Source organism: Oryza glaberrima, chromosome 2 (genome assembly GCF_000147395.1).
Source record: "Oryza glaberrima chromosome 2, OglaRS2, whole genome shotgun sequence".
Classification (NCBI taxonomy): Eukaryota; Viridiplantae; Streptophyta; class Magnoliopsida; order Poales; family Poaceae; genus Oryza; species Oryza glaberrima.
In genome coordinates, this window is record NC_068327.1 from 5,172,253 (window position 1) to 5,411,342 (window position 239,090).

The window sequence follows — 239,090 nt, forward strand, 5'->3', positions numbered from 1 at the left end:
TCGACGGGTGATGCCCGTAGACCGGATATAGAGGGTATTGGGGTACGTTGGTACAAGGATCTACGTAGTACGACATCAAGCGAACAAAAGACAAGAATTATACTGGTTCAAACCCCTTGATAGGTAATAGCCCTAATTCAGTTGATGTGGGATTATATGGTGGAAAACACAGGTTACAAAGGGAACAATGGAACTTGTCGAATCCGGCGAAATCGTAGTCGAGTTGATTCGACTAGATCTCGATGGCTTGGCTCCTTACAGGCTCCGTCTTCGTAGGCTATGTGAGTTGTGTCGGCTCTAAGATTCGATCCTTTAAGCCCTCACCGGGGGGTCCCTTTTATATCACAGATCTAGAGGTCTCCAAGTAGAATTCGGAGATATCAGACCCTATTCGATACGTCAACGACCCAATCTTGTCCGAGTAGGATTCTTCCCATCCGTAGATTCCGTGAAGGATTTCCATAGAATATAGAGGAAGTATCTGTATGCGCGTGGGTATACCATACCGATATGTAACATATATCGAAGGGTAAAGGGTATGCCTAACCCGTAACCCTGACAGTAGCCCCCGACTTCTGCTTAAAATGGGCTCGTGTAACCATTCACGACTTCGGGTGTCGAGACTGTTGTCGTTCCCGGTGCGAGGACCGCGGAGACAGGCCGTAGTCGAGCACGCCATTCAAAGCCCAACGGTCACGAGCGAATTTTAAACTGAAGTCCAGAAAACCGCCGCGCGTAACGGACCCAGAAATTTCCGGCGGGCATCTCTCTCTGTCCTTGGAATTCGCACCGTCGGTAGTGCGCCTATTTAAAGGAATTTTGGAGATCCATTTTGAAGTCCGCCAACCGTGTTGAAAACATTCCACCTGTAAGCGCTCTTCGCCTTTTTCGCTGTCACAAGAAACCATAGTTCATCAACCTAGGCCCTTTCTCCGGCGATCTTGAATCAGCAATGGACCTCGGCAAGTCATCTTCCACCAGTGCGTCGCTGAAGAAGCTTCAGGAAGACGGCGCCCTTCCTGGCCGTGGAACCATGGAGAGAGAAGCAGGAGGTACTAATCCCCAGCCCATCTTGGGTCGCATGGTTGCGATCGAAGATTATGTTCTCTGCGGTCTTCTCCCTCCACCTTCCGAGTTTCTTCTCTTGGTTTTGAATTTCTATGGTCTTTCTCTTCTCCATTTGAACCCCAATTCCATTGCCTTTCTTAGCATCTTTGCCCATCTTTGCGAGGTCTACATTGGGGTAGAGCCTTTTCTTGATCTCTTTCGCTCTTACTATGAACTGCGTTGGATGGAATCCAACAAGGTATCTGGTTGCGTCGGGTTCCGACTTCGGGATGGCTTGAAGTCACGTTATATCCCCTTCCAGTGCCCTTCTTCTCGCAGCAAATGGCGGAATAGGTAGTTCTACCTTGAGATCAAAGATTCGAACCCTGTCTTCATTGTTCCCAAAGAACAACCGGAAAAGATTTCGTCTTGGACCGCAAAGCCCCCCTTGACCCCTTCACTTCAGTCGTTTATCGACATCATCAATGATCTCCGAGTACGGGGCTTGTCGGGGTATGAAGTCGTTGCAGACTTCGTTGGTAGGCAGATCCAGCCACTCCAGGCTCGGGCCTATCCAGCTTATAACTATTCTGGACCGGAGGACGCGACCCGGGTTTCTCCTCGGGGTATCTTTCTCGCATTTATCCTGACATGCTTATGTTCGCGTTCCTATTGACTCATCAAAATTTGGTTCTCAATTTACAGGTCTGAACAGCGAGGCCGTGGAGTGCCGTGTCGGCCAGGTGATGATCAGCGGTCTGACAACGGCGAGCAACATCCCCACGCCCCTTTGTGAAAAGGGGGCGGCCGAGCGTGATGACGCTATCAACGTAAGTGCACCCGATAAGCATCGCGCATTTTTCCTTCGAGATCACCTTATGACTTGATTAAGCGTTGGCTCTTCCTCTGACTGACATCATCGGGCCACTCACGGACCATCAGGTGGTAGCGTCTCTGAAAGAGAAGGTCGCCAAGGAGGCGTCTGATGCTGCTGCTGCCACCACTAGCGGTAGCAATGTTCCGACAAAGGGGAGGAAGTTCTCCTCTGTAAGCGGACATCGTCGCAAGGCGCCGACCCCCTCGGTAATTTATCCTGTCGTCAGATCGTGCAGCCAAAAAGATTTTGCCTTACTTTGCGTTGATTGTCTTTCAGGCCTCGGACGCGTCACCCCCACCTCCACGACGACAACGTATTGTGACGATCGGCGAGAAGTAAGTAGATGAATTTTTAGATTTCCGTGATTCTATTCAAGCGTTGTCTGACCCATGGTCGTCCTGTAGGGAGGCGCGGGCAAAGGCTGCGCAAGCCAAGTCCGGAGGGACTTCCAGCGCGTCGCCTGCCGCAGCTTCGACGGATGCCGTGCCCGCAGCCGGGAGCCGGAAGGCAACGCCTAGCGGCCCAGTCAGCGATCCTGCGGTAGGTCGTGATCCACCAGCTGCCGTCCTCACCTGGGAGGAGCTCCAAGTCGAGATGGGGCGCCTCCTCGAAGCGGGTGCTCGCGGTATCGGCCACGAGATTACGGAGGCGAGGTCGGAAGCAGCGCTAGCGAACGCGCGTGCTGACCGGCTGGTGCGCGAGTTGGCTGAAGCTCGTGAAGACCTCACGAAGATGAGGGAATTGGTGGCCGGCAACGAGCGACAATGGAAGGGGCTCGAGGACCGCATGTCGGAACTCGAGAACAACCTGTCGGAGATCCGGGACTCGTTGCGGGTCACCTACACTGGCCTGCACCAGCTCGCCGGGGAGTGCGGCATCAAGTTTACGATCTTGGTGAATCCCGACGAGTTCTCGCTGACCTCCTCCCTTGCGGAACTGGCGACGGCGATGGGGGAGATCCCCTCCAAGCATGCAGCCAGGATCGCAGAGGAGACGTCGAACGGGATCTACACCGGGGCGTGTCATGTCCTCGCGTGTGTAAAGCTGTCGCGTCCTGAACTCGATCTACGCGAGATCTTGGATCAGGGGGCGGCTAGTGACATGCGGAGGGAGGTGATGGAAGATGTTTGTGATTTGGGGGAGTCTGTTCTCCCCCTATTTGAAGAGTAGGACTTCTTGTACTTCCAAGACAGAATGTGTAAAACTAGAATTCTGACCTCCTTCGTGTGGGCGATTATCATCCTAGTTTACTTTTGTATGTTGACCTCAGGAACTCTTGTCCTTTGTAGAGATGCCGATGACGAGGATGTCCAGCAGCACGGGCACCCGAGTCACTGGCGATAATTCCGGTACTCGAGTTTGAACCACACGTGTCGCCCAACAATGTGGATTAGACCCTTGATACGGAGACAGGGATAACGACGACTTCCTCAGGTTAGTAGTCCCTTCACCCCTTGATGCCCTCCCGACTAGATCAGCCATGTTCTCGAAAGAGGCGTACAACTTGACTTAGTGGTTATCACATTATGCAGATCTCGAGGGTGCCCTTGTTAGCCAAGATCGTCGTATCCAATAGTGGAAGATGAAGTTTGAAGTGACGGAACTCGAGAGAACCATGCTGGCCGTGAAGAAAGAGCAGGCTGTGGAAACGCTCCAAGGTCGTGAGGTGTGGTTTAACTCGTACTTGAAGAGTTGCTGCACATCCATGGCCAGAGTCTGTAAAGAACTTCGAGTGGTCCGCAGAGATCCTGAGGAGTCGGCGGCCGGGTACATCTCGTGGCTGAACGGGGCCTGTGCCCAACTCGATGGCATCGGCAAGCGTATCGACGAGGCCTTGAAGCAGGAGTGTCGTCGATCGAGCCGATACGCCGGAGGGCACGTGTTGGCTTGCCTACGAGGTCGTCGCCCGCGCTTGGACCTCGAATTTCTCCGTGAGGGTTTTGCTCGTTCTCGGAGGACTCCGGCAGAGATAGACCATCTGGCGAGGTCGATGTCGCCATTGGCCGAGAAGATCTTCCAGTCTATGGACTAGCGTTGGCCTTCTTGGTAGTTTTCATACCCTGTGACAAATATCTTAGGAAAAAGATGTAATGTAGCGAAAGATTTGTGTAAAAACTGTAAGAAGTATTGTGTGAAATAGTAAAGAAATCTATCTTTAACAAATGTCTCTTACTCTGGATGTCATGTGTAAGAGTGCGTTCTCAGTTAATGACTTTAGTCAGCCGTTTGAGTCGTACACTCTCCCTAGCCCCCAGCCTTGTCGTCAGAGAAATTTTCTCGGAGGATAAGGCTCTTGGACCTTTGACCCGCCTTGGTTAAATAAGCTCTGATCCTAGCCCCCAGCCGTGAAGTTGGAAAGTTGATTTCTGATTTCACGGCTTGGTTAATACGCACGGCGAGAACACTTACACGACTAGATCTTACATGGTCTTTCGTCTCTACAGGATCTGACAAGGCCTTATCGGCTCTGGGCGTCCCCAGCTGAAGATCCCTTAGGTTCCTCGGAGGCATTGTCAAGACGGCGTAAAGGAACATAAGGACAGGTTTCAACGCTAGGTGTCATCAGGGTAAGGGATCATCGGGCGAAAACACTTTGATTGTAATATGGGCCTAAAAATAGGCTTCATTGATACTGTAAGGTGTCTTATAGGTATGGATGGTATTGACTCATACATAGAATTTACGTAGTTGGTCAATGTTCCAAGAATTTGCTAACTCGCGACCATCGCCGTCTGCGATTTTGAATGCGCCTGGCCACAAGACTTGTGTGATCGTGTAAGGTCCTTCCCATTTTGGTGAGAGTTTGTTTCGCCCTGCTTGGCTTTGAACTCGCTGGAGGACGTAGTCGCCGATCGAAAGTATGCGTGCTCGGATGCGCTTCTCGTGGTAGCGGCGGAGGGCCTGTTGATAGCTGGCTGCTCGGACGGCAACCTGTTCACGATGCTCCTCAAGAAGATTTACATCGATGTCCCGCTGTTCCTCCTAGTCCTCGTCGCAGTGCTTATGTACTTGTCACACCCTAAAAATCTCAAATATATAAATTGTTGTTTAATTGGAACTATTAGAATTGATTTTAAAAGCCTAGAAGAGAAGATCTTTTTTTAAATAATAAATTCCAATATAAAATGGGGCCAGATAAAATTTTATTAAATACTTTGCTTAATTCTATAATTCCTAGATTTTTCTGGGATTTATTTGAGCTAAGGAAGTATTTTTAATAAATGGAATTGCATTTCATGAATAATTTAAATTGGAAAAGGTTTTAAAAAGTCTCTTTTGGCTTTGGGCCGAAAGTCGGCCCAAAACCTTCTCTCTCTCTCCCCGGCCCAAGTCGGCCCAGTCCGCAGCCGCAGCCGTCGCTCGCGCGCGCGCGTCCGCCCGCTGATAGGTGGGGCCCACCTGTCAGACTCGTCGTCTTCCTCGCGCCGCCGCCGCCCGAAACCCTAGCGCCGCGCCGCCGTCGTCTCCTTCCAAATCCAGCCGCCCCTTTCCGTTTCCGGTGAAATCAATAGAGGGGAAATGATCTTCTCGATCTCCTCTACCTTTTCCCTTTTGGAACTTCGGCTAAAATCGTTTGGAAAGCGGAGGATTCGATCTCGAATCGGATTCGTCTCTCTCTCCCGAACCCTAACCTTTCCTTCGCGTCGCCGGTCGCCGTGGGCCTTCGCCGCCGCCTCCTTGCCCCTTTAAAAGGATCCCCGGTGTCTCCGCTACCCGTCGCCACCCTCGCCTTCGCCTCTCGTCGTCGGTAGAGCTCTAGCACCGTGTAGCTTAGCGCCGCCGTCGCCGCCGCCGCTCTAGCCGTGCGCCGCCGTCGCTCCAGTCGTCGCCGTCGCTTGGGAAGGCCGCCGTCGTGGTCGCCGTCGCGTTGCCGTCCTCGTCCGCCCCTCCGCTGTCGCTGTCGACCGCCGGAACATCGTCGCCGTCGTCAAGCCGGAGGTCACCGCCGCTTCTTCTTCGCCGCTGTCGCCGACCGTTGTTCTTCCGCCGTTTCTTTGGTCACCGATGAGTTCGCCGTGCCGTCCGCTACCCGTAGGTGCTCTCCGTTCGCGCCGCCGCGCCGTCGTTCGCCGGCGAGCTCGCGCGGTTCGGTCACCGCCGGAGGTGACGTCACCGCTGACGCCATCGGTGCCGACCGCTGTGGTCTGGCTGTGGACCGATCGATCCCGGCCGTTCGTTTTGGATGGATCGATCTCGGCCGTCCGTTCTCGTGAACCGTCGCCGTGCACCCGGTCTACCGCAAACCCTAGCCGCTGACGCAATAAATCCTCTTTTCCTTTTCAAAAATAATTCATTATTGCGTCATAATTCAATTAAAATTCATATAAGTGTTTTAATCCGATTTAATCTTTAAAAATTCATAACTAATTCATCTTAGCTCGGATTTAGTTGGTTCAAGTCTCTAAATTTTTCTAAAATTGAGATCTACATGTTAAAAATATCCACATGTACTGTTCATGCTTGTTTATGTGCTGTTTTAGTGTTTTGCTCTTTTCTATTTAGATTCCGACGTTTCCGGAGAGTCCGTTTTCGCAGGAGAAGAATTTGAAGAGTTCCAAGGCCAGCAAGGCAAGTCACACAGATCCCAAACAACCCCTTTGAGCATGTTGATCCCATTTAAAGCTATTGTTTCTATTCAACTATTGCATTTATTTTCGAATGTCATTGGGTGGAATTAACCTATTGTTTGTTATAGCCCTTTTGTCCTTGATTACTTTATTCCTTGATACCTTGGGTTCTTATAAATTGACTAGTTGAGCTTTATATTGGTTCAGCTAGATATTAGATGTGATTGCTTAGCCATGCTTAGAAACTTTAGCACACTATTGGGATAACTTATGACTCACTATTATTTAATGATGGCTTAATGATGACTCATGATGGTTAATCATGATTGGTAAATTAATTAATTTGCCAACTAAAACCTGATAATGGTGGGTTGTGAGCACATGGTTTTGATGGTCGTGCTCATGACAATTAAGGACCGGTTCACGAGTTTCGGTTGTGAAACATTAACCGTGCCAACCACAAGCCAGCGTGGGCAACGGCTTTACCTTTTGTATAGCATGGTTCATTGCGGGGCACCAGACTGAGAAGTGGCGGAGATAAGCCCACGGGGGTCGCTGGGGAGTCCATGCCTTGTTTATAAGGGGGTGATTATGATCCAGGAACGGTGCGCTGTGGTGGATTGTGTTGTGCGAGGGGTACTGTCACAGCTCCTTTCTGAGGTACCGTGGTGGTATCAAGGCGCATGGTGACATGTCGTGGGGCTGTGTCTTGTGGGTACAGTGGTACACCTCTGGTCAGAGTAAAACTATTCGAATAGCCGTGCCCGCGGTTATGGGCGGGTCTAACAATGTCTTTCGTGATTAGTTTCACACCTCTCATCATAATAAAAGATACTATGACTGGTAATAATTTGATTAGCTCCTGGTCTGGAATGGTATATTCCTGGTTTGGAGATAGAACTGTGCAGCCGGGATTGGTTGTTCAGAATGGTTGGGCCTATGCAACAGGGTATGTTGTATAGCGTTGGATTAATATTGTTTAAATTATTACTTAACTGTTTTACCAAATTCTGAAATGTTTATTAAATGCTGTTTATGCAAATGAAACCCTACTATGCCATCCTTTGTTATCCTGTGCACTTGCATATTTGCTGCGTGGCTTGCTGAGTATGTCATATACTCACCTTGCAATCATTCATCAGAGGAGGAGTTCTACAGTGATGCTGATGGTGTGGAGGATTAGGTGTAGTCCTGGTCAAGCTGCCTGTGGAGTGGAATCGTCTGCGCCGTTTATCTTATTTTCCGCTGCTTCGATCTTTATTGATTGAGAGGAACTATCTACCTCTGTAATGACATTTTATTCGCTTATTAATTAGAGTAATAATTGTACTCTATTATCAATTTGTTATTGTGTGCCTCGGCTGATTCCTGGACGAGGGTTCGCGCACATGTAAGCGTTTGGAATTTTGGATAGAAATTCCGGGCGTGACAGTACTCGTGTACTCTGATGTCGTAGCTCGCCGGAGAGCATAGCCTCAGAGCCGTACACGAGGAAGAAGGGTGTTTCCTTGTTAGACGTTGTCGGTGTGGTGCGTACGGCCCATAATACTGATGGGAGTTCTTCAACCCATTTTTTGTCGTGTGACATGAGTCTGTCGTAGACGCGGGTTTTTATCCCTTGTAGTACTATGCCGTTTGCCCTCTTGACATGTCCGTTGCTTTGAGGTTGAGAGACCGAGGCGAAGCTTATTTGGACCCCCAGCCCGATGTAGTAATCCTGGAAATCGGCGCTGATGAACTAGGAGCCGTTGTCAGTTATGATGCGGTACGGTAGTCCGTATCTGCAAAATATCCCTTTGATGAATTTGATGGCATTGTCGGCCTTGATTTCCCCCATGGGTACTGCTTCGATCCATTTGGTGAACTTGTCGATTGCCACGAATAGGAATCTGTAGCCGCCCTACCCTCGTGGGAATGGCCCAAGTATATCTAGCCCCTAGCACGAGAACGGCCAAGTTAGAGGGATAGTCTGGAGCGCTTGTGCGGGTAGCTTTGTGTGTTTACTGTGGAATTGACAGGCTTCGCATCGCTAGACCATGTCGCATGCATCTTTAAGGGCGGTTGGCCAGAAAAAGCCTTGTCGAAAAGTTTTCCCGACCAATGTCCGACCGGTGGCATGTGACCCACATATGCCTTCATGTATACCGAGGAGGAGGTGTCTGCCGTCGTCGGTCGAGACGCATTTGAGAAGTACCCCGTTTGGCGCTTTCTTGTATAGATCGTTGCCGACCATACAGTAGATCTTTGCTTTACAGGTTATTTTCTCGGCCTCTGTATCGTCCTCGGGCAACTCCTCGCTGTTGATGAATTTGATTAGTGGGATGCGCCAGTCGTCTGTGGTCTCGATGTCGGCGACGGCACGTTCTGCCTTGGTGACCTCCGAGCTAATGTCGGGGGTGTCCGGGCTAACTTCTCCGCTAACCTCTTTCACTGATGGCTTCGTCAGGATGTCGAGAAAAGTGCCAGGCTCGAGCGATTCTCGTTTGGACGCACGTCGTGCTAGGTCGTCTGGCTCAATGTTGTCCTTGCGGTAGACGTGTCGGACCTCGATCCCATCGAACCTTTTCTCTAGTTCCCTAACTTCTGCAAGATACTTGGATAACTCGGGGTTAGAGCATTTATAATCTTTGTGCACCTGGTTCGCGACTAGCTCGGAGTCCCCTTTGACGATTAGTCGCTTGACTCCAAGTGCAGCTGCAGCTCTTATCCTGGCAAGTAGTCCTTCGTATTCTGCTGTGTTATTGGTCGCCCTGAAGTTGAGGTGGATTGCATGCTTGAATTGATCTCCGGAGGGAGACGTCAAGATAAATCCTGCCCCTACTCCTTGGCTGTTGGGTGCGCCATCGAACGCCATTGTCCATGTTTCGTTATCGACTTGGTTGTCTGATTTGTTATCCGGCATAGTCCAATCGGCAACGAAATCGGCGAGTACCTGGGACTTGATGGCTGTTCGTGGCACAAAGTGGACATCAAACTGGCTCAGCTCGACTACCCATTTCGCAATGCGGCCGACAACATCTTTGTTTCTCACAACTTCACCAAGAGGGAAAGAGGAGACAACTGTGACTCTGTGGGTTTGAAAGTAGTGGCGTAGCTTCCTTGATGTCATGATGACCGCGTAAAGCAGCTTTTGGATCTGTGGGTATCTTGTCTTTACGTCGTGGAGAGCTTCGCTGACGTAATAGACTGGTCGTTGTACTTTCTCTCTCTCGACAACAATGACGGTGCTAACAGAATACGGTGTGGCGGCAATATAGAGGAATAATTCTTCATTAGGTTGGGGAGCAACAAGTACAGGGGGGTTTGATAGGTAGCGCTTGAGTGCAACAAATGCCTCTTCGGCTTCCTGTGTCCCTACAAATTTGTCTTGTTTCTTTAGCAGAGCGAAGAAAGGTTGTCCTTGTTCTCCCATCCTAGCGACGAACCTGCTCAGTGCCGCCATGCATCCGGTTAGCTTTTGTACCTCCTTGAGTCTTGTGGGCGACTTCATGTTCTCAATTGCCTTGATCTTCTCGGGGTTTGCTTCTATTCCTCTGCCAGAAACGAGGAATCCGAGCAGCTTGCCCAACGGTACTCCGAACGTGCACTTCTCTGGATTGAGCATGAGGCGATATCGTCAGAGGTTGTCGAACGTTTGCCGCAGATCGGCAATCAATGAGTCGCCTGTCTTGGTTTTGACAACGATGTCGTCGACGTATGCCTCGACATTGTTGCCAAGCTGGTCGCTAAGTGCGCCCTGGACCGTGCGCTAGAAGGTATTCCCTGCGGTTATCAGTTCGAACGGCATCTTAACGTAGCAAAATATCCCGAACGGCGTGATGAATGCTGTCTTCTCTTCGTCCTCTTTTGCCATGCTGATTTGGTGGTAGCTAGAGTAAGCGTCGAGGAAGCTCAACAACTTGCAACCGGCTGTTGAATCCACCAGTTGATCTATTCGAGGGAGAGGGAAGTGATCCTTGGGGCATGCCTTATTGAGGTCGGTGAAGTCAACACACATTCTCCATTTTCCGTTGGCCTTCCGCACCATGACTGGATTGGCTAGCCACTCTGGATGAAGTACTTCTCTGATGAAGCCAGTTTTGAGAAGTTTGTCGAGCTCTTCTCGTATGGCTTATTTTCGGTCTGGTGCAAATCTCCGTAGTCTTTGCTTTACTAGCTTGGCATCGGGTCGCACCATGAGTTTGTGCTCAATCACCTCCCTGGGGACCCCCGGCATGTCGGACGGCTGCCAAGCGAACACGTCAGCATTATCGCGGAGGAAGGTGATGAGCGCGAGTTCCTATTTCTTGTTTAGTGTCGCCCCGATCTTGACGGTTTTGTCGGGGTTGGCACTGGAGAGTGGAACGATCTTGATGGTGCCGTCCGGTTTCGGCGTCTTGTTTGTCTTGCTCACTTTCTTGGGTGGCTCAGTCGCGGCGGGTGGGCTGGGCGTTTGCTCGACCATGTCGAGGCTCCGCTTGTCGCACTGCACTGCCAGCTTTGCGTTCCCTTGAATAGTGATTGTTCCCTTCGGTCCTGGCATCTTGAGCACTTGATACGCGTAGTGAGATGCGGCCATGAACTTTGCAAGTGCAGTTCTCCCGATGATGGCGTTGTAAGCTGTGTCGAATTCAGCGACATGAAAGGTGATCTGCTCTGTTCGGAAGTTGTTGGCTTGGCCAAAAGTCACGGGCAACGTAATCTTGCCCAATGGTTTGAACGATGATTGGGGAGTAATTCCGTGGAAGGGTTGATTGGTTGGTGTCAACTCGCTTTGCGGAATTCCCATTGCGTCCAAAGTGTTGGCGAAAGGAAGATTGATTGAGCTGCCACCGTCGATGAGGACTCACGCTACCTTGATGTTCCGAATAGTGGGTTCGACCACGATCGGATATCGTCCTGGGATGACGGCGGTCTTGGGGTGATCTTCTTCCGAGAACTCTATCTTCTGCTCAAACCACTTCATCTTGGGTGCAGCCCCCTGCCATGTCGAACAGACGTCACGTTCCACTTTCTTGTATTCTCGCTTTGAGGAGTACGTTGTGGAACCGCCGAAGATGTGTGAAACGTGGAGGTCGGAGTCTGGATACGCTGGATCCGATTCGTGAGGAACCTCCTCCTCGTTCTTCTCGACCACGCGTACTCGCTTGCCTTTTTCAAATGCGATGTGCTTCTCGAGCGATTTTTTGAAAACAAGGCAATCTTCCAGAGAATGTCTGTCCGTCTTGTGTATGGGGCACCATGCTTTCTTTGTGTTGCTACTTTGTGGGTCTGGGCGCTTGGAAGGGTTCACGTATTCTGCTGCGAGAACTTCCGCTTGAGCTTTCCTTTTCCCATTTTTGCGATTTTTCTTTTTGCTTGACTCAGATGCGTCCGTGGCTGGTTTCTTCTCTCCCCCGGTCTTCGGCTTATCGTTCTTGCGTCTTAGCGCATCATCTGCGTGGGCGCATCGCTCAACAATCTCGAACAATCTCCGAGTGGTTGTGATGCGTCTTGTCGCCAACTCCTGTGTAGTGTAGCGATCTCTGATACCGGATTTGAAGGCGCGAATTACAGAAGCGTCGGTGATTTCGGGGATTGTATTTCTGCACTCGTTGAAGCGCCGAACATATTCCCTCAGTGATTCACCCGAGTTCTGAGTCAACGCGTGTAGGTCGTCTTCGATCGTGTGGCGCTTGTATGTTCCTTGGAAATTGGCGACGAACTGTTGCCACAGGTCTGCCCACGAAGAGATTGAGTAGGGAGGAAGATGCAACAGCCATGAACGTGCAGAACCTTTCAACGCAGTTGGTAAATAATTCGCCAACGCGTTGTCGTCTGCTCTGGCAGCGTAGAGTACTGTGGAGTAGACTTGAAGGAACTCCTCTAGGTCGGTGCTCCCATCATACTTTTCTATTGCTCCAGGTCGGAATCTCTCAGGCCATCGGACATCACGTAGGGAACGACCGAAAGCCCTACACCCAGCGTTGGGGGGCGGTGGGTTGTCGGCGGTCGTGTGTCCTTCGTGGATGTCTGTCTGATGATGAGGAGGATGAGGATGATGACGATGACGACGGGTCGCTTGGTTCCGGCATACGATTACGAGGATGTCGGCCTGGATCTCGGGAATCCTGTTGTCGTCTCCCGCTGTTGTCTCGGCGCCGATCTCCGTCATCGTCGTCGTTATGGCGACGGCCTCGACCTGTATTGTCTGGCACCCGTCGTTCGCGATCGTTGTGATCGTGGTGGTTGTCCTGGTCTCGGTCCTCGTTTGAGCGGTCTCTTTGATTTCCGTTATCATGGCGCCGTGAAGAGACATGACGCCGAGAATGATTCACATTGTCTCATGTGCGTCGTGCCTCTCGGCGGCCGTTGATGTGATCTCGGAGATCGCCAGTGCCGCGAGGTGGAGGGGTAGCTCGTTGGGGTGATTCCCTTCGTTCTGGGTCTTCACCATTGACATCGCCAGTTGGTGGCTGCTCCGGGTGCGCTGCGGTAGCGGCTTCTTCGAACGCGTTGCTGAGGTTGGTCACTGATTCCCGTAGTCGTTCTGTCCAACGCTCAAGGTCATCGTTCAGAATGGGATCGTAGGGAGTTTCCCTCAGTATAGCTTGAACGGCCCTAATGTGCTGGGCTGGAGTAGTCAATTGTCCTCCCGCTTCTGCGTTGGCGTGCGCTGACGTGCCAACGTCATCGATAGCCAATACCTCCCGCGGCACACTCGTTATCGATGACCCATAGTCTTCGAGAAGGTGTAAGACTGATGGTTCGTGAGGATCGATATCGATTACCCCCAACAAATTGATCTGAAGTTGAAGTCGCTCCTTGTTCCTTGTCGTTATCCCTGATAGGGACATATGACTTAGGAGACGGAGCTTTCATGGCGCCAAGAAAGACCTTGCGGCTTGAGAGGTCGTGATTCTTTGTCTTGTGAATAGGACAATAGACATCACGAGTTGGAGAAACACGCTGAATTCCACGCTCTTTGCAGGCGCGAATTTCAGCGCGGACGTTGAGGAAAACCCAGCAGGCTTGCAAAGTGTGTTTCCTGGTTTTGTGGATAGGACACCAGGACCTTGTGGCTTCGGAAGTCATCTTTGTCGGCTCGCGGTTCATGTCGGAAGAACAAGGTTTGGCCGCATCAGAATCCTTCTCGAGCTCAGATGTCGTCGATGCTCCGTTCTCCGTCTCAGCGGGAGGATTTTTCGACATGAAGTCGTCTTGGTTTGTAGCCACTGCGTTCTCGTTTCCGGTCATTGGGGGACCGGTTGAGATCGGCGCTGTGGTGTAAACTGGGAAGACGATTTCGCCGACTTTAGTCCACACCAGCATCGTTAAAGCAGGGTGTACTTGACTGAGGTTGGTGTTGACACCGTTGTCGACGAAGCTGGATGACATAGTAGTAGAACCTTAAGTACCAAGTGCCCCTACCTGGCGCACCACTGTCGACGGGTGATGCCCGTAGACCGGATATAGAGGGTATTAGGGTACATTGGTACAAGGATCTACGTAGTACGACATCAAGCGAACAAAAGACAAGAATTATACTGGTTCAGGTCCCTTGGGTAATAGCCCTAATCCAGTTGATGTGGGATTATATGGTGGAAAACACAGGTTACAAAGGGAACAATGGAACTTGTCAAATCCGGCGAAATCGTAGTTGAGTTGATTCGACTAGATCTCGATGGCTTGGCTCCTTGCAGGCTCCGGCTTCGTAGGCTATGTGGGTTGTGTTGGCTCTGAGATTCGATCCTTTAAGCTCTCACCGGGGGGTCCCTTTTATATCACAGATCTGGAGGTCTCCAAGTAGAACTCAGAGATATCAGACCCTATTCGATACGTCAACGACCCAATCTTGTCCGAGTAGGATTCTTTCCATCCGTAGATTCCGTGAAGGATTTCCATAGAATATACAGGAAGTATCTGTATGCGCGTGGGTATACCATACCGATATGTAACATATATCGAAGGGTAAAGGATATGCCTAACCCGTAACCCTGACGATCATCATTTTTTTTACGCACTATATTTTCTTTTAAAAAAGATTTCTGAACTTGAACAAGAGCTATATAAGAAAATAAGCTTACACCCACCAAGTTCATAATACTTATTGTTTTAGATAAGTAAACGGTCTCGAAAAACAATTTTGACCACTTTCCTCCATCATAATATAAATAGAAATATTGTAATAATATAATTTCATTGATGTAATTTTTAAGACTAATATATACATATAGTCTTCATATTTTAAAACAAATAATTTTAAAATATTTATAGTTAAAAAGTTTAAAAGGGTATGTTTAGTTCATGCCAAATTAAATTGGAAGTTTGATTAAAATTGGAACGATGTGATGAAAAAGTTCGAAGTTTATGTGTGTAGGAAAGTTTTGATGTGATGAAAAAGTTGGAAGTTTGAAGAAAAAGTTGGGAGCTAATCCAGGTCAAAGTTTGACATTAGCCAATTCCAAACGACGAGTATTATCTATGTAAAGAAAGTAGTTAATTATACCAGTATATGTTAAATGGTATTGTCATTTTTTCTTTAACGGTAAATGATATTGTCGTTATCCATGATATGGATGGTTGATCGTTTTTATCAAAACCAAAACCCACCATTTGGACCCTGCTCGACTAACTACGACGGGGAATCGGGGATGTAGGAGTGTAGGACATAACAACGGCCATAGGAAAGCTAGTAAAGCAGTGGCTGTAAAAAAGTCATAACCATCGCTACTGCTCTTTGAAAGGTTATAGAATATTCTCGATTACTTTTTTTTTTTGGAATACATAAAAGAGCATTGTACACTTTTGCATTAAGAGAAATAAAATTTACATAAACGGCAAACAAAGAAGAGGGGGAGGGGGGAGGGGGTGGAAAGGAAAAAAGGAAAGCAAGGACTTAAGTCTATTCTCGTGATTACAATGTGACGACCGAACGACCAAACACGCTAACTAGAAAGTGTTGGTGACGGGGGATGGGCAAGACGCCAAAGCGCTGTCTCTTGCGACATGGCTGCGACAACCTCAGGCTAGGATCGGGAACGGTTGTTTTTTTCCTTCCAAATGGACCAAGCACCAAGAGTCACAATAGTGTCGAACCCACGACGACGCTCCCTCGGAATTTTGGGCCGGAAAGAGCAGTGCCACTCATGGAAGGAATCAGCGTCAGAGGGGAAGCATTGAGGAAGGCCAAGGCTCGAAAAGATAGTCCATCACAGCTGGAGGGACTCAGCGCACCTAATCAGAATGTAATCGATTGTTTCTTCCAGTTGGTCATAGAAGACACAATAGGTTGGGTGCGACAGACTACGCTTCTCTAACCGGTCAGCCGTCCAGCAGCGCCGTTGAGCGACCAACCATAGGAAGTAGCGACACTAAGAGGGGCAAAAGAGCGCCAGATTGGTAGGTGCTAAAACGAGATCCTGCCTAGGAAGAGGGCAAGGTAAGCCGACCGGGTGGAGTACGACCCCGAACTCTCCCACCTCCAGATGAAAGAATCAGGATGGCCCTTTGAGAGAGTCGTTGTCTGCAACAACGACCAAATCTGCAAGTATTGCAGCATTGCCTGGACTCCCAAGGAGCCATGGAGATGGCGGATCCAACGGTTGTTGGCCAACGCATCAGCGACCAAGAGCTTTCGGTGGACACGCACCGGGACGCGATCATAAAGCTCGGGTGCCAAAGAGCGAAGACTCGAACCCTGTAGCCATCTGTCCTCCTAGAAGAGGATCGACTTGATATTCTCGATAATCTGCCCATTTAAGTTTACTGCTCAGGCCATGACATGATAAACCAAGTGGCTGGAGAGTGGCCTTTGTATAGTAGCGAATCTATACGAAGGATCAATCTACATATGTGTTATAAATGTTTTTAAACCTATATGTATATTAGTGAATCTAGACCATGGACGGAGAAAACAATACGTTATATAATATGAAATTGAAGAAGTAATTAAGTCACTAGTTCAATCTCATTTGCTCAAAAGAATTATCCATGAATAAGTCCAACACAACAAAGATATACACACTACATATATGAATGATTCAGTATGCATCCGTCAACATAGTATAATATAGATATTTTTCTAGTACGATGATTCTTGACACGAGATATGCTCAGATTCGTACTGTATTGCATTGTTTGTTATATTTTAGGATGTATGTAGTAGTTTTTTTTTGTTTCAATAGATAAATAATTCAGTAGCTCAGCCTCAGATGAAATATCAGCAGATGAGGTCAGTCAGTCCCATTTCCACCACACAGCAGCAGCATCCATACATTTTTCTCTCTTTCTTTTCTTTCTTTTTATTTGTTGTTGAAAAGAGCATCCAAACATGCACGCATCAACATCCGCACTCCACAGTGTGGCTGACGCCCTGCCGGTTTCTGCCGCCTCACGTCGCCGCGAGCGCCACCACAGTAGTACTAGTACACGAGTCCTCCCTCCGTAGTAGTAGTAGTGTAATAATAATAATAATAATAATAATAATAATAATAATAATAATAATAATAATAATAATAATAATAATAATAATAATAATATAAAAAAAAACCGAGTCTCCGTGTCCAACGTTTGACCGTCCATCTTATTTGAAAAAATTATGAAAAAAAAAAGACTAAAAACACAAGTCACGCAAGTATTAATCATATTTTATCATCTAACAACAATAAAAATACTAATTATAAAAAAAATTCATGCAAGACGAACAGCCAAACATTAGACACGAAAATCTAGGGTTTGACTTTTTTTTTTTTAACGGAGGGAGTAGCACACAAGAGCACAGAAGCCACAAAAAACGAGTTCGAAAGCGAGGCTGCCTTTTTGGCGCCATCCATGGCGCTCGCTGTCGTGCGCGCGCGCGCGCGCCCCCCGGCCCTTTTAACGGCAGCCGCATGGTGCGGGTAGCGCGCGCTCATCGCCTCGTCGGAGGAGGAGGAGGGAGATCGGAGATGGGGGCGGGGGAGGGAGGGGAGGAGCAGTCGCTGGCGCTGACGCCGACATGGGTGGTGGCCGGAGTCTGCTTCATCATCGTCGCCATCTCGCTCGCCGCCGAGCGCCTCCTCCACCGCCTCGGCAAGGCAAGCCAATCTTAATTTGCTTCAATTAATTACCTCCCCTTTTATCTTTGCGTCTCAAATCAGTAGTGTTTCCAGTTGTTCTTAGTTAAAATCCTCTGGTACTAAGCATTCAGATTCGATGAAGAACATCAACTGCTCATTCAAATTGATAGTATAGTATATACCATGGAATTTGCTGGTAACTGCTCCCTCTACATTTTAATGTATAACGCCGTTGACATTTTATCCAACGTTTGACCATTCATCTTATTAAAAAAATTTATACAATTATCATTTATTTTATTGTAACTCAATTCATCATCAAATGTTTTTTAAACATGATATAAATACTTTCATATTTGTACGAAAATTTTGAATAAAACGAATGGTCAAACGTTAGTCAAAAAGTCAACGGCGTCATACATTAAAATATGAGGGAGTATCTGTCAGTGACCTGGAATTGTTGTTCAAGCTTGCTGCTTCACTTCCCACTGCACTGCACTGTTTCTCGTATGGCTTTACTCATGATGAACTCGGGCGATACAACTGTAGGATTGAAAAAGAGAGAGAGAGAGAGAGGTTAGATTCAGATGTTAGACAGCTCGAAATTGAAGTTTACTCTGTAGGAAGCAGAGATTTAGCCTTGCAAATTCCTGCAGTATATTGAGCCATCACTTTCTTTTACAGCAATAACTTCGCTCAAAACAAGTTTGCCTTTTTTACTAATTGTTGTATCCTTGTTCATCAGGTGCTAAAATTCAATGGGCAAGAAGCACTGTTTTCTGCTCTTCAGAGAGTCAAAGAAGGTAATATCATCCAAGTTCTTATAGTTAGAATGTTAGATTGCTGCCTGTACAACAATTTATTTCTTGGATACAAAGGACAATTTTCACTCTGTTTCTTTCACATATTACTGCCAGCAGAACCTGAAAAGATGATCTTATCGTCACCCGCTTATGTTCTAGTTTTTTCTCTTGTGGACAATTTCAATACTATAATGCAACTATTATGAACATTTATGTCAAAAATAAAACAAAATAAAGTCAGAACAGAAGCATCACAAACCAAATGATAAAATAAAATGCTTCATGACACGATGGCCAGAACATTTCATACCAGTTTACTTATGCCACAATAATTTGTGCCATTTGTTCACTGCCTGATCCAGCTTGTTGATTACTTGTGCAGAGTTGATGCTTCTGGGTTTCATTTCCTTCCTGCTTAGCGTCTTCCAAAAATTTATCAATCACATTTGCATCCCGGAGAGTGCTGCACATCTCATGCTTCCATGCATTACTAGAGAGACGTCCGAGACCACAGAAGATGCTTCCAAACTTTGCAAGCGAAAGGTAGGATGTGAACTATGGAGAGATTTTCTTAAACTTTTGGGAATTTTTGATAAACTCCACCACGAAGTGTCCACTCTGGATTGTTTAGCTTTGTTATTTTTCACTAAAGAATTTGTTTCTTGTGGGTATCTTTTCTTTCTTGAATAGTAGAACAAACAAGAAACTGTTATCTTCATGAATTTTTTACCAGATTGGTCGTTCCGAAATCACATTCTTATGCTTCTGTAGGGTGAAGTTCCTATGCTATCTGAAGAGGCTTTGCATCAGCTGCACATCTTTATCTTTGTCCTTGGTATTGTCCATGTTGTATTTTGTGTTACAACATTGTTACTTGGTGGAGCCAAGGTAAAACTATTTGTATGGATAAATATGTGCTCCTCACGGTGCATCAGTAAAATCAACTCATCTATGGTAAATTCTGCAGATGAAAAAATGGGAGAAATGGGAGAAAGAAATTCAACAAGGAAGAACCAAGGAGCGACCAAAGAGGCCAGGCTGGATGAAATTCATTGTTGTAAGATGTGCCGTAAGTAACCCGGGCCACCTATTATGCTTATCAATTACTATTTGTAACTCCATTATTAAATCGTCAGTTACAATTTACAAAGGAGGATGGCAACAAGACTAAAATAGGTTCTCTGTTTATTCTGTTCTTGCCTCGCTGTTCCACCAATGATCAATTCGGATTTCAACCGCACCCCGGCCAGAAAATCATACTACTCTTTAGAGTAGTGTTGGTTAAATGTTACCTTGAATTGATAAGTAATCATATGCTTTCCTAGAGCACCTAACGGTGATTCGTTTATTGTGGCATCCACCTATCATGTAAAAAAAGACATCCACCTCTAGTGAATTTTACAAAAATATTTTTTTTAAAAAAAAAATCAAACACTCAAGAGTCAGAACTAGAACTCAAAAATAAAATTTTACTATATAAGATCATGTAAGTTAGGAATTAAATATGTCGATAACCAGCAAAATATAAAAGTAGAGCCCTCGCGAGTAAGTTGTCATAACTCATAAAGTCCAAATGTGTGATCAGGACACACGCAAGCTCCATTGTGATAAAGGAATAGAATACCTGTAGATGGTCCATTGTCAGATAAGGTTAATTAAGGTACGGAAAAAGCTATTGACATCAAAGATATGAATAGCATGGGTACAAACTGCAGCAGTACTGCATTACTTTTTTTTCTTATTTGAGGTGTCTCCCTGCAACATGGCAATATCATGACGAAACACTGATGTGTCTTGTACTAGGACAATGCATACTGTCTGCATAGTTATTGCAGAAATTCTTTGTCTCAAATACAAATTTCAACTTACTTTAGCTATATTCTAATACAGCCGATTTTGTTCATACATGATTTCAGATCTCATTCTTGAAGCAGTTTTATGATTCTGTTGGTAAACCTGATTATCAAGTACTTAGATCAGCTTTTGTTCAGGTCAGATGCATCTCTGAGTAACTTCAGCTCAATCATAAGTGTCATTGTACTATTTTTGAAGCTAATAGGACATAATTTTTTCCCCAGAGGCACTACCCAAACCGTCCTGATTTTGATTTCCACAAGTACATGGTTCGTGCTCTTGAGCATGATTTTAAAGAAGTAGTTGGAATCAGGTTAGTATCTTGGTTAAAATACTAACTTTACTTGATTAAAAACTACATTATCTTTACTGTATCTAATGCTATGCAATTACATGCAGCTGGTACCTATGGCTTTTCGTTATTGTCTTCCTGCTACTGAATATAAATGGTAACTCCCATAAACCTAAAAACAAGTGCCCTCATGTAATTGTTTGGATAACTGAATTCCATCACACTGATATCTACTTAAATTTTCTTTTCTTTCTTTTTTTTTCTTTTTTTTTTTGCTGGGAGATATCCACTTAAGTTACCATACGACTTATTCTATTTCTAATACCACAATTTAGACTTTAACCACAGCATTTCCAGTTGACGAACATGATCCATTTTCACTCATTCAGAACAAGTCATGGATCACAACAACAGTTGATCTGCATCAGACTGTTGAATGCCTGAACTAGGATTGTCTTTTGTCATTGAATGAAACTATCCAGTTTCCATCATCTATTCAGGTGGCTATCCCCTAAACTTTTCATTTGCATCCAATGCAGGGTGGCACACATACTTCTGGCTGTCTTTCTTGCCCTTAATTGTAAGTATGAACTTCAAACAACTCAACATATATGTCAACAGTGAGCACACTCTTTTCAGTTTTAATGATTGAGGAATTCCAACTTTTGGGGCACATCTGCAGCTCCTACTCATTGTTGGCACAAAGCTGGAGCTCATAAGCACTAGGCTGGCACAAGAGGCAGCAGACTGCCCAGATGAAGCAACAGGAAACCCCTGGACAAAGCCATGCAAGGAGCACTTCTGGTTCAGCAAGCCTAGGATTGTCCTCCATTTGATCCACTTCATCCTGTTCCAGAACTCCTTTGAGATGGGTTTTTTCTTCTGGGTTCTGGTATGTTTTACAGCATTACATTCTTTTTTTTCCTGCACTTTTAATTTATCTTGCAGAAAGTACTCTTATGTCTTCATATGGGTTTCTGCAATTTTAATTAGTATAAAACTATGGTGCTAATTAAACAAGCTGGTAAATTTCAATTGCAGGCAACATATGGGTTTGATTCATGCATCATGGAGAACAAGATTTATGCCCTCCCCAGACTTGCTATTGGGTCAGTACTAAAAGTCTGAGCTTTACATCTGATTTCTGCTAGAAGTTGATTGCTTTTCTTTAATTGGAATCTTAAAAAAAATTCAAATATTTCTGTATTACCTTCTCTAAAAAAAAAATTTGTAGTACATATTTCTGCACTGAATTGAATTGAACTGAACAGTAATGTGATGTTTCTGTCATGAACTTTTGCAGAATCATCGTCCAGGTGCTCTGCAGCTACAGCACGCTGCCGCTATACGCCATCGTTACCCACGTAATTAACATACAATTACTCTTTGCTACTACTCCGATCCTTCCATTACATATTATATCATTTGACTTTTTTTTAAGTTAAACTTTATTAAGTTAGATTAAGTTTATAAAAAAAATTAAATACGTTTTTTTTAAAAACTTGGTCAAGCTTAGTCAAATTTAAAAAAGTTTGATAAAAAAAATCAAACAACTTACAATATAAAATAGAGGGAGTATAATAAAAAAATTAAGTATATTATGCTTTAACTGTGACTCCGATGACGTGGGGCTGACGTCACGCTCGCCGCTGCGCAGATGGGCGGGGACATCAAGCTGCAGGCGTTCGGCGAGACGGTGCACGTGTCGGTGCACAGCTGGGCGACGGACGTGAGGAAGAAGAAGGCGGCGCCGCCGCCGCACTCCCACCTCCGCATCCCCTTCCTCATGAAGCGACGCCACAGCACCCGCGGCGCCGACGACGCCGCGGACGACGCCGGCGGCGACGTCGACCACCACCACCACCATCACGGCCACCACCATCACGGTCACCACCACCACGAGGGGAGCTCCGCGGCGGCGGCGGCGCCGGACCTGGAGGAGATCGTGGCGACGACGTCGGGCGGCGAGGACGGGCACCCGCCGGCGCCGCCGCCGCCGCCGCAAGGCCCACGGCCGTAGATATTATCGTATACGGAAGCCCGAGCCGCCGGCGGCCGGTGCCCACGGCGGCCGGCGTGGCGAGCCGGCGGCATGGAGACGTGTTGCTAGCTGAGTAGGAAAGCTACCTTGCGCGACACCGTTAGACCAATCGCTACGTGCCACGTGTATGGAGTTTGCTGATGAGCTGTACAAAATGGAGTTAATTATTAAAATTGTACATGCATGCAAACTTATGGAATTGGACACATATCATATTTTTCGCATACATGTACTCTTCTGTGTTATAGTACAATTAATGCAAATTAAATTGGATATAACTCAAAATTTGATTTGACTATGCGTTAGTTCTACAACTTTATGGCGAAGTTCTGAGGAAAGCTCTGATGATGAACCTAAACAACCTCAAAGAAAGAAGTTTTACAACTAGCCAAGACAAAGAAAAATTAATTGATTTCTCTACAAATTAAAATCCACTTGTTTAATCTCTTCCGTCCAAGCATATAGCACATACATGCATGCACGGACGATCTCCTCTTGGGTTTAATTTGTTCGGAAACCTTTGCACGCACGAATTGTCTGTCACATGACTAAGTTTAATTTCAATCTTAATTAAGAGATAGATGATTCAGTATTCAGAAGCTTAATTAGGAGATGGTTTAGTTTTCATATGCTTAATTAATTAACTTTCTAGCTACCTCCTTGTTAGAGTATGCATGATAAGGAAGATTGATCATGCTCTACCATAAAAGCTTTAGTATACAAGATATGTATATTGGATAATGTGGATCCGACCTCTGGGCTCTAACACTTTTATTAATTTGTCTCTACGAAAATTGTATTCTTTAACTAGAAACAGTATCTAGCTAGTAGCGACCAAGCTTATTAATTAAGAACCCTACAAAAAGATACATATATACTAGTCATGTATGTTTCCAGTTAACTAGCTATATATATAAGCACCATTTGATAGCCAGACTCTATATGACCAATCTGTGGTTCGTATGGTGTGCTGCACGACTGTTTGAACCAATTAAATACAGCTACTCTGCTTGATAACAACTAAAGAATTTATGTTTGATTTTGAAAAAAAAAGGTACTATCAACAGCCATTAATTTTATAAAAATATATACCTGCAAAATAGGAGTAAGTATGAAAACAGAAGGTACAAAAATATGTGTAGAAAAAGGTAGAAAAATTATGATAACTAAATACACTCAGTTAAACCTACTCACCCGAGGTGTTCGATCAAGCCCTACATATTACTGCAACTAATAATTCTTTTTAGTGGTACGTGGTACCTTTGTCAATTTTATATGTCGATCTTTCGAAAAGTGCTATACAGTAGGTTATGTGTTTTGAGAAAGAAAACGTAGTAATTGCATGTGTGTTTTTGCTCGTTCAGTAAGAAATCTGCCTTTAATTTGTGCTAGCTTATGCTAGCTGGCCGATGTGATGTTACGTGTGCATGATGCTTGCATTGCTGTTGGCAACTGTGTGTACACGTATGTGTCAAGAATGGTTAAAGAAAATGGATGGATGCCACCAAATATGTCATGATCCTATCATTGACTTATGTCATATTCGGTTAATTTAGTTTATACTAGGGCAAATCTTTTGGGTCAAACAGTACTTTGCCTTTGGCCTTTTTGGAGATTTTGCATGCGTTTTTCTGCTCTAATTAACCAAACTATACGTTAAATTGTTTAGGAGAAAATCAAGCTTGCGTATGAAAAATTCTGCAAAATCTCCGGAAGAATATATGAGATAATAATTAGCCCTAGAACAATGTCACATCCCTTTGGCCACAAAATATATACGTCAGTAATTAATTTTAGAACTTGTGCAATCAATAGATATTAATTACTCCCTCCGTTCCAAATTGATCTACATATAGTTTTTTTTTAGGTTATTCCTAAATAATCTACATATTTATGTTCATTCATTAAGTCTATTCGCTATTTATACATTGGAGTAAATAGACATTGATGCATACATCCATGCACACAAGTATTTATAACCCACATGCAATATCTTAATTTGCTATTGGCTAGGAAATAGCGGGGATGGTGCATGTATCGAGTTTATTGCTAGAGTAAATATAATATGAGATAATTATTAGTTTTTCTTAATCTTGGTATACTTATGAAATATGTAGATCAATTTGGAATGGAGGGAGTAACTTTGACAAAAAAAAAATATTCTAAAGTGTATATATTTTTGGACATATGGAACGATACACGAGTAATTAAACTTTTTTTTTCATATATATGTTTATAATAATATTACATGTTTATACATATTTTTGAATATATAATATACATATCATGATACACAGTTGAGTGATCAAAATAGGTCCGATATATTGATTTTGAAAAGTCAAAATCAGATTTTTTTTTTTTCTAGAGGTTGTAGATGTGATATATATATATATATCCAATGACTACAGATGACGTATGCATTGATCACAAAATCAACAAAATTTAAAGAAACATATATATAGCTAGGAATCACACAAAGATATTCACAAATTAAATTTAGATAGTCATCATCAGCAAAAAGCCTTTTTCATATAATATTGTCAGCAAATACTTAGTAGTTAGTCAGTTATGGTTAGGTAAAAATGTACAGCTATGCTGCTGCCTGCTGATGTGCTAAAATCAACTAAAAGTGATACTGACGAAAGAATGCAATCAATAATGTTGATCCTTTCTCCGCTATTTATTTATTGAGCATGGATAAAAGATGGTCCGTGCTTTCGATATGCAATTTATGATATCTAAGCAGATGATTTATTACTGAGAGTCATGCTATTTATGTGCTATAAATTCAAGAACCAAGACACACATGAATAAAATCATTTCCTTAGTTTGAAGTCTGAACTCCATTTGGTAAGGACATGTCTAATAAATTATTACTGTTATTAAGTTCCTAGCCATAAAATGGTATATATGCAGAAACAATGAATTTAATGGGGCACAATAATTAAATTGAAGTGTGAGCTAGGATAACTTCAGATTTACACAAAAAAAAAGTGCTTCGATTTGTAGTTAACTTTGTTTCTCTAAATACTACTCCTAATAAGAACAACTTTGGGAGAAAGGTTGGTACGACTGGTAGACTATAAGTGGTCAACCTAAAGAACTTTCCATGAGTGGCACTGTCTTTTCGCTCTTCCTTTGATCCAACTAGTATGCAATTAAACAAAGCGGCCGTGATGCAAGAAGAATGAAGGAACCATTAACAAATCCTATGTATGTGTTAAATATGGAATGCAGTTCAACCAACAAATTAAGAATTCATGCATTCAAAGATCCCAATGCAAAATCAAGATAGAGAAATCAAAGTCTTCAAAAAAAGATAGAGGAATCAACCCTCTGTGTGTGAGAGAGAGAGAGAGAGAGAGAGAGAGAGAGAGATTCATTTATCCAAAATGGAGTAAAAATAAATAATGGTCATCTTCAGAGAGATGAGAGGCAGCAGAGAACAAGCTAAGTGAGAGATTTAAGGATTGCAGGGTGTGCCACCAAAAGGGGGTACTTGGGCTTGAGAAATCCCATGATTTTGTTAGAGGGGACAGGGGGCAGGAATTAGGGTTGCCATTGATGCATGGGATCATGTCATTTCCTCCATGCTCTCCCAAGGACAGCTTCCCAGCATATCTGGGGCATAGACACACTGACACAGGACAAGAACACAATAAAATTCTCCTTAATTAGGCAGCAGGAGACATGATTCTACTATTTTTTGTTCTCTTAATGCAGCAGCTATAGCTTAGCTAGCACACATTTGAGAATTATACTAGCTAGCTTAGCTACACAAGAGTGGTATAAATATAATTAATTACTAGCTACAGTGTGCAAGAATGCACTGGCCTTTCGCAGCACACAAGAGTGATCATTGTTCATTACCCCCCTAAGTAAAACAAAGACCAACCAAATTGCATTAGTTTATAGCTAGTGGTGGCCAAAGCATGATTAGTTATAATACAAACAAGCGCATCAAACAGCAGAGAGAGGAAGTGAAATGCAAGGATAAAATTTAAAAATGAGCCCAATCCATTGAGCCACAATAGGGAGATCATCTTCATTATTTGAGATCAAAGAAACCAATTGTATATGCAACATGACCTAATTTTGCAAGAGCGTGCATGCATGCACAAACCCTTTTAACATAGTAATTAACACAGATCTAGAAATCTAGATATTATGTAGTAGTAGTAGTGTCAAAACCAACAATCTATAACAACTCCACCAATATCAGATTTGGGTATCAAAGCTAAACAAAAGTAGGAGTAACTAAAGGAAAAAAAAAATCAAGATTTGCCAAGCAAAAAAAAATGAAAAGAATTTGGTGCTAGAGCTAGTGGTAGAAGGAAGCTGGCTCACCAAGTTGAATGCCCAAAAGATCCTCTTTTTCTTCTCCCAACAATGGCGCCTTCTCATGCAACGTGTCCATCACAAATCCAAGCTCGAGTTGCCATGAAAAATGGCAGGTAGCTTAGCTTAGCTAGCTAGGATCATTGCTTGATCCCTAGCTAGAATGCTAGATCATCGATACATGAAGCACTGAGACTATGATCAGTTCATCCTTCGTAAGATCCAATCTTTTTTTGTGCCAATGCGATCGATGGATGGAGTGGGGTACCTTTAGCTTGAGAGCAAGCTAGACGCCATTGATGGAGCTCTCGAGGTCGAACCGTCGAACACCATGGTTGATCACTTGTGAGCTTGGCCATTGCTATGGCTGCGGCTGCCACGACGACACCGACATGAGCGGCCGCTGCTGCCACCGGAGGAAGCAGGCGCCGCGGCCGCCGTCGTCGTCGGCCTTGTACCCCTCCGACGGGTAGTGCAGCCGCAGCAGCAGCCGCGCCTGCGACGCCGCGAACGCGCTCAGCGGTCGCGGCGCGAGGCCCGCGGCGCGCGCGGCAGACGCCCACGCGTCGAAGTCGCGAGCGCGCCCGCCGCCGCCGGCGCCGGGCGCCGCCACCGCCGCGTCGATCTCCCGGCTGAGGATCTCCTGCTCCACCGCCAGCCGGTCCGCGCTCGCCGGCGGCACCGTGGCCTCCAGCGCGTCGAACACCGACGAGTAGTAGTCCATCGCCGCCGCCACCCGCCGCGGCAGCTCGTCCGGGACGTTGTCGTCGTCGACGTCACCTCCGAGGACTCCTTCTCTCTCGGCGATGGTCACCACGGCGGGGTTCATGGACTTGACCCACCTGAGGAAGGCGGCGAGCTCTCCGTCGCCGCCGAGCTTGTGAAGGAACAGCACGCAGTTGACGGCCAGCGTCTCGTCCGGGTGCAACTCCAGGGCGGCGGTCGGGTCGGCGGCGAGCTCGGCGGTGCAGGGGAGTATGAGGGGGTGGAAGCGGAAGGGGAGGTTGAGGGAGCTCGAGAAGGCGCGGAGGCGGTCGCCGGTGCGGAGGAGCACGTCGCGGTCGGTGCCGGCGCCGGTGAGCCTCACCTCGGGCGGCGGGCCGACGGCGGGGTCGGCGCGGTCGGCGATGGCCTGCAGGAGCGGCGGCCACTGCACGCCGTGCGCCGCGTCGAGGTCGACGATGTGCAGCACGCGCCGGTGCGCGCCGCCGGCGTCCGCTGCCGCCGCCGCCTCCAGGATCGCCTGGTTCGCCGTCAGGTGCGCGAACCGCAGGAACGGCGCGATCTTGATGTACGCCAGGTACGCCGCCGACGACGGCACCACGCCGCCGCCATGACCACCCTTGCCTCCTCCGCGGAGAGCGAGGAGCGCGCGGGCGAAGTGGTGGGCGAGGCGGTCGCCAGCCTCGCCGCGTGGGTCGGCGGCGGCGAGCACGGCTTCGGCGACGCGGCGCGCCCCGTCGAGGTCCCCCCGGTGGACGAGGTCGGCGCACGCGAGCACGAGCCCCCTCGCCTCGCCGCCCCCCGCGCGCGGCGACAATGGCGGCTGCGGCTGCGGCTGCGGCTGCTCGGAGGCCTCGGCGTCATCGCCGCCGCCTCGATCGCGAGCTGATGATGAGCCGAGCATGTCGTGGGCGTCAGCGTGGGCGGCATCCGGACATGGCGGATCATCGTCTGCTCTGCCACAGAGTAGCATCAAACGCACGCACGCACATGCCTAAGCCTAGCTTAGCTAGTAGCCTAGTAGGAGCAGCTTCTTTCTTCTTCTTCTTCTTCTTCTAAGAACAGCAGTAGAAGATGCACCAGCTAGTACTAGCTAGAACCAGATGAGAGAGAGAGAGAGAGAGAGAGAGAGAGAGAGAGAGGAGAAGGGTAGATGAAGAACAAGTGTGTTTCTCTCTCTAAAGCTTGGAGAAGAGAGGAGGAGAGGAGGGTGGCAAAGTGAGCATAAACTTTGCAATTTGGTGGCTTTTATCCAGTGGACTTAATTTGGTGGGGGGAATGGTCAAGAAGGGTCCATCCTTTTTGTGTGAAAGAGAGAGATTTATTTACTTGCATGAGTATCTGTTTATATCTAGCTAAGGGCTCCTTTGGAAGTATTTTAAAGGAATTTTAAAAGCTCTCAATCTTATGAAAAAAATTCCTATATGTTTCTTGAGATAAAAGTAATGACCTTATAAAAATCTTATGTTTTTTCTTAATCGGCTGAAAACATAAGAATTTTAGAGAAATTTTAACGTAAGGTTTTTTTTTTCCATCTCTCTTAAGCTCCATGTAAACAGTCGTTTTTACAGATTTCCTGTATTTTTTCAATCCATATGATTTAAAGTGTTAGGGTGCTCCAAAATATATTTTTCCTGATACAGTGTTTTTGAAAAACCTGTGGTCCAAAGTAACCCTAAAATTCTGAATTACACCCCCTTCAGGCAATTAATTTTGTTGCTAAGTTTTATTTCCCTGACAAAATTCTATCACATAAACAGTGTTCAAAATTTTTGGTTCTATGAAGACACATGCAAAACTAGCACATCCTGACGATTTCTACTGAAATATATCCATGTCAGTGTACGCAGAATAGATGAAGTTATGCATGCAAGCTCACCATGAACGGTGAGCGTATAAGCATATATATATGGACGGATCTATTGACTATCGTAGCTAGCAGGGCTAGTGTTAGAGCAAGGATAATAGTAGGCTATAAGCAAGCTATATGCTTATGTGGAAGAGAGATAAATACAAGTGGGAAGTGTTGGCTCTCATGCAAGAGCTAACTGCACACAAACTCTAAGAAATATGCATTAAATTCATGGTGAGAGAAAGAGAGAGAATGAAGAAAATAAAGATAACCTTATAGTCAACCTACTGTACATTGACTAATAGTAAGTAGTGAGCTCTACTATTAAACTTGCTCTTATTCAGAATATGTACATAATTAACCCTAGAGCTACCCTGATAAACTGCTAATTTGTAGAAAATTAACACCATGATGTAAGTATGACCAACACGTTATGACACCGATAAACACCGGTGACTTTTCTGGTTGTTTCGTTAATTTTGTGGCACAAAGTATCCCATGTGATTATAGCCATAGTTATTATTGATAACACGTACTAGTAAAAAACCAAAAGTTTTTCAAACACCTTGACAAGTTGGTCGTGTGTCTTTAGCTGATGACAGGAGACTTGAACAGTTTGAGCTCCATTAACTACACCCCAAGTATGTTTATGCTAGAATTAATATTTATCCCCTGATTAGTTGTTTATGGCTTCTCTTAACTATGATCATGGTAACTAGCTGCACCCTTGGGCCTCAATTAGGGTCTAATAATATAAAAGGCGTCTACAAGGCTGCAACCAACAAAAGATGAGATGTATCAACGGATCATGGTATAGAGTATAGACGCATGCATATGGCCATAAGATCCTTAATAAGTCTATCATTTAGACTAAATGGAGTAGCTAGCAACAAGTCTACAATGCATATATTGTCTAGCCAAGTACGGATGTTCTATTTCATATATACAAAGGAGGTAGCCGAGGATTATATAATGAACTAACCTAATTTACAGCTTTTGGGCACCGTTTGGATGGCAGGAATTGGAATGTCTTTAAATTTTGAAGATTGCAATGAAATTCCTACGACACAAATTGTTCTAAACTTTCATGTATTTTCGTACGTTTTTCCACATTTACCCTGCAAAAAAATAAATGTTGCTATTACACAAACAAATATTCCATCCTTTTCAATAAGATATATATAGATGCATGATAAGATCATAAAACAATTAGATAATTTGAGCTTCTCCATTTTGCAAGAGGAGTATTCCATTAATTTTGATACTACCCGTTCTTATTAATTTCTTTTCCCCTTACGAATTATGGATTAGCAGGGGCATATTATACCCAAACACTTGAAGAGTAATGGACTAAAAAAATGAACTAACCAACTTCAAACATATGGGGAAGGAGATAGTATGATTTTTGCTGAAACTTTCTATATATAAGTTCATTAGAAGACTTCTTTTAAACAACATTTCAACTTGGTAATGGTAACTCATTCGTTTGAACACCCTTAAATGTTGTCACAAAATCAGATAATCCATCCTCCCAATCAGAGAGAGAGAAAAAAAAAACTAGGCTTAACCCCAGATGCAAGCTATAGGCCCATGTCTCTCTTTTTGTCTACTACGTGAGTGTGAGGGCACACGCAAAGCTTAGCGACGACAGGGACCAGACAGCCCCAACTTGTACAATCATCTGTCTCTCCTCATGTCCCGTTCTGCATCTGCATGCAATGGCATCTCTCATCTCATATATACTCTTCCTACCCCTGCCTACCTCCCCCTCATCTAATCCCAGCCGTCCATTTTTCGATCCAATGAAAGATAGACAAACATAGATGAGCCATTGAGCACTCACATCAGACAGGAGTACTATCAGCTAGTAGTACTATAGGGGTATAGAGAGCAATGCAAAATGGAATAAAGTTGCAGAGGGAGGAGGAAGAAGACGAACCAGGAAGCTGCTTGGCTGCTGATCGATCGATGGAATGTATCAGCTCGGCTCTATCATCATCATCATCGCCGCCTCCTCTAATAACTGTGTAGTCCTTGCAGCTATGTACTGTCCTCCTGTATGCATGCACTGCACACCACCGTATCGATCGATCAAAGTCTCAAGCTTCTTTTTTGATGCTAGCATATGAGCATAGTATATCCTTGCTTGCTTCCACTCGCACTGCCCCTGCTTCACAAAAAAGGTTTTGCATGCACAGCTGTTGCTTGTTGTCATGCATGCATGCATCATATTTTAACTTGTTGTCATGCTAGGCATCTACTGCTAGCTAATTGTTGTCTACTCTTGAAGTAAACAAGAGATCGAGGAAGAAAATATTATGAGATATATCAAGTTAGTTCAGCAGGCAATAATTAAGGCTTCTTTGAAACACGGGATTAGGAAAATGGAGAAATAGAAAAACATAATATTTTGATAGGAATAAAAGTGTAAAATAGAGAACTACAAAACACATAGGAAAAATAAGGAACGACCGTTTGGTTAGACCACGTGAAAGATGCATGAACTTCGAGGAGAGATAAAGACAAATAAAAATTTCCATGAGGTTGAACCTCATTTTAAAATTCCTCCAAAACTTGCATGGATTGAGACATTCCATAAGAATTCCATACGTTTCAATATTGTTTCTAATCCTTTGTTTCAAAGGGCCATATAGGGGAAAAAATCTTATACAATTGGAATCCTACAAAAATTCCTATACCGTAGGACTAGGAATTTTTTTTCTTCATGCTCCAAATTGGTTGGTCTGTTGAGATGAAGAACCAAAACGAAATAAAGCTAGCAGAAGAAGCAGCTAGCCAACTGTCATGTGTATGGATAAATGCATCTCTCTTGCAACATATTATGTCAAGTGTGTGCATGCATGCATGCATGTGCCCTTAATTCTTTTACCTCTCGATGATAGGAGTAGATCAACTTCTGTGATTTTGATGTGTTCTAAAGTCCACACAACTAATCCTTGAAGTCCTATCACAATTCACAATATTTGCTGTTCTCTCAGATCCCCTGCACTTGGCCTTCAATTCTTCAACGATACATACCTTGTAGCATGCAGCAATATGTCCAGTCATCCAGAAAGAGAGAAGACTCTTGAGTAGAGTTCAAGGAAGGAAAAAGCCCAAAGCTAAGCTAGGAGAGGAGAGCACACTCAAAAAGACAGCATGCATGCATATGGGACCCGGGATGTGCATGGTGTCATAATGACAAAGGTTAGTTGGATAACAAAAGGATTATCCAGAATAGGCATGCATGAGAACATTTAAAGTATTATAGACAGATAGGCATGCATATATAGCTTGTTTCTTGTTCTAACCTTATGACCTTTTGTAATGGCTTGAATTAATCTCTTCTAGCTCTGATATATCTCTTCCAATCCAGCCAGTGGATTAAACCACACATATTGGTGCATCAGCTCCAAATGTTATCTAGGTTCTGTCAGATTTGACATGTTGTTAAAAACTGCATTAGAAGGATATGATAGAGATAGTTAAAGATTCAAGAAGTGGAAGTCAAGTTACCTTAGCTATAAATATATGCCATAACTTTCAATTGATATCTTTGACGATCTGGATTTGACATCTCTGTGCATGCAGATGCCAAAACCTCCAATTTCACTACAGCTCGATCCAATCAGAGCTAAAGATATCATGCAAAAGTCAAAAACACACATCTTTCTGATCATACCCAAGTCACTGTAGTCAACACAAGATAGAGGGAACTTATGCACGCATTATCTGATTATGTTATCTAAAGAAATGTAATTAGCAAATAAAGAGAGATACTGAGAAGGAAAAGAGAAGGGAAAGGGGTTAACTATGCCAAAGTTTATTCTTCTTCAGATTTTAGAAGAGCTCCAGGAGGAAAAGTTCCTCTCAAGTGCTCCAAAAGTGTGCTTTTGCCTTGTTCCTTTTATTATCTTGGTCCTCTCTTGGACCTTCTCCACTGTCAAACGTAGGACCACCTGTGGTCCTGTAATTATTGACAGGTTAATAGTTCCTCCTTATGTTAAGAACAAGTTTAGTACAATTGCACAGGAGATAAGAGAGATAAAATAAATGCATGCAATGTCTGTAGCTACAGCAAGTCTAAATCTTCTCCTTTTTTTTTAGTTTTTTCCGCTCTAAACAAAACTCTAATAATACTCAACATAAAATTGGGAGTTCATTTGACAAAGACAAACTTTCTGCTACAATTAGCAAAGAGAATTTCCTCTTACATATCATCAGCTAGCAGTAAGGGAAATAGTAACACATGAACAACAGGTGGTACTGATAAAATTCAAACAAAAACTAGTGCGATGGATCTGACCAATCAGCTAGAACTTTCATGCAAAAAGCTGTCTAATTGCAAGGGATGGATCATGGAAGGAGAGTATAGGTGCCAGATAGTATAAAATTCTCTAACAAGTGCAGGTCATGTCAAATCTGTAAAATCATATTACAGACAGCCCATGCAATTTGGTACAATGTGGCCAGGTAGAGGTGACAACCGATTGATTGTTGTCTCTGAGTTGCAATTATTAGTCTTTTTTCCAATGTCTATCTATACCCGTGGCCTTTCTTTACTACTCCTACCTTCGTTCATCCTTCTATTCCTTCCCTTCTGTTCTAGCCTGTAAAGACATCTTGGTTGTACCAACAATACCAAGTTCACAAAAAGTAAAAAATAGAATCAACAATCAAATCTGTTATAGATGGAAAGACCACAACTTATATTAATACAAAGGAATTTCTGGGGTTAAAAGTTCCAGGGAAATCTAAGGCTTATTTCGAACAACTAATGTTGCCAAAAAAGAAAGAACAAAATGATTCATACAGAAACAGGAAACATAATGTGTATCAAGACTCAAGAGGCCTCTAAAAGGTTGGTACTCTACTGTTTACATTAGTTTTCACTACTAGAGCATGCATATCTAAAAACTTTAATCCAAAGGAGATGCTAGCATAAGCAGCAATGCAGCACATTGGTGGATACAAATTGTCGGCTGAGACTGTCCAAATGTTTTTATATGTGTACAAAGTCAACTAACTTTTGCAGTTTTGAAGACAAAAACTAAAGCAGCCCAAGATCTTACTCTCTAAACTAATCATAAACAAATAGCCCATGAATAAGCTTCTCCTGAACTTGTCGGCCTATTTTCTGCTAGTAAAGACGATCTGGAATCAGCTTTAAGACTTGTCAAAGAATGTTCTGCTGATCAAACATTTTCATATCGTCTCCAAATTGAAGCAAACGTTTTAGTAGTACAATTTTCCAACAGGATTGCCAAACAGGGGAACATGATTAGGGCTGGGTCATATCATATGGCCCACAGAGCATAGCTCAATGAGAATGTGGGACAGTCTTTCTGTTCTACATCTTCTCCTTAAGCACAAAGAATTGCTTTAAAAAAAAGATAGATCAGCAAGTGTTCCAAGATGTACAAAAGGTGTGTTTTAAGTTCATAGAACATGCATGATGCATCTAGAGAACATTGCAAACAAACTGAGCAAAGATCAATGCATTGCAAACAATACATTGTAAGGAAAGAATAAGAACTGAAATAACAGTAGACGCGAAATAAGCATTTATTTTCAGAAAAACAACGTGATACCTAATGCGCGTAGTAGATAAAGACCGTATTTGTACATCCAACAGAGTGAAATTGAGATTTGGACCAACAGTTGGCTGTGTAGGGTTGGCAGATATTATATGCTAAGTGGCTTAGGTGGAAGTGGAACACCAAAAGACAATGACCTGTGTAAGATTAGATTGCAACTAACTAGGGGCACCTACAGTAATCAACAGAATATGCTATATGATTAAGCCCAGGCCACCCATCACTGCTAAAAGCACAAGAAGTTGGAATTTATGCAAGAAATGGACTAGCAGATTGTTAAAGTACATCCCTACCTGTAGGCACCATCTATCTAAATGTGCATAGAGAAGATAAAAACATCATAAACAATACTTAAAATGGTCCCAGGAGAATAGGAAGGCTATGGCTATGAAAACGTTCAAACAACAGAATCTATCCTTTCCTCCAGCCCCACAAGCAAAAGGGGTTGTAGTGCTGTACATACTGCATACATTGAACTCCTGAGCAAAACACTAAGCTTTATACCTTCAACTTGTTCTTTTTTCCATCCACTAACTGCATAATTTATCAACCCCTATATGCTATTAGTGACCAAAGCAAAAAATCGCAAAGATGCTCAACCAAACAACCAATTAGGGTTTTGGTAACTTCCTTCCATAGATTCCCCTATCCCCCTAAACCTTTTCTCAATTAGTTAATCTTTTCGGTCCTCATTGTAAACGTATCAATCATTCTTGAACTTTTTATATTCTGTGCCCGATCTTGATGTGCTCACCTTGGGGATAATTTACAGAAAAGGTTAGCATGTTTAATAGGAATTATCTTGTGGCCCAATGCAAGTAGATCATGCTCAGGATGCTCTGCATCAAGCTGATTGCGACATTAAACTTTGTGGGGTTCACTAATAAGAAGCAAAAAAAGGGGGGGGAAGGCTGGAAAAGAACAGCACTAACAGCATCTGGAAGGGTGGAGTGCTCATAATTAACCACCATCATCATGGATTTTATTAGAAGGCATCTTGTGATTATGTGGCTTCTAAGATACACTAAAGTAGAATCAACTAAGGTGGATTTGGCTCTATCAACAGGTGCTAAACTTCTTCCTCTAAATCTAAAGTTTTGTTCTGTAAATCCATATGGAATTTCATGCCAGTTTGACGGTAGAGGACAAAGATTGACAAAAAAAGGCATCTGGAATTGTATAGTCAAACAAATAACATACATGCCAGATTATCTGATGGTCAATTAAATTCATGATGTTGACGCTTGGTAGAATAAACCAGTATCATGTGACATAAAGTATTTTTCAGGATTATTGATGGCAAGAGAAGAATGATGGGTTCTTGCATCACAATTCTGCAACCGCATTCTTTAGTGGGCTCTGCGCGTGGAAGATACCTCGCATTTTTGACGTTTCATACTTAGTATAAGGTGGCACCTAGTTGATCATTAGGTCTACAATATAGCATATATTAAGTTAACACTTGCCTTTCAGTTAAAGTTAAAAACGGAGGCATCAAAGAAAAGCAAAAGACAACAAGAGTTCCAAGTCTTCTCTCAGTGATTAATAAAGAAGTGCTATGTGAAATTCCTCTGCATTCTGCTGAGAGATTAAAATTTAAAAGAAGCAGGGAATGTTAGCAACGATTCTGTCTTGTCTAACCATTACCAAGCCCCAGTATTTTCTCCTGTAGTATTACCTAAGTTTTGATATGGTAAAAGAAAATTTAGTGATGTAAATCTTGATATGGCAAAAGCAAATAATGTGATATCACTATAAGCATTTAGCAGATTCCATAAATCATATTTTGTGCTGCGCCTCTGCGGGCAGCACCCCAGCCATCTATCTACCTCCATAGATGTACACCCACTAATTTCCTTCAAGATGCTTCTCAATTTTGACAAAACTGAATATAGAAGCAATCAATCAATGCCTATCTTACCAAAAAGTACACAAGAAAAAGAATATAACAACATGAGCCTTCTTTTTAGATCCACTGACCCTCTAATCGAATTTTAATTCGAGTATAAAATCAAATTCATCTGCTTAAAAGTCATAAAGGTGGTATACATCAATGCAACTTGATGTCATAAGCTTTTAGGTGAAAACATGATGTCTGCAAGAAATAAAAACATATAAAGAATGCTTACATGTGTATCTGTTGAGACTTTTTAAATTGTTAGTCATTAATTTCTGATGTTTTCTTCCATAACTGCTGACAAAGTGACAGTTATTTTTAAATGTATTTACTTATACTCTTCCTTGTAACTTCTATAACTCGCAGAAACATTGGTTTCTATCCTATGGAAGCAGGAGAAGCATATTTTGCTTCTCTTCTGTTACAAGTTTTACTAAATGCAACGAAACATCAATATTCAGAAGACTGAAAATTATGCTGAGAATTAATCTGCCACATGGGGTATAATATCAATATGCAACCATAAATAAAGGATTGGGAAAAAGAAAAGGGACTTGCACAAAAACAATGGCTTACTGCCTCAACAAAAACATCAAACTTAATGTTTCAATTAAAACAGGAGAAAATAGAAGCTGCATGTTCAATGCATCATCTAATAATTTGTTTTTTTACTATTACCTTAGAATCACATGGTTATAGTAAGCATTTTTTTTTTATAGATGAGGCCACATTGATAACTTCCAGTCCCGATGAACTGGTTCACTATGAAGGTAAGTTCTCAGCTGTGCCCAGTAGAATAAATCTAAGCAATAACAATGTGATAAATTGAATTCTGTTTTCAGGTTCATGTCTAATACTACCTACCACTCACCAAAAGAATAACTGCCTAAAGAAAAGCAACGCAACTAAAATAATTAACAGACTCATTTCTAGCCACTGAGGCCGTAAAAGCTATCGATGCTATTATTCTTCAATCTGTGAACATCACAACAAATTAGATAACTATTATCACTGTATCTGCATCAAATAAAAAATAGATACCACAAAACTAAACTATGTCCATGAGAAACTTATTTCTTAAGTAGTCCATGGAATCATTTACAGCAATTTGATGGACTGAATTTTGCAAAAAAATTATACTATATGAATCTTCAATTAGTGCACTGATGGAATTATCCATGAACACTCATACTTCACTGTTGTCATCTGAATGACTGAACATGGTTGTGCACAGCTATAGATGTTTTTCTTACATGACGTTTCATTCACATGGAACATTCGTGAAGAGTTTACAAGTCTAGAATGATATATATAAGAGCTCGAAGAAACCCAGCTGAGTTCAAGCTTAACAAGTGAATCTAAGAATGATTAGATATGGAACTGTTATCAATGTTCAATCAGGGTCAGAACTAAAGTCTGAGCAAAAGATTAGATCTAACGCAAACAAGTGAAAGGAAAAGCTAAACTACCGTTGCCACATAGCACTGCATCATTCGATTCTCATCTTGTTTGAACTTTGAAATCTGAAATGCACATAACTAAAGATGCAAATATACAAACTTTAAATACCATTTGCAGGCCAGACTGATTCATTTATCCAAAAAGGATATCCTAATCAGTAACCACTAAAACTATGCTTAAGAGAATCAGAAGGAGAGCAAAACTGATGACAATCTACATATGATGGACATAGGATTTTTTTTCAAGTTCAATGATCCGGTCTAACCTCTGAGTAAGAGCCTGCTAAGTTCAGAATTGACAATGCTGGTCCAGAAACTTAAAAGTTGAGCGAGAGAAGGGGGCATATGTATGGGCACAAGAGTATGATTAAGTGGTTGCAAGAACTAATTTTCCCACTCACCTTCCAAAGATATTCTTTAAAGTTGTCTGTCACAGTTTACCTTCCCAACTATATGAAGAATAATAAACTGGATGGAGAATAAAAAATCAGCATGGCAGGCATACCACCTGATCACTATCAACCGGAATTACCTACACAACAAGTTTCTGCTTATCTTGCCCATATCCAGGAGTACATCATATAAATCTTTACATGGATCTAAATTGATTAAAAAAAACATAACCAAGGTTCAGGAGAGAACTTTGCAGTGCTGCGAATGGCCAATAAAATGAAACCTAAGTTACTAATAAACCAATTAAAGTAAGGAGCCAAAATTACTAAAAGAAAAGAGAACAAACAGATGACATTCATTTCGGCCATCATTTCTGGCTCCCATATCGCAAATTGTAATCCAGTTATCGCAATGACAAAGGGGGCAATTACTAGTACATTATTATTGCGAAAATTTCATGAAACAAGAAACAAGGTAAGCAAAAATATAACTCGTTTCGAGCTCGAACAGAGAGGTCGTCTCTACACAGGCCGGGATCACCTCTCCAGCACACAACGAAGTCACACGTCCTCTCCGGCGCCGGCGCCGTCGAGGGCCTTGAGCCCCTCGGCCACCGCCCGCGCGCGGTTCTGCGCCTGCCTCTCCACCGCCACGTAGTACAGGCCTGCACACGCGGCGACGCCGCCGGATCAAATCACTGCGATTAGGCGGCGGCGGCGGCGGCGGCGGAATACGCTACTAGGGGTCTAGGGTTTCAGGTCGGGGTGCTTACTCACGGCGCTGCCGATGGCGCAGAGCCAGAGGACGCGCTGCGACCACCTCTCCCCCACCACGCCTCGCCCCCCGAGCCCCATCCCGCCGCCGCCGCCGCCGCTGCCGCCGACGATTGATCGCGTGAGCTGCGCCGCCGCTCCGTTCGCCGTGCGGGCCGCAGCCTCCGAGTCCAGTGACCGACAAGTGGGACCCACCTCCCGGGAAACCTATTTGGGATTGACGGTTTGTTGGGCTGGGCCCAAGAGCTGACGACAAATGGCCCAATTATAGCCCAAAGCATAATAAGCCCATTTTCGATGCGATCGAGCCTAAATGAGCCTAGATTAGGCCATTAGGGAGCAGCACGGCTTCATTAGCAATGTTGAATTAGGTCCTCTTTGGCATAGCCCGGATCCAAGATTTCTTAAAGCTAAATATTTGTAACTTCACATGTCCATGGATTTAAATCTATAATTATGTTGATAACATTTGAACAAATCATTTTGTTTCCATTTTTTGTGAAATTTAATATTTTAAACCACGGTACAAAATTCAAATCTTTTGAGCTATGCCACACAGGACCTTACACTCAGCTTCAACCCTCCGCAGCAAAACGAAATAATTATTAGTGTATGGTTAATTAAGCATTAGATAAAATAAACTTTTAAAAATAGATTAATATGTTTTTTAAAAAAAAAGTTGTTTTCTATATATATTTTTTTAAAAAAAACACACCGTTTAGCCGCATGAAACGAGAGAGTAGAAGTTGAAAAGATGTGGTAAAGAACACATCCTTACGCTCTTTGTTCACTTCAAACTCTGTGCACTTCCACATGGAATTCAATAATTCAAACAGAATGAAAATTTCACCAAGATTTTGCCGGAGGATATTGTTCACCACACAAAACTTATTACAAGGAGTTTTGAGTTTTCAAAGACCTCAAATCCCAGGGAATAGGGTAAGCTTTGGCATAGAACATAAGTACCGAGTCTACAACTACAGATGGAAGAAAATGAACTTTTCACACACAAAGATGCTCTATAAGAGGAGGTTTGAGAATGCACACTGGCACTGGCGTCTGACTAGCTTTTGCTATCTTCATTCTGTTAACTCTTTCAAGGGGAATGTGATGTCAAACTAGCTGGAAGAAACACATCTGAATTTCATGGTTCCAAGCATATCGAGTAACATCGCCTGTTTGTTTTAAAGATCGTATCCAGTAGATGGACAATGACAACCTCTCCACCGACAACGGCAAGAATCAAAGGACTTTCGGTGGTGAAGAAAACCCCAGCCTACTCAGCAACCAATAGAAGAGTATGGTCCATCCCAGCAGCAACCTGTGAAACCTCTGCTCCTTCCAGGGTATCGATGAGGAAAGGCTCAGGCTCATCCATCGAGCTTCCCAAACCTAGCCTGCCGTTTCGGCCAGATCCCCATGCCCAAACCTCTCCCTTTGACGTGAGAGCAACCGAATGAACTCGACCAGCCGAGGCCGACACTGGCCTCTCTCCATTCAGACCGTCGACTATTGCAGGCACGTCTTCTTTGCCAGGTCGTCCAAGCTGGGAGCTGCAGTTCCATCCCCATGAGAGGACGCCGGTCTCGGCATGGTCATCGCCTTCAGTTGATATGATGCATGTTGCAAGAGAGTGGCCAACACTTGCTGACACAGAGAATGGACTGTGGCTAATGTCGACAGGAAGAAATTTGGACCATGCTGATTTCCTGCCAAGCTGTCCATAAGTGTTGTCTCCACCGCTCAGTACGATGCCATCAGCTGAAGTAATACAGAAACACATCAGCAAGCAGTACTGTAACTTATGTTGGTAGGAATTTGAACTATGAGATCCCAAAAAACCTAATGTTTTTTTCATGAGAGATGATAATTATTGCTGAAAGTTTATTGTTCAAACCAAATACTATCAATTACTACAATGGTCCAGCCAGCGCCAGGCTTTCTATGTTAATAGAGCTAAACATAACCATGTAAGAATTGTAAAAAGGGAATATATGTGATAGGATAACCAACAACAGACACTTATATTTACTATTGATATTTCTGAACCAGCACGGCCATTTCCTAGTCTGAACTCTTACTAAGACAGACAAATGCCATATATACAAGTATGCAACAATGAACCATGGCTTACTAACAGTACTACTGCAAGATGTATGAGACAGAAAATTGTCCATAGGAAGTGCACACAAAAAAGAGGTTCAGTTTGTAGTTAAAAGAAGTAAAGAAGACTCACAGCAGAGAACCAGAGAATGATCGAGCCCACATGACACATCAGACACCTCAACATGACACACTTCATGAACAAGCGAAGGTTCCCAGATGATGGGCATATTGTCTTCACTCCTTATTTTTTCCTCAACCATCTTTTCAACGGCCTCTAGCATTGAGCTAGAGTACTTGTCAACTGTTTTTCCAAGTAATTCTTTGGCAGAAGAAGCCTGAGTAATTTGGCCAATTTCTCCTAACCTTCCGTTTTCTGAATATCCCCAGCCAAGTAACCCTCCATCCTTTGTCAATGCCATAGCATGTCCCCAACCAAATGATACCTAGCATCATTCCTTCAATTAACAACTTTTTTCTCACAAGGGAGCAAACATCCGACTACTTAATTTCAGGGAGAAAGTTAGAACCTTGACAATATCATAATTAGCAAGTGCTTCCACTCTAGAAGGTACTGCAGCCTCTACAATGTCCTTTCCAAGCCCAAGTTGGCCACGCTTTGATCTCCCCCAAACCCATAAAGAGCCATCACACCCAATTGCTGCTGAAACAACCCCACAAGCAGATACAGCTCGGACTTGAACATTTTCCAATCCTCTCACTTTTTCAGGCTTGCTCCAAGTATTCCTGTCAGTCAGCAAAATGGTGCATCAGCCTCCCAAAAGAAGTTTATTTTCTCAGAATTAAAACATTTGCAAATATTTGTTAAGTAACCATGTGCAAGAAAAAAAAACTAATTGTTTCGAGCTATAGGTTAACTCATGCCATCATTGGCTTATTGTTCATTCAAATCTAGCATGGAAAACGAAAACACGATTGTTTCATACATATATTATCAGTATTGGAGGTTTGAATTCCAACCAATAAGAATCAGATATACGATATACCATGTCCTGATTTCAATCTACTCACATATCAAACTGAAACCAGCAAAGGACGCTTGCACATCTACTCACATATCAAACTGAAACCAGCAAAGGACGCATGTGCAAACGCCAGGTAGTGGGCAGGTAATTACACCCATCTTATACCACTTCTTCATTTACTCCATTGTTACTAAATAAGCACATATCATGGTTTCTGATTTGTTTGGTCCATTGTTACTAAATAAGCACAGATCATGGTTTCTGATTTGTTTGGTCTAGGAAAGCCACTTTGCTGCTGATCTGAGGCTAAACAATCCACCGCCATGCCTTATAATGTCTCCACTCCACTATAGAATACGAGAATTTTCCTACCCCAAAGAGGATCAAACTGTTCGAACGCTGGGAATACTTGTGCGTGGATGAGAAATCGAGAATCGAGGATATGAGCTAGATCGATCATCACCTCGGGGCGTGGTGCCCGCGGCCGAGCTGACCTTCATCGTTGCGGCCCCACGCCCAGACCTCCCCTTCGGCGGAAACCGCGAGGGAGTGGTAGTGCCCGGCGGCGACGGCGGCGACGGACGTCGGGAGGGAGGGCACGGGCGTGGGGACGTAGACGTCGGCGGCCGGCGCCGGCTGCCCCGCCGCGCCGTGGCTGTTGTCCCCGAAGGCGTACACGGCCCCGACGCGCGGGAGTGGCGCGCCGTTCCCGGCGAGCTCGGAGAGGAGGCGGCGGCGGAGGAAGCCGGAGGCGGAGGCGGCCGTGCGGCGGAGGAGAGGACGCATTTGGAACTCGAGAGAGGAGGAGGGGAATGGGTGGGTTTGTTTCATGTGGACCTCAAAAATGGGCCTTGTGGGTTGTGGCCCATGTCCAAATCATGTAATTTTGGGCCAGCCTAGTAAAGCATCTCTCAGGCCTTCATCACTATTCCAATCCAAACGGTCCACAAGATTTTATATTTCTATTTCTTTTGGAATACCAGATTTTTTTTCTAGACAAGATTATTTTATGTGGTGCAATTAAATCTCCTCTAGTTTTCTTCCGGAAAAATTTTTTTCCTCTTTACTGTCAGGGATAAACATACTTCTAAGAAAGATCTTACATAGCGTAGCATGTGGATGACAATAATTTAAAAACGGAGAAAATAAAATACACGGGACACTCCTAGTTCTACCGCCTAATAAAAGGGAGATATTTAACTATTTACCACGTTTATAAGTGTTAATTAAAAATTTATCACTGGAACTTTGAGTGACAAACTTTTAATCAACAAAAGAGAGACAAGCTAGCAAATCGATCCATGCGACCATGCGTGCAAATCAGTTGGAGCACAAATTTACATGTTACACCCACACCCTACACCCATGCATAATAATACATCGTATATACGTACGTACATACATACCCCTCTCGATCACACGCACCATCGATCGTACAAAGTTGCGTACATACATACGTACACACATATACGCATACGCACGTACATACATACATAATTAAAAACTCGTAATTAATTAAATACGTAGTTGATGGCATCTCTAATGGAACTTGAGGCTGGTGAGGATGTTGTTGTGGACGGGATCAGCGAGGTGATCAAGCAGGTTCTGCACGGGGCCAACCCCGGTGAAGAGCGCCTGGACGGAGAAGCCGAGGAAGGCGAGCATGGCGAGCCTGCCATTCTTGATCTCCTTGAGCTTGAGCTCCTTCATCTCCGCCTCGCTCTTGGTCCCGAAGCCGAGCGGGTTGAAGAGCGGGCCGCCGGGGTAGGCCGGCTCGCCGGAGCCGGCGAGGTACTTCTCGAGGCCGAGGAAGTACTGCTTCCCCATGGAGCCCGGCGTGTACCAGTCCTGGAAGCGGCGGTGCTCGGCGAAGCCGACGAGGGCGAGCTCGAAGACGAAGAGGGTGTAGGGGTCGGCCCAGTAGGTGTAGGTGCCCGCGGGGGGGATCACGCCGGTCTGGAACCACGGGATCGCCGTCTCGGCGGGGACGAGGCCCAGCTTGCCGAGGAGCTCCGGGGCGACCATGCCGACGACGCCCATCATCGCCGTCCGGCCGTTGAACACCTCGCCGTAGGCCAGCCACCGTGGCTCGATGAACCCGCCGGTCCCCTCCGGGTCCGATAGCCCCAGCGGGTCGAACCCGAAGTCTCCCGGAAGCCTGCATCCATCCATGATTCCATGCACGCACGATCAATATTATGGAAGCCATGGCATATTTACAAACGAGATATAATTTGTAAATAAAAATTTTATATATATGGTCTTAGCGATCTAGAAGCAAAGGCTGAAAATAAACTTCGATAAAAAAAACATGAAAATTAGCTCTAAATTTAAGATTAAAAATTTAAAATTTCGCTGATAAGTGTAAGCATAAGTGAAAAGATGAGGTCCGTAGACGATAAATCATGTGGTTATGTGCCACAGGTCATCTTTGACCATAAAAGTAAAGGTTCTCTGAAATTTTCTCTTTATTTATTTATTTATTTGGAAGGTCTATTGATTATTGTTTCCTATGAAAAGTTTGATCATTTTGATTGTACTACTGTACTATGAAATTCAGTTGGATACGGCTAGTTCCTACAATCTTAATTAAGCTCCTTTTTTTTGAAACGCATGAATTTTACGGTTGATTCCTATAAAAATTCTTCGAAAATCGTTTCAAATGAGGCCTTAACGCCTCTTTTATTGCAACATGAATAAATTTTACCACATGAAAACTTACGTGCCATCCAGGTAGCTCAGGGACTGCTTGGATGCGAACCACAGCTGCCTGTCAGCACCTTGCTGAAACCAAACCAAACCAAACATAAATTTAACCAGATCAGCATAATCTCTTTCAATTTTGAATTGCGCAAGAGTAGAAATCAATCAGCATATATACCTTGGCAGGGGGAGTGGCCTCTGCCCTGACCATGAAGGGTGCCTTCCTGGAGGAAGAAGACCTGGAGACTGAAGATTGCAATGGCCTCCCAAGCAGCTGCCTCCCAGAGAGAAGAGCCTGAGCCGCCATTGTTGTCTCTCTCCAAGCTCAAGCTCCTCCTCTTCCCAAGCTAGCAGTGGTGAGCTGAAATGTGTGCTCCAAATTAAACTTGGTGAGTGCTAGAAAAGGGGGAGGAGGGGAACACAAGGTTGCAGGGGTGCTGTGCTTGTGGCCATGGAAAAGGGGTGGGCCCGGGGAAATCTAATTCTGGTGTGAGGTGGCACCTTAGCAGATGAGGGCATCAGTGGACCCAGTAGGAGTGTGCCACGTGGCAGGGGGCAGGTGAGATAAGGGAGCTGCCTCTCAGTGGCTTACCAGCTGCCAGCACGGCATGCAGCTGAGGTTTGCATTTCCTGCATCTGTGCATGGTGTGTTTTTGGATTGTTGGCATTTGCTGAGATTTTTTTTGTTTAGGCTTTGTGGATAGCACAGATTGGTGTTGTTTCTATCCTGCATTTGTGATGGAACTAGTGCCAGTTATTCAGCCAAAAAAATTGACAAAATGATATGACATGAGATATTAATCAATCTTAAAACCAAAAAAAGAAAAGAAAAAAGGAAACAATTATCATGGAGTCATGGTTGGTCATCAGGTCATGTAGGAAGTAAACAGTGTAAAACTACTATTCATTGAAAAACACAATATCTTGGCAGTTTGTACATTTTGTGCATCAAGTACAACAGTGAGAGATGAGAACGAATTTCACAGGGTGAAAAACAAGACAATCTCGGTACACATGCGTTCGGTTTGAGAGTTTTTACCACTGAACTGCACATATGTAGTTTTACATTCTGACGAAAACAAGCTAACATTCATTCTACGAGTAGCCCATTTCGATTCTCTATCAGAAAGGAAGGAAGCACAATGCCGATAGCTGCCAAGACTTGCGTGAAATTTGGTCAGTTCCAGAAGCGTCCCCTTCACATAAAAATGGGTCTTCTGTAAACAAGTACTACCTCGCTCTCAGACTCAGTATCATTTACCTGGTAGATAAAAAGGGTTGGTATCAATCATTCAAGCTAAGCGCTATGTACAAATGAAGAGCCAAAAAATGCTACTCCCTCCGTTTCACAATGTAAGTCATTCTAGCATTTTCCACATTCATATTGATGTTAATGATTTTAGATAGATACATGTCTAGATACATCAATATAAATGTGGAAAATGCTAGAATAACTTACATTATGAAACGGAGGAAGTACTTTTATGAGGATTTAACTGATAGTTAAATACATCGAAACTGTAGTGGAAAATAACCAAGAGTGAAATGCCTCCTACAAAATGGTATTAGAATTAAGAACTTCCAATGCAGCCATATTACGGCAAACATAGCCTACGGAAATGCTGCGGACAAAACATTTGTCATTCAGAACATGAGAGTTAAACATCTTCTACGGAGTATATGTCTATTTATCGAACAAGGCCAGCAGAAATATAGCGACTAAAACATGAGCCACTGAGAATATTTACATCATGTTTTCTTCTGCAAGCATTTTACAAAACAAAAGCCAAATGCTACATAACATTATGCGATAGCTGAAGTCATTTCAGTAAGGGGCTAACGGCAGAAAATTTTCTACTCTATACAGTGCCAAACTGCCAATATGAAAAAAAAAAAGACTTACCATAATTTTGATATTTACGTGAGAACCGATATAAAGCTTTCACAATGGTACCATATTTCATTGATTCCAGTGGACCCACGTACCTATACAATAGAAATTTAAATATTTCCAATTGTGAAATAAAATAAGCATATTATTAATAAGTAATGTGTGATGATAAACATAAAAAAGATAGCAACACCGTCAACCATAAGGTGGAAAATTTTGCGTGTAATGGGTGCAAGGAAAATCTGTTTATCATGAAAACTTCTACATACTATATAATTTGGGTGGGGGTCTTACATAATCTCTGTGTACCGTAATCTCCATGCAGGAAATCCCAAATGAAATCTACCAGGACCATACACAAGGAGAAGATCAGGTTCCGGCCCACCAGTACCTAATGAAAAGGCTGGAACAGTAAGCGTTCATCTGGCATTCTGATGTTAGAAATGCCTCGGAAATGCTAAAAGAATATGAAAAATAAAACAAGAATGGAAAGAATAAATGCATTCTTCTCAAACATACCTACAGCTTTCAGTGCATGAGTCATGTCAGCTTCTGTAAACGCAATCTCACTTTTGTTATCAGAGTTGCAGCAAGTGGAATACAGTAAGTTTGCTGCTTTGGCGATGGCTTCCTTGCCATCAGAGCTAGATAGACACTCCATAAACATCCCTCCATGTCTATAGCATGAAGCTTTGGTATCTGCAACTACATCCTACGACTCCACATGAATGATACAAATTATGAAGTGATGGATAGATAAGAAGAATAATAGGCACCAATCATTGGAATACATGCTTTAGACAGCAAATGGATCAACAGGAAGCTGAACTCAGCAACTTACTAAAGAATTTATTGGGTTCCCATCTGTTGAGGTTTCTATACCAGGTTGAATCAACTCCTTTAGTACTCCTGTAGAGAATTGTGAAAATGGTTATATAAATCTTTCTGCAGTGCACATTGTACATTCATTAATGCAGTGCTAAAACGAGCGGAGAAGTATAATGGGAAACGCAATGGTCATCATTTAAAGCCATGCCATTTTCCTGTTTAGCTAGATGTAATGGTTCCGTCCTGATTTTCCTTTCATTTTTTTGGGGGCATGTAACAGATAATTTAAATTATTAGAAGTATTCTTATGCAAAAAAATGTAATTTGAAAGCTATTGTTCCTACAGTACAGATTTACAATCTACATTACGGAAAAAGTAGTACAAGTGAAAACTTGAAGGGGCAAATATTTAACTAAAGCAATCAAACTCATTATACCTCTACATTGCTGCTAAAGTGATTTCATTTCACATCACCAGAACTGTTTTTTAGGAAAGAAAATCGTTATTGGTCAAGGATAGGTAAAACAAGATGATACTAGATACTCATGAAGAAGCATGTATGGGATATGTTTGTGATCACACCTTCAATGTCATAGAGAATTAGATAATTAATCCCAATAGTTGAGAACCAGCATAAAAGTTGCTTGACCTTCAAAGCATTCTTTGCCTCTCTGCTATCTACTACAACACCCAAGTATGCAAGTCTCTCAAGATGTAGATTTCGGTACTTGGGCAACAACTTGAATGAAATGAGATAGCATTCTAGATCATTCTTCAGATGTGACAATGAACCAAAGAAGCTGATCACCAAGTGGACAAGGCACCATAGCAAACCTAAGATGAGCTTTAAAATCATAGGTGAATAAGATATCTGCATTGGTGAAACATAAATGATCAACATATCTGGATAGGAGAAGATAGAAACATAACTTTGTTGGTAAACTTCCCCTGAAAGTTAACATGAAAAGGCTAGCAACATTGTCTTGTATTATACATATATCAATTACAATAGGATCAACAGAACATGTGGGTCATGCTCCCAAGATCTATGTAAGGGGGGAATATATATCTAGCTGTGTCAATTAGCCATGTTTGTAATGTACTCATAATTGATGTCAAGCAGGCCCGATCTACTTAAAGCATGTTTGCTGTTAAACTCCTCAAAACATACAGGTTACCTGATTGGAGAAGGCTACTGTAGGTTGTTGGACTATGTTGGCTGTAGCAACATTAAGGCTGGGCTGTGCCAGGTTTTTCTTTCACTACTGCACAAAAATTACAACAAAAAATTCTCAATAGGCGATCCAAAGGTCCATACTGTACAAGCCCACCCAGGGCAAAGTTCATAAATTACATAAAGAGAACAGGCCAAAGATGCTTTTCTCTTGACATAGCTCAACATGCTACTGGCGTGCCTCCTATCAGCTGAAAATGGTACAGAGAAAGCCTCATGTTCTCTTAACAAAGTTTGCAATCATAAAAGAATTCAAGACATGCTCTCCTCCCCATGTTGTTATTCGCAGGATTTGGGTTTTCAATGTACACTGAATTACAAGAACTAAACATCTGATGAAGTCTAAGAATAGCATGGTGCCAGTTTGGAAGCTTAACATTTTCCAGGACCTTGAGTCATTGACTAGTTCTGCCATGGCATGATGTCCACAGCCACTAATCTTAAAACTCCTAATTAGTGTCCTATCATGTGGATCCATTATCTAGAAAAGTGCTATCATGATCATTAGTCCATTACATGATCGAATGCAACACAAGCTGCATGCGACAGGAACCGACAACTAATGTCCAAACCAATTAACCATACTAGCCAAACTTCAAAGATAGTATAACTTACCCACGAAAAGCTATCTTGAGGAGCTAATGATCCTAAAGCCTTAAATAGTTAAATTGCTATCTAAGAGACGGCTATCTATGCCCAGCGAAGGCAAAATTTAGCTCATCATTCAAGACCATTCAACATTAATGCATGGAAGAAGCTAAAACTTTTTTTTTTTTGCTGACTCTACTTTGCTGCCCCCATTTACTCACCTTCTGCTCTCGAATTCTTCTCACAGTAAAAGAACAAACCCCCCGCTACTGTCCCAGCAAACCAGACCAGCCATGGCGTACCTGAACTAGGAGCGGAGGAAGGTATCGCCGGCAGAGCAGAAATGCCGCCCCCGGCAGCCCTGCCCTACAGCTCACAGCTACGACGTGGAGTGAGATCGATCAGCGAGGAAGCAGGATTCACCGGCTCCAGGGTTCCGGTCACTGGAGGAAGAAGAAGACCTCTCGCCTGGCGCTGGCGCGGAGACAGTTAGCGTGGCGCCGGTGAGGGGCAGGAGGCGCCGGCGGCGAGGGACACCGGAGATGGGGACGGGGAGGAGGCGAGGTGTGCAGGCTGGAGCAATGGACTTCGAGCTTGGGCTGGATGGGCCTCTCGTGGGCTGGGGTGGACGCCCAATCTCAAAATCTCAATGTTGCCAAACTTAAACGCGCTTAACAACTTTTAACCATATAAATCTCGATAAGTGCATGTCTAAATGTTTAAGGACTAGTTTAATCTTAAAGAAATTTTAGAAACTAGTTTAATCTTAAAAGAAATTTTAGAAATTACAACAAAAATTTTGACACTCTGTTTATCAAAAAATCAAAAATTTGTGATAAAGAAAATAGAGTGAGGCACAGCCAGATGCAAAAATTGTCAGTTAGGTGGTTTTTGCTTACGTGATGCTTTTTTTCCCCAGAAATTCTTGATGGAAAAAAACTCCTGACGCTTAGTTGATTCCAATATATTGGAGTTTTGGAAAAAAATTTGAAAAATTGTCGTTGGAGCACTCTAACAAAGAGTATAGCTCGCTCCAATAGGCACAAATTCCATGGGCGTGGTTCTTCTTTGTTTCGAAAGATAAACCCGGTTTGTTTAGGATCCCTTTGTCCAAATGACACAACCAACAATAGTCGGGTGGATTATAGGTCGGATTGTCCTGACGTTCTCAAACTGCCAATTGTCAGTAAACTAGGATTGTCGCCGCCCTTGAGTGTTAGTGGAACTAGCAGAGGATGGGGCTTGCGGACGTAGTCCTGCGCAGCCGATGGAAGGAGTTTGTGGCAACGGCATGGCTCTCCTCCCTGCATGTGTAGCTCCAGCGAACTCCGTCTTCCCGCATGGTCTACCCCAAACTCCCGTTCGCCGGCCAACCCCCATTCCTTCACACTAATGTTTGTCATTGACGTCACGCCACCGGACTCATGGTCCTCAGTTCCTCACCTAGCACATCGTCAAGTTCCTCCATCGTCGACGTCGACTTGTGAAGATCCATATATGCTCAGTATCCTCGAGCTTCAGATGTGCGATGAACATTGCCGCCGAGCTTCATCCTTAAGCTCTGTCATGCTACATCCATTGTATGCGCCGGTAGAAAGAGACAACAAAGATAGCGTGGGAAGGAAGATGGTGTTGACAAATGAAGTTCACTGTTTTTTATGTTTTAAAAAGTTGATTCGACTACCATATAAATAGCACGTAATCAAAGCCACCTCGATCTTGTAGAGGGTATAAGCTGAATGGTTTAGATACCTATAGAGGGGTTAGTATCCAGTTTTGAAGATTAGAGGTGAGCGTTAGACAAACACAATAGTTAAGATGGGTCAATGAACTTACGGCTCTATCTTTTCGCTTATGCTTATACTTATCAGCCAAAATTTGAATTTTTAACCTTAAATTTGGTGTTGATTTTGGGGTTTTTTTATCGAAGTTTATTTTTTAGCATTTACTTTTAGGTTGCTAAGAACACGTATATAATTTTTTTTTCACAAATTGATTTTAGCAAAACGATGGGACCTTATCCGAGTATTTATGAGAGTCAGATAGATCGATATGTGTGCAGCGTGGACCTCACTGTAGAGCAAAATATACCGTGGTTTTAAAAACTGGAAATGTTACCATGCATGGTAACTACGATAACCGTGTGGTTTTGTAAGTAATTCCATCTCGCCACCTTTCTCTCTTTTATCTCTCTTCCCTAGCTATGGCCTACGGCCAGCGTTATCTTGTGACTTTGCCTCTCCATTCATCTGACTTTGACGAGATTGGGCCCTTTTTTGCCATGGCTGTGAATGAGAACCGCAGAATCCTTGTTCAAGAAAGAGAGTAAAATCGATACATCATATGCACAGACCAGCCAGCTGTCGATCGGCAAATGGCCCGATCCACAAACTTCAATCCGAGCAAGCACACCCGTCCTTGGAAAATGACTCCTCCTAATTACATGCAAATCACCATGCTTTATTAATTACTAATTACATGCTTTAAACGTAATTAGCGCGCATGCAACAAACGAAGAGATCGAAGCAAAGTGATGGATGATCGATCACTCGAGGGGATCGCCGCCGTCGGCCTTGTGCACGGTGACGCTGAGCACGTGGTCGCCGTCGCCGTCGTCGACGTCGCCGGCGCCGGAGCCGGCGGAGCGGAGCGCGCGGAAGAAGCAGGTGTCGCCGACGGCGAGGCCGTTGTCGGCGCAGAACCGGTGCCAGCCGTACCGGAGCACCGCGCGCTCGCGGCGCGGCCGCCTGCCCTTGGTGTGCTTCAGCCTCACCGTCCACGACCTCCCCAGCATCCGCAGCACCACCTTCTCCCGCGCCGCGTACCCGTGCGCCTCCTGGAACTCTACCGGCACGTTCTGCTCCGCCGCCGCCGCCGCCATCGCCGCCGGTGACCGGCGCCCGGTTGGTTGGTTAGTTAGCTAGCTAGCCAGCCAGTTGGCAAAACAACAAACAGCTGGTGGGCGAGGGCGGATCGTGGAGCTCACCAGGTACTGTGCCTGCTTCTTCCCCAGGTTGCCCTGCCGCAGCGTCACCACGAACTGCGACGTCGCCGCCGCCTCACCGCGGCCGTCGTTGCCGTCGTCGTCGCTGCTGCTTCCGCTGCCTGCACATGTCAGCCATGTCATGTCAGGGCGAGCGAGCGAGGCGCGCGCCGCGCGGCGAGGTTATGTTACCGGCGGCGTCGTGGTAGGCACGGCGGCACATGGTCCCGTCGTCGAAGACGGTGACGGTGAACGCGGCGGCGCCGTCGTAGCGGAAGACGAGGAGGTCCCCGTCGCGCAGGCCATGGGCACGGGCGAACCGCAGCCAGCCGCGGCCCAGGTACGCGCCGCCGTCGTCGGCGACCACCTTCACGTCCCACATGCGGCCGCGCCGCCGCCGCCCCACGCCTGCGACCAGCAGCTTCGCGTCCCGGAGCTCTCGCTCCTCCCCCTCCAGCTCCCTCGCGAACTCGTCAGGCAGCTTCTGCATCGACATCACCATGGATCGATCAAACACTAGCAGCAGCAAAGCTACAAGAAACCAAAACACACACGAAAAGAAAAGAAAGAATCGATAAAAAAAAAGTTTTACCAGTTTGGTTCTGGAGGATCCGGGCTGGATGATCGTGAAGAACTCGAAGTTCGCCAAGCGAAGATTACTCATCTGCTCCTCCATCTTTGAGATTGATCGAGAGGTTTAGCAACAACAATAAGACAGTGGAAGGCAACTCGATCAAAATGGTGGCATAGGGTGGGTGTGCTGAACAAAGCGCCTGATCATCTCATGCCTCCTACGAAGTTCACTTCGTGAAATGAAGTGAAGAAGAAGAAGAAGAAGAAGAAGAAGAAGAAGAAGAAGGAGAAGAAAGGCTTCAAGCTAGCTGGAGACCTGCAGTTTTGTGCACAACGGTTGGTCATATTGGGAGATGGACTTTTGAAACAGATACTGCTCATTCCGTTTTATATTATAAAGCGTTTTGATTTTTTTTAAAATTTAAACTTTTTTAAGTTTGATTAAATTCGTAAAAAAAATATAGTAACAAACCTAAAGAATTTTGATTTAAAAAATCAAAACAAATTGTAATATGAGATGGATGGAGAGCATATGACATTTCTTCGCCGATCTAGAAAAGAAACAATGCCCCATCTCATCATAGGGCCCCGTTCTCAAGAAGCACTCGCATTGGCCTGGCCAGAATTAGCATGACATCACTATTATGTTTTTGCATTGCACCACCATTGCTGTGTAAAGTTCACTCAACTTTTTGTTGTTTTGACGGAGGAAAAAAAAAGGATATTGCAGGCTGTATGATATTCTGAAAAGCAGGTGTTATTTCTGAATTTACAGTCTAACGAGTTACTGTTAAATTCATATGTTTATATATGGTTACCTCATTTAGCATAGCCGACATGGGGTACCCACGCTAGCGTTAAGGATCATACTATTGCTCTATTCGCACTTCTTAAAGATATCAAAGTCTAGTCTTCATCATAATTTTTCTCTTGCACCATTGGAGTTGAACTCCTACTGATGGATAGTAGTTCATTCATTAATGTGTGTTACACATTAATTGATTTCCTTGCCCAGAAAAAAACTAATATATACACTAGATTTTCAGTTGGTTTTAGATTGATGGGGTAAAAAGAAATTCCTAGAGCTGCCAGGTTATATTCATAAGCGCGTATCTGACCAATTTTTATTCCCGTTCAATGATGGGGATTTGAGGTAAACAAGGTTACAAATTGACACATGCACATCTTCAATTGAATTTCCTGAAAATGTTTTCGTAAAGGTTAAGATGATGCATTGAAAATGAGAACTGTCATGTGCTTTGCATGTGTTTTTAAACTATATATGAATGAATGTACCATATCTGAATATTTGATTTAGATGACGAAAGGTATCGCAAAATCAATATCCAGGACACCACATTAGTGCCGCTTTGTAAGGGCCATCAGTGTCAGTTTTGGAACAGTGCTACCAATAATGTTGAGAAATCTAGTAACACCAACAAGATTTGGCTATTACATAACCAAATATCGGTAGAAAAGTTCATCGTCAAAACACACACATAAACTATTTTTGGTCTTGCTCAGGTTAGCATTACACAAATTTGTTTAGTTTTGTTACGGAACAAAACAAACACACCCTTAAGCCTCAAACCAACAAATGTCATTCTTTCCATCTAATATAACTGAAGATATGCCAAAATTTCGACAAAGGCCATCATTTCAAGGTGAAAGAACAGGCTTCCAAGATTGTTATCTGGTGCCAATCTTCATAGAGTGACTGTATTTAGTACTTTACTTGTCAAGCTTCATGCATTATGCGTTTGGTATCTGGAAGCTCATCCCAGGGCTCCAAGCAGCATTTCTTCTATGAGGTTTCATGGTACGTCAAAATGAACTCACATAAAGACTGACTGCCAGCGTCATTTCCTGCTCTGAGGATCCCGAGTAAGGCCGTGCTTTTTCAAAGTTGTGATATAGCTTCGCATCAGACCAAACTTGTTAGAACCTAGGTGGTGCAAGTAATCCCATGTAAAGATCCCTGTCTTGTGCAGATCATCAAACAATATCCTGCAATACAAATACTAGGTCATATTATAGACATACTGTATTCTTGCGGAAAATCAAACAAGAAGTGCATATAAAAAGCCACAAAGAATTGCTTATTATTTTTTTTTACGAAACAGGATCAATTGACATTATGTGGGGGAAAACCTCCACGAATTTGATAATGCAAGAAACATGACCCTCACCGTATTCCGTAATTTCCTACTGATTCAGCTGACATTATTCCAACATGTCGCCGCCCAAATATAACCTGATCAAAGAAATGCAGATTGGCATAATTTCCACCGTAAAAACTTAGTAGACCGAAATTTTCTAGGGCACCGAAGCGATGCCAATATTAAAGATACAGAGTTAAGGTCTCTGTCGGGCTGCTCAGCTTTCCAAGGCTAATAATCTACAAACGTTCAAATTTATTCATAATAGAAAGTGTAGCCCTTTAGAAACTATAAAATGCACGACAGCTCCACTGTGAATGGATATAACGAGTGAATGGGCTGATCTGATACAACAAGTGAATGAGTAAAAATGCACCACATTGGCCATCCAACAAGCTCAGAAGACCATGTGTGCCACTGAGTACAGAAAGTGCATGGTGCATTACCTTCTCACCAGCTACTGATCTGATTTTGCTATCAGCTGCTGGGCTGTACACTCTAAGAAACTCAGCAGGCAGATGGAATGAGCTGCCATCCTCAAATTCAACTTCTACCTGACAAAAACCAGTAGCACATAGCTCATGTCAAAAGACACACAAACCCATACCCTAATCAACACTCATATGAACAATTCGAGAAGAATAATGGTTTAATGATAAGTTGAGAAATGAGAGTTGAACATTTTTTCTACAACCAATTGTCTGTTTAATTGTTCCTAAAAAAAAACTAATCATGGGATCACTACCCATAACATTTCAAAATTTAGGCATGTAACATTAGAACACATTAGAATTACATGGTACATACGAACAAGAGGAGTACACATATTGCACTTGAACACAATATTACAACCTATGCTGCTCAGCTAATAAAATTGGTTTTCTCATGAGAAATTTTTTACTTGCTTCAATCATGCCTGATGGCAACAAAGTTCTTATGCATCCTTAAGCAATCAAGTACAAAGATTGTCATATACCCTCGTAATCTCGTTCACCAGCAAGTCGCCGCGACGTTGAACAAGGGATTGGAACAGTGCAACTGCTTTTGGGAGGGGAAGGAACTCACGAATTTGGGCGCGCGAAGCGCGAGCTTCGTCAGCCGCGGGGGCTGCGCCTGCGCCTGCGCCGCGTGGAGCCGCCGGACCACCGCCGCGCCCATCGCTGCAGCCATGGACGGCCAGCCGGTGAAGCGGCCGGACCTAGCGGGAGGAGGGGCGATGTCGCGAGGGGCGGAGGAAGGTAGGGAGAGGGGCGGCGACGCGGCCGCGGCGTCGATGCGGCTACGGTGGCCGGCGGGCAGCGGATGCGGCGGCGAGGCGAGGCGAGGGGCGGCCGGAGATTCGGGAGGGAGAGGGGTAGCGATGGTGACGTGGCGAGAGAATAATTGGAGTATTGATTTGGAATTTTGGATTAAAATCATAACGGGAAACGCTACACGAGAACTTTTATTTTTCTTACAAACTCTTACTCCCTCCTTTTTTTTATATATTATATTATTTGTTTTGATTTTTTTTCATAGTTAAACATATTTAGCTTTGATCAAACTTTTAGAAAAAAAAAACATCATTTACAACATAGTTTCATTAAATGTAACATCGGATATATTTTGATACTATGTTTGTGTGATGAAAATGCAGCTATGTTTTCCTATAAACTTAGTTAAAATTTTAAAAAATTAACTAGAGAAAATTCAGAGCGACTTTTAATATGAACCGGAGGGGTATCAATGTTGATGTGTTTTCTTGGGAGCAAATCTATTCGTCTAGCTAAATTAAATGATTATTTAAAAATTTGTTTCTTAAAAGTTTTATAAAATTTTAGTAGTAATAAATCATAATCGTGTTTATTTTCCTTTTAAAAAATACACTTTGATTTAACATGTCTTGATTTAAATAAATTGAATTTTAACATGCTTCATGTAAAATTTTGTTTAAATTCTATAGGAAGTGGGGACATATTTACGCATTTCAAAAATAACATTCTCAACTTTAGTGGTGTAAATCATCTCTCCTCTACCAAAATTATACATGTGTCATTTGTCTTTTACCATCTTTTACCTTGATAACCATTGTATTATCTTGTTTTTAACATTTCATATATTTTATGTAGCATTTTAGATCTCTATGGATTTCTTTTATCCTTTTCTCGAATGTTGTTTTTGATGTTTGTTATAGTGTTGTTTTTTAAAGTGCTATCACACTATAAATGCGTTGTTTTAGCGTCACAACTATTGTGACACTAAAATAGAAGCCATTCAAATTTTCTATTATAGATATGTAAGAATAATAGGTTATCTAGTGCTAGTCATGCATGGTTACAATGGTTTACATATATTATGTTCTTACATTCATCAATTCACACGCACATTTTACGTGAACTTTTTTTTCTACCATGTTATCATCATCACACGGTTCTTAATAAAAAGGCAACGATAAGGCATAATGCATAGTGAATTCCAAATTGAACGAAGGCGGTCACTTTGCGATATTGTGCCAATTCCAGTTTTGAATGACCGCAGACTTGTTTCATAGCTTTCAACTGAGTGATAGACCCGACACAACTGACGGATAAGCGGATTGAGCGCAAAAGCGCATTTGTTTTCTTGCTCCTTGGCTTCAAGCAATCGATTGAATCTGGATTCCTTTGCTTATCCTTCCTGGCTATAATCTCTCTTATAATCTCTCTTATAATCTCTCTTGTTCCGTTTTCGCAATGATGTGTTCGCTATAAATATCATATAACTATTACGAATAAACAACATCAATTGGTTTGCCAAAATTTAAAAGCCTCCATCAACAAATAAGCGTAGTAATGCATAATGTTTATATCGTCTCAACTGACCAGGGAATTTGGAGATGCATTGAGACGTCTATTTTTCATTAATTTTTAGTGAATTTTGACAAATTTCAAATAAAACCGTTAGAGATGCACATTTTAAAATTTGAACGTGAAACTCGTACGCAATTCGTTTAGGCTGTGAGAATCGTACCTATGCGTAATACTTCTACAACTTGTGTCAACACGGTTAAACATGCTTCAAATTAAATTATACTCAATACACAAGTTTGAATCTGATTCGAATATAAATTAAAAAATATCCCACGTGTAAAGCACGACAAAACGTTTTAAACTTGCCCCGACAAATTTTGTTTTGTTCAAGAGACAAAAAAAAAAAGAAAAAGAAAAAGAAAAGAGAAAGCTATTCCCAGTTTCCCACCGATTACCTCGGCTTCGTTAACGTTCTCGTTTCCCACGGCTATTGCCTCCTCCTTCCCTCTCCTCTCCTCTCCTCTCGCCCTCCTCCTCCCCACCTCCACAACCCAACCCCACCCCCACCCCCACCTCCTCGCGGAGATCCCCCTCCTCGCCGCGCTCCCCGCCGGAATCCGCGGCGAGCGGCGAGCGTCCCGAGCCCCGGATCGCCGGGAACCGCGCCGGATCCCGCGGGGGCTCGGCCGCCGCGAGCGAGCTCTCCCCGGCGGCGTTTCCCCGGCAGATCCGATCCGAGGAATCCTATCGCGAGGGCGTTGGCGCTGTTGGGCGGGGTGGGGGGAAAAACTTCTGCAGAGGAGGAGGAGGAGGAATTGGGGGGAGGCCGTGGCGACGCCTAGGACCCTTGCGCCGCGGACGCCATGATTGAGCAGTTCGTCAATTTCGTCATCCGGCCGCCCCGGTACCCACATTCCGTCGCCCTTGTTTGCTTGTGGTGTGAATTTGGCATGGTTGGTACATTGGCATGTGGCCGTACGTACTGTTGTGAATTGGGAGATTTGCATGATTAATGCGAGCCTCACGTACATGCAGCTTGGGTTCCTCGATTGCTAGTAGATTAGGTAGAATCTAGGTTGTTTTGAGTTTATGTTTTATTCGAGCAAAGGGGAACCACGGGCATTATTTATTGAAACCAGTCATTAGTTCGTACAGAACCATGGAAGCAAGATGAGCATTCAAGCTACTAGGATATGCTGGAAGCGCCAAGTTCTAGCTCGAAATTCGATACATTATGCCTCCGTAATCCATGCTAGAGAAAAGAAGCAAAGAAACCAATAATGTGCTTGAAAGTAGCCCAAAGTTACTTTGACATGTTTCAGTAAAATTTCTGTAGAAAAGATACAAAGGAAACAAAAAGGTGCTTGAAACTAGCCCAAAGTTACATTGTCTGGTTTCAGTACAACTTTTGTCAATGCAATATGCTGGCTCTGAAGCCTCCACCCTGAGCAGTTTGTGAGGGAGGCTGGACCGGTCATGCTAATCTTACCAATGATTCATTTCAAAAGTTTGCATGTCAAGTGTGAGAACGAGGATTTGTACCTAAGGATAGTCATCTTGGATATGATGGTACATTGGCCCTTGATTTTCTTTAGAGCACAGTAACCTGCTTACTGTTAACAGAAACCTGATAGGAGTACATGGGCTCTTGATGTTGTAGATCGGTACCATGTGCCATAAAAGCTAGAGTTAGGTACAATGGAATGGTCATTGCAGTTGGCATTGTGTGGGTAGTTGTGCATGTATGGGCATGCTCTATAATGCCTATAACATATACCATTAAGAAGTAGCTTTAGTGTGGCACGATAATCTAGCCCATGCTCACATGACAAATGTGGGCAACCTGCTGAGTGGAGGGATAACGAGAAAACTGTTAGCAGTTGACCTTCTTAGGTGTCGAATTTTTTCATTCTGGTTGCGAATATTATGGATATGTCTTTTTCAAACTTATCTTTGTTTAAGGGGAGGTGTTTTTTGCATCGAGTTTTGAATTGGAACATCTGCACATGGAAATGTTTTCTCTTCACTGCATTTCAAAGCTGAAAAATCTCATAATAGGTGTCTAATCAAAGAATCAGAGCTGCTGATGCAATGTATAAATAATTGAATGGACCATTGACTTAGTTTGCATGAACCTGTCAACTGACAATGGTACAGTTTATTGAAAAGAAAATTGTAGGAAATCACTGTACACGGTCCCATGGAATTTACCAGTTACTTGTCTGCAGGTCAGAGTATAATCCAGATCAGTATTTATGGGAGACGGAGTTTATCCTTGCTGGGCGCAAGTACAAACGACTAGACTTGGAGGCAAGTAAGGGAACCAATTGTCGAGGTTTTTTTCTTTAATTCATTTACTGGGAGAAGTTTGACTGCAATTATGGACATCTTTGTTGATAGCCTTATTCTGCCTTTACCAGCTTACGAATGCAAGAGGCCTTACAATAAAATGCAGCCACTATGTTCCTGCTTTCATTCCAGAGAATACTTCTCTTCCATGTGTGATTTACTGCCATGGAAATAGGTATTTACCTTGTGTGCTCAGTGCTAGCATATTAGTCTGAGTCGTGTTTTCTTTAACATTCAGATTAGTGTATTTTGATATATTAATATGTGCTCCTAAGCCTTTGGAAACCAAATTAATATTAAGTTAGTAGCACACGTTATGAGCTAGCATTTCCTCTTAACTGATGAGATTCATCTCAAGCAATCACCGATATCTTTTGGAATCTTTAACAGGCTTTTGCTTTGACTCAATGCAGTGGATGCCGGGCAGATGCAAATGAAGCTGCTGTTATACTGCTTCCTGCAAATATCACTGTTTTTACACTTGATTTTTCCGGGTCAGGTCTATCAGGTGGAGATTATGTAAGCCTTGGTTGGCATGAGGTATATAATCAGTATCACTTTTGTTCTTCTACATTTATATCATGGATAATTACATTATTCTGAAATTTTCTAGAAAGAGGACCTAAAATGTGTGGTGTCATACCTACGGACCACTAAGCAAGTTTCCTGTATAGGCCTTTGGGGGCGATCGATGGGTGCTGTTACAAGGTACCTTTTAGTTTGGATATACTGCATGCTCCTTTTACTTGGTGGTGGAGATTTATTTATTTCACTTCACGTGACTTGATTGATATGTTACACCAAACAGAGATCAACATTGAACAAAATTATCTGTACTTAAGTGGCCTCTGATTCTCCCGTTTTGCTCTTTGATATGTGCTTTAGAAGGTTTTTAGGCTTTGAGTTCATGTCATGTATGTCTTAAATATGTGATCTTTGCGTAACGGATCCGTCCCAATTCATTCGTTGTTTTGTGAACTAATGTAATACAGCCTACTCTATGGAGCAGAAGATTCCTCGATTGCTGGAATGGTATTGGATAGTGCTTTCACTAACTTATATGGCTTGATGATGGAGCTTGTGGATGTCTACAAAATCCGGGTTCCTAAATTCACGGTATGCACATATTCTGTATAAAGTTGCTTTTGTTCCATAACAAAATGACATGGAATGCTGCAATATTGCATTGGCATAATTTGTAGGGTATCATGGCTTATAATAGCTATGATTCTTTCTTGTTTCTTTTTGGGAAATCAGATTGTTCTATTGTGGCTTAATAGCTCAATATTTGCCCATCGAAACCATGGTTTTACTATTCAGCACTCAGTCACTTAGCTCTTAGTTGCAATTGTTATTTTTTGAGCAATTATTCAACCAGGCTAAGTTAGTAATTACTTCATCAGGTTAGGAGTGTAAAAGGGCTTTGAGTTATGTGATTGAACACCATTCAGTTGCTTCAACTTAAAATGCATTTATATCCCATTTTTAAGCAGAGAAACTACCTAACTTACTGCCAATGTTATTTGATTTCTACTTTCATTGGTTTGCCTGCACCCCCATAATTACCAATTTACATAGTTTCCTTTGATGTGATGCAAGAAATAAACATGCAAATAAAGCTCCATTCTCTTGATGGAATTGCAAACGACTACACACAACTTAAATTCATCTTCTGGTTGCAAATAACTATGATAACTTATCTGGTAGCTCTATCTTATTCTGTTATTGGATATGAATTTTAATTTTAGCACACCCTTATTAAAATTACTTCTTCCTTCGTATTCAGCTTTCACTTCTAATGTTGTGAAGCGTAGCATCGTTGTATGTTCTTACTAACATAAGCTCCTTTCTAACCTTAGTGAGCATTGCTGTATTTGCATTGTTTTAATCATTTTTTTTTCTGAAATTCGTCGTTTCAGGTTAAGATGGCTGTTCAGTATATGAGAAAGATCATTCAGAAGAGAGCTAAGTTTGACATAATGGATCTTAATGTTTTACAGGTTTACTTTCTGTATCAATATCTCGCAATCATAGTATTGTAGAAGTTAACACAATGTAATCTTTTTTGTTACTGAATAAACATGTAGACGCATAAGCTCATGGAGTACCATAAAGACTATTTCAGACTACATTTTGCAATTATTCACTGCCATTGGTTATATTTCATATTAAATAACACTATGGACATGATAAATGATATTATCAAATACTCCCTCCATCCCAAAGTATAGTAGCAACCTAGTATACGATTAGGCTTATCCAGATTTGTAGTACTAGGTGGTGCCTAATCATGTACTAGTATTTGGGGATGGAGGGAGTAATTAGTTTTCTGCAGAGCCTGGCTGATTATGCTGGGTGTTATATGTAATTGCCTCCATCCCAAAAAGACCTTATTGTGCATAGCAAGAAATGAAGTCTTTCTGGGAAGGAGGTAGTAATACTTAGAAATCCTCTATTAGTGAACTGTTGATTATTGAACTTTGCCATCTGAAGTGCTCTTAGTTGCAGTAATTTTAAATGCTTGCTCGCTCCTACAATTGTGGCTGACTTTGTGTTCTCTTGTTCTTAAACAGTTCGCTCCCAAGACGTTTATTCCTGCATTGTTTGGTCATGCTTCAAATGACATGTTCATTCAGCCTCACCACTGTGATCGTATTCACCAGGCGTATGGGGTAATGCATAATGTAGTTTGTTTTATTAATGCCACTCAAAATCGAATAAATAATACATAAATCGCTAATTGACTGTTCCTGGCTTCCTGCTGAAGAATACATTATTATTTGTTTAAAATTAAATCATGTTTATTGTACAGGGGGATAAAAGTATAATAAAATTTGAGGGTGATCACAACTCCCCAAGACCTCAATCATATTATGATTCAGTTTCAATGTTCTTCTATAATACTTTGCATCCTCCTCAATTGCCTGTGAAATGCTCCAATAATCTAGGTGCTTTCAAAGTTGGCACGGTGACCAATGAGGTAAAGCTTCATAAAATACGTTACAAAACTTAATTTGGAACCACTATTGTTCTTATGAAGTACTTTGAGTGAAAACAAATATTTGCTTTTGGGTGGTCCTCCAGAGTTTCATTTTTGAGATCATTAGTGGTCTACGAGGAGCTGGAACCAATTCATGCAGTTCATCAATAGATGCATCGAAATTTCCAAATGGTGTGTTACGTTCCGCTCTTTTGCTTCCTTGTAGTTTATAACAAGGCGCTATTCACTAACTGTCTCTTTTTATTTCAGCTACAACACCAGTAGTTGAATTGCTGTCAGAGAGTGTGAATCAGCTGTCCATTAAGAATGACAGTGACTTGGTAGGATTGCTAATAATACGTTCGTGCCTGATATGCAATACCCTTTCCTGACTGTTCGATTAAATGCAGGATTTTCTTTTAGACGAGAATCGCACCCTCTCAGAAATTGATGGTGATAGTGCTGGGTCACGCTTGCAGGTGAAGTATATAAATTGGTTAAGCAGAAATTAATCACTGTATTTTGTAGTGAAGCTCAACATTATCTCCATATGAGTAATTGAGGTCACTGTAAGAAATTGTGGCAATTGTAGCACAACTATGGTTTGCTTAGTACTTAGTAGGGTCATTGAAACCAATGGTCAGTTCCATTCATCATGATTGATTACCCGGTGGACAACAATTGTATATAATTGTCAACAGACAGGAAAAACGCTTCGATATTCCTGTACCTGTAAGTTGTGTGATGAGTGATGACAATATGTCTGCTTTTCTTATAGGACAAATCAAGTGGGCACAATGAGGAATCCTGCTCATGTACAAGCTCTAACAGAGAAAGTTGGGGTAGATGTTCCTCTTTAGGGGGAGCTAGTGACGACTCATTCCCTGGCGATATTAGTGATAAGCAAGAGGTAAGTTGCCTCTCTTACTTCCCTTTCAGTTTAGTTGTGTGTACTAAAAATACTATGAAAGCAGGCACATTGGATGTGAGGTAATTATGATAAATATTTTGCATGATATTTAGATTAATACTGTTATATAGCTTAAGTTTATTAGCTTAGTGTTACTAATCGTTTATTTGGGTTTCTCTCAAATAAGTTCAATATTTTTTCTCATTATAAAATCTCAGATACAGTAAATGTGTCTTGTAGAATATGACTGTAAAGGCTCTGGCAACACCGCTAAGACAGAAAGACAGCAAATCAACAACCCCAAAAACAAAGGAGAAGAAGAAGTCACTATGGAAGAAGCTTAACCGTGAGAGGGCAGGGGTGGGTGATAGTCTATCGCAACGTTTGAAGATGTGCCTCAGTCATTCTTCTCGTCACAAGAGAGTCAAATCATCTGGGATAGTGTAACAACTTATTAGCCTTGACAAAGTCCATCTCAACGAATCACTGACACTGATCAGTTCCGTGAACACCGAATCGCCTTGATTTGATTCTGACTTACCTGCTGGCACTACCAGTGCCAGATTGTAACTTGTAACACTGGTGAGTACATACTCGATTGCCATGGCTCGTGTCAAGCTTCGCAGGAGCCCATGAGCTTGAGCGACACGCCCTTGTATTTGCTGTCTCCTGTAATTGCGATCTCTGGCTCGCTGTTTATTTTCCTTTTACCACTTGAATGCTGTAAATTACAATGCTGTAGTGCAAGAGTGCGACTGCAGCTTGTTGGTGAGATGAAAGGGATGTCGTGCGTCGTTTTTTTTACTGTGTCCTGTTCATATTTATTTAATCATTCTGCTATTTAACTTTACTGGAAGGGACGGATAAATTGGATCGGAGGCATAACAATTGTTGAGCTCTTGGAACTTTATACCCAAAAATTGTAAAAACTCTACCCAATTTTTAAAACATTCAACTTAAAATTTGAAGCTTTCAACTTAAATTTTAAAACTTTATATTAAACAACTCTACCTTGAGTTTAAAATTTTTAATTCAAAATTAAAAACTTTTAGTTCGAACTTTGAAACTTTCTATTGTAAATTAAGAAAACTTCACCTAAATTTTAAAACTTTCTACTATAAATTTTAAATTACACCCCAAATATAAAACTTTGTATTTGAATATTTAGATTTATTATTGATTGTATCAGAAAACATTTATGGTCTAAGAAAGGAAATAAAGCATCACAAAACGCTGTTTATATGGGCAAAAAGCACTCGTGGGTTCGCAGCCCGAAAATGAAACGGGAAAGGTTGTTATAAAAAAAAAAGGGAAGATTTTTTTTTCGTTTCCCACTCGAGACAAGTTTGTGGAAACTCCAGCTGAGAGAGAAAAATGAAAAGAAAGAAAAGAGAAAAAAGAAAAGAAAGAAAAAAAAGAAAACCAAATTGTCCCTCTCCCTTTCGCTTCTATGTCGTGCTGATGTCCTGCCACTAGGTTGCTACTTGACGCCTGAATTCTTCGCTCCACCTTTATCGTGTTTAGTTTCAAACTTTTTTTTTTTCAAATTTCTAACTTTTCCATCACATAAAAACTTTCCTACACACATAAACTTACAACTTTTCCATCACATCGTTTCAATTTCAACCAAACTTCCAATTTTAGCGTGAACTAAACATAACCCTTATCACTGTTCGTCCTTCTTCACTACCGCAAGCATTTTTCCAACGCTTCTCACCTTACGCTGCCCACTGGCCAAGCGGCCACTGCCTGGGATTGAAGCATTCTCTTTTCTCTACCTCCAAGCCGCGGGATCTAAGGGCGTTACCCGTGCCCACAATTGATTCATAGGTATTCAAACTTCTAAATTTAACTCCAGAAATTAGGTTTGGACTGGAGTTGTAGAGTAGTCTAAACCCAGCTTCACATCTCTAGTTCATTTTATAAGAGCGTTTAGGTGGAGCTAAAATCGTTTGGTTGGACTCCAACATCAGGAGAGATGGAGTTGCATATGGAGTCGTGCCAAACAGGCCTTTTATTGTACATGTAGTGTAGAAGGAAAATTCAGTACAAGGAAATTTCCCTATGTAGTGTAGAAAGCATGAGAAATGAACATTGGCACATGGCACATATATACATTTGCACAAGTTATGAAGGACCAAAATGTGAAACAGAAGTGTTGGTGGGTCTTGCTTATATGGATAAAGCAAAGGCGATGGGTGGAGAGGAGAACCCATGGGAACTGAAAATCTTCAAGGCCTTGTCCCGTTTGCAGCGGACTACAATGTCCATATCAGTCTTCTCCTCCTCCACTATTTTATAGGTGGTGAGATTTAAATACATCTTCCTTGGATAGAATTCGTGTATATCTTTATCATAAGACATGTGGTGTTCGCGGTCATCAAGCCTGAATGTAATGCAAGAAAAGCTCCCCTCGTCCTCCATGGAAGCCAAGCATAGCGCTTCCCCTACACCAACCTCCTCACGTGCCTCGGTTTTCACCGGGAACTCGGTGACGGATAGCTTGAGATGAGGAGCGGATGAGACTAGACGGATGCGGTATGCGTTGATAGGGCCGCTCTCCCAACAACGGCCAAGAAAGATGCCTGTGTGACCTACTAGTGGCGTCGCGGAGCCGAAGAACGGCAGGCCGTAGTCGTACAGCTTGTGCCACCGGTGAGTGCCGGTGTCAAATGCATAGGTTGTCATCTTGCCCATATTATTCACGGACACGAGCAGATAGGGGAGAAATAGCACGTAGGAGGTGACGAGGATGAGGGGCGGGGCGAGGTACCCAGCCGGGGAGAGCATACAAGGGAAGCATATGGGATCCGGCAAGGCCTCCGACGAGCACCCATCGAGCGTGTGGCGGCCGTCCGCCGTTGCCACCACCGTGGCCCGGGACAGGTCGAGCACCTCGAACCACGGCTCGAAGTCGGGGTCCTCGAGGTATTGGGGGCGGCTCGAGAGGACGTAGATCCTGTCCCCGACGGCCGCCGCGACGGGCGACAGCTTCGCGGACAGCAGCTTCGGCCCGGTGATGACCCTCCTTGTCTCGGTGTCGAAGAGGACGGTGCCGCCGGGGTTTCCCCCGACGGAGACGATCCACCTTGAGCGCACGGAGACGACGGTCTTGCAGGCCACGTCCGTCGGTAGATGAGCGAAGCGGTGGAGGACTTGTTTTGTCACCGGCGACGACGGCGAGGAGGAGGAGGAAGAGTCGTCTTCCACCTTGTACAGGCGGTAGTAGGAGTGGGAATACCAGTCCCGACGGCATACTGCAATGTACGCCGCTGGCAATGGATCCCGCACCGTCATCAGGTGGGAGTCGTCCAACAACGGCTCGGCCTCCAGCAGATCGGTCCCGTCCCGGCGGTGGTGGCGGCGGTGGCGGCGGCGGCGCCCCATCCCGGAGGAGGAGATTGAACAATTGGGGATTCGATCGGGGGTGAGTTTAGGAGGCAAAGTGGCAGCTATTGTTCCACATGTCCATCATCAAGGTCTCCTCCTCATCATCACCTGCAAGCTGGCAGCTATTGGTCCAAGAGTTTCCAGTGGCATCGTTGGGAAGGATGATTCCTCAGCCACGGATCTTCTCTCCCTTGGGAGAGGGCAGCTTCTGTTCTGTCGGGTGGCTGGCTTCCTCTGGTCGAAGCCATGGATGCCAGATTAAGGAGTACCAGATAGAGGGCGCCGAGTCAAAGAAAGATTTGCAAGCCACAGTACAGGTGAAGCACCAGGACCAGACATACCAATTCAAGGGCCAATCTCGATTTCTGGATACACATATGCCTATTGTTGCTGCACTGTCCATGTAAACCATCTGGGGCTCTCTTGCTGTGCTTCTCCTTGTTTTCATACAGCATTACAAACTTATTTGGAGCACTTGAGACAAGTGGTCGTCGCGGGCGATGGCGCGGACGGCCGCGGCGGCGGCGGGTGACGGCGTAGGCCGCGGACGGCGGTGGTGGTTTGTGCGACGACGTCGGCGCCGGGTGCTATGCGAGAGACGGAGAGAGAATAGCCGAAAGGAGATGGGAAGAGTATGTGCGTGGGCTAGCCAAATTTGGCTAGTGAAGGGAGGGTTTTGGCCAGCCAGATGGCTTAGCCATCCGGTTAGAGAGGCTGTTGGAGGGAATTTTTTTTGCTGGAATAGCTAAAATTTAGCTTAGAGAGTCATTTGGAGAGGTTGTTGGAGATGCTCTTAGGCAAAATCAATTGTTTTGTTTGAGAAAGCTTATAAGTGTTCTTTTGCTCAGTCTCAACTTGAACATTCGGGCCACATTATGTCTGATCAGGGTGTGAGTACTGGTCCTGATAAAACTGTTGTGATGCTTGCCTAGACTATATTCCCACTAATCACACTGAGCTAAGAGGATTTCTAGGCCTCACATGGTGCTATAGAAAGTTTGTACTCCCTCCGTCCCATAAAAATTGTATTTCTAGCTCTAAGGCTTTGTCCCACAAAAATTATATTTCTAGCCATGTGGGGCCCAACCAATTGATTCATCTATATAAGTTTCCTTCCATCCCACGTAATTTGGGCTGCTAATGCTTGTAATTTTATTAAGTATGCTAATTATATGGGTTAATTCTCTCAAACTTCCTTTTAATCATTTGTACATATGGAATATATGCATGCAGTGGATTCATTAAATAAGGTTATTGTGGTCATTTTCTAATACTACTATTTTGTCCTAAATTAGCTAGAAATACAATTTTTATGGGACGGAGGTAGTACATCATTATCGTATATGATAATGCTATTGCAGAAGAAAGCTTTTCAGTGATCTATTGAGGCTCAACATGCTTTTGAGGCATTGAAAAAGGCTATGAGTAATACTACAGTGTTAGCTTTGCCTGATTTTACCCAGCCATTCACTTCGGAGACAGATGCTTGTGCAATGGGTATTGGTGTCGTGTTAAGCCAACAAGGTCATCCTGTGGCATATTATAGCAAGGCATTGGGAGTAAGGAATCAAAAGTTGTCTATATATGAGAAGGAATTTCTAGTGTAAAGATGCTTGTGGAAAAGTGGAGATGTTATCTGCAGAGGGTTCCTTTTGTTATTAAAACTGATCACAAGAGTCTCTGCAATCTTAATGATCAGATTTTAGGCACTGAATTACAACAAAAGGCTATGACTAAGCTGATGGGTTTGCAACATAGCTTTCAATACAAAAAGGGGTTGAAAATATAGTGGCACATGCATCGTCCCGCAGACCTCATCAGGTTAATCTTGCAGTATTATCAGTAGTTCAACATGTTTGGATTTAGGAAGTACTGAATTCATATGTGGTTGACCCCAAAGCTCAACAATGATTAATTGAATTAGCAATGGTAAAGCAGAATAATCAGGGGTTTTCCCTAACTGATGGTATGATTAGGTTATATGGTTAAAGTGTGGATTGGAGCAAATGCTAGGTTGCAAACCAAAATTATCACAACTTTTCAGTCTACTCCTATTGGGGGGCACTCCGGGATTATGGCAACTTATCACAGATTAAAGAAACTCTTTGCTTGGCATGGGTTGAAAGCAGCAGTAGAGAACTTTGTTCAGCAGTGCCAAGTGTGCCAACAAGCCAAACATGAGAATTGTAAATTACCTGGGTTATTAGTTCCTCTTCCTATTCGAAAAGAAGCTTGGCAAGATATTTCAATGGATTTTATTGAGGTACCGGTGTCTAATGGTTGTCATTCAATTTTGGTGGTGGTTGACCGTTTTACCAAGTACAATCATTTTATCCCCTTGAAACACCCTTCTATTGTTTCCCAGGTGGCCGCTGTGGTGGATAATGTGGTGTTCAAAACACATGGTATTCTCAGATCCATTGTTTCAAACAGAGATAGGATTTTTCTCAGGAAGTTTTGGCACGAACTTTTTGCAGTGTGGAAAACTAAACTTAAACTAAACGAGTAAACCAATGTTTGGAGATGTATCTTCAGTGTATGACTCAGGCAAATCCCAAGAAGTGGTGTTCCTACTTGCATCTGGCCGAGTTTAGGTATAACACAAATGATCATACTTCACTTGGTTGCTCCCTTCATAAAGCAATGTTTGGACAAGAACCTCTTTATGGCCAAATGCTTGATTTGTCTGAAGCTTCTCAACCAGCTGTGGTTGATCTGATTATTGAAAGAACACAATTGAATGACTTTATGAAACAGCAGATTACCAGAGCTCAATTGTGCATGAAGCATGTCGCTGATAAAGGTCATTTTGATAGACAGTTCATGGTGGGTGAACAAGCCTTTCTGAAACTTCAACCATATGCTCAATCATCGGTAGTAAACATGCCTTATTCTAAATTGGGATTCAAATATTTTGGGCTCTATCTAGTGGAGATACGATTGGAGCAGCAACTTATAAATTGGCACTGCTGGAAGGGAGTATATGGTTCATTCGGTCTTTCATGTTTCGCAATTGAAAGGCCATGTTCCTGATTATTCACCAATATACTCTACTTTGCTTGTACCTGTCGTGCTTGACCGACGCTTGGTCAAGAAGGGGAAGGCCACGCATGTGTCAAGCGTTGATGAAATGGTCTTCTCTATCAGCTGAACACGCCACTTGGGAAGATTTTGAAGTGGCGAGAGCAAGATTTCCCGATGCGGTAGCTTGGGATGAAGCTGTCACTCAAGGGGCCGGCAATGTCGTACCTGCTACAGGAACGACAAGGATGGAAGACTACTCAATGGGGTGGCAATGTCGCACCTGCTTCAGGAACGACAAGGATGGAAGACTAAGTCTGTAGCTGTGTTGTATGCGGGTCTGTGTGATTGGGCTTGGACCTACAAGGTGGTTTCTATGAGATTTCGGCCATGTACTACTTAAAGGGGAACCTAGCCCAAGACCTGGACATGAAATGAATGAGAGAACAAAGTCTCTCCCCTATCTGACCTTCTTTCTTCCTCACATTGCTTCTCCCCTATTCTCTGTTCCTCTGCTTAGGCTATGTTTAGTTCCACGCCAAAATTGGAAATTTGAAGAAATTGGAACGATGTGACGAAAAAGTTGGAAGTTTGTGTGTGTAGAAAAGTTCGATGTGACGGAAAAGTTAAAAGTTTGAAGAAAAAAGTTGGAATTTAAACAAGACCTTACTCTTCTATCTCTCGATTTCTCCAATCAAATCTCATAGAAATCCCTGTGATGGTGGAGATGGCGGTGATAGATTGCAACAGGCCAGTTTGCATTTGCCAATTGGTTAGCAATTCATACATATTTCAAATTTAGATTTTGTATGTTACCACTTTGATATGTTGAAGAGAGAGCACTTCTATATGTTAAACAATGTCAATTCTATGAATAAATGAAATTATGCTTAATTATATATTATGTCAGCTATATATTGTACACTTAGTACTACTGTACTACGTGATATTATACTCCCCCGTCCCTGCATATTTGACGCCATTGATTTTTTAGCATATATTTAACCGTTCATTTTATTCAAAAACTTTTGTGAAATATGTAAAACTATGGCTATGTTTATATCCAGAGGTGTTACATTGGATATACGGACACACATTTGAAGTATTAAACGTAGTCTAATAACAAAACAAATTACAGATTCCGCCTGTAAACCACGAGACGAATTTATTAAGCCTAATTAATTCATCATTAGCAAATGTTTACTGTAGCACCATATTGTCAAATCATGGCACAATTAGGCTTAAAAGATTTGTCTCGTAACTTACACGCAATCTGTGTAATTGGTTATTTTTTTCGTTTATACTTAATACTCAATGCATGTGTCCAAACATTCAATGTGACAGGGTGTAAAATTTTGTCAGTGGATCTAAACAGGGTCTATATGTATACATAAAAGTATATTTAACAATAAATCAAATGATAGGAAAACAATTAATAATTACTTAATTTTTCAATAAGATGAACAGTCAAACATGTTTAAAAAAATCAACAGCGTTAAATATGTAGGGACGGAGGGAGTACATGCCAAGTATTAAACTTTTGTTGTAAAAAAAATTCTTGCATCTTCATATGTTGAATCTTTATACATTGAATACACAATATCAAACCCTGAACCCGCCTTGGAGAAGGAGAGGTAGAAGTGTGTGGTGGACTAGGTCGCTTCCCGTGTCGCCCTAGGAGTGACAAGGGGGGCCTTCTCAACACGCTTGTGGGAGGGATTAATCGAACATTGTCTTAGGAGGAGCTCATGACGGGTCATTTCCAGTGATATTATTTCCAGTGATATTATATTAGTGATAAGCAGGAGGTAGCTAGGTTGCCTCTCTAAATTCCCTTTCAGTTTAGCTACGTGTACTAAAACTACGATGAAAGCAGGCACATTCGACTTGAGTCACTAAAATTCTGATAAAAATTCTGCATGACATTTTGATATTATATCTTAAGTTGAAGTTAGCTTAAGTTACTAGTCGCTTATTTGTGCTTCTCTCAAATAAGTTCAACATTTTTTCCATTAAATAATCTCTGATATTATGGTAAAAACTATAGCAACATTTTCAACACTAATCAAATATATTATCAAAATATATTCAATGTTTTATTTAATAAAACTAATTTAATGTTGTAGATGTTGTTAAATTTTTCTATAAATTTAATTAAACTTTTTTTAAGTTTGCCTAATAAATAAAGTCAAAGTGAAATAAAAAATGACTCGTAATATGAAACAGATGATGTTATACTACTTTGTTCGGTCTTTGTCGTGCAACTTTGACTATTATTTCTCTGCTAGAATATAACGATAAATCTAACAAACTCTACTCATAAGGTTTTTACATTTCGATATTTTGAGAGCTATTAATGATTAAAATTTCAAAAGTTTTGTCGAATGAAACCAAAATTAACATATATTTAAATAGAGAGGGAGTATAATTTATACCCTTGTGAGTTGTGATGACTCATCTTACAAAGGGAAGTAAAGAGGAGTGAGATGTCGGAGGATTTTTACACCGGTTGTGTCTGGCTGAGAGTTTTGACTACTCGATATCATGTAACAAAAAATTCCGACTGTTCCATAATCAAGGAGGAATGCCTCTACGGTTCTGAATTCTCTAAAAACAGAAATAGAACTGCATAAACCCATACTATTCATGCAATTTTCCATTTACCATTTTTTCTTATATAAAAACTGTTATGAAAATAGATGTACATCGGAGACACGAATTTTACGTGGAAAACCCTTGCGGGAAAAAACCACGAGCGCAGACCGGCAATGATCACTATAGAGGAATTAGATACAAACGCAGGGGATACATTGGGCTGTCGCCCCCTCCCCATGCGTCTTTCAAGGGATATATATAGGAGAAATCTAGGAGTCCTATTAGATAACTAATCCGAATATACTGTGGGCCCAAAATTTGGATCACATATTTAACAATCTCCACCTTGATACGAATTTCCCTTGTAGCATAAAAATCTTCAATCTCCAAAGAACCTCGTGATGATAAAATCAATGTGCGCCAAATAGTCATGACTATTATCCATAACACCCTTGATCCAGAAGAGGTAGACCATACTTCAAACTCGCCATTGGGATATAGATCCTGAATCTGCTAGTATAAACCGATGTGAACCTAGCAGAGAAGCGAAACTGATGCACAAACTTCAAACTCGCCATGGGAATAAAATCCTGAATCTGCTGGCATTAATTTTTGGAATCCTAGCAGAAACGCGAAAAATTCTTGTGCTCAAAACAAAGTACTTAGGTCTCCTTATTAACCTTCCGGTCTGTTGGGCATGATGGTAGCAAAATTCGCCGGATAATTTGATCACCTTGTGATCTAGACAGGAGCGAGGCTCCCTCTCGACGACTTGAATGTGCTTCTCTTTTTTTTTTTAGCATACTTCTCCTCTTAGGTAAATACCCCGCTGCAAAACTTCACTTGCCATAATGAGAATATTGCATCTCAATCCATTGCCATAACGAGAATATTGCATCTCAATTAAGAAGCAGTAGATCAAACTTTCAACTCACCTTGGGAGTAAAATCCTGAATTTGTTGGTATAAATTTATGAAACCCTAACAGAAACGCGAAACACTCTGGGTGTATAAAACGAAGTATTTTGATCTCTGTATATAACCTCCTGGTAAATCTGGCTTGTGAACGTAGCAATTGAAAGTGAATTTGGATTCACCTCGACAGAACCAAGCAATGCACAGAACTTGAATTCCTGGTGCGAAGGGCGTGTGCACTTAACAATTCCAACGTGAAATTTAATTCACATGAACAGGACCGAGAAGGCTGCTGAAGGCTTGGACTTTTCTCCTTCCTCGGGATGCGTGCGGAATAGATCAATGGCTTCAACCCTGCTGCTGCTTCTGATTTTCTCCTGCGTTGCTTGATGGACGTGATTCCGATCGATGTGTTGGAGCACCTGCTTAAATCGATCTGGTCGACACCGCTTCGGGTTTGCTTCACCGGTGATTCAATCTCACCGAATTGATTTCTGCGACGACGACGACGCGTTGCTGCTGCGGCCGATTCTCCGCGACGTGCGCTGCTGCTCCTTCCTCGGCGGCGGCAACGACGAGGCCAATCAGATCGATACTCCGATCCGAAAAATCACACCGGTGGCTGTGTGATTAGTAGATCGATCTCCAATGCTCTAATACCACTTGTTATGAAAATAGATGTACAACGGAGACACGAATTTTACGTGAAAAGCACTTGCGGGAAAAAACCACGAACGCCGACCGGCAATGATCACTATAGAGGAATTAGATACAAACGCAGGGGACACATTGGGCTGTCGCCCCCTCCCCATGCGGCTTAGAAGGGATATATATGGGAGAAATCTAAGAGTCCTATTAGATAACTAATCCGAATATACTTTAGGCACAAAATTCGGATCACATATTTAACAAAAATAACTAATTTGTCATCATGAAAAATTATTAAGAACGCATAGAATTCTAAAATAAAACAACATGATTATAGCACGGGTCGACTTGCCTGAATAAGCTAAAAGTCGTTAGAAAGAGACATATAATTACATTTAAGAATTTAATGAAAATAAACGAAGTGAGAGAAGTAAGTTATTGGTAATGTAACATCCCCACTTATAAATAATTATTACTTCCTCCATAAAAAAAAATTGTGGACTTTCACAGATTCTTGTGTTTATAGATAATTATAACTTTCTCCGTCAAAAAAACCATCCTAAGTTTGAGTGTACAGATTCAAATTCAGGATTGTTTTTTTTTTTACGAACGAAGACGTCAATCATAAAAAAAAATAAAAGTGATAAAGCTATATTTAGATTTTTCGTCTAGTAGAAGAAAAGTGAGACATCATCTGCATGTACGTACGGAGTTTGGAGAGGAAGAAGAGGAGACGCTATCACCCACCACCCGTCCACTCCCGGCGAGCACATGAGCCCCACGTGTCATCCACCCCCACGAGCCGTGGGGCCCGCACCCCGAACGGCCTCTTCGCTCCGCGCACCCAACCAACGCTGCTGCTTCCAACGCCATTTCTTGGTTTTCCATCCGCCGATCCACTCGCCCGATCCCCTGCCGATCCACACGCGCGAACGCGCCTCTCTCGCCGATCCCCCTCCTTCGAGAGCTTCGTCTCCGAGGCATTTCGGAGCATTGAGCGGCACAGGCAAAGGCAATCCCCCGCTTTCTTGATTTTTTTTTTCTTTTTCGTGGTTCATATCATCGGCGGTCGGCATTTTAATCTGTATGAAACTGGCGCGTGTGTTGGTGATCCTGTTTGGTAATCTGCGGTGGGAGATGTATGGCTTACTACTGACATGTTTCTTGATTTGTTTGTTTGGGGTATTTGTTAAAGAATTGCAGATTTGCAGTATGGGCTGGTTCAAAGATTCTGCATTATTCTAGTCGGTATAAAGAAATCTTGTTGTCTGATGCTGCCATGCAATTTGGCCTCTTGTTAGGGATGATAACCAGATAAGTAGTCTACATTGTTAACTAGGAGCGAATAGAAAATTTGCAGGCACATTATCATGGACAAATCTGGTTGTTGTTGTGTTGATTGATTGAATGTCATCAAGCAAAAAAAGGTGGGTGCATACTCTTAATTGTTCGCAATGATTCTTTGCGAGAATCATGGGTTTGATGATGCAACCAAACCAAAAATGTAATCGTAGTCCTAACTACTGATGGAATATTGGGAGCAATTAGGTAGGTCCGTAGGTAGATCCTTGTCACTAGGATGTACAGGTGCTATATGCTTTTTGTAGCCTCCATTGGGCTTATGCGCATCGTGCCGCCTCAAGTTTTGTCGAGTAAGGTTTCAGGTAATGCACAACCATGATTGTTTCCTTTTATGAGGCTGGTACCTATTGTTGTAGGCGGTGTGTTTCGTGCCCCCCTGCAAGTTCATGCATCCCCAAACTAGATAGTTGATCATGTTCATGCTCTCATCACAAGCGTTGTTTACATTTGCAGGGAAGTGGCTTCTATCACCCTACAAAATTGCGTTGTTTGCTGAAATGGGGGGCGTAGTCGGGCGGGGTGATTCTCCAAGGCACACTTCACCAGCATCAAAGTTAGAGAGAAAGATGGTTGAAGCCATGCAGCAGAGAGCACAGAAAGGAACTTCTGTTAAATCATTCAATAGTGTTATTATGAAGTTCCCAAAAATTGACGAGAGTTTGAGAAACTGCAGAATTATCTTTCAGCAATTTGGTGAGTGCTAACCCTGTATGTGTACTAGTGCTATGATATTACTGATACTTATTTCTTGCGTGCTGTCAAAAGGTCAAAACTCGAAAGGAAAACTGGATTGAACATCAAAAGCAGAAACTGTCATGAATATTAGCTCATATAGTGATGTTCTAATTTTGATTGAATTGTGTAGCCGTCAATAGCTAAATATAAAGATGTTGAAAGTTTGGAGTTGATTAACTTGTTCGAGTTACTTCAAGAAATTTTCCTCAACCTAATTACCATACAGTTTACATGTGATCCTGTAGCCTGGATCAACTAATTTATGTAACTGGAGATGATAGACCTCCTCAAGTTTTTGTTTCCTTAATTTCCCGATTTCTTTGCTTTTTCTATTTGTGAGGATTTTGGTTTCGACCTAACATCTTGTGAATTGTATTCACTTGGAAATCCCATCCTCGATCTGTGTGGCATTTCCTTTGTCCCCTTTTGTTTTCTTGTTCTGACAAATATCATTATGTTTCTCTCCAGATGAAGATTCCAATGGTGAAATAGATCAACAAGAACTTAAGCATTGTTTTCAAAAGTTGGATATCTCATTCACAGATGAGGAGATAAAAGACCTATTTCAGGCATGTGACATTTATGAAAACATGGGCATGAAATTTAATGAGTTCATTGTCTTCCTGTGCCTTGTTTATCTTCTGAATGATCCGCTTGTGTCAGAAGCAGTATCCTTCATGCTTCATTATAGCAAGTCTTCGAATTTTTGTTATCAATTCATTCTGCTGCTGCATTGCATGTATATAATTAGGAAATGTTTGCCGCTTTTTTATCTTCTCAAAAATATAATTCATACGTATTAGTAACACTAACTTTTCCCATTTGATCACAAAAATCTTAAAAATGCAAGTAGCTCGTTGCAAAGTAAGATTAAGGAATAATACTTGGGTATATGGTACCCTTGCAGAAGGGTGATATTTGTATTCTTGCATGCGTACATTGATAATCTGCATGGGCATTTAGAAAGTATGTCAAAGGAGGCTATTATTTAAGACATTTTTCATGTTGCAACAAATTCAAGACAAGATTTTGAAACAATTTCAACAGAGGTGCTTTCAAACAAAGTTGAAGAGAGACTCAAAGTGCTTTCCTAAAACTTTCATCATAGCATAAACTTGTTAGACCATACAGGGGCTTTTAAATGGATATTCTCTATATAATCTGCATCGAATTTATTCCTTACCATTTCTCCGTTGTGTTTATTTCTGGATACATTTATACCCTTGACACTATGCTTTAGAGAAAAAGAATGGGACTAGGTAGTCTTGAACCAACTTTCGAGACATTGGTTGATTCATTCGTCTTCTTGGACAAAAACAAAGATGGGTATGTCAGCAAGAATGAGATGATACAAGCGATCAACGAAACCATCGGAGGAGAACGCTCTTCTGGGCGGATAGGCATGAAAAGATTTGGTAAGTTTTCTTTTTTGTGGTATCGTCACAAATCTCACATGAACACAGTACACACTGACAATGATGGTCCTAATACACTCTTTTGGTGGTCCCAGAGGAAATGGATTGGGACAAGAATGGAACGGTGACCTTCAAGGAGTTCCTCTTCGCTTTTACTCGTTGGGTGGGGATTGATGATAACGAAGATGACGACGATGAGGAGGGAGTGTGAAATGAAGATTTACTCATCCTGAATTAGGCCAAGTCAGCAGCCCTCAGGAGCACTCAAGCAGTCCTCCTATTGTGGCTTGGAGTACTCAATGATAAACCGGAGATTAGTTCATGTTGTTTATGTTCTTGTTAATATAAAGATTGGACCCAAGTTATTTCTAGTTGTGGCGAAAGTTTAGTGGTATAAAGCTGCTTTGGTCATATGGCATTTGATCCAATTGATCGTAGATAATTAACCCTGTCATTCAAAAAAAATTGTAAGCTTAGATAATTAACCCTGTCATTCAAAAAAAATTGTAAGCTTGGATGTTTCAGGAAGTGTCATTTTCTTTGAAATTAAATGTTTGTTCTTGTATATACCCCCTCTGTTTCAAATATAGGTGCTTTGATGTTGTTTGTCATTCGAACTCATCTCCCCCTTCCAGTCCTATAGAATTTCCAAGGCATATCCTTCCGAATTATGGGATTTAAAAGAATTTTAGAGAAATGAGGAACCCAATAAACAAATCAAAATAAAGCTAACACGTGGCATGCCAAAACTTTTGCGGCTAAGAAATCGTTGGCCAAATGGTAGGCAAACTTTGATAAAAAATTGTACCCATGACAAGTGGCGATATTGAGTTAAATATTGTGACATGACAAAAATACGATCAGAAAACAAACAATAGATTAAGTTGGTCAAACTAGGTGACACCGTGGATATGGATCATCTTAAGATTTAACCCATAAGATAAAACTACCTTAATATGACCCATTACATACAAATGGATCACCTTTACTTTAATAAATCCTAGCTACGTCACTGCCTACTTGACAAAGTTACGGTAAAGCATAGCTATGAACCAAACACGCACTAAGTGTTGAAACAGTTGGAGGGGTGTATAAAAATCCACATTTTATCCCCCAAATAGTAATGACAATTACTTTTTGAGGGGATTGTTGGGGAATGGGGCCTTATTAGGGATATGCTAGAAATACTTTAATACTCCTTTTTTTAAAAAAAAAAAGAATTGAGTTGCTGACTCATCCCTGGATCAGGAGCGACGTAGATGAGCTACCGACCAATCCCCATGGAGCTGCTGCTGTAATCCACACGACAGAGTCAGAGATCTGGGGACTAAGTCCCAAGAACATCCCTCCCTCCCCTCCCAGCCAGGAGAAATCCAAGGTAATCCAGAATCTCCCTTGAGCATTCCTGCAAATCCTGGGTTTTTTTTTTTTCAATTCTTGGTTTCTTGATGTCTCTCAAGTATAGGCGATATCCTGAATTCCTTTCATCATGGTTAGGCTGTTCTTAGCGCTTTGCTGAATTGCATTTCTTCGAATTCATTTCATCGCGCTGCACCGATTGCTGTTCTTCTATGGATTTGACACTGAAAAAGGGGGACAGCGTGATTCACTCGAGTTGAGATTTCTCAGGTGTCAAAAAGCAAAACGACATTGATGCATGAGTGTTCTTGGATGCTTCTTTACATATGTAGCAGGAAACTATAGGATGAGGAAAAGGAACTCCTTGAAGTTCAGTATTTCTGTTTGGTTGATGCATATTTGCAGGACTGAAAACATTGGAAAGTGTAACTAAGCAGTAAGAAGATCTGAATATGAGTGGAAGACGTGATGATTCAGGTACTGAGCATTCACTTTCTTTATCACTGCATTGAATTGCATAATATGCTCCTGCTGCCCTCAAAAGAGCAAATTGGAGAATCAGTCATATTGCACAGTGAAGTGAATAATGTGTGGTGATCATGCACAAATTGGTGACCAAAAACAAAATTCTGCAACTTCTTGGAGTACTTCAGATTTGGTCATTTTCAATGGGTGTGCATTTACTAGTTTGCTCTTTAGTGCTGACAGATAAGATTTTGCCGGTGGAGAAGGTCTTGCATGATGAATTCATATTTCATTTTTCTCATGCAGCTAAGATGGCAAAACTGAAGGAGCTATTGCACAGAAGTGAAAACCGTATCTGTGCTGACTGCAGCGCGCCTGACCCCAAATGGGCGTAAGTATTTTCAACCTGATTCAAACTATCTGCAGAGCATCTGATTCCCAGTGGCTGTAAGACTTTGTAGAACCTGATTGTTCAATTTGAATCAGTTGGTGGTTTAAGTGATCACTAGTAATTAGTTTGTTTTCATATCCTTGCTGTGTTTTTGTTTGTATCCTCTTCTCTTCTATTTATTTTCTCTGGCAATGGTATTTGCACAAGAAAAAAACCAGGCAGCATGTATTGAGGAAAAATGAATGATGCACACACAGCCTTAAATCTGAAGAATCCCTTCCATTTTGCCCCATACCTGTCATTATGAGCATAATCAGGCTATTGTACACTGATTTTAGTTAGGGGCTTCTCTTGACTGATAGTTCCTTGCAATTAATTGTTTTTTTCCTTACAGATCAGCTAATATAGGAGTATTCATATGCCTCAAGTGTTCCGGTGTTCACAGAAGTCTTGGCACACACATTTCAAAGGTTTCTCCAATTGCAATATAGATAGTGCTATAAATCTTTTTTCATCTTTCTTATCCAATTGAATTCAGCAAGTTTTTCTGTATTTACAGCATAGGCAAAGTTTGCACTGACAATTATGGCATATTATACATCATGTTTTGAGCATAATCACCATTCAGTATTTGTTTTGAGCAGGTTCTGTCAGTCACACTAGATCAGTGGAGTGACAATGAAATTGATAACGTGATCGAAGTCGGTGGAAATTCTCACGCCAATGCTATATATGAAGCCTTCCTGCCGCAGAACCACAGCAAGCCACATCCAGATTCTACCCAGGAAGAGCGAGAAAAATTCATCAGGTATTTTATTCCTCTGTTAGTTCGCAGCACTTTCAAGTGCAGGGTATGCCACTCTCATCTGAATTCCCAGATACAGGTCAATACTTTGGAGCTTCCCTTTTGTTCTGCAAATTGAACTGAAGAAATAGCTTAAAAAAATGTTCTCCTATGGTGTTTCAGTTATATCAAATGACACATACAGTTAATTACAATTCTTCAGGTCAAAATATGAGTTACAAGAGTTTCTTGAGCCAAGCCTACGGATTGTTTCTCATCAGTCTAGCGACTCCGGGAAACATGCAGGCAGTGCCTCCCATTCTGTCAGTTCCAAGAGCGAAGTAGGCAGCACTGTCCTAAAACTGCAAATTGCATTTTGTTCTACCTTACTTAGCATGTTCTGCGACTCTTAGATTCAAATTTAGTAATCCCCGATTTGATTTGCAGGTAGGCATGATTGAGTTCATCGGAATATTGAATGTCAAGGTGAAAGGAGGCACCAACCTAGCCATCAGAGACATGTCAAGCAGTGATCCTTATGTAGTCCTGACCCTTGGACAACAGGTAGTAATCACATCTCTCCGGTATTATGAAATCCTAATTTTCTGATGGTTTCTGGGCAACTAATTCAAGATCGAATTCATCGTTTTGTACCACATTGTCTCGCATTCAGAACATGCAGAAATTCTTGTTCTAAATTTCACCATATCTTCGCTGTGTGCAGAAAGCGCAAACCTCGGTGATCAAAGCCAACCTGAACCCTGTCTGGAACGAAGAACTCAAGCTCTCTGTTCCTCAGCAATACGGCCCTCTCAAACTGGTAAATCCCCTCACAGAATCACAACCAAACCTTCGAAAATCTTCTAATCTGTTTCTTCCATCTGATAGTCAAAATAGCTAATTGTTCACCATTGAAATTTTCCGGTGTGTTCTTCCATCTGACAATTAATTTTCTGGTTTGTTCATACATCTGATAATTAGTTTTTCTGATTAGTGTTCATCCATCTGATAATTGTGATAATTAGTTTCTCTGATCCGAGTGTTCATCCATCTGATAATTGTGATCTTTGCTTTTCTTGGATGCAGCAAGTGTTCGACCACGACATGCTGTCCAAGGACGACCTGATGGGGGAAGCCGAGATCGACCTGCAGCCGATGATCAACGCGGCGGCGGCGTTCGGCGACCCGGGGCTGCTCGGCGACCGGCAGATCGGCCGGTGGCTCAAGTCCGGCGACAACGCGCTCGTCAGGGACAGCGCCGTCGTGGTCGCCGGCGGCGAGGTGAGGCAGGAGCTGGCCCTCAAGCTGCAGTTCACCGAGTCCGGCGAGGTGGAGCTGGAGATGCAGTGGTTTCCACTCAACATGTAGAACAAATCACGCTGTCACTTCGGATTTCAAGCTGGAGAATTTTAGAAAAACAAAAGGTGGGTTTTGATAATGAAGTTCATTGCATGAACTGTTTCAGCAAGTTTTTGCGTTGTTTACATGGCAAATTTTGCTGCGTTCAGAAATTTTAAATTTTTGGTTTGGCACGAGCCATTGCCCTGTTAACTTGGTTCATTTGTGATTCCAATAAAAAGGATTCTTTTGTGCTCTGGGTTAAATTCTGTGCCGGTGTAAAATTGATTGAATGCTTTTAGCTTGGCACTCGAAGTTTGCTCTTCGGAGTTTAAATGTTGTCAAACTTAGATCGAAACATTTTCCGTGTCTAATGCCAGCGAAAAACTAGAAAACACTAGAGAACTTTGCTGAAATTTGCGAAATAAAACGGAGAAAATCGATGCAAAAATAGGGTAAGGCTTCAGTGTGTGTAACAACATTAAGCGATCAGCGACGACATAATCGCCTCACAGAAATCCGCTAAGATCCTTTCGGACCTGAATCATCATAAGCCATTCGATGGGAGTATCAAATCAATACAACGATCCGACACGTCCCGTTTCATTGTGTATTTTTAGCAATTTTACATTGGATCACTGTGCTCCCAAAAATTACTGTGCCCAGATTTACCATGTTCCATGCTTCAAAATCAAGGATTCAGAACGCTTCCAGTTTACAGAGCCGTTTCACGGAGCAAACGTTTTCGTAATGAATTTGTATTCGTTTTCGTAATGAATTTGTATTTCGAGAATAATACAAATGCTCTATTCAGAAAAAAAGAAACTGGGAAGAATTGAACTGTTCATACAACTGCAATGCTCAGTGGAAAGAGAAGTCGTTTTTTGGATTGAAAGCTCACGGCGACTGACGCCGCCACTGCTAAAACCCATTAAAATCATCATTGCATTGCGCTTCTCAAATCGAATACCTTTATCCATGTTTCTTTTAGCAAAAGTTTCAACCAAAATATAGCGGAGGCTTTGAGAGGCAGAATAAAAGAACAGAAAACAAAAAAAGAGAGAAGAAATAGATGCAAAAAAATATATTAAGGAGAGAGAAGGCTTCAGTGTGTGTAACAACATTAAGCGATCAACGACGACAGAATCGCCTCACAGAAATCCGCTAAGATCCTTTCGGACCTGAATCATCACAAGCCCCCTCTGATGGATTTATCAAATCGATAGCACCAAACACCACGAAAAACAAATCGAGATCGCGAATCTGCACGAGGAGAACCAAATCGAGATCGACAAAACGAACTGGAAAAGGAGATGGACCAATCCAAATCGAGATCGACAAAACGAACTGGAAAAGAGATGGAGGCTGGAATCAAAATCAAAATCAAAATCGCCGCATCGAAGCAGATCTGAAGGGGAGAGGAGGGGCGAGATGACGGCGGCTGGCGGCTAGGGCTTGGCTTTTCCTGTTCAGGGCGATGGCTTTATAGAGAGGCGGAGCTCGAATTAGGTCACCGCAAATCTGGGAGAAATTACGCTTTTGCCCTCGGGCTAACTCAAAAACGCCAGACGAATACCGAGACCGTCCGATCGCCCGATTAGTATTTGACGGTCCAGATAGAGGGCAGTTAAAAATCGAAACAAATGAGGAGGCTTTTTCACGAATCCTGAGCACACTACTTTTTCTTTCTTCGGTTGCACTGGATATACATACGTGCATATACGTCACTACACACACAATATTATTTTCGTATGAATATGATCTCTAACCCACGCTCAAAGAGACGAAAATTAGCGGTGTCTCGATAAATTTTAATTGCAAACCCATTTACATGTGCGTGTAATATTTATAAGCACCATGTTTGATCCATGTTATGTGGTCCAACACTGCTGCACACGGTGCTTAATCGGAGTACTTTGTTTCTATCTTTTTTTCGATTATACAGAAGACACATACACACGCATGCCACACTCACATGTGAATACTTCGCTTGGTTGATACACACGCTCAAAAAAGACGTAGACCGGTGGCCACTCTTTAGATTCATTAGGTTTTATTAGAATGATATGTGTAATAGGACGCTCAAGAAGATGTAGACTAGTGGCCACTCTCTAGTTTTATTGAGATGATATGTGTAATAGGATTTGAAACATGTTGGATGGAGTTGTACACCCATGACTAGGTTTAAAAAACTATGGAAATCAATAGTGAAATTTGGACTTCTCGGACTGGGCAAAAGACACAAACACTCGGTTTTTAGGTCAAGTTAAAAAAAACAGAATTTTAAAATTTTTATGACATATATATTTCCAGATTTTATTTTTTTTATCAATTTATCAAGTTGTTTTTTATTTTAAATAAAGATGAATTATTGTGCTATATGCAGAAAAAACACTGCTACTTCAAGCTCTCCTGACTTCTACACTTTGAGTCTTCAAGGGTACACACATAGAAAAGACAATAGGAATTTACGAGGCTGTGTTAGCCAAATTCTTTGTTTCATTGTCTGACCTGAAAATTGAGCTGAGCTCCTGAAGTATAGATGGCCATATGGCCCGAGGCCCACGGCCCGGCCCGAAGCCCGCAATTTTGGCACGACCCAAGCACGGCATGGCCCGACCCGACAGCCGGGTCGTGCCTGGGCTGCACCCTCGGCACGGTGGGCCGGCCCGATGCACGGCCCGATCAATAAAAAATATAGGGATGCAAAATAGACTTAAATAATCGCATAAGGCAAGGCCCAAGACAGGAGGTATACAAAATAGACTTATTTTCCAGCCATTTAACCCAGCCCGCAGAGTTGAGGGACCAAATTAGACTTTTTCTGTGAGGAAGCACGATGGGCCATCGTGCCTTCGGGCCGGGCCATGCCTGGGCCGTGTATGCCGCCCGTGGGCTGGCACAACACGGCCCGGTGTGTCGGTCGGGCCATGCCAGCCCAACAAGCCTCGGCCCAAGCACGGGCAGGCTTGGGCCGTGCCGTACCGGGCGGCCCAGATGGCCATCTATATCCTGAAGTCTCTCCCTTAGCACAGTTTCAAACGATAATCAAACAACTAGGTGTACAAGAAATCACACATTATATATTCCATATGGTAAGCAAATTTTGCTTACCAATTTGGCCGTTACAACTAGTGTTCTCCTTTCCAAAAAATAACTATAGACAAAAAAGAATTAAGGCATCGGGACCTGTATATATCATCTGCACACCAAGGAATAAACCAAACCAAAGACCAAACTTTCAGCAACTGTATAATACGCTGCATTGCCAGAAGAGATAATCTAAGAGAGTTCGCAGCTCCTCCCCACACATCAACAGAGGATAGATCGGGCATCGACCACCGACTGCGGTGGATCGAGGTCCCTGTCCTGCAGGGAGTTGCCTAGATGCTTTTGCATTTCTGATGCAAAGACATCGTCCAGGATCTGCACATAACACTCAAGGTCAGGATTATCATTACAAAGGTAAAGACGTTTTGCCTGTTTGGGGGGAGCTTGTCCCAGCTGCAGCTTTTCCCAAAAGTTGCTTCTGATAGAAGCTGCCCCAAACAGTCCACAGCTTCTGAGAATCTGTAGTTCTGAAAAATGAACTAAGAAGCCAGAAGCTGGAGAAGCTGGGTTTCAAAGCTTTTCCAGATTCTCGGAAGCTGGCTACCAAATAGCTGCTTCTCAGAATCTAAAGCTCCCCCAAACAGACCCTTTGGTGTTTTTCAGAATTTTAAGATTCTTTGTTAACTTGTCTTAATAATTGAACAAATACAGAGCCTATATATGCACAGTTCACATATTATTTGATAGTGGATAAAATATTGGTGTTAAGTATGGGCTTACCCCTAATGCATAATCAGATCCTCTGTACCAAATCCTGTTCTCTTTTCTGCTCTCAAGAAACCTCAACACAATCTGTCCAAACCCCAAGTTAGTATGTAAGCACAATTTGCACCAGAATAAAATGTTAGGGTTGGTCTCGTTTTGTCATATTTACCTGACCCAACCTGTCCCAGAATCCTCGGCAAATAGCAACAAATATTCTGCTGGAAAAGACTTCATGGAGATTGTAAATGGAATCAGAGAGATGAACACGGAGAGCCTGCATCCTCTCACGTATATCGCTTTCTCCTTCGCTTTCTCTCGTTTCTTCAAGAATCCGTTTTAGCCTAGTGGTCCGGTTAGCTTGTGCCTGAAATCAATAACCAAAACTTATGGCACCTCTGTATGTAAACTACCTTAGTTAACATTGGACCAAAATGCTGCATTGGTAAAAGGTCTGTAAAACTTCATTCTTACATTACTGACAAGCTTCTCCACAATTGCTTGCAGGTATTTCTTGTACTTCTTCCTCAGCATTACTGTGATGGAGTTCATTTGCTCTCCGAAAACAGCATTCCCATTTGTTATTGTTAGATATGCTGCCCATGATTTGAGACTATCTTCAACTCGGCAGTGTAACACGTCTAACATTCTTTTAACTGTGTTCATGAATGTTCCTAACTGTGATGAGGGAAAACCAAGTGGTTACTAACAAACTAAACACCACAGCCTACAGAACACTTGACAATGCAAACAAACCTGATTCGGTACAACATAAGGGCTTATAGATTGCCTTCTTGTCAATCTTTGAACCTGCTTCTCAAGAATTTTCGGTATGCCGTCTCTCAGAGGTAGTAGAGTTTCCATGTATTGCTTCTCCAGTGCCTTCATAATTTCTCTCTCAACATCAGCAATAGCCTGAATCAGAAAATGAATATCAATCGAGTCCAACACATGACAAGCATGGGGAGTTGATCATTCGAGGACTATGAAGTGTGTACTTACACTCTCTAAACTCATCAGATAATGTGGCCATCTGTTGATAACTACTCCATATTCATTTATGCTTTCTTTTATTTGTTCATACATTTGCTCGGCAAATGTCGAGGTTGTTGAGACTGCAGGGCATGATAACTGCAAAGGTAGGTGAGGAATATAAGCAAGGAAGTGCGAGTGCTAAGGTCTGCTTAATCATCAATGTGTTTATGGTTACCTTATCAGCTCTGCAATTGTCAAGTAACTGCAATCGGGTATCTTCAATCCACACCATGATGTAGCCATGAAATAAATCCCTTGAAACCACACCCCCATGCACAGGTCTAAAATTTTATAGTCAAAACAAATGAAGCAGTAACACATTAGTGTTCAATGTATCAGCTCAAAAGAATGTGACAGTTTGGGAGCACAATCAACCGGAAAAAACAGCAGTAGATCAACTATTCAACTGTATCTTACCTCACTTGCCAAGAGTCAAGATCTCTCTCAAAATCTGCAGTAGCAATGAGCAGTTCAGCAACATGCTCTAGTGGTCTTGATGGGGGACTTGCAGAAAGAAAACCCTTCAATCGTTTGCAGAGCTCGGTACTGTACAGGGATGCTGCTATATTTGGCAGATCTATTGAACTAAAGGAAAACAAAAAAAAATCTGTGAGATACGCTACCATTGTACAAAAGAAATTAATTTCCTCCACTAGAGTGTATAGATGTGTTACCTTGGAAGTATATTCTGATTGTGAATCTTAATATCTGCTTGAATTTCACGACTTATGTTAATACATATAGTCTTCATTTTGAGATATGCAGCAGAAATAGCCATAGGGTCCGTAAGAAGGCTGTCATTGTTGCTTGACATGAATTCGTCTGTCTCAATCATATGCCTCCTGCACCTTTTTGCCGCAGCAGTCTGTAAAAGGGAAGTTTATGCTATTCAATTCTGTGTACACAAAGAGTAAGCAAAAGCACAGCCTGTTGTCCATTTCTGCTAGTTGGAATACCAATTATTTTGCAAAACCGATTTTGAAAGGTGTTTGCAAAAATTCCCGATTAGCGATTAATGTCTGTGCTTGAACAGGAGATCATATAATAATAAGATAAAAGTGTGAACTCTGCAACTGGACCAAAAAAACTATTTATTGACAAAGATTAATTAGCTTATGTTCAAAACAAAAATATGGTAACATTAGTGAATTGCACATTGTCATCATTGCCTGGTACAATTTTTGAATAATCAACCTAAATCAAGTTTGAGTTCTTCACTTTCCTCAGTAAAAATCCAGTGCAGTTTCACAGTAAGAATTTTCAGGCAGATTAAAAACGAAAGTTTTGAATTTTGATCTATCACTTTTAGAATATAAATGCAGCTATCTCTGATACATAATTAAAGTTAAACTAGATGGCTGCTAAGTTCATTGCTCTGAGAAAAAAAGAATATAGCATCCAAAAGGAAAATGCACAAAGTATCTGCATCTACAATCTCACCTGTAAATAGTTCCGGAGTATGTTTTGTGCTTCATTGGAGAGTATGTCATGCAGTACACTGAATATCTGAACTGCAGGTGCTAAAGCTGGGGCAGCACAATCTGATATGGGACCAAATAGGTCAGACAAACCAGTAGGAGAATTCTCATCCAAGGACTTGTAATTTTCAAACACAACTGCAAGGAGGCTCTTGATCCGATCTTCGCAATCTAATAGTATGCTTCTCTGCAACAAATAAAAAATAAGTTTCCATAATTATTTTATTCTTTACATTTTATTGGAATCAAGAATTATCAAAATGTGTTTATTTGCTGGCATGCTACAGAACATAATTATATATTTCAATTGCTATATCTGAATTCTTGTTAAATGGAAGTATATATGGAGTAAATTTAGCTAACATATTACCTCTTGTCTCGTCAAAGTCCTATCATCACGTGCTTTCATTACAGGGAGAAGCAGTTCATATGCAAGTTCCAAGCAATCTTTTGTTGGTGTTGCAACATTCAAAATGTAAGACAAGTATCTGTAGAAAGTAAGATGCAACGTTAGTATGTTTTGGTATATTCAGTAACCAATGAGTGACTGTATGCAACCTAACAACATATCACCTCAATTTTCTATATGCGTCTGATACCCCATAGTAATCTGAAAACTCGTCCAATAGCCATTTCCATGAACCACTGACATGCAACATTTTGCTATTGAAATTCTGAGCTCTCATTGCTGCTTCCAGAACCATGTCATATACAATAGTATCCACAGCTGGACCGCCTTGCAGCATCTATAATGACACCATGCAAAAGTTTAGAACATATGTTGGAATTTTTGGTCCAAAAATATACGAGCATGAAAATAATAGACCAACCTTCGCAGCTCCTTGATTGTCAGAAGAGACAGAGAAGTTTATACAAAGCTGAATTTTTCCCACGCATTCTTGATCATCAAGATATAAAGGCCACCACTTAATGATTTCCTCCTGCTGTTTTTTTTCCCCACAAACGTGCCAAGTTGAGAAATGGGTTCATGAAACATTTGCACCAAATGAAGGTGAGCAACGAGCAGGACATACATGAGTATCAGTGATCGATGAAACTTGAATTTTTGCGCGGCCTATGACAACCCTATTATTGTCTTGTACTTCGACAAGAATAGAATCCCCCTGGCTCTCTAGATAACTGGAACATATGTATTAAGATGATTAAATAATGTTCTGAGTAAGTTGCGTACTTAATAGATTGGAGTAGCAAGTGTACAAAAGAATCATAACTAGGCTAGGACTTACAAGAGTTGAGATTCACCAGTGCCTGGTTTCAAATATTGTGGAGAAATGGAATCTCTCTGGTTATCCTTGCAGGAGCTTTGCAATTCTAGCGTGCATGTGAACATTTCTGCAAGTAAGATATTGTGTTACTGATTGTGGAAACAAGATCTAGCAGAAGGTGCAGAACAAAAGAAAACTGTTAACCTTCTGGCAAAGATGTTGATGATGTGGATGTCAACATGGTAACCTGACTCTTCAGGATTTTAGAAATCTGTCTGACATACTCGCTACCAGCTTGCATGTACAGATTTCTAAAGGATGATGTTGCCCGAAGCTTTGGTCTTTGAGGTACAACACGTATTTTTTTTACTGTATGGAATGAAACATTAAGAATGTGAGTGCAAAAAGCGGTTTAAAATTTGGAACCACGCCTAACTAATCATAAATTCACAATTTTGCTAAGAAATTTTAAAAAATGCATAATGTACATGAAAGATGGCCCATACTGAAGTTCTTGATGAACGATTGTGCGTACCTTCAATCTCAATCTGTTTAACAAGTTTTCTTCCCTTCATATTGCAACTCCCGTCCTTATCATAGATACTTTTTCCGTCATCTTGACTCTTGTGCTTGGGATGAAGCAAAAAACTCTGTATCCTATTCATCAAAAGGAGGAAAATAAGCTGAGCAAAACAAGGAAAGCAAATTGGATGCTAGTTTACTGGGAACATAATGTCATGAATGATATTTTGCATACCCAAAGGCGCTTCTCAGTACCATACACTCATCACGAAGGAATTCTGGAGCCTCCATGCAGTTTCTTGCCCATGCATTCAGACAGATCCGAAAGCACGCATCATATGCAACAAAAGATTGCCATGCACTTTGGACACTGATAATTTGGAAAAAAAAAGACCAGTAAGAACAGTGAGCAGATGAACAACATCTTCAGGGGGTAAGTTCACAGGTAAATCAAAACGCACTTAGCCGTGAAACTCGGCATCTGAGCTAACAAATTGCTCTCGACGTACGGCACATGAACACCATCTTCTTGAACATTTGATCTGGATTGTTTTTTAACAGAAAAAGAACGATGTGAGCAAGAACAATTCATAGCGTAAAAGCTAAAATACTCCAATTTTCAACCACCAACTGACAACTGTACCTCGTAGGAAGCTCAGGCTCATGAACATCCTGGGCCAGTATATCTGCCACTGATGATACCCCAGCCCTTTCAAGGCCTCCTTTCGTTTCAGCTGCTTCCACATGATCAGATAAATCATCTCAAATCTCAACCACTTCTTCAAGGTCAAGGAAATGATCCAGAATACAATTCCACTATAAAGTAAACACTCACCAACAGTGTCAAAAATGGCCTCAACCCCATCTCCTGCAATTGGAGGGGCACTTGGTGTCCCAATGGCTTGAAATTTTTGCTCACCAAAATAATGTTCCTGAATAAGAAACCATAAATTTGCCTTTTATCTTCACAAACACAAGTGCACAAACTATGCTAACTTCGAATTTCCCCAAGCACATATAAGCTTCCAGAAATCGATCACAGTTAAATTATCATCAATGATCACAGTGAGAGAGTAAAACCCTTACATGCGAGGTGGAATCCACGGTATTGTGGCCGCTGGAGCATTTCCCGGCGAAGGCGCTCGCGGCCCGCACCTCCACCCGCAGGTTCTCCTTGGACTGCCCGCGAACCAACCCGCCGCCCCCGCCCCTCCGGCTGAGCTGCGAGGTGACCTCGTCGTCGAACGCTACCCCGCCGCGGTCCATGGCCCTCCGGAGCAGGCTGGAGTCGCCGCTGGAGCACGCCCCGTCCTCCTCCTCCTCCTCGAGCGTGTCGGAGAAGTTGCCGTAGTAGCAGTCATCGGGCACCCCCCACGACGCCACGCTCTCCTCCCCTTCCTCCCCATCCTCCTCCTCGGAGTCCGCCGCCGCGAGGAGCACGGAGTGGTGGTGCCGCCCAAGCAGCCCGGAGTGCCGCGCCGTGGTCCGCACCGGGGGGAGGCTCTTGGGGGAGAACAGCCCATTCCCCACACCTCCGCCGACGCCGACGCCGACGCCGGAGCAGCCCCTCCCGTACAGCGCGGGGCTCCTCGGCGCCGCGATCTGCCCCGCGGGCAGCCGCTCCGCCAGCGGCGACCTCGGCGGCGGCGGCGCAGGAGAGCCCGTGCCCTGCTTGATCCAGCTGATCGCCGACTCGTCGAGCCCCTCCGTGAACATCATCCTCGCGCCGCCTCCGGTTGCGTGGTCGCCGGATTGGGGGATTGGCGAATTGGTGGTCTCGGATTCGGGGATGGATTGGATTTGGGAGTGGATTCGATTTGGGGATGAATTGGAGAGGGGAGGAGAGGGAGAAGGGGGTAGTAGTAGTAGTGGGGGGAGGGAGGAGAGGTGGTCGGCGAGGGTAGTGGGCGAGGTGGGGGGTTGTAACGGCTAGTTTCTCGGCGCGTGGTTGAATGGATCTTGCTGAGCTGGATGGGCTGAGCTGGGCTGTGGGGCCCATTTGTCAGGCAGAATGGGCTTTTGGGGCTTTGGGCCGCCAGTTACAAACGGGACTAGTGTTGGGATTTCCCTTTTATTGTTGCATGAAAACTGAGGTCCTATTCTTTTTAGCTACTTCATTGGATTATTAAGTGATTATTTGGTCCATGTATATTAATAAAAATAATCTAGGAAGGCTTTCATCCAGGGTTCACAACACCGATAGAGGATCAAAATTCGCTCACAAGTGGTACCATCGGATTTCATGGAATCAATTCATAAACAGATAAAAACTTATGAAGACCGGATAAATCTTGTGAACAAAATTAAAATCCATTTTTAATTTTGTTAACTTGATTGAAAAATCGAGTGGTTTATGTTTTTGACTCGATCCGGAAAGTTTGTGAACCCTGCTTTCATCTACTGTTGTATTGGTTAGAACACTGGTTCTAAGCTATCGATAAGTTTACTTTTATAAATATTCAATTTGTCCATACAATCGAGTGAATAATCTGTTGAATAGTATGTTCTAAACTGAGCCTAAATGTTCTCTTGCAAATTTTTATAAAACTCTCTTTTCTCAATTTTCCTGGGTATCAAACAAAATATTTCTCACGGATGTTTGCAAAAAAAAAAGCCAAAATATTTTCAGCAGCATCTATAGAATTTCCTTCTGTAATTTTTTAATATAAAATTTGTGGTGGTTTAGGTGTCACACTCCTGGAGTTTTGCGTTTATGATGTAGTACGTTGGTAGGCTAGGTGTCCTTGTCCTTCCTGTTCCATCCCTTTTCCATTCTTTCTCTGCTCCGCTCCAAAAATTTCCATGTCCCATGAAGGCAGCAGCTATAGGGACAGGATAAGTTTGCCTTCAATTCCAACCAACTCCAGAAGAAATTAAAACATCGTATTAGTTCTTGAATTCTTCTAATTGCAACTTGGAGAGTACTTATTTGACTTGGTCACTCTTGACCTTGGCTTCCAATTTGCAAATTGTCCTCAGTTAAGCATGATCAAATTTGCATAAAATTGTGATTTATGTGTACCAATCATCTATGCCTCTATGCAGTCAACACTAATCCAAATCGATCTAGCTAGTGATTAATTAGCACTAATACTAACAAACTGAGAATCCAAAGATGATGATGATTATTATTAGACTTAATTACAATTTACAGTAACTCCATCTCATTACAGTTAGTAATTTGTTCCTCATGCCGTGTAGTAATTGTAGTACTAGGTACAAGCAGAGTAGGAGCAGTAATTATTCTCTCATTTTTTTTTGAAGAAAAAAAAAGGAAGAAAATTAGCTAGCCGTACGGATTTTCAGAGCAAAGCCGCCGCCGCGAAGCTCCATGTACAGTTCGCCGGCGGCGAGCGATCGCCGCAGCTAGCTTTAGCTGGCTCGACGCCGTACGTCGACGGCGATGATCAGGAGAGGTAGGTGCCGCAGACGCAGGCGCCGGAGCTGCGGCCGCCGCAGCCGCAGCCCCTGCCGCCGACGAACACCGGTCCGGAGGAGGAGCGCCGCCGCCGCCGCCGCTCCCCGCCGGGGGAGGCCGCGGCGAAGATGATCATGGACAGCACGGACAGGCAGAGGATGACGACGCAGAACACCACGTCGCCGCCGCCGACTCCGGCCACCGCCACCGCCGCGCCGCCGTGGGGCTCGAACACCAAGCTCGCCATGGCCACCAAGCTCGCTTTTGCTCGCCGCCGATGAGCACCAAGACGACTTGAGACTTGAGAGTCGTCTCGCTCGCGCGCTTTTTATAGGCGATTTATTATTTTATTTCCTCTCGTAATAAATGCTCCAGTTTTATTTTCTATAGAAGAATTATACACATAGACCCCTCAACAATACTTCCTCCGTTTCAGGTAATAAAGACGGTTTCAAATTTGACTAAGTTTATAAAAAATATATTCAATTATTAATTAATGAAACTAATTTGGTATTATAAATATTAATATATTTGTCTATAAACTTAGTCAAACTTAGTTTGACTTTAATCAAAGTCAAAACATCTTATAACTGAGGGAGTATATTTTTGTGAAATGGTACTGAAATGCTTTTTTTTACGAAAGTTTGAGATTTGGTTGGAATACAGGGTCGGTTGTGTAAAATCTGTTGGTATTTGGTTTGTGAATATTTGTCATGTGGGGGCTGCCATGATGGACACCATCATCAGATTCCGTTTTGTTAGATGATAACGACGGCTTAATTGATTGATAACCTAATACTACAAAAAAAACTGGTACTACCACTCTACTCTAATTAGTGACACATTATTCGGTGCTAATACTAGAAAATTGCTACAGATAAGATACGTTTCCTTCACTGTCGGCATTATTAAAATAAATAAATAAAAGCACACGGATGTTGTTGATTGCATAAGTCATTGCCGTCCAATAATTAACTAAGTCTGTCCGTTTGAATCCAATGTTGTCACGCCGATATCGTCAACTAATAACGCTGTTCCCTTATGTAAAAGGCTATGTATGTGAGCTTTTCTTTTACTAGGTGAAACCCCGCATGTTACTGCGGAAGTTCAGTCTAATAACAATAAGTAAAAATAATGTGTAAGATAGCTAAACAATATAAACTTATATAAGCACTAAAATCAATTGATATGATATGGCTTAATTAGATAGGAGAGAAATAACATTAACCAAGTGAGAATAAACTTATATAGGTACATAAGATATTAGAAAAAAATAATGAAGATATATATTGAAATATTTCGTGAATTATGCGGGATGATGATTTAACATGCTTTCATTTTAAAAGCTTTAAAATGTAATAAATTTTAAATTATAGATAATATATCATGTTTGCATGATATTAAATATATGACTGTTAGTGGATGATGATGTGTCAACTTGTTAGTGGATGATGACGTGGCATCTTTGTATGTTAAGGTTTAGCAGTTAGTGGGTTATAACTTTATAATAAGATAGGATTTATAGAACTCTTGCAAATTTTGACGTGGCATACTATAAGTAAATTTAGATTTCATGTAATTTGAATCTAATTAAATTTAATGGTTTAAACATTATTTCTAAAGGTTCTTTTAAAGCACGGGATTAAAAAAAATAGAGCATTAGGAAAAGCATAGTATTTCATCATGAATGCAAATGCAAAACACATTAAGAAAACACGAAAATCATATGAAATAGATAAATTGGGAGGAAATTTTTTAAGAGATTGAAGCTCTTGCTAATTTCCTCCAAAATCTCTATAGGATTTTTTTTATTCTATAGGAATTTCGAAGGAAAATTTGTAGAATTCAATCCTTTGTTTTTTTTATAGAATTGGAATCCTAAAATTCCTATATAACAAAAAAAGCTTAAGAGTTTTCTAAAGAAAAATATTAGATACAGCGTGTAAAGAAAAATAGTCTTGTACTGCTGCTGCTGCTAAGAATTTGTGGGAGAACTGCAAAGAAAATAGCCGCGGTTAATTAGGCACTCTTTGTTTAGACTTAGGCTTATTGATCTAGACTTTTAAATCAGCTTATTGGCTTATATGATTTATAAGCCAGTGGATTTAATGTCCTAAGTTTAGTGGTGGAGTTATACATCTATCTCATATAAGCCAAAAAAGCTTCTCCAACCTAGCTATTGGCTTAATAGTGTTAGAGTGGCTTATGGCTTTAAAAAAACCAAATAAAAAAGCTACTTGTTTGTTTTGGCTTAGATTTTTCGACTTATAAGTTGGCTTATAAGCTTAAACAAAAGGGCCTTAGTATAGTCAAGAACGGACTTGACTTTGTGGTTAGGGTAGGATTAGTGGAAGCTTTTGTCAATATTGAGAGGCGCAGTGATTGGTTGACTGGATGAGAGTAGTAGTAGTTGACACTGACACTTTAGCGGTTGGGAGGGAGGCGAGTAAATAATTTACTCATCAGTGTGGTTGCCAGCCTACCAGCCGGCCGGCCGCCAGGACCAAAACCAGCGGACGTTTTCGAGGGGCGCAGCTCCGGGCTTTGGCTGCCTACCGTCTCGTGGATGGGCCTTAATTTGATTCGTTCCAAATTTGGAAGCCCAACTTAGATTTAGTCCGGGATACGTGGGCCAGCATACGAAGTCTGCAGGAATAAGTTCACTTTAGGTTCCTTAATTTGTCACCGAGTCTAAAATTCATTCCAGCATGACAATACCAGATATGACACATTCCTTAACTTTCAAGACCAGTACAAATGAGATCCCCGGTTTGGATGGTAGTTTTAAATGATGCCTACGTGATGTTGACTTGATACAAGTGGGACCCACATCTCCTCCTCCCCAATCCCCCTTGCTCAAGAACATGCCAGTGCTCATGGTCTTCATGCCCTTGGGGCACTCGTGCAAGAAGAAGTCTAGCTGCCGATGTATGTGAAGGCCTCGCCCGCACCAAGATGAACTGCACTAGGAGAGAGAATACGGACAGCGTGATACCCGAGACGGCGACGCTGTTGCGCGCTCAGTGAGCGTGGCAACGACCATGGTGAGGGTGGCAAGGAGGGTACGGGGAGATTAGGGAGGAGGAGATGCGGGTCCTACTTGTAATTTTCTTTATTTTTAACTGAATAATCACTTACATGTGGGTCCATGGTTTTCTCTGCTTTTAAGTGCTACATCAACGCTACGTAGGCATCACGACATGCGAAACCACCATCCAAACCATATTGGGATCTTATTTGCATTGGTTTTAGAAGTTGATGAATGCATCATATCTAATATTGCGGTTCATAAATGAATTTTAGACTCGGTGACAAATTAAATAGCATAAAGTGAACTTATCCAAGTCTACTTGTAGCACGTGTGTTTTGTGGCTGAATTAAGGATTTATCCTCTTGGCTCACGCAATGACGACAATACATGTCAATAACAACTCAAGACCATGTTATTTTGTGGGGTTTGGAACCCTTTATCTGGTATGCAAAACAAGAGGTGGATCAGTGTACAATTAATTAAGCATATTAATTAACAAAACTTGGAAAACAAAGTAATTTGATTTTTCAAAATATTTTTTCTATATAAACTTTTTTAAAAGCGAACCAATTAGCAGTTTAGACAAACACATATGTGCAAAACTAAGAAAGTGGAAGTTTAAAAGGGGAGAAAATAACCCATAAAAATTCCTTCAATGAATTTAGTAAGGACGAACAACTTGCTGTACAATATTTTTGGATTCTTTTTTCACTGACACATAAAAGGATTGCACATTATATTAGAAAGGGCAAATGTTCCTTTTCATATGGTTATTTAAAAATTGAACTAGCTGAACATGCGACAGCTGAATCCGGTGGAATCAAACAAGCATCCACTGTATTTTGCATTTGAATTCCAACGAAATACAAACCCACAGCTAAATACAGGAGCAAACAATAAATGTTTCACAAAACAGCTCGAGTTCTAACAAAAAAAAAACAAAATTCGCACCCCCAAACACGACCAACAAAACAAAACAGAGCATAAACAGAAAGCAAAACGAAAACCGGGTAAATAATTTCAGATTTATTCCCTCCATCAAAAAAAAAAAAAACCCAACTTAAGATGGGGTGGAATATATTCTAGCACAATGCCTGTGTTTATTTCACGCCAAAATTGAAAGTTTGGTTGAAATTGAAACGATGTGATGGAAAAATTGAAAGTTTGTGTGTGTAGGAAAGTTTGATGTGATAAAAAAGTTGAAAGTTTGAAGAAAAATATGGCCAATGTATCTGGATAGATGTAGTATGTTTTAGGTTAGAATTTATTTTTTAACGGAGGGAGTAGATTGGATAATGCGACTTTCTTTTTTTCTCAATCCAAGTAGGATTCTTTTCCACTTCTCCAAGCAAAACCAAGGAAGGAGGCAACCTGAGATTTGACACCCGTAGACTCTCCCCCGAGCCCAAGCAAGGCAAGTCCCCCACACCACTTCCCTTACCTCTCTGCAGCCGAGGCGGCGGAGGAGAAGAGGAGCTCGATCGATCCCCCCCACCGGCGGCGGCGGGCGAGATGAAGGTCACCGTGATGACCGCCGACGAGCAGATTCTCACCGTCGACGTCGACCCCGACGAATCTGTAAGCCCCCCCGCGCCGCCCTCCCACTCGTCTCGATCTCTGTAACTGGGGGGTGTCAATCAAGACGGGTTCCTTTTTGGGACAAATTCGGTTCATCTAGTGGCGGAATTCGTTGGGAATTCGGGTGCGGAGCGGGCGCATTTGAGTTGAGAGGCGGTCAGCGATTCAGTTCTTGTGGTGTGTTGGATCGTCTGTTGGTGTACGGATTGGATGGATCTTTGACAGGCTTCGGTTGTTTGGTTTGGTTTAGAGCGTCAGTCCCTTCGTCTTCCTCGTGCTCTTGGTATAATATGGTTGTAGAGCTAGATTTTGTAGAATACCTTGGAACTGAATTGTGGTTTAGAATGGGAAAGATGCAGTTTTTGGCTAAATTGTGCGTGCTGTGTTCTTGCAGGTGGAGAATTTGAAGGCGCTTCTTGAGGTGGAGGTGAGCTGGGACTGTAATCTTGTGTGAGCTATGTGTTTAAGGCTCTGCAGCTACTGGGTTTGATCTCACTGTTCTCACATTGTTGGTTTTTTGGCTGCTTGTGGACAGACTAGTGTGCCTTTGCGGCAGCAGCAGCTTCACTTCAATGGCAGGGAGATACAGAACACGGATAAACTTAGCACCGTCGGAGTCCAGGATGGCGATCTTGTGATGATGGTGAAGGTTACCTCTAATGAAAGGTCTGCTTGCTGGCATTCCTCGTGCATAAAAAGTAAATTGATTTGCATGACATATACTTGTAAAGTTTTTTAATTGAGTTACTTAAGAGTTTTACATTCCGAATTGAATTACTTAAGAGTTTTACATCCTTCAGTTCAATTCTGGTCTTACTGGCAGTTACCTCCTTTGTAGTTGTCCAGTATTACTTTTTGCGCAATAAAGGATTTTTAGTTTGTTAAAACTGATGCTATGAATCGCGATGCCACTAAGGTTTCTTTTCTCCAATTTAATTTGTCTGGGTTGAAAATTTCAGGCCATCTCAGGATATTATAAGATTAAACCCTGATGGATCTGCTGTTGATCCTCAAGCTTTCCGACAACATATTCGAGGTGATTCACAACTTATGGGACAACTCCTTCAGGTAAATTTTACTGGTAGCTTCATTACTTTGTGGCTGGACAGTTTATAAACTTTAATGTGCTTAGATATCACTTGGGGCAAATATTTTCTTTTCTTATATCGGAAAACGGATATTTATTTGCAGAATGACCCGGCATTAGCACAAGCTATTCTTGGTGATGACATCAATGAGTTGCAAAATACCTTGCGGTCACGCCATCAACAAAGACTAGAACTAAAGCGCAAGCAGGAAGAAGAGCTTGTGAGTATCTACCACGAGATAGCATTACTTTTAAAGGGAGAATATTAAGGGGGCCCTTATATGTTACCATGTCTTTGGGAACTAAAGCTGAGATTGTGTGGTTTGTTCCTGCATGTTACTCACAGCACAGTTAAAGATTTTCTATTCTGCAGTCTTTTTATCTAAAAAATGATTTAGCCTTTCCTTGCATTTATATAAGTATATATCTCTATGATGTTTCGTGTGCATTGTATTTTCCAAAATTGCACTTTTGACTTATCTTACATATACTTCACCACTTCGAGGCTTGGTAGTTCATGATTTGTTGGTTGTGTTGTGTTACTGTCTTATTGATTAACGTTAGAAAATTCACTAATAAATGTGTGTTTTGCAGGCTCTAATGTATGCTGATCCTTTTGATGTTGAAGCTCAGAAGAAAATTGAAGCTGCAATTCGGCAGGTAAGCATATTTTTTTCTGAAACCTGTTGACCGCTAGGTGATGATTCCTTTCGCATATCAGTGGACAAGTGTGAGATATCATGATCATCATTACAATAGTGACTAGTGTTAAGGAGACATAAAGATTCTTTATTACAAAGTTAAGAATAAACAAGATAACTTAAATATAAATTTTTCTGGCTACCATGCTTGGATATAATGAATTGTTCGTCACAGCATTCTGTTTTTCTACAGTTAAAAAAGTACCTTTTCTGATTTCACTATGATTCATACTTTCTTCTCTACTCACCTGTTAGAATTTATCCAGTTAGATGTCTGATTATTATACTTTAATTTACTTGTCGCATTACAGAAAGGTATTGATGAAAACTGGGAGGCTGCCTTGGAGCACAACCCTGAAGCATTTGCTCGAGTGGTACGTTTTACCTTAGTTTTCTCCTGTTTTATGTTCTATGCTTTGTGATACTTGCTAACCAATTAGTATTCTGAGATATCAGGTTATGCTGTATGTGGACATGGAAGTCAATGGTGTACCTTTGAAGGTATTACTCTTTCACATTTATCCTATATAACCAACATACTGAGAATTAATGCATTCTGGTGAAATTTAAATATTTGAGAACTAATGTAGGCTTTTGCTGCTCTTTTTTTTGGGTGCAATGTTTTAATTCTTCTCACTGATTGTAAGGATATGTTTAATGTTCCATTGTTTTTTTTTTTTCATCTTCAGGCCTTTGTTGACAGTGGAGCACAATCAACTATCATATCAAAAAGCTGTGCCGAACGTTGCGGGTACACTTGCAATTTAAGATATTGGTTGATTGGAATTATTTAAACTTTTATAGTTTGTATAGTAATTCTGCATGGGAAGACATAAATATTGAATAGCTTACTTTAACATTTTTCTCTGAGACGGGAGAAACTAAATCAGTTTCTCTTGATACTCAACTGAAATGTACACCATTGCATATTTACATATTGTGTATACATCTGACAAAGAAATATCATATGCAGGTTGCTTAGGCTGCTTGATCAGCGATATAGAGGTGTTGCTATTGGCGTTGGTCAATCAGAGATTCTTGGTAGAATACATGTAGCCCCAATAAAGGTATGTTTGATTGATTCATGTACCCATGCCACTGATATTACAGTGTGAGAGAATATATTATTTATATGATACAAAATTCATCACCTGGGTAGAAAACATGAAATTCCAGGTCCCATAGAAACCATGTGACAAGTCCTAGTATAACCCAAGTCTTTGGTGTTCCTTTAGAACCTAGCGATTTCAGTTATTCTCATACCTCTACAAACTTCAATGGTTTTGCAATTTGTGAATCGTGATATGTAATTCCGTACTAATTATTTAGCAGAAGTAGTTTGTAATGTAAATACTGACAGCTTGATTTGGACAGATTGGCCATGTCTTCTATCCTTGTTCATTCACAGTATTGGATGCTCCCAATATGGAATTTCTTTTTGGGCTTGATATGCTGCGGAAACATCAGGTAATCGTGTGACTAAGATCTGGTACATGCTGTTGCATCTAAATCTGATAGTCTGATTACACTTCTTACTGATTCTTTTGTTATCTCACACAGTGCATAATTGACTTAAAAGACAATGTTCTTAGAGTAGGAGGTGGTGAGGTTTCAGTGCCCTTCTTACAAGGTAAGTAATTTTGTATCAACAATGCATTCCATTTTTATAAATGTAGTTTTCATGAAGGTTTACTGAAATAAAGCTACCAAAGAAGTTAATTTTTATAGTTCCCTCCTCCTAGACTTTCATCTGGTTATATACTTATGCAGTTTTATAAATTTAGTTCTTCAACCACTCTGCTATTCTATCTTCAGAGAAAGACATCCCTTCACATATACGTGATGAAGAGAAACTATCGAAGCTAGCATCTCTCAGCCAAGGAGCTGCTGGAGTAAGCTAAATTAGCTTTTGCTTTTTTTCCTTGAATTGTGATTTGTAACATCAAAATATCCTTATTTACTCCATCTTATCCAGGAATCGTCAACGGCACGGGAGAAGACTCCTGATGCGCCACCACGAGCTCCTACTACAGGTTAGTTTGCTTTTGCTCTGGTAGGTCTAGGACTGCGTAATCTATGCCATCTGATAACTTCGAGCTAATGAGAAACCTCCATCTTTTCATTTTCTTTCCAGGTGCTCCAGCTGTGAATCCTCCGCAACCACAGGTAGTCGAGATCTCTTTTATTTTTGTTAAACTTTTGTGCATCAAATTGATTCTGACTGTCTATAAAAACATCTACCAGGGAGGAGGAGATTTCGAAGCGAAAGTCACGAAACTGGTGGAACTTGGATTCGACCGGGCATCCGTAATCCAAGCTCTCAAGTTGTTCAACGGGAATGAGGAGCAGGCTGCTGCTTTCTTGTTTGGTGGTTAGAGTCTTGTGATGATGATTTGAGAGAGTTCTTTCTATTGCTCACGACCCTTTCAAGGGCTGAACATTTTATACACAGTGATGGAGGGAGATATCAGTATATCACCTCTTGGGCCTTTGTGAAACTAGAACTTCTGTTTGGCCAATACAGGCTTTTGGTTTAGAGATGATGGTTCATATTTCTCCTTCCATAGAAAACCCATTTTCTTGCCTTCAGTACCTGATACAAAGATCATGTGCATTTCGATCTCATTTGTTTGCCAATGATGTGAATTATTGGTCTCATATATATAGTCCTCACAGGTGAACTGCAATCAATGTACTGTCGATTGTCGAGTTTTTCTGTTACAATGTGTTGTCGATTGTCAAGCCTTTCATCATGTTGTACTCATTTACATCTCATTTCTCAAATATCAATCAAATGGTTATAAAAGATCATACAAAAAATAAATGTCAAACGTTGATCTACACAAAGAAAGACAACAAACAAATGCGATTCTTTATACTCCATCCGTTTCTAAATATTTGACACCGTTGACTTTTTAGCACATGTTTGACTATTCGTCTTATTAAAAAACTTTTGTGAAATATGTAGAACTATAGGGGCTGTCTATACATCTTGTGACAAAATGTCACCCCATATCATTCGAATTTTGGACCATTGGATATGCTTCAAGATTCGTGCAGACCGTTTTAACCTAACTCCTCTCCTCCTCCCCACCGATTCAGATCGCACGCCGCCACCACCCCGTCCTCGCGCGATTCCCGCCACCACCGCTCGCCTCGCCGGCTAGCTGGAAGGGGTCAACGGCGCCGGCGAGGCCCCTTCCCCTTCCCCCACCCCCTCCCCCTTCCCTCCTCTCCTCGAGGTGGCGACGGCGAGGTGCCCCCGCCTCACCGTCTTCCCCGTCTCCGGCGGCTCCCCGCTGTCGGATCCACCAGCACCGGCCGCCTTCTCCTAATCTCACACTTGCTTTGTCCCCGCCGCCAACGCCGGCCCACCGCCCTCCATCCCCGCGGCTTCGGCGGCGCCACCGCCGCCTCGCCGCCCGCCGGAGTCCGCCGCCCGCCGACGGTCCTCCGCCGCCCACGGCCATCCCTCTAAGCGCCGAGGAAACCCCCCCTCTTCCCCCTCCCCCAACCCCCCTCGGCCCTCCTACCCTCACCCCAACCCCAAACCCTAACCCGTCGGAGTTGGGGTGTCGCCGGCGCCGGAGAAGAAGGGGAACCCGCCGAAGTTGGAGGAGAGAAGCCGACGCACGAATCTTGGCATGGATCCAGTGGTCCAAAATATGTAAGATTTCTTCCCCAAATTTCATTCGAATGTCATATAGCAATCCCGAAAACTATATGTATACATAAAAATATATTTAACAATGAATCAAATGGTAGGAAAATAATTAATAGTTACTTAAATTTTCTAAATAAGACGAACAATCAAATATATTTAAAAAGTCAACAACGTCAAATATTTAGAAACAGACGGAGTAGTTAAATTTGTATATTTTTCTATGATATGAGATGTATAGATTGGATTTAAATTCTAGTGTTGCATGCTTGTGGAGTAACATATAACATTGTACTGTAACGTGTATTATTATTGATTTTCTTTTCTTTTTTCAGAATTTTCCATGACTTTCCGAGCAAATGCACATGAAACATTTAGATTTTCTGAAGCTAAAGAATTCAAACAAACGTTTAATTATGTCTGCTTCTTTACACACCACCACCCCTCCTAAACCTAATTAAATCGATTAATAATTAATCAACCAATACCCTATATATAATTAATAATTATTAATCACGATCATGCCATCGTCGGCGTCGTCGTCTTCACCACGAGAGGCGACCTGACAAACTGCTTGCCGTTGGTCCAGACGAGCGCGCCGAAGGAGTAATCCATGGCGAGCGACGCGTTCGTCACCTCGAACCTCACCTGGAACGTCTTCTTCTCCCCCTTGAGCAAGAACGGCAGCGTGTCCGGGCTCACCGTGACGCGCACGCCGGCCGGCGAGGTCACGTACGCCTTGTAGACCCCCGGCTTGCCGACGTTCTTCACCGTGCGCCGGACGGTGGCCGACGAGGTGAGGTTGACGACGGTGATGGACGGGTAGTTGAGGTCCTGCACCTTGGGCGGCGAGGCCGGGCACCGGAACGGCGCCGCGCCGCCGCCGCCGGCGAACATGGCCATGACGGTGGCGTTGTAGCGGAGGGAGCAGAGGAAGTTGAGGTAGTCGACGGCGGCGAGGTCGTAGACGAGGCCCGGGTTCATGGCGCGGGCCGGGGAGACGTGGCCGGCGCCGAAGCCGAACGGGTTGGCGGCGGCGAAGGAGGAGTTGAGGATGGCGTGCCGCTCGTTGTCCACCTCGACGGCGGTGGTCATGAGCGCGGAGCGGATCGCCGCGGGGCTCCAGTCGGGGCGCAGCGTGCGGAGCAGGCCGACGACGCCGGCGACGTGCGGGCACGACATGGACGTCCCGGACTCGGAGTTGAAGGCGACGCGGCGCTTGTCGAAGGCGAGGTCCGTCGGCGCGCTGGCGCGCGTCCACGCCGCCACCACGCTCACCCCGGGAGCCGTGATGTCCGGCTTCAGGATCCCCGGCGTCACCGTGTTCGGCCCCTGCGACGAGAACGCCGCCATGAAAGGCGCCGGCTTCGTCCCCAGCCTCGTCTCCGGCCTCGTTATCGTCCCCGCCGGACTCCTAAAACACAACCCACACATCAGCGACGCCGGCGAGCAAATCGATCAACGGCGAGCACAATGTTTTCGGCTGCTTGATTACTTGGTGTTCTTGAGGTAGGAGAAGAGGATCTGGCCGTCGCTGAACTTGATGTGGGTGGCGGGGAGGACATGGGCGTCAGCGATGATCTCGTTGCCGGTGGTGACGTCGTTTGCGAGCACCATCCCGGCGCCGCCGGCTTCCAGCACCGCCTCGCCCTTCTCCACCCTCGGGTTCACTCCTCTCAAGCACACCACGATCTTCCCCTTCACCTTCTCCGGATCAAGCGATCCCAGGAAACAAAGCTGCCTGCATCTCATTAATCACACCACTAATCACACACTAATCACAATTAATAATCACTAATGTTAAATATAAAATAAGTTTTCCGCCTTTTCTCATCAGCTTACTCCCTCCATATTATATTATAACGTTTTGACTTTTTGAGTAGTCAAAATATTTTAGTTTGATAGTTTATAGAAAATTATAATAATATTTTCAGCATAAAACAAATATATTATCAAAATATATTCGTTATATTTAACGACACTAACTCGATGTTGTAAATGCTATTAATTTTTTCTATAAAAAGATCAAACTTAAAAAGTTTAATAAGAAAAAAAGTTAAAATGATTTATAGTATGAAACGGGTGAGTTGATATCAGAGTAGCTCTCGAGTTTGAATTCAAATTAAATAAAAATTGCATGTTGACTTACGATTCGTTTTGAGTCCGGTTGGGAGAGGCGGCTAGGGAGGAGTCGATCATGGGGAAGGAGCTCGACGCCGGCGAGAGGGCGGAGGCGGAGAGGCTCTGGCCCTTGAGCTTGGTGTCGTTGAAGACGACGTAGGCAGGGAACTCGCGGTCCATGGTGCTCGCGGCGGCGGTGAAGAGCCACGGCGCGACGTTGGAGACGGTGCCGGGGGCGGGGCCCGAGTTGCCGGCGGAGCAGACGACGGCGATACCGTGGCGGACGGCGTGGAAGGAGCCGATGGCGAGGCCGTCGGCGAAGTAGTCGCCCGCGTCGCCGCCGAGGGAGACGGAGAGGACGTGGACGCCGTCGTGGATGGCGGCGTCGAACGCGGCGAGGATGTCGGCGTCGAAGCACTCGCTGCCGTTGACGGGGGTGTAGCAGACGCGGTACGCAGCCACGCGCGCCTTCGGCGAGCCGCCGCTCGCCGTGCCGTTGCCGTAGCCGAAGACGCTGGCGCCGGCCACCGGCGCGCCGCCCGCCGTGGAGAGCGTGTGCGTGCCGTGGCCGTCGGTGTCGCGCGGCGTGTCGAAGAGGGAGGTGTTGAGGTTGCCCACCGCCGACGCGTACCCCTTGTTGAAGAAGCGCGCACCGATCAGCTTCCTGCAATTCAAATTTATATCTATTTATTTTTGTTTATTTCAAATAAAAATCATTTTATTTGTGCATGATAATGTTTAGAAAAAGGGTTTATTCAGTGTCTATTCTACGAAATTATACATTCAAAATTATAAATAATTGGAAGTGTTCTCAACTTGTTTCAGCTTCCTGCAATTCAAATTTATATTTATTTGTTTATTTTTTTCAAATAAAATCATTTCTAAGGTCCTGTTTGTTTCAGCTTAAGATTATTTTAATCTAGATTATTAAATCAGATTACTCTAAGCTAGATTATAATAAGTTGACATAGAATAAGCTGCGAGCTGTTTGTTTCTCAAGATTATTAGAGGCGTCTGTGGGTCTTTAGCCACCCAATAATCTAAAAAAAGCTCCTATAGCCACCCAATAATCTAAAAAAAGCTCTTCCACAGGAGATTATTAGATTATAGTAATCTGGCTTATAGATTATAATAATCTATCATAGTAATCTACTTGTTTGTTTCAGCTTACTCCTAATAATCCAGATTATAATAATCTTAAGCTGAATCAAACAGGAGCTTACTCCTAATAATCCAGATTATAATAATTTTAAGCTGAATCAAACAGGGCCTAAGTGTTTTATGATGTTTAGAAAGAAGGGTTTATTCAGTGTTTGTTCTACAAAATTATACATGCAAAATTATAAATAATTGGAAGTGTTCAACTTGTTTCAGCTTCCTGCAACTGGATTTCTCCCCCCACAAAAATCATTTTTATTTGTTCATGATAATGTTTACAGAAAGGGTTCACTGTCTATTACAAAATTATAAACTCAAAACTATAAATTGGAAATATTCAACTGGTTAAAAAAAGAGAGAGATTCAAAAGCGTAAGGAGCTTTATTTTCAGAGAAAAGCCATCCCTGAGGGGTCTGTCTATGAATATGTTTGCAGATGCATAGACTCTTCTGTTAAACAATAAAGACTAAAAGAGTATAAACTTAAGATCAGGAATCAGGACATGACATTGATAAAATGCAAATATATTGTGCATTTCCTTCCCCAAAGTTGCCAAACACACAGTAAACGAAAATGACATTATTTCTGAAGGGGAAAAAAAAAGAAAAAAGGGCACTGAATCTCCGATCTTCACCGAGATAATTCAGATGTCTTCCTTTCGTAGTGTAACTTTGCCATCTCTAAAATAGGTCTAGATTAAAGAAAATTCTACAAGCAGCAACATATTATTTGTTTCTTTGAAAAGAATGTTTATAATGTTATGATAAAAGAGAAAAATCTTTAATACTATGTTTTTTATACACTATACGTTCCACATATTTTCAAAAATGTCACTTTCTTCACTTTCCCCCTAGATGCGGGCATTATATAAATCTAAAGTGCCTTTTTTTATTCGGTTGCTTGAAAAGTATCTTCCGTACCATGGATGGATGATACTGAATGTTTTGTCTCTCTCAGAATACCCATAACATTCTGGTTATCTTCACATCAATCAGTACAGTACTTCCCTTTTTGTCATTGCCAAGGAATAAACTTTTATTAAGACCAACACTAAAAGGCTAATAACATTAAGTAATCCTGTTTGTTCGGCTTCCTTAAAAAGCCGTATCATTTGAAATATAATGGTGTCAGTTTTTTTTTTCAGAGATTACCAAATCAGACCAGAGTATTCAGATATTCAGATGAAGCTTCTCCAAGTTCTTGTTTTTATTTTCCTGACTGAATTTTTATCCTAAAACTGCGGTTGAGACACACCATCACTTGGTGTCATGTCACTTTGCACACCATGCCTGAATGTCTATCTATCATTGCAGGTTGATCAGAGGGGCATCAGCTGGTGGTGGTCTCACAGGCATGCATATTGCGGTGGTCTCAACTCTAAAATTGGTAGTGCTTCACACTACAAAGGAGAAAAAAGTATCTCAACTTTCAGAAAGAAAAGTGCTGAGATGCTCATGCTCCCCTATTCTAGATCTGAACAACACTGCAAAATCTTTCTCCAAGAGAAGTAATTGCCCCATCTGAATATGCATGCTTGTGACATGGAATGCAACTTAGACAAAGTACAAGTTCAGGTTCAGGATAACAATCCAATGCAAGAACTATATCAATGTATATGCATAAAATATGTATGAGAATGAATTGGATTAGTTCAGGTTCAGTCTGTTAATTACCTGTTGCAAGAGAATGCATCATCTTGGCCTTTCTGGCATTCTCCTCTCCACCATGATGGAATAGGCCCCAATCCATCATCCCTGAAGCTCTCTGATTCTGGCCACACACCTTCACATCCAACACAGCCACACAGAGAGACAAAACAATTCATGCCAAATTCCACGAAACAGTACTGATCAAGCTACAATCAGACATGGAAAAAAGAACAGTCAAGGACAGTGATCACTGACATCAGTGTCATGATCAATTGCCTGCTTAAACAGGCAACTACCAAGCCATTGTCTGCATCTAAAATTCTGCTGTTGTGTTTACCAGCAAGGAGCATGGAGGACAAAATGGCAAAGGAAGGAATAAAATTGTAGTGTGGTTGCACAGATAGGCTGCCACTATCAATCACAGTGGCCAAGAAAATCCAAATCATTGAATAGTCCTGCTCATCCTGTTTTAACTTCCAGCTAGATTGGTTGATTTGTTAATTGTTGCAAGTCAAAAACACTGTACCTTCCTTGTTTCTTAATCAGATGGTGTGATGGATGAATGAATGAATGGATCATGTGCTTTCATCTTCTTTCTTAATCATGTGGAGCATCACAGCATGTGCTTCTTGGGTTAGAAGACAGAAAATAAATTTTCATAAAAAAGAGTTTAGGTGCTCAACCATGAATAGTTTAGTTAAGATGGTAATCATTGTCGAAGTATCTCGGACAGGGGTCTTATGGAATGATCTGACAGCATAGCACCAGTTTTTATTTGTCACCTAGCTAGAATATATTATTATCAGTACATAAAATTCTAGGTACGTTGATTTGGGTAAAATTTGAGTATATCTGAATTTTGTTTGTAATCATGTGACTATTACCATAATGATTCCGGCCATTTAATTTTCCAATTTTGACAGTATTTCAAATAACAATGAAATTCCTACTATAGATTGTTTTCTATTGAAAAGAGTCACATATCCAGAAACCAGAGGTACAAACACACTAATTTCTTATACAGACTAGGAATTTTAACCGCTCAGTAATAATCTACCGGTGCGTCGAAATTCATGATATGAAAGGGCATTTTTGTCGGAATTTGCACCTAACTGTATCTATTTAGTCATCACTTTACCTTTTAGAGAAAATAGTACTATTTTACAAGGTTACAAACAAAAACGTAATCCATCGCAAACCAGGTCAATTATTATCTTGATACCTTCCATGTCACATCTAGAAAAGGAGATAAAAGTTTTTTGAATGGATCACAAGTAGTTGTAGTACCCTCCTAATGCCGTAATGCCGCTAAATAAAATTAAAAATTGCACCCCGATTGATCAAGTCAACCGAGCAATTATCTCACATGAAAAGATTTCGCGCCTAATTATCGAGTTAATTGATTCTTGTTACCCCTCCATCCCAAAAAAACTCAACATATTATTGGATTTGATGTTTTATAGTAAAACAAATTTGGACGGAAGTATATCCAGATTCGTTGTACTAGAAAACGTCAAATCCAATATTAGATTAGGTTTTTTTTAGATAGAGGGAGTACTAGTAGAGAGAATCTTATCGTGTCCGGCCACTGCTCCGACAACGGCGGCTGCGCCGCCACCGACATCGCCGCCATTGACAAGGAAGCTAGAGAGATATGGAGGTGGAGAGGGTATTATAGTATTACCGGTGTCGAGGTTGCCGATGATGGTGTCCTCGCCGAACCTGGCCTTCTTCCAGGCGGCGCCGGTGGGGGCGCCGCCGACGCCGGCGAGGCCGAGGAATTGCCACGAACGCGTCGTGTGCAGCTTGTGGCCTCTGTTCGGGAACACCGACACGACGCCCGGCTTCTCTGCACGCCGTCGCCGTCGCCATCGTCGACGTCGAAGAAGAGTAAAAGAAGAATTAGTCTCTCTCTCACTAGCGAACAAGCGGTCGTCGTCGTCGGCGACGGCGGCGAAGGTGGAGTAACTCACCGGCGATCTTGGCAGCGGCGGCGGCGTCGAGGTTGGCCGCGAAGCCGTTGATGTGGCGCGTGTACGAGTAGAAGATGGCATCCCGCGCCTTCTCCTTGCTGCATTTCCCGAAATCTCGCGGTCAAAACTCAAAAACCCAAGAAACAATCTCATCGACGTCGTTAATCCGATCGGCGGCCGGCGGCCGGCGGCGGCGGCTTACTCTCCGAGGACGCCGGCGAGGAGCTCGCAGTGCGAATCCTCCGCCTGCCGCGCGAGCGCCTCGACGTCGACGTCAGCGGCGGCGGCGGCGCCCAGCCGCTCGCCATGGGCGTGCTCTCCAAGATACACGACGTACGACTGCTTCTCCCCGCCGCCTGCAGCAGCGGCGCCGACGAGCAGAGACGGCAGCGAGCAGACGAGCAGAGACGGCAGCGAGCAGACGAGCAAGACAACAATGGCGGCGGCGGCCATGGCGGCGAGAGGGATTGAGGTGGAGAGGATGGGAGAGTACACTGTCGAACACCTCCCCCGAGCTCGCGAATTTATAGAGAAGGTCGTTACAAAGTACAGCCTCTTGTGCCTCCTGTAAAATCGTAAATTTTCCTCGTAAATCGCGCGGATTTCCGTTTGAGATTTGTTGCAAAGATTGCTCGAATTAGTTAGGGAAAGGTTTTAAATCGGTTTAAACTGGGGATAAATATGAATTCTTTTTTCCAAACACGGTTTCATTTATTTATGTCATTATAATAAAGAGAAAAAAATGCTTCTAGAGAAATACAATTCTTTGCTAAAGAAAAGAAGAAGAGAATACAGTTGCTTTCATCTCATGACCTTGGTGTGTTCTTCAAAGATCGTGCAATTCAGTCGCCAATGATGTTGTAAATACCTTGTTTGTTTGTCCCATGGTTTAAGACTACACTATTTGATACTGTCATCTTTAAAGTGTCTTTTTACCACACAATTTACTATCAAATATAAAAATTTTAATATAATAATAACGTTATGAAAAGATAAGTTACAACTTACAATGTCATTTGCAACTATACAAATTACATATTTCATACAATGTTTTTAGTTAAAATAGTACGGCAATTAACATGCGCAGAAGAATACATATCACCTTTTTTAGTGGGGAGGGAAGAATAACTACTCCCTCCGTTTCATGATGTTTTGACTTTAGCTAAAGTCAAACTTCTTCAAGTTTGACTAAGTTTGTAGAAAAAAACATTTTCAACCCAAGACAGATTTATTATGAAAATATATTCAATAATTTATTTAATGAAACTAATTTGGCATTATAAATATTACTATATTTATCCATAAACTTTGTCAAATTTAAAACAATTTGATTTTGACCAAAGTTAAAACGTCTTGTAACCTGAAAGGGAGGGAGTTGTTACTAAGGTGACAATGCATCACAAGTTCACAACCCGCTATAAGAGACAGATCGTACGCTAACGAAAAAAAAAATGTAATCGTTGAATATTCTGTATTTTTTTATTACATAAAAGATGCACATATATGTCACCATACAGAATTGTGCTCTCCTTCAACACATGCTAAAAATTTGTAAACATAAGTAAAATCCTATTAAAAACATAAGGACGTAATTAACCAATCGAGTTGGTGTGCTCTGCTCGTAGAGGCGAAAGAGGACGTAATAGAGTGGCTCATGATCAAATTAGATCAATTAGCTAGGACTAGACATAGTTCACTATGGAGACTAGATGCTTCAACTTGTATTCATGGACTTGTCCAATAAGATTGTAACCACTCTGTTAAATTAATAAAATAACCTTTTTTCTTAAAAAAAATTCATATGGACGCTAGGGTAATATTTGTGTCGGTTGAGTGCAAATAATTAACGATATCAAGCTCTTGCACCGACATGTAAAATGTTCACTTGTATCTCTATTGATTTCTAAATCATTGAACTACCTTACCCTCCTTTTGGTGTGGATATATAAATATCTCCATCAAATATTCAAATAAATTTTTAAGAGGAACAGGAATGTACCGCGTCGTCATATATTGATAGCCATCTGCAAATATGTTGAGAAGGTTTTTGAACCGTGCATTCAAGGGATATATAATCGAATACATCTCTGTCTAATGGATCATGCGACTTAATACTCCACAATCATGCTTTAATTTGGATTTGATTGATCTGTTGCTTCACCACGAGGTTTTCCTTTCTTTGCCATCACATCGCCGAAGATTTGTGTGGCTACTTGATATATTTGACGGTATTTGAGGAGATACCTCGTAAAATTTGCTAAGATTCAATACTTCAAACCTAAGGTACCAGATTTTTTATGTCAAAAATTTGCAAATTTTACATTATGGAAGTATGTTGTATATATTTTGAAGAACCGTAAAATTTATTTAGTCATATATGTATCTCCGTCAAGACGGCTGAAAATTACGAAGTTACAGCTAATAAGTAACATTTCATCAACGATGTAATACATCAAGTGGACGGCAATGGCAAGGTTAACAAATGGTTCAGTTTGTATTCTGGGAAAACAAAATGGACGCTAGCTGTACAGGCTAAGGTAATTTAGTCATAAGAGAGTGACCCATTAATACCTACTCCCTCTGTCCAATGGTCTGGGGATGAATCTGGATGAGGATTGGTTTTTTAAGAAAGAGTATATATAGAATCGTATTAAATCACTTTATTGCCATGTAATTAAGGTGATGATATCCAAGTAGAAGCATACAACTACAAGTGGCCCAAGTATATGATAATGGTGTACTATATACTCCCTCCATCCCAAAATATTTGACACCGTTGACTTTTTTAAAAATGTTTGACCATTCGTCTTATTCAAAAAATTTAAGTAATTATTAATTCTTTTCCTATCATTTGATTTATTGTTAAATATACTTTTATGTATACATATAGTTTTACACATTTCACAAAAGTTTTTGAATAAGACGAACGGTCAAACATGTTTAAAAAAATCAACGGCGTCAAACATTTAGGGAAGGAGGGAGTATATTACAATTCTATATATTTATATCAAAATAAGCTGTCAAAGTCTCAATGCTGTACATTTTAAGTCATAGATATAGCTGTGCCAAGGCAATATCTCCAATCACGAAAAAAAATGTTGTCAACATCGATATATACAATCTTCAAAATTCATATCCGATCACTTTTTTTTTAATTATAATATGCTTAATAAACACAATGAAAATAGGCACTCCAGGAAAAATTAAAGGCAATAACCCTTGATAACATCAAGGCATCAACAGTCAACACAGCCACATTATATTGTAGAATTTTATTAGTTCAGTTTTTTTATCCCTCAGCAAAGAGAGCCAGTTATTGGAGGGTAGCTATTGCATTGGTGCCGGCCTTAGCCTGTTCAAAATTTCAGAGGTGTTCAATGAATTCTTCCCAAAGTCAATGAGGGAAATAAAAGAAATAGGAAAAAACAGTACAGCACTCTTGCCTATTTCTGCTTCCATATCGTCCTTTCCAAGAAATTAAAACCTCATGAATTTCATGTGGAAATTCTTTGCCACACACTGCGTTAATAAGTGTAAATAATTAATTTTATATGTAGACAAACATTGGAAAATCTTAACGCGCGATTCCTTAATTGCTGTACTGAAGCTCCAGCACGAGTGTTAGAGCACCCGCAATGGTAAAGTAAGGTGCTATCTATAAAACATGTACATCTCAGTAATAGACTAGATTAATAGTAAACCACTTCAATGGTATGTCTACATGGGTATCTATAGCTCTCTAATCAATTGCCTCATTTTTCTCTATAGACTATCTCTATGTTAGTAGATAGCTTTGCTCTCTCTCTCCTCATTTAATCTCTTCCAAGTAGAAAAATATGCTGACATGGATCTCTTGTAGAGAGCTTATAGATAACCATTGTGGGTGCCCTTAGCCGTTGCTCCGTACTCCACAAAGCTAGTAGGATATTCTGACTGAATTAATTAACATGCAGTAGTATATACTCCATCTGTCCTTATATTTTTAAGGATTAGAATATGTCACATCTCTCTAAAAACCTTTATATTTTAGGATGGAGGGAGTAGTATGAATGATGGATCCTACGATATGTGGCCGACATATATGGATTATATCCTTTGCTTGGAGCTCATTATTAATCACAAAGAATATATATGCACGCAATTGATGCTAATAAGTAAAAAAAACATAAAAAGGATATCGCTCGATGGCACATGCTGGCTATTAAATTTGCTGGAATTCTCTGAATTTTTATCTATACCTTTTTATTTGTAAATAATGTCGCCATTCAAAACACTCTATACATCCACACATTTTCTTCAAAAATGTATCTACACATGGTCCATGTAGTCCCATCTCTCCTCATCCCTCCAAGAACAGGCAGCTAGCTGAGATCATCGTAGCCTTAAAAATAGAGATGTACTCTCTCCGTTCCAAATTATAGCAATACTGAACTGAATGAGGCACATTCTAGTACAACGAATCTGTACAGAGATATATATGTCTAGATTCGTTATACTAGGATATGTCTTATCCAGTCCTAAGTTGTTATATTTTGGAACGAAGAGGGTATATATAGTTGCAGCCTATTTCATCTTGTGCTCAAACCAAACATGTCTACGATGCCGAGATAATCAACAAGGGGTGCTGCTACAGTAGAGAGTAGAAATCTCCTCTCCATGGTCAATAGATCCTGATCTTCCCTTATGGAGCCGCAATGCGCCGTCTTCAACGGGAGGAATGTACTAGTAGCTACTACTAGCTAAGAGCTAGCAACACACATGCAGCACGCCTGCAAATTAATTAAAGTGTGCAACCTAGCTGGCTACTGACCAATGCGAGCTAGAAGAGTAGTGGAATTGTGGAAGAACTGTGAATTATCACCATGAATTCAGCTAGCAATGTGGATTACGACTGCACCGTTGCGCTGACCATACCACCACTCATTCGTTTCACAATACTTTAGGTTAAAACCAAAGGATCCTTTTCAATTGGTTGACCATTGCATTGTTGGATAGGGGATATTGGAGCACATTGGGAAGGGGATTTGAAGATCACTCCTGCAGCCTTAGTAGTTTTCTACTCCGGGAAACATCTTCTACTAATTTAAAGCATACTCTCTTCATAAAAAAAAAAACTCAATTATGAATTTGAACCGTATGTCCAATTTCAAATTCAAGATTAGATTTTTTTTTTAACAGAGGAGGTATAGTGCAAGCGACCATACAACCAATGTGTAGGACTTCCCCAAAATCGATGAACTGAACTTCACATCACAATGTAGCTACAACTGACCACGGAATAGGATTTTTATAACGCAAGTGTATGTGTACCGCCATGCGAGCCATTGGATGTTTTGTGGAAATTCGTGTTGTAATGAACTGCGCTATGCACATAAATCTTAAAGCAAATATGATAACATAGGGTGTGTGTGTGTACTGTAGGTGCACATATACTTGCATTGTAAATTGATTTTCTCGCGGATTGACAGCAAGTTAGCGTGTGCATAACCACATTCCATACAAAATTATCCACGAGAATAGCGAGACTAAAATTACTAAATTAAATTCCTGTATCGCATCACAGCAACCGCAAACTGTCAGAAGAGTGTGCTTTACTGAATTCCAAACAAAGAATCAGTGTGCATGACACAATTGACGCAGTGTACATGAGTGTTAGGCCCGATCCAACAATTAACCAGTAGGACTCGTCGTCGATCTTGTCATATCTTGTTGGCATTACGTTAATTTCCAGCCAATATGCATATACGACTTGATAATAACTATGTAAGTCAGAACTAGGCAACAACTAATGGTGGCGCAGCAAGATTACATTGACCTGTCTTTTGCCGTTTTGGGGCGAATTTGCAGTGCCCGTCGGAGTATTATTCAGGGAAGTCGGCGTTTCTGTCGATATATACCACGCATATCACTGTCACAGATCAAATTAAGATGCTTTTTTTTTCTGTTCAAATGCACAACTGATGACTATACTACCTCTATTTTCTAATAGACTTTTCAACACACGTTTGATTATTTATCTTATTTAAAACATTACATAATTATCATTTATTTCATTCTAATTTATTTTATTACTAAAATTACTTTATGCGTGATTTATATCTTACGAATTTGTACATTTATATTAATAAGATAAATAAAAGCATGTACCCAAAAGTCAACGGCGTCAACTAATTAAAAAAATATACAAGTATTCCTTTGTTTTTAGGGAAAATTGTAACCATGCCATTATAATTTTGCAAAATTTGAGATATGACATCGTTGATCTTTTTAGATACGTTTAACTATTCGTCTTAGTAAAAAAATATATAATTATTTATTTTATTGTAACTTGAGTAATTTATCATTAAAGGTTTTCTAAACCTGAATTATATTTTTGTTGTTTGAAAAAAATCATTATTTGCAAAAAAAATGATGAATGATCAAACTTATCTAAACAGTCAATGTCGTCATATATAAAAAAGATATACTCCATCCGCTTTATATTATAAGTCATTTGATTTTATTTAAAGTTATATCATTACTGGCCAAATCACAAATGCGACGTCAACTTAACAAATGTACTCCCTCCGTTTCACAATGTAAATCATTCTAGCATTTCCCATATTTATATTGATGTTAATGAATCTAGACATATACATCTATCTAGATTAATTAACATCCATATGAATATGAAAAATGCTAGAATGACTTACATTGTGGAACGGATGAAGTACAAGCTAGCTTGACCAAACTTTTGCCAAATTTATTCCTTCAATTATATATAGGCTCCGTAGGTTTGAAATGCAGGAATTTAATTCGCTCAAAGCTAGCGCCAACTAATCTGATGATCTCTGCAGTAAACAAGCCTAATTTCGCCTGAATTAATGGACACGCACGAATGGCTATCAGTGCATATCGACTAGTATGAATTATTTAATCGCATCGATCAGCAGGTGAAAGTTTGAAAAGGTAGAATTGTGCTAATTAACAGTTTTTGGTAGACGACCTGACGACCACTGCACTGCCCTTGCGCCGTAAAAGTTTGAAAAATCGCAAGTGAAGGTCAAACAAAAGAAGAAGTAGATTGGCCAGGTAAAACATCAGCAGGTTCAGCTCATGTAAATTAATATAAGCACGTACGCATACGCATACATCATGGAAACTTTGATCGTGCTTCTTGCTTTCTACCGCATGAGCATATAGCATCTCTCTATGGACTACACGGCTCTGGTCGGTTATGGTAGGGGTACAAAAATAAACGAAGCAAAATAAAAAAAAATATGTGGGTGCAATTTTTAAGGGACCTTTATACTTATTAGTTAAAATTTAAATTTTCAATCTTAAATTTGGAGTTGATTTTAGGGTTTTTCATCAAAGTTTTTTCGGCCTTTGTTTTTAGCTCGCTAAGAATTCGTATATAAAAGTTGTATTTATAAATTATTTTTCGTTTACAAATATACCGCTTGGCTTATTTTATGATGCGGCTTATAGGGCCTCGATAAGCATGTGCGAGCTGTGCGATGGAACCTGACCTTATTTGTTTTATACTTTAATCATGGTCACCTGAAATAACTATGGAGATCATGACTATAATGTGAACGCGCATTCCAAGCATTAAAAATCCCATTTTTCCACTTAAATTCCACTTAGCAAATGATAAATCACTGTATCATATCATGACATAGTTCTTTGCTGAATATATATAGTAAGTTGGAGTAAAAGATTTTAATTTTGGTTACTGCTGATTAGAGCCCAAATCATACTTCTCATTAGTGTCCATATAAGATATCGGAAATATATATAGTAAATGTTGAGATTATAGGCATATAATGATTTAATCTATTCCATAAATAAATCATGACATTACAGATGAAAACTAGCATGAACGCATCATTAGATCTACACATGTAAACTACACAGTATAACATGAACAGATCAAATATGCGCAACATATTGAACACGTACCGAGGTGACGGAAAGACCGGCTGCTTGGTCGAAACTTTTCGCAGGCGTCTACGAAGGCACGAAACACGCGAGCGAAGAGGAAGACGAGCCGTCGCGAACGAACAGGGAGCAGTCGCGCGAAGCGCTTCCCAAAAACCTTATTGCCGTCTTCTCCCGGTGCAGGACATCGAAGACAGAGGTTCCGGAGACCTGCTCTCCCGATCGCCGGTGCACGCCGGCGAGCGAGATGGAGTAGTCTACGAGCGACGGCGCAGTACAGAGTAGGAGGCAAACCCTAGATTGATTTCGCGTGTGTTGCGTGAAAGACGGCGGGTCGATTTATATAGAGAAGGGTCGCTTGATCAGGGCGCCCGCACGATCTCTACTGCGCGTAACCGAACCGGATAAGTCGCGCGTAACTTATCCGGACTCCATGCCGTTTGCACGCACCGGATTTTTCGGAACGTTTCCAAAACAAAAACGAATCCGAATTTGCAGCAAAACAAAACTGCAAAAGGAGGCTGCATCTGCGCAAGGGTGAGAAGCCAATTTTTCGAACCATTCGACGCGTACGTCGTGCACGCGCGCCGCCTGCCCTGCCCTGCCCTGCCCTGCCCGGCCCGGCGAGGCGAGCGAGCGCGCGCGTGTATTTCCCCTCTTCTCTCCACCACACATGCTTCAAATGGCTAGGAAGGCATCCTCCCTTTTAAAGAGGTCCCCTTCTCCTAGAATAAGTAAGGTGGTACTAAACTCCACATGCATGCCATCCCATGAGGTGGGCTTTTGTGATTTTCCAAAGAATTAATCTTCGAGTGGGCTAAGGCCCATTCATTAATTCCAACAATCCCCCACCAAATCTCAAAATCCCACTGAGATTTGCCTTTTCCAATGTACTGTTTATATACCAACGATTCGATGGAGACCGATTAAGGTTGAACATCCACATAGAACTCCAAGCTACACTTACTCACAACTTGAACAATGGACTACGCCTTGAATTGCAAGTCTTGTGCAAGCAAGTTTCACTCAAAGTCTTATCTGGTACTAGACCGTCTGTAGACTACCCCTCGGTTGGAGCGTATAAGTCATACTCCTAGGTCTTTAGTAACCTTCCTAGAAGATTCACCCAAAATCTTCATAGACTGCGACCAACAGTCAAGCTCACAAAGGTGAGTTCTTTCAAGAATGTTCTGCAGGATAACATCTTCGCTAATTAAAGCCAACAGAACTCATTAAGGCATAGCCAACCTGCCTTGCAGCTCACGAGAGTACATGCATCTTCACTTGGAGAGGGTATATATTGGTACTCTCCTCTAGTTTACTAATGATTTGTTCTTCCCAGGATCTAATTCACGGGATCTCCGATCACATAGACTGGGTTACCACCATAGTATAACTCACATAGGTCTCAAACCCATCTCCTTCGATGCATTGTCTATCACATTTCGTGATAGTCCCTTCGTGAAGGGATCTGCCAGGTTTCTCGCTGTTTGGATGTAATCCAACGTTATAACTCCGGAGTTTCTTAATTTCCTGACAGATTTCAATCGTCTTTTCACATGTCTAGACGATTTCATATTATCCTTAGAACTATTCACTTTGACAATTACCGTTTGATTTGTCACAGTTCATAAGGATAGCCGGCACCGGTTTTTCAACAATAGGCAGATCCATTAGTAGATCACGCAGCCATTCTGCCTCAACAGTAGCAGTATCCAGTGCCGTCAGCTCTGCTTCCATGGTTGACCTCGTCAAAATGGTCTGTTTGCAAGACCTCCATGAAACAGCACCACCACCCAGTGTGAAGATATATCCACTAGTGGCTTTGATCTCATCCACATCAGAGATCCAGTTAGAATCACTATAACCCTCCAGTACCGCAGGATACCCAGTATAGTGAAGCCCCAATTCCACAGTACCTTTCAGATAGCGCATTACTCGCTCAAGCGCACGCCAGTGATCATCTCCCGGATTAGAGGTAAATCGGCTCAACTTGCTCACAGCAAAGGAGATATCAGGCCTAGTTGCACTAGCCAGGTACATCAACGAGCCAATAATTTGGGAGTATTCCAGTTGATTCCTAGCAATTCTCTTGTTCTTGCGAAGCAACAAGCTAGGATCATAAGGTGTTGGAGAAGGCTTACTATCAATGTAGCCAAAGCGATTCAAAATCTTCTCCACATAATGGGACTGCAAGAGTGTAATCCCATTCTCACCTCTAATTAGCTTAATGTTTAAGATAACATCAGCTACTCCCAAATCCTTCATATCAAAATTTTGAGACAAGAATGATTTAACCTCATTTATCACATCAAGGTTTGTCCCAAATATCAGTATGTCGTCAACATACAAGCACAAAATAACTCCCTCACCCCCACCATGGTGATAGTACACACATTTATCTGCCTCATTGACTGCAAAGCCTGCAGATGTCAATGTTTTGTCAAATTTCTCGTGCCATTGTTTAGGAGCTTGTTTCAGACCATACAAAGACTTCAACAATTTGCACACTTTGCCTTCTTGACCTTCAACTACAAACCCATCAGGTTGATCCATATAGATCTCCTCATCCAGCTCTCCATTAAGAAAAGCTGTCTTAACGTCCATTTGATGAACGAGAAGACCATGTGAGGCTGCTAGGGAAAGTAGCACACGAATTGTGGTCAATCTAGCAACAGGTGAGTAAGTGTCAAAGAAATTTTCGCCTTCTTTCTGAGTATAGCCCTTAGCAACAAGCCGAGCCTTGTACTTTTCAATAGTACCGTCAGGCCTAAACTTCTTCTTGAACACCCACTTGCACCCCACAGGTTTACACCCATAGGGTCGCTCTGTCACCTCTCAAGTCCCGTTAGCGATAATGGAATCCATTTCGCTACGGACAGCCTCCTTCCACTAATTCTATACAGATTTTCCACGCAAGAACAGGTGTACTACTGCATGGACAGCCGGTCAGTTTAGTCATCAATCGAGTAAGAATTTGTGTGGCTTGTTAATTCAGCTGAAGTTAAATTAATTTCGACGAAAGATTCAAAACACGCATACTCCTTAAACCGACCGATTCTTGGCATAAACGAGTATTCAGATGATTCAAATTCATCACCGACGTCATTCTAGTTCCACGGTGATGCAATGCAGGCAAAAGTTTCGGCCGCCGCCGCCGCCACGTGCAATTTATCACCGGCGTCGACCACGCCGCCGGTCGCCAGGTCAGCGCCGGAATTGATGGGGATACTCTATCGCCGGCGGCACGTACGGTCGTTCTAGAACTAGCTAGAAGATCGACGCACTCTGTACTGCCCACGGATTTAATTAATGCAGCGAACAAATAAACGCAAATACTCATGATATCACAAAAATAAGAAATTCCAAATTCGTTTGACCTATAGTATTATAGTTGCATCTATGTATACAAATTGAGTATGCATGTATGCATGCAGTTAAAGCCTGCATGCTTCTTAATTCTTCCCCACCACGTACTCACATTAAATAAAATGCATGTTAGTTACCCCTAAGAGCAAGTATAATAGGATGCTATAAGCTGACTAAATACTGAGGAGGAGAGAGATGAGAAGCGGGCTGTAAACATACAATCGGCTTGGACACAATAACCAAGAAACTCTGTGTGAGAGATAAGTGGGCCATGTATTAATTATAAAGAGCTACTCCCTCTGTTCCATAATATAAGACACATCTACTTTTTTTTAGTTCCATAATATAAAGCATACATGTATCCATACAATTAACTAGGACCTCTTCTCCATTAAATTATTACTTTTTAAAATCATCCGCCCTCAAGATCTCTAATTCTATTGGATGCATGCATTATATTTATTAGGGTGATCCAAACTAGGAGATGATAATAATTGTTTCTTGGTTTTTGAGTTAAGGGTGGTTGTGCCTTATATTTTGAAACGGATGGAGTAACTATTATATGGGTGGGCTGAGAGAAGGCTACAAAAACTTTACAACCAACAAGTCGGCTGTATTATTAGCCTCGTTCTAAGGCCCTTGTTTCTTATGCATATGTGGAGTTAAAGTCTGCATGTTTCTTGATTCTTCCCCACTACATACTCATATGAAATAAAATGCATGGTAGTTAAGTCTTTCTTAGTCTTGGTGAAAAAAGATATATGATGATCATTATGGAATGGAGGGAGTAGCAAATCCAAATTTAAATCATAGATTTAGCATGTGTTTTTGACTTGATATAAATGCTCGTATTTATGTTTAATTATTTTCAGTGTTAGGTGATGAACTTGTTCATAGTGAGTCTCTAATAGAGATATAAATAGAATGTACGTGTGTGCATTCTTAGCACAAGTGTGCATGAATATGTACCGTGTTTTGAAGAAAAAAAAGTTAGACCATTGATGAAAATTATGGGGTAATTAACGTATAAATTCGCCGACCGTTTGAATCGGGAAAGAGAAAAATAAATGGTTAGTAAATTTCAGAAGATTTATATAGGTTTTGTGAATTCGTGTCAAGATAAAAAAAATGGCATTTCCCGTTCACCTCTGGTCTGTGGTCACTCACTCTGACAAGTTTCAGAGTCAACTGCAAGGAAGAAGAAGAGGGTTAGCTGGTTTGTTGGGCCTTCGAATGAATGGTTTGCAATGCATTGGGCCTAATGGGCCTCACGTCGCCGCCCTGGCGGATTAGTGGGCCCATTAGTAACTGTCTTGTTTTCTTTCTTCTTTTTTTTTTCATTTTGGTCCTTGTTTCCATCATTCCATGTCTTTGATGATGATTTTACGACCAGAAATATAGGCAATATCGCTCTAGTACATATAGGGCTCATATTGGAACATAAGATTCTCAAAACACATGAACAGAAAAAGTACAGGATTGAAATACCCTAACACATTAAATTATATTCCCTCATTCTCTAAATGTTTGACGCTGTTGACTTTTTAAAACATGTTTGACCGTTCATATTATTCAAAAACTTTTGTGAAATATATAAAACTATATGTATACATAAAATTATATTTAATAATAAATCAAATGAGAAGAAAAGAATTAATAATTACTTAAATTTTTTTAATAAGACGAACAGTTAAACATGTTTAAAAAAGTCAACGGCATCAAACATTTAGGGATGGATAGAGTACATATTAGAAAAACACAGTCGTTTGGATTGAGCACAGGAAAAAACATAGGAATAAAAAGCAATTTTATTGCGAAGTTTATATTAGAATCCCTCTAAAATTCCCAAGTTTTGAGTCAATCCAAAGTAATTTCATAGGATTTTTTTTATAGTTATTCATATGATCCAAATGATAACATAGGAAAAAATTTCACAAGATTGAATTCATCTAAAATTACTTCAAAAATCTTTTGTTCCAAAGGAGCCAAAAAAAAAGGCTTGTTGCTGTATTTTGCGCATTGGATGATGGCAGCATCAGCAATTAAGCATCAACCCCCTTTTTCTTAGCTCGTGACCAATTTATACTCTATTTTCATGGCGATTTCTTTGGATGCGACCATCTTAATTTTCTTGTGGACGTAAATAGCAGCCAGCTGACCATGCATGCCCCGAATTCCTTGGAGCCTAATCATTTTGGCGAAAACCATACAGCTACAAAAGAACGCAGAGTAATCCATGCAAAGTGACAACGAATTTGGAGAATTTTTTTTTCTCTTCTTTTCCATCAAAGTTCGTTGTCCTCTCAACATTTCTTCGCTTCCTCAAGCTTGTTCCTCGCATGCGTGTAAACTGAGAAATTACCAAGTTTTTGTTCTTCTCACGATCGATTGATAATATAATGTAAGTTCATTATCGCCTCCAATCCTCAAATTGTCATGCTCCTATGATGCTTTTTTTTTGTTTGATTTAAATTGTGTTCATATTTTTTATTTCTCCATGGCGCATCGTATACGTGCAGTGCATGACGCGCATGGAGGAGTCGAGTTCTTGATCGATCGATCGAGCGATCGGTCAAAACATTCGGAAGAAATCGTTGACGAGGCAAAGCGATCCAGGAGAAGCCATTCGATCGGATTTGCGAGAGAGATCATGCACAAGCGATCCAAATCCTGCGAGCCGTCCAGCGAGATGGACGAGCGCCGCCGCCGCGGCGGCGTCGGCGGCAATGGCGCGACGACCTGCGACGACTCGGCGTGCGGCGCCAGGGCGGCGGCGTCGTCGGCGTCGTCGTCGTCGTCCTCGGCGACGACGTCGCACTGCTCCAGCGTCTCCGTCTACCGCGCCAAGATCAACGGCGCCCCGCGCCACGTGACCGCCGTGTGGCACCGGACCCTCATCAACCAGTCCTTCACCATCTCCATCGACGGCGGCGGCGGCGGCGGCGCCGGAGCCGGGGACGACGGGGCGCTCAGCCACAAGGTGGAGCTGAAGCCGTGGCCGTTCTGGAGCAAGAGGGGCGCCAAGACGCTCGACGTCGACGGCGACCGGCTCGACATCGTCTGGGACCTCCGGTCGGCCAAGTTCCCGGCGAGCAGCCCGGAGCCCGCCGCCGGCTACTACGTGGCGCTGGTGAGCCGCGACGAGGTCGTCCTCCTCCTCGGCGACGGCAAGAAGGACGCGTTCAAGCGGACCAGGTCCCGCCCGTCGCTCGACGACGCCGTGCTCGTGTCGCGCCGCGAGAGCGTCTCCGGCAGGCGCACCTTCGCCGCCCGCGCGCCGCTCGCCGCCGGCAGAAAGGACCACGAGATCGTCGTGGACAGCGCCATCGCCGGGCCGAGGGAGCCGGAGATGCGGATCACGGTGGACGGCGTCGTGCTGGTGCACGTCAGGAGCCTGCAGTGGAAGTTCAGGGGCAACGAGACGGTGATCGTCGACCAGTCGCCGGTGCAGGTGCTCTGGGACGTCCACGACTGGATCTTCGCCGGCGGCCCGGCGGCGCAGGCCGTCTTCGTCTTCAAGCCCGGCGCGCCGCCGCCGGGCGGGGACAGGTGCGGCCGCCGTGGCGGCGGCGGCGGCGGCGCCGGCGGCATCGGCGACGAAGGTGGCTACAGCTTCTTCCTCCAGGCGTGGAAGACGGAGTGAGGTCATGGGCATGAGACAGGGTTTAATTTGCAGGATGTTTGGATCGATTTGTTTACATGAAATCAAAAAAGCTTATTCGTTTTTTTTGCAAGTTTTGATGGAGGGGAAGTTTTGAATGATCCAAATATCGTATAGTGTTTGAAATGGTAATTTAAACCAATAAGCAAACTGAACAAAAAGCACACCAATAAATCCAAATGGCATGTTCCATCAACCTAACTGAACAAAAAGCAAACTGTATCCTCATTGTGACACATGTTCACAGTAGTATAATCACGGTTAATATCACAGCAGAATCAACATATGCGCATGAGAAAACAATCCCACTAGTTTTGGGACAACTCAATGCAACATTGTTACAAAGTGATGTTAATTCAGATGGTGAAATATGATATGCAGACAAGGTTTGAAGTATTCCATGCCATTGCATTTCAATAAAAATGGTCATTACTAAATTCGAGCACACCAAATGTTATGTTTCATCAACCTAACAGAGCTAAAAAGAAGGCAGGTAGAACAGGCTAATATGCAAATTAATTGTATCTTCAAACAACTACAAATGCTCACAGAAGTACGGTACTTCCATAGCAGAATGAAGTATGCACGTGAGGAGAAAACAATCCGGCTAGTTATGGGACAATTCAATGCAAAATTCTTACAAATTGATGTATAATTCAGACCAGATAGTGAAATACATTATGAAGAGTTGCAGTCTTGCAGACAAGGTTTTCAAGTACTCTATGCCCATTGCACTTCAACCAAAACTGCATGCTTGTAAGTTACAATAACAGATGCAGAACAAGTTACAGGTATCAGCATAGGCAATTCTGTCTACATTCCATTCACTCGGTCCCAATGTCACAATAATACATCAGGAAAGTTGTAGTGGTCGAAGAAAGTTTATTCAGACCAAATCATGGCCCATGTTTACCTGTCACAGCTGAACATTTCCTACAAAAGTGTAGAGATACTGCGACCTCTAATGCCTGACCATGCTAACAAAAATTGAAGAAAACAAAAGGGTAGTAGTGCCAAAGGAGTTAATCCTTCACTCCATCACAGCGACACCGCCAGCTACCTTAATCTTCTCTATGATTGCCTCAGCTTCCTCCTTCGTGAGTGACTGCTTCAGAATGACAGGGGCCTTCTCCACTAGCTCCTTCGCCTCCTTCAGCCCCAAATCTGTGAATGTTCTAATCTCCTTGATGATCTTAATTTTAGCAGCAGCGTCAAATTTCTCCAGCTTGACGTCAAAGACTGTTTTCTCTGCTTTCTTCTCCTCTGCCTTTGCAGCACCAGCAGCACCGCCACCACCTTGAGGACTGAAACTGAAACCCTGTCCAGAAATTGCCTGTGGTGGGGGTTGGTTCAGTCTGAGAAGGAGAGCCGGAGCAATCTGTTTGATCTCCTCAGGAGGGAGGGCAGCAATGCGATCAGCAAGATCCACAACTTTCTGCGATGGAGGTGACATAGGCCCGTATGGATCATAGACTTCAGGGTATTTATACTTCTTAGCACCTGTGTCTTTGGCAGCCTCTGTGCTGTACAAATGAGCCCAAACCGCTGAAAGACGACCCCCAGATGTTGGTCTTGAACAACATAGTCGTCTTGCTATGGTAGAGAGACTCATCCTACTTTCAACCGTGTTCCTTGCTAGCTAAAAAAATCCCAGGGGAAGAAAAGCAATAAAAGATCCTTGCCCTGCACAAGAATAAGAAAAATGAAACGATTAAACTGAACACCGCACCTATAAACAGCCTCTTGGCTCTTGCACAAAACAAGGGTTACAAGACTAACAAACTAAAAGGCAGTAGAGAAGTCCACCACCGCAACATAGCTATCGTGAGCGTTTATGACTTCAAGAAGTTAAGTCAATGAAATGGAATCTGATTTGCACATAGACTTGGCCTATAACTCATTGCTAGGTAATGTGGATCATTTCGCCCATGAACTAAACATCATTTCCAATTATCCACAGAAGATTTGACCCCTACCGATCCTCACATGCCGCATGAGCCGCCGCGACGACCATTTGAACCAGGTGAGGAGAGCAAACACAAGTTCCTATATTCGTCGGAAGCTTGATCCATTGCCACAAGAGCACCCAAAAAAGACTCTCTCATGAATTTCCACAATTATAGCCGCTTAATCCATCTTCACATCGACTTCATTTATACCCAAACCTCCTACCGATTAATCAGTCTAAAATATACAAATCCCACAATACAAATATACATATCCACCAAAGATCAAATCCTTGGACTATCCCCCCTCCCCCCAACATCTACTAATCCCCGACGAACAACGAAAAATCTCTCTCCCTCCGAGCGAGCAGCAAACCTCCAAGATCCCCAAATATTCACGGGAACCAACTAAACTCGTTACTACTACTAGGGTTAAGGCAAGAGGCAAAGAGAAAAAGCAGCTTCCAGATCTAGGAGAGAAGCTAGGGCTAACGCAGATTCGAGAAGAAGTGTGGGTGGAGAGAGATGAGAAAGAGGATGCGCGTTATCGGGCGGATGCTCACCAGCGAGCGAGGGAGGATGCGGCGGAAGCAGCAGACGACGCCGGGCACCGCTGCTCCGCTCGCGGGGTGGAGATCGACGCAGGCGAGGCGGCGGCGGCGGCGGCGGCGGCGGGAGAGCGAACTCCGGACTCCGGGAGTGACGACTATCTCGCACCGGCCCAGTTACAAACAGGCCACTGTGGGCTTTCTCTGCTCGATCCTTTTTTTTGAAAAAAAAGAAGATAGAAATAACTTTTCTCTTTTTTTTTAAAGAAAAGGTATCCCAAATTTGTCTGATTATTTTATATAATTGAGTTTAAACCTGAGATTTGGTGATAATGAATTTCATGCATGTACCTGTCTTTAATAATTTTATTCATAAATTTGCAAAACTTTTTGGTTGGGTTTTTACGGGTTTCACTTGTTTGGTGGTTTTCACTGGATATATCCTCTACTTAGTGGCGAAGCCACCGGGGGTGCCGGGGTGGGCCTGGCACCCCCATCCCTATGCGCTGCAAATTAACCCCCCGGGTGATTAGCCATCTAATCCATACAATTAACTCATTAGTTAGTTGCAAGTTGAGCCTATACATAACTGATCAATAGATTTTAGTTTTACGTGATTACCTGAGTTAATTAATGTAACTAAGCGATGTGGTTGCAAGTCTCCAAAACTAAAACGGATAAATAGAAATGATGTATTGTCATTCATGTATTCAATAAATTTGGTGCTATTTAGTTGCCTAATTTTAAAAAATGATTCTTTTATGTTATATTAATGTGCATTCGGACATACACCCTCTATCCTAAAATAAGCTCAGTTTTTTTACATGAACCTAGAAGAATGTGTTGAAATATATCTAAAGTCATATCAACAATCAATTTATTTACATATTAGTGCAAAATAACCACAAAATTCAAAATATAATTATACGAGGTGCGACTACACATATTAAAGCGAACAAGAGGTGAGGTGAGGCCAATCTACTACTCAGCATGAACTGAGCCATCAAGATCTACACCATTGTCTACTGAGACGCTGGCGAGTTCTTACATCTCGTGACCAGCACCTCCTATCACTAAATCATGGCTTCGCCACTGCCTCTACTCCTCTATATGATACCTTATGTACACATACCTATCTCCCTCAGCTCGAAATAACGTGAACCCAGTTGTATACTGAAAGATATTTTCAAATATGGATGCTTACATGCATGAGAAGATAGGACAATATCTCCTCGATAAGAAAGACTATGCAATTCGACTCAGCTTTGAAGGGACTACTTCGCCCATATCCTATTTAGGAATTCTGAGTCCTACTTAAGAGACGATTTTTGCTACAAATAAAAGGCTTCCGAGGAGGGAGCGTATCCTATGCACATAGGCTCTCGCATGTATACACCGTATATACCAACTAAAAATTATCACAAAAAATTCTAGGAAAATTCATACATGTACTTTCAATAGTATTATATCTACGTGCAAAGTCGTATCTTCAAATTCATTCTACATAGAGAATAAAAAAAAGATAAAATTCTGACAAAATTGCAACCTTAAAACTGTCAGATTTTTTTTTGTTACGGCTAAAATATAATGAACTTGACGTTAAGATTTTAACCCTACGTGTAATACAATTGAAAGTATGTGTATGATTTTTTCTAGATTTTTTGGTGATATTTTTTAGTTGGTGTGCACGTGTGTACACGTGAGAGTCTGTGTGCATAGGATATGTTGCCTCCAAGAAGAGAATGGCTTATAATATTAAGCAATAGACATCCACGAGCCACCATCTTCACGACGATTCTACATATAGAGAGAGCCCACAAGTAGCTGCCAACTACATTGCTACTGTAACTTCTACCGAGATTAGTTGTTAGGCTAGACGAGAGATCCCGCCTCATACTTTATATATACTCTGTGTGATACTAGATCCCAAACAGGGTTTACATTTTTTGATCGAAATTTCTGAAATTTCAAAAATTTCGGTTCTATCCAAACCCCCGATACAATATTATTGTGGTCGAAATTTTTAAATTTTTTATATTTTTTCGTGAATTTGGTAATATTTTGTTTAAATTTTATTAAAAAAAATTATATAATTTCAGCCCGAAATTCCACCACCGATAAAAACACTAAGTCCTTGTTAGTTTCTGCTTGTAGCGGAGGATAAAATTTTAGATTATCGTGCCACATTTTTAAACTGCTAAACAATATGTTTTGTGTGAAAACTTTCTATATGAAAGTTGTTCTAAAAAATCAGATGAATTCATTTTTCAAATTTGTAATAATTAAAACTCAATTAATTCCACGTTATTATCACCTCATTTTACGTGAAACAATTAATCTTTATATTCATCTTCAGGAGATTCAAACACCACCTAAATCGAAACCGAAAGATTAAACCATTATCCCAAGCCTCTCTCGCCAGCGTGCGCCGCCACTGCCACCGGCTTTCCGTCGTGGTTCGCCACACGCTGGCCCGCCTCCATCGCACAAGAGATGGCGCGTCGTCGTGATTTGACCCCGCTGCCGCCGCCGTGCAGGGAAGGGAGGGCAGCGCAAGCGAGTACAACGTGCGTGACTTTCTTTTTTTAAAAAAATAATGGATTATTTTATTTCCGTTCTACAACAGAAAGAAAATAATTCTTTCGTTTTACAACGTGCTTGAGAATTTGGAATTTGGATACGCTTGGCGAGTAAGCTCGCTGCTGGTTTCCTCTTTCATGGCTAGCGAGGCCATCGTCTCCGGCGTCGTCGCCGACATGGCCGGCAGGCTCGTTTCCCTCGTCGCCGGCCACCTGCTGGCCGACCGGAGGGGCGTCTACGACAAGCTGCGGAGGGTGCGGCGCCTGGTCGTCAGGATCGAGAGCGCGGTGGAGGCGGCCGAGGCGAGGCGGATCACCGGGCGCGCGCTCCTCGCGTGGCTCTCGGACCTCGTCGACGGCGCGCACCAGGGCCGCTACTTCCTCGACGCGTTCCCCGTGGTGGCGGACCACGACGGCGACGGCGACGTCGAGGTGGCGCCGTCGTCGTTCAACCCCGCCAAGCGGCTGCGCGTCGCGGCGAGGAGGCTGGTGTTCCGCGACGGCGGCGGCGCGGCTGCGGAGCTCGACGGCGTCCTTGCCGACCTAGAGAGTGTCTCCGGCGATCTCACCGGGTTTATCATGATGCTTCAGAGCTGCCCGCCGGCGATGCACCGGCCGCTGGCCACGAACATCTACGCGGACAGCCAGATGTTCGGCCGGCAGGTCGAGAGGCGCCGCGTCTTCGACTTCTTGCTGCAAGACGGCGACGGCGATGACGGCGGCGAGCCGGCGGCGGCGGAGCTCGGCGTCCTCTCGATCATCGGCCGTTCCGGCCTCGGGAAGACCACGCTCGTGCAGCACGTCTGCGACGACCCCGCCGTGCGCCGCCGCTTCTCGCGGATCATCCTGGTGGACTTCCACTGCGTGAGCCTCATGGCGGCCGGCGAGACGACTGCTCTACTGCGCTCCCTGTTCGCCGCCGCCGCCGCCGCCGCTGGCACGGGGAGCACTAGCATCTCCGGCGTCGGCGAGAAGCTGAGACTTCTCGAGAAGAATCTGCGCGGCGAGAGGCTGCTCATCGTGTTCGACAACGTCGACGCGCGGAGGAGGCCGGCGGTCGACGCGATCATGCGGGCGCTGCGGCGCGGCGGCCGGCGAGGGAGCAAGGTCATCGTGACGAGCAGCGACGCCAGGCACGTCGCGGGCCTCGCCACCGCGGCGGACACCATCACCCTCCGCCCCCCGCCGCCGGCGGAGTATTGGCTCTTCTTCAAGGCGCACGCGTTCGGCGGCGCGGACGACGCCGACGCCGACCAGCGGCTGGCGGCGGCGGGGCAAGCCATCGCCGAGAGGCTCCGCCTGCGCGCGTCCTACTTCGGCGGGAAGGCGCTGGGCGCCCTCCTCCGGTGGCGCCCCGACCACCGGCTCTGGCGCAGGGTGCTGAGCAGCGGCGCCGCCGACCTGCCATGCCTCGGCACCGGCGACTACATCGCCGCGGCGGCCGGCTGCCTGTTCCCGCCGCACCTGAACCTCCACGGCGTCACCGTCTCCCGCTCGCCGCTGAGAGGTCTCGTCGGCCTCCATGGCTCCTCCTTGATGACTCCTCCTCCCACCGACTCCGGCCGCCGCTTGCCGGAGTTGCCCGTGTTGCTGTGCAAGTCAGTCTTCCCTTCCTACTGCCTCTACTACGCCGCGCATTGCACCATCGATGATACGGAAATCAAACAGTAATTTTCTTTTTTTTTTTCTGCACGGATACTGCAAAAAAAATTGTGCACTGTTCGTGGATAGTGATCTGAGTTGTAGTGATCTGAAGAAAACCAGGCGGCTGCTGCTTGTTGTCACTTTCATTGATTCAGCTTGCTGATAGCGTCTCAAATCGTCCAGTGATTTCTTTTACATATAGAAAAGTGTAAGATGAGAAGATGAGATGATGGCAGGAGAGGAGGAAATGGTTTTCCATTCCTCCTGAGGTGTTCCCTCATTTTTCATTGTCATCTACTTCCTCCTGTCGTGGAGACAGGATAAAATTATAGTGGGAACTAAACCAAAATGATCAAGAGCAACTAAGAGATATTTAGGGTTATGTTAGGATTTTTTTTTTGCCTTCTTAGCCTTTTGGGCCTTCTAACAACCTTAAATAAAATCTATATTAGCCCCTCATCTATAAATACTCTCTCCATACTCATAAAGGAAGTCGTTTAGGACAATGTTTAAGTCAAGCCTTGGAAATATAAATCATGAATAACTCTCAAGTTGTTGAGTTTGAAAATATAAAAATTATATGAATAGATTTGTCTTGAAAAATATTTTTATAAAAGTATACATATATCACTTTTTAATAAATATTTTTATAGAAACAAGATATCAAAGTTGTGTTTTGGAGACCATGTCGCTGTCCAAAACGACTTCCTTTACGAGTATGGAGGGAGTATATGAATTAGAATTTTAGAGAGGTATTATGGGAGCTCTAATGATCTATTAGGGGTAGGGGGTCTAAAGACCCCCCGCCCGCACGCTGTCTCCGCCCCTGATGGGTTCCAAGTTATCAGTGGCAAGGAATTTGTTTTGAGTGAGTATCCAGACAAGAATTTGTACTATTTTCAGTCCTCAGTTTCGAAATTAGGGTGGTTGTCATGGTTCTCATGTCACCCATAGAATTGAGCTAGACATGCCGATTTTGTTGAGTACTACTAGCCACGCTCAGTCCAACAAATTCCATAGTTTTAATAAACCAAAACGATTTATTAGGGAATGAAAAATAATTTATAAGTAAAACTTATATATATATATATATATATATATATATATATATATATGTGTGTGTGTGTGTGTTTTTAGCGATTTAAAAGTTAATATTGAAACTAACTTCTGAACAAAATTTTTAAAATTTTAGCTTTGAATTTAAGTTATTAGGACAATGGATGGAGCCTCAAGAGTATCCGGTGTTCCCACGCATCAGGTGTACCTAAGTGAATACACAGAGAAAATTCTTCTACCTTTTCATTTGGAAAGACAAACTCTCCTAGGTCCTAGCTCAGTGGCCGTGGGACTTCCTCCACGAAAGGCTGATCCATCTTTTCTCCTAAAGAAACTATTTATTCCCTCGGTTAGATAAGATATTCGCACGTTTGTTACATGCTACTTAGATAGATGTAACTTTTTTTCTAAAAAAAAGATAAGATAGACTAATATATGATATATTATCAAATTGACTTCTTACATGTTGTAGAAAAAAACAAAATATTTACGAGCGCATTTTTATTAAATTTGTTACTTTTGTGTTCAAATCTGAAACATATTTGTATAATGATATACTATATCCGTTTCACGTTATAAGACGTTTTGACTTTGGTCAAAGTCAAATTGCTTCAAGTTTGACTAAGTTTGTAGAGAAAATAATAATATTTTCAACCCAAGACAAATTTATTATGAAAACATATTCAATTATTGATTTAATTAAACTAATTTGATATTATAAATATAACTATATTTGTCTATAAACTTAACTAAGTTTAAAGTCAAAACGTCTTATAACGGAGGGAGTATCATATATTTATCTTATTAGTTTATGTTAAAATTTTTTATAAATATTTACTTTCTCCGTTTCATATTATAAGACTTTCTAGCATTGCCCATATTCATATAGATGTTAATGAATCTATATACATATATGTCTAGATCCATTAATATGTATACGAAGGTGAGCAATCAGGGGCGGAGACAGCGTGGGGGCGAGGGGTTCTTTAGACCAACCCCCTACCCCTAATAGACCATTAGAGCCCCCATAATACCCCTCTAAAATTCTAATCCATATATTTATAGATGAGGGGGAATATAGACTTTGTTTAAGGTTGTTAGAAGGCCCAAAAGGTTAGGAAGGCCCAAAAAATCCTAACCTAACCCTAAATCTCTCTTAGTTGCTCTTGGTCATTTTAGTTTAGCCCCCACTATAATTTTATCCTGGCTCCGCCACTGGAACCCATAATTTAACTTTTGGCTTATTGGTTGCATCCAAAACTTAAACTTTAAAACTTAATTATAAAGCTAATTTTAAGAATGTTTTTATCTTAGTTCATTTTCAGTATTAACTTTTAAATCTCTTAGGACATAGATACAATTTTTTTACGAATATGTTATTTTCGTTTGCTTCACTCTTTTTCTCACGGTTTATTAGCCGTCGAGTAAATGATGAGCCGTTGGCTATCCGGGACTGGCCCAATCTTTTACCGACCATTTTCATCTGATAGATGGGCTTTGTTTTGTCTCATTAGCCGGCTGTGAAGATAGGGCTTTGCCACGGCCCAAACTGTGATCGCAATCAAATGAAATGGAAAAATGACCAAATTAATTTGCAAAGGAGGTACATGTTGCAGCATTCTCCTTAGTTCAAATCGAGTGAAGAAAATAACAATATGCAGAGAATGAATAGGTTTTGCAAGAATCAGCTTTAGATCCTCCTACACGCACTCAAAACCATGCAGAGATGGAAAGAGTTGATGTTTACTATGGTATTGTGCATCTGTGACTAAAGTGGTAGGATCAGCATGCAGAGTTTCTGCTTGTATGCTGTAATTCATTCAGCAATATAATTCCGGCCTTCATTGTGATGATGACGTTTTTGTGACCTCGAATCGTCCATGACAACTCAAACAAGACTAATACTCCCTCCGTTCACTTTTATCGTCATATTTTAGCTTGACACTAAAACCGAAAACAATAAACGCGCTTATAATCCTACTCCTATGCGCTTATCAGCCAACAGACCATGCATGCCTCAGCCCACGCTTCGGCTTCGCGTATTTAACAGCGCACGCAGCAACCCTTCGGCTTTGCCCGCAAAACGCTTCGGCTCCGCATAGCATCGCTCGCAATCAGATCAGGCGCCTTTTTTTTTTTTTTTTGCCGCGACTTTTTTCGCTCGCTGAAAATGAAAATCAGAAATTGAACTTCACAGGTTCAGTGGCCCTATATAAGCAGCGATGTGGTGATGGGATGCACCAATGAGTTTAGTTTTCAAATCTTCTCCTCCCCGCCTCTACCACACACAAAGCTGTAGATGATCTTGAGCCTCCCATAGATTAGGATGCCATTGGCGAGTGGGTTGGGCTTGCTCATGAACCTGAGTATGACATGGCGTGTGCCGATGCAGATAAATGTACTGATCTATGTGTCTTTGTTTTTGGTTTAGGAATCGCATGGTTCTCGCTTCATCTGTAGCACTGGTGGATGGAGAAGTGCTTTTTACTACCGGTTCATAACCCTTTGTAGTCCTGGTTTTCCAACCGGGACTATGAATCCGGGACTAAAAATCGACATCTTTAGTCCCGAGTGAAATAACCGGGAGTAAAAATTCATTTTTAGTCCCGGTTTTTAGTCCCGGTTTATAACACCAACCGAACACCAATCGGGACTAAAGATAGAGCTAGGCTAGCTAGATCCGGTTGCTCCATTATTCTATTCTTTTCTTCATTGTTTTTAATATATTGATTTCACTCCATCCCCATCCCAAAATCCCAAATCAATCATCCCCAAATCCTCAAATCGATCATATCCAAATACATCACAAAATCTTAAAAAAAATTACATCACAACTTTTACAAAATTCATCACAAATACATCACATATTCATATCACACACAAATCAAATACATCTCATATCCGAATCACAAATTCTCAAAAAAAAAAAACAAAGAAACGCCCGCTGCCGCTGTGCGCCGCCCGCTGTGAGGCCGCCCGGCCCTCCGCCCGCCGGAGCGCCGACCGCCGCAGCGAGTCCGACCGGCCCTCTGCCCGCCGGCGCGCTGCCGCAAGGCTGCCGGCCGCCCGGCCCTCCGCGCTGCAGATTAAGAAGTGGGGAGGATGGGAGGGAAAGGAGGAGAGGCGCCGCCGGGCCTCTGCGCTGCAGATCAAGAAGTGGTGAGGATTGGAGAGGGAAAGGAGGAGAGGAAGAGATAAGGTGTAAGGAGCTAGTTAGAGGATAGGAGGAGCCGGGAGTTAAAGGGGGAGAGAAAGGAGGAGAGAAAGAGATAAGGTGTAAAGAGCTAGAGGATAGGAGGAGCCGGGAGTTAAAGGGGAGAGGAGCGGGAGGGAGGAGGAGACCTCGATCCTATCCGTGCGCACACCTCCCCGTGCATGTCGATCTTTTTTTTTCCGGTTGGTACTATAAATAGATCTTTAATCCCGGTTGGTATTACTAACCGTAGTTGGTATTACCAACCGGGACTAAAGATTAAAAAGTACCTCTGAGCTTTTAAACCGAGACTAAATATGTTTTTAGTCCCGGTTTTTAATACAATCGGGACTATTGTGAAATCTAGTTGACCGATCAAAGATAGTTTCTCCACCAGTGTAGTGTCCTAGTTCTGGTTTGAATTAGTTACAAAATTCGTTTGTGATCTCTTATTATTTGTGCTATCGTAGGTGTTGATGCTGCCGGAGGCGAAGGAGCTGTTGCCGCTGGAGATGGAGGTACTTCCGCCCAAGTTGGAGGATATGCTGGAGAGCAGGGTGATAATATTGCTGCTGGAGATTCTTAATCTACACAAGGATCTGCTGCTGGAGAGGAAGGTAAACTTCTTCTATTAATAGACGTGTTGTATACTAATGGACATTGATGTATACTCAGTAATTAGATGATGCAAATGAACACGATTGAATTTAATCTTTGTCATGTGATGCATTTCGCGGATAGCTTTTGTTTTTAGATTCTGCTTTTTGCCTAGCACTCTACCTTAATGATCTGTTTAGCGATTATAGTTCAATGAGTATAGTTTTATCATTGCAAAACATCATGTCTGCAAAAATCTGAAAATAGTAGCTATAGATTCACTATTTGTATCGATTGCATCTGTTTTCAGAATGACAGCATTTTTTAAGCATATTGTGTAGAAAATATGCTCGAGATTGCTCAATAAACGCGTCCACGTCCACGACTACCTCGTATACAGCCACAACGGAATCAAGCTTGCTCTCAAGGACAGTAACTGCGGCACCATCGAGCTCCATCTCAACCACAGCCACGGCGGCATCAAGCTCGCTCTCGGCGACAGTAACTGTGGCACCATCGAGCTCCATCTCGGCCACAGCCATGGCAGCATCCAACTCACTCTCGGTGACAGCAACTGCGGCACCATTGGGCTCCATCTTGGGCACAGCCACAACCATCGCCATCGCTTCATCACGTACGGCTAGGACGATGCGGACCTCACTCTCGGTCACATCAACTACAGCGCCATGGAACTCCATCTCAGCCACGGCCATAGCATCAACCTCGCTCCCAGCCACATCAACAGCAACGTCTTGGAGCTGGCTCTCCATCAACCCATAGAGGTCGAGCTCGGTCATGGCCACCGCTTGGACGTCCACGACGACTTGGGTATCACAAACTTCCGTGTCGCTGGCAAAGGAGTCCTCCACGACATAGGCCGAAGCGTGGGCCAAGGCATGCTTGGCCCATTGGCATGCTAGTTCACACACACCTACACCCTCTGCTCGGGATTCCAACTTAAAATGCTAACACAAACACATCAATAAGAACAAGTTTAATAATATAGTCAACTACTAACTTTAAAAATTAAAATATCATATATAGCATACTACATAATAGTCTACTCATACATCAATTAATTTTAAATATATATTATATCATTAATTTCTAATCCACCCATCTTTCATATAACTAGCCAGCACTCCGCGTGTTGCTGCGGTGATTATATTCAACGTGTTTAAAATATATTTCCTCCGTATTTTAATGTATAACGCCGTTGACTTTCCGAACAATGTTTGATCATTCGTCTTATTTAAAATTTTTATGCAAATACAAAAAATATTTATGCCATACTTAAAGAATATTTGATGATAAATCAAGTGATAATAAAATAAATGATAATTACATAACTTTTTTGAATAAAATGAATGGTCAAACGTTGATCAAAAAATCAACGGCGTCATACATTAAAATACAGAGGGAGTAGTAATTTAATGCGAAACCATTTTTTTGGGCATAGTAGTTTGAAATAAAAAAGAAAATATGTGCTTTATATACGAAAAAATTTGCTTCTTTTTCACTCTCTTTGATATATGTGTTCTTATGATAATCGATATAGGGCATGAGCTTGTCATATGAAAAGTAGCTAAACGTTTCCCCTTTGGAGACACATAATTTAAGATATTTTTATCAAAAAATAAAAAGTGAATGGTTCTGTAATTATTCATTAGTTAAAAATTATATTATAGTAGTACATATGTAAGGTGAACATGTAGTATTACTGTAATAGTGAAAATATACTCGTTTTGTCACACTCTTCACGTAGAACATGGTAAAATAGCTATATCACATATTATTTCATTGGGTTTGTGGAATATAATTGTCGACGTTTGATGTCGCGATTCCGGTATTTGCATAGTATGGGGATCGTCGGTACCAGGGTATATGCGAGATTGAGGTAAAAAAGATGGAGGCAAGGATATTTATACAGGTTCGGGCCCCTGAATTGTCAGGTAATAACCCTACATCCTGTTGGCCGAAGCCGGTATTGCTCTTATTCATCATAATCACACCAGTACAATATTTGGGGTAGCCTATCTAACTGTTGTCGACATGGCGGTCTGAAGGTCTGACTCATAATCGACAACAGGGTAGTCTTCCTCCTCGAGTCCGTGCCCGGCGAGATCAGAGATAGCGCTTTCGTCTCTCCTGACAGTATCCGGAGACACCGTAGGGGACTAAGTCGATATCCGGCGTCTTGTCTTGGCGTATGTTGGTTTGTATGTTGTAACTTTGTGGCGTCTATGTTGTCCGTGGTGGGTGTCTCCCATGGTGGGTGTGTCCCATTGTGGGTGTGTCCCCTCTCCTCCTAGGGGGTCTTGTATTTATACCCATAGGTGTCCCATTGTCCAAGTAGAATTAAGGAAACCAATATAGATACAATCCGAGTAGTCCTTGTCGTTTCCATGTAGAACTCTTTTGTCTTTCCTTATGCAGAACTCCTCCTATATTCGAAGATTGTTTCCGTATAGAATATTGTATATGGTGGATCCTGCCGAAATTTAGTCAACTACTATTAGGTATGTGGTATGTGGTATCCATGACCCTGACAATAACCATATAAAGTTGTTAGCCTACAAGCAAAGAATATTATTATGTAATTAACAAAATGAAATGGGTTCTTTTGCAAAACTTGTTGGTAAAAAGGTTAATGGCCCTGTATCAGGCCTCTGACACTCGGTACCATGGACGGTTGTGTTTACTACTGTAGTTTCTACAGGATGGAAGAGAGGATGCTGCGGTTACGTGGCAGCAGGAGCCATGGCTGCCGTACTTCACCGAGAATAAAGATTTTATAGGATTTATTGGGGTTCATGTTGCAGCTACTACATATTTATAGGCCATTTTCTTTTCTCTCCTCTCTCTTTTATATAAATACAAATGTGATATGACAATTTGTATAACCCATTTCCATCATCTTAGGCCCTGTTTAGTTCTCCCACAAAAATTTTATATCTTATCACATCGAACGTTTGAACACCTACGTTAAGTATTAAATATAGACTAAAAAACTAACTGCACAGATTGCGGCTAATTTGCGAGACGAATTTTTTGAGCCTAATTGTTCCATAATTTGACAATGTGGTGCTACATTAAACATTTGCTAATGATAGATTAATTAGGCTTAATAAATTCGTCTCGCAGTTTACTGACGGATTCTGTAATTAGTTTTTTTATTAGTATCCGAACACCATACGACACTCTATATAATCGATGTGACACGCTAAAAATTTATACCCCTAAATCTAAACACCCTCTTACTTGTATTGGCGCTGAGCATTCTCCAGGACTGACAGCAAAAGAGTCTGACATCTAAACACACGGCAAAAGAAAACAACACTTTTAAGTTTTAACTCCATAAAACTAGACATCGGAAAGCCCATCCACCGGTCGCCATCCTCCTCTATTTGCAACCCTTTTCCATTTCTGCGTAACCATCGTCGTTTTGCATAACACCTGAAAGGGTGATTTTATAATGATTATGTTGTTGACAACATAATCATTTCTAATAAGCCACAACGACCAGCCAAAGTGCTGACATGTTTCCTCCGTTCTCTCTTACTTGACACGGTTGACAAGCTTGATTTTATCTTTGACCAATAAAAAGTACTCCCTCTCTACTTTAAAGTATAGGGTATATTTTATTTTGTTAGAACAAGACTTAGACCAATAATTACTCTATTACACTATAATTTTTTTAAAAGATATTGATGTTGTTAGATTTGCCTTAAAAATATGAATTTCTTTCATATAATTATACTTTTGTGACATAAATAATATATTAGAGAAGCAATTGTTAATCAAAATCTTATTCTAATAAAATAAAATACACCCTATATTTTAAAATAGAGAGTACTACCTTCATTTTTAAAATATATATCGATATTGATTTTTTAACCATTTGTCTTATTTAAATTTAAATCATACTTAAAGAATCTTAAATAATAAATCAATTAAAAAAATGACAATTACATAAATTTTTAAAGAGTAAATTACACTCATGGTACATGAACGTGTGAGGTAGGTATAAATAAGGTAAAACAATTTACAAATTGCTCATCCCGGTATAATAACGTGCCTAGTGAACCTAGTCCAAAACAATCTACACATTCAAAAATGATTGAATATATAGTACCAGAATGACACACATGGCAACGTACCCGTCGACAGCGAGACGTCCGTGGTGACTTCATCAGTCCCAAGATATATCGGCCCAGTCTTCCAGAGGTGCTCATAGGGGTAAGGTGTAGGTGTGTGCATTCATAGGAGGAAATATATGCGTGTTATGAGTGTCTGCGTTTGTACCATGTTTCTTAAAAAAAAAAGAGTGACACACATGCATGCTAGTAGTTATTTGTACTTGTGCTTTGTAGAACATAGTAGTCAACAATAATAATTATGTTGCAATCTTTTGTTGGCTGCTTGCCCTACCGTAGTACGGATTTTATTTTTCAGAATAAAATAAGTATGCTTGCAAAGGTTTCATCAAGACTGATCAATTTTTCTTGCGTGAATTGTTTTGGCCTGGTTCGCATGAACTAGCCAAGTTATTGCAAAGAATACGAGCAATTTACATGTTGGTGTATCTATTTGTACACATCACGCAAAGTTCATGTACAACATAGTTTACTCATTTAAAATGAGATGAATAGACGAGCATATAACAAAAAGTTAATGCCATCGTATATTAAAAAATTGAAGGAGCTATGCAACTTTTTTTTTTTTCAATATTTAACTTTTTTTGCAAAAATACGAGCGTTCAAAGTTTTTATATACATAATATACTCCATAATAAAAACTATCCAACATCAAATAAAAATAAACAGAAAGAGAGAGTAATGCAAAAATTCCTGTGTCCCCCTCGGCCCCTCCATGGAAAGAGACATGATGCAAATCCTACCCTAATTTTAAAGTTTGACTTAAAATATGTTCAAAATGGTATGTATCCAAATAAGTGGGATATAATAATCATATAATGGGTGCTTAGTCTAATCCCGTCTGACTTTGCACCAGATTTGAGCCGTTGAGCTCGTTTCCACCACCTTCGAATTCCCACATGGCCAGCGACGCCATCGTCTCCGGCGTCGTCGCCGACATGGTCGGCAGGCTCATGTCCCTCGTCGCCGGCCAGCTGCGCGACCGGCGGGGCGACGCCGAGGAGAAGCTGCGCAGGCTGCGGCGCCTCGTCGTCAGGATCGAGAGCGCGGTGGAGGCCGCCGAGGCGAGGCGGATCACCGGCCGCGCGCTCCTCGCGTGGCTCTCCGAGCTCGTCGACGGCGCGCTCCAGGGCCGCTACTTCCTCGACGCGTTCCCCGTGGCGACGGATCACGACGGCGGCGGGCGCCGCGAGGCGGCGGTGGCGAACCCGCTCAACCCGGCCAAGCGGCTGCGCGTCGCGGCGAGGAGGCTGGTGTTCTGGGACGGCGGCGCGGCTGCGGAGCTCGACGGCGTCCTTGCCGACCTGGAGAGCGTCTCCGGCGATCTCACCGGGTTCATCACGATGCTGCAGAGCTGCCCGCCGGCGCTGCACCGGCCGCTGAACACGAACATCTACGCCGACAGCCAGATGTTTGGCCGGCAGGTCGAGAGGCGCCGCGTCTTCGACTTCTTGCTGCATGACAGCGACGGCGATGGCGGCGGCGAGCCGGCGGGGGCAGAGCTCGCCGTCCTCTCGATAGTTGGCCGCCAAGGCCTCGGGAAGACGACGCTCGTGCAGCACGTCTGCAACGACCTCGAGGTTCGCCGCCGCTTCTCGCTGATCATTGAGCTGGACTTCCATTGCTTGAGCCTCATGGCGGCCGGCGAGACGGCGCTGCTCCTGCGCTCCATGTTCGCCGGCACCGGCGGCGCGGCGAGCGCCACCACCACCAGCGTGTTCGGCGACAGCGGCGAGACGCTGGCACTCCTCGAGCGGAGGCTGCGCGGGGTGAGGTTCCTGGCCGTGTTCGACAGCGTCGACGAGCGGAGGCGGCGGGTGATCGACGCGATCATGCCGACGCTGCGGCGCGGCCGGCGAGGGAGCAAGGTCATCGTGACGAGCAGGCACGCCGAGCACGTCGCGGGCCTCGCCGCCGCCGCCGCGGACACCATCACCCTCCGCCCCCCGCCGCCGGCGGAGTACTGGCTCTTCTTCAAGGCGCACGCGTTCGGCGGCGCGGACGCCGAGGCCGACCCGCGGCTGGTGGCGGCGGGGCAGGCCATCGCCAAGCGGCTGCGCCTCGCCGCCTCCTTCTTCGGCGGCAAGATGCTCGCCGCGCTGCTGCGGTCGCGCCCCGACCCGCGCTTCTGGCGCACCGTGCTGAGCAGCGGCGCCGCCGACCTGCCGTGCCTCGGCTACGCCGACGACGCCGTCGCCGGCCGCCTGTTCCCGCCGCACGTCACCTTGCAGAGCGTCACCATGTCGCGCTCGCCGGAGAGAGGAATCCTCAGTCTCCAGGACTCCTGTTTGGTTACTCCTCCGGCGACTCAGTCCGGCGATCACCACCGCCGCCGCCGCTCGCCGGAGTTGCCCGTGTTGCTGTGCAAGTCAGTCTTCCCTTCCTACTGCATCTACTACACCGCTCATTGCACGATCAGTGACAGTGACACTGACAACAAACAATGAATTATTCCAGTGTTCTAAACAGATTATTCACCGGATTAGTGACGCGGATTATCTACTTGATTATTAACAAATTAACTATTATATTGTAGAGTACAAACCTAACAAATAGAATAGGTTAGAACAAAGTGGTAATGCAGTAGAAGCAATTTGTTTTTGATAGATCACATTTTTAGAAGCATAGAACAGATAATCCGCGGAAATAATCCGGTGAATAACTAGGGAAAAAAACAGGGCCTCAATTTTTTTTTGCACGAATAGTACCAAAAAATGGATGGTTGCGCCGTTCGTCGTACAAATTTGACTCAGGAATGGATGGTGATCTGAAGAAGACTGGCTAGATGCAGTTCATTGTCTCTTTCATTGATTCAACTTGCTGCTAGTTGCGTTTCAAATCAGCAAGTGATCACTGTATCTTATACATATGAAACAGTACAGTTTTCTGAGTTTATTCTGAAAGAGAAATGCATATTCTTTGAAGAGTGAACACTATAGGATGTGATGATTAGATAATGGCAGAAAAATTCAGGGTCAGAGGACCTTGAGCAGCTGAACCTCAAACACCAGAGGCTCCTTGGCATGTGACAGGAGGCTTCGCCGTGGACCGAACTGCGATCGCAATCAAATTAAGTGCAAATATGATCAAAATCACAGACAAGGAATATGTTGAAACAATCAGCTTAGTTCAAATCAAGTGGAAAAACGACAGAAAAAATGCAATATGTTGCAGCAATCAGCTTAGCTCATCAGGTAGTTTTGTAACTTGTACCTCTTCTGGTATGGGCTGCAAGCTCTCATCAGTGTAACCTACTTGAGGAGGTATCAGAGCTCTCCTCTTACCTACACTCAAGCCATGAACAGATGGAAAACGTTAATGTGCTTAAAAACCATGGTATTTTCAGAGATGAAAAACATTGTTCTTAAAGTGATTAGCATGCAGAGTTTCAGTATGCTGTAATTCAGCAATCTAATTACCTCCTGTTTTCATTCCAACGATGACGTCTTTGAGACCTCGAATCATCTGTAAATGACTTAAAACAAGACTATTAAACCAGATATCAGAATAACTCAAAACTGTTGAAAAATGTGAGGATATGTGAATGATGCGAAGTTTTCAGGAGCGGAGCTAATTAATAACCTCTTTTCCATCAAGTGCAAGTGTGACCGGCTTACTCTCGCCGCTAAACTGGTCAACCGTGCTGGATCACAGAGTGCAGCTAATGAGATCAAAGAAATGAATGGACATGGACAGATTGTACTGACACTGATAATCCGTACATGACATGAGGTCTCTTGAGCTGAATTTGTACCCAGTGTCATCTTTCCTCACCTATGCACGAAATAACCATTTGCGCGGCGGCACACATAGTTGAATTGCACGACATCTCCTTCACGTGCTTCTGGACCCTCGCCATCCACAACATCTTGATCAAATATGGAGAAACATGAGTTCTTTCATGAGCAGACAGATATAAAAAAAACGGGACATTCAATTATTTGATACTCTTAAGATGTGCCAATTAATGATTCGCCACTCGCTGTCTATGACATGTAGGATCTCATGTATCTATGACATGTGGGTCCAGTGGCAAATCCTTTAGAACCACTGGTAACAGTAATTGCAATGTATGTATATTTTACCTTCAAGCTTCACTCCACTGTCCAGCTTTCTGTACCTGAAGACTTCAGAAGGGAAATCAAATCAGATCGGATTCAGTGACCATCGAAATTCGAAAATTCCATCTCAATAAAAGATCTCATCAACACCAACCAGATGAGCATGATCACCTGATCACATCAGGCTCCAGCGTGGCGGCACGGGCAGGCATGTGGGCGAAGAAGAGATCGACGCAGCAGGAGGCCGCGGCCGCGGCGGCGCCGCCAAGAATCGCCATCTCCGACACCGCCCTCCTCCTGGAAACCACCCCGCACGCCGCCGCCCTCGCCGGCGGAGATCTCCCCGGCCGGCGCCGGCATCTGATCGAGAGCGCGCCCAAGAACAGCAAGCAAGCTCAGACCCCGAGAAAAGAACACATCCAGGAGAACTTCTCCGCGTGCCGCATTTACCTTGGAGATGGAGAGGCGCACGGCAACGGGTTGGTCAATCTCGTCAGCGACGCGGGCGCCATTGTCGTGGATTGGAGGAAGCGAAGCCTGGATGGTGTGCCTGTGAGGTGGAGGTGGACAGCGGGAGGGAGAGGGCGGCTTATCCGACGAAGGCGCACTGAAAGATTTTGATTATAAATCTAAATAAACGCACTGACACCAAAAGTTGATATGGCCGAGTTGGTCTAAGGCGCCAGATTAAGGTTCTGGTCCGAAAGGGCGTGGGTTCAAATCCCACTCTCAACACTCATTTTTTATTTTAATTTTTAAAAATCGAATCTAACTTCTTGAAAAGGACTTTAGTTTTTTATTTTATTTTTTAAAAATCGAATCTTTTTTAATTCGAATCTAACTTCGAAGTGTACTTTAGATAAAAACTGACTTGGTTTAACACTCCTTTTTTAGTTTTTTTTTTAAAAAAATCGAATCTAACTTCTTGAAGTGTACTTTTGAGGGGATGAGGGGAAGATAAAACTTAAGTCAAAAGTTACTCCTTGGAGTGGAGTTTAGCTAAAACTGACTTGGAGTGTTCATTATTCATTTTTTATTTTACTAGAAAAAAATGCCCGTGCGTTGCAACAGGTGAAGTCTATTTTAATCTTATTATTGTTATATGATTTAGTTTAGATAAAATTCACTCTGGGAGTTCGCTTGGATATATATTTTTTTAGAAAATCATGAATTGCAGTTAGGAGTCCGATCATTCCAAGTTAACATGCGAGTTTTTTTAAATAGATTTATTATATGATTCCTTCATTATTACCAAAAGTGAACGATTTTAAAAACCGACTCAAATACGGATATGTATTTTCAAAAGCAAACAAACTTAAAAACCGACTCATACACGGATGACGTACCAAAATACCGGTAAAAACATCTTTAATTTTCATAATAGTATTTTATTTAAATCAAAACACACTTCATGGAGTGGATTTTTTTTTTGAAAACTAACGTACCAAGATACCGGCAAAAATATCTTTAATTTTCATAATAGTATTTTATTTAAATCAAAATACACTTCACGGAGTGGATTTTTTTTTTTAGAAAACTGACTTGGTGTGTTCATCATGTTGGATCTGGCTTGGAGTGTGCATTATTCTACTTTTTTTTTATTTTTTAAAAATCAAAACTTACTTCTTCGTGTGGATTTTCGATAAAGTGACTTGGAATGTTCATTATGATAAAAGTGGGATGTTAAAAAAATAAAGAAGAGAGATTCTTTCTTACTCCTACAAAGAGTTCAGATTGGGGAATCCTGTAAAAATTTTGTAAAAACAATTTTCATGCTATATGATGCGTTCGACCCTATATGCGATGGCCACCAATACATATAAATGTTAGTCTAGAGTGAAAGTAGAAAACCATTACGACCTCTCTAATGACGAAAACCCTAAACTCACAACTTCATAACATCTGCCGGAATGATAACCTTTCAGAACAGTAAATAACGAATCTAGTTTGGCAATATTTTGCATGGTTATTTCAAATATCCACAACTCTACATCCTAAAAGTACAAGCTATATCGTGTCATTACATGTCGAACTTTGGGTTTCTCGACTTACAGTGAAATTATGGGCAAAATACCTAACAAAACATTTTACCAAAATCGTTGCTTACTATAGCCCTTCGCATAAAACAAAAACATAGCCCTAAAACAGACTCTAACCGGTTGATCTTCGTGGTTATCATTCTTATCGAGTCGGTTCATATTTAGAAATCGCTCGATGAACCTGTCAATATCTCTACTATAAAAAAAATAAAGTTATTTTTACCGATACTTTGGTACGTCATCCATATGGATTTTTTACATATCAGTATTTGAGTAAGCTTTTAAGACTGTTAGCTTTTGGAAATATAAAAGGAGTCGTATAAGAAATCTACTCCTAACTGCAACTATATCCAAGCAAATTCACACGGTAAATTCACCTTAACAAATAACAATAATAAGATTAAAATAGCCTTTACCCGTTGTAATGTACGGGCTTTTTTTAGTTCTTTTAAAAAAAAAGCAAACCAAGATTTAAACTTTTAGCAAAAAATTGTCTAAATTTTAAAAGTTTGATCTGTAACTAAATGGTAGCCGCATTTATTGAGGAAATCACTCGGAAGCAAATAGGTCACATTTATTAACCTTACTTCCAACTCATAATTAGGCCCAAGGCCCAACCATACCCTACCTAAAGGCGACCTCTATATGAAGAAGGCAAAGCTAGGTTGGTCAAGGCAGTCTCTCCCCTAATCCCCATCTCATGAGTTCGTCGCCGCCGCCGCACGCCCTTTGGTAGCGGAGGAGCGCATGGCGATCATGGCGCTCTAGCCGACACAACTAACGTCTTCTCGGGTCTAGTCCACCGGATCATGCCTCCTCGCTGAGGTTTCCCTCCCACTACTCCAGGTTCGCCACCGCCAACTGATCTTATATCTACCCTAGTTATCGTCTCATCGCACCGGTGATTTGTTTAATTACCTATTATTAATGTATAATTATCGTTATCCTCGTAGCCTAGTGTTGGATCTAAAATGATTCTACTAAGGGAGCACCTCCGCTCGAGGTGTTCAGATCTATTCAAAAGGGGAAGAATACATGGATAAAAATTTATTTTATATCTTTTCTTTCCCAAAATATAAGAGTGTTGATTAATGAGGCACATATAGTAGGATCTGGATAAGCTCTATGTCCAAATTCGTAAGATCAGACTCCATATTTATCTAACCAAAATCTCTTATATTTTGGGAGATATGAGTACTTCATTATAATAGTAAACGAAAGGAACTGTTATTATAATTTCTGAAACTTTAATGATACTTTCAATGATATTACTAAAATATACCATAAATGAGAATCCAGTGGAGTAAACCATGGTAGTGAGCAATTTCCTTTTTTTTAACCTGCTTTTTCTCTCTCTCATCCAGCTATCGGTCTCCATTTGGATCAAATTATTATACTAATCCCAATATTATGCTTTATTATTTGCTTTGTTTCAGCCGGAGGAGATTAGCCGATCGTCTATCTCGAGAAAAGCCCACTACACTTCGGCCCGCGAGCCATTTCGCCGCCGGCCGCCGCGACGCCTCGGCTCCCCGGAGTTCGCCCGCCGCCGCCGCGTCGACCGCGGCGATCTCCACCCCGCGACGCCGGCGTCTGCTGCTCCCGCCGCCGCCGCGTCGACCGCGGCGATCTCCACCCCGCGACGCCGGCGTCTGCTGCTCCCGCCGCATCCCCCCGCTTCGCTCGCTGGTGACTCGTGAGCATCCCATCCGATCCGCACATCCTCCTCCTCCATTTCTATCTCTGTCCGCACTTCTTTTTATCTCGAATTCGCGTTAGCCCTAAGCTTTTTCTGTGCTAGATCTGGAGGGTTTTTTTAATCTCTATGGCTTTTGCGTTAAACCCTAGTACTAATTGGAGTTTAGTTTGTTTCCGAGAGAATTAACCGCCATATGCCCCCAGGATAGAATCCGTCGAGATGCGGTGATGTTTGGCTAAGTTTGACTCTGTGATTTGCTTGCAAAGCATTAGGATGAATCATTGGATTGGTGTTGAATTTGTTGGGGGTATTTCCGTATTAATGTATGATTTGTATATTAGAATGTGGTTTTGGAAGTCATCATGCAACATTTTTCTTTGGATGGATGTCTCCTTTAGAATGGATTCACTACTGGAAATGATCTTTATAATTGTCGCTTGAAGCAGGAAAAGATATGAATATATGATCACACTTTTACAATGTAGAATGTTACATGAATGGAAGGTTTATCAGGGTTACCTAGACTGCTGGTTAAATCTGCAGTTGAGGACAAATTTGGATATGGTGTCTGTTTCTACCAAGTTGCAGGAGGAACATGCAAATGCAATGTTTTGTCTCATCTTCCTATGAAGCAGATAACACTATTGTTTAGTACTCTCTCCATTTTCTTATGATGCATGTGGTTTTTCCAACCTAGTTAAAGACATAAGGTTTGAATGTGCATTTATTGACTCATTTCCCTATTTACCCTCACTCTCTGGCTTGCATTTATAAGAAGCATCTCAACTCCTATTTTGAAGGTGTTTTAAGAATAGGCAGCATGGTCATTTTACCTTCTCTTTCCCTTGGTTTATACTCTGCTTGATCTGTATGCCATCTCAAAAATATATTCATATAGTCTTAGAAAGGGAAACGGAAGGAGTACTTTAGTTCATGTCCTATTTCCTAAGCTTAATTGTTATTTCAGAAAACCAATGCAGTTAGGATTGTTTGGTTGTTATTAGAACATGTATATTATATATCTATACCATTCTGTTTTACCTATGCTTCATTTGTGGTCCATGCGTATCATCAAGTCCATTTTGAATGACCTTGTAGATCATCAACAATGCCTTGTATTTTCACTCCAAATGTACTGATAAGTGATCTAGTGGGCAAATATTATAATTTTTTTGTTAGTCATGTCCTAAATAATATCTTCTTTCTTGTTTTTTACCCCAGTACAGTCCAGATCCAGATCCAACCACTTTACCTTTTTGTTCTTCCAATTTTGTGCTGACTAAGCCTTTTACCTTGGTTGCAGTTGTCACTTGCCATCAAGCCATGGAAGACAATAATGATGAAATTCTTGATGGGCAAAATGAAGAAGTGCAATCCCAAGTTTCTCTTCCTCAAGATATTCAGCGGATTATTATTGGTTTCCTACCCGGTAGGACTGTTCTCAAGTTCTGCAGTGTGTGCAAGTTCTGGAGAGACTGCATTGTAGAACCTGCTTTTGTGGATCACCACCTCAACTGTGCTCTCCGCTTCCGCCAGGCCATTGCCTGCTTCACCTCAGTTGATAACGGTCTTGTCCAGATGTACATGTTTGATCCCATCACAGTGAACTTCAAAAGAACAGAGCCTGTGTTCTCATCTAGGTTTCACATGTCACAACCCTGCAACGGCATGGTGTGCACCTATGATTTAAAAGGTGCTGCTGAAGTTTTGAATCCAACAACAAGGAAGCATTTGACGCTGCCAGCTTCAGAAAGTGTATATCAGGCTCAATATTCGGAATATTTTCTTGGATATGTGCACTCTACAAAAGAGTATAAGGTAGTCGCTCTCCGCCATTGGATAAAGCACTTGACATTTGAAGTCTGCACTATTGGCACGTTGTCATGGAGGACGGTACGTGGATCTGAAGAGGAAGAACTCCTGAAGACAACAAAGCCGGTTGTTGTTAATGATGAAATGCATTGGCTACTTCTTGATGATGAATCATCTCACTTTACTCGAAAAATCCTCTCATTCAACTTGACAGATGAGAAGTTTTCATATCTTGATGTCCCAGACAGTGTAAGAGACCGTGATTTGGAATTAGTCGAGGGGGAAGGGAAACTTCATTTATGGTCTATGCCTTGTAAAGGGGCAGCATATACAGAATCAGAGATTTGGCTGGCAGACTCAACCCGGCAATTCTGGGTTCACTTGCACAATATTGCCCATCCCTCTGTTTTGGGCACGAAGCCATTTTTCATGTACAAGAGCAAGCTCTTTCTGGGGAGCCAAAAGAGATTCATCTATATTGATATTTTGGATGGGACGGTTTGCTACGTTGATATTCCTTCTGGTGAAAATATCATATCTTCTGGCATGTTTGTGGAGAGCTTTGTACCTGCTTTGACAGGCACAGGCTTGGTGAACTCAATGACATTATTAACCGGTTCTCGTTATGCTGGGTCATCATCAAGAGGCTCTGGACCATCTTCTCGTGCTGCTGGATCTTCCTCAACAAGAACTCGACGTTCACCCGCTGCCTCCAGGTGGTCCTCAGCAGTTGTGCAATCCTCCAAGCGGGCGAAAAGAACAATAAACTTAGTGTGGAAGATGTATACAGAAGGCACAAGCAAGATTCAGCAGGGGCTATGAAATAATCTCTTTGGACTGTGCAGCAGCTTGAAGCTACCAACTTGCAGCTACCTACCTACATTCCAGCAAAAGCTATTGGTCTTTGTATATGCCTATGGCAGAGAAGAAGCAGCTATTAGCAGTTTATGAGTAATGCCTATCTTGGAGAGAAAAAGGTACACCATGGAAGTGGTTTGGTAATTTGGACAGAAGATAAAGATCAGAAAAGATACAGTGATATGTTAATGAGTGTATTTCACATATGTTTTGCTTTGCTTAAGCCCCTTGCCTATGGGGGCCTTTATACCAGAAAATGGAAAGCTATATGAAATAAACCTGTATGATTAAGGTACTCTTGTTTTGATTTGTAGTTGTAAACTGTATGCCTCCATTGCACCTGGAGCATCAGTTAATCAGTATATGTGGCAGGAAAAGATAAATGCAAACATCCTTTTGTTTTTGGAAACTATATCCATACAAACTGTTGTTTAAATACATATCAGATACAAACTGTACATGATGCTTGTGGTTAATTTTGGTGTAATTTGTTTCCTTCAACTATATTAGTATATATGAGAACTGATCCTTCCATTTATGAGATATATATATATATATATATATATATGAAATGTACAGAATGTTTGGGATTTTGTTGTTCAGACGGTTGGCAAGGACAGCAATGGCGGGAAGCCGAAGTATGCCCAGGCGATGTCGCCGGCGGCGCACCGCGCGCGGCAGATCATCTCCAGCTCGAAGCTCTTGACGTCGATCCTGTACAGCTCGACGTCCCTGCTCCGGTAGCTCGTCATGAACGCCGGCGTGCCATGGCTGACCTCGAGGATCAGGCTCCCGTTGGCGGCGGCGCGGATGCTGTACGGCCGGCCGTGCGCCGCCGGCCACGGCAACGGCACCGTCCGCTCCAGCCGCCACCGCGGGCCATCGCCGCCGTTGACGATGGTGTAGTAGTAGAGGCACGCCTCGCCGCCGGCGTGGTAGAAGTCGTGCGCGAACACGCCGACCTTGCCGTCTTCTCCCTCGACGACGGCGACGTGCTCCTCCCAGTAGCCCGCCGGGGACGGGATCTGCTTGACGGTGATCTCCATGGCGCGCGTGTCGAGCACCAGCCACCGGTGGGTGAGGCAGTCGAGCCAGTAGAAGCAGCCGTGCGCGTAGAACCGCCGGTTCCACACGGCGTGCACCGGGCAGCCGAACGGCGAGCGGTGCCTGCTCCACACGAAGCACTCCGGCGACGGGAGCGCGCGCCACCGCCCGTCGCGCGACGCGAAGGCGAACGCCACCACCTTCCTCGGGCAACGCGCCGTCCATATCACGGCGAACGCGGGCTCTGACTCGGCGTCGGCGTCGCACGGCGCGAGGAAGGGCTCGCACCGGCGGCGGCCGCCGATGACGCCGAGCGGCCTGTCGACGGCGGCGGCGAGCTCGCGCGGGATGGGAGGGAGGACGACGTAGCGGCGGGAGAGGGGGTCGCAGACGGCGAGCTCCGGGAACACGTTGTCGTCGAGGGAGGCGACGCGGTCGAGGAGGAAGCGGCCGTCGCGGTGGTCGCGGACGATCCACCCAAGGCCCCTGCGCGGGTCGTCGTCGCCCACCACCGGCGACGGCGGGAGGAACGCGAAGGAGAAGTCCGCGGCGGCCGCGACGGCGCGCGCCGCGGCGGCGGACGCGTGGGGGGGCTCGGCGGGGTGGAAGGCGCCGCCCTCGGAGGAGAACGCGAAGGAGCCCAGGAGCGCGCCGGGGCACGGCCCGTGGCGCGCGCGGTGGCGCCGGAGGAAGCGCGGCGACGACACGAGCGCGCGGAACGCGGAGCACGTCGCGGCGGCGCGCGCCAGGGAGGAGCGGGAGGGGAGGCGGACCAGGATCTCGTCCACCACGTCGTCGGGCACCTGCGTCTCGCCGGCGGCGGCGCCGGCCATGGCAGCAACTGCGCGCGCGGCTTTGACACTCTGAGCGAGGAGGGGTGGGGGCGCGCTCGAAATATTTTATTAGAGTAAATTGTACCGACGGTCATGTTGTGTTATCTAGATCCATTAACTCTCAGAATGTATAACCAAATCTTAAAACTTATCATTTGGGATCATCTAGATCCCAAATCACCACAATTCTTTCAGAATTCTACGTGGCGTTAATGTGGCATACCACACAGACATGACATGACATGGTATTATTTTTTCTTTTTCTTTTTCTTTTCTCTTTTTTTTCTATTTCTTCTCCTTTCTCTGTGCCCGTGTAGAAAAAAGGAAAAAAAGAAGAATGAGAAGAAACCGAAAAAGAAAAAGAAAAGAAGAAAAAAAGAAAAGGACACGTCACGTCCATATGTCATTGTCACATTAGCACCACGTAGGACTCTAGAGGGGATGTGTTAATTTGGGACCTAGATGATATACTTTGACAAGTTATGACATCTAGATATGTGTTTTAAGACTCTGTGAGATATATATGACACAGTCTTATAAGTTTAATAACCGCCAGCACTTTACTCATTTTATTATCACTTCTATTTTTTTTTTGGCGCGGCAGCTGTCGTTGTCGTGTGAGACTGACCCGTGGGCCCAGCAATAGCCTCACACGTGGAAAAGAAAATGAAAATCGGAATCAATTGTGAGCGAGGACCACATCATGCCGTGCGTTTGTATTTCAGCCATGGATTCAAGGACTGAATTAATGCTTTTGTTTAGGCCCTGTTTATATCACGCCTTAAAATTTTTCACTCTGTTTTATCGTACATTTGAACACATGCATGGCCTATTAAATATAGGCTAAAAAATAACTAAATGTACAGATTACGACTAATTTACGAGACGCATCTTTTAATCCTAATTGCTCCATGATTTGACAATATGGTGCTGAAGTAAATATTTGCTAATGAGGAATTAATTAGGCTTAATAAATTCGTCTCGCGGTTTACTGACAGATTCTGTAATTAGTTTTTTTATTAGTGCTCGAACACTCTATGTGACATCCTATATAATACCTGATGTGGCACATCAAAATTTTACACCCCTAAATCTATACACCCCTCTTAGTTGGCAGATAATCATCAGTACTTCTAAAGCTGGCAGTGAAACTAACAGACAATTGATACAAGTGGCACAGTTAAGCTTTGAGATAAAGCTAGAAATTATATAAGCGAAAAAAAATCCTGAAAAACAAAGTTTTGAGCACCACATCTAGCAAATGCTAGAAGCTTCCCAACTGGCATAGTAGTACATAGTATCTTCTACCTAGGATTTGTAGAACTGAATGGAGTGATCAAGCGGAAAAAAATCCAGAAAAAAATACACATGAAAAATATTATGATTTCTAAAATTTTAAAATAAATTAGATAACGTCTATTAAAGTCCTCTGAAATTTATGTGTTATAAATTAACTCTAAATAAATAGGACGAATAATGCATGCACCAATAGAAAAGGGAAAAAAAGTACGATTATAATCACAAACCCTTTATTTCATCAATTATGTTTAAAATAATAATAAATTTATTGAGGAAAAGTCTTGCATTCGAACACTTTGTCTCAAAACCAGGTCACACATTTAAATAATATATAAATCCATCGATTATTTAGTTCGTTGGTCTATTGATTTATAACGAATGATTTATCTCCCTTTGATGAAATAATCAAAATTCTTTACTAAAGTATCATTTTCTAACATCAATAAATAAACTCACAATAGTCTTTCTTGGACTATGAAAAAACTAAAATTCAATTAAACAACATACACTATAAATATAGGCGCGCTGATTGTCTAGTAATACCTATAACGTGATGATATATATGACACTTACAAAACTTTAGCATGTGAAGATTTTTATCGAGTGATTTGGTTTGCTACTTTATCGAAATTTTTGCATTAGCCATTTTGATAAAGCGACATCAAAATTGAATTAGCTTATTGTTGAGATTTTCGGTGGTAGGTGAAACAGTATAAATCATTGGAGTATAATTAATCGAGTATTAATTATTAAGTCTCTTTATTTTCTAATAAATGTGACCATTAAATTGTGATATAACGTGTGACCGTTCTTTTTTACTTAAAAAATTGTGTAAATATTATTTATTTGATGTGACATGTTTTATCATTAAATAAATTCGAAATATGACTTATACTTTAGCATATTTACATTTTTTTCTAAATAAAACAAATGGTCAAACGTTATTCTATGAGTTAACGGCGTTATCTATTTATAAAACGGATGTAGTATAAACTTAAAGAAAAAAACTATATAGGAAGTATTTGCACAATATGTGCCGTCTAGGATATGCGTCGTCTAGCATATATATTTAATGTCTTTGGCTCCAATATATTTTTTATTACATGACAGGCATATACACACAACACTAAACCACATATATAACACCGATGACATATGATACTCATAGATTATATCAAGGGTGAAAACAATAATGTTAATTCCTGGATGACCGATGTTCGTTTCCGACTTTTTATCGACAGTGCCATATGAAAATGGTAGAGCATATACACATATACATATATACGTGTGTATATATGTGTGTGAGTGACAAATAAACTTACTCTCTCACTAGATCCAGTTTTACAGGTCACATGAGAAGCGGAGAAGGACAGAGATTGCTTCAATAACATAAAAAAAAGGGATGGGAAGAGATGAACGCCCCGCCCAATTTATTTAGGAAAGAGGATTCAAACATATGTTACTACTCCCTCCGTTCTAAAATATAAGCACTTTTAGCAAAGTGACAAGTTAAACATTTTTAACTTTGATCATTAGTAGCAAAAAAAAATTATCATGTAAAATTGATGTTACTGGATTTATTATTAAACAAACAATCATAATATGCAACTATATTTATTTAAAACATCATATTTTTACATATATTGTTGGTCAAAGTAGCGTCTCAAAAATCGTGTCAGGGTCCAAAAAATACTTATATTTTAGATGGAGGGAGTAGCTAGTATGCTTCAATGGCATCAAAGACATCTATATACTCATTCCGCCAAAATATATAATAATCTTAACCTAATATATTTATTTAGATTATTAGGTTATGTTAAATTTGGTACGGGGTTACTATATATTTTAAAGATGAAGGTATTAAGAGACAGAGATCACAGCAAGTTGCATGAGGTTAGTAAAAAATTATGGGTGTAGCTATATTTATGGCGCCATATTTTTCATTAAAAATAGTCGGCATGTATTTATATTGTAAGTCCTAAATTACATATATAATTTTAGTGTATTTACAATGTAAGTCTCAAAATTACATATGTAAGTACTAAAATTACATATGTAAATTCGAAAAGTACATACTAATTACATATGTAAGTGGAGTGTAAATGAGATGTAACTACTGTGTAAGTGGCTGAAAAAAATCGATTGTAGCATATGACGCCATATTTCTAGCAACTCCGAAAATTATTCGTGGTTTCATTTTCTTTCGCTGTCGAACATCTCGTGTTCACGAGGACGACGCGTTTGGTAAGCACCACATGCAATGCAAGTAGACTCACGGCACAACACGACCAATGGAGTTCATTATCTTCATGAAAAAAATAAACATTTATAACTTGTCCGAATGCTAGATACGCGTCAGAGGTAGAAAAGGCCATCGAATTTTGCGAAACTAAACCGGTAGAAGAGCTGCCAATTATATTTTTATAAGCAGATTAAAAACCCAGATAAGTTTTATAAAAAGAAAAAACAACTCAATGAGAAAAATCTCGCCAAGCTCCTCGATACTACCGTTGCCGGCTAGATAAATTTACAGCACACACAACAATTCAACACTACAACACACTTATAGTAGATCATCGACGGAGTCCAAACATGAGTGGTTGTTACCAAGCTTGCGCAAAAGCGACACATCAACTCCAACTTTCACAGTGAATGCATGACATCGTTGCCAAGCTTGCGAGAGCAAAGCATATCTGACTTTACCACAAACTTGTGTCGTCGTTGACGAGCTCATCACAAAAACTACCAAGCAGCTGCGACTTCCCATGACGGACATCAACCAAAGCCACCATATCGTCGCTTCCTGCTTATGGTTGGTACCTATACACCTAGAAAGCGACTGCAACGTGTTATCGTTGCCAAGCTACATTGCACCCCAACAACAAAGCAGCTCTGACTCCCCCTAGCAAAATCAACTAAGAGCATCGGCCGCCTACTGCAAAGCAAGAAACGAATCCAAGAAGGCGAAGGCCTCGCCGAACATCCCGGCCTATTGAGTGTTGGTGTGGAAGCAGAAAGCCCGCAGCTAACGTCGATTTGACGATCAGACATATACATGAAAAGGTTCTCCAAAACTACACCCTTAACAGAAAAATGACATGAATCTCTGTTGTCACTCGCCCGGAAACTGTGGCAAGGCTTTCGCCTGGAGCACAATGATGGAAGAAGAGGGACCATGCCATGACGATGCCTCCAAGGAGGAGAACTGTTGACGACCAAATTTGGTAAGATATGAACTAAGTTCGATATTGGAATCGAAGCGGATTCAGTAAAGAAATGGATTCGAAGAACAGAGTATGCATCGGCTAGATGGATCGGACAGAGGATAGCCGATACAAGCGATAGAGGTGATGCAACCGATTCTGATGACGATGGTTTCGAGGATGTTTCTAGAATCGATCAAAGTGCTTCACAGGGATTGCCACGATAGAGATAAAGCTCTCAGATAGGCAAGTGTATCTATTAATTAGGATATTTCGTGTAATCTTTTTAGAGATATGTTTGGGCAAAAGTCTGCCGCAAAGACTTATGGTATCTTAGAGTTTGTTAGAGATAAGAGTCGTGTCCGGCAAGAACATGTTTTGTAATCTCGGGTATAAATAGAACCCGAACCCATATAATCAATTATCACACGATCAATACACTTTCGGCGCATCGCCACCCTTTTTACTTTCGTTTTATTTCGACTAGAGGTAAACTTGTCATGGCGGCTTGCGTTCTCGGAATTAGTGCTTCCATCTTTATGACACTCTAATATTGTTTGTGTAATTCGTCGAGTTATCATATATACTTTATAATCTTTGTTAGTTTCGCTATATAACTTGTCATCGGTTGGTTTTTACTGCTAAGACATAGCCGATAGAGTTAGATCTCGTTGCTAATCTAGATTATATCATATATCTACCATTTTTTAGAGGTTTTCATCATCTTGTTTAGATCTTACAGTTATCTTTATGCTTAATGCTGTATCGGTTGGGTTCGATCTATTAAGTTCTATTTATAACTCTAATATTTAACTTGTTTTATGATTATCAATATAGATAGTGTCGGAGTTTCAGCCTATCTTACCTGATTTAGCTACTTTACGTTTTATATGCTTGATTGATATGCTAGATTCGCCCTTTATATTAAGATCTTATCACATTAAGGTATATTAGGCTTTTTGTTTAATATATTCTACTTGTTCTGATATCTTAATATAGAGTAATATCGGAGTATTAGCCAATACATGCTAGATCTATCTGATCGGCTATGCTATAAGCATTTATAATCTTTGTGTTAATGCATATTTCGATCTAAGTGGTTTATACTGTCTCGGCATGGCGACCGATCTATCCCAATCACTTGGTTTAAATATACATCGACGGAAGATTGTATATTATTAATATCTACAACCGATCGAGTAGATTTGGTCTTTATCTTATTTTTCTATAATTGCCGATCGATCTCAATATGACATCGGCTTGAAGATAAATGATATGTCATCGGCGACTGGCCGATTGGCTATCGTTTATGGATTTAACCGCGTTTTTCTTGTCTTTCTTTCTTATTGATTGCAGGATCAAATCAACTAGCACGCTCACGAACCTAAAAGCAAGATTTTGGACCTGCACTGAAGTTAACCAGATCTTCCAGGCCAGTGTGTGTTTTTCACATCAACGGGAACATCAAGTTAGCCAAATGGCACGGCAAGGCTTTCGCCTAAGGTTCCCTATCCACCCCCCACACACCCAACCAATCCACACACATAATTGTCGCACGAATGCCACACTGCCACCACCGGGGGCCAAGAAGCCAGGGTCGGCATTTGCACCGTCACAACAGCTGCGCCAGATTTGCCGTACCTCCACACCTCACCAACGGTCACCGCCAGCAACAAGCCACCTCCACCGCACACCAGCATGCACCGTCCCCAATAGCTACCACCCTCACCAACGTTGTACCCATCCGTGAGAGCCTGGATCTGGGTGTCGGTGTTGCTCGCTCCCCACCACCAAGCACGTTGGCGCCTGCCTCCTACTGGTGGCACGTTCCCCATCAGCTGCCAGCCTCACCGGCGCTAGATCCGGCCTCGAAGGGCCCAGATCTGGATGCCGGCGCCGCACGGCAGCCATGGCTCCTGCTTGATGGTCACCGTCCACCACCACTATGCACTACTGCTTGTTGGCTGACTGCCTCCTGTCGGGTACTATCCCCATCTGCGGGGCTCACGAGTGCTAGATCCAGTCATGGAGGGCCCGGATCTAGCAGCGGCGTCTGCCCCGTCATCCCATCGCCTACAGTACGTGCGCTCGGGAGGAGAGAGCCCCACCGCTGTCGTCCTTGAGGCCGCTCGGCTCTCTAACGTGCCATTCGGGCGGCGGCGAGGTAGAGGAACAAGGAATGGTGGTGGCAGCGGTGCTTGGTGGAGCGCCCTCCGGGTCACCTTGGGAGCGACACGGACGGGAGTTTTTTTTCCTATTAGAGAAAAGGCTATCGAATTGGTTCTAGGAAAAAAAAAAGTTAAGAAGCCCAGTAGTTTCGCACATAGTATATCAATGAAATATGTGACTTTGTAAAATCACTAGTACGGAGTAGCAGTTGGTTTGTCGTGTTCAGAAACATGAGGTAAATTTATGGTGTGGTTGTACATATAGTGCCAAACTGCCAATGCATTGTACAAGGGCCGTGGTTTTCGTTTTCTTTCACTGCCAAATTGATCATCTCAATCGGTTTTGGCCTTTTAGGAGCACGACGTATGGTTCGGTACCACCTGCAAGTCCTAGAGATTTTTCATGAACAGCAGGACCAAACGGTGTTACTCATGATGAACGGAAATATCTTACATCTGTACTCCTTTAGGCTTTATTGGTGGTGGCTGTTAATTTGCCACGGTGCCACCCTTACCATTGCTTTCACAGTTTTTATGAATTATCTTATAATATTTTCTAATATTATGAAATAGTCAATTTTTAATTCAAACAAGTTGATACCATATATTTAAATAAGCAAACAATTGTTGGTAACATATTTTATTTCGATATGATATACAATATTATAATATATTTTCTTTTTACCCGTAGTAAAGTATGGAGATTTTGCTATTACTCAGAGCAAAGTACTGAGAAATTTTGCTAAGACTGTAATTAGAGATCCACATCAGTCCTAGAAATCAAGAAATACATGTATATAAGTTTGACTTTGGCATTGTCTTATTGTTTTTTTGTAGGGCTGAATATCTGCTCAAAAAAACTGATGAAATTAATACTGAAGGCTATGAAAAATCAGCTGCAAGAGTTTCAGAAAAAAAATCAAGATAAGTTACTGTACATAAAACGGCTTGTGTGATGATGATATGAACGAGGAAATTTGTGTGGGGGTGCAAGAGTAGAAAACAACTACTGATTCTAAGCTTCTAGCTAATGTCTCTATGATTTGGTGATAATCATGTCGTTGTGTCCTTCCCATTCTGAAGGAAAAAGAAAAAAACGTTTTTGTTGTATTACCAGAAGTGATCCTCTTCATTTTGATGATTTGTCACATCAGCTTTTGGCATTTTTGCCACTAGCTTGATAGTTGATAAAACCAACATTTCCACGTCACAACCCGTTAATATCTCCTGGTCTCTACCTGTTTGCATCCATTGTTGTCCAGTGAATTTATGATTAGATTTTATAGGTGAGCTGTACATGTACATTATCACAGGCAAAAGTTTGCCGCTCCAATCATTCATAACTTTGTATTTTTGTAGGGGGTTTTTTTTGCTATCCGATGAGGCGATGACACCGAATTTCATCCATCTGTTATTCCTTTTTTTTTTCATTTTTTTCCCATTATGTGCTAACAATGATAGATTGGAATGTGAACAAAAAGCATTACTAGTTTGTTTGCTTGTTACCGTAAATGTTCTGTAATTCTTGACTCCTATGGAAGTCTTTTTAAAGAACTTTTTAAAATAAATAAAATCTCACTTACTTACAACTCGAAATTCCGGTAATTATTTACAAGGTGAATCACATATGAGAACATAAAGGGCACACTTTATCACACGACTTTGGGTCAAATATCTTTATAGAAAATTACTGCCACCAGAAATAAGTTCATTCTTTTCATTCCATTCTGTAATCACGTGTTTACAGTCTTAAATATGTATATGCAAATTTGTTGGATTCCTATCAAGGTATTCACAATTTTACATAGGCGATAGGTTGGCAGCAGAAGAGTGAGCAGAGCTAAAGGAAGCAGTGATACCGTCGAGCTAACACAGATCGTGTTGGCTACTGAGCTTTGCTGCCTTCGTTTAGTCTTCTAATTGTTCAGAACACATGAATCAATCTATTACTCATCTTGCACGGGATGTCAGCTCACACCTGGAATTTCGTAGCAGAAGAAAAACTCAGTAATATTTCTGTTTCTAGGCATAAAAAACACACTATTTTAGTGTCAGAGCAGCAGCCGAGACAATAAAAAGGGCACAGGATTGGAGATGGTAATTCACTGCTTTGCAGTACTTTTACAAGGTAACTGCACGGTTAGATGTTAATCTCTATAGACTTTTGTCGTCGCCACATGGAAAAATAGGTCAGACTGAATCCAAAGTCAATTCAGCAATTTACTCTTTTTCGATAATGAAATTCGTTTTGGCCTTTGCTGAAAGAAGCTACGGCCAACTATAATTCAGCAATTTACTACGAAGAGGAGTTAGTTTGGTGAGTTCAAAGTTCAAACAGATACCTTTTTTTGATGCAAGCTCCTTCTCAACTTCTGAAAATATCTCCTTCAACCTGTTGGCAGAATTCGACATAACATTCTTCACAACCTTCTTCTGCTGCTTAGCTCCCTTCAACCAGGCAATCCCTAACAATACCTGAATGCTGCAGGTGCTTGGTTTTAAGGACGTGCTAGTCATCTGATACTTGAGCTGGATCTGCGGTTTTGGATTACAACTGGTGATCGCACAGGATGAAAGTAAAAGTGAACATTCACATGCATTTCTAATCGAACTCAGTTTTGGCTTTTCTTACACTGGAGTAGTCTTCATGTTGGACTCCTTGGAGGGTCATCACCTCCTCAATGACCCACCCATCTCGATTCGCTAAGTTATATTTTCGTTGAGTGGTTGATGCCTCTCCAAAGCGCGACAAGATTTTGTCAAACTTAAAGCTGATTTGCCTCTGGTATATGTTTTGGTTTAGTAGCTCCCATTCTGTAGACGAGTAATCGACGCAACCAGCTTTCTGCATCACCTTGTGCTCCAATGGACCTCCGGAGAACATATCCATCAAGGAATTGATCTACAAATACAGAACTCACGGGCTGTAGCCAGATGCTTTTGCAAGTGCATCATATGAGTTCCAATTATGCTGTTTATTGACTAGAGAGAAAAACTTACATCAACAGAAAGAACTGCCGAGTAGACTTCTGACATTTTCACATCTTCATTGGCTAATAGAGAACCTTCTTCACAAGGGAGCTGTTTCAGTTCAGAATTTTTGTCAATCATCTCTCCCTTCTGTTCTGGATCCACTGACCTCATTTTCCAAAGTGCCATAATAATTCTGTCAGACATAATTGTGATATGTTATCAACCGTTTGAGGTTTGACAAGATAAGCTCACTGCAAATATGATGGGAGATTGGGATTCCAGCTATTGTTTCATACGATGTTGATAAAAGTACAACCAAAAAGGATCTATTAACAGTTCTATTAAAAACATTTAGTTTTACTTTGCAGTGGCGCACTCATGATAACCCGTGCGGTGGGACCGTGGATTATTATCAGTAGTTTATTTTTTTTATGTATGACCAATAGATCAAATTCTGAACATGTAAATTTCTTTAGGCCATTATGGTACTATATCTCAATAAAGCTCCTTATATGGAAAATTTAAATAAAATAAGTTGTAAAAGGAAAAGGCACCTGTGAGCATCATTGAATGAAACAAATGTCTGGAAATGGTATTTCAGTTTTCCTTGAGGATCCAGTGTTTTGGCTCCATGTCTGGCTTCTAGACCTCTGTCCTTGCGGAGAATGATCATCAAGGATGGACTTCCAACTTTTGCTAGGGTTGGTGGAGCAACCTGGATATCATCAATGTCGTCCCAAAGAAAGAAAAATTTGGTTTTTCGGCCTAATATATTGGAATAGAATCCAAGTATTCTTGAGGAGAGAAAAATGCGCCCCTGTAAGAAATTCTATCTATTTCAATTCTTGATCCAATAGACCAAATATGTAAAGAAGACAATAGTTAAAAAAATGAAATGTGGCAACTGGCAATGTGCGATACAATCATTAACAAGAGCATAAAAAATCACTGGTTCACCATGAATTCACAGATATACAAACCCCTTGTGTTGTGCTTGCTATTTTCTTATAGGGAACTTATAGTCTTGGTCTCTAAACTTGCAATGTTCTCTCATATAGCTGGATGAAGTTAAACTAACATTCTAAGGTACCTAAATTTGCATGCTGTGATCTGTTTAGACCTAATTACTGTTAAATAGAATAATTGGAAGATGTGGCCTCAAAACAGCTAAAGGACATGTACTTGCACCACAGGCTTACTGGACACCATGCCAAGCTGTCTTCCATGACTTAACAGAGGTAATGACCAAACAAGTCAACATCAGCAGTTTTAGGGACCTTAAATTTTGGTTTCAAGTTTAGGGACCTATAGTACAGATCTCTTGTTTTCCCCTTCCTAAAGGAAGTAAGGCTTCAATGAAAACAAATGTACATATATAATAATGAAGGAAGTAATCTTATATCCGAAGGTTAAACTTAAACTTCATAAAGAATAGCATAAAAGCCTGTATCAGGCTATAAGCCAACAACGACAGCAGAAATCAGCAGTGCTGTCTAGCATACCATATTCCATGTAATAAGTAACAAAAATCCAGCTCAACACATCAGAACAAATAATTATCCCTAATTACCTGAAGTGGCATTTTCCGCTTTAGATAACAAGTGAAATCATCGATAAGAAATTCTTCTGGAGGAAGACTAAAGAGCTTACGGAACGCTGAATTTGTCTGAGCAGACCGCAGGTGTATCTGAGTATTCAGTCATATATGCAACTTCAGTAACAGAGCGCACTTTTGCCGACAATGGAATTAAACAAACACCATCCAACTCTTACCTTCTTACCTACTTCTTTCCCCATCTTTGCCAGATAATTCATAACAATTTCAGTCCCACGCGAGTTGTTCAAAAAGATTCGCAAGTGTAACTTAGGCTCACATCCCTGGGGAAACCTTCCATCAAGAGGAAGCCACATGTCACCCAAATCTGACAAATTGTTTTTCAAAAAGTTCACTTCTGTTTGACCAATAGGAATTTTATTATGTGGTCCCTCTGAATCATGCACAACTACTTCCAACCTTGATGGAGGATCATCCATTGCATTGAATTCAAATATCTCTAGAACAGAAAAAAGAAGGTAAGATAACCAGGAAAATGATCTGCAAAGATCATAAGGATAAGTAACTTTCCAACATGAATAATGTGGGGGCAGAACTGACCGTTCCATTTCGGTTCGGATGTCTGGAATTTAACTGAGCTTGTTTTCCTCTTTCCATTACAGGTAAAAACAACATAAGGATCAGGCAAGCCAGGTGTACCTGAACCTACTACACCGCTTCCCTCAATAAGTGCAACAGTCAGCAACCAACCATCACCATGAGCTTTCACCCCATGATCACTACCTAATATTGGAAGAGGGAAAAAGGTTACATATGCTTGTCATTTATGATTTATCCCCAAGAACAGGAAAAGTCAATTCTTAGGTGAATACAGTTTTTTTTCTGTTTAAATCATTTAAGGACTTAGATCAATTCTAGAAAAGACTAGGTAGAGGAGGATGGAGAAAAAACATAATTCCCACTCATTCTGTTAGTGTTTACAGAATAAGCATGTACGCTAATCAAAAGGCATGTAAGGTGAGTTCTTTTAGATAAGAGAGAATCAGTTACCTCTTTGTTTCCATGCATACAAAAACCGCCGTCCTGATTTGAAGATATTCTGCCCCTGAATTATCAAAATGGCACAAAATACAACCTCCCAAATTGAATCTGGGAGATCAATACCAAAATATTCGAGCCCATGCACCATATTTGGCTTAACTAGACGAAGATGTGCAATGGCATACAGTGCTATACAGAGAGAGAATATGAATGCAAAGTTTCCAAGGAAGCGGGCAGCCAGTTTCCAAATTGATTCTTCCTGTGTCTGCAATGAGCTTAAAATCTCGTCTTTGCTTAAGTTAGAATCATCAGGCGCAATCACTTTGGTCTTCTGGGACAGTACTTCAGTAAACTGTGCATATCCCTCTCGGAGTCCTTGTTTTGTCCCGCTCTCGATCATCCCTTTCAACATTGTACTCTGGACAAAGTTCAGACGCCAACTTATAGTAAGATGTGATGTTTGTTCTTTAGATGGCAACTGTGGACCTGGTGTTATACAGTACAGAATCTCCACCTTGAAACAATTACCACAGGGAACCTCAGGACTGCTAACACTGGAAAGAACAGCAAAAGAATTTCCAGCTGCCTTTAAGTATGTCTGCTCTTCAGTAATTTTTACAGCTTTAACTAATTTGCTTGCAGCTTTTGTATAACTTAAAGTTCTTTTCAAACAATCATTGCTTACAAGTTTCCAGGGGTCAGTTTGGAATCCGCTTAACCCTTGAACTTCTGCAACTGCTGGCCAGAAATCTGAATGTGCAGAAAACAACATGGAATTCATTTCAGTTGGTTGAAGAACATAAGATTGGTCCACGAGTATACCACCACGCAAGTTTTCTGGCATTTCAGAACCTTTATCTTTAGACTCCAGGGATTTCATTAGCTCATTTAAACTAGTTTCAGGGAGCGCCCCATTATCACCATTTTCACAAGATTCAGAGTTCATTTGTGTATCTTGAAACTGCTCATGATCTGATGTGGCAGAAGGTGCGGCGTCAACAGGTTTCCGACAAAAGTAGCGAGACATGACTTCCACTACTGATGATGCATTGGTGGTGGCATCATTGTCATCTTCCTCGGGCTCCAAAAGAATAGATCTTTCTGTGCTGATACAAGACAGTTGCCCTGGGCTTCGACGGCCTTGCTGATCCATGATGCCCTGGCTCAACTTATCCATACTGCTGCAGGATGCCCTTTCCATGCTAGGACAGGCTGACAGATCAAGGCTACTAACAGAAGCCGATAAGGACGAGGCAGTGGTTCCAACTGACCTCGCTGATAAGGACGAGGCAGTGGTTCCTACTGACCTCGCTGATAAGGACGAGGCAGTGGTTCCAACTGACCTCATTGAGCTGCATGGTGTATCATTGATAAGTTGCATTGGCATGTTTCTCAGTTCGTCGCAAATGGCTGTCCTAGATAAGTAAATCCTCAAGCGAATTTCACCCGCAACTGCAATGGAGGAGAATTGAACAGTTAATTATGCTAGCTTTGGCCACTGCTACATTATACTTTTAGCACGGAGTAGCAGCGAAGCATCCATCTGATGGATGTAAAATAACATATAAGACCTGTACATCTAAAAAAAGGGTTGTCTACAGAAGCATCGCTATATAAATTACTTTATTTTTGGTTCCTCCTATTTGTCCCAAAATAAATTTAATTTTTTACAATCATTGCATCAAAATTTGTGAAAAAAGTAAGCAATAATTGCATTGAGATTTGGGAATAGATAAAGTGAAAATAATTACATTGCGATTTAATAAAGTATGGATATTGCTTTATATTTTTATATTGATATATTGATATTACATTGCGATTTAATGAGTATAATATTTTTGTTTTTGTATTGATATATATGGGATGGGTGAGAAATGAACTTATTTGCGAACGGATGGAGTAGCAGTTTTTTAAGAGTAAATTTCATTTTGTAAAAAAGAAGAAGAAGAAGAAGGATGTGTCATGAACAACACAGCATCACAACGAATCACCTTTGCTACCATTTCTCGTACCACATTTCTAGTGGTTGCAATCTAAGCAGGCAATCCATGGCAAGGAGAAGCTAGGGCAACGTACCGCGCCGTTTCTTCCTGAACCTGCCGCCCTTGGAGTGGAGGTGGTACCACGCCGTGCCGAGGGAGAGGCCGTCCGCCGCCATGACGGTCGAGAGGGGCACCTTGACCCGCCCCAGGAACCCCCCGCCGAAGTACCCCTCCTCGTTGAGCACGGACACGACGAGCTCCTCCTCGGCGTCGCCGACGGCGAACCCGAACTCCTCGTCCCACAGGGGGCTCAGGCACCTCTTCACCACCGTCGTCTTCGCCCTCCGCCTCCCCATCTGCAGCCGCACGTAGGGGTCGCTGTGCCCGGTGAGGTACGCCGCCGGGAGCCCCCGCGCCTCCAGCACGTGCACGCACAGCCGCATCGGCGCGCTCCCCGGCCGCTCCCCGCCACCGCCGCTGCCGCCGCCCACCGATCTCGCCATTCGAGGAGGAGGAGGAGGAGGCGGCAATGGCGATGGCGATCTCTGGTTTTCTCCGGGGAATTGGGGATTAATTTGGAGGCGATTACCCGCGGCGATTTGAATTGATGGGGGTGTTCATCTCGTCGCGTGCATCGAGATTCGTGCGGGGAGGAGGGAGGGGGGGTTCGTGGCCGTCGGATCTGCGGAGGGAAGGGGTGATGGTTTCTTCCCGCCCAACACGTGGCAGGTTGCTCCGAGCTTCTTGGGTCGCCACAGGTTAAAAGCGTCTTCAGAAGCGCCTAATTCAGATGGATAAACTGGTCATTATCCAGCTAAGAGAACTGGTAAATTATTGGGTTTCAAGGATATGTAATCATGTTGTGGCCCGGAAAAAAAAAAAGGCAAACGGCATATTTATAAAAAAATAATTTATAAATAAAACCTTTATATACGTGTTCTTAGCATAAAAAAGCAAAGACTAAAAAAAATTTTGATAAGAAAACCTAAAATCAACTTTAAATTTTAAGGTTGAAAATTTAAATTTCGACTAATAAGTATAAGCATAAGAAGAATATTTATCGTCGGACAACCGACACAAGCCATAAAATCGGATGCTCATATCACGGTAACCACATGCATACGCAACACAAGAAAAAAAAAGTGTGACGTCATATGGTGGAGGGAGGGATTTGTTGCATGCAAAGAGAGGTTTTAATTTTAACTTCAAACTTTTTTTTTTCAAATGAACCACTTATATTTGATTTGCGATCTGATTATACCGTTATATTTATTATAATTAATTTTTTACGATACGATCTCATATGACTATATTACAATGAACAAAAGGTATGTGTTTCAACAAATAAAAAATTGATGTTTCATATGTGAGAAGGGAATGTTTCAATTAAAAATCAACTTTGTTGCATATTTTTAGTTTGGGTATTGTTTAGTTTTCTTGTTGCAATGTATCTTTTCTTTAATGTTGCACATGATATTATTTGGAAGTTTCAATAAGTATTTCTTTGATGTTACACACTTACACTAGGTCATGTGCATATGTTGCACATGGTATTTTGTGATGTCTCAATAATTATAGTTAAATGTTTCATGTGTGATAAATACCATAAACATTTTAACAAAATCAGATATTTCACCTATTGTGACTTTATGTTTCATGTAGTGGTTGTGGGTGTTCCAATATTTCTTTCGTGTTGCATCTCCTTGAAACAATGCTGGACCACATGATGAAACATTCTTTTATGAGTAGTGAAACAACGCTCGATTTTTAAAATATAAGTATAATACCTTGTAAATATTTAATTGAATGCATATAACAGTGTAAACGGATTATAGATCAGATAAATAATTTATGAGAAAAAAGGTATTTAAAGAGTCGAAAAAAGGTAGTTACGTATGAGTACTAGTACAATAGTATATTACTCCCTCCGTTTTAAAATGTAAGACTTAAGAACATTGCCCACGTACATATATATATTAATGAATTTAGACACATACATATAACTATATTCATTAACATTTATATAAATGTGAAAGTCTTTATATTGTGAAACGAAGGAAGTAGTAGATGAGAAAAGAGAGGAGAGAAGCGCACACTTTTTGCATGGATGCGTCAGGAACAGAAGGGCAGTAGGCTAGCGAAGAGGCAACATGCAGGCGGGCACCTGATCTTGTGAAAAATAATCCGACGCCTGATCCGTAGTTATCTCCTAAGCATAAGCAAAGAGATGAAGCTCTCCATTTTCTTGGCACACACCACTACAACTAGAATGGATGAGAAGGGATGCAATACACAAAGAAGCAAAGATAATTTTGCAAGAATTTCACAGGAATTGAGATGCATTCCCACACCAGATGGGGTTCAGGAAGCTGAATCAAGATACCATTTTGCTATTCTTTACCAAGCATGGTGTCAAAAGTACATGCAACTGCTCAAAACTAAGACTACACAGTAGTACTGACACAAGGTGAGACTCAAAAAACGGAGTGAAACAGAGGCAAAAGCATCAGTTATAAAATTTGCAAGTTATCGGTATGTTTCTCCAGTCCCAGAGATAAGCTTGACAACCATTCATGGCTCTTTGATTGCACACATGACAAATGGCTTCAGCTTGCAGTGCAGAATAGAAGCCTGACGGTGAAAAACCGATTTCTCTGTTGCTTTTGCACCATGGCGGAGAACTCCCGGCATGGTAGAAGATCGAATACAGGATCAGAATCTTGCACCTTACTCTTTGCCGAAGTCTGCACTGTAGTGGGCGCTGGATTCCAGCTTCTTGGCATCGTTCAGCTTCCTGACAGCCTGAAGTACAATTCGCATGTAAACTGTGAGATAATGTCTAACAGCTGGTGTGTTGGTAGATAGAAGAGAGTATAATGCGGCGCACCTTCATGAAGTCCTCATGGACAACGTAGTCCCGTTCAGCACGAATTGCAGCCATACCCGCTTCAGTGCAGACGTTGCGAAGATCAGCCCCATTGAAGCCCTAAAACCACCAGAGTCAGGAAGGTTGCCCAAGTTGATAAGGAAGTTAAATAAGACAAACTCACCTCAGCCAGTTTAACAACTGCCTCATAATCAATTTCTCCATGCTTGGCAATACCAGCAGCATGGATTTTAAGAACTTCCATTCTTGCTTGCTCATTTGGTAGCGGAATCTCAATCTTCCTGTCTAGACGTCCAGGACGCAGTAGCGCAGGGTCCAGAACATCAGGTCTATTGGTAGCCATGATCATTTTCACCTGTTTAAGCAAAAAAGTTCTTGTCAAGATGAAATCATGCATCATCAAAGCAGCAATCATTGTACATGGTACCAAAAAAACCATACAAACAAGAGTAACCAACTGTATCTCCAATTTGATTCTGAACACACCCAATTTGATTCTGAACAAACTAGGAACATAGACATAGATGGACAATTGAGCAGTCAAAAAACCTAGATTGGTAAGATGATCAATTCGATCAATTGGAAGAGCCAAAAGTCATTTCATCATAAATCTAGATTCTAATATTTGTTGCCAGTGGGAATAATTGGCAAAAGGTCAAGCCACCAACATGCCACAACTCACAATACTACAACAGGGATTATAAAAGAATCATCATGTCAATGGTATGATTTTCAGGATTCCACCAAGGACTGATCTTAAGGTATGCATACCTTTGCTTAATACTACACTGTACAGATCAGCTAATCTTGTACAATGGAGGTTGTTAAAAGAAAGGTAAATTAGAATATATTTTCCCTCATCAGTGTACTTTTACCCAAGAAAGCTAGACCAGAATGTAGACATGCAAACATGCTAGCAAGTAAACTACTTTAATCAAACTCACTTGCATTTACATACTGCAGTATGATACCAAAATAAAATGCAGTATAGCCAAATTATATGTCTGATGAATAAGTTACCTTTCCAAGTTCATCAAATCCATCTAACTGATTTAGCAGTTCCATCAGTGTGCGCTGGATCTCGCGATCAGCACTAGTTCCTTCACTGAACCGCCGCCCACCAATGGCATCGATTTCGTCCATGAAGATTATGCATGGCTAGGTAAAGAAAATTTGGGAGGCAAAACTGAGTGATGGAAACTAAATGAATGTGAGTTAAAGTGATTGGAGAAATGCACCGCTAGTGTCCACATAGCAACTTAAATGTAAAGGAAGATTATAGCGTAAGGATTGTTTTAACTTTAGAACCAACAATAACTTCCACAATGTGGATATGATTATGGTTAGATCATGTAAATGTCAGAGTAGGTCTTGCAGAAATGAGGATGCCAATTTAGGTCCAACTAGCTTTCCAGACAAAAGTAGAGAGAGATTAAGACTTACTTGATGATCACGTGCATAGCCAAACATTTCCCTAATCAAGCGGGCACTCTCTCCAATGTACTTGTCAATTATAGCACTTGAAACAATCTGTTTAGCCAAATTATCAGTACAAACAATAATTAGTTTGTAAAAGATGACTACTACCTATTAAGTGAGCAAACAACACACCTTCAAAAAGTTGGCATCGATGTTACTGGCAATAGCCCTCGCCAATAGTGTCTTACCAGTTCCTGGTGGACCATAGAGTAGAACACCCTGCAATGAGTAAAGTAAAATATAATAACTTCCATGGTTGCAATATCCATATATATGTCTCTGTGATCTCATAGTCACATTACATGCACTATTAGGGATCTAAGTACAAATAATGTAGGATTTACCTTGGGGGGCTTGATCCCAACACGAAGAAAGAGCTCAGGGTTCATTAAGGGCAATTCGATGGACTCCCTGAGCTCTCTAATCTGATCAGACAGACCACCAACAGCAGAGTAACTGACATTACCGGGGTCTTCATGAAGCATGTTGTAAACCACAGGGTCCACCTGAAGGGGGGAAAAAGCAGTTTTAAATCCCAGATCATCGATTTTTGTTTAAAAAAATTGCTCCTACAGTAAAAGGGTCGACAAAAATGCTCCAATGAAAAAGGAAGATGATTTTTAAAAACTAAATATACCTCACGTGGAAGCGTGCGCATGATTGTCAGTGTTGTCATGTCAAGAACAACACGAGTTCCCGAAGTCAATTTCTCCTTGTCCACTTTGCTCCGGCAACCAACCACATATCTGGGACCACTGCTAGCCTTAACAATAACTTGAAGAAATAGGCGTTTCAGTTGTTTAGTTCTAAAATTCTGTTGATAAAAAAAAAAATCTAAAATGCAAGCAATAGCTTCATATAAAAATGCTATAAGTAATAACTCTATCAAGTTAATTAACAGTATTGTAGTCATTTTCCATCATTGAAGGAAAGAAATGGCAAAAGCAAATACTTGTGATTTTTCTGTAGTGATAAGGAGTGGCCAAAGTAAAGGATGTAAATTCAACACAAAAAGGAAATGCTCTTTACTTACAACGTTCATTATCAAGAGGGCGGAGAACCTCTCCAATGATCTGCCCAACACTTTGCAGGGATTTTAAGTCATCTTCGGTCTTTGTAAAGTCCTTCTTAGCATTTTTTAGGTTTTCCCTCACTGCATATAGATGAACCATGCATCAAAGCAAGATCAAGCAAATCAAAATGAAACAGGCTCCAAAAAGTTCTAAAAGCAAGCAAACATGTGTTTTAAATTTACTTGTATTGTTCCCAAAAAACAAAATAAAACGGCAAAGACATGACTAGATGTTGTTCAGTTGCCCAAGAAAAAGGTTTGACTTGAGTTCCAAATGAACTATAGTAGCAAAGTTTATGGATGCAAAGAAACTTCAGTATGGGAATCATCCCATAGTTAAAAAACTAATCTTCTCCTCCTGTTGTTTATCTATAATAACAGGGAGTATAAGACTAAAAGAGAAGAAACCAAAGGTTGGCATGTGAACAAACAAGCTGTTACAACTAAACCAAACAAAAAAAATATGGGAAAGAAATGATGCACAATCCTACAATAGCTAACAGTTACTACTTTACTAACAATAACAAGCCACGATTTCATGCAGCTGAAGTGTGTTTTCACGATCATTAAACTAAAGAGGAATGTGTTTTGACTCCACAAATAACGCTACTTCCTTGGAAGGAAATTTGGCTGAATATCCTAGTATAATACAAAATTATCAAAGCAAATAAATGACTGCTATCATCGCATGGGTCCCTCCAGGCTGAGTATTGCCAAGAGCAAGTACTATAAGCCCCTAAACACTTGCCCCAAGATCCACATAGGATCACTTGCCACAAGATGCCACATAGCATCATATGATGAGGTGGAGGAGAGAAGAGACAAGAAGAGAGAGAGGAGGAGCCACCACTCATGCAAGGGGTAGCCTCCACACAAACTCCAAGAGAAAGGAGAGAAAAGAGAAGAGTAGATTGGACAAACAAATAAAACAAAATTATTAGGGTTAGTGCACTAGAGTTAGTATATAGAGGTGATATATTGTACATGCCACCTCTTCATTAATGAATAGCCTACATGGACAGAGGTGGCATCTACCTCTTCTATAAGACTTGCTCTAAGCCATATAACCCTGGTTGCCACATTTTTTTCCTCAAACTACACATGGTAATAAGTATATGCATCACAAAACCCATTTGTTAGTTGACATTAACTGGGATGAGCCATAATCCCATGACTAAAGATTACGAGCATTGTACCTAAGCCTTAACTCATTGACTGCCAGCAGCAAAAGTATAACCTATGAAACTACAGTCCACCAGAAGCATAGTATATATGAAAGAGTTCTCAAGGATACCAGTATATTGATTCAGGCTTAAATAGGTCTAGATATAGACACCTATGGTGTACTATACAGCTCTCACTTAACTAGAATAATCAATCCACGTTTTAAACAATGTGGCTGCTCTAAGAGACTAATGACCACCACAGGCTAGAGTGCTGCAGCCTATTTGAAGCATGGAAACTACTGTTGAAGAAGCAGATAATGCTTGAGTTCCATGAAAATCGCACCCCCACAGTACCAAAATCTCAAACAAGTTAAATAAATTCTTTAGACATTCTCACAGGAAGCACTTTAAAGTTCAAACCATAATTAGAGACCTAAATGACGCACTAAGAGGAGCTAGCACCTCCATAATCATACAGTTGAAAAGGAAGAAAAACTACTGAAGGATCAGGAAATACTCCTCCTTGATCCCGAATTTATGAGAGGTTGGTTATCACTCACCCAAATGGTCAGGGTTGACTAATACAAAAATCCTAAGTCTAATCACACTACAGACTTCAGATCCAAATCGAGCAAAAAGTGCCCAAATCACCAGATTTAGCGCTCGAAAGACCAAACCGACCTAATCAACCTCGTAACCCAACACCCAGCGCCCCAGACCGCGATCTAGCACCCCGAACACGTCGCGGAACAAGTGATTCCCCTAGTAAATCCCCGAAATCACCAGTACTAAGCCACCCTGCCGACCGAATCTACACACGTGCCACTCTTCATCCAAGTCATCCGCAGACGCGGACGAGATCTACCGCGCGCGCAGGCCACGGGGCGGCTAGGGTAACATCGGAACCCATCGCCTCCGAACCCTAGGGAGATCGGAAGTCAAGCAGGGGGGAAGTAGAGGGGTGGGGAGCGGGCGGCTCACCGGTGCTGACGCGCGACTCGAGCTCCCTGCAGTTGAGCAGCTTCTTCCGGTACTCCGTCACGGCGGCACGGCGGCGGGCGGCGGCGGCGTCCTCCCCGTCGGCCATCTCCGGCGATCTCGCGCTCTCTCTCTCTCTCTCTCTCTCTCTCTCTCTCTCTTCGCCGCCTTTTGCTTCTGTCGCAAGAAGAGAACAGCGCACGAGCTCCTTTCTCTCTCTCGGTTGTGTAAATATCCTAACGCGAGCTATACGCCTTCGCTGCTTCCGCTTTCGGTGTAGCGAAAACGTATCTGCTTAGAGTACGTCTTGTTGTGGGTTTGTGAGGTGTGTGTAGTGGCAGTCGTATACGGTGTATCCGGAAAAACACTACGCTTTTGTACTTAACTCCGTTCAGAGATTCTTTTTAGATAATGGAATAAATATCTCAGCCTTTGCTCATCAGAGTTATAGGCAATTATTATAAGGAATCACATAAATAATGAGTGAAGTTCAAATAAAATTAAACACACCTAACAATAAAAAAGACCAAACCAAGAAAATGAGCACACATTTATTCAAATCTATTTGTGAATCTCCATCCATGGTTCGCAAATATTTGTATAACCGTCATCTCCAGTTTACGGCATGCAACCTTCGTAAACTCTCCATCATCTTCACACTTTTGCAGCTTTGCCCAAAACCTAAGCCAATATGTTACCTTAAATATTACCTGCATATATGAGATAGATGGTGATTTGTTAAAAATCATATCATTCCTACTCAACCACAAAGCCCAACAAATAACAGATGCTCCAACGAGTATGAGTTTTACTTATCTTCTTGTCAACCGCAAAAAACAACCATCAAACATATTAGATATGGTACTAGGGAGGTTTAAACCAAAAGAAAACTGTATTGCTCCGTTCAGAGATGGAGCGAACGAAATAAAGATGATGTCACGCGATTGTTTTACTCTATTTTGGATTTAGATCGAAATAAAGACAATGTTACTCATATGGTTTACTCTACTTTGGACCAAATTTAAGATACTGGTATCTAAATTTATACTCTCTCCGTTCTAAGATATAAGAACCTTTAACTGTATGGGACGTTCTTAGTACACCGTACATTATACTAAGAAACATCTCATCTAGTGTTAAGTTCTTATATTTTGGGACAAAAGGAGTATGAAAGGATACACGTAAGGTAAAAATAGATTAACCATATCTAAATTCTTTTTTTATGTATTCCTAGCCCCCCCCCCCCACCCCCCCTCTTATAGTGTGGCTTTGCTCATATCTCTGTTCCAAAACACATAAACACGGTACACATATCATATACTATGTTTATATATATTTTAGGAAGCAGAGAGTATAGTATAGAAATGAAGAGACACAGTATACAGTTTGACTATTTGTTTTAAAAAGGAAGGTTGTAAGTTTAGTTTAATTTTTTCCCCAAAAGCTGGGTTGTGAGATGTTGCCCGTTCTTAAAAAATAAGTTGGGTTAGAACGATAAAAAAAGGTTGGGATTTTTTTTGTGTGTTGCTTCAGTAGTGGCACCCGTAAATAGGATTTGCACTTTCTTGATTTGATTTTGTGATATAGGTGATGAAAACACATTTTTTAGCTGTCCATTATCAAAGCATGTGTGCATATTACGGTGCCATTGATACATTGGTTACTACCAATACAAAGTCGACTTTTTTTATACCGGGCTAGCCAAAGGAGGTCTACCCAGTTACAACTTTATTGAATCCTAACAAAATCAAGGAGCGAGCTTACTCCAAACTACAACATTGTATTGCTCACTCATGTTAGTAGACATCCTAGCTTCTTTCTAAATAGAAATATCATCCTTATTTTTCAGAAAAAATGTTTGGATGGTGTGCTTGTCTTGTGATTAAAGATTTTTGCATTGTGGGCCATTTTGGTTTGAAACAAAAACATGCCCTACTAATTTATTGGCAAATTGAATAGTATTAGTGTTAGTTTGGATTGAGACCAAATATTTGGTAGTGGCCCTATCCTATTTGATCATATTCTAGAAGTTTCTCCACTATGATATGAGAATTTGGCTTTATATCGGTAACAATTCAAATGTTAGCTAAATAATTTTACCCTACTAAAATACTACCAATATTTTGGTAGTGTCAGATTTTGCCTTAGACTTTGGCACTACTCATGAATTGGTAGGGTGAAGAACCAAACAAGCCCTGTATTCCTCCTATAGGTCGACTTGAATTACCTAGAGAATTTGAATTTTAAAAAGTACCATTTTGAGTCACATAGGTATTTTATTGACTTTAGACAAATAGAAAACGATGGTGCACTACAGGACGTTAGAGAAGGATGACAATGCATGGAAGCAAAATGTTATTGGAACAAAGGAGTTAGGTGAAATTAAGAGACAGTCTTCAATTCACTTTTAATGAGTAGCGCAATTTGGTATATACAACTATTTCTTTCCAGCTTTGGATGCTCTTATATGGCATCAACCTCACACATGTTTTTCCCTAAAACTACATACAGCTAAAGTCAACTTTTATGCTTGATGTAATGTTGGTATACAGTGATAGAAACTTGGAAGCAATAGTTAAGGAGTGCAAGCAATAACTTTGGTTTTCTTTTGTCCTCTCACCTCCTATATATCATGGGAGTAGTGTATAGAGTATACTGCGTGCAAAAGTTGTGCCCACTAAAACAACTCTCTTTTTTTTTTGTCCCTATTAAGAATTGGTTAGCTAGATAACAAAAGTGAAAACGACTAGATAAGGCATTGACAAAAATACATTCTTTATTAAACATTGGAAACCATCAAATTGCAAGGATTATATGATAATATTGAGCAATGACCACTTATGCCTAAAATAGTTAGTACTAAAATTAAGATATTGTAGATTTCACCAACAAATTTAGCAATATAATTTTCATTTGAACAATCTATATATTAAATAGTCCAAGACATGCTGCCGCCTGCCGGTAGTCGATAGACTTTAACTTGATACTGCACAAAACAAAAGAAAGAGATAATTTTATTTTCGCAAGTGAGGATTTGTCTCATCTTTTTTTTTACAACAAATCTCACTGTTGCTACTCATTCATGCTTGAATTAAAAAAAATATACGATAATAAAATGAAATATCATTATTGAAAGAAAACAAAAGTGACATCATTACCATAACCTACGAAATTGACAGTTTAACACATACACTCGCTCTGTCTCCCATAAAAACCAACCAACTTCAGGAAATGAATATGGACAAGTAGCTATCTATATGTATCCCTAGAAGTTTATTCTTTTTAGAATAGAGGGAGAAGGTAACTACAAATAAACGAATACACTACCTATATACAAGCCTATCCAACTTTTCAAGCGGAGCAAAGATTGAATATAATTTTTAAAAAACACCAAAAAAGAGAAAAAAAAACCTATTTTTTCTGTTATAAAAACACAAGCAAGAAAAATCCCTATTTTCCTCTGTTAAGACAAGCAAGCCTTTTTCTTTAATTATATTCTTCTGTTAAGACAAGCAAGGGAAAAAAAATCCTTATTTTTCCTCTGGTTTTGCCCTTTTTAGGAAAAAATAATGCGAGATCTTCCTGATCCCTCCCTCTCTCTCTCTCTCTCATAAAGTAGGCGAAGCTGCAGCTGCAGCGGCATCAGCTGAAGCAGCAGCAGCAGCACAGAAGCAGCTTCCCTTCCTTCCGTATAGTGTAACGCACGCATCACCACCTCGCGGGCTGGAGATTGAGAAGGAGTAGGAGTAGGAGTGACGCCTCCGGATTTCCCACGCCTCGACGAACCCCCACAACCCCGAGATCGATCGGGAGGAGGACGACCACGCCCTTCACCTGCCCCCAAATCTTGCCCCGATCTCCCCCGAGCGCGGCAATGGGGGCCGCCTCCGACGACGCCGTCAAGCAGCTCGCCCTCCTCATGGACCAAGGTGGGTGCGTGCGTGTGTGCTTTAGTTTTCGGCTCGAGCTGGCCGGGTTCTTGGGGTGATCTGACGAGGTGGGGGTTGTTTGGATGGATCTTTGCAGTGGAGGCGCCGCTGAGGAGGACGTTTCAGGTACGGATCTGGGGTGCCCTATGCCGGCAGCCTGTGCCAGCTTGGATCTTGGTGATGGTTCTTGTAGATTTTTGTTGTAGTCTGTGTGGTTGGATCATGGTGTGGATTAGCTGATTTTAGCAGAGCTGCGTGATTTGATCTGATTTAGAGCGTGAGAGCGAGCTTGTCAGAGTTAGGGTCTTTATATCTGATATAATAGATCATTAGTTTAAAATGGATTTTTTTTTTGAAAATTACATTATTGGTCAATGTAGTGATGGACTGCTAGGGAAGTGATGTGATTGGATAATGGTGCTTGATCCATGGACGGAAACAAGGAATGTAGAGTTTGTGTAATGCCAATGAGTAAGCGAGGGAATGCTAGCGTTTGATTTGTCTAGTGTAGTAAGTTTAGGGGCCTTGCGTGTTCAATGAAATTCGCAATGGTTGCATGGGTTGACATTCGTTCATGGCGAGGGAATCGTGCTGTCTCCTGCAACAGAGGAAGTGTCTGAATTATACTGATCTCCAAGTCTATTAAGGAGCTAAGTTGTTTTGGAGTTATTCGACAATCATCATTGAGTATATCATTCGCTGCTACCAGTTCCATAGGAACTTTTCTGAGTGCTGGCGATATTCCTTTCTTGGCTACTAATGTAAACCAGCTATGTAGCCTAAATCTGTTGACACGTGCCAAATACATGGCGTTATCGCTTGTCGGTTTCCTAAATGTTCTCTGAAAGTTAAGAGGCAACATGTTACACGTATGAGGTTATGAGATGTCAACTTGTCCTGGAGTGGAATATACTGGTTAGGGGAGCGCAACTAAGTATGAAAGTTACCGCATCACAACCTGTAAGAAATGCAGAATCAATTCTGTTTGTTGTAGTGGCCAAGGATTGGGAAACATGCAGTAACCAAACAAGTGATGTGGCTGCTCCATTAACTGAAGCTGGACTCTTCCTAACTCCTACGTACATGTTTATTGTTTCAGTTGCATTTCCCTTAGAAGATCAATAGCTGACTCAATGCTTGCTTGATATTTTTACTAAGGGCAAGTACTATAATGTACCATATGTTGCCCCTAAGAGTGCCACATTGGATTGAGTGATGAGGTGGAGGAGAGAAGTGAGGAGAGAGAAGATGAGCCACCCCTAAATCAAGAGGCAACCTCCACACAAATTTCAAAAAGTGTGTGAGAATATTAGACATATTGGTATTTGTGTACTAGAGGTGATACATTGTATGGGTTGCCTTTTAGTTCATGAGTGAATAAAATAAATAAATTTGGAGGCGGTAGTCACATCTATCATAGCACTTGCCCTAAGAACTAGTCAACTGGGGTTAAAATGGACGAGAGCCACCCAAAGAACCTGTTATTCCAGAAAAAGCGATTCAGAATTATTCCTCTCTTTCCTCTATGCAACAATAGTCAATACACTTAGTTTTATTCCTTTCTAGAGTCGTCTGAGAGTTACATAATCTTGAAAAAGATTGTCACTATTTGTGTTCACAAAAATACTTACAACCCTGAAGGGAAGTAAACCAAATACCATAACCAGCATATATTACACTATATAACCTACCTTTGCACCAACAGTCCATACTTGTATGCATGACTAGAACATATACATAATGCAGCCATTTTATGTTCCTTGGGATATAGTATTCGTTGCTGATTCTTGAATTCCTTCACTTGGATGGTTTTTATGCGATATGATTGATTTGCAAATCATCCTTACATGTGACTTGTGAAGTGAATATTGCTTGAATTAAGGAATATCTAAATGTATCTCTTTTCTCAGAATGTGCACCAGGGCTATCCTAAAGAAACATTATTGCGTTTCCTTAAGGCCAGAGAGTGGAACGTATCTAAGGCTCATAAAATGGTAACGAATTTCATATTTCTCCATTCTATACTGAGGAGAGATGATCTCTTGAATTTATTGTTGCTTAGCTGGTTATGTATATGCAGCTTGTAGACTCTTTGAATTGGAGGATTCAAAACGAAATCGATACTGTTCTGGAGGTGACTAACTCTTCTAGACTACAATCCTGTCAGAAATTTATGGCTGAGTCGCTTATTGGTCTTCAGTTTCAGTCTCTTGTTACTCATACCTTTCGTCAAGCAAACTTATAGTCATTATGTTGATCTTGCACGTTATTTCATAATTGCTGATCACTGTCTACATTGACCATATACAGAGACCTATAGTCCCAGTAGATTTGTACAGATCAATCCGTGATTCACAACTTGTTGGACTCTCAGGATACACAAAGGAGGTATGGCCACACTCCCAAATGATTGTGTTGAAGTATGTTTCTTGTCCAGCATACATTGATCCTGATGTAACTATTTGTCTACATGTTTTACTCTATATGCATAGAACATGCATGTGTTTGTTTCAGTGGGGTTTGGCAAACAACTTGGTTCGTAGTTTAATCATTTACGGGCGCATTTCGGTTAATTGTAGTACTTTTGTAGACAATAGAAAAGGTAAATACACTGAATGGTCCGTAATCTGATGTCTCAGTGGCAGCAATTTTTGGGTCTGTAAAGCAAGATATGACCTAAGATTATCAGTGTAGAATTCAAACTAGAGTGTGGTGTCTTACAATATGTTCTTGCTTGAAGTTTTGATCATTTCAGCTGACTTCATAGCCTTTTTATTATTAGATACTAGGTAAATTCTCATGTGTTTGATATGTATAAAAATGCATTATACATGTCCCAGCATGGATTTACAATTAGGATAATTTTCTCACTTGCAATTGTGCATTCGGCTTGCCCACTTTTAATGTCCTTTCCGTAGTGCTCTTGATTGACACATAAGGACTTCTAGTTCCTGACTTCCTGTAGATATTTTCTATTAACCATGCTTACTATCCGCTCTCTGATGCTCTTTATGCCAAAAATAAATCAAGAATGCTACTCTGGACTCTGGTTACTAAAACGTAAGAAATATGTTACTACATTTTTTTCTTCTATTTCTTTTACAGGGTCTCCCAGTTTTTGCCGTTGGTGTTGGGCAGAGCACATATGACAAAGCTTCGGTAATTATGAGATGATGACTACTATTTATTGAATAGGCTGCAGCCAAAGTCATGAAGCTAGATTTTACTTTTTGTTGTGTACTTAAATGTTAGTTGTGATGGTGATGTAACTTATTGACATAATATTATCACCGATTAGTAACCTAAATCATGGTTAATGATCTCATAAGATCAACTTACAGTTTTGTGGTGCTCTACCCCATTTTACTTAAACCCACTTTGTCCACTAAGAGTAGAAATATTACATTTTCAGGTCCATTACTATGTGCAATCTCATATACAGATTAATGAGTACCGTGATCGTGTAATTTTGGTGAGTATGAGAATAAAGATTCCAATATATTTATGTTAATGCATAGAAACTTTTCTTATGAAAATATATATCTCCAAATTAGCCCATGTTGACGGAAAAATTTGGGCGGCCTGTTACCACCTGTGTAAAAGTTTTGGACATGACTGGCTTGAAGTTGTCAGCACTGAGCCAAATGAAGGTATGTTTTATGCTATTCTTTCTCAAATTTCATACAATTTTCTCTATTACTTCCGTTGTTTCTGGCAATATAGGGTGACATGATTTTTGTCAATATGGATTACAGATGTTGACTTCAATCTCAACGGTTGATGATTTGAACTACCCTGAAAAAACGGAGACGTACTATGTAGTTAATGTTCCCTATATATTTTCTGCATGTTGGAAGGTATATGATTTATTCTAGCCTAATGCTGTGCTAATAATTTTGTAGTGAAAGCCGAAAGCTCAGACATTTCATTTGATCTTTCTGGTAGGTTGTGAAACCCCTGTTGCAGGAGAGGACAAAAAAGAAGGTTAAAGTTTTGCATGGTTGTGGAAGAGATGAACTTCTGAAGGTAAGTTCAGTAATTCACTGGGCTACTTGTTTCTTTTCACAGATCGTTCATAACAGAGTGAATGTAGTGGCACAGAACAAACGATTCTTCCGTTGATTTTCTTCAATATTAGTATGTTGAATATTTCATTTATTGGCTAACGTAGATTATGGACTATTCATCTCTTCCACATTTCTGCCGCCGGGAGGGCTCTGGCTCATCCAAACATTCATCTACTGACGCTGATGACTGCTACTCACTTGACCATCCTTTCCACAAAGAGCTTTATGGTCACATTGAGGAGCTAGCATCGCGCAAGGAACTCATCAAGATGGGATCATTACATGTCAGCATTCCCGAGCCTGACCCCGATGACGCAAAGATTGTTGAGGTCATCCAAGCTGAATTCCAGAAGATCGGTGAGCAGAATGGATCCGCCAATGGTCACAAGGTTTAGCCAAAACATTGGCCATCTGCAGAACACCTTAACCAGTGCTGGTGACTTCTGAATCTGATGAAGTTGATTACTACTGTCCATGTCAGTAATTTTGTTGACAACCCCCCATTTTCTGGGGGGAATATAGCAGCAGCAGCAGCAGCAAGGTCTTGCATCATTATATTCCCATGATGATGCAAATAAACAGTGGTGCAGCCTTGAGTTGATAGAGGAAGAGATGAACCAGTCACCAGTATATATGAAATTAGATGGAATTGAAAGCCATAAACATGTTTTTGTTAGTGTAACTTACATATGTTAAAGCTGTTACAAGGAAATCCATGGATGTTGAAAGACTTCTTTAAAAAAAAAAGCTGTCATAAGCTTGAGCGCATAGTTTTGCACCAGGATGTTGAATGGATCAAATTTTATTTTGTGGATTTTATTACTAAGATGTGAATGGTAACTTTTTCTTTGCATTTAGTAGTAACTACTTGCAACAAAAATGAGTTGGGGAAGTGAGACAGCTGGTAGGGGAGGGTGAGACCTGTGGAGAAGCATATGGCCACAGCTCATGGCAGAGGCCACAGGATGTATGCGCGGCCTGCATCTGGACGAACACCCTGCAGGCGTGCGAATGTTAGCTGGCGACCTGACCTTGACAAGATCTAGGGTGCGCTCCAGTCGCGTCGCGCATGGAGCCGTGGCCCGTGGACAGCGCCGCGCCGCCGCCGCCGCCGGCGGGTTGAGCTTGCCCGAGGAGCGGGCCGACGAACGCGCTCCGGCGCGCGCGCGCCTCTGCCTCCGGCAATGGCATCCGCGTCGCCGGCGGGCGGTGGCTCTCTCAACCTTGTCGCACACACGAACGGCGTCGGCCGCGTGCTCGATCGGCCGCGGCGCCGTGGTAGGGCTGGTGGTGGCGGCGGTTGGCATGAGCGCGGCGCCCGGCTAGCTTTGCGCGCTCGTGAGATGGTTGAGTTGGGAGATCTTCTGTTGCACGATGGCGCGAGCGTACTGGAGTACTCCAATGTAGTACTCCCTCCCACCGTTTTTTGGCGCGAGCGTACTGGAGTACTCCAATGTAGTACTCCCTCCCACCGTTTTTATATCTAAGTTTGATTAAGTTTATATATAAAAAAAAGTTAGAAACATCTATAACACTAAATTAGTTTTATTTTAAATATAATGTGGGTATGCTTGTTTTGTGTTAAAAATTTTAGTATATCTTTTTACAATCTTAAAAGAATTTAATTAGGAAAATAAAATTCAAAACTACTTGTGATATGAAACCAAGAATTGTCGCAACAGTTGCGTACGGTACGGTACAACCAAATTGGCGACCCATTTTTTTTCGCTCAACACAGTATAAGCACCAACCGTCTTCAGTAGTTCCATTCCATGGGGCAAACTAAGTTTAGGATTGATATTAATTTGATCTGCCGTCGAACAGTTACAAAGGTAAGTTCCATTAACCAACGATACTTTTGCTCACAGATATAATGAAACATTGTCCTTGTAAGCATGTAAGCGCATCTGGTGTAGTGGTATCATAGTACCCTCCCACGGTACTGACCAGGGTTCGATTCCCTGGATGCGCATTAGTTCTACACTCCTTTTCTACTTTTTTTTGTCACACCAATATTTTTCTGAAGTAGTACAGTTCATTTTTTTGTTAGTCCAAGATTTTTTTACTCCGTTTTTTTACATTTTTTTTGTGAGTCCAAGATTTTTCTGAAGTAGAACAATTTCATTTTTTGTTAGTCCAAGATTCTTTTTACTCCGTTTTTTTACATTTTTTTGTGAGTCCAACATTTTTCTGAAGTAGTACAATTTCATTTTTTGTTAGTCCAAGATTTCTCTGAAGTAGTACAGGTCATTTTTTTGTTAGTCCAAGATTTTTCTGAAGTAGTCCAACTCATTTCGCCCAAGCTTCCCCTGATTGATCTATATTTAAGTTTGTGCTCAATTCATTCCGCACTTTTTTGTTCATGGATTTGTCGACATTAAAGTTTGTGCAGTACTACCCCCATGATCATACCATTAATTAACATCGGCTACAGGTAGTGTATTCGTAGTGATCAATCATGTTCAGATACCAGTACGTGCTATGACCATTGGACCATAGATTCTTCAAATGATATCATGATATGATCAGAACTAAGGTAGAAGATAAAGTGCATAGATATTTTTCTCTTTTCCTTTTCTTATCTTTAGGGGTTGTATTTTTCTCCCGCTATATTTAATAAAAAGGCACAATCTCGTGTTGTTTTCTCTTTAAAAAAAGGTCGTCGTAAATTAAAAACGAGAGGAGAAAAATTATAAAAGGTAGGATACTTTTTCCTGCCATGTCCTTCAGATTTTTCAGATGCCCAGCTTTGCTCAAGGATCAGAAAGTGAAAGATACGCATATCATTTTAGCCCTGTGAAAGAAAGATTGTGACGAAGCAACTGTTTCTTCAACAACATCAGCATCCTATCTGATGCTTCATCGCTTTGCATCTGCTTTTTCAGTCTTGTCTTTGCAAAAAGAAACGACGAAAAAAAAAAGAACGGATGGCAAGTCACAGGAATATGCCTGCAGGCTAGTCTCCTGTCAACGTGTTGAAACTTCTTTTATTTATGTGGATCATTGCAATAAGCAAAGCATCACAAATCTCCTTATCTTTGCTCTGTTGTTTCAGGCAGAAGATGATTGGATTTCAATGTCGCACAAGTAATCCTTAACTTCAGAACAGAAGTATGGTGTTTCATTTCATAGCTTGTAGCAATCAGATGCCTTGAGTAATTCAGAAGGCTCTAAATTTAAGTCGTCGTAGTGGAAATTCTAATCTGATAGTTCAAAAAATGAAACTACACAACTAGTATTGTTTCAATTTAGGAGAAGTTTATTTGGTGTAATGTAATTCAAATTCTGGTTTGAAAAAGGGGAAAGTGGCATAGTTATGTACTTAGGTTAAGTTCTGGAGGTTATGCTGATTGCTGAGCTCTGGAGCATGAGAAGAACATATTCAGAAATAAGAACTACATCTAGATAATCGTTTGCTACAAGACTACAAGAGGAACAGAGACTATGTACAGGAAGGGACAACTCTTTTGAATTTCTATGCCACAATTTTCGTGGAATTTGCATCCAAAGAACGAATGTTTTTTTTCACATGGGCATGACGGATCGATTGACAGTTAGTAACTAATTAATCTGGTTGTAATCAGATCACTAACTTAAAACTAGAAAAATGAATGTACATGACAGAAGTGTAGCCGAGTACTGTACAAGCGCCATCCATCCCCTTTCTCGAGCTCTCTGCAATAAAACAGGAACATCAAGAATCAATCTCACTTCAAATTCTCAATCAATCAACCATGGCGAATCAAAGCAAAGACCATCAAAGAAAAGCTCAATCGATCAACCATGCCGAAGCAAAGACTAACATTAAGCTCAACCAATCAATCATGGCAAAGCAAAGACGATCAATAAGGTGAAGCAAAGACTATCGATATGCTCAATCAATCGAGCAAAGGTGATCATGGAGCTCAATCAACCAACCATGGCGAAGCAAAGACTAACAATAATCTCAATCAATCAAGCAAAGACGACCATAAATCTCAATCAACCATGGCGAATCAAAGGAAAGATTATCATAAACCTCAATCAATCAACCATAGCAAAGCAAAAGACTACCATAAGAAAAGCTCAACTGATCAACCATGGCGAAGCAAAGACTACCAAGAAGGTCAACCAATCAACCATGTCCAAATAAAACTAAGAAGTCCAGTCGATCGCGAATCGAAGCAAAGAAGATCAATCAACCATGGCGAATCGAAGCAAAGAGGCAAAGACGATCAAGAAGCTCGATCCATCAACCATGGCAAATCAAAGCAAAGATAATCAAGAAGCTCAATCCATCAACCATGGCGAAACAAAACAAAGACGACCAACAAGAATAGAACAATAAGTAAGTGTACCTTGAATGAGATAATTGACGACGATGGCGACGACGACGAAGGGACGAGGCCCTTGAACCCGAGATCGATCGAGACGCTGCCGTCGGGCTTGAAGAGGCCGTAATGGCGCTCGGTGGTCGGCCCCGGCTTGAGGTTCTCGTTGAACAGCGCGAAGATGTACGCCTTGGCCACCCTCCCCGGCCTGTACGGCGTCCCCTTGCGCAGGAACAGCCTTTTCCTGAGGTTGAAGTTGTACGCCCTCGCGTTCGCCGGGTCGGCGCCGGCCTCCGTCGCGTCGCCGGCGGACGCCCACCCGGTCTCCGCCACCCTCACCTCCATCTCCGGGTACCCCGCCGCCTCCAGCGCGAAGTAGGCCGCGTCCACCTGCGCCTCGAACATGTTGTCGTAGCGCAGCCTCGTCTTGGCGTCGTAGATGCCGGCGTTGGGCTTGAACAGCGCGTAGTTGACGTCGATGTGCGCCGGGTCGCTCATGTAGGCGAGGAACGGGTAGGCGTTGACGTAGAACGGCGCGCCGGTCTTGGAGAAGAAGTCCAGCAGCGGCTTGAGGTACACCATGAGGTCGTCGCGGAACACGCACGCCGACGGCGGGTAGGAGTTGGCGAACACGGCCTCGGAGTGGGGCGTGGTGAGCTCGATCTTGGTGGCGAGGCCGAGCATCTTGAGCGCGTCGTGGATGTTGACGACGGCGCCGATGAGGGCCTCGGCGAGGCCGGCGTCGGCGCCGCCGAGGACCTCGTTGCCGACGGTGATGCCGACGATGCGGGTGGAGGGGTAGTAGGGCTGGACGTTCTCGTTCAGCCAGTCCATGGCCTTGGCGGGGCTCGCCGCGATGTCCTTCACCTCGCCGTTGGTCACGGCGATCACCAGGTTGAGCCCCGACCCGCGGAACGCGTCGAGGACGGTGTGGTCGGCGTCGTAGATCTTCACGTTCTTGATCCGCGCCATGCGGAGGAGCTTCACCACCTCCGTCGGCGGCGGCAGGTTGTCCGCGATCCTGCCGTAGTTCACCCCGTACGTCCCCACGAACGACGACACCTTCTTCCCGTCGCACCGCGCGGCGAGCAGCCCGAGCACCACCACCACCACCAACAACACCACCCCGCCACGCCGAAGCATCACCGGCGGCGACGGCGGCGGCGGCGGCGAGGACAGCAGGAGGACACGAGCTTTTCTTGCGGTGCGGGGCATGGCGGCGCGGCGGCAAGGGCCATCAGCGAGGCGGCAAGCACCCACGGCTACTTATCCTCCTCCGATCCTCCTCTCGCCGGTGACCTTCCTGGTTGGGGTTGGTTGCCGTGGATGGCCGGAGCAAGCGAGGGATCAAAGTTGCCAAGAACGGAATGGCAATGGCGGAGCAAGCATGGAATCCGATCTCTTGCGTTGCATCCGAGCTCTCGTCTATTCTCTCTCTCTGACACAAACTGTTCGTCCGATTCCTTGTCCCTGCTGCTCTCTCTGTGTCTCCGAGAGAATGTCGGGGGAGAGAGATCTCACGGTGGCGCGCCGGCACGGCAGCGATGGAGCGGTGGCCGGCGAGGTGAGGAAGCTATACTACTAGCTAAAGGGAGGGAAATGGAATGCTGACAAGGCAGGCAGATACTGCAGCAAAGACAAAGTGATGAGTCATGACTATCAACAGTGTAGAAAACTACAAGGATTATTGATCCAACTAAGGATGGTAGACCATTGCAAATGTGTTTGGCATTGGCTTTTCGAAAACACTTTTATTTATGTGAAAAAAATTCAAATATGTCTTTTCTACATACTTCCTCAATTTCATGTTATAAGACGTTTTGTTATCTCTATTCATCGTCTAGATTCATATGATGATGACATATATTTGAAGCACATATAGATCCATGCATAAATCTATTCGAAATAGTGTAATATGAAACAAAGCCTATTCGAAACCCAAAAAGTCTTGTAATATGAAATAGAGCCTATTCAAAACCCAAAAGTCTTGTAACATTAAACAGAGAAAGTAGCTCATTTGAAATGTATGAATTTCACATGGTTTCCGTAGAAAACAATTTCATTTTTGCTAAAAAAAATGTACATAATTCATTGTCTCCAAAGGAGCCTTATGGCCCCATCGTTTGGTTATTCGGGGAATAAACCGAATGGCATATTTACAAACGAAAAATAATATGCAAATAAAATTTTTATATATTGTTCTTAGCGATCTGAAAGCAATAATTGAAAAATAAGCTTCGATGAAAAAACCCCCAAAATCAGCTTTAAATTTAAGATTAAAAATTTAAATTTTGGCTGATAATTATAAGCACAGCCGAAAAGATGAGGTTGTTAGTTGTTTACGTCAAAAGTATATTCTAGTCTGTGACATAGTTGCTAATCATAGCTAGACTTAACTGCGAGGGTGTGCCATTAGAATAATAACTCTTGGAACCAATGTTTTTCCTTTCTCTAGGCATTTGAAAGTTTAGCTTTGCAAACCAAATTGTGTACGGGCTAACCTCAAAAGCAACCAACTGGCACTACGTTATCTGAACTCTCACTACGTTGTTTAGTCTTTGCCTAGCTTTAGGATTTAGCTTTACGGTTTTAAACTTTTTTCTATAAGAATTGCCTTGTCCTTTTGGAACCAAGTTGATCAGATGTGAGTCACATGCGTTTGGCCAAATTAAAAGCCAATTGTATTTTTCCAGTATGATATGCTAAAGTGGATTCACTCGGTGATCATCATAAAACTGTGTGTAGACACACAAAAAAATGAGTGGTCTAGGTTCAATTTATGAAAAGAGTGTTTTGGATAGGTCTCTACATCTCTTTAAAGATTCCACTTTCTCTTCTTAAGCAAGGATAATGTTTTGATAGGGAGAGATGACTGAGAAGTGAGAAGGCAGTGCAAGTTGCTAGAGTGCGACCGTGAACAGTGGTAAAGCCAGCGAGTCTCATCGGTTAACCTAATAAGTCAGAGCAAAAGCCAAAATTGAAATTTTCGAACTTAATTTTAAAGTTGATTTTAAGATATTTTCAACATAATTTTTGTAACATTGGCTTTTAAGTCGGTACGAATAAATATATGAAAGTTTTGCCTATGGATTAATTTTTATTTCCTAATAAGTTGTTTTAGCGGGAATATGGGCTGGCCAGTGATGCCATCGAGCCTGAACGACCAAGAGACTTTTCTTGCTACAGACTACTTTAGGTGGTGTTTATTTAGACACTAATTTAGAGTATTAAATATAGACTACTTACAAAACTAATTACATAAATGAAAGCTAATTTGTGAGATAAATTTTTTAAGTCTAATTAATCTATAATTAGATAATGTTTACTGTAGCATCACATAGGCTAATCATGGATTAATTAGGCTCAATAGATTCGTCTCGCGAATTAGTCCAAGATTATGGATGAGTTTTATTAATAGTCCATGTTTAATATTTATAATTAGTGTCCAAACATTCGATGTGATAGAGACGTTTTAGTCCCATCTAAATAAGGTCTTATTCACGCGATTTTCACAATCTATGGTGTAGCATATAGCGGTGGAGCCCAAACGGCTGCATGACTAGCCCGAAAATGGAGTCTAAAACTAACAGACGCGTTATATCTGGCATTCAAATATTCATCAGTATACGTAAAATACCTGAATAATATTTTTAGCAGTGATTTTTTAAAAGCACGTATTTACATGTTCCGTCGTATTTTAGAGTTGAAAACGTCTATTTTGAAACTATAGGATGAAATGTTAATTGCTTTCTTACTAGAAATTTCAACTGGTTACTAAAGAGTATGGACACTGTCTTAGCTAACTAGTAATTTATTTCCATAAAACTACAGGCTATATGGTTGTAAGATACAGAAAATATGAATTGTACACATAATTCTAAGTTCTATGGTTTCATCGCCCTCATTTAATTATCATCTCCCGAAAGCACATTTGATTCTTCCCGAATTTTTCCAGAAATGTGCATGCACAACATGCACAAAATTTAACCTTCTTTTAAGTGCACAAGTGTTAATTGCATAGGTGACTATTTTGATTTTCCATGCAGTGATGCTATGCCCAAATTTTGAACGAGCCCTTCCCTGGCCCACATTTCAGTCAGATCATCAGCAGAAATTGGAAAAAGTACACCGAAGGCCCCTGAACTTATCATCGAGTTAAAAAACATCCTCAAACCGTAAAACCAGATATTCAACGTCCCTTAACTAATTAAAACAGGTCACAATAGATCCAGGACAGTATTACACCCGGTTTTATCCTTGAGTCAGCGCGGGACCCACGTAGATCCCACATGTAAGCGTGTCCACCTCAGCTCCTCTCTCTTTCCCCTCTTCTCTCCCTTCCTCATCTCTCTCACTTCTCTGCGCTACTGGACGCGTGGCGGCGCGCTGTCCGCAACATCCCCGCCGGCGGCGGGTCATCCAAGTTGTCCTCGTTGTCGGCCGCCTCGGCCTCCGCCACCGGCGGCATGTTGTCGTCCACCTCGTCAACCGCCACGGGTGGCAGCAGCGCTGCCGTGGCGGCGGCCGCGGCCATGATGCCGCCGCAGGCGCAGCTGTCGTTCAAGGCCTCGTTGCACCACCCACTCGGCGGCGGCGATCACTACAGCACCGGTGCGTCGAGGCTAGGGTTTCCCGGATTGAGCTCGTTGGATCCCGTCGACTACCAGCTCGGCAGCGGCGGGGCTATTGGTGGCTGGTTAAGGACGTTGTCGCTGTGCAAACTTGCCACAGTGAAATGAATGGTTTTGCTTTCTTGGTCAGTAGGAGTGGGCATATTTAGACCGAACCGAAGAACCGAACCGAAAAGACCGAGATCGAGAAATTTGGTTATCTGTTTGGTCCCAGCCCTCAAAAGACCGAATTTATTTCGGTCATTTCGGTTATTAGGCTCGGTTAACCGAATTAACCGAAATGACCGAAATTTTGACCCAATAGACTTAGGAAGCCCAATAAGCCCACTAAAACAAACCCTAGAAGTGATACTAACCCTACTACTAGTGCAGCCTCCTCCTCCAGCCCCCACCGCGCCGCCACCGTTGCCTCCTCCAGCCTCCACCGTGCCGCCGCCTCCGGCTCCGCCCTCCACCGCGCGGCGGCCGCTGCCGTCCTCCACCGCGCCGCAGCCGACACCGCCGTCCTCCACCGCGCCGCAGCCGACGCCGCCGTCCTCCACCGCGCCGCGGCCGACGCCTCTGCCCTCCACCGCGCGTTCCAAATTTTTTCGTTCCAAACTCTCTTAAAAAATTTCGGTCAGACCGAGACCAAGACCGAAAAAACCGAGACCAAATTTGCCAGTCCTGAGTTTTTTTTTTATGGAATTCGGTCCCGAGTTTGCAAAGACCGAACTGACCGAAAAACTGAAGACCGAGACCGAATTTTTCGGTCTAACCGAACACCCACCCCTATTGGTCAGGACCTGTACTCGAGTAATCTCGTGGCTCATCTCATTTTACATGGTACTACATCCCGTCGACTACTAGTTCTTGGGCCTCCCGGCAACCTCCAATTCTGGGGCGGTGGCAACGGCGCAGGCGGCGACAATAGAGGCGGCGCCACAGGTGGCAGCGGCGCCGGTGTCGCTCCGGGAGGCGGCGGCGTCAGCGGCGGCGCGGCTGGGCTGATCTATCCGGATTCAACTCGTCATCGGGGAACATACTGTGACACGATGCATTTGCCAGCGATGGATGATGGATCAATGCTGCAAAAGAGGTAGAACCCTAACGAGCCCTGATCTCTCCTTCTCGCGGGCGCTGAGGCGCTCGCCATCGCATTCTGCCCTGCCTCCCCGTCGACGCCCACGCTGTTCCCGCCTCGCTGCTATCCCCGAGTCCATCTTTAGCCGCCACCGGGCTGCCGCGCCGTGCTTCCCCGCTGCCGCCGGCGGCCGCCGTCGCGGGGACACCTTCCTCCTCTCCCATCTCACCCCGCTGACTGGCCAGGCAGAGAAGACAGAGAGAGAAGAGGAACCGAGGAAGCGAGAGAAGAGAGGGAGGATAGAGATGACGTGGCATCCTGACACGTAGGGTCCACGCTGACTCAGCCGTCACGTTGAATAAAATCGGACTCAAAACCACAAAAGGATATAAAGTGAACGGTTTTGTAAGTTGAGAAACGCCGGATATCTGATTTTGCGTTTTGAGGACGTTTTTTACTAGATGAAAAGTTGAGGAACCTTCGTTGTACTTTTTCCGCAGAAATTCCATTCTTGCTGCCCATATGAAGGATCCAGTGCATAAGCTGGGCCTCCGCGTCGCCTGGACTAGGCCTCAGCTGGGCCCAGAAAAGAGCCAAAAGGCCCGCATCATTTCGGCTTGGAAAAAGTACACCCAAGGTCTCTCAACTTGTCATCGACATACAAAATCGTCCTCGAACCGCAAAAATACCGGACGACCCTTACTAACAAAACCGTTCGCTTTAGTTCTCTCGGTGGTTTTGACCCCGGTTTTAGCCTACGTGGCGGCTGAGTCAGCGTAGAACCCACGTGGACCCCACATGTCAGCGTGCCACGTCAACTCTCTTTTATTGCAGCAGCAACAGCAAGCAGCAGCTAATCTCTCCGGAAGAAAAACCAAAGCCGGAGGCGACGCGGGAGTCGTTGTGCTTCGGCGACAGCTCGGTCGGCATCGCCGCCGCCGCCGCCAGTGACTCTGGGCGCGGCGGTGCTCTGGATCGCAAGCTGCAGGCGGCGACCACGGCGGTGTACGGTGCCTCGCTGCACTTCGGGAAGGAGCTTCTCATCCGGGTCACGTGGACGCAGAACGCTGCCGGAGCCACCGGCCTCGCCGTCGTCGAGGTGCACCCACCATGTGCTGCACAAGAAGCGCGGGAGCAGGTCCTCGCCACCGCCACTGGCACGGCTGTGGGTGATTTTATTACAGTGTAAATCATGGTGTACATGAAAGATATAAGTATGTCTCCAGCTTGACATTGTATGAACATGGGTACATGCATGCTGATGTGAGTGTTTTCTGGTTATCTGAATCGCAATCAAATGGCATAGATAGATACTGAACATGGTTACATGGAAAAATGATGCTTACATTGCCTCCAGATAGCTTCATTCAGAGCAAGCAGAAACGCTTTGCATTCTCTGCAACGATGCTGTCAACTAATGACTCGCATGAGTCTTCCAGCAGATCCAACACCAGAAAAATATCGTGCAACGATAGCTGTCCCCTTCCTCCCCACCACCGCCGCCCTCTCGCGCACCGGCCGCCGCCTGCCTTCTCTTTCCCCGTCGCCGCCTGCACTACGACACCCGGCCGACGGACTGATTGGTGGGGATGGCAGCGAGGGACGGCGCGGTGCTGAAGCCGGTGCTGAGCGGGTTGTCGATGAAGCCGGTGCCGAGCGGTGAACGACTCCGAGAGGCACGCGCCACCCCGCGGCGGTCGACGTCAACCTCGTCCTCGCCTTCCTCGCCGCCCGAGACGGGGACTTAAACGACGCGAGACGGCCTCGCCTCCACCTCCGCGCCCAACACCGCGGCGCCCGCTCGCGCGGGGCCACTTCGCTGACGGCGGCGACGCAGCATCGCCGACGCCATTCGCGACCGGCCACCGCCGCCAGCCGGCTTGCCCAAAGAAGAGAAGAGAAGAGAGAGAGAGATAGAGAGAGAGAGAGAGGGGGGAGAAGGGAAAGGAGGGGAAAGAGGGGGAGGCTTACGTGGCCACACTGACATATGGAGCCCACGTGGGTCCCACGCTGACTCAACCGCCACGTAAGCCAAAACCAAAGTCAAAACCATCAAAGGACCTATTTTGACTGGTTTTAATTAGTTAAGGGACCCCGAATATCTGGTTGTACGGTTGGGGGGTGTTTTCAAAACTCGGTGACAAGTTGAGGGACCTTCGGTGTACTTTTTCCTTTCGGCTTCTCCTCCTCTTCTCGGCTCCATGGGACCATGACTCCATCCATCTCTCGCCCGTGGCGTTAAGGCCCCAATTCCACCTTAAATCCAAGTAATACTATCTCCGGTTTTTAATACGGAACGCTGTTAATTTTTAATCTAGTATTGGAATATTCATCTTGCTCAGAAAATTTAATATAAACTTGCTAAAGTATTGTTAACAGTAAAATTTGGTAATCGGCAAAGACGTCATCGGCTTAGAATCATTATCGGCTACAGCATCTCGGAATCAGCCGATGGGAGTTATCAAGTCGTCAATAGTCGGATTCCTCCTATATTCGGTTAAGGAAATCAATCTACTAAAGGAAGCTTATCCCTAAGTGACCGAGTTTAAAGAGGATGCGGCATGGCAGTTTATCTATTAATTAGGAATAGTTTGTTAGTTTCCTTTTATCTTTAGGAAAGTGTGTTTAATGTCCTATAAGGACTTTATCTTTTCCTTTTATCTTTAGGAAGGTTTCTTTCTTGTCCGACAAGGACTTGTATCAACCTATGGGTATAAATATGTATACCCGGGGTCATTGTAATCTATCTTCATGATCAATACAATTCGGCGCATCACCACCCTTTTTTTACTTCTACTTTTGTTTTTACGTTCCGGTGGGACTTGGCACCCGACGCGGGGCTGCATCGTCTTCGATCTCCGGCGAAGGGATAAGTCCAATGTTCCGCCGGTCCAGGCAATTGTATCGTCTACGTCGGCGTCGTTCAAGGCTGCATCAGTACATTCGACCTCTTGGATTGCTCTGGTTTGGATGATATATTTACCTACCTATTTATCATATGTCTCTGTTAATCTAGTCTTAGTATGTCAATTTAGCTCTATCGACTGCTTCTCGTTTTAGGGTTTCTGCCGGTATCGGCTAAATCGCGTTGCTAGATTAGATTAGCTTAGACATCTATCACCCTGAAAACTCAGTCAACGGCTTGATTGTCTAGGTATTATGTTTATTTTCATACCTAGTGCTGCATCAGTTAAGTTTGATCGACTAAGTCGTGCTTAGAACCATAATCTCTAGCCTGCTTCTTGATTGCCAATAAGGGTTTCATCGGGGTTTCAGCCGGTGAGTTATCTGGATGTTGCATCGGCTTATAATGATTGCATATACATATAAGTTGGATTTAGCCGATGACAACAAAGGTTTCACTGTTTAATCTAATTTTGTGGATTTCATGATATCGGACCTCCAGCCGATGTGTGCTTTAACCCTCGGATCGATGCTTATTTATCATATCATTGCTAGCCGATTGGTTTATACAGGACTATATTGTTATTTTATTATATCATCATCAGCCAATTGTCTTTATATCATTATCTACATTAGATATATAGCCGATTGCTTAAACCCTATCGCTATCGGCTGGTATCGGCATCGGCTGTTATCGGCTATCGGCTGGAACTACTCCATCGGCTTGTCAGCCGATCGGCTGTTTTGATCTGCTATTTGCATATCTTGTCAGTTGCAGGATCAAACTGACTGGCACGCCCGCATCTCATCAATTTTTGGACCTGCACAGGAGCTAAGCAGATCTCTCAGGCCGGTGTGTTCAATTTTTTTCGTCAACAAGTATAAATCATACTTAAAATTTTTTTAGTGGCAAAACATATCATAAAAAATAAATAATTGAATAAAACAAATGTCCTAATCGGCGGCGTGGTTGTGGCCATGGTCACAAGTGGTCCATAGCCCTTACTACCACGGTGGATATTGGCATGAGGATGCCCATCATGAAGTCCTCGAGCCCATCTATTGTGGCACGTCTCGCTCGCCTCCTCTTGCTCACGTCGCTACCACTATCAACGTATGTATGTTGGCTTTTACGAGCTCGCAACCACTGTGAACGTGCCTTGGCGGCCCTCGCAAGAATGAAGAGGGTGGCGAGGATATAGAGCAACACAACGCCTGTGACGTGATTTCTCGATATCATATGCCTCGGAGAGTGATCAATAACGGCAAAGCTGGAGCTCAGGACTAGCAATAGGCTTGCGGGAAAGGCTAGGGATCCATTTCCTCTGGTCACCCATGCGCCTATCTTCTCTGTTTTCTCCCATACCATCAAAGCCCACCTCCATCACCGCCTAACTCAAAGAGATAGGAGAGATGAAAGGGAGGGGCAAAAGGACATTTTACATGGTTTCACTGATAAATAAAAATAAATAAATATAAACAATCATAAGGGTGGCACATCCTAAGAGTGAAAATAGTTCACTGTCTCGTTATTATATGCCCCTAGTATCACAACACCCTCCTAAATCATAATTTGGAAAAAAAAAGAGAAAACTCTAATCCACTATATGAAAATGAATAATGCTTGAATGAACCACTGGAAATTTAATAACACCGGATCTGAAAAAATGGCTAATAACTAAAACCAGAGGGGACAAAAACAAAACAAAACAGTAGAGAGAGAGAGAGAGAAACACACACACAAAATAGTTGCACAGTGCAGAGACAAGATTGGAAAAATAGAAACGAGTTAACCACCTCCAGCCCAAACACAGCACCACCCCCCCTCCACCACCCCGCTGTCTCCCCTCCTCCTCCTCCTCCCGCAGGGCGTCCTCCCCCCTCCCGCGACCGCCGCCGCCGCTCCGGCGAGGTAAAGACCGCCATCTCTACCTCTCTCTCTCTCGCCTCCCTGCGCTCTCTTGTGTGGGCCAAGTCGGCGGCGCCTGTCACTGGCATTTCTTGGAAACTGTTTCTTGGCCTAGATCCGACCGCGTTTACGGTTCTTGGATTTTGTTTTGCCCTTTTCGTCTCCAAGAACGTAGTCGCGGTCCTCCTCGTCCGTGTTGTCGAGGCGGGGTAGAGGGGAGATCAGATCCGTGCTCACTTGGGGGGTTGATTTGTTTTAGTTGGTGATCGACACTGACCTGCTTGGATTGTTTCGAGAGTTTGGTTACCGCATTTTTGTGTTCTTCTGTGCAGTTTAGCCTAAATCTGTTCAGTTTTACTGCGAATTGTTTTCTGCCGGTGTAGTAGTACTAAGTTGGTTGTTGCCATAAGGATGCCCCCGCTTTAGGTGCATCCCTGCATCAGGGATTCAGTGAGTTTCTGATGAATTGGGGACGAGGTGAAGATTGGTGAGATGGACGGTACCATTGCCGATGCTGTGGGTGCGCCGGGTATAGAGAAAGAGGTCAATGGAAAGCCTGCATTGCCTGATAGCATGGAGGAGCATGAGGAAGCACATGAGGTGCAAGCCAATGGTGACCATTCCGGGGAGAGCGATGTGATCAACCCGCCCGAAGAGGCCAGCGGGGAATCCACCTCGCATCTTGATGGCAAGAAGCCTCGCCCTGCCAAGGTGAGTTTTGTGGTAGTGTTCTATGATCGTTTAGCGACGCTTTTGTGCTCATTGTTGTTTCTGTATGATGTGATGCTAGGCAACCCAAAGTCATGGTCCTAAGGTTGTAAAGTCTAGGAGCCCGAAGAGTGGAGGCGAGGGTCAAGCTAGGAGAAGCACTCCTAGTTCCACTCTTTCTAAAGCACCGGTTGCTCGAGTCTCTCATGCAGATTCAAGTACTGGATCAAAGACCAATGGTGACTCCAGTGTTGATAGGAATGTAAGTTCTCCATTGTGCTAGACTTTCTTTCTACTTATGTAATCAATATTATATTCAATCCAGTTGGGTATCAAATAATCTGTTTCTCAATGGTTTTATCAGAAAGCTGAGAAGCAAGAGCCTCGCTCCAGTACTAAGGAGACATCTCTCGAGGACTCAAAGTATGCAGTTCTTTTCCTGCCTGTGTATTCTTGTATGTTTAAGCATGTAGTGCCTAATCTAAGTTCTAATCAGCACACCTTCAGAGGCTAATAGGTTGTGTTGCTAAGTTTGATTAATTATGAATTTAAAATGCAAATATTCGGGAGTACCATTTCAGAATTCTTGGTTTTTTTTGGGGGGGTGGGGGGGGGGGGGGCATCATACTGCAAAATAAAAGGATTAAAACTTGCTCATTCTCCATTCAGTGGGATTAACACTATGTTTCCTGTACCTAGGACAATAAAATTGTTCCTCAATATCCTTCTCATCATTTACCAATCTACTGCAAGCAGTACCTTCACTTCAGTATCAGAAATTGCTTTATGCATTATCAGCTTCTGAATGCCTTATACCTTATATGGACATGCTCAACCTTGAGCATTGAAATATGATGCTTCACTGACTCAGTGTTAAATGCTAAATTTAGAGCTGACGTGAATCTGTATTATTTTACATATATAACAATCCTAGAGAAATATTCTCGCAGTTGCAGTTCAGACTCCATTGCTCTAGTATAGATGAATACTCCAAAAGTAACTTATGCTTTTATACTCAAACCACATAAATCCAGGGAGAAAAGGAAAACACAAAAGCCATTAGGCCAGAATTCTTCTGTCAAAAAGGATGATGAGTCAAATCCTGAATCACGAAAGGCTGGAGGCACTCCTGCCTACGGGTTCTCTTTCAAGTGTGATGAGAGAGCTGAAAAAAGGAAGGAGGTAATTTGTGTTCAATTACTTCCTGTTCCTGGTCATCTTTTGGAAAATATGCAACTGTTTCTTACTCAAGTCTGCAATCAAATAGTTCTATTCAAAGCTCGAGGAGAAGATTCATGCCAGAGAAATGGAAATAAGCAATTTGCAAGCAAAATCAAAGGTAATATTGTTTTACTTTTCTTGGAAATGTTACCCCATCTTGCATTGCATGTGTTGCCTGCTAATATTAGTTTCTTTATATTGCACAGGAGACTGAAGAAGCTGAACTCAAAATGCTTAGGAAGAGTTTGAACTTCAAGGCAACACCAATGCCCAGCTTCTACCAGGAACCAACTCCTCCAAAGGTGGAGTTGAAAAAGGTATTCAGAGACCACAACTCAAGGCTAGCATTCTTCCTTTTTACTTCAGATCTAAGAGTGAGCAAGCGTTGGACAGTTTGCAACAACCTACTAGAGCTCTCTTATGTAGTCATCATATCTCACAACTATAGGAGCTCTCTAGACTCTAGTCAAGCCAAAAAACAAATAGTGGCCTATTTACTCATCGCCTTAGACATTAGACTTGATACTTGTTGCAAAGTACCTCACTAGCTGTTTAGATGCCTCATCCTGTCTGTTCTGCCATTGCTTATCTGTGAAGAGCGAGTGCATGTTTCTATCATGACACACAAAATTTGGAACTTTGACTATATTTATTTGGCGCGGTTCAACTATATTGTTACCATGCTCAGTTTGGATGTACTGGGATTTCCTGCGATTTAGTGATTATGCTGTTCCATAATACTAATCAAGCACTGCATGGGATAGCCTTGATTAGACAGGGACAGGGACCCAGTTAATGGACTTTTGTGCAGTAAAAACTTGCAGAAACCAGCAGCTATAAGGTTAAACTAATTGGAAGAGATTTTGTTAATTTGTCTTCAAATGTATTTCTGGAAATGTGGGATGCATTTTTTTTTCTGTTTGCACAGAACTTGAATATTTGCTTACTGTTTTGATGTTTCCTGATGTGTGATGGGTTAAATTGGTAGTTGTAGCTGATACATCTAGTGTGAGGTGCCATTATGTAGATTGACCTTTGAGGGTGGAATGCATGCTAAGGAATACCTCGTACCTATATATTTATTAGGTCAAATACGGTAGCTGGGAGATCTGGTTATAATGATGAAAGGTGTCCTTTGATGGGATAACACATACCATCTGCTGTTATTTCTTACTTGCTGTAGATCCCTCCCACGAGAGCTAGATCACCAAAGCTCGGTCGCTCCAAGAACAAATCTGCGGGAGAGACCAAGGAAACTGTCACTCCCCCAGGACGTCCGGTCCGTCTGAGCCTCGACGAAAAGGTTTCTCAAAACGGTGTAAAGAAAGCAAACCCATCAAATGCTGTGAAGCCCCAGAGGAAGTCACTCCCCAAATTGCCATCGGAGGAAACGGGTCCATTTGATTCAAGTCATCTGAAGAACACTGAACTGAGCACAGGTAACATTCAGGAATCAGGGTCGACGACACCAAATCAACAAGAAACTGAGTCGAACACCAGCATTTCCGAGTCGATCCAAGACAGGATTGCAACAGGTGGGCAAGAACTCGACGAACAGATAATCGCCTAGAGAAGATCGAAGAGCCCGGTGGTCAAATCCTTTTGGTCCGTGATGGATGGTGTGCTGAAGCTTTGCCCCCATATTGTGCTTTAACTGTTTGAGTAGTAACTAGTTGCCAGTATTTCTTTTTTCTTTTTCTTTTTTTTTTTTGTGACGAACCCTACCTCTTCTTCCTGTGTATTGCGTTGTTGCGATGGCTTTTGTTCATATATCGCAAGTGAGGCTCCAGTTGTCCTTCGCTGTGTCTATTTACTCCTTTGCTGTAAGTGCCCTGCTTCACTGTTATGTATAATCAATCAGTGAGAATTTTGTTGCAATGTCCTGAGCCCCAGAATATTAGAGGAAAATTCTGAATTTTTTGTGATTGATTTGAAATGTTCCAAGTCCAGTTTGAGGTGCTACTTGACGGCTTAGGCAGAGTCAGTCTCATTCCGACAGGCGATTCGTTCTACTATGACGGATGGAAGAAGTCAGGTGATGCTATAGATTGACTAATAATGTATTAGTAAACCAGATTTTTTTTAATGAACCATTTTTATCATGGATTCAGTTAAGCCTGACAACCTGCCAACAATGTGGTTAAGACATGTCAACTGAAGCACTAAAAATGTCCTTGCAGTTGTGACCGATGGTTCAAATGCTCGAAAGTTGGCCAAGTCTCTAGCTAGCTAGCCATTATGGAATTCTGTTGCTCTTTCAAAATGTTAGAACCAAACATGGAATTAGCCAAAGATGGCAAAAGAAAAACTATCAAGATGTTGTATTAAAGGTAAGATAACAGCTTTGATTCCTTTCAGTAACAAAGCTGTAGCTCACATTTCTAACATACAAGATGGCGAAACGGCATAGGACTTAAATCACACTTTGACTACTAGTATCAGTTAAGAGAAGCTTGCACTCTCATTTTGCATATACATGTAGCTGTATACTTTGAAGAGACGCTCATCCTCCAAACAAAAAACATAATTACTTCGCCTGATGCAGGAAAGACAAGGTAAATCCACACAGCAAACGAGCAGTTCATACACCCTTTTTGCCTCATAAGATAAATAGATAGATCACCAAGGCATTAGCAGAGACATACATAATCAACCGAAATTCCAAGGCACATGATTTTTCACATAAACACATACTTAATTTATTCTGAGAAGGTTGCAAAGATTACAGTCCTCAACAATATGCCGGTAAAAACAGGGATCTGGTGAAAAAACAACCATACAAGGCTGTCATGACAAGGCTCTAGTATGCGCCTTGCAATGGCCAGATCCCCCAACACCAGGCATTCCCAAGAGTACCTGTAACAAAAAATCAACCCTCTATGACCCTTACACACTACCGAAAACATCATCACACATGACCTCAAGACACCAACAGACTCAGTAACCATACACACAGGGTAAGTCTGCAGGCACTCCAGCGTCGTCGGCAGCCTGGAACACCGGCGCTGCCGACTACTGGTGACACCGGCAGTTGAGCTGCGGAACTCCATGACAGCCCCCCTGTGCCGATGCCGGTGCCTGCAACTTCATGACTAGGAAGCAAGCAGTAAAGAAAAAAGGACAAGGGACACTACGGCAACCTAAAAAACCATCATGGTGTTGTGACTATAGCGGCAAGGACCAATGTCTGGGTAGAGGGGGCAGAATGCCAGCAATGGCAGCCGAAGGCTCAAAAAACAGATTGCCTCTTGAGGCAGTCTGTGAAAAAACGAGCACTTGGCGGAAAGCACCCCTCGGAAACAACCGGTCCTCGAACAAATCCAGAACCCACCATGACTCATGCACTAGCCGAAAACATGACTAGCACAGCGATTGACTGGTTGCGCTACCTCTAAGGACGTATATCTGCATCTGGAGGTGCCTCACCCAAGCACAGGTGACACCCTCCAGCAATGAACCATCTTGTCTGCCTATGCGAGAATGTCGCACCACCAGAGCTGCTTCTCCAGCGATGCAATGTTGTGGTTACCAATCATGTTGCAGAACTGAAGATTGAGACCCTCCAAAGACTGCCCCATGTTGCCCAAGAATGACACGCTCTTCGGAGTAACCTTCGAGCAACCAGACAGTGACAGGACACGAAGCTTGAGGTGCTTTGCTGATGCCAGGGTAGCAACACCATTGTCACTGACCATGCACTTGGACAGATCGAGCTCAGCAAGCTCAGTGCAATTCTCGGAGATGGCAAAGAGGCTAGCATCGGTTATCTTGCTGCAGCCCTCAAGACTAACTTGCTTCAGAGATTTTCCATGCCCCTTCACCAGGGTAGAAACAGCTGCATCTGTGATGTTCTTGCAACCACTCAAATCGACCTTGACTAGACCACCCTCGGAAGAGTTGATCAGTGGAAGAAGCCCACGGTCAGTGACCTCACGGAGACCACTCAAATCAACCTGCTCCAAGTAAGGGCAAACCATCCCCACCACAGCCAAGCTTGCATCAGTGAAATCCGGGCAGTCCTTGATGGTCAGGAATTGAAGCGATTTGCACAGAGGAAGCTGCGCAGGCGTAGAGCAGATGTCCTTGATACCCATGCACTTCACCAAAGAGAGGGACCTGAACTTCGGACCGCAGTTGACGAGGAAATCAAGAATACCAACAAGAGTAACCCCATTGCACTCTTCAAGCTGCAAGCTCTCCAACAACCTCGCCGATTCCGTGAAAGCCTTGAGACCGGCATCCGTCATGTGTCCACACTTCCTGAAGGAAAGCTGCCTCAAGCTCGGGCAGAACTTGGCGATAGCAGCAAGCGCGAGATTGGTGACCCCAGGGCAAGAGGTGACACTCATGCACCTCAGATTCTGCAGGCCGGCAGCATTGGCCATCACCCAAAACCCTCTCTCCGCGACCACCGGGAGGCGGACAAGGGTGAGATCCGTGACAGCCTTCCCGTAGTACCCGATCACGGCGAGCGAAGCATCAGTGATGTTCAAACCCTGCAGCCTGATCTTGGTCAGCGAGGCGGTCGCGGAGCACACGAGGCTGGAGATGCCCTGGTCGCCGATCCGCGTGCAATTCTTGATGTTCAATGCCTGAATCTTGGAGCAAGATCGGCCAATTGCCCTGAGGCCATCGTTGCCAACACCGGAGCACGACTCGACAGTGAGAGACAGCAGGTTGGGGCAGCCGTGCGCGACGGCGGCGAGGCCCTTGTCTGTGATGAGCGGGCAACGGGTGATGTCCAGGCGCTCCAGCGAGGGGCAACCGGCGGCGATCTCGGCGAGGCCGGCGTCGGTGACGAGCGGGACATCCCACAGCGCGAGCGAGCAGAGGTTGGGGCTGCCGCGGGCGACGGCGAGGAGGCCCCGGTCGGTGACGCCGCGCGTCGGGTGGCTCCCGCGGACGGCGAGCTTCTCCAGCCCGCGGCGGGAGCCGGCGACGACGGCCATGGCGGCGAGGCGGACGTCGGTGGCCTCCTTGCCCTCGAGGACCCTCTCGACGCACGGATCCACCACGGGAGACGACTCCTTCTCCTCCTCGTCGTCCTCCTCCATGACGAACTCCTCGTTGAGGTCGGGAAGGGAGGGCGGCGCCGCCGCGGCGGCAGCAGCGGTGGCCTGGTTGAGCTCGGAAGCCCGGATGCTGCAGAGGAGGGCGAGCCAGCGGCGGGAGACGCAGGCGGAGGCGCCGCGCTCGCGGCCGCCGGGGAGGCGGCGGAGGACCTCGAAGAGGCACTCGTCGGGGAGCGCGTCGAGCGACGGCGGCTGCCGCTGCTGCCTCTGCCTCTGCCTCTTCGCCGCCCTCACGACGCAGTCCGCCGCCGCGACCGCCGACGCGGCCACCAGCGACCGCTTCCTCTGCTGCTGCTGCACCACCACGCCGCCGCGGCAGAACATCCCGGCCAGCTCCGCCGGCGCCGACACGAGACACCCTCCATCTGAACAAAAAATCAAGAATCAAGAAACCACCATTAGACAAACACCTCAAACCACCTACATCTGAACAAAAATCAAGAATCAAGAAACCACCATTAGACAAACACCTCAAACCGAAACACAAATCAACAACAACAACAACAAGAAAGCTCACCTCCGAGTCCATAGAAAGCCACCATGTCGAAGAAGAAGAACAAGAACAATCACCTAAAAGAGACCCCTCCCCCCAACAACAACAAGAAGCATTTACAGGCGAAACGCCGCTGCTGCAGCAGCGAAGCGGAACCCTATCGCCAAGGCGATAGGGCAAAAAGGAGAGGAGTAAATCGGAGAGGAGAGAGGTGTCGGAGATGGGGAAAGTGGAGGGGGGAACGGAACGAACAGAAGAAGGGGGAGGAGGGGGTAGAGGGAGATGGACTTTAGAGGGGTGGAGTGCGGCGCGGCGCCGCGAGGCGCGCGGCTCTTGGGGGAGACGAGGGGGCGTCGCGGTGCGGATGTGGGTGGCGGCAAGGTGCATGCACGGCACGGACGCGGGGCTGGGCCGGATGCGATGAACCTGTTTGATGGGTGTGGGTGTGGGGGTGGGTGCACGCACCATGAATGGTGTTGGTGGGGGTGGGGGGTACGGTGGCTAGGTGCATGCATCTGGGTTTTTTTCTTCTTTTTTTTTTGTTGCCTTTTTTGTTTCTGGAACTGGGCCACTGGGGCACTGTACTTCACGCGTTGGGAAAATTAAATAAAGGAGTTAGAATGGCCTCGTTGGGAACGTGGCTATTTCTAAAATCAGATCAATCTTTAAAATAGCTGAACAAAAGTTGGGTATATTTTATTTTCTGATTTTTTAAATAAGTTAGGCACAGTTGTAATCTCTAAGTGCTAAATTGGGTTAAACAGATCATATTATTATAATTTTTTCTGTTTTAAAAAATACTATTACTATTCATCTTATTGTAACAGTGCCATTATAGATTTGTTGAAATTGGAAATATGCTATTACTTACTCTTTCAGTATATTTTCTAAATTGCCCCTTTCTTCTTCCTTTTGTCTCTCTTGTTTATCATCTTCACTAGGTTCAAGAAGCCGAGAACGTCCATGGCATGGGCGACGGATGCAGTCGTCGTGGCTGCCGCACACAAGAAGTGGGAAGTCTCAAGGACGGGCTCTAGGAACAACACCTCGTGAATGAAGAAGGATTTGGTGGAGATGTTCGAGTGGATGAGAACACGGAGGAGGGTGGTGGCAGTAGCGCAATGCGACGGCGAATAGGTTGGGATACAAGGGGTGCAGACTGGGGTGGGGTGGTTTAGGGCGGCGACAGGCATGACTCAATCTCGACGCATACTTGAGGGTGAGTTTGTCGAGCTCGAGTGCTAAGAGGAGACGCGGTGCGCCGGATCTAGCCGTCAGGCTGCTGCTTCTCCCTTCCGCTGTCGCTAGTCTCATCAACGGGCAAGCACCATGGCCACTAATGGTTCAGCACCTGGATGGGAGAGAGGGGAGAGAGTGAGAGGGTAGGGGACTAAGGTACAAGATAAGGGGCAATTTTATCAAAAGGATGTTTTAGTGCAGAAAAAGGGTAAGTAGTAGCATATTTCCGATTTTAAAAGATTTGTAATGGCACTGTTCATAATTTTCAAAACAAACAAATTAATAATGACATGAATCCAATTAACCATAGATTAAATAATTGACCGGAATCTAAATAGTCATTTTAATACTTATTAATTGCATGCATGTATATAATTCATTGATTTTATCGCATGGTGGATGAGTTAATTCTTTTTTTATCTTGGTGAAAAAGAAATACTATTTTTGTCAAAAAAAAAATAACCTAGATTGGATTTTACATCATCTATGTTCAGATTCGTTGTACTATATGTTTTCAAATCCAATCCTAGTTTTTTTTTTACGGATGGAGTAGTCACTTGGATAGGGGGAGTAAACAGGTTACACATACGCATACTTAGGGTGGATATCAGGCTAGCTCGCTCGTCTAGGTTTTTATCCTAACGAGCTACTTTTAGCTCAAGCCATCATATTTATTTAGCTCATGAGCCACGGTGCGGTGGAGTGGAGCAGAGGATGAGCTTCAGGTTGTCATTGGTTGCGCGTAAGAGGATCTCAGGCTCGTCAACAACTTCATTACCAGAAAAGCTCGTGCTTGCCACAGAGTGGATGAGTAGCTACGTTCGGTGGTGGTGTTAGTATTGGAGGCTAAGGCGCGTGATGTAGGTGCGTGGCGGGCTAGAGGCGCGAGATGCCGATAGTTGGCAAGTTCATAATAGGTATCAAAATATAGCAACTTTATAATATTAATTTATAATATTAATAGGTGTCTGATGGGGTATTAGGTTGTTGTATTTAGAATGAAATAAATAATATTTATGACTAAAGGGGTAGAAAAAAAATCCAACACTTAAGAATATAAATTCGTTACAGTTTTTTTTATCTGCTCTTTACGTATAATGAATTGAACTTGAAATTTTAATATAAGTAAGCATGACTAGAAATACATGCGCATGTATTTTTATTTTATTTCCAGTGACATTTGTTAGCTGATCCGTAGCATCGAATAAACGTGCTAGATTTCGCCGCTAAACCATTTCTTCAGCTAACGAACATGGCAAAGAACTGCGGTGTAGTAACTTTAACGGCAACTTTTTTGGAAAAAAAAACTCACTTATCAAACCCAACAAAAAGCTTTAAACATTTATTACGAAAGCGAAGTACTACTACTCTGATCCTCCCCCTCCTGCGCAACAATAATAAAGGCGTGCAGCACAAAAGGAAAAAAAAAAAAAGAAACGCATCGCGGAAATGGGAAAAGAAAAAAGAGAGAGAGAAAAAATCCGCGGAGGGCGAGGCGTGTGCGGCTGTCGTCCGAGCGCGTCACCCCACCCGCGTTGCGTTTCGTCACGTTTCGGCGGGTGCAGGGAACCCGGGTCGGTCGGTCGCTCTCGGCCGTCGCGTGGGCGTTGGCCCCCACACCCTTCGATCCATCGCCGGATGCGGTGAACGGAGCCAGGGAGGCAAAAGGGTCCACGGCCATCCACCTCTGATTTCCGCTGCCTTTTCGCTGGCGATTCTCGCCTATCCGCTCCACCACCAGGGTTTCCCTTATCGTTTAGGTTGGGGTTATCACCACCCCACGGTAGCGTGATAACCGTGATAATCGCGTGATAATTGTCTAAAATCGTACAAAAATCACATCTAAAAATTTGAATTCAAAACTCGACGGTTTCGTGGTTTCGCCGCGATTATCGCACGGTTTACCGCGATATTCGCACGGTTATCGCGGGCTGTGTAGCTGAAATCATGTAAATATAAAATAAATAGGATAAAAAAATAAAAAATACGGTTGAATATGTGTAGAAAACTAGAAATTCAGAATAATTGGAAGAATATGTAGGATACTTAAGGCCCAATATCCTCTTCCTTTTTCAATTTGTAAACCATTTTTGGTTTTGCCCTCAAATTTGAATTTAGCTTACTCTATTTTCAAAAATTCTTCACCATTGGCAATTACAAATCAAGAATTACATCCATGAATTTTTTTCAATTTTTTTTCGATTTTTTTCTGGAATTTTGAATTTGGTCAAAATTCATCCAAACCATATCGCCGGTTTCCCCTACCGTACCCCCGCGATAAGCGCGATAACCACGATAATCGCGCGATTATCGTGCGATAAGTGAAACCCTGTCCACCACTCGTACAAATCGGGCTCAGCGGCTAACCCCTCCCCCTCCCGGATTGGGATTCGGTGACATTCCCCCGTGATATTCTCGGCGACATTGAGTCAATGACATGTGGGACCCACATGTGCCTGGACCGGTCCCACATGTCATTGACTCAATGTCGCCGAGAATGTCAGGGGGAATGTCACTCAATGTCCCCCCTCTCTCTTTCCCCGGCCTCTGATTGCAACACGACTTGTCCTGCGAGGCTGTAAAGTGGAGTATTACGCATAGATCCCATCGATTGACCTAATAAGTCAAAGAAAAGAAAACTAAAATTTAAATTTTTAAAATTGAATTTAGAATATTTTCAACGTATTTTCTTTGTAACATTGGCTTTTAAATCGCTACGAATAAATATCTAAAAGTTTTACTTATAAAATATATTTATTTCCTAATAGGCAGTTTTGGTTTATTAGAGAATATATGAGCAACCGATGAGGATCATGGATAGTCTCCTGTTTCTTTTTACGGATTAATACACATGTGTCGATATATTTTGTGAGATTATATTTGTTGTCTTATTCTGGTTTTGAGGCATATGTATGTGCTGGGAGTTTTTTCCCTTACTTTTCACAAACTTCAGCATAACCAATTAGAGTTTTCTTGTTAAGCGAGACCAACGGCTACCACTGAAGGGTAATACAGGAGGTCAAGAGTACATAGTACCAATAACGTAGCGATGGTGTCACATGAGTGAAGGTGAACAATGAGTGGTGCCGAAGGCGGGATGAGTTAGGTGATGACAAAATATGATGATACATTTTGTGGATAGAAGACAAAGGAATATAATGGCTCACAGTCTTTCTTGTCAATGTTGAACCAGTTCAGATGATTAGATGGAGATGGCCATGTGTTGAAGGTAGGATTGCAATAATAAGACACTAAATAGCGTAATGAGCTCATTTACATATCAGTCTATAATCCATATAGAGGTAAAACAAACAGAGCTGTTGAGCTTAAACGATGAAAGAGTGTTTCCCTTTTACCGACAATGCTTTTACTGTCGTTTTCACCAATCAATGGTGAAGATATCACGAGAGAACTCTGGTTTAACCGCCCGATCGAGCTGGCTCTATAACTGAATGTTCTAAGCCCACGTCCACCCATCTAGCATGCCTTTTATTGTGGAGGTGAATATATGCATAGAATCATCATAATCTAATGATTCCAATAGAATTTTCAAAAACACAATAATAAAATCATGTTAATCATAATTAAACATAGTATAGCTACTTTATCTTAGATCTGCCCTTCCCCTTGCCGCCGCCACCGCACACTGGTCGTACGCATGCTCCTGCCAAAAATATAATACAAACCACTTGCGATTTCTCTAATGGCTACTTGATCACGCTGCTGATTGTGTTAGGCTGTTAAGATTTCTCTAATGGCCCAAGCTGATCAATGATGTGTAGTTGTGTACTAGTTTATTGTGTGCTTAGATTAAACTAATCACTCGCTGGCAGGGTGTGATGAGAAGCTTCTTGCTAGCCAACACGCATAACGATTAACGAATCACTCGCAACGATATAGTCTGAACCAAATGGGATGCACCTGGACAAAGGAGACTGATTCGGTTAGGCGCCCGAAATCTCCAAAAATGGGCGTGTTTCCCGTTGCTGATCTCTCTCACGAATTCACATGGCGTCCAGATGAGCTGAATGCTTGCACCAGTACACCACACAAGATGTGCCGAATCGGCCTACTTCTTCCTTATTTTTTTTTCCATAGATCAAATCTTGAAGGAGTTTTTTTTTTCTTTTGGTCTCCTGCAGCTATGTACCCCTCCGTTCTAAAAAGACAAACCTGGTTTCCGTGTCCAACATTTGACCGTCCGTCTTATTTAAAAAAATTATGAAAAAAATTAAAAAGATAAGTCACATATAAATTATTAATTATGTTTTATCATCTAATAACAATGAAAATACTAATTATAAAAAAATTTCATATAAGACGGACAGTTAAACGTTGGTACGGAAATTCAGGGTTTGCCTTTTTTTTTTTTTTTGAGACGGAGGGAGTATATTCCTTCTCTTGTAAATTGCGGCAGAACATCACCTTCTGTTGTAAATTTGAGAAAAGTGTAGCAATCAATCAGTATATTTGTTTGAGTGCAGCATCAGCCAATTTTATATTTTAAATTAATGTAGATGTTCGTTTTCATTTTTGTTGCTCCGTCTTGATTTTTGAATGGACAAGTAAAGTACTTGTAGCTACAGGTTTGAAGTATGGCGTCAACGAACACACATATGTGTTTTATGTTTCTCGAACGTTTAAACGATATATTTTTCACAAAAATTTTTCTGAAAAAATTTTTGTTTCTAAAACATATTAATCTATTTTTAAAGTTTTTATAAGTTATTAATTAATTAATTAATTTGTTTTATGTGCTAATGGGAAGGGTTTCAGACTCCCTTAGGGTGCGTTCTAATCGGCAGGATGGTTTAGCCGATTAGTTACACGTAAAACCAAAAACATGATTTGTATACGATTAATTAAATATTATTATATGAAAACTTAATTAAAAAATTGATTAGATTTTTTAAGCAACTTATATACTGAAAGTTTTCATATTTAGCAGCTTGTAAAGTGTGTTAACGAAAAACGAGGATTAGCTAAGCCGTTTTAGCTGAAAAGAACGCACCCTTAGTATGTGTTTAATTAGAGTGGTAGGATGGGTCAGGCTGAAATGAACCGGATATTTATGATGTTTGGTCTGAAAACATGTGGAATAAAATGATCAAAGAAATGAATCCAAGTCAGCCCATCCTAAAAACTGCTGGACTAATCCAACCAACTTTTCCCTTACGTTAACAATATGAGTTATACCCTCACACCCTAAAATGATAAGATTAATCCAATCCTTATGCCAAACGAATGGATGAAATCATGTCATCTCATCTCAAAAAAATTAGGATGCACCTAGCACATCCTACTATATCTTAAAACTAAACACACGCTTAAAAATATAGCTTTAGCAAGATGGAGGAAATACATATTCATGGACATACTTCCTTCATCTTATAGAAATTAGATCCTACAATGAATCTGAATATTAATATTATGTAAAGGAAAATGAATCTGGATATACCTATGGTAGGGTTTGTTTTTACTGACGGAAGGAGTATAGCTCACAGGTGCATCTGATATATGTTGGGCTCTATGGTTGAGTAAGAATGACATGATTTTTGATAAATCATTATCTGTTTCATATATGCAGGTAAATTTCAGAGCAACACATTGGCTCAAGTCCTGGGCACAACTACAAAAGGATGATGAAGAGGACGAGTTTTTAAAAGTTGCATGTCGAAATGTTGAGACAACGGTTATGCAACTGTTTTCTAATTTTGGAAGGAGATTAACAAATAGAATTCAATAATTGTGTACTTCTTATCTTGGATTGGTAGTCTTTATATTTTGCTTTTTCTTCATGGTTAGTGTCCGTTTTTAGTTATGTGAACTATACACGTTTTAAGTATTACGTTGTAATAATTAGCTATATCTCGTTGTGCTCCATTATCTTAAAAATAGCGCATAGGTGCACACACATTGATGTGGGTTCGTGATGCTGTTGTCTTCCGTGTAGCATACTCCCTCCCTCCGTTCCAAAAAAAAGACAAACCCTGGTTTCCGTGTCCAACGTTTGACCATCCGTCTTATTTGAAAAAGTTATAAAAAAAATTAAAAAGACAAGTCACGTATAAAATAATAATCATGTTTTATCATCTAGTAACAATGAAAATTCGAATTATAAAAAAATTTCATATAAGACGAACAGTTAAAGTTGGACACGGAAACCCAGGATTTGTCTTTTTTTGGATGGAGGGAGTACTAGGCTTTGTATGAATCCAAAGTTTAGATCTAAACTTCAGTCCTTTTTTATCACATCAACCTATCATACACATATAATTTTTTAGTCACATTATCTCTAATTTTAACCAAAATATAAACTTTACGCTGAAACAGCCCTAGTACTAGTACTGTAGACTGTACTAATCCAGCAAGAGGAAGAATCGTACTACTACTACTACTGGCACGAGATGTGTGTTGCAGTGCGCCTGTGCCCATCACCCCCAATATCGCCCATCCGGGCTACGTGGCGCGCCCTGGATCACGCGCGCGCGAATGTGTCGCAATCGTAGCCCCCACGCTGTCAGTCACTTCCTCACCCAGTCGTCGGGAAGAAAAAGAAAAATAAAAGGAAAAAGAAAAGAAAAGAAAGAAAGGCCGCGCGATACATGCACTGCATCCATCCATCCCCCTCACCTCACCTTTTCGCACTCGTCACGCGTACAGCTACAGCTACAGCAGCGAGTGACTTTTCGCAAGCGCGAAACGGGAGACGAGAGCCACGCGAGTCCCTCTCGTCGCGTGCCACCACCACCCCGACGAGGCGACGACGACGACGAGCGGCAAGTTGGGCGGCATCCCCACGCGGCGCGCACATGGGGACACGTATGTTTCACGGGGGTGTGATCGCCGATAATGAGATAGAAATTGGGGGACGTCGTCGTCGGTGACGCGGTCGTTGTTATCTCGGCGGTGGGGGTGGGTGTCACTTGGTGAGAGACCAGGAGCCAGCGAGGCAGCCGTATGGTCATTGTTATCTCTTACTCTAGCTTTTTCTTTTTGGAGTGGCAGTCGTATTTTGAACGTATTTTTTTCTTTTTTTTAGAGAGTTAAGTTCCCTTTCTTTTTTTAAGAAAAAAAAAGATTGATAGACAATTCATGATGATGTTTATGTAACCATCCGGGTAATCTCCATAGGGCATAGGCTAGTGAAATTTGATTATTTGAACCCTAGCGAGACGTCGTTTTTTTCTTTCTAATTTCAAACAAAATTTTGAATCAAAACACCTGAAGCACACGATTCGAGGTGGCTTGATATGCTTGAAATTCACTCAAAATTCATCAAGACTATGAACGAGGCCATTCATAAAGGGTAATGTGGCATTAATAAAGAACTCCAGAATGCCACATTATGGTAGTAGGCCCATACAGTACTTAATTACAGAATCCAGGCCCATACACAAGATGCGCCGGGATAAAGGCCCATACAAACGAGGCCCAAGCAGCCAGGCTCAGTCCACGCTGCTACTACCGCACCTTGACCTCGGTGACGCTCCTCTTCCTCTCCGGCGAGCGGGGCACGGTGACGTGCAGCACGCCGTCCCTCACCTCCGCCGTGATCCCCTCCGCCACCGCGTCCTCCGGGAGGAGCAGGCCGGCGTGGTACGTCGCCGCCGCCCAGCACTCGCCGTCGCCGTCGCGGCCGCGGTCCTCCTCCACCAAGTCGCGCTTCTCGCCGTGGATGGCGAGCACGCCGTCGTCCACGTAGACGCGGACGTCGTCCTTCCCGAGGCCCGGCACGTCGAACCGCAGCCTGTACCGCTCCTCGTCCTCCCGCACCTTCCCCGTCAGCGGCCGGGTCAGCGTCTCCGCCACCTGCGACAGCGCGCTCCCGATGCCTGCATGTGTACGTGCAAGCAACCACGCTCGTCAATGCTCGCCGGCGTACAATGGGGAGGAGTAACAGAGTTTTTTTTATATAACTTTTTAATTTTTATTTCAAAAATAAACCTTTCTTAAGTTTACTTTTAAAATCTGAGTCTTTGCTACACTAACTCATATGACGTGAAAAAAATAATATCATCATGCCACCCGCAGCTGTCGGATAGTTTAGATTAGTCACACTATTTAGATTAGTAATGTATAATAATATTGTTTTGTCACGTCAGTCCTTGGCTAAAAAATTCATATATTAAAAATAAGTTTTGAAAATGCTTATTTTTAAAATTAAAATAAAATAAGAATAAGAAAATCAGGAGTAACTGAGTAAGTGGTACGATACCGTCGACGAGGCGGAACGGGACGAAGTCGCGGAGGTATCGCCACGGCCAGCGGCGGCGCGAGCGGTCCACGACGGCGACCTCACGGCTGTGACCGTCGCCTTTCGCAGGAGCGCAGCCGCCGGTGGTGGCGGCGGCGTCGGCTCCCGCCGACGAGAAGAGGGCACGAAAGTTGAGCGGCCCATGAGAATTGGCAGCCGCCGCCGCCACCGGCGACGCCGCGTGCGGTGGCCTCGCCAGAGCGCAGCCGGCGGCGAGGTGTTTGCTGAGGCATTGGCGAGCTAAAGCCATGGCCAGCAAAGTGTGTGTATAAAATGCTAATGCACCACTAAACCGCAGTGAAGTGAATTTGTCAGTTAGTTACTTTGCTTGAAGATGGCGATGCGATCGTATTGCTGTGAAGGGTTTCGCATATAAAGCGAGAAAGAACACGAGGACAGGAGTCCGGAGAGAGGCATCTGGAAAGGAGGCGAAGACATCCAAAACCCTCTGGTAGAGCCTGAGAAATGAAGCATATTCAGGAGAAGAGGAGTAGGAGTACCATCTTTGTCTAGTCAGCTCGACACAATCAGCACACCTGCATAAACACGGTAATGGCCTAATGGACAAGGGGCAATCAGCTAAAGGCATTGCCAAGAGGACGTCAGATGCGACACATATCCACCTCGCGGAAAAAAAAGAAAAAAAAACTAAACAGAGCCTGCACATTGATTAGTAATAACAATGTCCAATTATGCACAGCGAGAAGATATCACAATATGAAACTTATGTTAACACAATTAGCAGTAAAGAATATGTTACGTTTACTTAAGATAGGGATGCCATCCTGTCTCCAGGAATACCGCAGTTATCACCCACAAGCTTTGAAAAGCTGAAGTTTTTCTGAGTACATTCTCGGTGACTCATAATTTGACCCCACAAACAACACCCTTCATCATTCATTTAACCCACTAATCATATAGGCCTTCCTGCTCCCAGCCGTCCACGAGGAAATCTACCATTTCCTGCCAATTGAAAACCGACAGAAACTTCATACATTGTTTTTGCATGAGACAAGTGCGGAAAATGGGGATGAAGCATAGTTTTGTAAGAGATCTTACACCAAGAGGGATCGCTTGTGGAAATGGTTTTGTGCTTCCTAGAAGGCTCTCATATGTAGCATTCCAACTGCAGTGACGGGCACAGGCATGGTAAACAGTCAGCAGTGCCCAAATACAAACTGATGAGTTGGAAGCAGTATAGACAACAGACCTTAGGCTAGATTTTACCAAGAGTTTGGGAGACAAATGAGTTGGAAGTCAGGACCTGTTTGGGAGACAAATGCCAGCCAGGATCCTGGCCTATTCCCACCGAAATGAACCAGGCTGGGATCCCGGCCAGGATTGCAGCTCCCAAAGTGTCCCTCTAAGAAATAACAGAACTACTAGCTCGTCCTTTTCAAAGGAGGTATTTAACATATCTAATATATGGCACACAAGGAGATGAAGTAATAATAATGCATACTAGGGGACTGTTTTGGTTCATGTCAAAACCTCCTAATCGGCTAATCCATACCTTCGTGACTCGACAATTGAACTAGAGATAACTTATTGCATCCATCCATTTTTATATACCACTATTTGACTAGGCATCTTCTAAATTGAACTTTACTATAAATTTCTCGTGCAACATATCGTTGCTAATAGAAAATCATGATAATATGAAACTACAATGGGTACAAATCTAACAGTACATTTCTGTATCACTAGACCTACAAATCTAGCATTACCACTTTTGTATCACCACATCTACACATATTTAGCCACTTTTGCACTCACTTATAAAGTATGAATAATTTGAAATAATTGCAGGAATCTGTATATGAATACCTTATTTTTGGCTCTCGAGGTTGTTGACGCTGAGAATTGTGCCTTCTGTTTCCAACCCACTGTTGCCTAGTCTGGTTCCACAGGAGAAGTCCTACGGTTGTACAAGTAGAATAATCAACATAAAAGAACTTAACCTAACATGTACGTATAGTTCGTAATAATGTAACGTAATAACCTAGTTCCAGTTTGGTAAAGATCCTTTCGATTTGAGTTTCTTATACATGTATCTTCCTTATACATGTATTTTGTAAACCAAATATACACATGACTACTCTAGAATTCGATAGCCATAAATTCCACGACGTCTTATACTAGTATTCTAAGGTAAACTGAGGGCTGACTCTGGGGATCAAGATTCAGAAGGCCTGAGAGGAAATGGTTTTGTCCATGTGGAAATGTGGCCACTCACAGGAGCAGTTCACTTCACTTGCTTCCCACCATTAAATTACTTATATATAGTCAAGTAAGAAATTTGTTTTGCAAATATATGCAGGATGCATTATTTTTAGAATTGCTATGGACCACATAAACGCTGGAATTTGAAGATAACAGTTGCCATGTGCTGAAATGCAATCCATACGAGTATGGGAAACTGACCCTCAATAAGTATGAACTACGGGTTTAGCGTTCTCTGAAAGTATATGGATATTCCAAAAAACAGTATGGGCACCTGCTGCCTATTTTAGTTCAAACACGGACAGAAGAATGCCTTTACCTTGATTTACAAACTCATTTGGGTTGGTGCTACTTCCAGCTCCATGCTGATCGCTCGATTGTGCTGCCGTACTGATTGAAGACATGCTACGCTGAGATTGCATGGCACTATTCTCCATTCCCGGCGGGCTTGAACTCCAAAAGTCCTCCGACAAACTCCGCTGCTTTATTGAGCGCCCTTGAATTCTTAAACCTTTTGAAGGCTCATCAACGGCTATTATTGGAGTAGGTTTCGCACATCCAAAACAATTTCTGCTCTGTTGCAAACCAGTATTGACTGATAAATGATTAGCACCAAGCAATTGAGAGAAGTTACAGATCAACAAACAAGCAAAGGATTGTCTAAACCAAAATTGTATGGAAAATACATATAGTTGATCACTTGATTAGTACAGGTTTTGCACTGCTTACGAGTCCTCACTATAAATGTTCAATTTTTTTTCATTTGGTTCGAAGAAGCTGAAGCAACAGAAAACAGTTCAATTCGCACGGGAATAGGGTTGGATGTTTGAAGCTATAAATGGTGCCTAAATTGAAGTAGCAGGTTTCAAGGAGCTGGCCATTCCTAAATGGCTGGAATAAGCAGGTGTCAAGGATTCTAGGTAGAGCCAACAAAAACATAATAAGACTTCAACTTGTGCGTAGCATAAATCTGTTTATACAAATTATCTAGATTGTAGAACAAAAATGCAGAACTGAATTTCCCATTGATTGAAGGAGCAATAGCCAATCAATAGATACAAGCCTACATGTATTTAGAGTGAAGTTAACATATCCTTAAGATTGTACTCATTTGCAAATACCAGTAAACCTGTACCCTTCAAATTATAGATATCATCAAGCAACAAACTCTCTAGCCAGTTATACTCTACAGATTGAACCAGCATTTAGATATAAAACGCTACTACAGCTAAGTAAATTTCCCAGATAATAGCAGCCAGAATTCTTAAATGAGCCATAACTTCATTTTTTTTTCTGCGGTTAAAAAGAAAAGTTTTTGGATGACACAATGGATTAATAAGCAGGCACAAATAAATATACGCTGCAATAGTAGTCTACCGGGGGAAATCTTTCGCTATTCTGCGTTATCAGCTTTATTATGCGAAACCTCCTTGAGTCCGCTGTTTGCAAGCTGCAGGGAGCAGAAAAAAGGAGCTGAAAGGAAACCTAACAGCAGCAGGCCAAAGGGCCAAAAGTGCTATGATGATAACCTGCATTGGTAGGAAACCACCAAACATTCTCTTGTGCCACTAATGGCCATCGACAAAAAGACAGAGAACACATCGAGCAATCATCCAGGTCATTACAAGCAGGTCAGACCCATCATAACCAACCTCGCTGATTGGGCACGAGCTGGTCACTACACATGGTTACACACAAAATCGCGAAAACCTTACTAAATCCATGAAATCCTAACGGGGATCAATGTATGAACACCGAATTCATCCCGTCGGACCAACGAAATCGCGCCTACCCGCACGCATCAAACTCGCCTCATCATCCCGCGGCGGCTCCCCTAACACTCGAAATCAAATTCTCGCGCGTCAATCAGCACAACACAGAAGCAGCCAGGGTGAGGGAGAGTCAGAAAGGCGTACCCAACGCAGGCGACGAGGCGACGCACCCACGACGTCAGGGACGAGCAGCCTAGCAGCATAGCATCCGGCTCCGCCTCCCCCGCCCCCACCACGGCGACAGAAGAATGAACTGAGCTCAACCTCCCCCCACCTCCACTCGAAACCCTAGCACACCCCCTCGAAACCCTCCTCCTCCTCCTCCTCCACCCGCGCCCGATCAATCGATCGATCCAGAGTACAGAACAGACGAACACAACCACGACCGCGACGGCGACGGCGAGGGCGAGGGCGGCGGCGGAGGCGGGCGGGGGGGGGGGGGGGGGGGGGGGGGGGCTGGGCTTATCTGGTGCGAGCTTTGGAGGGGAGGAGGAGGGGGGGAATCATTGGAGTAGGGTGGGGAATTGGGTTTGGGTTTGGGTTTGGAGGGAGGGGATCACGCGGGGTGTACGTGGGCAGATGGGGCGGAAAAGCTGGGAGAGCGACCACTCCACCACTCCCTCTCTCTCTCCGTCACTGGGAGGATGACAGGTGGGGCCCTGAGGGGGAGCTGGTAATAATCATCCAATCCTCCCGTGGCCATTATTGGGTTTGTTAGCATTTAGGGCCCCCGTTCTGACTTGATTAACGTACATTTCATTTTTTTTTCATTAGCACGTTTTTAAAAGGCTAAAAGATATATTCCGTGTGAGAATTTTTTATAGGGAAGTTGCTTTAAAACAAAAGGATAAATTCATTTTTTTTCAAATTTATAATAATTAATTTAATTAATTATATGTTAATGTTTTTTTACGTTCCATGACTTAATTCATCTTGATCGTGTTCAAACGCAGCCTTGATGGTGTTAATGAATGATGACGAAGCCAGGATAGGCAAACAAAAAAAAAATAGCACATGATTAATTAAATTTTAGTTACTACAAACTTAAAAAATGGTTTTATTTATTTTTTTAACTTATATAGAAAATTATCATACAAAATGTATCATTTAGTAATTTAAAAGACGCGCTAAAGAAAATTGAGAAAAATAACTAGTAAAACATCTTAATAAAAATGAGCTATTAGCAAATGCTAATGAAATTAAATCATCGTCGCGGCTCGGACGTCGGCCTTGGAGAGGAGAACGCCTGGCGTGCACGGTGCAACCTTACCTGGACGAATAAACAACGATCATCCTTGCCTCCTGAGTCCTGCCTGCTTCAAGGGCTCTGTTTAGAGGTAATCTAGAGTTATTTTAAAAACTATTTTTTACATAAAAAATAGCCCTTCAATGAAATAGCTCTTGAGCTGTTTAGATCCAAGGGCTATTTGGTGCCTGAGAGTTGAGGTCCAACGCATCCACGCCGGCGTGGGGAGGAGGAGCGTATCCGGGGCCAGTCATCGACGGCTGCGACGGCCAGACGCTTGGGTCTTCGGAGAAGAAATCGAAGCCACCACCCTCCATGGAGAAGAAAACAAATCCACCAGTGTGGGGCCCGGCGACGGCTCGGGTGGGGGCCGGCGGCGCCGCGATTGACGGCCGGCGAGGAGTGGGGGCGTCGGCGCTAGTGGGGAGGAGGAAGTAGCAAGGGCGTGGGCACCTGCGAGGAGTTGGGCGGCGGCGCAGGTGGGGGCCAACGGTGCTGGTGGGGGTTGGCAACGCGACGGAGAGGAGTAGGGGCGACGGAGCTGGTGGGGGCCAGCGGTGCGGCGGGCGACGGCCGCTGCGCCGGCGAGGAGAGGAGGCGGTGGCGGCGGCGAAATGTGAGGCGAGTGCGCGCTCAGATAAGGTAGAGAAAAGGATGTGCGGTCGTGCGGAGAGAGAGAGCCGCGGCTTTCTTTCTTTTTTTTTTGATCCCGTGCGCCAGGAGGGAGAGAAAAGCCACCTTTTTAAGTGGGCCACACCCGAAATAGCTCCAATTAGCACCCCTTGGGTGGGATAGTTTTTTGGGTGGGTTATTTTCAAATAGCTCTCAAATAACTCACCCTTTTATATCTTTTTGGGCTATTTGGGTCATTTGAGGGAGGGCTAAAAAATATCCCTTGGATCTAAACAGGGCCGAGGATTACGTGTTGCTAAATCTTCCTCTCTTTTTTTTAAAAAAAGAGAAAGATATTTTTTTATCCGGTCTCTACATCCAATTGGATATATACGGCAATTGAAATAGGAAACTTAGCCTCGCAAACAATCCAATCTAAAATTCGCTCCTATAAAGATTTATTGAACTCAGAATCTTGAGGTACTACTCATGTCACTGCAACAATTATGCTACGTGCCCTTCCGTATCTTAATCTTGGCAGTAATTAATCCCTCGCCTTGTTCTTCCAGCTACGTTGTTGATAGTTAAGTGTAACAATAAGTGTTTAATTCAGCTTTTTGCGCTGTCCATTTTGTATTTTAGTGTGAAATCAGTGCACGCTGAGGTTAATGATAGCACATACATGGGTCGTGAGAAGGGAATAAGTTCATTTGAGATCCCTTAATTTGACATGGAATCCGATTTTTGTTCCTGATACAACAGGTCCCTCAATCGATAAAACCGGTGCAAATGAGGTATTATGGCGGTTTGGATAGCGGTTTCGGTTGATGTGGCATCTACGTGACTGATTTGACTTGGTCCTCGTCCGCGGTGGTGTGCCACTGGAAGCAAAATATTAAAATTAAAACAAAAGGTGGGATCCACGTGTCATTGAGTGTTTAGTTAAAAATAAAATAATTACAGTGGGACCCATGGCCACCCCTCTTCTCTCCCTTCTTTTTCTCTCCCCCTTTCCTCTTCGTCGTCATCATACAGAGAGCGTCGTGGCCTCCGCTACGAGCGAGGAGTAAGCTCGCGACGCCAAAGACGCGGTCGCGGTCGAGTGGCAAGGCGAAGCAGAGGGGCAGGCGGGCGTCGCGGCGGGTGGAGCAGTCAGGCGGTGGGGGTGGTCCCCCCGGGTCAATGGTGGCGGCAGTCGAGTCTGGCAATGACGAGGAACAACGAGAAAGCAGCCGGCATCCTAGGTGGAGTGCGGAGGTGCGGTGAAAGGGACGAGGCCGGCAGGAGCATATTGGAATGGGCAGCGGCGGGTCCCCTTGGAGCAACGCCAGCGACCGAGATCCGAAGAGGATGGCGCGGTGGTGGAGAAGCAGCGGAGTTGGGGGGCACCTAAGCCGTGGAGGATGATGCTAGCGACGCCCTGGGTGGAGCAGGGGTGGAAGACGGCAACGACGGACGAGGAAGCAGGGTGTCCACCCGACGTAGATCTATGGCTCTCAAGGCCATCTCCCGCTGCTCCCTTCCCTCCGCAGTGGTGTAGCCATGGACAACGTCGTCGGGTTTGCCATCGACCGGTGCACTTGCCGCCCCCAGTCCACCGAAGGCATCTCCTCCGCCGCCCACCACCTCAGCCATGTGCCGCCGGCCGCATATGGGAAAGGAGAAAGGGATGAGGAGAGAAGGAGAAGGGGAGGAGAGAGAAAAGAGAGGGATGAGCTGAAGGAAGTGGGCCCACTAATTATGTGGGTCCCACTTTTTAAAATTTTATTATTTGATTGATATGTGGGTTCACATATTTTGTTTTATTTTTTTAATTATTAAATTTCTCTTCATGTGCCATATCATATGAAGACCAAGTCAAATTATCCACGTAAGTTAGCTAAAACCACCATGGGAGCTGTATTGCACCTGTTTTAACAGTTGAGGGACCTGTTGTATTTGGTTTTCCGCTTGAAGGTTGAAACTCGGATTTGTTGACAAGTTAAGCGACCTCCGATCAACTTATTACTCGTGAGAATCCAAAAGGAAAAGAAGAGGGAATAAGTTCACTAGAGGTCCCTCAACTTAACAACGAGATTTTTTGAGGTCCCTAAACCATAAAACCAGAAATGTGCACCCATAAACTCACACAAAACGTTCAAAGGAGGTCCCATGGCAGTATATGTGGGTGGTTTCACTGACGTGGCATCCTAGTCAGCAAATTTTTTTTTAAAAAAGTACGTGGGGCCCACATGTCAGTTACACATCGTTTTTTCTTTACTTTTCTTCTTCTCCTCTCCTCTTTCTCTTCTTCACTGAGTGAGCGAGATGGGCGGGCGGCGAGCGGCGGGCGAGCGGGACGGCGGGTCCACGCGGCAGGCGAGCGCGGCTGGCAGGCGGCGGCAGGCGAGCACGGCTTGTGGGCAGAACGGAGGCGGGTGGAGCGGCGCCGGGATGCGGGCAGAGCAGCGATGGGCGGTGGCGGGCGAGCGGAAGGCAAGCGAGACGGGCTGCGCGCAGAGCGGACGGAGGGCGAGCATGGCGGCGGGCGGAGGAGGGGGCCGCAACGGCGGAGGTGGCCGAAGGAGGAGCGTGGCGGCGGTGGGCGAGCTCTGTCGGCCTACTCCGCTAGCCGCGTCGTCGGCGGCGGCAAGAGTGGCGCGCAGAGCTGACAGAGCGAACGAGCACGTTGTTCTCGCCGCTGGTTCCCCCCGCCAAGTACACCCTCACTCGCGTCCCCGTCCGCATCCTCGTGCTCTCCGTCTCCGAGCCCGACGTCCTGCTCGGCCCCGCCGTCGACAAGTCCTACACACTCTCTGTGCTCCTGGACTCCGGATCGGCCGATATCTCCGCCGCCACGCCATGGGGCATGGGGCGCCATCCGCTCTGCCCGTTGTCGTGCTCGTCCGCTCTGCCTGCCACCCGCCCATCGCCGCTCCGCCCGCCGGCCGCGCTCGCCTGCCGCTGCCCGCCGCTGCTCGGCTGCCACGCGGACCCGTTGTCGCGCTCCTCTGCTCGCCCGCCGCCGTGCTCACCCGCTTGCCCGCAGGCCGCGCTCGCCTGCCGCCGCATGGACCCGCCGTTGCGCTCGCCCGCCGCCCGCCGATCGCGCTCACTCGCTGAAGAAGAAGAGAAAGAGAAGAGGTGGCGAAGAAAAGTTACGAAAAAACGATGTGTAACTAACATGTGAGCCCCATATACTTTTTAATTTTTTTTTGCTGACTAGGATGCCACGTCAGCGAAACCACCCACATATACTGCCATGGGACCCTCCTTTGAACGGTTTGTGCAAGTTTAGGGGTGCACATTTATGATCTTGTGGTTTAGGGACCTCAAAAAAATCTCACTTGTTAAGTTGAGGGACCAAGGGTGAACTTATTCCAAAGAAGAGAGTGGGACATGTCGAGGCCCACAGAATTATTCGTATGGGCCTAGAGGATAATGGGCCTTGTGTGGCCCGACGAGACGGCGAAGGCGACGACCGAGAGGAACAGCGACGGCGGCGGCGGCGTCGCGACGCCCGGAATCGCTTCGCCTCGCGGGGAACTTGACCGGGGCAACGGAGGGATCGCCGTCGCCATCGGCCATCGCTGGGGTACGGTTGGGCCGACTGGATCGCGGGTCTTGTCCGTACTCATCGCCTATCTCCGCCATCTCGTTTTGGCTGCACTGCAGCTTCCTTTCTTCTGAAACATGGCAAGCAACTTGCTTAATGCTATCTCCCTTTCCGAATAATCAAATAATGTTGATTTTTTTTAGATAATGGATCAAATGTTGATTATCTGAGTTAAATTTTGATAACAACGATTTCAGGTTAGCACTTATTCTTTTATTATTAGATTTATTTATTTCTCATTGATATTTTGAATAGTAGTGTTAACAGTGAAGAGTTGTACATAATTATATCTTTATTACCGAAGTAAGAGTGGTTAATAAAGTGTGCATAATTCATTTAAGACTTTCAATAAATTAGGAAGAGGTATTTAAAGTTTAAAGTTTAGGTACCATCCCTATTCTTAAATATAAGTATTTTTTTCTTGATTATTTACCAAAAAATAATGTTAAAAACGAAAGACTCTCTTTAAGTCATTGTGTGGTAAAATTTTTAAAATGCTTGGATTATTCTCATTGAGAACTGCGCTAGCGTAGTTGGCAGGTGCAGCCGTCGTGCTCTCCTACCACACATGCTCCTGGTAATCTAGCGGTTCGATTACATGATTAGTCAAAAATAGTATAATTCTTAGGCTTTAAAATAAGGGTCTCGGTGGCTAAAAAATTACCCTAGAAATACTTACAGTTACAGTATATATTACTCCCTCCGTTCTATAATATGATAACCTAGCACCATATAAGACTTATTTTAGTATTGTGAGTCTATATTAGGATAAGTCTCATTAAATTACGACGAATGTAGTACTATTTTTTTTTCCGAAGGGAGTAGTAGTATACTCCCTCCGTCCTAAAATAAGTATAGTTTTGGACTATTCACGTTTAACGTTTGACCATTCGTCTTATTTGAAAATTTTTCATGATTAGTATTTTTATTGCTATTAGATGATAAAACATAAATAGTACTTTATGTGTGACTAAATATTTTCAAATTTTTCACAAATTTTTTAAATAAGACGGACGGTCAAACGTTGGGTACGGATATCTACGGCTACACTTATTTTGGGACGGAGGTAGTAAAATTTAAATTTAAAAAAACGAGCACGTCTAACTCTGACATGATATTCTGAGGTCAGATCGTGCGTCAACTTCCGTGTACTTTTCCTTGTTTTTGCCGTGCCGTCCTGAACGTCCGTACGGGCAGAGATGGACGGGCCAGATTTGGACGGCTTGCTGATACGTCCTTCTATACGATATTGCCATATTAGTCGTGTACTATGATAGACACTCCGTCTCTGAATGCGCACAAGATTCAGAACTTCCGTTACATTCGATGAATTTCGTTACATTAAATTATAGTATGCCCCCAAGACTAAGACATTTTACTGTCGATGAAGTGCAAGTCCAAGCTGAAATCAAAACCGTGGGCTACCTTAGTTTTGGTGTTTTTGCAGTTATCCATATTGTTATCGTTTTCTTTTCTTTATCGGAGCTTCAGTAATCAGAAACCCACTTTCATACACAACTAATTTAATTTAGTTTTAGTTCCTTTATATACGAATGGTATAATTAGTCAACTAAGTGAAACAAATAACATGTGAATACCGTGTGTTTAACTGCTGGTTTGTGTGGTGTGCCTGTATGCTTGATTTATTCAATCTGTCAGTTGATCGATGCTCCAAGTAATAAACTTAGAAGAAAAGGAGCCCCGGTAGTTTTGTAGGAGAGAGTTGACTTTAAGCTAAAGTTTGACAAAAGAAATTCTCTTGCAATATCTTATTACTAATGGAAATAGTTAATATGGGCCTGTTCACTTTGATGTCATTTTCAACCATACCATTTCTTTTAGTAAAGTTGCTAAAAAATATCTACGTTTAGTTTGTTACCAAATTTGGTAAATACATAAGAAATCTTGTCAAAATTTTGATAATATTGCCATCTTGCCAAATGTTTATTTTAGCTACAATCTAAACTTACCATATATGTTCAAACAGATAAGTAGCGGTATGGGCTTTGTGTCCCTAAACTTAATTATTATTAAGGGTCTCATCTTTTTACTTATACTTATACTTATCAGCTAAAATTTAAATTTCTAACCTTAAATTTGTAGTTGATTTTAGGGTCTTTTCATCGAAGTTTATTTTTTAGCATTTGCTTTTAGATCGCTAAGAACACGTATATAACAGTTTTATTGATGAATTATTTTTCGTTTATAAATATGCCGTTTCGCTTATTTCCCGAATAAGCGAAACGATGGGTCCGTAAATATTCTAACTCAATTGTCACCAAACTTAAAACAGATAAGTATTTACGCAACAAAGGAAGTATGCAAAAATTTACAAATAAAAGAAGTATGCAAGTCCTAACCTCTTATACATCTTCCACAATTACAACTCACTACTAAAATTTGTATTCTTTTGTACTGTTAATAACATAGATATAATTTTTTATTGAAAATTATTTTTATTTGATTCGTTCATTTTTCACGGCTTATCAATCATGTGCAAACAATCCGGTCCCTTAGGGGCTGTTCTTTCAACTTAACACGCTACATTTTAGATTACCACACCCTTCTTAGCTTTACGTTTCGTTCATTGTCATATGTATGGTTTGGCACACTTTTTTATCTCATTATTCCATGTGTCATATAGTCAATTATTTGTCCAATTTAATCACATGTGTGACCTAAGGAAAATTTGCAAAAAAAAAAAACTCCGTAAGTCACTTGAAGTTTGATATTCTAATCGATAAGACATTTCGTTGTAAATACCCACCTACCTACTCTATTTTGTTTCAAAAATCACCCCAGTGAGCACATGTATGACCGAATCAATATGTTTTTATATATTTTGAGCTGTCAATGTGGTCTTTACCAAAATTAAATACTTTTATAGTATAATCTTCACATTTCTTTTTTTGCAGATTCCACAAATAGAAATACTAATAATAGTGTAAATATTGTCGCACTTGGGTATCACGATATACATAAAAAGTTCACTAAAACATGAAGAATAAATTTAATGTAAACACTTGGACAAAATTGACTCGGCTAGATTAGTCTACAGTAGCTCTACATCAGCGATAATAGGTTGATCTGATTAAGTACGTGTATACTGAGGTGGTTTTTTAACAAAACTGAGTAGGTGTGTGAGCATTTGTAACAAAATGATTTATGGGATGATTTTTGCAAATTTCCCTTAATTTAAAAGGTCAAAATGACAAATCACATTTGCCTAACGTGAGTTATGATCCTGTTAGTTAGTTAAGAACCACACAACCCGTAATACTTGTGGGGTCACGTGCTGAGATCACGAACCTGCATGAACAAAATGAAGTAAATGGAAAAGAAGAGGGGCCATGACGACGAACGCACTCTGAACTTGTGGAGAAAGAACGCCAGCCACACCAACACCAGGAAGAGAAACTGCTCCGAAAATGCAGCGGTCAACCGCAGTTGAGCAGCGTGACCTCACCATCGGCGGAATGACGCCGGCGACGGGACGGCCATTTCCACGCCTTGCATCCCAAAAGGAAAGGGTGTAGGACGGACCACTGCAACTCGCAGAAATTAATTAGCGGAGGACTTGTGTTGGGCGGCCGCGAGGGAGATAAACAATTAGCGTCACTTCGTTTGTAATTATAAGTTGGGACTGTCTACTCCTAATTTAACAGAAAACCCCTCCTAATATCTTGCAAATTTTTGACCATTGGATTGATTTGAGATTCGTGCAAACCCACCAAACCCTAACCACTTTTCCTTTTTCCTCCTTGCCGCCGCACAACGCTCGAGCGCTCCTTCCCTCCTCTCAGCACCGCACGCCTCCTTCACCGCCGCCACCGCCGCCGTCGCCCCACCGTGCCGCCACCCGGCCTCGCCAGCTGGCCGAAAAGTGTCAACGACACCGTTAAGGCCCCGCCTGCTGGCCCCCTCCCCTCCTTTGCCTCAAGCCGGCGGCGGCGTGCTGTCCGTCGTCTTCCCCGTCGCCGGCGGCGGGGCGCCACCACCGGCTGCCTCCTCCTACCACTCTTTCAGCTTTGCCCCCGCCGCCTACACCAGCCCACCGCCTGCTCCCGACCCCGCGGCTTCGGCGGCGCCGCCGCCGCCTCGCCGCCCACCCGATCTGCCGCCCACCGCCGGGCTGCCGCCTCCCACAGTCATCTCTCTAAAGCCGGCGAACTCCCCCTCTTCCCCCTCCCCTCCCCCCTCCCACCCCCACCTCACCCCGGGACCCTAATTCGTCGGCCCTCTGCCGGAGTTTGGGTTCACAGGCGCCGGAGGAGAAGAGGTGGTTGCCGGAGTCGGAGAAGAAGAGCACGAATCGTGAAGCACATCCAGTGATCCAAAATTTGCAAGATTTGAGGTTGTGTTTTCTGTCGACAGAAATTTAGCATTTCCGTTATAAGTTGCGATTATAGATCGCACCGAGCACAACCAAACAGTTTCAGCTCCGATCTAAATATAAGAGTAGAATTGGGTGAAAAATAAACTAGAGATGTGGAGCTGGGTTTAGGCTGCTTAATAATTTCATTTCTAATCTAACTCTTGATGTTAAATTTAGAAGTTACAGCTCTCTTAGACGGGCCTTACTAATCGGCAACGGAGTTTGAAAGAAAAACGAAAAAGGAAAAGAAAACTGATCGCCATGGATTAGCTCCATAAACTGGGTTACTCTATATTACACCATCAGAGTATTATCTCTGTTGGTCTGCAACTTCTTGTCCTCAGATTGCTTTAGTTTAGCTCTTACGTCACATTACACGCTAGCTTATACCTTTAACACAAACATTAGGATTTGCAGTCAGCTTTGACCATGAGGCCCGACCGCCCGGTAACCCTCCGAAGCAAAACAACTTTATTGTTTGTCTTTTTAGCTGATTAATTATGATATAGTAAAAGTTTAATATTTACTTAATTTTCAGAATTGACTTTGAGACTTTTCTTTATGGTAGTTTATTTGTCAACATTATGTTGATAATAGCTAAGAACACAGAAGTTATAAAAGCACAACTCATAAATTACTTTTTCTTCTAATAAACCGTCTTATCGTTTATCAGCTGCAGGGTACACGATTAGACTGAAGCTTTTTGTACTTCATCCGTCCCTAAAAACTATTACCATAAATCTGGATATAAAAAAATCATATCTTATCGTATATTGATTTTTTATGGGTTAGAGAAACTAGTAAGTAAAAAGAAAAATCATATGCTTAGACTGCATGGATGTGGAGGCATGAAGCGTGCGCTTAATTGCAAATTTAACTGCTTTTTAGGAGCTCTCCTAAAATTAAAAGCAAAGCACATGGAAAAAAAAGTCTCCTCACATGCTTCTCTAGAAAATCATATCAAATCAAAGTATCAAACAAAATCAAATTAAAAATTTGCAAGAAGAGAGGACTTAGTCCTAGTTTATTTTGCTCCTGACCCGCATGAACGCTCACGAGAATATACCTGTTGGTACCACCATTTCTTTACACCCAAAAAAATTGGATAAAGGAATCTTCCTCACCTGCCGGGTAACATGCGCCCCAACCGTTTTCCGATCCAATTCGACCGAGCCGAAATCACATGTGCCCCCATATTCTAGTATTTCGAGTAAATTTATTTTCCTCGGCAATAAAAATCAATCCCAATTTACAGATAATAGAAACCAATTGATTTATTATACAGATAATAAAAAAAAATTCATGATGGTGTATTCGGTTTCCTAAAGCAAAGATGCAAGGACTTGTCTCGTGTTCAACAACATGACTTTTGACTTGATCTCTCGTCGTGTTCACAACAATTTCTTTTGCCATCTCCTTTTTACCTTTTTTTTTTTTGAGATAAATGAGATGAAATCGAGCATATACAAACGAAAAGGAGATTAAATAAAAAAAACTACACTTGAATGACGAACACCACTTTTGACTTTAATCTCTCGTCGAGTTCACAACCACTTTTGACATGGCAAATCGTCTCTTTTTTTCCCTTTTCTTTGAGATAAAAAAGAGAAGAAATCGAGTATTTACAAACCTAGAGGAGATTCAAAAACTACTTAAAAATAAAATATACTAATCCATCCACTGTACAGTAGAGATGTACTGGATCCACACAAAGTCAACAACTGCCTCTGTCTTCCTGTCTTTCGAAGCAAAGACGCACGAGAAAGAGAGAGAAAAAACAAGCAAAAAAAAAAAAGTTAACCAAAAGCAAGCGGAGGATGATGATTAATTAGCTTAATTGCGAGAGCCTAATCAATCGAGCAACCGCGGCGGCCGCCGGCGGCGAGGAGGCGGTGGTCAGTAGGAGAAGGCGACCCTGTGGGAGGAGCGGTCGCGGAGCATGCCGCGGTACAGCGCCTCCCGGTTCGCCGGCATCCGCTCCGCCGCCGCGGCCGCCGCCGCGTCGCCCCTGCACGTGTGCTCCTCCGCCGCCGCGAGCCGCCGCGCCGGGCGGGCGGCGCCCTCATTGTCGACGACGTCCGCCGCGAACCGCACCCGCCTCCCGCTCCTCCGCCTCCGCCTCTCTGCACCGCACACACAAACCACCGTGAGAAATCCATCCACGCATGTCGTCGTCGAGGAATCGAATCGAATCAAAGGGATCCGGTTACGAACCCACCCACCTGAGGAGGAGGAGGAGGAGGAGGAGGAGAGGCAGGGGCGGAGGGAAGCCTCCGCCTCCGCCTCCGCCGCCGCCGCGGGCCTCGCGGCGCGGCAGAGGGAGAAGATGACGATGGAGCCGGACACCGCGACGGCGGTGGCGGCGGCGAGCGCGAGAGACCCACCACCACCCGACGACGACGATGACGAGGACGACGCCATGGGCGGCGTTGGAAGAGCAGGAGTAGGTGGTGGCTAGCTACGACTAGGTAGGTAGGCCTCGCGAGAGCAAAGCTAAGCTCGTATTAATGGCGAGCTCGCGAAGAGAAGAAAAAAAGAAGGGAGATGAGAGGATTTGGTTTGGTTTAATTCGGATTTCGGGTGCGGCTGCCTTGGTGATATATAGGCTTGATGATGCCGTAATTTAATTTTAATTTTTATCGTGTTGACCGAATTGTGCTCTCTATCTCCTCGACACAAACGTCGTTTTTTCAGTTGGTTGAGCTACTGCTGGTAATAATACGGTTTTTTCTTTTATAATTTTTATTTATCTACTCCCCAGATTGATAATATTTATCGTTTTGGATAAGGGCACGGTCTATAAAAACAACTTTGATAATTATTTTTCATTATAATATGTATAAAAATGTTAATAAATATTTGATTTTATTAAAGTACTTTTTAAGACTAATCTACGTCACCATATTTAAAAGATAAATATTTTAAAAATAAATTATAATCAAATATTCTAAAGTTTGATATCACCCTTGTCTAAAACAACAAGTATTATCAGTTCAGAGGGAATATGTATCTACGTTATTAGAGATTTGTAAAAGTTAAGATTTAAAAAAATATAGTACCTCCTTATATGACGTTTAGATAAAAAAGACACGGAGGGAGTACTAAGATAAAAAATCAAATCAAATTAAAATTATTTTTTAAATTATACTGTGAGAAAGCTTAAAATGTTACTGGAGTTAGGGTTTATAAGAAGACGCGGATTTTCGATAGCAGAGGATGTTTTCGCAAGTGAGTCATGTATCCCGAGAAAAAAAATTGTGAAACAATGTTCAGGGGGCAATTTTATCCAGAGGGCAGCATTAATTTGTTGCTACTTGTGGTACAATGTTTTTTAATAATCAATTTGAAGGTGCATGCTTGTTCTATTTTAGGAACGGTGTTTGTTACTCGTAGTACATTTTTTTTATAAAAAAAATACCAACCAACAAACGACCATTTATTTAATACGAATAATTGAATCAGGAGGACTTGCAGTTGCGGTTTGATGAATTTAGTAATCCAAATGATTATTGGATGGGACGTGTACATACCTCCCCTACAATACCGGCCGGCAACTCGAGTTTTTTTTAATTTCTTTTTTTTTGAGAACGGCAACTTGAGTTACTTCTGTTTTCCGAAGGCAGCAAAGGGGTTTTGTACTATTTCTGCATGCCGAACAATTTCAACTATATTTTGTGAAATATTCTTCTAAGATATGCACTGCCAGCCAAGCCTTGATATTAACTTATCCTTGTGATCATATAATTCTTAAACCCAGCAAGGCAGCAAGTACTCAGCGTTGCTCAATTTTTATCTTTATCATCCCTAGATGATAACAATTCAGGGGACTTAAATAGTCATAAAAATTTAAAATAATTTAACAAACTAGATCATTTGTGATAAATCACTCCATGAGTGTCCATGTTAAAATTTGACAAAAAAATACGCATGTATTTAGATCATATTTATTTGTTTTCCTCGTATAGGTTGAATTTAAATATATATGTTTATATATGTCAAAAAACAATTTTACCATAGTTTAATTGAAGCAAATACCACACGAGTTCCATCATTTTTTTTAAAAAAGAAGAAGTCGAAAACGATGCTGCTTGCTCCCTCTGTTCCAAAAAGAAAAAGATCATTCCTAGCATCTCAAAGTGAAATTAGTGGAGAGTAAAATTACCAAAATACCCCTCACTATTGAAAAAAAGTAGTAAAGGCATCCACAATGTAGTGTAAAAGTAGTCCATAAGCAATAGAATATTCCATTCAGCCACCTATTACCATTGTGCAACTAGTCCATATAGAGAAAATAGTAAAAGATACCCATATGCATATGGACTACCCATATGGAATAAATTATATTATCCATCTCTACTCCTCTCTCTTCTCCTAATGATACCTTGTATCCATATACATTGTGGAGATTGCTATAGGAAAAAACTATTTATATGGGTCCTATCTATATGGATCACTTTGCCATATACATTGGTGATGCCCTAATGGTGATAGGTAGGTAGAGGATAGATAAAACTTCCGGTTTTAAGTGCTGAGCATAGATAGGATGGTATAAGGTTTTTTTTCTTTTTGACATAACTCAAACTCTGGAAGTTGAACTTTTTTTAAGACGGAGAGAGTATATGGTTAATATAATACTAAATTTAATCACAATATCCATAAATACAATATTGTGTGTATCTTTGGTGAATGCAAAGGCTGAAAATTACTTCTTTTGTCGAAGGAACTACAAGGGAAAAAAAAAAGACAAGCAACCCTTCCATACTATGGGATTACCTTAGGTGGTGTTCTTTTATTATGTAGATGAAGATAAATATGAATATCAAGTGTTTTACGTAAAACGAGGTGGTATTAAACTATGATTAATTGAGTTTTGATTATTATAAACTTGAGAAATAGATTAATTTGATATTTTAGAGCAACTTTCATATTGAAAGTTTTCGCACCAAACACACCGTTTAACAGTTTGAAAAACGTGCCACGAAAAATCTTCATATTCATCCAAGAGTTGTTGGGAAAAAAAAGGGGACACTCTTTTCATCCTGAAATAAAGAGTAAATTTCACATTGCACCATATATTTTGACCAAAGTTTTACAATGGGTAAGGGCCAACCCAACCTTTTCACTTAGCACCAAATATCTTTGCACTAGTTGGCACTTTGGACTAGGGTTGAGCAAATCAATGGAAGTTGTCAGAGAAAAGCTAGTTCAAATTATCATTTTTAGTTCCATAGTATTAAGATAAATATCTTTAGAAAGAAATAGCAAATCACACTAAAATAATGATGCAAACATGTTTAAAAGTGGCACAAAATGATCTATACATAGGGGCAAATGAATAAAAATAAAATACTAGAAAATAGTTAAGTACCACTCACACTGAAAATAAGAAAGAAAACATAAAATGTTTTGCCTTTTATAATTATCCATGTGTAAATCATATGAAGTTTTCTCATATTCCCTTGCTTTGCTCACCCCTAGTCCAAACTGAAAACTTATTTAAAGATGTATGGTGTTAAGTGAAAACATTGATTTAACCCTAGTCTATTATGAAATCTTGGTCAAAATATGTGGCCCAATATGAAATTTACTCTGAAATAAATTAACCTAATACAGAATGTGAAACATTCTGACACTACGAATTTGGATATAGCACAGGATCATACTATGAATATGCACGATTCGTATTATTTAGGATGTTCACATCTCATACTAAATTGATTTATTTTACTACGGATAAAGTATGTATGGGCCGATAAATTAATCTTGAGTGCTTATTCACTTTGTTGCCAATTTCAACCTTACCAAATTTTGATAGCATTAGATACATTTAGTTTGATGCTATTTTAAAATTACATATCATTTTTAGGAGAGAAAAGATTCTAAACTATCAAATTTTAGTATGATAGTACCGGTAAGAAAGGGTTTAATCTGTTATCCTACAACAAGATTTGGGGCCTGTTCACTTTGTTGCCATTTTCAACCATACCAATTTTTAGCAAAGTTACCAAAAAAATATCTACGTTTAGTTTGTTGCCAAATTTAGTCAATACATAATAAATCCTTCTAAAATTTTGGCACAAAACTTAATATTTTTTTTTCTTTTTGGCTATAATCTGGACAGGCCCTTAGTAGGATTGGAAGTGGTAATAAAGTGAACATGCCCTTATCTACTGAATTCAATGTCAACGAGTTTTGAAGTTGAAAGGCTATCCTTCTGTTAAAGAAAAAACAAACCTATAACAATGTCTAATATATCATAGTATAACAAATCTAAATTTATTATGTTAGGATATATCACATGCAGCTTCAATTTTTTTTTTGGAACGTAGGGAGCAGAGACGATCGATCCTGGTTGCGGGCGGCGGGCGAGGAGGCCTCCACGAGCGGCCGGGCGGATGCGTCTCGGCCGAACTCGCGCGCGGCAGAATGCGGGGGCAGATGCGTGCATATGTCGTCTGGGGTTGTCGTTGCGTCCCTGTCCATCGTCGTCCACGGTTTTGTTCGCGTGTATATGGTGTACTACTAGTATCGAAAATAGCTCGCGTGATCGTCGTCGTCTCGTCTGGAAGAGTCGGAGGCACGTTTGTTTCTCGAACCTCGCAACCCTCCGCCTCTGCGTGCTGTCCGTATGTGGAAATGGAATAGTGGATTCATGCATGACTACCATCATCCTAGCTTGTACTGGGTGGGCACATGCTAATTTTCCCCCATCGCTAACTCTTAACACTTGTTTTTGCTCCATGACACTGTTACTTCCGTCCTACAATATAACAACTTTAGTACCTAAAATTTATTCTAAAATATAATATTTTTTTCACCAATATTTCTCACCTAACCAATCATAACACTATGCCATTTACTTTTTCCACATACCTCCACTTTTCAACCAACCACGACATCTCTCTATTTAAATCTTAACTATTTTTTTAATAACTATGTTTAACTTATGTCTTGTGTAGAGGTAGTATTTATAGTCCAGTTAAGGGTTTCTCCTAGTAAAAAAAAAGCTTACATATCATATCACGCACAATGTTTAAGCTTTAGGACAATGTTTGGTCTCCGTACTAATTTTGTCATGCCAAACATATCGTGTCACATATAGCACGTTATCAACAAATACACTTTTGCAAGCAACCTCATCATACTTGTCTATCCGATTATTGATCGTTTGTTGCTACCTTCTTATTTACCGTTAAGAAGTGGGCTTGGAATTAGCAAATTTCTTATTTACCGTTAACACGCTCGCTAAAGTACTGGAGTAGATATTAGTATGTTACATGCAGAAACTTTATATATAGAATCTTTTTAAGAAATATAATCAAATCGATCCAGTTATTCGTATGCTAATAATCCGTCCCGTTTTCTTTTGCTAGAAAAAGGCTCTGTCTCATCATCTTTTTCAAACGCAGCCGAAATCTGTCTCCTCTGGATCCTAGCCAAAACAGTGAACACAGAGTGAGCTCCATGCCTCCACTGGCCATTCTTTTCCATGATTACCAACTACCAAGACTCCACACCAACAATGCAGCCGAATGATCCTTTCTTATATATAAGAAACGGCATATTTGCAAAAAAAATAATAATTTTGTGAACAAAAATTGTATATGCGTGTTGTTAGCGACCTAAAAGCTAGCAAAGGCTGAAAAATAAATTTCGATGAAAAAAATAATCTAAAATCAACTCTAAATTTAAGGTTGAAAATTCAAATTTTAACTGATAAACATAATTATAAACGGAAAGATGAGGCCGGTGCAAATAGAACAGGGAAAAGAAAAGGTGCAATGCTTTATCCGGTTTTGTACCTGTCAAAACCACTTGTTTGTCTCACGGTTTTCTTGGCTGGTGTGGCTTATAATTTGCAGTGTTTGAACCCCACTGGGTGTGACAAGTTGAATGGCGCCAATTAGCACGCGCGGCTGGTTAATTATTGGGAGGTTGACATTAGGTTTGGTTGGTGCTAGGCGACGTCATTTCTGCAGCGTCATGGCCAAATTAATTTGAGTGCATTATGAATGCTTTGCCCCCGAATAATTATAATTAAGAGTAGATGAACTGGTTAGTTTCTTTAAAAAAAGGAATGGACGAGCTGTATGTACACTCACATTTTCAATTTCATTGCTAAGATTAGAATGGAATGGATGGTCCACTGCCATGTGGAAAGTGTGGTTAGCTGCTAAATATGTAATTATGGTATGTTGAGATGTTAGATAGCCTTAATAATATCATCGCAAAAAAAAGATAGCCTTAATAATATAAAAACGAACGTAATATTTTCTTTCTAAGCTAGCTGGGTTAAAGGACATGAACATCACCACACGGCATATACAATATTTGATGATGCAGAGGAAGGGAGAGAAGGATAGTAGCATTCATTACCAGATGGTCTGAACCGTTCTTTTTTTATAAATTGGTCATCGTAGAAAACTTATTTCAAAACTAGTCCATACCAAAAACTATATCTAGAAATAAGCCGGACATCTCAACACCACCGAATTTGGCGTCGAGATCATTGCTGAGCTGGCCGGTATTCCACGTGGGCTGGCCCCTAATACAAGCTAGTTAATATAAAAGTAACATCAAATTTATTATGTGAATGTAACCTGGTGGTGTGATACTCAGACTTGTGTGTAGCACATGATTGGTTCGAATCCTTGGCATAGCAACATTTTTTTTCATTAATTTTGTTCATTGGCCGATGTTTTCTTTCAGTTTGGTGCATAATAGGGTGATTAGTACCGTATATATTTTTTTTTCAAAAACAGATATCATCATTAATCATTTATATGCATGCACGTAGATTGAAGATTTGAAGAAAAAAAGGAACGGAAATGGCTGACCTGATGGGGATTCGAACCGTGGTTGTAGGGTACTAGAGCAAAAGGACTTACCATTGCACCACCAGTACACTACTAATAAAGAAGCGCAATAATCTAATTACCGTGTAAAAGGGATCAGCGCCAAACGCTGAGGTCCTGCCACCTCACGGCTCGGCCGCCACGCTGGCACGATGTTAGCGCTAGTCCCGTTGGCGCTGACAGGAACAAGCCGACGACCTATTTCTAGATATAGTTTTTGGTAGGGACTAGTTTTGAAATAAGTTTTTTACAAGGACCAAGTTGTAAAAAAACGGTGGTCTGAATGTCTGATAGACATTTTAATACCATATACATATCTTCTATACACAA

At 42.6% G+C, this 239,090-nt stretch overlaps 31 protein-coding genes and 5 non-coding genes across 44 annotated transcripts; 13 read left to right on the forward strand and 23 right to left on the reverse strand.

Annotated features, from left to right (window-relative positions):
- The first annotated feature begins 17,362 nt into the window (after positions 1-17,362).
- On the forward strand, positions 17,363-22,728 carry LOC127761252 (MLO-like protein 13). The gene is made up of 13 exons (XM_052285519.1): positions 17,363-17,528; positions 18,256-18,313; positions 18,696-18,856; positions 19,085-19,201; positions 19,281-19,382; positions 20,230-20,304; positions 20,392-20,480; positions 20,567-20,616; positions 20,999-21,039; positions 21,142-21,351; positions 21,501-21,568; positions 21,763-21,823; positions 22,117-22,728. The coding sequence occupies exons 1-13, from the start codon at positions 17,400-17,402 to the stop codon at positions 22,477-22,479; spliced, it is 1,524 nt and encodes a 507-aa protein (XP_052141479.1). The 5' UTR covers positions 17,363-17,399; the 3' UTR covers positions 22,480-22,728.
- Positions 22,729-25,906: 3,178 nt separating this feature from the next.
- Positions 25,907-28,692, reverse strand: LOC127763739 (protein MONOCULM 1-like). The gene is made up of 2 exons (XM_052288531.1): positions 27,107-28,692; positions 25,907-27,004 (listed from the first exon to the last, which is right to left on the reverse strand). The coding sequence occupies exon 1, from the start codon at positions 28,532-28,534 to the stop codon at positions 27,200-27,202; it is 1,335 nt and encodes a 444-aa protein (XP_052144491.1). The 5' UTR covers positions 28,535-28,692; the 3' UTR covers positions 25,907-27,004; positions 27,107-27,199.
- Positions 28,693-40,329: 11,637 nt separating this feature from the next.
- LOC127761272 (ultraviolet-B receptor UVR8) lies at positions 40,330-43,427 on the reverse strand. The gene is made up of 4 exons (XM_052285542.1): positions 43,086-43,427; positions 42,167-42,383; positions 41,770-42,082; positions 40,330-41,294 (listed from the first exon to the last, which is right to left on the reverse strand). The coding sequence occupies exons 1-4, from the start codon at positions 43,406-43,408 to the stop codon at positions 40,810-40,812; spliced, it is 1,338 nt and encodes a 445-aa protein (XP_052141502.1). The 5' UTR covers positions 43,409-43,427; the 3' UTR covers positions 40,330-40,809.
- Positions 43,428-43,909: 482 nt separating this feature from the next.
- Positions 43,910-45,741, reverse strand: LOC127762780 (chlorophyll a-b binding protein 8, chloroplastic). Its single transcript, XM_052287270.1, has 3 exons — positions 45,504-45,741; positions 45,345-45,406; positions 43,910-44,780 (listed from the first exon to the last, which is right to left on the reverse strand). The coding sequence occupies exons 1-3, from the start codon at positions 45,630-45,632 to the stop codon at positions 44,162-44,164; spliced, it is 810 nt and encodes a 269-aa protein (XP_052143230.1). The 5' UTR covers positions 45,633-45,741; the 3' UTR covers positions 43,910-44,161.
- A 467-nt stretch (positions 45,742-46,208) lies between these two features.
- LOC127761667 (uncharacterized) lies at positions 46,209-49,304 on the reverse strand (the record flags this gene model as incomplete). The annotated part of the gene is made up of 8 exons (XM_052285992.1): positions 46,209-46,586; positions 46,785-46,877; positions 47,229-47,311; positions 47,511-47,607; positions 47,736-47,928; positions 48,058-48,125; positions 48,628-48,889; positions 49,224-49,304. Coding segments are annotated over 7 exons (876 nt in total), but the record flags the coding sequence as incomplete, so codon positions are not given.
- Positions 49,305-52,155: 2,851 nt separating this feature from the next.
- Positions 52,156-53,768, reverse strand: LOC127763956 (B3 domain-containing protein Os03g0212300-like). 2 transcript variants are annotated; one of them, XM_052288763.1, is made up of 4 exons: positions 53,443-53,768; positions 53,043-53,331; positions 52,854-52,972; positions 52,156-52,724 (listed from the first exon to the last, which is right to left on the reverse strand). In XM_052288763.1, exons 1-4 carry the CDS (start codon positions 53,524-53,526, stop codon positions 52,413-52,415), a joined length of 804 nt encoding a protein of 267 aa, XP_052144723.1. In that variant the 5' UTR covers positions 53,527-53,768; the 3' UTR covers positions 52,156-52,412. The 2 variants fall into 2 exon arrangements, with proteins under 2 accessions (XP_052144723.1, XP_052144722.1); XM_052288762.1 differs by having other exon boundaries at positions 53,043-53,334.
- A 1,061-nt stretch (positions 53,769-54,829) lies between these two features.
- Positions 54,830-56,972, reverse strand: LOC127761850 (uncharacterized). Its single transcript, XM_052286183.1, has 4 exons — positions 56,648-56,972; positions 56,029-56,136; positions 55,613-55,677; positions 54,830-55,430 (listed from the first exon to the last, which is right to left on the reverse strand). Exons 1-4 carry the CDS (start codon positions 56,750-56,752, stop codon positions 55,283-55,285), a joined length of 426 nt encoding a protein of 141 aa, XP_052142143.1. The 5' UTR covers positions 56,753-56,972; the 3' UTR covers positions 54,830-55,282.
- A 1,910-nt stretch (positions 56,973-58,882) lies between these two features.
- On the forward strand, positions 58,883-65,393 carry LOC127763651 (uncharacterized). The gene is made up of 14 exons (XM_052288414.1): positions 58,883-59,254; positions 60,579-60,660; positions 60,771-60,874; positions 61,113-61,239; positions 61,313-61,407; positions 61,692-61,815; positions 62,619-62,699; positions 63,273-63,371; positions 63,512-63,679; positions 63,784-63,871; positions 63,950-64,020; positions 64,090-64,158; positions 64,458-64,589; positions 64,830-65,393. Exons 1-14 carry the CDS (start codon positions 59,214-59,216, stop codon positions 65,034-65,036), a joined length of 1,488 nt encoding a protein of 495 aa, XP_052144374.1. The 5' UTR covers positions 58,883-59,213; the 3' UTR covers positions 65,037-65,393.
- A 1,164-nt stretch (positions 65,394-66,557) lies between these two features.
- Positions 66,558-67,976, reverse strand: LOC127761721 (uncharacterized). The gene has a single exon (XM_052286050.1). The coding sequence runs from the start codon at positions 67,974-67,976 to the stop codon at positions 66,762-66,764; it is 1,215 nt and encodes a 404-aa protein (XP_052142010.1). The 3' UTR covers positions 66,558-66,761.
- An 8,028-nt stretch (positions 67,977-76,004) lies between these two features.
- Positions 76,005-79,264, forward strand: LOC127762904 (probable calcium-binding protein CML21). Of its 3 annotated transcripts, none has more exons than XM_052287433.1 (5): positions 76,005-76,169; positions 76,973-77,212; positions 77,723-77,922; positions 78,495-78,669; positions 78,765-79,264. In XM_052287433.1, the coding sequence occupies exons 2-5, from the start codon at positions 77,017-77,019 to the stop codon at positions 78,878-78,880; spliced, it is 687 nt and encodes a 228-aa protein (XP_052143393.1). In that variant the 5' UTR covers positions 76,005-76,169; positions 76,973-77,016; the 3' UTR covers positions 78,881-79,264. The 3 variants fall into 3 exon arrangements, with proteins under 3 accessions (XP_052143393.1, XP_052143395.1, XP_052143394.1); XM_052287435.1 differs by lacking the exon at positions 76,005-76,169 and adding an exon at positions 76,277-76,296; XM_052287434.1 differs by lacking the exon at positions 76,005-76,169 and adding an exon at positions 76,310-76,821.
- A 612-nt stretch (positions 79,265-79,876) lies between these two features.
- Positions 79,877-83,352, forward strand: LOC127762906 (ADP-ribosylation factor GTPase-activating protein AGD12-like). Of its 2 annotated transcripts, XM_052287437.1 has the most exons (10): positions 79,877-80,047; positions 80,167-80,298; positions 80,434-80,505; positions 80,800-80,884; positions 81,279-81,354; positions 81,529-81,692; positions 81,892-82,009; positions 82,116-82,232; positions 82,393-82,488; positions 82,755-83,352. In XM_052287437.1, exons 3-10 carry the CDS (start codon positions 80,481-80,483, stop codon positions 83,034-83,036), a joined length of 963 nt encoding a protein of 320 aa, XP_052143397.1. In that variant the 5' UTR covers positions 79,877-80,047; positions 80,167-80,298; positions 80,434-80,480; the 3' UTR covers positions 83,037-83,352. The 2 variants fall into 2 exon arrangements, with proteins under 2 accessions (XP_052143397.1, XP_052143396.1); XM_052287436.1 differs by lacking the exon at positions 80,167-80,298 and having other exon boundaries at positions 79,878-80,047.
- A 112-nt stretch (positions 83,353-83,464) lies between these two features.
- LOC127764847 (small nucleolar RNA R11/Z151) lies at positions 83,465-83,563 on the reverse strand. The gene has a single exon (XR_008015990.1). It is a non-coding gene; the product is annotated as a small nucleolar RNA R11/Z151 (small nucleolar RNA).
- Positions 83,564-83,862: 299 nt separating this feature from the next.
- Positions 83,863-83,956, reverse strand: LOC127764849 (small nucleolar RNA Z152/R70/R12). Its single transcript, XR_008015991.1, has one exon. It is a non-coding gene; the product is annotated as a small nucleolar RNA Z152/R70/R12 (small nucleolar RNA).
- Positions 83,957-84,106: 150 nt separating this feature from the next.
- LOC127764846 (small nucleolar RNA R11/Z151) lies at positions 84,107-84,205 on the reverse strand. The gene has a single exon (XR_008015989.1). It is a non-coding gene; the product is annotated as a small nucleolar RNA R11/Z151 (small nucleolar RNA).
- A 1,864-nt stretch (positions 84,206-86,069) lies between these two features.
- LOC127761017 (uncharacterized) lies at positions 86,070-92,934 on the reverse strand. 2 transcript variants are annotated; one of them, XM_052285225.1, is made up of 22 exons: positions 92,167-92,934; positions 91,916-92,012; positions 91,724-91,814; positions 91,542-91,622; positions 91,316-91,450; positions 91,094-91,215; positions 90,763-90,927; positions 90,580-90,685; positions 90,367-90,472; positions 90,163-90,276; positions 89,906-90,078; positions 89,703-89,820; positions 89,295-89,519; positions 88,529-88,719; positions 88,272-88,439; positions 88,030-88,135; positions 87,822-87,950; positions 87,576-87,734; positions 87,294-87,497; positions 86,992-87,186; positions 86,838-86,909; positions 86,070-86,432 (listed from the first exon to the last, which is right to left on the reverse strand). In XM_052285225.1, the coding sequence occupies exons 1-22, from the start codon at positions 92,797-92,799 to the stop codon at positions 86,319-86,321; spliced, it is 3,504 nt and encodes a 1,167-aa protein (XP_052141185.1). In that variant the 5' UTR covers positions 92,800-92,934; the 3' UTR covers positions 86,070-86,318. The 2 variants fall into 2 exon arrangements, with proteins under 2 accessions (XP_052141185.1, XP_052141184.1); XM_052285224.1 differs by having other exon boundaries at positions 91,724-91,817.
- A 1,248-nt stretch (positions 92,935-94,182) lies between these two features.
- LOC127763968 (uncharacterized) lies at positions 94,183-94,815 on the reverse strand. Its single transcript, XM_052288773.1, has one exon. It carries the CDS (start codon positions 94,743-94,745, stop codon positions 94,488-94,490), a length of 258 nt encoding a protein of 85 aa, XP_052144733.1. The 5' UTR covers positions 94,746-94,815; the 3' UTR covers positions 94,183-94,487.
- Positions 94,816-98,890: 4,075 nt separating this feature from the next.
- Positions 98,891-103,586, forward strand: LOC127761008 (protein DNA-DAMAGE INDUCIBLE 1). The gene is made up of 16 exons (XM_052285212.1): positions 98,891-99,107; positions 99,502-99,534; positions 99,643-99,773; positions 100,067-100,175; positions 100,299-100,415; positions 100,789-100,854; positions 101,207-101,269; positions 101,352-101,396; positions 101,585-101,646; positions 101,869-101,962; positions 102,270-102,362; positions 102,456-102,525; positions 102,711-102,787; positions 102,871-102,928; positions 103,030-103,061; positions 103,140-103,586. Exons 1-16 carry the CDS (start codon positions 99,042-99,044, stop codon positions 103,269-103,271), a joined length of 1,248 nt encoding a protein of 415 aa, XP_052141172.1. The 5' UTR covers positions 98,891-99,041; the 3' UTR covers positions 103,272-103,586.
- Positions 103,587-104,857: 1,271 nt separating this feature from the next.
- On the reverse strand, positions 104,858-111,947 carry LOC127761635 (subtilisin-like protease SBT5.3). Its single transcript, XM_052285960.1, has 7 exons — positions 111,660-111,947; positions 111,458-111,555; positions 111,169-111,333; positions 109,509-109,617; positions 106,706-107,341; positions 106,052-106,297; positions 104,858-105,970 (listed from the first exon to the last, which is right to left on the reverse strand). The coding sequence occupies exons 1-7, from the start codon at positions 111,908-111,910 to the stop codon at positions 105,076-105,078; spliced, it is 2,400 nt and encodes a 799-aa protein (XP_052141920.1). The 5' UTR covers positions 111,911-111,947; the 3' UTR covers positions 104,858-105,075.
- A 13,027-nt stretch (positions 111,948-124,974) lies between these two features.
- LOC127764702 (uncharacterized) lies at positions 124,975-127,112 on the forward strand. Its single transcript, XM_052289614.1, has 2 exons — positions 124,975-125,150; positions 125,269-127,112. The coding sequence occupies exon 2, from the start codon at positions 125,400-125,402 to the stop codon at positions 126,390-126,392; it is 993 nt and encodes a 330-aa protein (XP_052145574.1). The 5' UTR covers positions 124,975-125,150; positions 125,269-125,399; the 3' UTR covers positions 126,393-127,112.
- A 102-nt stretch (positions 127,113-127,214) lies between these two features.
- Positions 127,215-129,096, reverse strand: LOC127764703 (uncharacterized). The gene is made up of 2 exons (XM_052289615.1): positions 128,920-129,096; positions 127,215-128,093 (listed from the first exon to the last, which is right to left on the reverse strand). The coding sequence occupies exon 2, from the start codon at positions 128,020-128,022 to the stop codon at positions 127,441-127,443; it is 582 nt and encodes a 193-aa protein (XP_052145575.1). The 5' UTR covers positions 128,023-128,093; positions 128,920-129,096; the 3' UTR covers positions 127,215-127,440.
- A 2,445-nt stretch (positions 129,097-131,541) lies between these two features.
- Positions 131,542-133,478, forward strand: LOC127763914 (uncharacterized). Its single transcript, XM_052288719.1, has one exon. It carries the CDS (start codon positions 131,622-131,624, stop codon positions 133,152-133,154), a length of 1,533 nt encoding a protein of 510 aa, XP_052144679.1. The 5' UTR covers positions 131,542-131,621; the 3' UTR covers positions 133,155-133,478.
- Positions 133,479-143,029: 9,551 nt separating this feature from the next.
- LOC127761281 (putative disease resistance RPP13-like protein 3) lies at positions 143,030-144,597 on the forward strand. The gene has a single exon (XM_052285553.1). The coding sequence runs from the start codon at positions 143,030-143,032 to the stop codon at positions 144,575-144,577; it is 1,548 nt and encodes a 515-aa protein (XP_052141513.1). The 3' UTR covers positions 144,578-144,597.
- On the reverse strand, positions 144,099-146,758 carry LOC127761282 (peptidyl-prolyl cis-trans isomerase FKBP16-1, chloroplastic). Of its 2 annotated transcripts, XR_008015228.1 has the most exons (9): positions 146,642-146,758; positions 146,363-146,551; positions 146,216-146,250; positions 145,905-145,998; positions 145,713-145,773; positions 145,550-145,595; positions 145,344-145,414; positions 144,839-145,183; positions 144,099-144,560 (listed from the first exon to the last, which is right to left on the reverse strand). XR_008015228.1 is itself a non-coding variant. In XM_052285555.1 (8 exons), exons 1-8 carry the CDS (start codon positions 146,701-146,703, stop codon positions 145,106-145,108), a joined length of 636 nt encoding a protein of 211 aa, XP_052141515.1. In that variant the 5' UTR covers positions 146,704-146,758; the 3' UTR covers positions 144,696-145,105. The 2 variants fall into 2 exon arrangements, 1 of the variants encoding a protein (XP_052141515.1); XM_052285555.1 differs by lacking the exon at positions 144,099-144,560 and having other exon boundaries at positions 144,696-145,183.
- An 87-nt stretch (positions 146,759-146,845) lies between these two features.
- On the forward strand, positions 146,846-146,926 carry TRNAL-AAG (transfer RNA leucine (anticodon AAG)). Its single transcript has one exon. It is a non-coding gene; the product is annotated as a tRNA-Leu (tRNA).
- Positions 146,927-149,685: 2,759 nt separating this feature from the next.
- Positions 149,686-153,057, forward strand: LOC127764151 (F-box protein At3g07870-like). The gene is made up of 2 exons (XM_052288984.1): positions 149,686-149,926; positions 151,233-153,057. Exon 2 carries the CDS (start codon positions 151,253-151,255, stop codon positions 152,561-152,563), a length of 1,311 nt encoding a protein of 436 aa, XP_052144944.1. The 5' UTR covers positions 149,686-149,926; positions 151,233-151,252; the 3' UTR covers positions 152,564-153,057.
- LOC127764152 (uncharacterized) lies at positions 152,994-154,542 on the reverse strand. The gene has a single exon (XM_052288985.1). It carries the CDS (start codon positions 154,474-154,476, stop codon positions 153,199-153,201), a length of 1,278 nt encoding a protein of 425 aa, XP_052144945.1. The 5' UTR covers positions 154,477-154,542; the 3' UTR covers positions 152,994-153,198.
- A 7,984-nt stretch (positions 154,543-162,526) lies between these two features.
- Positions 162,527-169,296, reverse strand: LOC127764745 (C2 and GRAM domain-containing protein At1g03370-like). Of its 2 annotated transcripts, XM_052289661.1 has the most exons (10): positions 168,792-169,294; positions 166,725-168,167; positions 166,275-166,457; positions 165,893-166,173; positions 165,690-165,806; positions 164,674-164,936; positions 164,147-164,312; positions 163,779-164,048; positions 163,489-163,681; positions 162,527-163,124 (listed from the first exon to the last, which is right to left on the reverse strand). In XM_052289661.1, the coding sequence occupies exons 1-10, from the start codon at positions 169,198-169,200 to the stop codon at positions 163,114-163,116; spliced, it is 3,336 nt and encodes a 1,111-aa protein (XP_052145621.1). In that variant the 5' UTR covers positions 169,201-169,294; the 3' UTR covers positions 162,527-163,113. The 2 variants fall into 2 exon arrangements, with proteins under 2 accessions (XP_052145621.1, XP_052145622.1); XM_052289662.1 differs by lacking the exon at positions 162,527-163,124 and having other exon boundaries at positions 163,567-163,700; positions 168,792-169,296.
- A 1,771-nt stretch (positions 169,297-171,067) lies between these two features.
- On the reverse strand, positions 171,068-176,485 carry LOC127763501 (26S proteasome regulatory subunit S10B homolog B). The gene is made up of 10 exons (XM_052288226.1): positions 176,283-176,485; positions 174,097-174,216; positions 173,701-173,837; positions 173,408-173,569; positions 173,196-173,282; positions 173,028-173,114; positions 172,605-172,742; positions 171,748-171,939; positions 171,585-171,683; positions 171,068-171,499 (listed from the first exon to the last, which is right to left on the reverse strand). Exons 1-10 carry the CDS (start codon positions 176,386-176,388, stop codon positions 171,425-171,427), a joined length of 1,203 nt encoding a protein of 400 aa, XP_052144186.1. The 5' UTR covers positions 176,389-176,485; the 3' UTR covers positions 171,068-171,424.
- A 3,359-nt stretch (positions 176,486-179,844) lies between these two features.
- LOC127763371 (phosphatidylinositol/phosphatidylcholine transfer protein SFH2-like) lies at positions 179,845-185,115 on the forward strand. The gene is made up of 11 exons (XM_052288045.1): positions 179,845-180,208; positions 180,306-180,334; positions 182,119-182,202; positions 182,289-182,342; positions 182,519-182,596; positions 183,314-183,367; positions 183,621-183,680; positions 183,763-183,858; positions 183,964-184,065; positions 184,154-184,234; positions 184,380-185,115. Exons 1-11 carry the CDS (start codon positions 180,154-180,156, stop codon positions 184,668-184,670), a joined length of 984 nt encoding a protein of 327 aa, XP_052144005.1. The 5' UTR covers positions 179,845-180,153; the 3' UTR covers positions 184,671-185,115.
- Positions 185,116-186,176: 1,061 nt separating this feature from the next.
- TRNAG-CCC (transfer RNA glycine (anticodon CCC)) lies at positions 186,177-186,247 on the forward strand. The gene has a single exon. It is a non-coding gene; the product is annotated as a tRNA-Gly (tRNA).
- Positions 186,248-187,722: 1,475 nt separating this feature from the next.
- LOC127764666 (glucan endo-1,3-beta-glucosidase 14-like) lies at positions 187,723-190,263 on the reverse strand. The gene is made up of 2 exons (XM_052289574.1): positions 188,613-190,263; positions 187,723-187,950 (listed from the first exon to the last, which is right to left on the reverse strand). The coding sequence occupies exons 1-2, from the start codon at positions 189,798-189,800 to the stop codon at positions 187,864-187,866; spliced, it is 1,275 nt and encodes a 424-aa protein (XP_052145534.1). The 5' UTR covers positions 189,801-190,263; the 3' UTR covers positions 187,723-187,863.
- Positions 190,264-198,941: 8,678 nt separating this feature from the next.
- LOC127761013 (protein WVD2-like 5) lies at positions 198,942-202,899 on the forward strand. Of its 2 annotated transcripts, none has more exons than XM_052285218.1 (8): positions 198,942-199,095; positions 199,503-199,803; positions 199,883-200,062; positions 200,165-200,223; positions 200,835-200,982; positions 201,068-201,139; positions 201,228-201,338; positions 202,205-202,899. In XM_052285218.1, exons 2-8 carry the CDS (start codon positions 199,585-199,587, stop codon positions 202,589-202,591), a joined length of 1,176 nt encoding a protein of 391 aa, XP_052141178.1. In that variant the 5' UTR covers positions 198,942-199,095; positions 199,503-199,584; the 3' UTR covers positions 202,592-202,899. The 2 variants fall into 2 exon arrangements, with proteins under 2 accessions (XP_052141178.1, XP_052141179.1); XM_052285219.1 differs by having other exon boundaries at positions 198,981-199,095; positions 199,519-199,803.
- A 796-nt stretch (positions 202,900-203,695) lies between these two features.
- Positions 203,696-206,936, reverse strand: LOC127761012 (EIN3-binding F-box protein 1-like). Its single transcript, XM_052285217.1, has 2 exons — positions 206,611-206,936; positions 203,696-206,458 (listed from the first exon to the last, which is right to left on the reverse strand). Exons 1-2 carry the CDS (start codon positions 206,633-206,635, stop codon positions 204,492-204,494), a joined length of 1,992 nt encoding a protein of 663 aa, XP_052141177.1. The 5' UTR covers positions 206,636-206,936; the 3' UTR covers positions 203,696-204,491.
- Positions 206,937-214,855: 7,919 nt separating this feature from the next.
- Positions 214,856-216,745, reverse strand: LOC127764078 (23.6 kDa heat shock protein, mitochondrial). The gene is made up of 3 exons (XM_052288903.1): positions 216,619-216,745; positions 216,044-216,540; positions 214,856-215,660 (listed from the first exon to the last, which is right to left on the reverse strand). Exons 2-3 carry the CDS (start codon positions 216,330-216,332, stop codon positions 215,290-215,292), a joined length of 660 nt encoding a protein of 219 aa, XP_052144863.1. The 5' UTR covers positions 216,333-216,540; positions 216,619-216,745; the 3' UTR covers positions 214,856-215,289.
- Positions 216,746-216,790: 45 nt separating this feature from the next.
- On the reverse strand, positions 216,791-220,495 carry LOC127764079 (uncharacterized). Its single transcript, XM_052288904.1, has 5 exons — positions 220,222-220,495; positions 218,625-218,875; positions 217,910-218,000; positions 217,142-217,208; positions 216,791-217,045 (listed from the first exon to the last, which is right to left on the reverse strand). The coding sequence occupies exons 1-5, from the start codon at positions 220,278-220,280 to the stop codon at positions 216,992-216,994; spliced, it is 522 nt and encodes a 173-aa protein (XP_052144864.1). The 5' UTR covers positions 220,281-220,495; the 3' UTR covers positions 216,791-216,991.
- Positions 220,496-231,386: 10,891 nt separating this feature from the next.
- LOC127763616 (uncharacterized) lies at positions 231,387-232,456 on the reverse strand. Its single transcript, XM_052288379.1, has 2 exons — positions 232,128-232,456; positions 231,387-232,028 (listed from the first exon to the last, which is right to left on the reverse strand). Exons 1-2 carry the CDS (start codon positions 232,324-232,326, stop codon positions 231,802-231,804), a joined length of 426 nt encoding a protein of 141 aa, XP_052144339.1. The 5' UTR covers positions 232,327-232,456; the 3' UTR covers positions 231,387-231,801.
- Positions 232,457-239,090: the final 6,634 nt, after the last annotated feature.

What these genes read in the sequence shown, in the direction of transcription:
- LOC127764079 (XM_052288904.1), bottom strand. Translation starts at nt 220,280, where the DNA reads ATGCTGCTAGGCTGCTCGTCCCTGACGTCGTGGGTGCGTCGCCTCGTC. An exon ending in AAATGAGTTTGTAAATCAAG is followed by an intron (nt 218,001 to 218,624) that starts GTAAAGGCATTC and finishes GTACAACCGTAG; the next exon opens with GACTTCTCCTGTGGAACCAG. An exon ending in CACAAGCGATCCCTCTTGGT is followed by an intron (nt 217,046 to 217,141) that starts GTAAGATCTCTT and finishes TTCAATTGGCAG; the next exon opens with GAAATGGTAGATTTCCTCGT.
- LOC127762780 (XM_052287270.1), bottom strand. Translation starts at nt 45,632, where the DNA reads ATGGCGGCTCAGGCTCTTCTCTCTGGGAGGCAGCTGCTTGGGAGGCCA. An exon ending in AGGCCACTCCCCCTGCCAAG is followed by an intron (nt 45,407 to 45,503) that starts GTATATATGCTG and finishes GTTTGGTTTCAG; the next exon opens with CAAGGTGCTGACAGGCAGCT. An exon ending in CTGAGCTACCTGGATGGCAC is followed by an intron (nt 44,781 to 45,344) that starts GTAAGTTTTCAT and finishes GGATGGATGCAG; the next exon opens with GCTTCCGGGAGACTTCGGGT.
- LOC127762904 (XM_052287434.1), top strand. Translation starts at nt 76,737, where the DNA reads ATGTACAGGTGCTATATGCTTTTTGTAGCCTCCATTGGGCTTATGCGC. An exon ending in AATTATCTTTCAGCAATTTG is followed by an intron (nt 77,213 to 77,722) that starts GTGAGTGCTAAC and finishes GTTTCTCTCCAG; the next exon opens with ATGAAGATTCCAATGGTGAA. An exon ending in ATCCGCTTGTGTCAGAAGCA is followed by an intron (nt 77,923 to 78,494) that starts GTATCCTTCATG and finishes ACTATGCTTTAG; the next exon opens with AGAAAAAGAATGGGACTAGG.
- LOC127761635 (XM_052285960.1), bottom strand. Translation starts at nt 111,910, where the DNA reads ATGGCCGCCGCCGCCATTGTTGTCTTGCTCGTCTGCTCGCTGCCGTCT. An exon ending in GATGCATTCTCTTGCAACAG is followed by an intron (nt 107,342 to 109,508) that starts GTAATTAACAGA and finishes TTTGAATTGCAG; the next exon opens with GAAGCTGATCGGTGCGCGCT. An exon ending in TCCTACCTCAAGAACACCAA is followed by an intron (nt 105,971 to 106,051) that starts GTAATCAAGCAG and finishes GTTGTGTTTTAG; the next exon opens with GAGTCCGGCGGGGACGATAA.
- LOC127764666 (XM_052289574.1), bottom strand. Translation starts at nt 189,800, where the DNA reads ATGCCCCGCACCGCAAGAAAAGCTCGTGTCCTCCTGCTGTCCTCGCCG. An exon ending in CGTCAATTATCTCATTCAAG is followed by an intron (nt 187,951 to 188,612) that starts GTACACTTACTT and finishes GTTTTATTGCAG; the next exon opens with AGAGCTCGAGAAAGGGGATG.
- LOC127761013 (XM_052285218.1), top strand. Translation starts at nt 199,585, where the DNA reads ATGGACGGTACCATTGCCGATGCTGTGGGTGCGCCGGGTATAGAGAAA. An exon ending in ACTCCAGTGTTGATAGGAAT is followed by an intron (nt 200,063 to 200,164) that starts GTAAGTTCTCCA and finishes TGGTTTTATCAG; the next exon opens with AAAGCTGAGAAGCAAGAGCC. An exon ending in GAGCTGAAAAAAGGAAGGAG is followed by an intron (nt 200,983 to 201,067) that starts GTAATTTGTGTT and finishes GCAATCAAATAG; the next exon opens with TTCTATTCAAAGCTCGAGGA.
- LOC127763501 (XM_052288226.1), bottom strand. Translation starts at nt 176,388, where the DNA reads ATGGCCGACGGGGAGGACGCCGCCGCCGCCCGCCGCCGTGCCGCCGTG. An exon ending in TTGGGATCAAGCCCCCCAAG is followed by an intron (nt 173,283 to 173,407) that starts GTAAATCCTACA and finishes TACTCATTGCAG; the next exon opens with GGTGTTCTACTCTATGGTCC. An exon ending in GATTTGATGAACTTGGAAAG is followed by an intron (nt 171,940 to 172,604) that starts GTAACTTATTCA and finishes TTGCTTAAACAG; the next exon opens with GTGAAAATGATCATGGCTAC.
- LOC127764745 (XM_052289661.1), bottom strand. Translation starts at nt 169,200, where the DNA reads ATGGCGAGATCGGTGGGCGGCGGCAGCGGCGGTGGCGGGGAGCGGCCG. An exon ending in GTTCAGGAAGAAACGGCGCG is followed by an intron (nt 168,168 to 168,791) that starts GTACGTTGCCCT and finishes CCTCCATTGCAG; the next exon opens with TTGCGGGTGAAATTCGCTTG. An exon ending in GTATGCATGGAAACAAAGAG is followed by an intron (nt 166,458 to 166,724) that starts GTAACTGATTCT and finishes TTCCAATATTAG; the next exon opens with GTAGTGATCATGGGGTGAAA.
- LOC127763371 (XM_052288045.1), top strand. Translation starts at nt 180,154, where the DNA reads ATGGGGGCCGCCTCCGACGACGCCGTCAAGCAGCTCGCCCTCCTCATG. An exon ending in TATTTTCTGCATGTTGGAAG is followed by an intron (nt 184,066 to 184,153) that starts GTATATGATTTA and finishes TCTTTCTGGTAG; the next exon opens with GTTGTGAAACCCCTGTTGCA. An exon ending in GAAGAGATGAACTTCTGAAG is followed by an intron (nt 184,235 to 184,379) that starts GTAAGTTCAGTA and finishes TGGCTAACGTAG; the next exon opens with ATTATGGACTATTCATCTCT.
- LOC127761850 (XM_052286183.1), bottom strand. Translation starts at nt 56,752, where the DNA reads ATGGCTGCAGCGATGGGCGCGGCGGTGGTCCGGCGGCTCCACGCGGCG. An exon ending in CGCTTCGCGCGCCCAAATTC is followed by an intron (nt 56,137 to 56,647) that starts GTGAGTTCCTTC and finishes GGTTTTTGTCAG; the next exon opens with GTAGAAGTTGAATTTGAGGA. An exon ending in GTAGGAAATTACGGAATACG is followed by an intron (nt 55,431 to 55,612) that starts GTGAGGGTCATG and finishes TTTGTATTGCAG; the next exon opens with GATATTGTTTGATGATCTGC.
- LOC127761721 (XM_052286050.1), bottom strand. Translation starts at nt 67,976, where the DNA reads ATGGGGCGCCGCCGCCGCCACCGCCGCCACCACCGCCGGGACGGGACC.
- LOC127764703 (XM_052289615.1), bottom strand. Translation starts at nt 128,022, where the DNA reads ATGAGTCTCTCTACCATAGCAAGACGACTATGTTGTTCAAGACCAACA.
- LOC127761252 (XM_052285519.1), top strand. Translation starts at nt 17,400, where the DNA reads ATGGGGGCGGGGGAGGGAGGGGAGGAGCAGTCGCTGGCGCTGACGCCG. An exon ending in TCTTCAGAGAGTCAAAGAAG is followed by an intron (nt 18,314 to 18,695) that starts GTAATATCATCC and finishes TTACTTGTGCAG; the next exon opens with AGTTGATGCTTCTGGGTTTC. An exon ending in CTCCCCAGACTTGCTATTGG is followed by an intron (nt 21,569 to 21,762) that starts GTCAGTACTAAA and finishes GAACTTTTGCAG; the next exon opens with AATCATCGTCCAGGTGCTCT.
- LOC127761012 (XM_052285217.1), bottom strand. Translation starts at nt 206,635, where the DNA reads ATGGTGGCTTTCTATGGACTCGGAG. An exon ending in GGCTTTCTATGGACTCGGAG is followed by an intron (nt 206,459 to 206,610) that starts GTGAGCTTTCTT and finishes TTTTTTGTTCAG; the next exon opens with ATGGAGGGTGTCTCGTGTCG.
- LOC127761008 (XM_052285212.1), top strand. Translation starts at nt 99,042, where the DNA reads ATGAAGGTCACCGTGATGACCGCCGACGAGCAGATTCTCACCGTCGAC. An exon ending in AGGCGCTTCTTGAGGTGGAG is followed by an intron (nt 99,535 to 99,642) that starts GTGAGCTGGGAC and finishes GCTTGTGGACAG; the next exon opens with ACTAGTGTGCCTTTGCGGCA. An exon ending in TTATGGGACAACTCCTTCAG is followed by an intron (nt 100,176 to 100,298) that starts GTAAATTTTACT and finishes ATTTATTTGCAG; the next exon opens with AATGACCCGGCATTAGCACA.
- LOC127761282 (XM_052285555.1), bottom strand. Translation starts at nt 146,703, where the DNA reads ATGGCGCCCGCGTCGCTGACGAGATTGACCAACCCGTTGCCGTGCGCC. An exon ending in TGCGCCTCTCCATCTCCAAG is followed by an intron (nt 146,552 to 146,641) that starts GTAAATGCGGCA and finishes GCTCTCGATCAG; the next exon opens with ATGCCGGCGCCGGCCGGGGA. An exon ending in CGTTGGAATGAAAACAGGAG is followed by an intron (nt 145,415 to 145,549) that starts GTAATTAGATTG and finishes GCTTGAGTGTAG; the next exon opens with GTAAGAGGAGAGCTCTGATA.
- LOC127763956 (XM_052288762.1), bottom strand. Translation starts at nt 53,526, where the DNA reads ATGGAGGAGCAGATGAGTAATCTTCGCTTGGCGAACTTCGAGTTCTTC. An exon ending in TGCCTACCACGACGCCGCCG is followed by an intron (nt 52,973 to 53,042) that starts GTAACATAACCT and finishes TGACATGTGCAG; the next exon opens with GCAGCGGAAGCAGCAGCGAC. An exon ending in AGAAGCAGGCACAGTACCTG is followed by an intron (nt 52,725 to 52,853) that starts GTGAGCTCCACG and finishes GCGGCGGAGCAG; the next exon opens with AACGTGCCGGTAGAGTTCCA.
- LOC127764078 (XM_052288903.1), bottom strand. Translation starts at nt 216,332, where the DNA reads ATGGCTTTAGCTCGCCAATGCCTCAGCAAACACCTCGCCGCCGGCTGC. An exon ending in CCCGTTCCGCCTCGTCGACG is followed by an intron (nt 215,661 to 216,043) that starts GTATCGTACCAC and finishes GTACACATGCAG; the next exon opens with GCATCGGGAGCGCGCTGTCG.
- LOC127764702 (XM_052289614.1), top strand. Translation starts at nt 125,400, where the DNA reads ATGCACAAGCGATCCAAATCCTGCGAGCCGTCCAGCGAGATGGACGAG.
- LOC127761281 (XM_052285553.1), top strand. Translation starts at nt 143,030, where the DNA reads ATGGCCAGCGACGCCATCGTCTCCGGCGTCGTCGCCGACATGGTCGGC.
- LOC127761017 (XM_052285224.1), bottom strand. Translation starts at nt 92,799, where the DNA reads ATGATGTTCACGGAGGGGCTCGACGAGTCGGCGATCAGCTGGATCAAG. An exon ending in ACTGGTGAATCTCAACTCTT is followed by an intron (nt 90,473 to 90,579) that starts GTAAGTCCTAGC and finishes CATATGTTCCAG; the next exon opens with TTATCTAGAGAGCCAGGGGG. An exon ending in TCTGGGACAGGTTGGGTCAG is followed by an intron (nt 86,910 to 86,991) that starts GTAAATATGACA and finishes GGGTTTGGACAG; the next exon opens with ATTGTGTTGAGGTTTCTTGA.
- LOC127763616 (XM_052288379.1), bottom strand. Translation starts at nt 232,326, where the DNA reads ATGGCGTCGTCCTCGTCATCGTCGTCGTCGGGTGGTGGTGGGTCTCTC. An exon ending in CTCCTCCTCCTCCTCCTCAG is followed by an intron (nt 232,029 to 232,127) that starts GTGGGTGGGTTC and finishes TGTGCGGTGCAG; the next exon opens with AGAGGCGGAGGCGGAGGAGC.
- LOC127763914 (XM_052288719.1), top strand. Translation starts at nt 131,622, where the DNA reads ATGGCTAGCGAGGCCATCGTCTCCGGCGTCGTCGCCGACATGGCCGGC.
- LOC127761272 (XM_052285542.1), bottom strand. Translation starts at nt 43,408, where the DNA reads ATGCGTCCTCTCCTCCGCCGCACGGCCGCCTCCGCCTCCGGCTTCCTC. An exon ending in CGCGGGCACCACGCCCCGAG is followed by an intron (nt 42,384 to 43,085) that starts GTGATGATCGAT and finishes GCTGACTGACAG; the next exon opens with GAATACTTGGAGCAAGCCTG. An exon ending in CTAATTATGATATTGTCAAG is followed by an intron (nt 42,083 to 42,166) that starts GTTCTAACTTTC and finishes GAATGATGCTAG; the next exon opens with GTATCATTTGGTTGGGGACA.
- LOC127764151 (XM_052288984.1), top strand. Translation starts at nt 151,253, where the DNA reads ATGGAAGACAATAATGATGAAATTCTTGATGGGCAAAATGAAGAAGTG.
- LOC127763651 (XM_052288414.1), top strand. Translation starts at nt 59,214, where the DNA reads ATGATTGAGCAGTTCGTCAATTTCGTCATCCGGCCGCCCCG. An exon ending in GTATTCACCAGGCGTATGGG is followed by an intron (nt 63,372 to 63,511) that starts GTAATGCATAAT and finishes TTTATTGTACAG; the next exon opens with GGGGATAAAAGTATAATAAA. An exon ending in TGCATCGAAATTTCCAAATG is followed by an intron (nt 63,872 to 63,949) that starts GTGTGTTACGTT and finishes TTTTTATTTCAG; the next exon opens with CTACAACACCAGTAGTTGAA.
- LOC127763968 (XM_052288773.1), bottom strand. Translation starts at nt 94,745, where the DNA reads ATGGCGAGCTTGGTGTTCGAGCCCCACGGCGGCGCGGCGGTGGCGGTG.
- LOC127762906 (XM_052287437.1), top strand. Translation starts at nt 80,481, where the DNA reads ATGAGTGGAAGACGTGATGATTCAG. An exon ending in GCGCCTGACCCCAAATGGGC is followed by an intron (nt 80,885 to 81,278) that starts GTAAGTATTTTC and finishes TTTTCCTTACAG; the next exon opens with ATCAGCTAATATAGGAGTAT. An exon ending in TTGGCACACACATTTCAAAG is followed by an intron (nt 81,355 to 81,528) that starts GTTTCTCCAATT and finishes TGTTTTGAGCAG; the next exon opens with GTTCTGTCAGTCACACTAGA.
- LOC127763739 (XM_052288531.1), bottom strand. Translation starts at nt 28,534, where the DNA reads ATGCTACTCTGTGGCAGAGCAGACGATGATCCGCCATGTCCGGATGCC.
- LOC127764152 (XM_052288985.1), bottom strand. Translation starts at nt 154,476, where the DNA reads ATGGCCGGCGCCGCCGCCGGCGAGACGCAGGTGCCCGACGACGTGGTG.